This window comes from Gopherus flavomarginatus, chromosome 3 (genome assembly GCF_025201925.1).
Source record: "Gopherus flavomarginatus isolate rGopFla2 chromosome 3, rGopFla2.mat.asm, whole genome shotgun sequence".
Taxonomy (NCBI): Eukaryota; Metazoa; Chordata; order Testudines; family Testudinidae; genus Gopherus; species Gopherus flavomarginatus.
The window spans coordinates 151,582,990-151,870,542 of NC_066619.1; the positions used below are offsets into that span (position 1 = coordinate 151,582,990).

General features: G+C 45.3%; 5 protein-coding genes and 3 long non-coding RNA genes across 13 annotated transcripts; 4 read left to right on the plus strand and 4 right to left on the minus strand.

The window, feature by feature from the left end:
• Positions 1-38,387: 38,387 nt before the first annotated feature.
• USO1 (USO1 vesicle transport factor) lies at positions 38,388-102,281 on the minus strand. The gene is made up of 27 exons (XM_050944986.1): positions 102,232-102,281; positions 102,112-102,193; positions 94,604-94,690; positions 94,397-94,461; positions 89,128-89,207; positions 79,929-80,029; positions 79,129-79,231; positions 78,962-79,017; positions 78,215-78,335; positions 75,401-75,579; positions 72,497-72,637; positions 71,139-71,227; positions 68,769-68,923; positions 66,189-66,400; positions 64,482-64,502; positions 56,845-56,955; positions 55,646-55,764; positions 54,891-55,072; positions 53,902-54,023; positions 53,376-53,514; positions 49,211-49,374; positions 45,632-45,715; positions 44,469-44,558; positions 44,326-44,367; positions 42,580-42,681; positions 41,174-41,389; positions 38,388-39,393 (listed from the first exon to the last, which is right to left on the minus strand). The coding sequence occupies exons 2-27, from the start codon at positions 102,175-102,177 to the stop codon at positions 39,316-39,318; spliced, it is 2,925 nt and encodes a 974-aa protein (XP_050800943.1). The 5' UTR covers positions 102,178-102,193; positions 102,232-102,281; the 3' UTR covers positions 38,388-39,315.
• LOC127047131 (uncharacterized) lies at positions 101,685-106,599 on the plus strand. The gene is made up of 4 exons (XR_007773300.1): positions 101,685-101,996; positions 105,052-105,175; positions 105,963-106,059; positions 106,457-106,599. It is a non-coding gene; the product is annotated as an uncharacterized LOC127047131 (long non-coding RNA).
• On the minus strand, positions 102,511-103,671 carry LOC127047135 (uncharacterized). Of its 2 annotated transcripts, none has more exons than XR_007773305.1 (4): positions 103,603-103,671; positions 103,444-103,522; positions 103,053-103,131; positions 102,511-102,536 (listed from the first exon to the last, which is right to left on the minus strand). It is a non-coding gene; the product is annotated as an uncharacterized LOC127047135 (long non-coding RNA). The 2 variants fall into 2 exon arrangements; XR_007773304.1 differs by lacking the exon at positions 102,511-102,536 and adding an exon at positions 102,948-102,980.
• LOC127047138 (uncharacterized) lies at positions 106,053-111,694 on the minus strand. Its single transcript, XR_007773309.1, has 3 exons — positions 111,603-111,694; positions 106,437-106,527; positions 106,053-106,182 (listed from the first exon to the last, which is right to left on the minus strand). It is a non-coding gene; the product is annotated as an uncharacterized LOC127047138 (long non-coding RNA).
• A 1,365-nt stretch (positions 111,695-113,059) lies between these two features.
• On the plus strand, positions 113,060-169,136 carry G3BP2 (G3BP stress granule assembly factor 2). 2 transcript variants are annotated; one of them, XM_050945030.1, is made up of 12 exons: positions 113,060-113,160; positions 128,665-128,783; positions 136,918-136,999; positions 142,693-142,866; positions 144,890-144,980; positions 153,226-153,328; positions 154,841-155,021; positions 156,005-156,103; positions 161,170-161,272; positions 165,138-165,266; positions 165,478-165,596; positions 166,326-169,136. In XM_050945030.1, exons 2-12 carry the CDS (start codon positions 128,689-128,691, stop codon positions 166,596-166,598), a joined length of 1,449 nt encoding a protein of 482 aa, XP_050800987.1. In that variant the 5' UTR covers positions 113,060-113,160; positions 128,665-128,688; the 3' UTR covers positions 166,599-169,136. The 2 variants fall into 2 exon arrangements, with proteins under 2 accessions (XP_050800987.1, XP_050800988.1); XM_050945031.1 differs by lacking the exon at positions 156,005-156,103.
• Positions 169,137-180,896: 11,760 nt separating this feature from the next.
• CDKL2 (cyclin dependent kinase like 2) lies at positions 180,897-215,610 on the plus strand. Of its 2 annotated transcripts, XM_050945015.1 has the most exons (14): positions 180,897-180,961; positions 182,626-182,774; positions 183,995-184,190; positions 192,216-192,410; positions 193,375-193,553; positions 194,525-194,637; positions 197,015-197,154; positions 198,843-198,931; positions 200,984-201,113; positions 205,050-205,342; positions 208,230-208,323; positions 209,057-209,174; positions 209,375-209,481; positions 210,164-215,610. In XM_050945015.1, exons 3-14 carry the CDS (start codon positions 184,023-184,025, stop codon positions 210,221-210,223), a joined length of 1,686 nt encoding a protein of 561 aa, XP_050800972.1. In that variant the 5' UTR covers positions 180,897-180,961; positions 182,626-182,774; positions 183,995-184,022; the 3' UTR covers positions 210,224-215,610. The 2 variants fall into 2 exon arrangements, with proteins under 2 accessions (XP_050800972.1, XP_050800973.1); XM_050945016.1 differs by lacking the exons at positions 180,897-180,961; positions 209,057-209,174; positions 209,375-209,481; positions 210,164-215,610 and adding an exon at positions 206,103-206,208.
• A 1,220-nt stretch (positions 215,611-216,830) lies between these two features.
• On the minus strand, positions 216,831-225,915 carry THAP6 (THAP domain containing 6). 2 transcript variants are annotated; one of them, XM_050945075.1, is made up of 5 exons: positions 225,844-225,915; positions 225,260-225,389; positions 221,046-221,253; positions 220,234-220,359; positions 216,831-219,798 (listed from the first exon to the last, which is right to left on the minus strand). In XM_050945075.1, the coding sequence occupies exons 2-5, from the start codon at positions 225,337-225,339 to the stop codon at positions 219,544-219,546; spliced, it is 669 nt and encodes a 222-aa protein (XP_050801032.1). In that variant the 5' UTR covers positions 225,340-225,389; positions 225,844-225,915; the 3' UTR covers positions 216,831-219,543. The 2 variants fall into 2 exon arrangements, with proteins under 2 accessions (XP_050801032.1, XP_050801033.1); XM_050945076.1 differs by lacking the exon at positions 225,844-225,915 and having other exon boundaries at positions 225,260-225,798.
• A 36-nt stretch (positions 225,916-225,951) lies between these two features.
• RCHY1 (ring finger and CHY zinc finger domain containing 1) lies at positions 225,952-238,467 on the plus strand. Of its 2 annotated transcripts, none has more exons than XM_050945066.1 (9): positions 225,952-226,060; positions 226,998-227,117; positions 228,221-228,336; positions 229,957-230,035; positions 230,614-230,658; positions 230,837-230,895; positions 232,095-232,121; positions 232,626-232,746; positions 234,992-238,467. In XM_050945066.1, the coding sequence occupies exons 1-9, from the start codon at positions 226,004-226,006 to the stop codon at positions 235,118-235,120; spliced, it is 753 nt and encodes a 250-aa protein (XP_050801023.1). In that variant the 5' UTR covers positions 225,952-226,003; the 3' UTR covers positions 235,121-238,467. The 2 variants fall into 2 exon arrangements, with proteins under 2 accessions (XP_050801023.1, XP_050801024.1); XM_050945067.1 differs by lacking the exon at positions 225,952-226,060 and adding an exon at positions 226,379-226,551.
• The last annotated feature ends 49,086 nt before the right edge of the window (positions 238,468-287,553 follow it).

The following is a 287,553-nucleotide window of genomic DNA, read 5'->3' on the forward strand; positions in this document are numbered from 1 at the left end:
CCTAAACTTGCTTCAATGCTCAGCCCTCCAGGATCTCTAGAGACCTTGTCTAAGAGACTTACTGCCCATCTAGCTGGGGGGGTCCCTGCTCTGGGCAGTCAGGCTAATGCCTGTTCAGGACAGTGGCCTGTTTGAGCCTGTCCCCAGAGAAGGAGGAATGTGCACCCTTTACACAGGGTTTGCTGGGAGAGACTTCATGGACTGACTATGAAGGGACAGGAATTATGCTCAAGTTGCTAGTCCCCATAACCTTGGGGAGGGGTCAGTCTAGTAAGTTTGGCATAGCTACTACTTGCAGTATTAGCTAGACAGATGGGTTACCAACTATGACAAGCCAAAGAGTAGAATCATGGCCACACTCTTCCTAGCAGTAGGAAACCAAACACTGTTAGCCTGGCTTTTGACTGGCACTTGGAGTACAGTCCCACTACCTGTGGTTACCAGGTGTTACTTACCAGCAACTTCACAGATGGTGCCAGAGTGGAGCTGGTACCCCCTTACACAGTCACAGGTAAAAGAACCTAGTGTGTTCTTACACAGCTGGCTACAGGGACTATACACAAGGGAACATTCATCCACATCTGTAAGGGAGAGAGAAAGAATGTCACTAGATTAGGAAACTGAACAGCCAGTGACTCAGCCTTTCTAGGCCAGTCTGTATATTTCTCTTTAGAAAAGCTTATGACTAGGAGCATCAAGTGTCACCACAGCATTTGTGGAATTTAGATCTGAGAAAAGCTATTAGTCCAAAGCTTCTCTGCATGTAGGCAGCAAGACCACTGTCCAGTACCTGCTCTTGCATTCCAAGGTGTGGAAAATGCCTGCTACCATGTGTGCGCAAGTCTGAGGTGTGTGGTGTGGCCAGACAAGAAGTTCCCTACAGCAGCAAGCCAGTATGCCTACAGAAGCAGATAGGGTCATACCAGCCAGCAATGAAGTATTTGGCTGTTAATTCATAGTGGGCTAAAGCCTTGCTCACTATAGGAATTTAGCCCCAGTCAGGTCCCATCTTTGAGAACAATACTGCCTTCATGCTCTAGTGACCATATGCGTCTTGTGCCCTTCTAAGGGAGACAAGATGTGTAGGCTGCTGCATTTCTTCCTTCTCCTCCAGGATGGAACCCTGGCTGGGGCAAGCTCAAGAACTCTTAAGGGGAAGACACAGTATACTGGCCTTTGAATGTAGTAACACTAATACCCCTGGGTAAGTTGTAAGAAACAGGTCTAACATGGGACCTCTGGATCTTAATGCACAAACCTCTACTGCCAGAGCTAAGATGGCTCTTAGCCATGGCTGCATCAGACCATGATTGGCTGGCTGCCTGTAGAGACCAAACTGTACAGGTGACCAGTAGTGAGCATTTTCAGGGTTAACTGGAGTCCCACCAGCCATGGACTCCCCACTGTGGAGTAAGGGAAGAGCTCCCTGCCCTGCCATCCACAGAGCAGATTGCTACAGTTGATGAGCGCATGCTCTCAAGTTGCTTTTGGAGACTCCCTCACACCCCTTTGACAATCTCCCAAACAGGTGCAGCTGTGCCCATACCAGTACAGTTCTGTCCATCGGCCTGGAGCTCCCAGCCGACACCACAAGAACACCTGACACCAACTGGGGTGTGATTACATTTCTCCATGCAGCTGCCGTTGTTCAGAGAACAGTTTTTGCCTGCATAACAAAGGGAACAAACTTCAAGATGTGAAGTTGTGTTTAGAGGCTTCCTCACACAAGGTTACATTTCTGACAGCAAGATGCAGCAAGCTGCTACGTTACCACAAGTGCTGAGCTCATCAGTTCCATCTAGACAGTCTTCTGCCTTGTTGCACATTAGCGATTCCAGGATGCATTTCCCCTCATCACACTGGATCATGCCTTCTGGGCAGTGGGCTGTATGAGAAGATATCAAGTTACAAGATGCTCTGCTACTGCCCTCACTTGCAAGAAATTGTTGCCACACAGAGGTTGTGTGACAGACTGCTTGGGCAGAATTAAAGTTATGGTTTAAGAGCAAGTTGATAAGAACTTTAGTTTCTGATGCTGGCTATTTCCTGCCTGAGGCTATGCCAAGACTGCGGAAGTTTGTATTTGGAGTCTTGATGCATCAGGGAACTTTCAATTAAAATATTCAATTTGTTTTTGCTACTGATTTAGCAAGATGTGCATGAAACACTTCCAACTGTGCACTCCTGCTGCTTACTTCTAGGATAGGTCATGGTGACATTACAACAGATTGCTGTAAAAAGCAAGAGGTCAGAAGTTCAACTCTCATTTCAGATTATAATTGAGTAGATGCTCACATCCTAAGCAAACATGGATACAGATGCAGCACATGGCAAGAGTGGTTCATCAGGACTGACTGCTTCAGAAGTCAGCATGTGGTCCATAATCATGGACCACAGTATTGAGGTGCACCTCAGCTGTCTGAGGACTAAACTTACTCCATGTAGTAGGAATATGGATGTAAGAGCTAGAGTTGACTATGGAGAACAGGCTTTCTAGGCCTGTTGTGGAAGTTCTCCACGTGGATGAAGTGTCCAGACACTGAAGGGGAGAATGCCATTTCGAGTCAGGTTATTTTTGTGGTTTCATTTTTCTACCCCTAAAAGGGGGTAACTTAGCAACAGCACTTTGTTGGGGTGTGTAATACATTTGCCTTGTTACCTATTATCTCAGAGGCTGTCCAGAGAGATTGGCCATAAGCAATAGCCAGGCTGACAGGACAAGTCTTAGTACTGTTTCATTAAAGTGGTGGCAGGTACTTGAAAATCATGTTAAGTCAGATTCTTTCCCCATTCCCCAGACTCCATGGTGTGGGTCTACACAGCATTTGAGCTAGTGGGAGTAAATATCCCATCATGGGTTGCTACACTTGGGTCGGCAGGGTTCAGACAGTGTTTTGGGCTCTGAAATTAGTCTCCTTCCCTAGGCTTCAGAGGAAGAGCCCTGGCCCAAGCTGCCCTTAAAGTACTGTCTGTACAGACATTTTACAGGACTAGCCCAAGTCTAGTTAGCCCACGATGGGTGGCTCACTCCCATTAATTCAGATGCTGTGTAGACACCTCATTACTCAGTTTTCCCTTCTGACCCCATCACAGCAAGATGAAAAAAGTTTTCTAGCTTTTATACCTTAATGGCAATAAGTGAATTCAGCACAGGATTTTAGGTAAATTAAAGATGGCTATGTGGCTGGCCAATTACCTCGTTCTTGTACATTGTCAACAAGAATACCATTACCAGTTACATACCACAGACTTCTTCATCTGAAGAATCTCCGCAGTTGTTGATGCCATTACACTTCCAGTCTTCCATAATGCACACTTTGTTCTTACATTGCCATTGTCCTGGTAGACAGTGGTTCTGGGGACAGTTTGCTTCATCCGAACCATCTTCACAATCTTTGTGGAGGTCACAGATTTCCCAAGGATCAATACATTGAGAACTCTCCAAACATGGAACTTTTCTGTCTCCACAAACTATCACAAGAGACAGCAGGTTACCATAACAGCAGTTTACCAATTAAGTTCTGGTTTGATCAGGTATAAGGAGACTAGTGGCTTTTTGGATAAGGCAGAAGTTCTTTGAAATCTCTTATCTGTTCTGTGAACATACGATCTATTTCATAGACACTGATTTGTAGTTTGAGGAAGACTCCTTCAACAGGATTTTGGCCATGTCAATTTACGAGGCACCCTTGATTTTCTGAGCCCCAATCACTACCTTGAAATTCAAGCATCTAGTCTCTGGAAGCCTCAAGTTTTTGGCAGAGACATAAGCAGTTGCAATGGGTCAATATCTAGTTACTAGACTCCAGAAAACAGCAAGCAAGAACAATCCTACAAGCAAGTGAACCCCAGGAAACTTGAAGGTTAAACCAGTTGGAAGGGTTATGTTTGAAGAACATTACTGCAGTTTCTTGAACTCAGCCATGTGCCAGACTAGCCATCCCAGGTGATGAAGCACCCTGGGGTTCAGTGAAGTAAGTTTACAGGGTTGAGATTTGCTTCATTAAGAGGCTCCCACTAAGTTAGTAATTGAAGAGTTTAATACTGTTATTTATCTGAATAAAGAACCCTCACTAAATATCAGGTCAGCCATTGGTCTTTGCCTACAATCCAGTTACAAGCAAGTCATTCCTTGTGGAACATGGGAGGTGCAATTTGTTCATACTGAAGAGCTCAGGCACTCACATCTGACTCCAAGTTGGGAGCTTTCTTCTTACACACACCCCCCCCGCCCCCCAACCATGCAATAAACAGCCTTCTTGCCTTCAGGGAGGCCATTGTAGTCTTGGACTCTTCCTTCCCTGGCTCCCCTGCTAAAGAGCTAACAGTTCTCAAGCACCACTCTGCCAAGCATAGTGGAGAGGCCATCATTTCTCCACCCTGCATATGGGCACCTATACCACTGGTCAGCTTTCTGGGGAAGAGCCCTGCCATGATGCACTATTCACAGATATCAGACATTGGTTATTGGCTTTCTGGATGAGGTAGCCCATGTTGTCTGGATTTCTAGTATTGAGGGGACAGAGAAAGAAGCAGACTCTTTCCTTCTGCATTTTACACATTAGGACCAGCCACATGAACATGAATTCATAGAATCCTCACTCCAGGGGGAATTTTTTAGTGGGAGGAACAGCAGCTCAGCTAATCTAGTTCCAGAGGTCTGCAGCAACTGAGCATGCATTCAGCAGTCAGATCTTTGCTGTTAAAGCAAGTAGCAGATGTAGTTCCCAAATGCTCTATTTCTAGACAGAGATACTTGGAGGCAAAGTGTATTGATAAGCTTAGGGCAGGGCTTGGCAACCTTTCAGAAGTGATGTGCTGAGTCTTTATTCACTCACTCTAATTTAAGTTTTCGCATGCCAGTAATACATTAATGTTTTTAGAAGGTCTCTAAGTCTATAATTTATAACTAAATTGTTGTAAGTAAAGTAAAGACTTAAAATGTTTAAGCAGCTTCATTTAAAATTAAAATGCAGAGCCCCTAGACCAGTGGCCAGGACCCAGGCAGTGAGTGCCACTGAAAAAGAAAAATCAGCTTGTGTGCTGCCTTCAGTGCATGTGCCATGGGTTGCCTACCCTGGCTTAGTGCAATACATACCACAGTTTCTCTCATCTGAGCCATCTAGGCAGTCATTGGTACCATCACAGATCCAGGTACTAGAAATGCACCTTCCATTGTCACACTGCCAGGTATTGGGGTCACCACGACATGCTGCTTCTGAACAGCAGGAAGGAAAGACAGGAAAGTTGTTAACAGCTGTGACATAGCAACTCAAAGTGATGCAAGGCAAGTCACTATTGCTGCCCTGTCAATTGCAAGATACTTGGCCATGCAGGACCCTTCCTAAGTCTGGAGAAGAGAACTCAAGCATGTAACGGCTAGACTAATGCCACTAGCATCGTAGCAGTCTGATTTGCTTCTGCTTGTCTGTGACCAGAATCATTCGAAAAATACCAAACAACCCACCCTTGTAGGAGATTTCAGTCATTGTTTGGCAGGGTTTGAAGGAGATCTATTTTCTGGGGAAGTTTCCATCACACAAGATGAAAGTCAAATGCTTGCCAGCCAGTTTGTGATGAATACAAATGTTGGCCAATAAAAGTGGCAAGTTTTGGCATCAATGTTTGTTGCCAGTCTTTAAGAAAGGGCAACTTCAATAGAGATTAAAGCAGCCCTAGTAAACAGCTTGGCAACTGCTCCATCCTAACAGATTCCAAGGCACACTTTGGTCTGAAATTTAGGCTTTAGAGTCCAAGCTTCAATGAAGACTTTTCCACAACAGAATGAAAAAAATTGGACAGCCACATGGTTTTAGAGTGCAAGACTACAGTAACTCCTCACTTAAAGCCATCCTGATTAATGTTGTTTCATTGCTGATCAATTAGGGAACATGCTCATTTAAAGTTGTGCAATGCTCCCTTCTAATGTCATTTGGCAGCCATCTGCTTTGTCCACTGCTTGCAGGAAGAGCAGCCTGTTGGAGCTAGCTGGTGGGGGCTTGGAACCAAATTGGACCAGCAGCCCCCCCCAATCAGCTCCCCCTAAGTTCCCTGTGCTGCAGCCATCCAGTAGGCTAACAATCAGCAGTTCAGCTGTCCCTCCCCACCCCCCCCCTTCCATGTGCTGCTCCTGCCCTCTGCCTTGGAGCTGCTCCCAGAGACTCCTGCTTTTTCTGCAGGGGCAAAGAGTGGGCTAATGTCAGGGTGTCCCCCCTGCTCACTCTTCTCCATATAGAGCAGGGAGGGGACATGAAGGAGACGGAGCCTGGGGCAGCAGCTGTCTCAACTTCCTGAGCCACTTAATGCACTTAAGAGTGGGTCGGCTTACTCAGAGGGGCAGTGCGCATCTCTTCCCCCCCCCCCCCCACAGGATGTCTGCTATGCTCTCTCCCTTCCCTCCTGTTCATGCTGCCTTGATGAGAGGCTACACCAATGTGTTAACCCTTGAGGGATCAGCCAAGTGCTAGTTCATTCAGCAGCAAGGCATTCCCTGGGAAATATCCCTCCCTCTTCCACCCTCTAATTTCACCACCTCAACCAAGCTTCACAATCATGATAGCTGTGAAAAATAAGTTTTAAACAGTTTTGTCTGGTGACATTTTTCCTGGAACCTAACCCCTCCTCCCCCATTTATGTTAATTCTTACAGGGAAATTGGATTTGCTTAACATCATTTCACTTACAGTTGCATTTTTCAGGAACATAACTACAACATTAAACAAGGAGTTACTGTATTAGACCTGCCTCCCTCTTTGTCCATCTACTCCAATATTTCATAGATCTGGAGTACTGAAAGCTAGATGTAAGCTTCTCCAATGACTGAGATGGTCCTTTGTTCTGGAGCCCAAGGATGTTTCATTGCCAACGAACAAGTTAGGTTACAGATAAAGCTTCCCTCAGCCCATGATAGTTCAGGTAAAGGCTAGGGCATGGGGCATTCTCGCCCAGCTGTTGGGGAGGACTTTTAATAGTGTTTAGTGGGAAGCAGAGTCAAAGGGCTTGTGCCCAGAGCTATGCAGAATACCAATCTTCATTCAAGAGGTGCCCTTCATGGTCCTGAATTGTAGACTGCAGGCTTCTATAGCTAGAGGAAACCCAGCTCATGCAGACAGGCAAGGCTTTGGTATTTGCAGCCACTTACTGCAGTCAGCATGCATACTTCCCTCTGGGCTCAGCAAGTGTTAGTCCTGCTAGACAATTGTGACTGCCACTTCTCACCACATCCTGGTGATGCAGGGGTCCTGAATATAACATTTTGGACTACAGATTCTCAGCTGAGAATTTGCTATACAAAAGCTAGTTGTTCCTGCTTTGGCTGAACTCTTCAATTACTTTGATTGCTCTTTGCATTAAAATTTTAATCACTCAGTTGTGAGAGCTAGCTGAACTGCAGAGCAATTTCACAACTCCTAATAGAACTCTTTAAGCTACTTGCCTGAGTTAACACTAGCAGCAAATTTGGAATTTCATTTAATGCAGGAGAGAAAGTGCCACAGGGGTTAACATGTCTGTGTATAACAGAGGGTATCAAAACTTGTACAGAACACACAGCCACCATAGTCAATATTCAGGGTAGTGCAATTGAGGTTAGCAAGTTTAGTTTCCTCTGGCATTTGAGATCTGACAATCATCCTTTCTGAACAAGGCAAGTGAAATTCCATAGGATTCCTCCATACACAGATGCTCCACTTTATATTTAGGGGCTTGTTGGGCAGGAAATACTCCTCTGTAATCAAGGAAGGAATGCCCTTTGAGAAGGGGACAAGAAGCCTACTCCATTTGCAATTAAGGGGATCAGGTCAAGTTCACACTTTTACAGAGCTAACCTCAAATAAGCATTACCACATTTAGATAACAAAGGCTTCCTTTGTTATCTAAATGCATCCCATGAAGTGGGTATTCATCCACAAAAGCTCATGCTCCAATACATCTATAAGGTGCCACAGGACTCTTCGCTGCTTTTAAAGGAAGCCTTGAGTAGATTACAAGCCTGCAGGCTTGTAACCAAGACACTAACATAAGAAATGGTGCTAAAATCTGAAACAACCTTCAGTATTTTCATTGTTCCAAAAATGCAGTGGAGTTACATTAGACTGAAGCCCATCAATCAAATTAAGAGTGGTAAGGAAGTTTTGCTAATGTAGTTCCAGATGCTGGAAAGCATGCTGATGTGGTACCACCGCTAGGTAGAACCCAGCTTTCATTTACACTGGTAGTCCACCACAGCTTGTGTCTAACTGCTTCAGCTGGAGAATCATTCCCTATTACCAAGAACTTGAATCTGTCCTTTGCCATGCCCTAATTTTCTCATGCCCAAATGAGATATTAGTTTGGGTCAAGTTTTCTGGATTATAGTAACTACTATTAGTTCAGTAACAAAGTTACTACACTTAATTCATTCTTGAATGCATATCTGATGGTTCGAGATGGCATAGCTGGAGAATTTGTCAGGCTAGGAAAGAAGTTGCATTTAACCATCTGAAACCTGAAACATACCTAGTGTGTTTTTTTGGGCTTCCTTTATTTAAGGTCAGTGGGTTTTTGTACTTTGGTCAATATTCAGCCTTTCTATAAGCTGAAGGGCTTTGGTACAGGAGTCTCTTCCCCAAGTACTCAGTGTTGTAAAAATGAGGCTTCTGGCTCTAGCGGCACATCTGCAATGATGCAAGTGGGTTGCATTTCTGTGGAGTGCACCTCTCTACTAGGAATGAAGCATTGAAGTCACAAAACTCACCACATTGTTCATCAGTCCCATCTGGGCACTCTTGTTCTCCATTACAGAGCCACATGAAAGGAATACATTTCTCTCCACACGCAGCCTGCTGCAAGGCATGACAATTTCTTTCACCTGCAGAGAGACAGAAATACAAGGCTGGAGTCAGAGTGTAGGCAGCCTGCCAAGTTCAAAACACTTGAGTGTCACTCAGTTGTGAGCATTCATTCCAGCAGGAGCCATTCCTTGCTGGAGCTCATAGGAAGGTCAGACAGGGCAGCCCTTCGAAGCATCTAAAGAGAGACAACCTGGACTGATCTTTGAGAGGAGGCAGCAGAGCCACAAGGGCACCACTGGGTCACATGCTAGTTACAGGTTAGAACTGATGGCTATCCCTGGTCCTTGGGGAGGAGGCAAGTCTTCACCTGATACACCATGGCATCCCCACAGCAAGGTATTAGTCTTTAATAAAGGCTCCTTCTTCTGCACTGTGGCATTTACCACATACCCAGCGGTGAGAAACAGGGCCAGCTGGTAGCTTTGCTGCAGAAGTGTCTGGAGTTTGAGACGTGCAATACACAGGCTGGGAGTTGGATCTGATAGACACCTCCATTACCATCTTCATGAGATTTTACCTGCACTGCCACTTGAGTTAAAAGGAACGCCTACAACAGTCAACCTGGTCTGATTATATAATCCAGAAAACAGTCTGGTCAGGACTTCTAGGGTCTCCTGAGATTAGAGCTGTTTAATGCCCAAGCATGATGCCTCAGTGAGTGAAGTAAGTAGCATCAGTGAGCCAACAGCCATTTGCACCATACACCTGCTAAAGGTGGCACCCAGGGCACTTGGCTCCACAGCAGAAAGTGCTATCTCTCTATCAGTCCCATACCAGATAACAGCCCAAGGGGCAGCCTGGATAGATTCCTGTGAGCCTGGAAGCAGGATGCAAGAGATAAAGATAGTCACACACTAATGACTGGGAAGGTTCCTCTCTAGCTAGCATTTGTGCTTTCCTGCTTTATCCTCAGTCACAAGAGGTTTGAATGGGCCTTGCTGTGCTATTTCACTCCAAGAGCAATAGAACAGGTCAAGGTAGGGGTCTCCAATTCTAGAAATTAGTAGTGTTCCACTAGAGGTCAAATGAACTGCTACGTTGCCTATTATGCATGGTCAGCCACATTAAGAGCCACTTTTGATATAGGCTAATTAGGGCCAGGACCAGCTCTAGGTTTTTTGCCACCCCAAGCAAAAAAGTTTTGGCTGCCCTGCACTCCAGCCCCAGGCTCTCAGCCCCCCACCTGCACCCCCTGCTGCCCCAGCCCTGGGCTCCCCTTCCAGTGCTGACTCCACCCACTCCCCCCACACCTCCAGCCAGTCCAGTACTGGCAGGGTCAGGGTAAGCAGTGGGGCTCCGGAGCCATACCTCAGCCCAGGGTTCCTCCAGGACTGGCCAGGACCTGGGAGGGCAGAGCCAGGGGACCACCCCAGCAGGGGGTGGAGGAGTTGGGGCAGGGTAGCCCCAGAGGGAGCAGAGCCCCAGAGAGCAGGACACAGGCCTTGCATGGCAGCACCCCACCCTCTATGACCCCACTGCTGCTGCTGGCCACCCTGCTGCAGTCCCTTGGTGGCTCAGGCTGCTTTGCTCAGCCACAGCTGTGGCACTGAAGAGTGACCACCCTGCAGCACCTGCAGGCAGCTCCCTCTGCCCTGCAGGGCAGCTCCCAGCCTGAGTGTCCCCTGCTCGGAGCCTGACCAGCCCAGCCACAAGGTGCAGGCGCTGCTCCCCACAGCAGCCCCTGGGCACTCCCACGCACAACATGCTGCTGCCACCAAGGCTGGCTCTAGACTTTTGCCACCCAAAGCAAAAAATAGGGAGGCCCAGAATGCCATCCCAAGCACATGCTTGTTTTGCTGGTGCCTGGAGCCTGCCCTGGTTAGGGCTACTGACTAAAGACAGCTGCTCCTTGTTACAGCCTCTCAGCACCACAGAAGTAATGCACCTGGCTTGAGCCAGCCCGGTCACCTCCCAGTGTGCCTGTTATGCACATTGGCCTCAGACTGACCTCTCCTAGCAGGAAGGCATATGCTACTTGCCTCCCTCCAGCAGCCACCCCAAGGAGCAAGTGGGAAGAAAGCAGAGGTGGGGTATCTCTTGCCTTCTGGAAGCCTACAGCCAAGTTAATGGGAGCTCGTAGGGGCTTGGTGAGGTCCCTGCTTGCCCTGCCATACAAACAAGTGTTTGAACCCTCAGTAAGTTGTACACCACACAGCAGTGGTTCTCAGTCTTTTCATTTTGTAGATCCACAAAGTTTTTCCAGTGGAAGCAAGGACCCTTTTGGAAATCTTAGATTGGTCTTTAGAGTGCCAGGTTGAGAACCACTGCAGTACAGCACACCTGCCTTCAGATACAGCTGCGCTGTTGGATAGCAGTCACTGGACATGGAGTCCTTTCCTTGCATTTGGCATACATAAGGGCTGCACCTTACATGATAGAAGAGCACTGCGTCTGCAGCGGTTTTCAACTTTTCTTCACTTGCAGACCCCTTTGGAAATCTATATCTCACAGACTGAAGAGAATTCAGCTTTCAGTCTTACATCTGCCAGAGCCCCCTCCAGCACAGTCTGAGAGCCCACAGGTTAACCCACTGGTCTAGGACACTTGGTGTGTCTCACACAGGGATTGCCGGTCTTGGGAACACACCTGGCATCTGCTCAGGACAGTCTTCACCATCAGCCCCGATCACAGGCCAGCTCAGGGGCCCTTCACCTTAGACAGCTGACCGTGCAAACTGAGCAGCAAGCCCCCGGCGCTGCCCCAGGACCCGACAGGGCCCCTCAGCAGGAGCCTTGCTCGGGGAGGGGGGCCCAGGGCCACACGCGGGCGGCTCAGGGTTACCCCAGCCCTGCTCGAGCCGCCCCGAGAGCTCCCAGCCCCCGGGGAAGCGCCCGGAGCCAGATGCCAAGGCAGGAGCCGCGGGAAGCAATGGGGCAACCCCCCCCCCCGGGGCCGAGCCCCGCCCCGCTCACCTGTGCCGGGCAGCGAGCGGCAGCAGCCGGCGGCGAGAGCCAGGAGCAGCAGCCGGAGCGCGGCGCGCCGCATGGTGCGGGACCGGGCAGCGCGGGACGGACGGAGGGAGCGCGAGGAAGTGGGGCTCGCGGCGGGGTTTTATCCCCGGGCCCGGGCCCCCATTGGGCAGGGCCGGAGCAGCCGGGCGTCAATCACCGGCCGGGCCCCGCCGCTCCCCGCTCTCCGCCCGTCAGTCACAGAGCCGGGGGCTGCCCCCTCCCGCCCCGCATCCAGCTGTGCCCCCACCGCCAGGGGCTCCCCCCCGCCCCGCATCCAGCTGTGCCCCCACCGCCAGGGGCTCCCCCCGCCCCGCATCCAGCTGTGCCCCCACCGCCAGGGGCTTCCCCTGCTCCGACCCGCCCCGCATCCAGCTGTGCCCCCACCGCCAGGGGCTCCCCCCGCCCCGCATCCAGCTGTGCCCCCACCGCCAGGGGCTCCCCCCGCCCCGCATCCAGCTGTGCCCCCCACCGCCAGGGGCTCCCCCCCCCGCCGCATCCAGCTGTGCCCCCACCGCCAGGGGCTTCCCCTGCTCCGACCCGCCCCGCATCCAGCTGTGCCCCCACCGCCAGGGGCTCCCCCCGCCCCGCATCCAGCTGTGCCCCCACCGCCAGGGGCTTCCCCTGCTCCGACCTGCCCCGCATCCAGCTGTGCCCCCACCGCCAGGGGCTTCCCCTGCTCCGACCTGCTCCGCATCCAGCTGTGCCCCCACCGCCAGGGGCTTCCCCTGCCCCGACCTGCCCCGCATCCAGCTGTGCCCCCACCGCCAGGGGCTTCCCCTGCTCCGACCTGCTCCGCATCCAGCTGTGCCCCCACCGCCAGGGGCTTCCCCTGCTCCGACCTGCTCCGCATCCAGCTGTGCCCCCACCGCCAGGGGCTCCCCCCGCCCCGCATCCAGCTGTGCCCCCACCGCCAGGGGCTTCCCCTGCTCCGACCTGCTCCGCATCCAGCTGTGCCCCCACCGCCAGGGGCTCCCCCCGCCCCGCATCCAGCTGTGCCCCCACCGCCAGGGGCTTCCCCTGCTCCGACCTGCTCCGCATCCAGCTGTGCCCCCACCGCCAGGGGCTTCCCCTGCTCCGACCCGCCCCGCATCCAGCTGAGCCCCCACTGCCAGGGGCTCCCCCCGCCCCGCATCCAGCTGTGCCCCCACCGCCAGGGGCTTCCCCTGCTCCGACCCGCCCCGCATCCAGCTGTGCCCCCACCGCCAGGGGCTTCCCCTGCTCCGACCTGCTCCGCATCCAGCTGTGCCCCCACCGCCAGGGGCTTCCCCTGCTCCGACCCGCCCCGCATCCAGCTGAGCCCCCACCGCCAGGGGCTCCCCCTGCCCCGCATCCAGCTGTGCCTCCACCGCCAGGGGCTTCCCCTGCTCCGACCCGCCCCGCATCCAGCTGTGCCCCCACCGCCAGGGGCTCCCACCGCCCCGCATCCAGCTGTGCCCCCACCGCCAGGGGCTCCCCCCGCCCCGCATCCAGTTGTGTCCCCACTGCCAGGGGCTTCCCCTGCCCCGACCCGCCCCGCATCCAGCTGTGCCCCCACCGCCAGGGGCTCCCCCCGCCCCGCATCCAGCTGTGCCCCCACCGCCAGGGGCTCCCCCCGCTCCGACCCGCATCCAGTTGTGCCCCCACGGCCAGGGGCTCACCCCGACCCACATCCAGCTGTGCCACCACCGCCAGAGGTTTCCCCCGCCCTGCCCCATCCTGCATCCAGCGGTGCCCCCACTGCCAGGGGCTCCCCCCGCCCCGTCCCGCATCCATCTGTGCCCCCACCGCCAGGGGCTCCCCCCACCCCACCCCGCATCCAGCTGTGCCCCCACTGCCAGGGGCTCGCCCCGCCCCGCCCCTCATCCAGCTGTGCCCCCACTGCCAGAGGCTTCCCCCGCCCCGCGCCACCCCACATGCAGCTGTGCCCCTGCTGCCAGGGGCTCGCCCCGCCCTGCCCCACCCCACATCCAACTGTGCCCCCACTCCCAGGGGCTCCCCCAGCCCTTCATCCAGCTGTGCCCCCACTGCCAGGGGCTCTCCCTGCCCCACATCCAGCTGTGCCGCCACCGCCAGAGGTTTCCCCCGCCTTGCCCCATCCTGCATCCAGCTGTGCCCCCACTGCCAGGGGCTCCCCCTGCCCATCCCGCATCCAGCTGTGCCCCCACCGCCAGGGGTTCTCCCCGCCCCACCCCACCCTGCATCCAGCTGTGCCCCCACCGCCTGGGGCACCTCCCGCCCCGCCCCACCCCACATCCAGCTGTGCCCCCATTGCCAGGGGCTCCCCCCGCCCTGCCCTGCATCCAGCTGTGCCCCCACCGCCAGGGGCGCCCCCTGCCCCACCCCACATCCAACTGTGCCCCCATTGCCAGGGGTTCCCCCCGCCCTACCCCGCATCCAACTGTGATACCCCTGCCAGGGGCTCCCCCCGCTCCACCCCGCATCCAGCTGTGCCCACACTGCCAGGGGCTCTCCCTGCCCCTCATCCAGGTGTGCTCCCACTGCCAGGGGCTCCCCCCACCCCACATCCAGCTGTGCCCCCACTGCCAGGGGCTCCCCTCACCCCACCTGCATCCAGCTGTGTCCCCACTGCCAGGGGCTCCCCCCACCCCACCTGGTATACAGCTGTGCTCCCAGTGCCTCTGAAAAAAGATGGCTAAAGAAGGGCGTCCAGCCTTAGAAGTCACTCCTGAGGGTTTGAATCCCTGCTCCCTGGGCAGGTGTGGGTCACAGGGCATCATGCTGCTTCATGATTATCTTTGTGTCCAGTGTCATGGCCTGGATCTGGGAAGGGTCTTAGGCCTTGCAATGCTGGGGGTCACAGCACTGAACATTTAGACCCCTAGAAAGTCACAGGCATGGCCCTGAGATCCACAACTCTGAGTTTGGTACCCAGGCTCCCGAGACAACGAATGGGGGGAGATGGGCACCTGCCAATGAGGTCCACTGAAGCCAGCTCACGAGGTGAGGAGCCACCTCAGCCAGGCAGTGGGAGATGTCTAGGGGAGAAGTGTGTCCTGAGCCCCGCCCCATCTGGGCTGCAGGAGGTGTCTATCTCTGCTAGGGATCCATAGCCGGGCGCCTCTCACTGGGATCAGGTGGTTTAGGTGCCTAAGGCGTTTCTGGCAAGGATGAATTAGGTGCCTGCACCAAACAGCTGGAGGAGGAGCTGCTGTTGGTGCCCCCTTATAACTGTTGGCCCAGTGGTTACTGCACTCACCCTGGTTGTAGGAGTCAATCCCCCTCTCTGCTTGAGCGGGAGGATTTGAACAGAAGTCTCCCACCTCTCAGGACAGTGGGCTGGGCTACACGATACCACCACCCTGCTCTGACTGTGCCTACTAGATCGGGCCCCAGAGGCAAGTAAGGCAGAGTTTGGGGCTTGTCTATGCACCTAGAGGGAAGCAGCAGTGAACATGCTGTGAGGCAGAAACGTAGGTACTGCGGGAACTTTTACCATGAAAATGTAGGTATCGAGTGAGCTAGGCACCTACAGTATTAGGTGGCAGCCAAATGGGGGCTTGTGGATCACAATGGTGCCTAAGACTGGGACTTAGATGCCTAATGCTGGGGTTTTGGAACCAGTTGTGATCTGGGCCCACGTGGCTTCTCTTGCAGCACTATCATTCTAACTTTGAAATAGACAAACAAGGGACAAGAGCCTTGTGGGCAGAGGCTGAGCCAGCCCAAGGGATATTGCTGCCGGGGCATGTTGGTAACACCACTAGTGAGGACAAGTGACTTCCAGCATCGCTATTTCACTCACTGTTAGGGCCCTTCGTTTTCAGTTGTTATTTCGTTTAACATTTCCCAGGAACTTACCAGTGCTTCTTACAAAAATTAAAAAATGCGTGAAACTTGGTGCAAGACATGAACTTAGCCATTTTCTGGGTAAATATCACTCTATTCTCTGGGTTTTGCTTTTTAAAACGTTCAATAAACGCTGTATCTTCTAGTTGGATGCAGTGTTTGTTTTCGACCCGTTTTAGCAAGGAAAGTAGTTCCCTGATGTTTGTTTGCTGTGAATGCTGCTAACTATTCACACTATCTGCAAGCTGGCAACGTGGTGGGTGTGGGATTGTCAATGGTACGTGCACCAGCACTCAGATCCTTCCGGTACTTTGGATCCGGCTCCCTGCTCCAGAAGAAGCCACCGTCTCTCCTTCCAGAGCAGAGAGCCAAATCTGGTACTTCCAACACTTCCAAAATTCAGGAGAAAATTGGTTTAAAAAATGCATACTGGTGTGATGGGGTGTCACAACCCCACACTGGTGAGGCAAGGGTTAAGCAGCTGTTCAGGACACAGGAAGCCACACTCTCTTGCCGCTGCTGACTGGGGAGCAGAGCAGTTGAGTGCAGCTGCCTCCTGCTGAGAAGCTGCTGGCCAAGTGACTGGAAGCCCATTGACCAGGGGAGCTGAGAGTCATGACTCGTGTTGTTGGGGAAGGGGCTCCATAGACAGACCTGGGAGGAAACCAAGGCCAACCCGTGACACTGACACAGGTATGGAAAACAAGGGTAGGAAGTGACCCAGGAAGGGTGAGTAAGGGTACCAGACCCAGGCGATGTATATGGCCTACTGCTTTGAAGGGCCCTGGGTTGGGATCTGGTGGAGTAGGGTGGGCCTAGGTTCTTCTACCCAGCCCCCAGAGACTATAGGCACTTGACAGTGTGGCCTTTGACCCTTGCCTTTGGGTGACTTGACCATGGACCCTCCGACAACTGGCTTTTGTAAAACGTGAGAATTTCTTGGTAAATATTAGTAAAAACTGAAAATGAAGGGCCTTATAATCTGGGACAATAAAGCCTCTCATCTGTTCATAGACAGGAGATCAGGACTGGAGCTGTGGATAGCATCTGGGGATACCCTGACTTGGCAAATTTCTTGCTTCATGGATATAAGAGCACCTGGAGTGTGGACAGTAGCTGTAGGCATAGGAGGTGGTGTCTGGTGGTGAGAGAACAGGACACAGAATCAGAAGGATCTAGGTTCACTTCCCATCTCTGAGGCAGACTCCTTGTGTGGCTTAATCTCAGCTCCTTTCTTCCTGTACTAGACCATTATTAACTTTTAGCAATGACCAATGTTGGTTATTTGGTCTCTTGAATATGTTTCATAATGAACCGAGTGGTCAAGCAATTTACCAATGTTCCAATAACACTTCTCTCCTCTGCAAGGGCCAATTTATCCATGTTTGCATAGGGCCACATTAATAGATAGAAAGTACATTGCTCCAAGCGTGAACTAAGATGGAATCTAATAGGACTTTCCAGTCCCTCAGATGTGCCGGACATTGCATTTCTGTCTCTCCCTGTCGTCTTGCATTCTGAAATGAACCATGGTCTTGGCAACCAAAGGGCCAATCCATGACAACAAATCAGCAGGTCTTGATAACCTGCATCCAAGAGTTTTAAAAGAACTGTCTGAGGAGTTCACTGGACCATTAATGTTGATTTTCAATAAGTCTTGGAGCACTGGGGAAGTTCCAGAAGACTGGAAGAAAACTAATGTGACAATTTTTTAAAAGGGTAAACGGGATAACCCGGGTAATTATAGGCGTGTCTGCCTACCAATCCCAGGCCAAAATAATGGACCAGCTATTTAACATCTTTATCAACAACCTGGAAGAAAATATAAAATCACCGCTGATAAAGTTTGCAGATGTTGCGCAACTAGAGGGAGTGGTAAACAATGAAGAGGAAAGGTCATTGGTTCAGAGCAATCTGAATTGCTTGGTAAATTGGGTGCAAGCAAACCCTGCATTTTAATACAATGAAATGCAGATGTATGCGTGTGGAAACAAAGAATGGAGGCCATGCTCAGAGGATGGGAGACTCCACCCTGGGAAGCAGTGACTGTGAAAAAGTTTTTGGGGTGGGTAGATGTATGATCTGCTCCTGGTGAGACACTGTGGCCAAAAAGGGCGAATGCAATCCTGGGATGCATAAACAGGGAATCTCAAGTAGGAGTAGAGAGGTTATGTTTCCTCTATATTTGGTGCTGGTGAAATCACTGTCATAATACTGTGTCCACAATTCAAAAAGGATGGTGATAAACGAGAGGGTTCAGAGAAGAGCCACAGGAATGGCTAAAGGCAGGGGTGAAAGTAAGTTAAAGCACTTACGCCAGAGGCCTTAGAATGGGCGTCGCCTCAACCGGAAGAGGCTGGGCCTCAACCGGAAGAGGCGGGGCCTTCACATCAAGATTTAAAGGCCCCTGGGGCTCTGGCTGTAGCTGGAAGCCCCAGGGCCTTTAAATCACCCCCAGAGCTACCGGATGTAGAGGCAGCTGGGAGCCCTGGGGCTCAGGGGCAATTTAAAGGGCCCGGGGCTCTCGCTACCACAGCGGAGCTCTGGGCCCTTTAAATCACCCACAGAGCCCTGTCGCTGCTACCCCGGGACTCCGGCAGCGATTTAAAGGGCCCGGGGCTCCGGCGGTGGGGAGCCTGTGGCCCTTTAAAGTGCCACCCGAGCCCCGCAGCAGCAGGAGCCCTGGGCCCTTTAAAGGGCTGCCTGAGCCCTGCTGCCGCTACCCCAGGGCTCTGGCAGTGGGGCTCGGGAGACGACTTAAAGGGTCCGGTGAAGCCAGTCTGATCCGGACCGGCTTACTTTCACCTCTGGTTAAAGGAATAGAAAACTGGACTTATGGTGATAGTCTCAAAGAGCTCCATCTATTTAGCGTCACAAAGAGAAGATCTGAGGGTGACTTCTTCCATTGACAGATTTAAGGTCAGAAGGGCCCATCATGATCATCTAGTCTGACCTCCTGCACATCGCAGGCCAGAGAACCTCACCCACCCACCCCTGTAATAGACTCTCAACCTCTGGCTGAGTTACTGAAGTCCTCAGATCATGATTCAAAGACTTCAATTTACAGAGAACTCACCATTTACACTAGTTTAAACCTGCAAGTGACCCGTGGCCCATGCTGCAGAGGAAGGCCTCCCCAGGGTCTCTGCCAATCTGACCTGAGGGAAAATTCCTTCCCGACCCCAAATATGGTGATCGGTTAGACCCTGAGCATTTTGGCAAGACCCACCAGCCAGACACCTGAGAAAGAATTCCCTGTAGTAACTCAGAGCCCTCCTCCACCTCATCTAGTGTCCCACCACCAGCCACTGGGGACATTGGCTACTACCAGTGGCAGATGGGCTACATGCCACTGAAGGCAGTCTCATCATCCCATCCCCCTCATAAACGTATCAAGCTCAGTCTTGAAGCCAGTTAGGATTTTTGCCCCCATTGCTCCCCTTGGGAGGCTGTTCCAGAACTTCGCTCCTCTGACGGTTAGAAACCTTTGCCTAATTTCAAGACTAAACTTGTTGATGGCCATTTTATATACATTAGTTCTCATGTCTACATTGGCATATAACTTAAATAACTCCTCTCCATCCTTGGTATATATCCCTCTGATGTATTTATAGAGAGCAATCATATCTCCCCTCAGCCTTCTTTGATTAGGCTAAACAAGCCAAGCTCTTTGAATCTCCTCTCCTAAGGCAGACTTTCCATTTCTCAGATCATTCTACTAGCCCTTCTCTGGACCTGTTCCAGTTTGAATTCATCCTTCTTAAACATGGCAGATCAGAATTGCACATTGTATTCCACATGAGGTCTCACCAGTGCCTTGCATAATGGTACTAACACTTCCCTATTTCTACTGGAAATACCTCACCTGATGCATCCTAGGACTGCATTCGCCTTTTTCATGGGTCATAGTCATCCTGTGACCAACCAATACACCCAGGTCTCCTCATCATGGGTCACAGTCATCCTGTGACTAACAAATACGTCCAGGTCTCCTCCTCTGTCACTTCCAACTGATAAGTCCCCAGCTTATAACAATAATTCTTGTTGTTAGTCCTTAAATGCATGACCTTGCACTCTACACTATTAAATTTCATCCCATTTCTATTACTCCATTTTTCAAGGTAGTTCTTCCTGCATGGTATTCCAGTCCTCCTCCATATTGGCAAAATCTCCCAATTTAGTCACATCTGCAAATTTGATCAGTACACTCCCCCTCCTGTTGATGTTTGTAAGGCTCTCTTCAGCAACAGAGGTGAGGAAGGTTGGTCTTGTGGTTAAGGAACTGTGTTTAATCCCCAGCTCTGCCACCAACTTCCTGTGTAATCTCGGTCACGTTACTTAATCTTTGTGCCTCAACTTCCTATCTGTGAAATGGGGATAATGTGGGGCTTCTTTTCTCCCACTTTTTGTCAGTCTTGTCTAATCAGTTTGTAAAGGACTGTCTCTGACTGTGTATAGAGTGCCTGCCAGACTGGGATCTCCAGGCACTACTGGCAATTCCTCACCGGGCACACAAGGAACCAGTGAAGCTGACTATACACAAAGTTCTGCTAAACGCACAAAAGTGAACTAAAAAAAATCTACTAACTTATTTTGGTTATAGCCATCTCGAGCTACTTTTAATTATAAGAGGTATCTGATTTTCAACCAAGTATGAGTTTCAACTTAATGGATCTTCAGCTTTCTCAGTTTTAGCTGGTGAACAGCTATGATTTTTTTTTTTTTAGCATCATTGATTACAGTGTAGCTACATGGGGAATGAATCGTTACTGATGGGATTTCCAGTCTAGCAGAGAAAGGTCTAACAGGATCCAACAGCTGGAAGTTGAAGCTAGACAAATTCAGACTGTAAACAAAGGACACATTTTTAACAATGAGTGTAATTAATCTTTGGAACAATTTACCAAGGGTCATAGTGGATTTTCCATCACTAGCAAGTTTTGAATCAAGATGGGATGTTTTTCTAACACATCTGCTCTAGGAATTATTTGCAGAACGTTTTATGGCCATTGCTATACAGGAGATCAGCCTAGATCGGGGGGCAAACCTTTTGGCCCAAAGGCCACATCTGGGTGGGGAAATTGCATGCAGGGCCATGAATTGTAAGGCTGGGGCAGGGGGCTGGGGTGCAGGACGGAGTGCGGGGTGTGGGAGGGGCTGCAGTGTGCAGGAAGGGGCTCAGGGCAAGGGGCTGGGGTCCAGGACGGTGCTCAGGGCAGGGGTTTGGGGTGGAGGACAGGGTTATCATAGCATTCCTTCTCAGATCTGAACCTTAGAGTTCAGAAAATGAGATACTAGCACCTGAATCCTCCAAGCATAATTACCAGCTTAGATCTGATAGCACTGCCACCACCCAAAAATATAGTGTTTTGGGGCACTCTGACCTCCCCAACCTTCCCTGGGGACCCCAAGAACCCAGATCCCTTGGGTTCTTAAAACAAGGAGAAATAAACCATTCCCCGCACCTTTCCCCCTCTCAGAATTTCCCTCCCTGGGCTATCCTGAGAGATACTGATCTAACCTCTAAATCACCATACAGGGAAGCATCTGCCTTCCCTTCCACAAAGAAGCAAACAGATTCAAGGAAAACAAAGAGAGATTCTATCTCTCCCCCTCCCGTCTCCCCCCCACCCGTCCCGGTGAGTATCCCAATCCCCTGGAATAACACAAGGGAAACAAGGAAGAAAAAATCAATCAGGTTCTCTAAAAATAAAAGAAATCTTTTAACAAAGGGAAGGAAAAAGTAAAGAATTATCTCTGTAACTTCAAGATGTAAATCTTACAGGGTCCTATAGCTTACAGACACCAGAAAGAGACTTTCCCCCCAGTACCAATACAAATCAGAATATTCCCAGCAACTACACATATAAAAGTTAACCAGCCAGATCCACAATTGCCAATAGAGTAAAAACAATCAAAAAGCCTAAACCGCCTGTTTTTACTTACTATATGAAAAGAAACTTAGAGAGCCTGTAGTAATGTCTGGTCTCTCTCAGACCCTCCGAGAGAAGAACACACAACACACAAAGAACACACACAAAAGCTTTCCTCCGCCCAAATTTAAAAGTATCTTGTCTTCTGATTGGTCTTCTGGTCAGGTGTCCAGTTCCCTGCCTGTATCCTTTTACAGGTACAAGAGACATTAACCCGTAACAATCTGCTTATGACAAGGGTGCAGAGTGCAGAAGGGGGCTCAGGGCAGGGGCTTGGGTGCAGGAGAGGGTGCGGAGTATGGGAGGGGGCTTAAGGCAGAGGGAGCTGCAGGGGGGCAGTGCCTTCAGGCAAGGGCAGCACGCAGAGCCCTCTGCCCCCCTCCCCATAGGGACCGCAAGGATGTGGTACCAGCTGCTTCCAGGACCGGCATGGGGCCAGGCAGGCAGAGAGCCTGCCTTAGCCCCACTGTGCCATGGGGCTGGCAATCCTGCGGGATGGATCCAAAGCCCTGACGGGCCAGATCCGGCCCCCGGGCTGTAGTTTGCCCACCCCTGGCCCAGAGGATCACAATGGTCCCTTCTGGTCTTTCAATGAATCTATGACAAGGCCAGGCTGAGAGCGGCCCTGCTGGGAACTGGATGAATGCAGGTTCCATTTCTGCGTTCGAGTGGGTACTGAATAGTTAGCAGACGCCAGGCAATGTTTTCCTCTGAACATTTCTAGCACTGGTATTTCTCAAGGACCCTGTCCCTGCACTCAGTTGCCTAGAAGGCTCTGTGCTGTATGACATTAAAGAATATGCTGCTGAGTAAATTGGATGCAGCCTGATTCCACTGGAGCTTCAGTCTGGAGATAATTGATGGGATACAGGAAATCACTATTTTGAAAATATTTCTGATCCCTGTACCCCTTGCTGCCCACGCAGCACCTGCTGACCTTCATGGCAGCAGTATTGGGATCGCTTGCATGTCTGGAGCCAGATTTCAGCACTGATATTTAAACTCGGTTACAAATGCACTTTTCTTTAGCTTGCTGGACCTGGCTTTTTAAATACCACCTGCATGGTGCATTCAGAAGGGGGGAGAGGGAATGTCAGCAATGATTAATATTGGGCCATATCTTTAGATTTTACTTGGTTATTCAGGCAAAGCTCTCACTGAAGTCCACATTGCTAATTTTCCTGACTGTTGAGTACGACAGCCTAAAAAAGTTGTTTTTTTTCCCATGCGGTGTGGAGGAAGTGGTGTAGACAATGGTGGGACACGTCTGAAAAGGTGTTCTCCAAGCCAATGAGAGTGTGCCGTTATCTGACTGAAATATGACCATATAGATCATTGTTGCAACCACTGTTATATATTTGCAACAAATCTTGTACAAAGGTTCTCAAGTGATGCGTCTCTGAAAAGGTTATGATTTGCTGGCTATGATTACGCTGTCTGTATGCATGTTTCATTGTTATATTTGAAGTTATAAGTATTGGCTCTATACCTGGATTTCAAATGTTTGCTCCTGGGGTACAGCCCACAAGGTAGCTAGCCAGCACATCATAGAGGGACTATTCAAATTGAATGGCCCATCAGAAGGACAGTTAACTCACAATGGACCATGGGAGACACCCATCTACACTGCGTGGACTGTCCTGTGAATGTGCTGTCTGGAATATAGGTAATGGCTTCCTGCAATGAATGAATGAAATTGGGCATGAATATGTGACTTGCCCATGTGACTCCAAACACTATCTGCTCACCTGTGATTCTCCACTAGCTAGGCTGAGTTTTTTGTTTGAAACAATGGGTTTCCCTCCACATGGCGGGGGATATAAAAGGTCCTGGAAACCCCTCCATTTTGCCTCTATCCTGCTCAAGCCTCTGGAATATGAATTTATACTAATGGGAGCATCTAACCAATGGACTGAGGATCTTCCAATGATTTGGAAGCAGCCAGAGTCTTATTAAGCCAGCAGTTTATTCCATCACTGCTACAAGCCTGAACCAAGACCTTTGCAATTACTGTATGTATTTGATTCCTTTAACCAGTTTTAACTCTCACCCTGTCTTTCTTTCTTTTTATGAATAAACCTTTAGATTTTAGATACTAAAGGATTGGCAACAGCATGATTTTTGGGTAAAATCTAAGTTATATATTGACCTGGGTGTGTGGCTGGTCCTTTGCGATCAGAAGAACCTTTTATCTAATGAGACTGGTTGTAAAGAACCACTCATCTCTGAATCCAGTGTTTTTGGTGGTGATATGGAATGTCCAAGGAAATTGCTTTTATGATTTCTTGTTAGCTAGTGCACTGAAATAGGAGTGTACTTTTTTGGCTAGTTTGGTATATCTTATGAAAGAATAACCACCAATTTTGGGTTGTGTTTGCCCTGTTTCGCAGCAGTTTGTCCTGAATTTGGCATTCTCAGTTGTGACCCACTGAGGCACGGTTACAGGGAGCTACCAGGCACTTGGGGAAATCCAGCCCTGGTTGTAGGGGATGGGAACTCTGGCAACCTGGCCCTCCAGGCTTAGCAAAATGTTCCATCTCAGCGCATCTTCTGTACTGCAGCTTACTGAAGAAACACTGCTCTGGTCAATGCAATGACAACACGGATGCCTTTAACCGGATGGGACAGGTGGGCTGAATTGTCTCCTTCACCATTTATGGGAGGGATTGTATGACAGGGTGGTTTGTGATGGTAGGGAGCAGGGCTTGGCATTGCGGGGGGAGGGGGGGCAGTTCCTCTGCTGGAATATGTCTCATATTCCTAAAGCTCATGCTTCAGGGCTTCAGCCAGCCACTTGCAGGGGTTAGGAAGGGATTTCACTCCCCAGTGTATTCTGGGACATTGTGGGGGAGGAGGGACGTTTTTGGTCTCTGTATGCTTGTGGCCCTAGTCACCAGCTGAGGATGAACTCAGGTTACTACCTGGCTGGTATTTGACTGGCCTGGCCAGATTGTTTATGAATTTTCCAGTTGCCAGAAAAATAATTTAATCTGCTGGTTTTTTTAAGCCCAGGTCTAAAGATTTGCATAATTATCCCGGTGCAGTGGGAGATCTGATGTTAAAGATTTGAGTCCAGCTAAAGATTCTGCAGTGTTCCCACTTCTGCAGTTTAAGTTCTAACAGATCAAAAGTGTTAAAAATACACCAGCTGTCTGCCTGCCAACACACAAGCACATCACGCACATGTGAGAGAGGGTTTGAGTCATGCGAGAACGAGGAGATGTGCGATGTTAGCAATCTTAGCTCTGTGTGTTCTCTCTCTAGATGCTGTTGAAGGGGGGTTGCAGGGTTACCGGGGGGTTGGGGTGGGCTTGCCTTGTGGTTGGGGGCCAGGTTTTTTACATTTCAGGATAGGCAGCCAGCCATGTCCGGGTTAGGGTTATGTCCCTTTCTTTGGGGCTCAGTTTGTCTTCCCAAACAAAGCAAGAAAAGCAACACCAACAAGTGTGGTTAGGGTCCAGGGACCATCGGTCTTGGGGTTTGCAGGGACTTGCCACCCAGGGACTTGCTCACTGTGGGTGGAATAGGAGCTGAACTCAGACAGAGGACCCCCACCCCTGAGTCCTGGGGTCTGATTGGTCCAGAGCCGCTGTCTAAACCCAGCACAGGCACACAAAATTGTCCGTGGAGCTGGGCTCCACCTTGCTCTGAACTGTGCACTTCCAACGCCTCTGGCTTGACTTCCTGGTATCCTGGCTTGGCCTGACTCTGGTTATTGATCTGTGGTTCTGCTCCCAAGTTTGTCTCTTGCTCCTGAGCTCTCGATTTTGTAACCTGACCCTGCCTGTCTCCTGACACCTGACCCACGATTTTGCCCTTTGACCTGCCTCAGATTCTGATCTCCTGGTATCGGACCTGGCCTGACTCCTGCTCTGGCTGCTAGCTCAGACAGCTCACATCCAAGCTGTGACACTGGGTCATCTGGCAGCTAACAGATAGGGCCCTCTCTGACCTGCTGCAGCCTCCTGCTCTATGTGCCAGAAAGTATCCTCTCTCTTGTCTTCCCCCTCTGCCTGAACAATCGCCTGCTTGGCTTTCTCCACCAGAAACCAGCGTGGCAGTCACGGCTTCCCCCACTCCTTCATGGCTGAGCTCGCCTTCATTGAGGTGCTGAGCAGCTGTGTCAGCTGCTTCCCAGCATCTCCCTGCTGGGCTGCTCTGTGGGGTAAGGTCGGCTGCTCCCTGTCCCCTCCACTGGGCTGTTAAAGGAGCAGATCACCCTGTTACGGTCTCCTTTCTCTGAAGCTTCAGGGATGGCCATGGCTGGAGACAGGGCACTGCACAGGGAGGACCAGAGCTGTGAGGTGGCCCAGAACATTCAGTCTCGGGCTTGGCTGACAGGTGTTTGCTCACATGTTCAGGGTCTCACTGGTCGCCATGCATGGGGTCAGGAAGGAATTTTCCTCCAGGTCAGATGATTGGCAGGAACCTTGCGGGGCAGCCAGGTTTCACCTTCCTCTGCAGAATGGCGTGAGGGTCAGTTGCTGGGAATGAGCTGAGTGTAGGCCTTGCTGGAGCCCTAGGCCTCACTAACCCCGAAGGCTGTGGGACTGGCCTTGGCAGTATAACAACACACTAGGTGTTGGGTACCCCAGGGAGCACATTGCTGAGCAGAGAGGCTGGTACAGGAACACCCAGAGTTCTCAAGTAAAGGCATGAGGAGGCGGTATAGGAACACAAGGATAATGGAGGGGGATGCTTCATTCGAACTTGCAGGTCTAAGGAGAAGGGTAATAACGAACCGCATCAGGAGTATGATATGTAACTTGCTTGTCTCAGTCCATAAAAGGGGAAATCCTAGGAAAGGCACCTTTGGCCAGCCGAGGGGGCAGCGTCCTGGTGCGCTGACTGAGCTGGTACCATTGTTGCAGGCGCACACACATCTACAGCTCCTATGGGGCGTCGGCCGGTACCGTGCTTTGTCGACAGTAACTCTCTCCAAGTGCCCGCGCCCCTGAACCGAGCCTGGGCTCTTTCTTACGAGTAACACGGAGGTCTGCTGAATGAACATGCAGCACGGCCTGCTAGTGCAGATGGCACCGGAGTTCTAAGAACAGTAACAACATTCCTCAGTGCTTAACAACCCTGGGCACATCTCACTGACTCAGGTCCCTGCTGTGAGGGGGTGTTCGCCTCACACCAGCACCTGGAAGAGGCCCATTAACCGTCACAGTGGCCCCTGAAGACAGGGCCGGCTTTAGGCCTCTTCCACCAGTTCCCCCGAATCGGGCCCCGCGCCCAGTGAGAATCTCTTCCCTGGCTAGAGGCACCTTCTAAATTTTTACTCACCTGGCAGCGTTCTGGGTCTTCAGCAGCACTTTGGTGGCGGGTCCTTCGCTTGCTCTGGGTCTTCGGTGGGACTTCGGCGGTGGGTCCTTTAGTGCCACCGAAGACCTGGAGCGAGTGAAGGACCTGCCACTGAAGACTCGGAGTGCTGCCCGGTGAGTACAAGCCCCACGTGTTTTTTTATGTTTTTTTTTTACATTTTTTTTTTTAAAGTCATCCCTGCCGGGGCCCCGCCAAAACTGTTCAAATTGGGCCCCGCACTTCCTAAAGCCAGCCCTGCCTGAAGAGAGCCCTGGGTATTTAGAAACGCTAATGGCAGATGCCACCCAGCTGAGGGGGAAGCTGGATAAGGACGATAGAGAGGAAGTTTGTAGCAGCAGGAGGCGTGTTCATAGTCACTCTCTGGTGAGACTTTGATACCCCGGAGCTGGGGGGACCTCTATTGTGACCTAGCCAGAAGGCTGAGTCACAAAGAAGGAGAGCTTTGAATTATGGGAAGAGAGGCACTCTGTGGCTGTGGTGTTTTATCGGCTGGAGGTGCCATATGGGAAGAAAGCTGCTAGTCCCAGGCCTGGCTTTGAAGATGCGCCCTTGTGGAGAGTGAACCTGCCAGGGCAGGGGTGTCAGGCATTGGTGGCAGCTCGATCCTGAACAGTCTAGTCTCCCCTGGGCTGCAGTACTTTAATCGAATGGCAGTTGTGGGGTTTCGTGCAGGGGTGCTGGTGGCCGTGGTCTGATTAGATGAGCTAGTTGTCCCTCCTCACTTCACACTCTGACTCCATGTCACCCCAGGACTGTGCCAAGCTCTCTGTGGGCAGCAAGCCAGCCGAGGGGCTTTCTCAAGGGGCAGAGCACGCTGTGGGGAGACAGATCCTGTTCTGTAGGGGACAGTCTGCTGTGTGATGTGAACCTGGCTCAGGGGCTCCCATATTCCTGTTCCCTACAGAAGGACTTCTGGCTGAGGAGATGGAGAGATTTTCTTTCTGTTTGGTTTCTCAGATGAAACTTTTCTCTCTCAGCTGCCTCGGTCTGTTGAGCACCTGATACTCTCCATCTCTTGCTGTGCTCATGGATGATGGCCCTAGGGAACTGCTCTTTCTGCAGCAAAATCTTCAATCTTATTGCCATGAGCAACCTGATGCGGTACTAGAGGCAGAATTTGAAACGTCTGCTCCCTCATTTACCTGGAGCCCTCCCATCTTCCCCTTTCTATTGTTTTCCTTTCTTTTTAACTGGCAGGTCTCTTCTCAGTGCTGAGCTGTGTTCGCTTTGCAGTCCCACTTTGCTACATGTAACGAGCCCGCTGCTGCTGCTGGCTGGCTTCCATCGAACTATTGTCTTAACAAAGCCCAGCTCTGCCCTGTGGATCCCGAAGCACTTTACAAAGGAGACCATGTACCATTAGCGAGGGGGAAACCCAGGGAAAGAGGAGTGAAGTGACTTATCCAAGAAGCCACAAAGCAGAGGGGAGAACCCAGCCCTGCTGAGTCCCAGGCCAGTGTTAGCCAGGCTGCAAAGCTCCTTTCCTAACTCCCCTCCTGATTCAAAGGCCACTGTTCCAAACACACCGGGAAGGAGCATGCAGGGGAGTTGGAGCCCTCTACGGCTGCCCCCCACAGTGCAGGGAGGGACTATGGTGCAGAAGGTGTACAGACGGTTTGCAGGCTGAAGGCCCCCGCCGCCTAGGGCTGGCTACACCTGTACACACTGCTGTGCCAACATACCTGCTCTTGATTCCATCCAAAGACAGTGCCCCCATCCCCAGAATAACCAATGGGTTAGTGAGCCACAGGAACAATGCCCGTGTAGGTGGCTGAGCTGGAGGGGAAGGGGGTGGGGAAGGCCAGGCTGGTGCAGAGGGGAGCCAACGGCAGCGATAGGGGTAAGTGTTAAGAATAGACAGGGAAGGAAAGCCTTTCAAAGCCTCATGGTATTAAATGTGCTGGCAAAATGCATAACTACAACCCTTCCTCCTGGCGAGGCAGCAAGGAAGGTGTCCGGTTCTGGGCCTGGGCCCGGAGCCTGTAAGCACTCATGTATGTGCTTGACATGGCTGGGCTGACTCGTTCCCTGGAAATCAGTAGGGTTACTCACAGGAGTAAAGCTAAGCTTTATGTGGGTGTCTGCAGGCCTGGGGCCTTGGCCCACCCACATCCATCCACTCTTCATATGTTTGGCTGGCAGCAACCCTACCTGACCGTGTTAATCATGGTAGGAGCCCAGACTCCTCACTCTGCTACACTGCTTAGGGCAAAACCCAGCGGCCATTCCCTGGCTCCACTGGCTGGACTGCTCTGTGGCCTCACAGCAGCACAACGCAGCCAGGATACATGTGGGACCTGGCCTGGAGATTTAGAATAGGAGACTCATTTGGAGCAGAGGTGGGAAACCTTTTTTGTACCAGGAGCCACAAGCACTGAGGAGCTAAAATCACTTAAGTCCCATTTTCAGAAGTCATTTAGGAGCCGATGCCATTCATGTAACTCTGAAGCGGCAGTGATCTAGCGAGGATGGGCACAAGGCTGGGACTTGGGAGGTCCTGAATTATAATTCCTGCTTGACCGCTAGGTTGTCTTGGGCAAATCACTGCACCTCTCACTTCTCCATCTGGGAACTGGGGCTAAACCGCCTCCCTCCGAAAGCTCTTGTCAGAATTAGCTAACCTCTGTAATGGGCAACGTAGTGCTACTGGCTAGTCACTGAAGGCCTGACCCCAGCAGGAATTTGGGTGTGTGTGAAATGCAGGAGAGGGCCTGGCTAGCTCCTTCTTGTACTGCATTGATGGGAGCATTTTGCAGGACCTTGTTTATACTCCTCTTCCTGGGGCTGTTGTCTGGTCTGATGCTGCCACCCACAGACATATTCTGGTAATGCAGTGTGGCGTAGAGCAGTGGTTCTCAGAGCAGGGCCGCTGCTTGTGCATGGAAAGCCCCTGGCGGGCCAGGCCAGTTTGTTTACCTGCCGCGTCCGCAGGTTTGGCTGATCGCGGCTCCCACTGGCCGCAGTTCATTGCTCCAGGCTAATGGGGGGCTGCGGGAAAGAGCAGCTAGCACATCCCTTGGCCCGCGCCGCTTCCCACAGCCTCCATTGGCCTGGAGCAGCGAACCGTGGCCAGTGGGAGCTGCGATCGGCCAAACCTGCAGATGGGACAGGTAAACAAACCGGCCCGGCCCACAGGGGCTTTCCCTGCACAAGTAGCGGACTGGCTTTGAGAACCACTGATCTAGAGCCAATTAGCAAGATCGATAGAGCTGCCAATCCAAACATGAATCCAACCCCCAGCCCACATCATGAGATTTAAAAAAAAAATATTGATTTATCATTTTGGTCCATCTTCTGAGGCACCCCGGCCCCTTTCCTCAGTGTACGACAGACAGTGACAGCACTGCTGGCTCCCACAAACTAATAGTGAGTGAGGTCATTTTGGACCCTGCTGAGGGGTGGACACCCAAGCTGAGACCAGGACGCTATTGTGCTAGGTACTGTACAAACACACAGTGAGACAAAGCGATTCAGGGCACTAACAGTCTAGGGCAGGGCCAGGGAGGGAGTTTGTGATCAGGGAGGGAGGACCCACCAAATTCATCTCATATGGGAATCACCAAACATCCATTAGCTGGGAAGAACTTTTGATCACTCCTTGACATGATTCAGAGCAGGGCTGCTGCGGGGGGTGGGGTGGGGGGGGGAAGGGGGGCAATTTGCCCCGGGCCCCGCAAGTCCTGGCCCGGCGGCTGTCCAGGTCTTCAGCGGCATTTCGGCGGTGCAGAGGCCCTTCAGTGCTGCTGAAGACTTAGGCTTAGGGTTTTTAGTTTGTGCTATTCTGGTAAACAAGGCAAAGCCACCTGCACCGCCTCTCTGTGAGGGAGAAGGGCTAGCAGCCTTCCTATGAAGCTCACATGCATGGTGTCTCTTGCACACAATAGAAGAAGTGCATGTATTTAGTCCTGCATTGTTGGACTGGCAACGCTTTGGGGTTTCTCCCACCTAGGTCTTTGCTTATAGACTGCAAAAGGCTCTCCCTGCCCCCACCATGCCCCTCAGACCCTGACACGCTCCGTTCTGTCCCCAGCCCACTAGCACAAACGTCCTTGCACACGAACAGCTCCAGCTGGACCCAGCCACTTTGGGCCTCTGGAACAGCGCAATGTACAGCGCAGACTAGAGAATTTGAATTGCACGAGATCCTGCTTCCATGGAGGGAGGTAGCAAAACTCCCCCTGCCTTTAGTTTGCCAGAAGCTGGGAATAGGCAACAGGATGGATCACTTGAAGATTTACCTGTTCTGTTCATTACCTCTGGGGCACCTGGCATTGGCCACTGTTGTAAGACAGGACATCAGGCTAGATGGACCTTTGTTCTGACCCTGTATGGCTGTTCTTATGGTCAGAATTTCACAATGAATGTTAAAAGATTCATTATGAAATTAACATTGCTTTGTTAATAACACAATGTTAGTGAATGTGTCTGTATAAAACACAGCTTCTACAAATCTCCACTATTTTAATGTATTGACTCCTCAAACAACCCTTCAGTTATGGTGTTTTTAAGTTTCAAAGAATTTGTGCCACTTATTTTCCAAAGAGAAAAAAGGTAGCACTAAAAAAATACACATTTAATATTGTTAACAGATTGTTTTACTCTGCCTAGGCAAAGAACTACATTAAATGAGCTGCTGGCCCATGCGTGACACTGCAATATGTCTTTTTGAAAAAAATCATTTAGTTCATGGTGAATTTCAGTCTAAAATTGCAAGATCATAACTTTTTCAAATTGGGTTCGAGCATTTGTAAAACTGGTTTAAAGCAAGGGTTTGAAACAATAAATCAGATGAGTTACACGATTGATTAAAATCCCCAGGTCCTGACAAGTTCTCCTGGCAGAGAACACAGACATTGCCCCTTCTTCCATGGAAGTTTTACTGAGGTGTGGTCTAGTTTGTTGCCTTTTTAATTTCCAACACCATTCATGCTGACTGAACATAGCTGATTGCTGTTTTTTGTTTGGTAAAAGATACCCAGCAATGTATCAAGCCTCCAAATGCCATCAGCCCTGTGCTCCGAACTCGGCAGACAGAGAGAGTATGACTAGAACAAAGTAAGTTCTGGTAAAGCCATGTGCTTGGAGTCAAAACCACATGGCTGTCTGAACTGCCACCAGCAACGACAGAGGGAGATCTACTCCATGACAAGCTTCCTTTGAGGAAAGGGATATTACTGGTGAAAATTTAAGAAGGTGCAGGCAAGGACGTCAAGATGGAAATATTGGATGGATGCCTTCCATCACCTGCTCCTATGGACAAGATTTCAAAGAGAGACTCCCTCATTTGGAGGAGGGACAGCACAGTGGTTTGAGCATTGGCCTGCTAAACCCAGGGTTGTGAGCTCAATCCTTGAGGGGGCCTTTTAGGGATCTGGGGCAAAAATCTGTCTCAGGATTGGTCCTGCTTTGAACAGGGGGCTGGACTAGATGACCTCCTGAGGTCCCTTCAAACCCTGATATTCTGATTCACATGGGAGTTAGCTTAAAAACACACAGCATTACCCTCCTCCATGTTTAAAAAATCCTGTCAGGACCTAAAGATTCTGACATTGGCTTAGGAATCATGAGCTTTTTAAAGAATAAACAAACATGAAGTTCATTTTCAGCTGTTTAAACCCCTGCATGGCTGCTGGTGGTTCCATTTAAGAGTCACTTGTTCTGGCTTTGTTGAACGGCTGATGCCGCTCTGCATGTAAAGGAGACACCCTGAGGGTTTTAGGATTTTTTTTTCAATCATACTGGGATGCTCATGCATTCACCTTGTTCCAGTAGCCAGGGCTTCAAATATTGCAAGACACAATACAGTGATGAGCATGGGCAACGTGCATTAGAGCTGCTGGATGCCTTCAGCAGGCTTTGGGTCAGTCCCATTGTGCTGTGTGTGTTTAGGGTCACATATCTGGGTACATAAAAGCAGGCATGGGGAGTCCCAAGTGCATTGTTTGGGGGGAGTCTTCACCCAAAACCAGTCAGTCCCCTGTGATCTGGGAGACCCAGGTTCAAGGCCCTGCTTTGACCCTCTAGAATAGCTTGACTATTTCTACAATGAGGCTCTAGAATTTCATCCCAATTCAGAACAAAAGACAGTAATGAAACCTCTGTATTGTTTGTGAAATGGAATTCTTGTTTCCCAGCCAGCCCTTCGGGTGACCTGGTTCTTCCCCACCCCCCACAGCTTTTCCTAGCCTAGCTTTGCAAGGCCTTGTCCTTGTGACTGGGAGCTCAGGGCTGCAGCGCACTGGCGGCACACACAGCCTTCCTCACCAAGGAGTTCCTAGCATAGCTCAGACGCTGGGATCACTGAAGTCTCAAGCCATTATTAGCCCAGCTTGGCTTTGTGCCCTACAGCCGTCAATAGGAGAACCCTGAACACTTTATTAGCCACAACAAGAAGCATCCCCAGCTGTTATCTGATTATCCAGCAGGTATTTTGATGAGGTCAGGGAGGGGAGAAGAATCAACTTTACAACAGGCCTTCCTGAAGAGGCAGATGTATGAGCATGACCATGTGAATTAAATATGTGCTGTTCTCACCCTGTTTGCTGTGCTGACATAGATTCAGCTCTGTAGCAAAACACAGACCGCTCCAAACTGGGGGCTGTGAGATTGACTGCAGCATGCTAAAGATGCATGTCAGAATCCTCCTCTTCCTCCACATCTTTGGTTCGGACACAGGGCTTTACTAGACACCCGGCAGGGTGGTGACGTGGGAGGCTGAGAGGAGACAGCAACTCTGCTTTTCCATCATTAGCCACCGAGCTAGTAAAATGTGACAGTAATCCTTTAACGTGGGCCGGATTAACCTTGTCATTTCACAGGGCAAAGACACTTGGCTAACACCGTTATTAAGGTCTCATACCAACTGTATTCTGAAGAGAACCTGCTCTCCCATCTCTGCTGGGGGCTATATTTTGAGGCAGGAATGCGATGGTTAGGTTGTGTGCCTGTAAGAGTGAATGGGGTGAAACAGCTGTGTGTGTTTCTCTAGTCTAGTCTTAGCCACTAATACCACATAGGCACACTTTGCCCTGAAGCTGCTGTGTTGTGAAGAGATACTGAAAGCTCCCACTCACTGAAGTCACCCAAGATGTGCAGGATCACACCCACGTTTTGTTTAGTTCTCACCTCTTCGCTGCATATACAAATTAATTCTTCACTTTCTCCTCAAAGCAAGAATCTTTCACATCTTTCCTCCATAACCTGCAGTTAGAGCATTCATGGGCTCTCGTTAACGCAAGATCAGCAGATACTCATTGACCTTTGGTGAGTAGTCTTTCTAAGCAAACTTCAGCCAACCCTCCCTTCGCAGAGATTAAGCAATGCTTTTGTGACGTTATTGATATAAACTGGGACCATATAGAACATGGGTTGCAACCAAGGTCCTGTAGTGGCACCAAATCTTATGTAAAGGGGGTCATATAAGGTGTTTAAGACCAGGTTATGGGTTGCTGGTTATGATTATGCTGTCCCCATCATTTTGTAGTTGAAGTTTTAAGTATTGGCTGTATACTGTCTGTATTTCAAATTTGTGCTGCATTTCTGGGAAAAATCCCAGACGAGTGGGTGTTGGCTCTGCCTAATGGCCCATTAAGGACCATCAGCTACACAATTGACCCATTGAGAGGAGGCAGATATGCCTTGTAACTCAGCAGGTGTGCAGGGACTTGCCCATGTGACTGCAGACTCTATTTTGCTGTAATTTTCCACAGCAAATATACGTGTTGTGTGTGTATGTGTGTGTATATATATATTTGTTTTAAATTCAGTAAACACCAATATGTCATTTAGCTAAAATTAATGTAATCAAATTGTTCTAATGAATCCTGCTTAGTATTCACCTCACAAGCCCCAGCATCACATTACTGCTTTACACTGAGCTGGTGTAAATTAGCAGTGTTCTTACACCTGGAAGAGCCTGTAGAAGGCTGATGCCTCATCTCCATCTGGTCTTCAATCCTGCTTCCTACCTCAGAGGGACTTTGCTAGAAGCTGAAGCTCTACACAAGGGACTGATGACCCATCCCAGCGGGGATGTTCTCCAGAGACTTGATTTAAACCTGCAGTTTACTCCATCACTGCTACAAGCCTGAACTAAGAGCTTTGCCATTACTGGATGCAATTGATTCCATTTAACCAATTCTAGCTCTCATCTCTACCTTTTTCTCTTTATGAATAAACCTTTAGATTTTAGATTCTAAAAGGATTGGCAACAGCGTGATTTGTGGGTAGGATCTGATGTGTATATTGACCTGGGTCAGGGGCTTGATTCTTTGGGAGTGAGAGAACCTCTTTCTTTTATTGGGGTGTTGGTTTTCATAACCATTCTTCCCCAGGACATGTGGGACTGGTGGTGATACTGGGAGACTGGAGTGTCTAAGGAAATTGCTTGTGTGACTTGTGGTTAGCCAGTGGGGTGAAACCAGGGTCCTCTTTGGCTGGCTGGTTTGGTTTGCCTTAGAGGTGGAAAAACCCCAGCCTTGGGCTGTGACTGCCCTGTTTGAGCAATTGGTCCTGAACTGGCACTCTCAGTCAGGTCCCGACAGAACCGCATTGTCACAGCTTTGTTTTCATTAGGCCATATCCTGTCTTATTATTTGAGCTATACGCTGCTGCTGTCGCCTGTAACTATAGCTCTAGCATCAGTAGCTAGTGAAGCTGGAATTCAAATACCAATGCTGCTATGGGAGAGCTGCCATAGAAAAGCCTAGTTTCCGTGATTTGGCCTGGAATAGCAAGATACCATCAATATGGAGCAGACTTAGCTAGGGAAGGCACATGTCCTCAAATCACAGAAATGATGTGGCCGTCTGTGGCTAACTCCATTCCACACAGATGATGATCTCTTGCTTTTCTCAGCTGTGGGGGTGGGAAAATGGAGCAGAAGGATAGAAGCCATGAGGGGTGGGGGGCAGGTGGGATGACACACCCGCCCAGATTTCTGCCTTCTATTTAGCCCAGAGGTTTGCAAACTGTATTTCGTACTCCTCTAATTTGAAAACCTCTGGGCTAAATGGAAGGTAGGAATCTGTGAGGGCGCACACGTGCGTGCTCGCCCCAGATGCTAAACTGCCTAGTTACGGCTCTGCTGCTGACCATTGGGAGCTGATCAACTTTTCAACACCGTTAGAAAACAAGGTGAGCTGGTCATTCAGCGCTGATCAGTTTGCAGATATTGTAAATGGGAGAGAAGTCAGGAGTAAAAGCTCATCATTAAGGCCTGATCAATTTGGTCAACAACGTAGATGGCAAACAATTTTGGAGTCACTGCTGATGTTTCAGCACTCATCCGTTTGTGGAGACTGTAAATTGGAATGGAATTCAGGAGTGACAGCTGACCATTGAGGGCTGATCAATTTGCCAACAGTGGTGATGCAAAGAACTGAGACATCACGGCGACCACATAGCGATGATCAGGTTACTGAGATTGTGAATGGGAAACAATGAGTGATCCTCGAGGACTGATCATTTTGCCGACAATTAAGTCAGGAGTCGCTGCTTACCATTCATCACTGATCAGTGGTTGTGCTGGTCTTCTGCAGTGCCAACGTACTTGGTACTAAGTCTCTAGATGGCTCAGTCAGTGCCACTTTAGAGGAGCTAAATCACTGTCTACTGCTCCTTTCCCCCGATGGTACCGATCTTCCCAAGCCTGTGTCCTTAGGCTCTTTAGGCTTACTGGTGGTACTGGTATCTGAGGATCCTGCAGTCTTGGGGGCACCCAGTTGAGGTTGGTGGGTACTGAGGTGGTTGACCTTGTCGGGGACCTCTTTTTCTTGGTTGATTCCCTACTCAGGGGGCTTGTAGCCTGCTTTGAGATGAATCCAAAGATCTCCTCTTTGCAGTCACCGGAAAGTGCTGAGCTGAGGACACTGATGGAATCAGCCTCATCAGGGACTGCTATACGGGGGGAAGGGGTCCTGAGGGCTGGTCTAAGTGAACCTTCCATCATGAGCAGTTGTAATTTTAGTTCACGTTTTTTCCTAGCCCTTGATTTTAGTTTGCGGCAAAAAGTGCACTTTTGAGGCACATGTGACTCTTCGAGGCAGCGAACGCAGCAGGAAGGTCCATTGCTACCTGGAATGGCTTCTCAGCCAGAGATCCAACTTTTAAACCTGGGAGAGCCAGGCATACCTTTTTTATTTTGGGGAGGGGGCGCGGGGCGGGTTCACTTCCTGAGGGAGAAGAAACAAAGAACTAAAGACAGGGAGTTAGCTATTCTAACAAATTAAAGAGGTTTTTTTATTTCTTTTATTTAGAACAGAATGGGAGTATTAGCCCAAACGGAAACTCTATGAACTACGCTACTAATGGAGAAACAAAGAAAGATATAGATAAGGAACACTGAACTCTGGCTCTGTCTCAGGCCAAAGACAGTTGAGAAGGAACTGAGGGAAGTCTGCCCACACAGCGTTATATAGTACCAGGGAGAGCACAAGATGGGGAATGTTCATGAGCAGGCCGAAGGGACACCACTACTTTACATCTCCAATCCAAAGGCGCAGGAACACGAATATACCTAGAGTGGAGCACCCATAGAGAGACTATTCGAAGACAAACCACAGCTTTCCTTTGAGCGACACACTGACATTTCTGCTTAATTCCACTAGTAGCAGCAAATGGCTGACCACATTTAAGCTTTCCCAGCTGCTCATATTGTCTTACACTCCAATATATATGGCAATCAGAACAATGTCAGGACAACTCGCTTCTCCCCTGACTAAGAGAGGCGTGGTTATTTTGCACCACTTAAAGGCAAACCACATTGGCTAGTTAAAGTGAAAGACCCTCCAAGATATGGTACGTGGTTTTAGTGAAGGATGTGATAGGGTATTATATATTCTGGGTCAACAGGCTGAAGAATTCATAGTGCAGCCAAGTGTACTTTAAAATGACTACTCAAAAACGCATGAAGCGTCACGCAACCTGAAAACCTTTCACAGAAACTCTCCTTTTTGTCAATACGGCCCAGGACTCTACTTTGCCATGGCCTTTGATCCTTACTCCTCTCCCACAGACTTCAAGGAGTTTGAGTATAAAGGGATTGCAGGAGCTAACTCTCTTTCTAACTCCTTATTTTAGGATGGTTCCACCTTAACCCATACGTGAACTGTTACCCAGCAGGTAATCAATATATACAAGAGAATTTTAAAATGTTTCTAATATAACCAGCCAACCATTTTCATTCACTTGTCTAAATCTTACTTGTTTGGCTTATGATATACTGCCCTGGGCTATGAAAGCATCTTGGGAGAATCCAAGAGAAACTTAGCAGCAAAGAGTCCTGTAGCACCTTGTAGACTAACAGGCGTTTTGGAGCATGAGCTTTCGTGGGTGAATACCCACTTCGTCGGATGCATGTAGTGGAAATACATTCATTTGTACAAACTGCTAAACAGCTCAAAAAACTCACTCTTCACCATCAAGTCAGCTTGACAAGCTACAAAACCAGTACCTTTGCGAGCACTCTTTTAATCTATCCAGTCAGAATGGTGTTTTTAAGCCACTCTGCTTCAAATGAGCAGTAAAATCCACAATTAAAAACAACGCAAGAGAATTAAGTGAATGAATACTAAATGGACATATCTATTTTTATTACCAAAACATGAAATTTACGCATTGTGTATTAATTTTGCTCTTTTAAAATCTATTCTCTTATCTGCTCTGCACAAGAGCCAATAAATTACATAAATCAGTTGTATTTTCATTTCTTTACTCAAGAATATAAGGAAATCATTTATGATGATCTGGTAGCACATTTAATCTTTTGGATGAGCGGTGTTTGGGTTTTTTTTTTTTTAAAAATATAGAGAAGTTCAGCTTAGAAATGCTACCATACCGCTGCAAGTTTCTATGCCACTCCCTCCTCGTTGTTAGCATAATGGTGCAGTTTCCTTGGGTTTCTTCGCTGAGGTACAGACTGCGGTGCAGCCATTTCAGGTGTCAAGGCACGTGACACTGTTCAGTTCCATTTGTTTTAGTACACTTGAATCGGAAGCTGCTGGGTGTGTACAATTCCCAATTCACCCAGCCCCCCCTCCCCAACATAACCACTTATTTTAAAGGAACCTATGAATTCTGATTAGCTCCATGCTGAATGTAGAAGCAATGATTCCATTCAACAGATGTTAAACCAAATACATATGTATTTAATCACCTTAGAGTTCCAAAGAAACATTAAAATGATAGACAAATGCACAGAACTTCTGTAAACGACAATGAACTAAGGCAGTAGCATTGTCACCCTCATGCTTTAAACAGTGTCTAAAGCGGCTTCTAAACGGTTAGAAGTTGGGATGCTTTTGTTTAACTTAACACTGATTTTTGTTTCACCTATGATGGTTTCCAAACACTTCACTTCAGAAAATCAGAACATTATTTTCCCATTTGGTTCCGTAAGTGGATGTTTTACTTTGTAGGTCAACAGCATTAGTTTAATTTTGTATTATAATGCAACCCCTAATGTTCTCATGGTGACACTAAAGCACTATTAGTCTTCCTCTTCCCCATCCTCTTCTTCATCTTCATCACCTTGGTCTCCAGATTCAATATCATCCTCATCTTCCACCTGAAATAAAAATCAGGGATTTCTTTTGAGAGAAGCAACATTTGAGAGAAGTGTGAGCCAGAGGCCAAACAAATTGCAAAGTAATGAAAAACAAGCCTAAAGCGAACCTAAAATTATCATACAAATTGCATTTATATCAGTATTTCAACTTCTAGGCATCAGCCATCGTGGATCACCACACTGCTCCCGACATCAAAGCTAAGAAGTCAACTCCAGAGATCAGCGGGTTTTATTTGACTCAGCCCTGAGGAGAGGAAAACTGTTGTCTGGAGTGAAAGCAGGAGATTTGGGCACAGACCTTCCCAGAGTTGTCACTTATTGTTGTGCCCTTGAGTAAGTCTTCCTCTGTGCCTCAGTTTCCCCACCAGTAAAATGAGACGACCTACCATACTGATTGCTGAGACTTAATGTCTGTGCAGTACTTCGAAACCCTCTGAATGAAGCCACTAAGTGTTACGACCTCTTTTGTAACTTGATGACCCACAAACTTTCTACAGAATGTTGAACGGATCCTCTCTACTTAAACTTGGCCCCAAGTTTGTAGAAATATTGAACAGAAACGTTTCCACGCATTTCTTTCAAAACTGACTTGAGTTAGGACATTACAAACTGGTGTAGCATGGCCAAGAGGAGTATTATGTGCTACCAATGGCCTTATATTGAGAACCCATTTAGAGACACATATGAAGTACTTGTATTCAAATAGGAAATCTCACCAAAAGTCACCTGGCCACTACATAAGCAGCAGAGTAACAGTTACTTGTGATCTGATGCACAAGCCCAGTTGTAAATTACAGTGGGTTTTGTGAGAAGCAATGCACCCTGAAAGGGACCAATCTAGCATGCGCACTTGGTGGATTACTATCCGGTAGTACCGCATGTATCGCTGGGACGTACCTACTCGCAGACGAAGGACAGAATAGCCATGTGTGGTTTTGAAAGACAGGTTTCTGCACACTAGAGCTATCTGGACCTATTTTCTAGCAAGCATGCGACGACAACATGCTGAAAGCTACTAGCAGTTATTCCTGTCCATGAACCTCCCTGATTATGGTTCTTATAGAACATGCTTGTGAGGAGAAGACAAAAAGATGGGCCTTGCAATGTCTCCAGATGGGTAACAAAATCCAGGCTCTGGAGGAGCAAGGTGAGCGTGGGGGAGGCGAGTTTCAAAGCTGAGTGTGTCCCTGTTTATAACTGTGGCGATGTGTCATGGAGAGAGACAGCCAAGCAATCAGGTCTGAAGCCACTGGGCTATGTATGTTAAAACCAACTCATTAAATTCCACACGTAAGATCACTGGAAGCCAGTGCCAAACACAGGGCACTTCTACTCCACTTAATACGCAGGCTGCAGCTTTTTGAGCTGTAGCTTTTCAATGGTCCAAGGGTGGTAGCTATGGAGAATGCAATACAGCCAGCTAACCTCAAGGTGAAACAGGCAGGCAGGGTTGTGGCAATGCCCCTGCATGGAGAGATGGTCACATGCTCATTGTACCGGGTGCATATGGGGGGCAAACACACCTACTTTTGACCCAGTTGATACCAGTTTGGCCCACAATCTAACTGCATCCCTAAGCTATGCACCTGCTTTACTAATGGCAAATAGAGGATATGTCTGTAAGTTCAGCCAACTCTTCTGTCTGCTTCCACAACCGCTAGTCTATACAATGTAGACATTGGGAGCGACTGTAGGCAAGGGGAGTAGCTACTGGGCACTCGGTAACAGCTCACTCCAATCCTTGAATGTTGGAACTTACTTCACTGAACACTTATCTTACCGGTTCCCCAAGTTCCTTGAGTTTGTTCTTTAGTGCCAATATTTTCTGATCCTGATCAGCGAGAAGTACCAGGAGGTCGTCCTGTTCTTTTTTAGATTCTGCAACTTCTTGCTGGAGTTTGCTCTTCTCATTTTGCAAGACAGCAACTGTACTGTTGACTGAGTCCAGATGCTGCTTTAGCAATGCTTTTTCCTCAGAAAGTGCTTTAACTTCATTCTGGCAAGAGTCACGAAAATAAGAAAGTCACTCACACCCCAAGTAGTCAGTTCATTCAAGTCACTCAAGTGACCGACCACGACAGCTCAACATTCCTGCCTCCACTTGCCTGGAGCTTCAATTCTACAATCCCCACACTGTGGAGTCTGTCCCTCGTCAGCGGTCAGGTCATGTGTAGAGGTTTATGAACCCACTACTGCCTTCAAGCTAAGAGCTGGTCCTTTAGCTACAGCCCATGCTTTCAGATTTGGAGAGTGGAGATTAAATTACACTTTGTTTTCAGAAGGCTGCTACGGGTCACTGTACTCACCACTCCCAAAGGGGGGAACTTCAGGTGGCTGAAGCAAGTTGGACCTGCTGCGTTAATCGCGGTTGGTACACAACGTGCCATGGCCCTACCCAGTCTGAGTGGGAGAATTACAGGATTCCACTCCAAAGAGGTAAAGACACAAGACTTCATACCTGGGGGGTGGGGAACTCTGGAGACTAGAGAAAGGGCTCAAAGCTTTTACCAGTCACACCCAAGTCCTGGCTGCACTCTCCAAGGCAGTCCAGGCAGGACTGCTATTACAACTACAACTTCCGCCATTTACCACAGTTACAGGTGACCCGGATGACACTTTCAAGTTGAGTTTTGCTTTACAATGTTTAAGGAAGACTTGACAGGTACCCACGCATGCACCATTTTATTCTAGAAAGTTCGGGAGCACAAAGCCCCATCTACCCCAATTTTTCTGATTGCCTCAGAAGAAATATTTTGAGGAGGTTAGTGCTCAAACATTAGAGGCCCAAGAGCATTAAATCTTCAATAAAGGCTTGCTGTCCGCCCGTCACTGAAGTTTAAAACTCCTGTTTTCGTAACATGTATTTAACGTCAACTAAAAATGCCTTTCCTATCCTCAATTGTTTAACTTTCATTTTGACTCTTTAGATCACTTCTCATGCTCTCCAGACTAAATCTGTCAAGGCAGACAAGAGCTGGATTTCTAATGTGAAAACTCAACAGGAAAAAGCTTAAGATTTTTTGATACAGTAAAAGAAAATCAATTCCCAAAAACTTGAAGCACCCTCAAAAGCCTTCCCCACCTTTGTAGGTCACCTTTAATACTGAAGCACTTCACGAAATTATGACCATAACTGAAAACTGTGTATAGAGTTATTTCAGGTTTTGTGTTTCGCCAGTGACCAACCTTCAATTCTTTTATCTCCTGCAACAATCTGCCCTCCAATTCACTGTTCTTTGCTGCTATTACAGCACTGCTGTCGCCCAGAGCAGGAACCGAAGCTGTATTCTGTGGAATATATTCAGTACCAGGAACAGTTAGTGTTTCAATCATAATCACAGTGGTCAATGTAATGTTCACTCATCCAACTGTAGACGTCCTCCCACCATATAGCCAGCGTGCTGGAACTGTGTACAACTTGTGTGCTCAGATGAAAGCAAAGACAGGCTGATGCTCTGAGGGGCTCTAGACTGTCAGACAGATGGAAAGCTCACTAATGGGAACTTGCACATGCCAGCACTCAAAATAGCAACAGGTTTCTGTACAGCCAAGATAAAGGGCTTCTGAGATGCAGGCTGGCTGGCAGTCCACAAGCATATCCCACAGAGCAGACAGGCCAGGCATCCATTTTGTTACGCACCAGGCGCTAGCCAGGGTGCTAAGAAGAGCAGGCATTGCTGACAAGAGTTTTTCAGCTCTGAGCTTTTCCCATACATATGGCTCTCTTGGGAGGAGAGAAAAGTGACGACATGGTTAATACAACAGCAGGGCAGGCAAAATGGGAACAGTGGCCCCAATCTATAAAACCTCCAAACTCTCCTAGAGTTTTGTAAGTTTCACAAGTAGAAGATTTGCTGGTAAAGCCCTATATTATGACAAAGCCAATGTAATTACTTTTTCCAAGGTCAATGAATTGCCAGTTAAATGTAAAGTATTACACTGTTGTGCCTGCTAGTCTTTTACATGTCATAATTACATGTCCACTTTTCTTACCCATTTAAAGTAATTATTGCCCATTTATCTCATCAGTATATTGACTGAAATGAGAGGAAAATACGGACTCAGCATTTCACTGAAGTTCGCGGAGTTACATCAAGGTAGTGTAAAGAAATATATAATGAATTGTGTCAGATAAATGTATATTAAATAATGTTAGAGAAGTGTGTGTGTGTATAATCAACAGTCTTAAGAACATGTAAAAGGGAACTTTTCTGCTTTCTGCACGTGTTTTGTTGATACAGCTTTCAAAGGTTGTAAAAAATCAGAAAGTTGGTTTGTGTCTTATCTACAGTGGATTCTTGGACTATGTAGATAACAGGGCAAAACAGACCCGACAAATGTCTGATTTACCAGCCTGCAAACCTCCCTAGGAAAACTGACTAGGGAGGATGGATATTGACAGAGCAGAACTAGCCAACACGTTACTCCAAGGCCACAAGAAGCAGATATGTAAGAATGAGACAGCTGTTGTCAGAAATAAGGGAACATAGGAAAGCAAGGAAAAGACAGCTGGACTGAGTAAGGAGGAGGATAGTGATCGCTAGAAACAGACAGATAAGGAGGTACTAATTAAGAGTTTTAGCAAGAAAAGTAAAAATCTATCAGTTTAAAAGGATTTTGGGTTACTGTGTGTGACATATATTTAGAACAGAATGTTTATAGATGTTTAATAATCTGCACCTATGTGATGTTAAGAGACAAGAAATAAAGGATGTGCGTTTAAGAAAGGAGGTTTGACAACTCAGGATTTATACCAGATCAGACCAGTATGGATATGATGCTTGAAACAGCCTACCTGTGCCCCAGGAATAGGCCGTTCATCATTATGCTATCCTGCTCTATCTGCTTTACTTATGCTTTAGGCTTGATTAAGGTGGTGCTATATTATCCTAAAACTCAGTATTAAAGATTTAAAATAGTTCAGCTTAGTACCTTTGCTTTTCCCCAGCAGTAGGGCGTGGTTCTGAACAGGCCCTGTATTGTTATGAATGACGACAAAGAGTAAAAGACATTTTTCTACAGTTAAATCAATAGGGCCAGGATCAGGAAAGGCTGCAAGAGTCCTACTGAGTTACCATTTGTTGTAGCAGCTCCTGTTTCTCAGACTGAAGTTTAGAGATGTCCGAAGACTGTGACTGTATTTGGATCCTCAAGGCTTCTAGTTCCTGTGTCAAAATAAAACCCAACAGAATTCAGCTGCTTTGAATAGGGACTGTTAAGTAAGGACAAAAGTTCAATTTATCTTTGGAAGTAAAAGCTACAAACGTACCACGTTATTTCAAGCTAGTTATGTGAGGCATGAGAAGCATAGGTGGTGGAACTAGGGGTGCTGCTGCACCCCCTAGCCTGACGTGGTTTCCGTCATATGCACAGTTTACAGTTTGGTTCAATGGCTCTCAGCACCCCCACTAAACAAGTTGTTCCAGCACCTCTGGTGAGAGGTATATTCATCCACCAATATCACTTGTCTAGGCACGCTGACAGAGTCCTCAAGAGTACCACACCAGCACCATTAATAATCTCATGTAATTTTAAGTAGCCAAATATTTTGTATGGAGTGCAAAACTTCTTAATCTATTTGAGATTTGTTACATTTTTTTAAGCTTATCCAACCACATCTTCATAACCCTCCTGGCTGCTGGCGATTCTATAGGCATCTTAATTTATGTTGCAAACCTTCCAATGCAAGTCATCTTAGATAAAGCATTTCTCAATCCAAGTCCTGTACCTATTAGTGTGCTTTCTAATCGGGATAAAATTAATAGTGAGATACTTTTAGACATCACAGATTTCTTCATTTGGTCATTTCCTAATATAGGTGCTCTTTTCCCCAGTGGAAAGAGCTCAGAACACTATATATTTATAATGCATATCAAGATTTAAGTGATGTTTTCTGTTATGCAACTGCAAATAGGCAGTCGGGCATCTTCAGAATTTCTGTGCAAGTTTCTCCAATGGCTTAATTCACCTCAATACAAAAGTTATTCTGATTCTTTTCAGGACTTATGGTCTCGATGCTCCAGGATTACTAAGAGCAGCTCATAAAGTATAAATATTCACACACTTTGGAACCAATCTTACCAGGCAATAGGAACTTGGCCTACAACCATCTCCCCATCCTCTGCTACTACTAGCCATAACAGGCAGCTTTGCCCAATGGATGACCACACACAATTACTCCCAAGTTACAAACAAAGGAAATTTGGACTCAGTATCTGTCAAAGCATCAAGAACTCACCCTATGTAGTTCGTTACCATGCTCCAATCCAGCAGTTATCTGTGAGGATTGCTCATTTGTTCCTGTTTCTGACTGCAAAGACTTCTGCAACACGAGAAAAAGTAACCATGAAACTAGATTTACTAAGTGTTATCTCACAGCTAAAAGGGTTCCTCACCAGTATCTAAAGGAATTCTTTGAGATAGACCTCACACTTTCACACGCACAGAGGATACAGTGACAGCACAGCCTGCATCTATGGAAACCTCTAGTAAGCAGTACCCATCATAAGGCCCTCTGCCCCTCACTGATCCACACACAGTGTGGAAGCATACCAACCTCCTCCTTTCCTTCCACAGCCTCCTCCCCAAAGCCCAGCTGGATTACTAGCACTCGGGGGGGGGGGGGAGGGAGGGAGGGGCAGGGCGTGCAGTGTGCATCTCAAATGTGGTTACCACCAAGTGACATGCATTAGTTCTTTGAGTGGTCTCTGCCCATGCCCACTCATGGACTTGGGCAAGCAGTGTCCTCTCTCGGGAAGGTGGATCATGACTACTAGAAATACCACTCTGCTACACTGAGCATCATACTTAGGAACTAGTGTGTTGCTGTCCACAGTGACTCGAGCGTGAGTACTAATCTCAGGGCAGAGTGTTAGGAAGCGAGGCACAAACCCTCAATTGGTTGTGTGTTCTGTACTTAGATCTCTCCAACCAGTTATCAAGGATGAACTCCTCAGGCTCTAAATCAGTCTTAACATGGAGTGTCACGGCATTTTTAATAAATTCTTCACTCCCCTTCTAAAAGCCATCCCTATATCATTCACTAGGATTTCCTCCTGCTCCACCACGGCCTCTGGAGCAATGACAGTGGCATTCGTTTACCACAAATTTTGGCCAATTTAGTTCTATATGGTTGGAAGCCCCACCCACAGTGATGGCAGATCACTGGCCTTTCCTTTTCAGAAAGGGTTTTAAGCCCTAAGCTCCCTTGGCTTTTTCTCTTTTTAATTCAAAGTAGCAGCTAGGTTTATTTTCAATCCCCTCTTCCCACTTAACCTGGGTGATATGGGGGATTTCCCTTCCCCTGGGATTTGCACCCTCCCATGGTCCATTGATTCAACATTTTAGCAATTTCTGCAGCCTCTAAAACTGTGGATTAATTAATTATTTTTTGGTCACATGCTGCCTTTACCTCATCTGTAATACCCCTAACCATTGCTCCTGGGCTCTCAGATCAAACAGTTTTCCATAATCACCTTCAACCCTCACCTCATTATCCATTTTCTCAGAAACTACAACATTTTATGTACAGATTCAATATATTATCATCAAACATTCTGAGGTTTCTGTACGTTATTCCATTGGTTTCTGGGGTAATCTTTACAATACATTTTCTTTAAATGTCTTGTACACTTTAGCATCTCCCTTCTCCATATCATTCAAACCTCGCACAGATGAGTTCCCAAATGAACTTTATAAAAAGCTCTCTGAAACTTTAACACCTGGTTTACTGAATATGTTCAATGAGGCCAAGAAAAAGCAGACTCTCCCACCTTCTCTAAGAGAAGATGTAATTTCAGTTATTCCTAAACCTGGGATAAGAACTTGGACTCAATAGTAATTACAGGCCAATTTCTTTAATCAATTGTGATGCTAAGTTTTTAGCTTAAGCTCTTTCTATGCGACTGGAAAAAAGTTCTCACACACATCGTGAATTTATTACACAAACAAATCAGATAAGTGTCCTTTATGGCTCAGATAATTTGCGTCAACTAATGGATATTATTACTGCTTTGAGAGATTCTAAAGAACAGTTAGCTGTCATTTCTTTAGATGCCGAAAGGGCCTTTGACCACATAGCCTGGGACTATCTTTTTCAGGTGTTAGCAAAATTTGTATTTATAGACTCAGACTTTAAGGTCAGAAGAGACCATTATGATCATCTAGTCTGACCTCCTGTACAACGCAGGCCAAAGAATCTCACCCACCCACTCCTGTAACAACCCCCTAACCTATGTCTGAGTTACTGAAGTCCTCAAATCATGGTTTAAAGACCTCAAGGTGCAGAGAATCCTCCAGCAAATGACCCATGCCCCATGCTGCAGAGGAAGGTGAAAAACCTCCAAGGCCTCTGTCAATCTGCCCTGGAGGAAAATTCCTTCCCTACCCCAAATATGGCGATGAGTTAAACCCTGAGCATGTGGGCAAGAATCACCAGCCAGCACCCAGGAAGAATTCTCTGTAGTAACTCAGATCCCACCTCATCTAACATCCCATCACAGACCACTGGGCATATTACCTGCTAATAATCAAAGACCAATTAATTGCCAAAATTAGGCTATCCCATCTTACCAATCCCCTCCATAAACTTATCAAGCTTAGTCTTGAAGCCATATATGTCTTTTGCCCCCACTACTCTCCTTGGAAGACTGTTCCAGAACTTCACTCCTCTAATGGTTATAAACCTTCATCTAATTTCAAGTCTAAACTTCCTAGTGTCCAGTTTATATCCATTTGTTCTTGAGTCCACACTGGTACTAAGCTTAAATAATTCCTCTCCCTCCCTGATATTTATCCCTCTGATATATTTATAAAGAGCAATCATATCTCCCCTCAGACTTCTTTTGGTTAGGCTAAACAAGCCAAGCTCTTTGAGTCTCCTTTCATAAGACAGTTTTTCCATTCCTCGGATCATCCTAGTAGCCCTTCTCTGGACCTGTTCCAGTTTGAATTCATCCTTCTTAAACATGGGAGACCAGAACTGAACACAATATTCCACAATATTTGGTAAACAATGTATGACATAGATTAAGCTTTTATACTCTACCTCAGCTTCCAGGGTTGTTACCAATGGTATTGTTTCTGTCCATTTTCCATTACTCGCAGGTATGAAGCAGGGCTGCCCCTTTCTCCTCTTCTGCTTGATTTACCTCTAGAACCTTTAGCCATCGCTATCCGAGCAAATCAGCATATTCACGGTATCAAGGTGGGCCAAACAAAGCACAAAAAGTATCCTCCATGTGGATGATGCTCTTGTGTTTGTAGCTAAGAGCAAGGTCAGCATTTCTAACCTGGATTTACTTGGCCAGTGGTAGCCTTTTACCATTTTCTGGCCCCCCAAAATTATCAATCTTTGGCAATTTTAGAGTTCCTTGGAATAGAAATTTGGAAACACAACTACCTCCAACCCAATGGAATACAATTAGATCTGTGATAAGGATTCCTAGGGTACAATCTGGAACTGTGGGACCGCTGTGCCCATATCATATCATAAGGGTGAGTATCATACCACGTATCACAATGAGATCACAATGGTGAACACGGTGATCCCAAGGTGCCATTTTAAGATACAGAGATACAATTTAGCAGTGGTAGGTTTGGATACACAAACTCTCACTCACAGTTTGAGGCAGAAAAGCTCTGTGCAGACAACTCAAGCCATGTTGGCTATAATCAGAGTTTAACTGGTTATAACAAACCATTGTCTTTCTAGTGCTGACAGGGCCATAGCGAAGAATTTCTAGCCTCATGAAGGTAATATTTTTAAGTAGCTCTGCAACTGTGAACTGAAAGCCCTTCTGAAGCAGTCACTTCTTACCATGTTTTCAATCACAGAATCCTTTTCTCTCAGTTGTCCCTGTAGCACTTCATGCTTATTTTTCAATTCTTCTATCTCCTGTCGCAATTTGCTGATTTCTTCTGGCTGAATGCCATTCATCTGAAGCATATCGCTGTGGGAAGTGTGATGCTGATTGTCCTTTCCTAATGGTCAGATATTTGAAAATTAGTATTAAACTTAATAGCACAGATTTTGCTTACACATTTACTACATTCACACAAGGTATCTTCTACAGTAATTTGCTTTCCCCCCATAAAGAAATGGAATTACAAAATTATTCAAGATTAAAAGATTATATTCTACCGTGTTCAAAAATCTACCCCCAAACACACATGTACGACCTTCAGAAGCTTGCCGTTCCTTTAAAAAAAAAGAAACTGTGTGTGGTTGTTTCCGCCTGCTCAACCAATGAAAGAGTGAAGAGTCTAAGTGTAGGACGGAGGTGTAGGTCTACCTTTCACCACAAAGATCCCAATGCAGAAAACTATATTCAAGTTCACTCTGTGTTTGGACCTAAACGCACAAAGTTTAAAATTCATTTCTATTTCGACAGATATAAGGAATGTGTTATCCTAGGCTCAAGATGCCTTACCAGGTAACAACACTCACATCAAGAATATGAACATAAAATTAAACAACCCCCTACATAAAATCAGCCTGTTCGCAGATCTGTAGCTCCCCACGACCTGGAACACCTGCCTAATCCCTCCATCCCAGCATGAAAAGTCCAGAATATCCAGACCTCCAAACCCTACACAGACCCCTGAGCCTCAGCCCAAATACATGGGATTTGCAGCCTGTCCTTAAGGTTAACAGATATGGGCTATTTTGGATCAATGGAGGTAGGGGAGCTAAGACAGCATCTACGAGCAGTTCCCTTATATGCTAAGGAAAACAGGAATGCAGGACCTTGGAACACGGACATGGGCCCTGCATGGCCTCATACTTTGCCCACTTGGAGTGGTGGTGGTAGGGCAGCAGCACACAGCTCCCTTCTCTCCTCAGGTGCGACAGTGGGATCAGCGAAGTGGTCCGCCACTTACCCCCGTAGCTGGGGTTTATCAGTATGTGGCCCAAGCCCACTGCCCTCGATTCTCTGCTGGGATGGCATAGGCAGGGACTTTATCGTCCCATTAAGACCCGTGGGGCAGTTCATGCCTTTCAGGGTTACTGTTTCAGGAGCCGACAGGTGCAGGCACACATCGCTGTATGCTCCATGCTCTGCCCAAAGTCTTCAGCTTTTCTTCACAACAGTTACTGCTACAAACGTACGTTAATGACGAACGCTTCAGATTCTGATGTGCTCAGATAACTGCAGGGGCTGGATCCCAAGGCACAGGCCTATTGTGTCTGTCTTACCCTGCCTTGCCAAGGAAACTAGCATGAGTGCCCACACTGGGCTCAGCTGTAGCAGTATGACAGGGAAGAGCTTGAGACCTGCCAGCCTGAGAGTCTGCCTCTCTGCAGTCTCGTAGGCCAAAGCCAACACCACAAACTGCAGCTAGGCATCCACAGCGACCAGTGTAGATTCCTGAGCACTGGTATCATATATTCAGGGCTAACTGTACACAGCAGGTAACCTTTTCTCAAGTGACTTAGGAGCCCAGATCCCACTGAAAGTCAGTGGTATTTAGGTGCTTACATCACACTGATGCATTTTATAAGCTTCATCTGTACAGAATACATTAGTTCATTCATGGAGCAAATTTTCATTGTGCAACCCAATGATAGAACATTTTCATCCTGAAACATCTCTAAAATCACAAGTGTGTATTCACAGAAATGTAGGGCTGGAAGGACCTTGAGAGGTCATCTAGTCCAGACCCAAATGTTGAGGCAGGACCAAGAATACCTAGTCCATCCCTGACAGACATTTGTCCAACCTGTTCTTATAAACCTCCAATGATGGGATTCCAAAACCTCCTTTGGAAGCCTATTCCAGAGCTTAACTACTTTTACAGTTAGAAAGTGTTTCCTAAAAGCTAAATTAAATCTGTCCCACTGCAGATTAAGCAGAATACTTCTTGTCCTACCTTCAGTGGACATGGATGACAATTAATCACCATCCTCTTAACAGGCCTCAACATATATGAACACTGTTGACAAGTCCCCCTTTTCAGTCTTCTTTTCCCAAGACTAAACACGACATATTTGTTTATCCTTTCCTCAGAGGTCAGATTTTCTGGACCTTTCAGAATTTTTCCTGCTCTCCTCTAGACTCTCTCCTGCTTGTCCACATCCTTCTTAAAGTGTGTCCAGTTTTGGACCCTACAATACTCTAGGCTAAGGCGTCACCAGTGCCAAGTATAAGGGAACAATTACCGCCCGGGTCTTACATGTGACACTCCTGTTAATACATTCAAGAATTATATTAGCCTTGTTCGTTGCTGTCTCATTCAATGTGTGACCCCCTCTGCCCCCCGTCTCCCAGAACCTTTTCTGTAGTACTGCTGCCTAGCCAGTTAGTCCCCATTTTGTTGTGCATTTGATTTTTCTTCCCTAAGTGAAGTACTTTGGGTTTGTGTTCATTTAATTTCATCTTGTTGCTTTCAGACCAATTATCTAATTTGTCAAGATCACTTAGAATTCTAATCCCGTCCTACAAAGTGCTTGCAATCCCATACAGTTCCCTCACCCTTGTCAATATCTATTGCGTTGAAGCAAAATAGGCATTAAACACCCCAGCCTTCTTGATGTCATCCATTAGTAGCTCTCTTTGCCCATAAAGCAGTGGACCTACACTTTCCTTCATCTTTCTCTTGCTCCTAATGTATTTAACAGAACCTCTTCTTAATGACTTTTATGTTCCTTGCTAGGGGTAACTCATTTTGTGCCTTAGCCTCTCTGATTTTGTCCCTACCTGCGTGCACTATTCTTTTGTACTCATCCTTGCCAATTTTTCCACATTTCCACTCTTTCTAGGATTGTGCTGAATCCATTAGGCCAGTCTTTAGTAAGAAAAGGCTTGCTGTAGCACTGCAAGACCCTCATTTTCCTACTCCATAACCCACTGTCACCCAAAATGGGCTACGATTTAATACCAGAATGTGGTAATGAGGCCTATAACTGATTTTTTTAATACACAAAATCATTAGAATTCTTTTATATTTCATAACGAACAAGTAAATCTTACTATGCTTGACATGGCAAGCAGACAGAATCCATATAGCAATACAGTATCTTGCTAGTTTGTTAGACTGGGTTAGCTGCTTTGGGTCCCCCTACAGTCATGAATGAGATTTTACTGTACACAATGCCCCATTTTCTGCTTTTTTACAGCAGTGCCGGCAGAATCCATGCATAGCTGGGCAATTTGGCTGCAAAATGCAACTTTTTGTGTTCTCAGAAAAGTTTCTAGCCTCTGATTGCCAAGGCTGGCTTCCAAATGTGAACCAATATGGTGTTTTCTTCCTGCAACGCCAAACATCCAGAACGATAGCTCTGACAAGTATGGACTACCCCATTCATTTCAAAGGGACATCAACTGTGAAACCTAAGGACACCTGAAACTGGTGGCACTTCACTGCTGATCATTATGCAGGAGCCTCCAGTTCATGTACTTTTTCTGAAACAGCATCCAACAGGAATGAAGGAGCACCAAAGCAGCTAGCTGCTGACTCCTCCACCTTTGTCTAACATGTTCAGATAGTACAGTGAGAAGAACCATAGACGTCAGAATTCAATGAATGGCAGGACGGAGGGAAAAGGACACATTTCCTCACCGTTTCCTAAATCTGAACCTGCTGAGTGCTCACCTCTCAAGCTGCTCTGCCTGCAGCTAAAGCTGCCAGTTTCCCTTTTTCTAATGCACTTATCAGTTGTCCATACAAAATAGTCCATCACCAACAACTGAAAGTTTGGAGGCAGTATAAAAAAAATGTAGACATTGATATTTTTATCTAGTTTAACAAATTAGATACTGGTAGAAATACTGTTCTAGCTGCATTCTTTTCTAATGCTGGAAAAAAAGTCCTGTTTTTTCATTTGTGTGAATTCTAGTGTGCTGCAGAATTTAGGACAACACGCTGCTAAAACGGGAAAGGATTGATTTCTGCAGAATTTAGATTGCTTGCCATGAGCTGCACAGAGAACTGGACATATGCTATGAAGCAAGGATAGATGTCAGTGTTTTTGTGAAGTATACCTAGCTGTACTTTAAGGAGATTATACTGGTCCTTGTGCTGCTGGATTTGAGACACTTGCTGCGTCACTGCTGTCTGAAGCTGTTCGTTCTGGGATTTTAAAGTATTAACTTTCTGCTTTAACTCTTCAAGCTGCTGATCCTGTGAAAGAAAAGAAAATTGGAATTCTGCTTAATTACTTGTGGGAAATGAATCAATGGGGAGACATGCTGCAAAGCAATAAAATCAATGCATTAGAGTCAAGAAATTTACTCAGCCTACAAAAGATATTTTACATGTGCAGTGCCTGTATCTTGTGGACTGCTGATCTGCGCAGGTAAGTTTCCAAATTTGTTATAGGCAAGGCTGGTAGCACTGCTTATTATTAAGGTGCCTGACACTTCCCCAAGTTATCTGAGCTGGGAAGCCTCTTCCATGTTTTGTAATATCCGGTCTGGAATTCTATTCCAGCATCCCCAAAAGCCAGTTAATATGATTTTCCCCCAACAGTATATGTGACTGTAGGTGTCTGCTACAGCGTGTATTTACCTGCTCCCTAATGACTTTTTTATAGTGAGTCACAATGTTGTCATGCTGTTCCAATGTCTTCTTCACCTCCTCTTCCTGTTTGTCTTCTTCACTAGACTTGTAAATAGCTTTAGTTATGATACCTGTCAAAAAAATAGTGCATTCGTTATTCAGAACACAGCTCATGCATTCATATTCTCACAGCCTCCTCAGCTTAGATAATCGTGTTGCACCAGAGAGAATTTATCTGTTTTTAAACAAAGTTATTAGTCACCCATGCTGATTTAAATGACTAGATGTCAAACTAGTTCTTAGAAGCTGACTTCAGGAGGCTGTATCAACAACTGGGAAAAGTTTATCCATTAAAGTTTCAACAGCCTCACTTTTCCATTCAGGACCCATAAAGTTCACCATTCATACTCTTTAAGGTTCCCCAACCTGGTTATTTCTAGTGTAAAAAATAACATTTGTGATCACATCTTTTAGAAGTTTGTCATTCATTACAGAAGGGGCACACATCCAGTTCCTTTTCACTTCATCTATAAGGAAGCTGGGGAAATGATGCACTATAATCAGAAGTAGCGCTTGTGAAGCGAATTCTTGTATACTATGATTTTATCTGGGGGGAGGGGCCACCTTCTCGTGCATCATCCTCGAGTACAGACCTGATGGCACTATATAAGCACAAGTTCAAAAATTTGCCATTACCAATAGCCTAATCAATAACATGCACCAACAGCCAACTGACTTAACTGTGCGAAGAAGCCTGATTAAGTACAAAACCCAACACTGCACGAGGAGCAGTCACATAAAACATCTGAACTGCAAGCCATGGTGTACTGTAACCTATATCCAGGATTACAGTACAATCCTTCATACCACTTACAGAATTTTAGGTTTCATCGTACGACCTTTAAAAATCTAAATTCGAAATGGGTGGTAATTCAATCATAGCAAGCTGAAGTGTACAGCAAGTGACAGTACAAAAAAAAGAGTGTAACATATCTCACCCTCCAATTCCTTTACCAGTTTAGTAAATTCATGATCAAACATCATGTGGTCTGGGCTAGAAAAACTAGGCTGAGGTTTCTGAGCAGCTCTAGAATACAGTTCATGTTTGCTAATGAAACCTAGTTTCTCGATGAAGTTCTCCTTGCCAATCCTCTTCTCTATCAGCTGTTTTAGTTTCTCTCTGAAAGAAGATGATGTAGTTAGTATGGCACATCAGGCAAGACTGTGCCTAGAGAAGAAAACAAACAAGCAAAAACGGAGAGCAGTGAAACACCACCCTTTTTTACTTCCCCTTCAAAGGGTACTTTTTTTGGTCAGGAAATTATCTGTAACAATTCCTTTTCCCCTGTCAAACAATCAGACTTTTCTTGGCACTGGAAAGCTGATTGTTCCCAGTCTGTCACTATCAGCCGTTCACATGCCACAGGTGAAAGGAGACATGAAGAAGGTATTAACTGTATTTCTTGTTAAGAATGGCTCAGATGCTTTGCACTGTCTAAGGGCTGTATCAATAACTTTTTCCAACCGATTAGCATGGAGAAACCATCTCACATTTTCTAGCCATACGTATTCCCTCCTGTAAGGAATAAATTAAAAGCAGGGGGCTAGAGAGGTTGCTAAACTAAGAATATCAATAATATAGGTTGTGTTGTCTTTCATTTAGAAACTTCTTCCTAGTTTAGGTACAGCTGATAGCCTGCACACAAACTTTCACCTCCCCTAAAGTCTTCAGTTAGTCCTACACCATACTTACTTCCTACAATTTTCGAGGGAATTGTCATTGTAATAAATGCAAATTCCCAGCAAAAGTGCGCACAGGCCTTGAACTAACTGCTCCTCTTCTCCAAGGTTTTCGGCTATCTGCCCAGTGAGCTGGAACATTTGCTAAGGAAATTTAAACATTTCATGTGCAGAATATACAAAACATACCTTTTCCATTTCAACAAGTAATCTCAGCCTAAACTTATTACATCTTTAATTAAATATGTAAAACCAATTTCTTTACCCATTAAAACCATAAGCTTAATTAGTAATATTAGCATGCTACATCAAATGAAACTGCTCATACATTTAGTTTGTTTTAAGGGATTTGTACACTGTGCATATATATTGCTATTCAAGATAACTCAATGTAATATTTAAAAGGGTTGTCTGTACCCAAACCCAGTTCTCTTTCATATGTTAATCGTGAAAGTTTTTTGAAGGCACTGTCTACCATTAGCTAGTATATGATGCTTAACAACTGTCAATTGGATTAAGTTCCTCTTCAGAGAAGTATATTTATCATTACAATTCATTGAGATTAAGACATATTTTCCCATTTCTGTGAGATTACATATATGAGATTCTTCATACTGAAACTCCATGAGTTTATCTGCAGTGACACACACTACAGGCATATCCACACTGAAATCAAGGTGTGCTAGCAGCTTGCATAGGCATACCCACGGCAGCTTGAATCTAGCAAACAGCTAAAAACAGCATCGAGGACATGGCGGCGTGGATCCCAGCACCGTCTAGGAATGCAAATATGTACCCAGGGTCCTGGGCAGGCTTGTATAGCGCGCACTGAAGTCTGTGCCTCCCCTTCTTCATTGCTATTTTTGGCATACTAGCTAAATCAAAGCCAACGTGGGTATTCCTACCCAAGCTGCAATCACTCCAATTGCAATGCACATGTACCCAAAATTTGCAAAACCGCCCAAAAGCTTCTCCAAGCAGTAGTTACCTGTGCTCAGAGGAAATACATGCCATGTCTTTTCAAATTCACAGATTTGATTATGCTTTGGTGAGTGTCTACATGTTAACATAAAAGGAACACTACCTCTTTAAGCCCCACACCTACTATTCTTAAATATGCTGCAGCATTCCTGCAAGTTTGTCTGCATTTTTAATATTAAAAATATTTTTTTCCATTCAAACTCCTGTATTCTGTAAACATTTCAAGGATACAAATGGAATATTGGCGGAGTTGTGCAGAAAGTGTGTGACAGCAATTGAACAATCGCTTAACCAGGTACAAAGCAGCATTAATAATCCAACTCTTGTCTGCACTTTGCTGCCCTGAAATGGAAAAGCTGGCATTAATTTCTTCATATATAGCGTTCAATGAAGTGCTTTAGGGTTGTATTTACTTCAGAACCCACCCACGTTCAACTTTAAGGATAAAAAAAGGAAGTTGAGGCTTCCAAAAATACACATTTACTAGGTATACTTAATGTCGCTTTAGTGCTTTGATGGAAAGGATTCACAGAAGTCTAGCAGTCTTCAATGCATGTCAAACCAAGACAGATGCAAGGTGTGACTCAACACAAATTAGCATTGGAACAAAATCATGACAAGTTAGTTTGCCTTTATAAATGCTGGGATAACAATATTGTTAAGTGGCAAAAAATACATGCAGAACCTTCTGGGCGAAATGCTGCATAAAGTACACAATTAGCACAAATCAGCTGCAAACTTTTAAAGTGCCCCAGCACCAAAACGCTGTCTTCATTTGCTGAAAATATAACGTATATCATGACTGATGTATTGTACCACCAGTTGAGATTTTATTTCAAGGTGATAACGGATTGCTACAGGGCAGTTTCTTTGGTGATACAGTAATACACAAGGTAAACCAGACACAAGTGGACTATTCTAAATGCAGCCGTCTTGTCTTTCAATTTAGTATGCTAGAAAATTAGTTTTCTTCTGAAGGTTATTCAAATTAATACATAAGATATGTGTGAAATAATACTTTTCAAGATTTTGTTAAATCATTGTAAGTGTTTTAAATCCACACAATTAGGCCAGGAGGTACCCTGGACAATGGTTTTGAGCTGTTCATTATGTATATTTTGGTCCTTTAAAGCAGATGTTTTATTTAACTTAAGATTTACCTAGTATTAAGCCTCAGTTTGCATCAACTAGATGAGCCACACATTTTCTAGGCCCATAAAATATAACTATTTACAGAATTCTCTGGCGTCTACATCTATACTGGCTAATTCTCCAGGCTCCTGAAAACGAAAATGCCCTGGGAAGTTGCATTAAGGCAGGCATGCACCTCCGTAAGAAAAAGTCAAACATCTGACACAGCAACCAAGCAAAAGTTCTCCAGCTCCCACAAAAAAGCTTCACATAAGCATGTAGTACATCAAAGAAAGTAACAAAGGGTTAAAAGCCAGAATCTGGAGAGCAAATGGGCATAAAAAAGGGCTTTGATCTATCTAAGAGAGTAAAAGCAGAACATACTCTGGAGGGGATGGTCACAAGAGATTCAAGGCAGCGGAGAAAAGAGTTACATTTGGCCAACCCCAAAGGAGTCCTTAGTTAAGTCTACACTGCATTTCTACTTTTAATTCCGTGTTTCAGCCACTTTAAGTTTTCCTTGACTTTCATTTCACTCCATCCTCCACTCTGATGTTCACTGTGCTTAAGTACTGGAGACAGCGTTGCTTTGAGCCCTAAATGAGCACGACAAAAACCAGAAGCCCTTAAAGTAAGTCTTTATCTGCCTTTGAGAACAGCCATGCAGAGCAGCAGCAGTCAGAAGGCAGGTGGGAGGGCAGGCTCCCAGCTGCTGCGTCTGCCTCCAGCACCAAAGTGGGTCACAAGGTGATATCAAAGTTACCACAGAAGGAAACTAAGAGCAGAATGTGCTGGATACAAGACCTTTGGTGGTCTGAAGAGCTGCTGGGTGGAGATACCACCACTGAGGGGAACAGCCTCCTTAAGACTAGAAGGTAAAGTATCCCATTGCAATTGTAAGGCAGGCTATACACCACATCATCTGTAAAACCCCACACCAGTCTGCTGCACATTGCCTCTTCACACCCTTTTGTCATCTCCCTCCTCCTTTACTTTGATCTTTGGGAAAAGAATCAAATCGCCATTACTAGCCTAGCTGGCATTCATGTGTCTCGTTACCCCTTTTCCATGATCTGTATGTACTATACTGTGTCAGCTTTTCATTTTGGGTATTCACTCGATAGTCTCAGAACTGCTGAACTGTTTCACTTGTGCCAAACACGTTTTTGATGGGGACGGGTGGAAGTTTTGCCCTAATCTTTCCAAAACGCTGCTGCAAACTCCTACTCTTCTTCCACTGCTCAGGCCTTATCATTCTCCTTCACTGGCTTCCACCTGCATCCTGTGTATCATGTTCTACTTTTTGGTCCTCACTTCCAAGCCCCTACAGAACTGCTCCTGCCTCTTTCAGCTCTCATGTCTTCCTACTTCTTCCTCCGCTGCTGTTGCTCAAGTCTTTCGCTTGACAGCTCATTCTGTATTTCCACCCCCACACATTTTTGTGCCCCTCTGTCATGGTATAACCCCCACTCTGAATCTTAGCGTCTAAAAGATGGGGTACCAGCATGAATTCCTCTAAGCTTAATTACCAGCTTAGAACCTGTAGTGCTGCCACCAACCAGGACTTGCAGTGCCTGGTACACTTTGGTCCCCCCAAAACCTTCTCTGGGGACCCTAAGACCCCAAACTCCTGGGGTCTCACAACAAAGGGAAATAAACCATTCCCTCTCCCTTCCTTTCTTCCTCCCAGATCCTCCCCTCCCTGGGTACACTAGGAGATCACTATGATTCAAACTCCTTGAATCTTACAACAGAGAGGAATGTCACCTTCCCCTCTCCTCTTTTCCCCTCACCAAGAGGTAATACAGATTCAAGCTCTTTCAGCTCTCATGTCTTCCTACTTCTTCCTCCGCTGCTGTTGCTCAAGTCTTTCGCTTGACAGCTCATTCTGTATTTCCACCCCCACACATTTTTGTGCCCCTCTGTCATGGTATAACCCCCACTCTGAATCTTAGTGTCCAAAAGATGGGGTACCTTTCCCAGAATAAACAGAGAGGAATTCCACCTTTCCCCCTCCCTTCCCTCTTTTCTCCCACCAATTCCCTGGTGCATACAGACTCAATTCCCTTGAGCCTAACAAGGGGAAAAATCAATCAGGTCTTTTAAAAAAGAAAAGCTTTTAATAAAAGAAAGAAAAAATAAAAATTGTCTCTGTAAAATCAAGTTGGAAAATGTTACAGGGTCTTTCAGCTTATAGACACTAGAGAGAAGCCTCCCCCCAGCACAAATACAAATTAAAATCCTTCCAGCAAAATACACATTTGCAAACAAAGAAAACAATCAAAAGACTAAAACCGCCTTATCTACCTAGTACTTACTATTTTGAACATATAAGAGACTGCATTAGAGAGATTGGAAGGAAACCCAGTTGCACGTCCGATCACTCTCAGAACCCAGAGAGAACGCAAAACTCCCAAAAAAACAAACAAAGGCTTCCCTCCACTGAGATTTGAAAGTATTTTGTCTCCTGATTGGTCCTCTGGTCAGGTGTTCCAGGTTCACTGTTTGTTAACCCTTTACAGGTGAAAGAGACATTAACCCTTAACTATCTGTTTATGACACCCTCCCTCACACTTAACCAGCTCCTATCCCACGTAGACCAGACCTCCTTAAAAAAAGATCCCTTCTTCCAGAAAGCCTTTTAATGAGAACCACAAGTCAAGTTGTTTAATAGATGTATATAGCATCCAGAATCTGCACACAGAAAGCTCTGTTCCCCAGAGAAAAGTAGCCTCTGAGTTGTATGGCCCTTCTGAATCCTGAATGGGAGGGGATGACTCATGTCACGTATACTAAACCTCATATCTGGCAGACCTTGAGACAGAAGAGTCATGAATGCACATGAAAGATATATGCTAATGTTTTCTAAGGACATGTTTATCCCTAGTTGAACTCCAGACTCCTATGCCCTGAGCCTGGACCCACTGCAACTACTCATTCAGTGCTATTTCCAGATTAGCATGGACAAGAAAAGTCACACGAGCCAGCCAGAAGCTGGTAAACTTTATCAAGGTGTGTCAGTCCACATAAATATTACTGCTAGAGAAATGGCAGTTTCCTCTGGAAAGACACTGATCCTAGCTACATATGTTATAATCAAGGCTTCTGAGTTCAGGTTTTAACTGATGACCACTGGAAAAACCCACAAGGAATGGCTACTCAATTCATGTTGACTTCACCCCTCTCCCAGTGCAGTTTGTTTATATAGGTGATGACCCTGATCCCTGGCTCACATCTAAGGGCTTGTCTATATGGAGCAGTATTGCAGACTACAAGGGTGTTAGGAAGGTTTAGAACTCACATGTTGCACATTAAGTGCTCCATATAGACCGTGCTGGGGCATAATGAAGGTTCCCTAGCACGCTTTAACACTGGTTGAAACAGTACTGCCTGTATGCACAGAGAGTACGCCTCAAAAAAAAAAAACCACCCAGTTTTGGACATCTACATAAAACTCAAAACTGCTAAAAATAATCCCCCCGCAAATGAATTAATCAAGCCAACAAAACGAAGCCTCAGTGATAAGATTGTTGGGGCAGAGATTGTTTTTATTCTGTGTTTTTACAGGTCCTAACACAAGGGGGTCCCGCCCCATGACAAGAGCATAGGCACTAAAGTAATACAAAGAATAAACAACAGCTTACTGCCATCTGTGAGAAGACTAACTCAAAACGTATATCTGACTGGGCTTTTACAAGTAGAGATGCTTTTTTCTTTCTAAATGAATTGGCTAGTTGCACTGATTCAGAGGTGTTACCTTCATCTCCAAGGTTAAGACAGACCCCAGACTGACAGGCACTAAAAACGCTCCGAATGGCGCCCCGGCCCGGAGCATGTTTCATTTTTCCTGTATAGAGTTTTTACAAATATGCAATTCATTCCATTTTTCTAAGCAAGTACCATCTTGTGCAAACCAGAGTCTAAACCCAGCATAGGCTCTGCAAATAGCCATGCTTCATATGTTTGGAGCCAACACCCTGGAACATTCCCACAGTGCAAGTGGGCAGGCTCTTAGAACACGGCTACATGACAGCATGAGCTGCACAGAAATTACAGGGTTAACAGGACTGTCTTTCCCTCACTGTTATACAGCTGAGCTATAGCTTCATTACACAGAAACACATTAAAAGAACACTAAGGATCATAGATTAGTAGATGCCAAGGCTAAGAGCAGCAAAGAGTCCTGTGGCACCTTATAGACTAACAGACGTATTGGAGCATGAGCTTTCGTGGGTGAATACTCACTTCGTCGGATGCATGTAGTGGAAATTTCCAGATCCAGACTAACACGGCTACCCCTCTGATACAAGGCTAAGAGCGGCCACTGTGATCTAGTCTGACAGGCCATAGAACATCCCCAAAATAACTTCTGGAGCAATCTTTTAGAAAAACGTCCAATCATGACATTAAAATGTTGCCAAGTCAAGCACCCAAGTCAGGAAAAGCCAGAATGAAGGAAAGCCGTGCCACCTTAATTCAGCCTTCTTATGCATACGCATTATGATGCAGACTTATTACATGGTCCTACACTGGTATTTTCCACAGGACCCAGGCCTCGTTCAGTGACTGGGTAGTTATCCAATATTTCCTTTAATTATCCACAGTCGATGTTTGACCCCAGACCTTATTTACCACACACCATCCAAACCCTGCACGGATTTCAAAGTTACACACCTTCTAACTTCTCCAACAAACGAGGCAGGAGTCCTACACACAACAGTCCCCACAACCCTGACTCATCCCCTGAATGAGGCAGAAGTCCTGTGGGGAAAAACAGGACGTGATCATGTAATAAATAAGACTATCAGAATGCACTGGTGCACTCATGCGTGTGCTTAAGAGGCCTTCCTCAATTCTGGCATTTCCTAACCTGAACGCTTGACTCTGCAAACTTAATATTCTCGTACAATAGTTAGGATGCAATTTAATACATTTCTAAAAGACTTCAGAAAATTTGGATTCCTACTGATGCCCAACTTGGTCACCAGCGGAGTTCAAACCTTCAGATCAGCACTGCACAGACCTCTACCACTTAAGCCACAGAGTACCTGGTACGAAAAAGAGGCTGGTCTCCCCTGTGGACCCGTCACTTGCTGACAGAGGAGGAAAGTGAAGACTGTGGACTCGGGTTCAATTCTAGGTCCTGAAGGGGAGAGTTCTCTAACGGTTATAAAGCCTCCTTCCCCGTGCCCGTAGCTTGTCTGCGCCCTTTGGTTCCTATCCAGCCCATATCTCTTGACTCCTGCTCACCTTCCCCAGCAAAGGCCTTCCCCATGCTCCCTCTGCTGCTACTCACGCCCCCCCCACTCCTTCCAACTCTCTGGCCACTGCAACCCCCTCTCCTCTATACTGTTTCTCATCCTCCTCCCTGCTGCCTCGGTGCCAACAGGTGGAGCACTGAAAGCACAGGAGTTTCCCTGTTCTGTTCCTGTGCCTAGTACGACAGTGGCCTGCAGTACCAATTGCAGTGGATGTCCTGGCCAGCCCCTGCACCCCTAAACTGAAGCCTGCCCAGGGCAGATAGACTCTTCAGAGAATTTAGCTGCCACACTAACAAATCTGAGCATGTGTAAACAGACTTCTCAGAGGCTCAATTTGGACAATTTTCCCAGGCACAGCAAAAGGCTCATCTGACCCCAGGGCAACCCCCTTGCCAAGTTTCAAGACCTTGCTCCAGAGCATGGAGCTGCTACAGCTTCTGGGGGGAAAAAATGGTTACGCGGTTTAAAACCCCAAACCAAAGCATTGGCGAGACAAAACATATTCTTCCTTACTCATTCTGGGAAGCTGCTGAAACATTTTAACTGAAAGTTTCAAAAACAAAACACTTCAGCCTAACAGTTTATCTGGCGTTATAAAGCAACAGTGAACACTTTTAGACTCATAGGCTCTATGAGTCTATGAGACTATGGTCTGGTCTACACGTAAAACTTAGGCTGACACAGCTAGGACATGTGGGGGTGTGAAAAATCCATCCCCCAGCACCGCAGCTATGCCAGCCTAACCTCTGGTGTAAACGCAGCTGGGTCAGCGGAAGAATGCTACTGTCAGTTTAGCTGCTCTCGCTCAGGGAGGTGCTGGAAAAAACCCTGTCACTGTAGGCTGTGCAATATGGACACAGCTTCTGTCCGGCAACAAGCTCAAAAACAGACACATACAGCTAAGTGCTAGCTTCAGAATTGCTTAGTAAAAATCCCATCCTTGATTACAAATTAAGACAACTGAGGATAAAATTCTGCAAAAGAAATTATCACTGGAAATGTGTAATATGGATTGACTGGAACACAGATAGAGGACACTCGTTGCACTAGCAATTAAGGGCCAAAATAGTATATATCTGCTACAGGTCATGCCCACCTCTTTCTACTGGGAGGGATGAAAAGTGTTTGTAATAGTTCCAAATACTGATTCAATATCACACAAAAGTAAAATTTAATTCACATTATGAGGAAGTGTGAACAAAATTTAGTACATTTCAGAGCAGCTGGTGACTGCAATGCCCCATTGGAAAGAAAGCACCCATGGCACCCAAGATCCTTATCCCAGGAACACCATGCCAGAATCCCATGGAGACACACAGAGAGAGCTTATTATGCTAGACATAAAAACTGATTGCAATATGAAACCGTTAGTGGAAACACTTCAAAAAAAGCAGTTATTAAAATCAGCAAAACCCAAGACAGAAAAGGCCCTGCTTGTGACAGGAAAATGCCTAAGCTATGCCAAGAAATACATACCCGTCTGTCGATCTTATCACCCTGTAAATCATACATTAAAAAATTCACACATATTACTTATGAGTTTTTTGTAGAGAACTTTAGAAAGCTCAAATTTTTCTTTTAAGATCCTAGCAAAATGCAAAACCAAAAATTTAGTGGCTATTTTATTGAAACTATTATGTTGAAATGCATCTCAGTTCAAGGAGTGAGTAAAACAATTTTGAGATTCCAATTTTGGCTATTTTGAGAGAGGGGCACATTTAAAAAATAGAGAAGTCAACATCTACAAAACCTGAGTTTCTTGTACTCAACTATCATAATTTCAGACACAAGATCAAACCAATAAAATAGAAACACTTAAAAAGTTGATGAGTGATGCCTGAATCATGCTTTGGCTTCGAACTACATACAGTACAGTGAATACAACTTTTGTGAGTGGCAACATAATACAAAAAGGTTACCATCAACTTACATTTTAGTCTTTTAAGAAAGTGAACAAACAATAGTTTCAGGTGCTACATCTGCCTTTAAGTCCCTCTGTCTACCAGTCGTTTTATCATCATTTGCCTTTCCAAATGAAATAACTGTTTCCCTCCACATTGCTGAATGAAAGACCCCCAACAGGTGAAACTGGGCATTTGACAGCACTCTGTATTGTCTACTTAAACGGAAACAAGTGTTACAAAGTTCCTCCTCTACCTTGGTGGGTCCTGCGCTTATTTGCGATTTGCTCACCTCAGTGATCTTCCCCACAGTCTGGATCAACTCCTCCTGTGTCTGATCAGGAGTTGAGAGGTTTGGGGGGAACCCGGGCCTGCCCTCTACTCCAGGTTCCAGCCCAGGACCCTGTGGATTGCAGCTGTCTATAGTGACTCTTGTAACAGCTGCATGACAACTACAACTCCCTGGGCTACTTCCCCATGGCCTCCTCCAAACACCTTCTTTATCGTCACCACAGGACCTTCCTCCTGGTGTCTGATAACGCTTGTACTCCTTAGTCCTCCAGCAGGCACACCCTCTTGCTCTCAGCTCCTTGTGTCTCTTGCTCCCAGCTCCTCACACGCACTTCCTCTCCTCTAACTCCTCCCTGCCTGACTGGAGTGAGCTCCTTTTTAAACCCAGGTGCCCTGATTAGCCTGCCTTGATTAGCTGCAGGTGATCTAATCAGCCTGTCTGCCTTAATTGGTTCTAGCAGGTTCCTGCTTACTCTAGTGAAGCCCTTGCTCTGGTCACTCAGGGAACAGAAAACTACTCATCCAGTGACCAGTATATTTGCCCTCTACCAGACTCCTGTATCCCACTGGCCTGGGTCTGTCACAAGTAATATCCTTCAGTTACAGTAATCTTTGGTGTTTCTTGTAACAATTGTAGGCAAATCATTTCCAGATTGTTTTAGTTGGTACACTTTCAATATGTGACTTGCATTCAAAATAGCGATGAAACAGGAACAGACTAGAACAATGCCATTTCAAATCTAAGGTGCTGGACTCATGACAATGGACAAAGCAGCTTCAGATGGCACTTTATGATGGCGGATCTGCTACACTTCCATTTTTACGACAAAGGCACTCTATGCTGTAGAGTACAGTAACAACTAGCACTAAATCTACTATCGAATCTCGCTTGTACTTAAAACTGAGAAAATTAGCATTTTTCTTTGAGCCACTAATAGCAAGGGAACATTTTTCTTCTTAAGCAAACAGAACCGTGGCAATGATACAGTACCTGTGAAAGAATGTTGGTGCACTGTTGCAGCAAAGACACTGGAGGGTTACCAATACTTGTTGCAAGCTGAACTCTTAGCAGTTGCTCTTTCAGAGTTGCGTTATCTTGTAAAGCATGGGCCAGGGCCACGGCGGCGCACCAGTTTGAGAGAGAGTCCGTGGAAAAGAGTCCGCCACAGAGCAGTTGGCCAGCCGACACAGAATTACCTGTAGCTACAATAATGACAAACAAATGCTGTGGCACAAAAGCAAGCCATGATTAAGACTCGTAAAGTAGTTATAATACAGTAGCACAGAGGGCCCCCAACCAGGATGGAGACCTCAAAGTGCTAGGTGCTGTTCACATACACACAGTCTCCACCTCAGAGCTTTAAGCTCCACATTCATCTGAAGACATCTTAAGTTCTATAAAACTTTAGGAATAAAAATATGGCACCTACATAGTCGTATAGGGGTAACGCAGTGGAAGATGACTGCTTTTTCATGCGGCAAAGAGAGAGAGGGTGTCTCATGCTATTGCCAAGCACTCCCAGCTAGGCCCTCACCACACCTACAGTCTCAGAGGAACCCTTGGAAAGATTCAACTTTCAGAGAGAATAAGCTGTCTGCTAGTTGGGAGTGCTACACTTTCATTAACAACAAATCCGGTCGTAAGGTCAGGCTTGACGAAGCCCTGGCTGGGATGATTTAATTGGGGATTGTCCTGCTTTGAGCAGGGGGTTGGACTAGATGACCTCCTGAGGTCCCTTCTAACCCTGATATTCTATGATTCTACCTAACATTACAACAGGTTTCAGAGTAGCAGCCGTGCTAGTCTGTATCCGCAAAAAGAACAGGAGTACTTGTGGCACCTTAGAGACTAACAAATTTATTTGAGCACAAGCTTTTGTAGTGGGCTGTAGCCCACAAAAGCTTATGCTCTAATAAATTTGTTAGCCTCTAAGGTGCCACAGGTACTCCTGTTCTTTATGTAACATTAGACATTCAGAATGTTCTCTCAAATCCTAAAAAGCCACACACAGGCGGTCAATAGGATGGCTCATCCCATTTTTCTGTGGGAGGTAATGTGATCAGTGAATGAGCCTGGGAACTGGGAGACATGGGTTCTAGTCACAGTGCTACCACTACCGACCTGCAGTTACTCTGGGCAAGTCATTTAACCCCCCAGCATCTGATTCTTCCTGAGTAAAGGGGATGCCACTTTTGGAAGGAACTCTGAACGCCACAGATGAAAAGTACTGACTAAGTAGTAAAGTAGGATGACAGATGGAGCTTGCCAGAAAAGCTTTTAAAGATCTTACTGAGTAAATAATTAACAAGAATGTACTCCCTGAAAGTTTGAATGGGCCTCAATACTCTGACAAGGTTAACAGCCTGAGTTTTGACAGGCAAATAATTAGTAAAGGAGCTGGAGCCGTTACTTCTAAGTATCCAGCCTAAAATGGATAAGACAGACATTGCGTGTGTTAAAATGGTTACAGGACAGCCTTTGTGATCTTTAATGCCTAAAATAATGGAGTGAATCCATCAAGCACAGTTTGTTTTCACACGTGCACATTCATGTAGTACTAGCCCACGAGAGTTATGGCAGAAAAAGGCCTCAAAATCCAGCCTGTACAACTGGAAGACTGTAGAAAGCCTCTTGGTTTAACTGTAAAATAAATGGAAATTTGACTGTTCCCCTCATGTCAAAAGTTGCTTATACTTGGCCCAATGTCTATAAATGGGAAGTTACACAGTGCAACAGGAGGTGTGAAAGAGAGACTGTTTTAGATCAGAGACTGTTGGATCAGAAAAAACACCTTGTGGCATTGACAAGCAATGTGTTAGATTTCCTTCCCATCATTTTACTAGTATGTTATATCCCTTTTCTTGGAGGACATCTGCCTTATTCTCTGAGACACACTTAGCAAATGTTGGATGTTTGATAAATAATGAAAAGAAACGGGGCATGGTCATAATGCCTTTTTTCAAAAGTGAATGTCATTTCACATGTCATACTAGGGAATGCAGCTCCGATATTGCTGTTTGATAGCTAAGATTTTGTATTTTATTAAAATACTAGTCTGGTTCTCAGCCTTCTTGGCATTTAAGTTGTCAGGAAACATTTTCTCACATATACATCTCTCTGCCTACTTGTAAAGTACAAGGTTGAAAGTTATTGCTCAAACTAGAAAGTGAATGTGTAAATTATATGCCAAAGAACAAAAAAATTAATGTTTTAGTACAAATCAGCATAGATTCTAACAAAACAGAAACAACCCCTCCATGTCAACTCCAAGCACAGATAACTAACCAATTTGGTATCTGTCCTTATCCTGCTACAGCATAAATAATTTTAACCAAATTTTACAACCTGAATTCTTGTACCTTTAACACCTGAATGTTATGCATTGTCAGTTAAGTTCAAATAGAATTCAAGTCAAAAAATCTCAAATTAAAACACTGTTCACAAGGTGATTTTTACATCCTTGTTCTTGGCACTTCACTAAAAGTATGTAATATTTTAGAGGAAACCTTGATGATGCATCCAAATGGATGCTAAAGTGTGATTTGTTTTTGAAATTTTCAAGCTGCATACCGTCTATGGTTGACGGCAGAAGTGTTGACACGATTTCCCCTTGTCCTTTTTGGTTTTTGTATAAGAAACACTGGAAACAGTAAAGGACAGCGCAGCGCAGTACAAATGGTTGCCTTTCATTCACCATGGACATCAGAAGTACTACGATTGCAGACCTGTTTTGAAAGAAGGAGACAGGCCATTAAAATAAAAAAGTCACAAAATAAATACAATTGCTGTTACCGTACAGGGTAGGCTCAGGACTGGGGTAGCAGTAATACTGAAACCTTAGTTGTAGGTGTATCAACTGTAGTGAAACCTCTGTTAGCTCTTGCCTATACTAACAAAAATCAGACTTGTAATACAGATAGACTCTGCTCTGGTGCAGGACAACAACTGATCACGATACAGGACCACAGCCTGAATGCTTTTAGTGGCATGTTTGTATGGAAATGTGTATTAGCCGTCTATAATCCATATTTTTTTTTAAAAATCCAATATAACAAGTACCACTGGAATATACACTTGAGGGGCTGATTTTCTCTAGCTATAGAAGCAGCGAAGAATCCTGTAGCACCTTATAGACTAACAGACATTTTGGAGCATGAGCTTTCGTGGGTGAATACCCACTTCGTCGGATGCATGTGACCAGCTATAGAAAATCTCTTAAAAAGATGGTCCAAGAAACAAAAGCAATGTCAAGCTTTTAGTATGAAAAGTAAAATCTATATTTTTAAAAACTATGTTGTGGGGGTAATTGGTGCAAAGAACACTGTTGCACTCAATGTTATGATTGCAGTAAGCCGATGTGTACCATCAGATGTATTTTTACAACTGAAATGGAAGATTCTGCATCTAAGAAGCTGAAGCAGACTGACCTGCTAGGCCAGTTAGGAAAGAAAGTTCTGCGCACGTTAACAGATCATCACAGCCACTCTTTCAGGTGCTGCTTCTACTTCAATATAACTTGCCCAAGGAACTAAGGTATAATCAGCTTTAGTCCTAAATAAGATTTACCATATATTTGGATATTTATCTTTAGGGGTAACTTGATTTTCAGGTTTAACCCTAAAATATTCTCTCTCAATAAAGTACATTTTGCTCCTTATGTTTATCATGGAGCAAGACCGAAGAGGCCTGTTGGATCATACACGCCACCTCCTTGCCAATACATGTCTGTTTCTTACAGGACTTTTCTATAGTGCTTAGTCCTGTCTAGTATCTAAAGCGCGAACAATGAGGCTTTTTCACTGCCTAACAGATCTTGCTATAATGAAATTCTTCTCATCCATTACTCTGACTAATTGTACCTTCAGGTACAACACTGGATTCCTCTCCCTCCTTGGTGTTTCCATCATTCAAATAATTGGTAGACTTATTTTTCCCCTTCCTAATCACTTAGTCAAGTTATTCGTATTATTCCATTTTCATGTTTTACTTGAGATCAGTCTGTTCTGCTCTGATAACTTGTTATTGTTCTCCAACATGTCAACATCTTTACAGTAGGACGCGTTCACAGCTGAATATAATACTCATGTGCAGTCACATCAGAGCTGGATAGAAAATCTTACTTCTCTACTCTAGGTCATGAAGCCTTGCCACAGGCAGCCCATAATGGTACTAGATTTAAAAAACTGCTGTATCATGTTGCAAAATCAGGTCCAGTTTACTGCTGTTGCTCATCTCAGGTTTTGCAGCGTGTGTGGTGCAGATTAGAGAAATGTCTCCTAAATAATTTAGCTTTCCTCCTCCAACCCACCTGAATCAGGGTCATTTTCTGTCTATTTTTCCAATGTCTGCACTGCAATTAAAAACCAGTGGCTGGCCCAGATCAGCTGATTCAGGCTCGCAGGGCTCTGACTAAGGGTCTGTTTAATTGCGGAGTAAACATTCAGACTCTGCTGGAGCCTGCACTGGGGGAAGGGTCCTAGAGCGTGGGCTCCAGCCAGATCCTGAACGTCTAGACAACTAAACAGACCCATAGTCCAAGCCTGGTGAGCCTGAATCAGCTGACATGAGCCAGCTGAGGGTTTTTAATTGCAGCATAGATATACCCTGAGTCGCTTACGTATTCTCTCTCCTTTCATTGGAGCTGACTGCTCCCCAGTTTGCACACATTTCATTAATGTACTGTTCGCTTCCTTTGCTAGATCATGAAGGAAGGTGTTAAGTGAGACCAGTTCAAAAGCCATCTAGACATTTTCACACTTCAACTAATGCACGTTTGATAATCCTGCCACTGCGAAGCTTTAATTTGGCATGACCTACTGTAGCTTTAAATTATTAAATAAAAGACTCCCTTTCTGACAGATGAAAGATTCTAAATGGAACCTCTTTCCCATGCCAACATATCTGTGCTTGGTGAATGGTTAAGCATTTTTCTTCCCCTACCTCGGTGGATTTGAAGGTGCATTTACAGAAGCAAAGTAGTCTTGGTTTATCTGGCATCCTCGAATGACTTCTGACACAGTGTTGATGGTCTGAAGGAGAGTAAGACAATCCACACAAAGTTGACATGGAAATCGAGATACCAAAACATCAATAAACTAAACCCATCAGCAATCAGAATATTTATGGAATACATTGACCCAGATATCAACTTTTAAACATAGTGTTTGTAAATATTGGGGCAGACCAGTATATTCAAAATTTAGAAGTCTTTATTTAGATGAGATAGTGCTTTCAAAGCAAGGAAGCCAGATGTCCTGTGGTTTTAATGCTATTAGTCATTTAGGAAAGTAGACCCTGAATGTATCTCAGAAAGGTGTAAATTCTAGAGGGAAGTTGCAAATTAGGATGCAGGGAGGTACAAGATGGCTGACCTGCCCCTCCATTTATTGAAGGACAACATGTAACAGAAGAAAAGTAATTTCAGGAAGTGTCACATGGTACATAGCATTTTCAGTAGCCTACGTTACTTGGAGTCAGTTTATGAGGTTACCAGAGAAAACTAAGCTAAAACCAGGTTTATGATGGAGGTAAATTAGGAAGAGGTCAATGGTGCAAATGAAGTGATTTACTCAGCTATATCTTTTTGGAAAGGTAGCCAACACTAAAATGGAGGCAACTCCCAAGTGAAATAGGCTAAAAAGGTTGTTATATACCCTCATCATAGGTGAGGCTAGATTGAAACATCTTTTGGATACCTAGAGTTAGAAACGCAACTGTTATGACAAACATGTCAAGCCCACTTGCCAAGGCTGCTAATATTGGAGGTGGGACAATCACTGGGATCCACCTGACCTAGTTAGTATCCTCAGGTAAGGGATTAATTGCCCTCACCTTAACCTGGTAAAGGACTTCCCAGAAGCTAGAAAAATATATCTATTATTGCAGCTGTGGAAACTCATGCTAGCTTGTTCACACTGGCACTGAAGGTCAGGAAAAAGACCAAGGACTGAACTGACTCTGGAATTCCCTAACCCCACAAAAAGCAATAAGCACATCAAATTCTGTCCAGTAAATGTAGAACATATACACACATTCACATACACACTTCAAGCTGGGATTTAAGAAGCAAAGCAAGTTTTACATTCGATTGTTTTACAGAGCTATAGCTGTAAGGAGCCACTCTAAACATATATCATTGCTTGGGAAAGAAACTGAAATCTCTCGGACTTCCAAAACTGATAGTTAAGGAATATTAAATTCATCTAATATGATTCCACTGTATGGCTAGAGAGTCTCATCTACAACTGCTTTCCTGTTTCTTGGCTACCTCCTCTCCCTGCTTCCTCACCCTCCCTTACCTCGGTCAGAATGTCAGCAGGAACGCCCGTTGCCATCAGGATCGTGCAGAGCTGCTGTAATAACCCACAATGAAACATAGTTTTTTGACAACTACTGGTGGCACCAGGTGGGTTTGTGGGGGACACCAACACCCGCACAAGCTGCAAAGAAGAGAAATGCACATTGGTCTAAGGAGAGAGGGAACCCTGGCGTTAAAACACTGATTTCATGCATCTGTGAAAAATGAAGGGGGGTGCTGCATCTCTTCATTAGGCTCGCTTCACGTGGTGAAGGAGAGAAAGTAAACATTACTGTACAAAACTGTCAATACCCAAGTAGCATTTGAAGGCTAGTGACACTGCAGAGAAAATTTAAATTGGAATCGAGCCAGGACATGCAAGTCAACTCTACTCTTCAGAAAAAAATGCGGCTTTAATTCCCACAAACGGCTAGAGACTTTTTTGTGTTTTAAAGCTGCCGCTGGATTAGAAGTTAAAGTAAAACTCAACACTTGAGGATTTCTTCAAGATTCTGAAATGTCTGAGCCCACTGCTTGTGCTGAAACTAAGTCAGGAATTTAAGCTACAAATGCAACAACTGTGCTACTTGTGCACACAGTTGTGTCATAAATTGACTCTAGCTACTTTTCACAAGAGGGCAGCATTCCTTCCGAATGAATTATCTTGTTTCACTGTTCTTAAAGCAGTTGTCATTAGTTACAGTACAGAAAAAAATTGTAACAGGCACCTCAGTGAAAACGGAAGTGCCAATTATGCAATTAGCCCAGTTACGAAATTCACTGCGATAGCAAATTCCATAGAGTTTACAAAGACATCATAAACACACAAGATGTATACTTGCAAGAGCGCCAAATAATTGAGTCTTTGCCCAAAGAAGTGTTGTCACTTGTTTCATGCATTCATTTTAAAATAAGTATAATGCTAAACATTAACACATTTTAAAAAGTAATTTATTAAAGAGTTTTTAAAAATATTTTAAAGAGCATTTCTGAGCTGAAAAGTGATTAAAAAACATAACTTTCATATCCCATTACATAGTGCTAAACAGGGCCGGCTTTAGGCACCGCGGGGCCCGATTTGAAGGAGCTGCCGCTGAAGTCCTGCTGCTGTCTTCGGTGGCAGCTCAAATGCTGCCGCGGACGAAGGTCCCTCAGCCAAAATGCCGCCGAAGACAGTGGCAACGACTGAGCTGCCACCACCGCTGCCAGTGCCGGGACTTTGGCGACAGCTCAATCGGCTGCCAGCGCCTTCGGCGGCATTTTGGCGGAGTGACCTTCCTCCGCGGCAGCAACTGAGCTGCTGCCGAAAGACAATGGCAGGACTTCGGCAGCAGCTCCTCCGGGACATTGCGGGGCCCTCGTAGGGGCACGGGGCCCAATTCTGGGGAATCGGCTGAATCGCCTTAAAGTCGGCCCTGGTGCTAACTAACACTGCTGGAATGAGTTGATTTTTTAGTTAACAATGGTAGACCAACACATTTTTTTTCATTGAAAGACACAAACTATAGTTCTGGTTTAACAGTTTCTGGAATACAAGAGACGCACAGTGTGCATGTGTAGGTGGAAATGAAGCAGTCAAAACGAATTAGAAAAGGAAGCCTACCATTATACTTCTAATAGTTTTGAAAGAGACCTTTTGTGTTCATTTCTTTTTCCTTTATACTATATACTTTTCAGAACGTTTGTATTAGGAGTATTTGACTTTTCTCAAATTCCAGTTGTGGATAGTTTTGATAGTTGATATTTAACATATTGATAGTTACAACTCCAGAAAAGGTTCCAGGATGTTTATGTAGTGTAGTCTACACCTCTGTAGTGCGGAGGATGGACTAGTAACATGCATATGACATTCAGTAATATTCTGAATCGAGAGACTGTGTATTCACACTGGTATGCTGAACACATCCAGCAATCCAGTATCACAGTAATGATGCTACTCCCAATATTTGGCTTCCACAGGCTGCCAAGTCTGTGCGCTGTACATTTTCACTTGACATGAAATTGAATGTCATCTTTACTCCTGCACAATTCAAACCAAGCACTGGAGATTCCACTCTTACATTCTTTGAACCAGGAGTTTATTTGTAAAGTAGTGGTAATGCTTTCAAACTCTACAGGCAAAATTTAACTCTGCCCATTTGAGATGCTGCTTGCAGCAGACAGTGCAAAATGTTTCAATTATGATCACATATAATCTGCTGAGATAAGTGATCTTGGACATCCTCTGCTGACCATGGGGCTAGATTTAAGATTAAAACACCAAATCTTAAATTAGGAAATGCCCATACAAAGTAATTAATCATGCAACTTTGAAGTATGCTTAACACAGTTTTATGCATATAGGTCATATGAAAGGCAGAATGAATACAGCCTTAAATCAGAGCTGAGCGATTGTATAGCATCTTGTAAGCTTTTGATAACACAAGATCAAAACTCTCTTCTGTGATCTTGGAGAAACAGAAAAACTCCCAAGAACTTGAAAAAAGAATAAAACACTCTTTCACGTGGGAGTTGATGAGAAAGTCACACAAAAGATTACTGCTAATTGAATTATTAAAAATACTTGGACATTTTCAGTTTACTCTGGGGATCTGACAGAACTCTATGCACAATTTTACTGTCTGATCTTACACACTGCAACAGGAGAGAGAAAGAGAAAGAAAGTTATCAAACCATAAAAGTTGTCAGGAGTGCTCTGAGTATGCTACTTGAAGATACGTTTATTCTGGGGTTTGGGTTTTTTTCAACTGACTAGATTTAGTCTCTGGCTTCAGACACTTTCCAAAGGAAAAAAACCTGCAAACAAACAGCTGGCCACGAAAGCAGAAAAATAACGATTTAGGAAGCAGAAGGAAGTATGCAAATTCCTAGCATTGTTCCACCAGTAAATTGCAAGTTGTTTTACCTGCAACATTAGATGAAGATTAGTTACTTTCTGTGCAGACCAACCAGAGTTGTCATCTCCAACTTCAAACCAAGGTTTCATACGCTGAATGTACGAACCTTCTTTAAAGAAATTCTGATTGGAATTATTGTTCTTTAACAAATTTTGTAACAGGAGAAGACAGTCTTCCACTACTATTCCTGGAAAGACAAGTTGTAAGGCATGGATTAACTGAGAAAGTGAAAGATATTCCATCTCCAGAGGTCTAACACCTTTCAGGTATAGCAGAACAGAATGATACTTTCTGTCAATTCTTAGAAGCCCAATATTCTAATGGGGACAAATTATGGTTCTTCCATAACTCTCAAATGAAACTTATTTGTTTAGAGAATGTGCACTGCATATAATACAAAGATTTCTTGTGGCAATGAAAATTCAGTCTTTTGGGGGATTTTTTAATGGCTTGAAGTAAGTATGTGTCTCTATTCCAGGAACAGGCTTCATCAGTCTCCTTTACTACTGCAACAGTGAAGAAAAATAAAGACAATCCTAAACAACACTAGTGTGATGCCAGTGACCCAAGATAAGGGTTTTACTACAGTAATTCTTACTGGGTAATCCGTAGCTTTATTCAGACTCAAACAACATTCTCTCCTCTCATTCCAAAGTTATTTCTAATTCAAATTTCTGAAAAGAGGAAGCAATTCTTAGATCTAATCAGCGAGATAATCCAATCCTCTACATTGCACTGCACTGAGGACACTGACAACAAGCAATAATGCCAAAAACCTATGCACAGAGAAAAGGGATATAACAAAAACATTACGCTGGGAAACTTGGACCAAGAATCTGAATGAGAGGAGTAGACTGACTGGTGACAACACCCTCCTATTTCTGTGCTGGCATCAAACCTGGTCTGCTGATACAGAGGTTTAAAGGTTAATTCCCTCAGCCTGTGAAAACAACAGGCATGGGTGTGTAGCATTAAGGCATGGAGCAACAGAGAGAAGCTGTTTGACAGCTTTCCCCTGCTAGCCATGCTGTGGACAGTAATGCTCAGCAACCCAAGCCTGAGGAAGGTCATAGTGAAGATAAACTTGAAGCAGAGAAACAGGAGGGAAGAGAAAGGAGAGTTTAGCACTTCTGAAAACAAGTGCCCTCTCTGCAATTTGCTTGTTCACTTTTCCTTTCCTCATAGCTTTAGAAATATTTCTCATGACATCATGATCTGCTCAACAATATCCTTCCAGTCTAAACATTTTTGACCCTTCTGTCGTAACCCTTGCTATCGCTAAGCTGCCTATGAGCAATGGCCTGTCAACTTCCCTCACGCCTCATGTGCAGGTGCTGTTACTGCTTGTTATCCCCTGGGTTTTTTAGCATCACACAGCCTCCTTTCATTGACTTCTGTCTATGACAAGTAGTATGAATATGCAGCGTGTTCAGCCTCACGTTTTAAGCTGAAGACACAAGGAAAATGGACAGCACCTCTTATGCCAGCTGTCTGGGATGGTATTTGCCCTTCACCTTCAATGCCACAGATTGTTTAAATCCAGAATGGCCATTTTTAGAATAAGGGGTAGGAGGCAGCACCCTGTTATTCTGTGTATTTACCAGAGGTAAGAAGAACGGTGACTTCCACTGTGGTAACCATGGTTCTCTGCAGTGTAAACATGGATCCCACTGTAGGCATGTATGCCCACGCATCTTATGTACGCAAGGTCTGATTTTTGTTTAACAGTTGTGTCTCTGGGGGCAACACATGCACTCTTTGCCTCTTCATGCTGCCATGTGGGATTGAAAAACATGGAACAGCTGCAACCTCACAATTCAAAGTCTGTGGTAGCTGAGGACTCAGGAAGGTGGTGATGGAGAGTGGGTCGTGAAATATGCAACCACAGCATATCGAAACCCCCCAGTTACTGTAGGGGAAGTGACTGTTCAAGCAGTGTCCCCTCACGCTGGAGGGAATGAGGAGTTTCAGCTGCATCCGTCAAATAATGATTGTAATACTGCTTTCCTGAGTATGGCATCCAACCTAGAGACTCAATCCAAGACACCGTACAACAGCGGGTTACACCACACCGCTGCCTTGCAGTTTTCTGAAACTGGCACATTCCCGAAGCAGGCAGAGGAGGTTGCTTGTGCTCCACTAGAGCGAGCTTTCACATTCAGTGGAAGAGGTACAGCACTGTGTTAGTCACTTTAATATTCTCTGTGAAGAGGTCACTGGATTTTTAGAATGTCAACATGTGACTACCAACATTGGTCCTCTCCATGCAATAAAGGGAAGTCCTGTGTAATTTCCTCTCCCCCAGAGCCGAATTAGCTTCGGGAAGAAGACAGGCAGGTTAATTGACTAGTTTAGATGACTCTGGGTGACATCTGAGCACCACCGTGTCCCTATGGAGTCTCTTTTAAGGAGGTTCAGCCATGAGAAGCTTACTCATCCTTTTGGCTGTCCATTCTTTTGCACATGCACACTCCCAGTGGGATCCACGCAGACACATTCAAAGAAGAAATTAAGTTTGCAAATCTCTAATGGAAGGCCTCAAATCAGAATCCAAGAAGATCCTAGAAGTTGTATACTTGCTCATCCCACCACTCTTACTATGATCCTACTCTGTGTACTTGGTCCTTTTACCCATCCACATAGCACTGGTAACACCTGAAAGTCACTGACTGTGACCATCTGCTGTTCACTCTGTTGTTTCTATATTAAACAGAAAAAACCTTGAGATTCTACTAGGATTGACACAAGCATTGCAACAGTCCTGGCATTTTATCTCCATCACCACATCTTGTGAGTAAAGCAACATTCAGTTCAGACTATACCTCCATCACTGTTCCCTTCATCTGTTACAATATCCAGCAGTCTCTCAAAGGCATTTTCAAAAGCAACTATTTTCTGAATGGCGGCGTTGCTTTTTGTCAGCTGCTGCAGTAACAAGACTCCCTTCAGGAAGAAGATAAATATAGTGACTAGACAAAGCTTTACCAGAAGAGGAGCGTTAGCTTTAAAGAAATGCCCTCCTTGACAATTACAATACATTAGCAGTGTAAAACCTTGGTGGCAATTACTAGATACAATTGTACCTAATGCATGCGGCAACTTGCATCAAACCCCGTGTGAAGCAGTGTTATGCTTCAAACTTAGCTCTAAATGGGAATGTAAAAAACTGCCAAAAGAAAGAATTAAGACAGGAAGTGGCTATAAAAATCATATACAGAGCAGCACTCCTCAGTAATGGGGGAGGGGTGGTTTTGGTCATCTCTAGATATACTGCTTCCCATAGCTACGCTCCTGCATACACTCATGGTGCTTTGTGGTTCCACGAGCTACTGATGCAAATACCATCCAGCATAAAAACTGAATCTGTCTCAGGAACATGCCAACCCATTCCTTCCCACCCACCCTTTCATGTCTCTCCAGAGCACACACGCTCTGGAGCAGCAGGGCTAAGGGGAGGTTGAGTGCAGCATTACAGAAACAATGCAATGGAGAGCTTCTAGTTATGGAGAGGATGAACAACTCTAAACGTATGTACAAGCATGATCACAATCCCTTTGTTCTGTACTTACGTCATTCCGTATCACCTCCCTAGAATCTGCGAGTAAATCCATGAGCCTCGAGACACCTGAAAAAGCAAACAACCACATGATGTGAATTACCATAAGGAGTTTACTATAATCCCATTTTGGAAGTTCCTTCAAGAGTAGTTACAACGCTCGGTTAGAAGTGTCCTTACCCATGGGACTGACAAGAATTATCTGCTGCACCTGGGGTCCTTGCTGCTTTAACAATGATGTAAGAAGTTTCACTCCAGGCCAGCGAACCTGGAAGTCAAATTCCTGCAGGGATATAGAGAATGACAGCAAACAATGAATCCAGGAGCATTTCACACTCTTGCAAATGTCCTACACAGTGACTCTAAAAACAGGACAGCTATATGACTAGGTGCCAAATGGCCCTAATGTAGATGAGCATTCATCACTGTGGACAGGTCCCTTTCCCTGCTCTGCAACAGCGAACATGCTGTAAAGTCAAATCTCACCCCATGCTGGTTTTTTGCTTTAACAGTAACATAACTACCACTAGCTTCAGCTCCACCCTTCTCTCCCCATTTGCAGTCCTGCTCTGCTTCTAAAAGGCAGCACTTTCACCTATCCTATTGTGAGATGTTGCCTTCTTCATTCTGGAAGAGTGATTTCATGCCCATAGTCACCAAAGTTTTTCCTAAATTGCCTCAAGTTTAATTTGTACTACACCAGAGATACACAACCATGAAGAATCAAACACCCACTTTAATGTTTCTGCAGCATTCAAAGTACACCTCTACCCTGATATAACACACCCTCATATAACACAATTCGGATATAACGTGGTAAAGCAGCGCTCCAGTCGAGAGGGGGAGAGGGGCGGGGCTGCGCACTCCAACGGATCAAAGCAAGTTCAATGTAACGCAGTTTCACCTATAATGCGGTAAGATTTTTTGGCTCCTGAAGACAGCGTTATATCAGGGTAGAGATGTATCGCATCACTACTAACCTCTAGAAAGGTCAACAGGAGAGTGACATTTTCTTGCTGTTTAATGAAGATTTCTGTAAACTGTCTTCCCAGATCATCAACCTGTTTTTGTGAATTTTCTTCTGTAATGTTCAAGAAAAATTTGTTATACGGTGACATTAAAATAACTGTAGAACTTCTTTTAACAGGTTGCAGTAAACACACACCCTACTTATGAGTCAAGCTCCAAAGAATCCTTATTGCCATATTAAATAATAAATGTATCTTTTTTCCCCCCACAGTAATCATTGCTAGAATCCGTGTGCCACAAACAATATTTACATTGGTTTAAACATGAGAGAGAATCTGAATGTTTCCTATCCCAAAGTCAGAACAGTAAATGAGGCGCTAATTAATTTTAATAATGGAAAACCATAAATTCACTCAGTAGAAGTGTGATTCAGCTTTCATTTAAGAGGATGGTGTCTTACCATTGACTTTAATGGGAATCAGATCAGGCCCCAGATAAATACTTCATAAAATCTAGACTATTTTTAACTGCACTGTTTACAAGAAATTCTATTTTCATCAGTCACGTCTGCTCAGAGCCACACTTCTCATCTACAGGACCACACACTCAAAATGCAAGCAAGCTCCCAAGTGATCAAACAGCTCTTACAGAGCAGAGAACACCTGCCTTTCCGAATGAAGGACAGGAAGCAGCCTTGGGGATTTAGTGTTTGCATGCAGTTGAAGTGAAGTGTACAGCTGAACAAGTGTGCCACAAAGATCATTCAATACCTTCTTCAAAGAAAAAGTAGATTTACTGCTCCCTCCTTCAAGGCTTTTAGTTTAGGAGTAAAACCGTCTAAAGTTGGATGTCCAAGTACTTATTTACCCTTGAAAAAGGATTTACTTATTTTTTGGTTCAGTGATGGAAAAAAACCCACATGCACCAAAAAAAAAAAAAAAAGGGACATTCGTTTTAAGACGTATTGATGGCAAAATAACCGCTCAGATCATTTGGACTAATTTTATAAAGGCAAATCACTGTCATCCTGTTATCTAGCCTTTGGACTAGAATTATTAAAGTTCTGCACAAGTAATTCAGTCTTATAATTGTTATTTAAGATGTTCATGTTGGACAGACTGGAGAAGTACCCATGATGGCACCAAGAATGTTGAAACAGCATGCCAGATATCATGAATACTGTTGCATCCTGTGTATATTTTCCCATACTGGGCAACGCCAACTATCATTCAGATATGATGGAAAAACAACTAAGTTTAGATAAGACTTTGGATAATCAAGGGATATTAAATATAAGAATCGATCACAAAGCGATGTGAGTCTGTGGTACAACCATCTTTCAGTTAACAGAGGTTGTATTTAGTTAGATTCTGATATGGTCTCTGATAAGCCTTTCAGTTGCAGATCGCTGGTTCAATCCAATTCCTGTCAGTAGCAGCAGAAATTTGTTACAGTACAGTACTATTTGATGACGTAAGTGAAATGACTTTGTCTCCATACAATCTATGGACAGGGGCCTGCCTCACAGAAACCCGTCAAAATAAACTTTCTTGTTGCTCGCCTAAGATTCAGAAGAACTGAATGTGCACGAACTAAACTTGTCACAGTTACAATTGCTTCCTGCATGTCAAGCACAATGGCGGAATTTGGCAATGGTAATATGTACCATATTTTTCAATCTTGTATAATTACCAAATGAGAAAGCTAACTATTCAAAGACATTAGATCTCATGAAAATCTATTGAGTTAAACTGGATTCAGCTAATCCTTGACATGCTATTACAAAAACAATCCTGCCAAATGTATGCTAACCCTCATGATACTCCCTCCTTCCTGCTCTGTGTAATGGTTCCACATGCACTATGCAGGTCAGATCACATTCACCATGTGGAAAGCCCCACTGCAGACAGTGCACAGGGCAGGGAGGGCCATGCTATAGACGCAACATGTAGTTTTACAAAGTTTCACGGTTACTTCCTAAGCTGCATCCAATCTCTGTGGATTGGATGCTCGGTGGCAGATGCACCAAGACAGTGGATATGTAGGCATTACAATGAGCAGAAGCTGGAAAGTCAGGGTCTAATCTGGCAAAATGTTTTGACAGTGCCCCTCTTACTTTTTGGGAGCATTCAGTGCACTACTCACTGAATGCTGAACTCTCTGAAGGTTACCTTCAGAAACAAGACCTGTATTTTTCTATAGCAAGACTATGTTAATGAAACAGCCAGCAATTAGCAGTATCTAATCTAGGAATACCAGTGATCCTCCCTTTGTTAGATTTTAGAAGAAAGCACTGTTTTGTACCTAATACTGAAAGAATACATTCTGCACGTACTCATTGATAGGCAACTCTGGGCTAATTACAATATTACAGACTCTTAAAAATATATTGAATGAAAGTGTAGTTTCCTAAGTTGCATTCACTCTACTTGTCCCCAAAAAAGGTACAATGGGAAGAGAGTTGCCGGGGAGAAATCATTGGGTTAGTCTTCTTACATCCTGCAAGAAAAACTTAACACTTCTCCAACCCGGATATGGTAACTGAATTTTACTCAAAGTTACATAATATGATCTACTAAGAAACCCATTCCAATAACTGAAAAGAACGTCTCACCTCCTGTGTGCATATCTAATGTAGTAATTGGAAAAGTTACCTTTGGCGTTAATGGTTGCTAGACTGCATCATCCACATAAAAACCCAAGAAATAAGCAGTTAAGTGTTTCACTGCAATGATCAGTTCCCCATCTAGCTTCAGCTACCTCCCTTCCCACAGGCCATGCCTGGCCACCTTTATCCTGAACAATTAACAGGAACCCTTGAGCTAAGAGCACAGGTGTTGGTTACATGCTTTGGCACTTAACATCCATCTTGACATGGCTTTCATAAATAGATCAAAAGCAGGTCTCTGTTATTTCATACTGGTGTATTACTGCAGCATGGTATCAGACTGCTAATGGTGACAGCAGAGTGACTTACATTCTCCTAAACATTTCTAACAGACATGTGAATGGGTGATTCAGGTTAGTGACCTTTCCATGCTTAGGTGCGTGTAAGTTACAGAATTGAAGTCTGCACATTGTGGGCATGCATTGGTTTATTTTGCTTATGGCAAGAGTTAAGCCTTATTTTTCCATTATGTCCCAAGTGGCGGATGAGGCTGAGAAACAGAACTGCTGAGTTCCCCATCTACCTCCAGCCCCACAGAGATCTTCCTAGTCATACAGCCCTGTTCCCCCTCCTACACCTTATGTCTAGCCTCCAGTGTACAGTTCCTGTTCCCACCCATTCCCTACCCTACCCCCTTAACCATGACATGCTTCCTCCAGCTCCCCCCCCCCGCCTCTATTTTAAACATCAATACATATCAATGCTAAGAGCACAATGTGGTAGAACCGGGTACATGTTAGGGTGTGGGTGAAGCAAATGCAAGAAAGTAGGGGCATGGGGTTGATAAAGGGGAATTCAGGCTGTGCATGAGGTGGATGAAGGAGACACTCTATTTAGAGAAGTGGCACTCTGGTGAACAGGTGATTCAGAGCAAAGCCCCTTTACCCTCTCCCAAGCTTTTAGTGTAAACCCAGTCTCCCACCTATCCCCACATTCCTACATCCCCTTTGGTTTCCCATGAAGCTGACTCATGATTCATCAAGTAACCAAGGGACGAGCTAGCAGATGGGTGATCAGGTATGGAGGCTGGGGTGGGTGGAGAAACAGCAACATTTTAGTTGGGCAGATTGGGATGTAGGCAGAAGACCTGTGGCCGAGGAGGAAGGAGCGAGAAAAGGGTGAGTGAAGAGAGAGCCTAGTGTCCACCTGAAGGGCTCATCTGCTCAATGAAGCTGCAACCTTAGGGAACCTTTCAAGCACCAATCTCAGCACAGCCAAAAGGCACTAACCACATGCCTCCTCTCCTGGATACAAGCCTCTGTCCTTCCCTACTCATCTGAAGCCTGTTGCTAAAATGCTCTTCCCCTAAAGCCTCACTCAGCCTCTCATGCTCTCCCAAGCCACACCCATTCTCTGTGCTGCCCATTCCCACATGACCTCAGATCCACATCTCCCCTGACAGCACCCCAGCATGCTCCCGGCTGCCCGACCTACTCCCCAAGTGACTCTGCAGAGCACAACTAGTGCCTCGGCAGGACTGCCCTCGTTAACAGAAGCAGCTAACACACAGTAATTCTGTCACCACCTAACCTTGGTATAACTCAGCTGTTATCCTGAATATGAAGAAATTTGTAAGTGTTTAATTTTAACACGTCAAAAGTGGCCCACCCCAAGAAGTCATCAATTAGCTCAAGAAGAGTTTGTGGATTATTGGTGTCAAACTAGAGGAACTCAGAGTAACATGCGGAACACAGGGCAATATTGTGAGAGAAGCAGCTTTATACGCTTCATCTGCAAACATTAAAGATTTTACGAAGCACTACACAGAACACCCTCTACAGAGCTACTGAATTCTTCGGCCAAATTTGGCCTATCAGTCGAGGTCAATTATTTGCAAAACTAAAGTATTTTAGTTCTGCTTTAATTGCAAGTCTCCATACAGACTTAACTATGGAGTTGCTACTGCTGCCTCCATAATTTAGAGATCTGTAACATGGTGACAAATTGCCCACGACCTTGAGTTCTGGCACACAATCTGGACAATGGGAGAACAAGAGAAAGATGTTTACCTTTGATCTCTTCTTCAAAGGGCACAAAAGCCAGCATTTGTTCAAGCACTGAAGTGCCCTTTAGAGTCTAACTCTTGATTTGCTAGGTTTTTCCATTATTAATTGTTGGTGACAGAACTGACCAATTTAAATTTTTATCATAGGTTGCCAATCATCATTACTCAAATATATACACAAGTTAAATGTATTTCTTCCAATGAAGCAGTAATTTTGGTGCCACTAATTTGGAAAAAGTAGAGTCATCTAAGGTTAACTGTTCTCTTTGAGACTTTAGTCTAGGAAGTTGTTAACTCTTCCCTTTCCTTCTGATAACCATGAAAAATTGTGTGTGTACACGACTTTACAAAAACCCGATAAAAACAGATTTTATAGCTGAACCCAGGCGAACCTGACACAATATTCTCATAGACCACAAGGAGCCAGACTTTACAACTTGAAGTTCACCTACAGCTTTCAGAAAAAAACCAAGTTCAGTTACCAGCAGACTCACATTAACACATGCCCTTGTTTTTCCATTAAGTTCTAGCGTCTTAATGCTCAAGAGAGTTCTGGAAGGCAAACCCAACATCCATTTCCCTTTATCAGCATGCTGAGGGGTCTATTTACTCCAATAGTTTTGTTCTCATTCAATATGTCCTAGACGAGTGGTTCTCAAACTTCTGTACTGGTGATCCCTTTCACGTAGCAAGCCTCCGAGTCCGACACCCCCCCCCTTATAAATTAAAACCACTTTTTAATATATTTAACATCATTATAAACGGTGGAGACAAAGCGGGGTTTGGGGTGGAGGCTGACAGCTCGTGACCCCCCATGTAATAACCTTGCGACCCCGAGGGGTCCCAACCCCTAGTTTGAAAACCTGTGTCCTAGACTTTCATATGCAAGGGTCAAACTAAATATAAGTTACCAGAAAAATCATAAGACCATTTAAGAAAATATGGAAAAGGAAAACCAGAAAAATTAAACTGAAAGTTAGAATGGAAGGGAAAGCTGAAGAGGGCATGAGGAAAAAGAAAGAGGTAACACATCAAAAGGATACGACTTCAACTTTGATTTTCCACACTCTGGTCAATTACATTACTGCAGATGCTCTGTCTAGACTGGCTATTGTTATGTGAAGTCATGCTTAAGTTCTGCGAGTGGAGGGGAAGAGGGATCTCTGTCTATGAAGATTAGTTTTAGCTGTTTCAGTAACAAATACCGCTTATCAAACGACCAGTCTTAGTTGATTTGTTAACACACACTAAATGCATCCCAGAATTGGGAGAGATTAAATAGATGAGGAACAAATAAGTGCGTAAGTGGGCAGCTAGATCCATGAAAGGAAAATAATAATGCCATATTCTTAACGTGTATTACTTAAAAGGGACACTGTGAAGGCTGGAAGGTTCAAAGCTTGACTTTTGTTCTGTGTAACAGTTTCTCTTAAGTCCTTCAATGCTTCTTCTAGACACCAGAACGCTATGCGTCCACACTTGGTCGCCAAAATCTTGTGCTGAGCCCTGGTATCCACTTTCATTAAATAGTTAACCGAGAAGTATTTAGACTTTTGGAATGCCAGTAAGCCCACTTACAATCATGGGACAGAATAACACGCCCACAAACTGATAAGTGCCTGAGCATAATGAGAAACACACACATTTCAGGTACAAAAACAAACTTAAGAAATTGAGTTTTAAATCTGAGAGAAGAAAGATTATGACAAATTTTTAGTAAGGATTATAAAAATGTCTTACAGTGTCCTTTTTAACAGTGAAGAGAGCATGAAGGTGAAAAATAACGTGATTAGCAACTATGACTAATAAAAGCAGCATGCTATATAAATTGAGGTTTTTACCTTCCAAATCGTCTGTAAAGGTAGACAAAAGAGGGGAAAAAAAGAAGAGAGAGGTTCACAAGTAAAACAGCTTTCCATGTAGTATAGCAGAACTAATAATGGATTTCAAAGGCAGCCATCTTGGAATTCTGCCACCACTATTACTTTAGTTGTCACGGAAGTGGCAGAACAAGACAACCCTGTACTCCTGCAGTACTTCTGATCATATACGTGATACTAGGCCAGTAGTTCTTTGTTTTTAATGGCCGTTTGAGCACAACGTTCTTATGTCAGAGCCCCCTCCTTTGCGGGGTATTCTACCAAGGCCATTGACAAAAAACTCCATGCACCTGTGCTCCCTATTTGTTCAGTAACTCCAAAATTACAGCAGTAGATTTTACTAGAGGTGCCTGTGCCTTCGATAAAGGAGACTGCACAAGAAGAGGCAACTGAATAAACTTGCAGGAATAGGAATAAGAAAGAGCGGGAACAATGAGGTAGGAATTTGAAGATTCCCATATATCATATTAGTTTCTTTGAGCATTTTAGGCTGCAAGTCTCATTCAGCAATGCAAGGGAAGGCACAATTCTAGAAAAGTGCTCAAGCACATTTCCATTTCTGCCCATACCTTGACATTACATTGAAGTTATATGTATTGGGCAACCTACGTACCTTCCATCAAGACCTCCCTTCTGGTCTCCACTGCTCAAACTTTTGGAGAACTTGTGTAAGGAATTGTTCTACCCCAAAACCCAACGGAGTTGGCAGTATCAGCTTTTCAAGTACAAAACTGAAAAAAATCCAGCAGCACAGTAGCAGTGCTACATAGAATTGAAATCAACAACCAGGTTGTGAGTGTCCTCTGGTTACTTGCAATGCTCTTGAGCTGTATGATGGATGTAATATATGATGAACCCATGGATATTTAGCATGCCATGAATTTTGGAAAATGCATTTATACCTAAGTTTCTCATTTTCCTAAGTCTGCTCCGTTGCATATGTTTTGCCCATGAGCTGACCCGGCCTTCAGACCTTCTTTTGTTGATTCGGGGTGATGTGTTTTCTTTAAAATCCCCAAAAGTCAATAAAGTGGTTTGATGTGCTTGACACTTTAATTTTTAAAACTAATAGTGAGTATGTATGTGGGTCTATTGGTTAGATTGTTTAAACTAATAAACTAGGTCTGGTTTTCTAATGAAAGCAGAAGCAGCTACTTGTGCAATTGCAAAAGGCTGTAACAAAAAGGAGAAATGCAGTCTCTTGGAAAAGTCAATTCAAGTGTTTTGCAGCAACAAAACTGTAGTATGTTTTACTATGCAGCCCACTCTGGCTTTATTTGTTACATTAAATTGCTGTCTGTTTTTCTGGCGGAGGTAGCTGTCTATGAATTATTTGACTGAAGCCAGGAAGTCCAGACCCAATCACTTCATTCCTCAGTTGCCACAAACTGGTTATTAGAGCACTAGAGAAGTCTTACTGACTGATGCTCACCCTCAGGCATGCGGAGAAGTGCAGGCATTATGTGCATGGCCAATATGAGCCAGGCCTGTCTCCCTCCTGTCTGACTGTTCATTGCTATTGTGCCAAATGCCCTTCACTCTGCCCAACAGTCTGAAAAACTTGAGATCTTCACTTGACGGGATAGCTGTTTTACCCCATTCTAAGCAGCAGGGATTTCCCCAGCTGCTGCGGTTAATAGTAAAAGAGAGCAAATTCCAATACAGTCTTTAAGGTGAAGTACACTTTTCCCCAAATCCTAATTATGATTCACAGTAGATTCTCGTTAAAGATTTTATGTTTATATTAGGCTATTTAAGAATCATTTTTAGCAGTAATCATTCTGCAAGATTGTCAACTTTATCTACAGCTCAAGAAAAGGCCTTCAAAGGCCTCCAACGACGAACCAAATAGTCTCGTTCTAAATGTGCCTAGGTGTGATTTTATCATTTAACACACAACTGGGAACCCTCATCATAATGTCTATTCCTCCTATTTGATCCATTTGTTACCATTTTCTTCTTATAAGCTGTTATGACAATGAGCAGCTAAAAATATCAAGTTTCAAGACCAAATGTATTATGTCTCAGATAAGATATGGAAATACTGAGGTGGGAGGGGAAGAGGTGCTTGTTGGGTTGTATTATTAATTATTATTATTATTTTTTCCATCCTAAATTGACAGTCATGGCATGGCTGGCAATCAAAATATTTTCACACTCATGCACAGCCACCTTTAGCTTTTAAGGAATCCATGTTTTCTAAGAGACAGTCATTGATAAGTGAGCAAAAAAGCAGCCTATCATTTGATCAGGGCCACTCATCTCAGTTTTAGCTTGAATTACCAGACACTGACTAATCTGCAAACACAATTTAGGTCTAGTGTCAGATAATCCTTCTGTGGAACATTGTTGTATTTTAGTATGAAACTACAGACAAAATCCCCACTGAAACATACTTATTCCAAATATTACTTACAGAAAGAAATGAGTTAAAGGATTTCATATTACGGCAATGCAAGTTACTGTTGACCAATATTCCTTGCATTCAGACAAATGACTGTAGTGGTACTATCCTAAGAATGGACCCATTAAAGGAACAGTGTTTAGTAAACTGCATACTATTATATTTTTATCATTTGAACGTAAATTATAGAGTAAATACGAAAGTTGCATTTAACTTCAGGGGGTGACTACAATTGCTACTACTGCAGGCTTACCTTGTTCTTCCTCTTCTAGATCATTCGATACTATATTGAAGAGAGTGTCCAAAGCGTAGCCAATTATTTCGGAATCTGAACTGTGAACAGAAGTAACACTTTTCTTTAATGACTTATTTCTTCTTTGTATTATTTCTTTCCTAGTGCAGACACATTAGCAAACAACTGTAGTAAATGGAAAGGCTATGTTGTCATAGGGTATTTTTTTTTTACATTGGAACACTTTGCAGATGTGGAACTGTGTAATCACTGTAGACTTCAAAATCTTCTTCCCTACTTTCATTCCCCTTGGGTGTAATCACTTCAGAAATTAAGAGCCAGTACAAAAATGCTCAGCAACATAACTACCACCATGCCTTTCATTTCAGAAGCCATTCCATCTCTTCTGAGTATCTCCAAAAATTTCATTTCAAGATCAACTATACAAGTCGATCAGCATGAACAATCATTTGTTTGCTCTTTTTTCAAGTTCAGTTTGATGCAGTGATGTTTGCTAATCACTGCGGTTGCACTGAACCTGGATCACGTATCTAGATTAATTCCTTTAGCACATCCGTTAAAGAAATCTCTTAAGAAACCAAGGTATTTCATGGAGATTTCAAGATCTCAAGAGTTTTGCACTTTAAGATTTTGTACTTAATGCTGTAAACAAATTTAGATTTAAAATAAAGGGATAGCTTTCCAAGGCTATAGATAATACAATACAAAATTCCAGAAGCAGAAGTAATTTCACCAGGAACTTCACTAGCCAGACAGCTGGACTCTTTCCCCTACTTCCAAGTTGTGAGACGCTAACCCTCAGGCCTCCCCAAAACCCCATCAAACATTTGTCACTTTTGCAATGTGCCTTGAAAGGCACCAAGTTCAGGTTATTTCAGACCTAAGTAGGGAGCAATGGGCAACCAGTACAGATCCCAGAGCAATGGTGTCACGTGCTACCAACAAGATGCACTTCTCAATAAGCTTCAGTCTCTGAATGGTTTTATTAAGGAGTAGACCAATGTAGGGAGAATTACAATAGTCTAATATTGAAGAAATAAAATCATGGTTAACAATAGCCAGGGACACATAAGAAAGGAAAGGCAGCAACCTCCTAACCAGACATAGCTGGTAAAAAGATCACTGAGTTACTGCTGTAATGGAATTGCCAACAGTAGCTACAGGGATTTAAATAACCCCTCTATTTATGGATCAAGTACTGAATGGTGGATGTGCTCTCCAGTTGTGTCCCCCAACCCACCCTCACCATCTCAGTTTTATCTAGATTAATCCTCATCAGCTCGCTTTCATCCATGCCATAATCTCAACTAGACATTGACTGAAGTGTTGAACTGCACTGTCCAAGTCAAATGGAATAGACATACAATTGGGTGTAAGCAGCTTATTGAAAACACTGCATTTCCATGCTCTTCTCTAACCCTTAAAATGCACCCCCTCCATAGATTGGAGAGAAGGGGTGACTGAATGACACTCCGTAGTACCCCACACTTCAGAGTTCCTCAGGGAGAGGAGCAAATTTAAATTATCTACTTAAGTAAAACTAAAGGAACTTTAAAAATCAAGTTTACTTTTCACCATTTATGGTTTACATTCTGTACTGCGTTCAGCTTCCAGAGAAAAAACAGAATAGCCAGTTCTGTTTTATTTGCAACCAATAGCCAATCAGTTTCACTTTCAGATTCTCAGATATGAACGCTCACATGTGGATTGCAAAACAAAAGAACTTTACACCAACCGAATGCTACTGCCATTTAAGTTAAAATGGAAACATATGCTGATATTGTTTTTTGTAAAAGCCTGGTTTTACAGATCATTAAGTGCTGACTTTAGTGTTGCTGAGCTTTAGGACAGCAGAACTTTTGATCATATGTAGCCACAGCATTAGCTCAAGAAAGCAATTTTCTGTAGAACAAAATTAAGTGTTTGTATTACAATCAGTCAGGGAATTGAGCATGATGGAAGCCACAGAAAGTAACATGTTGAATCTATGGTTTCGTCTACACTAGCACTTCTGTCGAAAAATTTTTTGTTGGTCAAGGGTGTGAAAAAACCACACTCCTGACCGACATAAGTTTCACTGACAAAAGCGCTGGTGTGGGAGTGGTTTAATTACACCAGCAGGAGAGCTCTCTCCTGCCAGCAAAGAGCGGCTATGTGGGAGACCCTATAATGAGTGATACAGCTGTGCCATGTAAGGTCTGTAGTTTAGATATAGCCTACAAAGAGACCAAAGGAGGAGTGGAACAATACGTTTACTTGAAACGCAGAAAAGGAACATTTCTGGGCTGGGATAAAGAAGCCTAGAAGCTGGAAGAAGCAACTCAGATCAGAGAAGATGAAGATCGTACTTGGACAGGAGAAGTGCAGAAGAAATGCAACTCATCCAGTAACACATGACAATACAAACCAAGATGACATTTTTCTACTAAGATCAACATATGAAGCTACATACGCCACTCACATGGCTTTATTTCCACCTAGATAGTGCAAAGTGTCAAAGTGTGCTCAAGTGGAAAGATGGCTATGCCCTACAAATGATCACCTAGTTTACAAATCACTATTTCCATCAACATGAATAGTTTCACACACTTAAATAAAGAGTAGCATACTGGAAGTTTAAATTTTATCTCTTTTTGCTATCTATCTGACTGGCAGGAAACATATTTCTCAGCATGCAGAGGTAATATCAACATGCTATTCTGTTAAGTTACATCACAAAGACTTTGTCAACAAAAGTGACTTTCACACCAGACCAGTGGTTCTCAAACTATCTATTACTGCAGGTCACGTATGTGGTCCATAACGTTTTATGTGGGCCGCATCCAATACTAGCTGTATGTCCCTGAGGACGTCACATGGGCCGCAGCTGTGTGCTGATTGGGCCGCAGCTGTGTGCTGATTGGGCTGCAGGTTGAGAACCACTGAACTGGACATTAATAATGAGCTCACAATTTCAGAAGTTAGCACTGGAGGCTAATCATTCCTGTCAAACTAAAGTTGCTTCAATTGCTTTTAAGCAGTTATAAGACATCCCAAAAGGAAAACAGAAAGCAACTTAAATAATCCTAGAGACGGTAGAAATTGTTGTGAACATTCCCATGTGCAGGTTCATTAAAATAATTTAGCAAAAGACACCTTTCCTGAAACAAAGCACAGATTTAGAACTATGAACCTTTACCTTTCTGTCACTAACCTCTTAGTCTCAGTTTTATAGGGAGAAATTTACTCACAACTGGCCACCCTCTCCTCCAGCCAGGGGCTTCCCTAAACTTCACTGAACCTTTCTTGTTGCTTGCCCCTCCCACAACATCCCTTCCAAGCGTGAGCCAATCCCCCAAGCATTTTTTATTCCCCAAGGCCTGGGATCCACGGCCCTTCGCTAAAAGCCAGCAAGTTATTCCCCATTTTGCTACTCTGTCCTACCCCAAACAAGTCACATTCCTGCCTGACAAGGTGCTTTTGTGTCCCCATGCTTATGTTAAGTCACAGAGAGGGTTACTACCAAGGCACAGCCCAAGACAAGTCTAGATCAGTGTGATGGTGCAAGACAAGTGACAAGCACTATGCCTGCATGACTCCAACTTCCAGCAACCCGAGCAGCAAAGTTAGTTTTCAAAGCTGAGTCCCATATCTGTGAACCAACCTAAGGATTATCTAAATGCAACCTTCCTCTACACTTCTCATATTCTCTATTTTCCTCTGTATATAACTGTCTCGACTCAGAGCTAGCTGCTGGGGCTTTGGGCTACAGTAACTTGTGTACCAACCGTTTCTATCCTACAGGTCAGACAATATTCAGATACCTGTGGCGGTTGTTCTTTCCCTCCAGGAACTTGTGACCTGTGGATTTCAGTGAGCAGGGGAGCCTTCTTAAAAAAATCCTATTTCAGAATTTACCTGCCTCTGGTACCTCATGCCTTTCTGTTGTTTTCCTCCTCTATTTGGGTAGCAGAGAGCAGCAGGAAAAGTGTACATGGGCAACACAGCAGATGTGAATTAGGAGAGCTGGCCCTCCCAAAGTGAATGCCCCACTTCCAGACTGAGGAGCCGTCACAAGCAAGCCCTCTGCTCCTACTGTCTGTCTGTCCTTCGGTCACATGGAGAGTTCCAAGGGGAGAAATGCCTGCTTGTTTCCAGTTTCTGATATTTCTCTGCAGCCATACCAAAAGGGCCAGCAGGGTCTCTAGCTCACCACTGCTTGTTTTCTAGCCCTGTACAATATATTTCCAAGGGGAAGCCACCAACTCTTGGTGCCAATATCTCGATTCATGAGATTATTGACCTGCCCTGGCATTCGATTCCCTCTTTTTCTTGGTTCTGATGTAAGAAAATGCTCTTCTGTCTACCACCCTCCTTACTTCCACGTGGGAATCCAAGGTCCTCGTGTGGGCAACGTACAAGCTGGACACCCTTGTGATTATTTCTTACCCTAGTTCTGTGTGGAGATGAAGGTGGGTAGGAGACTACATTATTATATGCTTCCAAAGTGGAAGGGAAAGAGCAGCATATGATGGTGATGCCACGGTAGTGGATGAAACTACAAAGAGGAAGTTATTCCACACAGTGCTGCCAAATGTTATAAGTAGATCAACTGGTGAGGCAGCTGTATGTAAAAAATCTATGTTTTTCCTTCTGACACATGAACAATTTCAGATGAATATCATTTTTCCCTTAACAGCGGCACTTTCAACACCAATAAGCTGTAGTTATTCCATTATACCAAAGCCTTCACCTGTAGAAATGAACGCTGTTCCATATAAAAAACATTGTACCAACTCACCAAATCATGTACATCAGTAAATAAGACTGACTGATTCCATACTTAGTCCTCCTAATTACAAATTGTTAAAATTATATCTTAACCTCCTTTTGCCCGAACACATTTGTTAATATTTATATACGTGATTCTTTAGTCTATTAATATCATGACTTCTGATTTGTCAGTAGTCCAGACATGACAAATTTTACATATTTTAAAATTAGCAAGTTTCTGCTGTATTTACACACACTTCTGTATCGTCATTACTTTATCGCTATTATAATTTGCCATCCCTAAATTTCCTCATTTCCTACTTCCTTATTTTATATACATGTTTGTAAGCAGGTCCTGCAAGCAAAATTTAATCTGCCAGGAGAATTACTAATAAAATTTAGCATTCTGCACACATTAATTACAGGTCTGGTTTAGTTTTATTAAATACCATTTCAGGATGTAGTTTGAGAAAAATGCCACTTAAGAGTTCATTTTTAGAAGTTAGAATGTGCTTACCGGTCTGTCTGGAGAACATTGATAAGATGTTCCATAGCCTGGAACCCCACCTCCAGACGATATTTCTGTCCAGAAAATAAAACATTAAGAGTAGTATTAAAAACTATATTAGCAATGTGGTGCAAACTGAAGACAACACTTTTAAACGGAATGCCACAAAAAGCACTGTATACGTTCATGGCACAATAGAAAAAATACAACACACACCTTTGATAATGACTTGAGAGCACGTACAGCATCCCTTCGATCATCCAATAAAGTAGATGAAGCGACACGATCACAGAGTTTCTGAATCTAAAACAAACAACAAATAGGTGCATCAAGAGAGATCCAGGAATAGTAATTCTATAGCAAATTCAGGATCCTCCACAGCTAGCAGCTCAGAAAGCTAATATGAGACAACAGACTATTTCCCTATTGCTTCTGTTCAGATGGTAAATTAATTCACTGCAGAACAGAACACTTCGAAAACAGAATATAATGACTGAGATATAAACATCTAGACTGAGACAAGGGTGAACTCAAAGTTCACCAAGGACCAAAGTAAGAACCAGTAGAGATTCCTAATAGAACATTTAATTTTAGAAATTCTGCCGAACGTGCCAGTTCTTTCTACCCCACTGCACTTTTTAGAGAGAACAGCTTGTTTAACTGAACCTTCACATACAGATGAACAGTAAAATGACTAACTCCCACCCAAAGTGATCAGTATTCAACCTTCCCTAAAGCCAAACCCTGCACACAGTGAGCTTTCTGATCTTCTGGATCTCAGTGCGCACACACAGAGGCGTAGCCACAAGGTGATCTTTAGTTACAGAATACAGAAAGCTCTCCTTGGACTGTTGGCTTTGTCTGTGCAGTGACTTTTTGCACCAGTGCAGATACAGTGTACAGAGCAAGGATTTTCACTACTGCAATCATATTAGTGTAGGCACACTTGTACAAAAAGCAACAAGCATACACATGACCAACACAAATCTTGTGTTGACTCATGCAACTTTAAAGAAAGCCTCTTTGGTTATTTAACTCAAGAAGGAGCTGGACAATGGTAACCTCATCCTGCCCCAGTGACATTATTGTTGGTACCTTATAGTATCTAAAAACCATCCTCCTTTTCAATCAGACACTACATTACTTATCTCGAAATTAAACCTTTTCCAGTTACATATGAACTAATTCTACCTTTACAGGACCTGTACTCTGAGCATCCCCATGGACTCTAAAGTTACTTGACCAAACTTATATACAGCTTTAATATATAAAGAACAGGAGTTAGTATGTTAGTGTTGTCTTCATACCGACCCAGAATGCATGTACCTGGCCATGCAGCCACAGAACCCTTGTAAGCAGTACTGGCTACAAGAGAGTACACAGGTACTTGACCCTCATACCCTGCATTCTATCCTGTAGCCACTCTTAATTCCCCCATCTAAACCATCTCTCAGTTCCTCTCTCTCTCTCCAGGAGCCACAGGATTTAAGCTATACAGAAGAGGGAAGGTCAGCAGGGCTTTGTGCAGAACAAGTGTTACTCTGGTTTGTAAGCTCTTCCTTCTTGTATTTGTTTGCTCCACAAAGCCTCACTTTGACATTCCTCAGTAAGCGGGCTGAGGAACACTCCTAGCTGGATACTGATGGAAGCACTTCTTCTCCAGAATCCAAGTCTCATCTCAATGCAATATCCAGAGAATAGCAATTCACAAAGGTGCCAATGGAAAGCCGTACATTGATTATACAGACCACTGATAAGCACCTGTATGAAATAGATGCCTCTAAAGCTGCCACTCTTGGCTAATCAGGTTCTTACATATTCAGACAGACTTTGGCTAGAGGAGGTTGAGTGTAAGCCCTTTTCACAGTCATGGCAGACCTACATAGGAGCCATGTAAACCTCAAAGGCACAAAGGACAACTTTGTAGTTGTTGAAAGTAAACGACATTTAACGTAAAGAACAAGACACCAGATCGAAACTTCTGCGCTGGATGAACCTTCGTAATTTAAACGGAATGCATATAATGAATCTCTAATCTAAGTTGGTAAAGACTCAACTTCAGTAAAATTTTAAAAAGGTACTTCTAAACTGTAGGAAAACTGTCCAAACAGGGGAGTCACTATACTGGTTCAAATCCGTGATTAGACAAAGCCTCCCTTAAGTGAGCTTTTCAAACCCTCTTTTCATATCAATGCAGCGAAAAAGGTCACAAGTCCAATGGGCTGTTTGGCTGTTTTTTAAATACATCCTTCGGAAGCCAATTTTAAGAAACATGATTTTTCTTTTCAGAAACTTGCTCAGTGTCTGATATTTGAAACTAGCAAACTCTATCTATGGAGAGTTTACACAAGAAGAAAAGTTGTCAGGTGTGGGGATTTATTTATTTATTTATTTATTTGGAGTTAGAGGGGAACTGAAAAACAACAACTGCCCAGATTAGAATAAAGCTTTTCATGTGAAAAAGCTTCTATGTGTTTTCCCTGTCAAGAGCATTTACACAAAATTTTATACATTAGTCTTGATATAAAAATGTACTTCAGCATCCCCCCGTCCTCCGATTTTGGGTTCAGTGAAGGAGAATTGAGATTCATTCTGAAATAATGGCAACCTCACAATCATTTTGATGTGCTTGCTCAGTCTTGAAAAAAGGCACACTTCAAACATCAAAATGTACCCATGTTTCAAATCTTGGCACGGTAATTTATTTGGTCTGAGGCACGAAATTGGCAGATTTCTAGGAGTAGCCATTTAAGACAATTTCAAAAGTCATTTTCAACAGTATCTGGGAAAAATAAATCTACTGAGACTATTAGCTTCTTTACTGTTGAAGTTAAAGGGGAGCTGGGAGTCAGCCTTATAATGAACTTTGGTTACAGCATTAAGTATGGAGCTACCATCTATTCTCCATAGTGGTTCTTGCCATCGAATCATGTATGTCCAATCATAGTTGCTACACTGGTGGAAATAATTCAATCAGGTTGCCAGGAGGAGTAATAATTTCAGTGGCAGTGCTGACACTAGTGGTTGGCCAAAAGGCATGGGTTCCAATTTGGACTGTGCTAGTAACTTGCACACAAAATCCTACATTGATTCCAGGACAAATGTTTCCATGTATAGAAAAATTGGAATATCCCAGAGCACATACCACATCGTGTATTCGTACCACCTCACTGACTAAATTTTTTTTGGACCAGTTGGGTCCAGCCTCTTTTTGTGTTGTTGCTATCGATTGTAGCACAGCATTCATTCACACAGCCACCATCCATTATGTTTTGTACAACAAGCCTGATTAATTTCTAAGCCAGTTTCAGTTACTAGGCACACCATGGGACAGTGCTCTATGTAAGTACCATTTACCAAAGTTCCCACACTGTTGGCATAGTACACTCTGATTGGCCAAGCTTGTAATTTTAACTGTAATAAGCTTGGCTTGATGCAGGAGCGGCGCCAGGGTTTCTGACGCCCTAGGCGGACGGCTATTTGGCCGCCCCCCCGCGGCCCCGGTGGACCTACCGCAGTCATGCCGGCAGACGGTCCGCTGCTGGAAAGACTCCGGTGCAGCTGCCGCAGTCATGCTTTAGACCAGCGCACCGTCCGCCGAAATGACTGCGGCAGCTCCACTGGAGCCTTTCCAGCAGCGGACCGTTCGCCGGCATGAATGCGGTAAGTCCACTGGACCTGCGTGCCAAACCCACCCACCCCCGCCAAAATAGGGCCCCCCAAAAATTCTGGCGCCCTAGGCCACTGCCTAGATCACCTAAATGGTAGCGCCGGCCCTGGCTTGATGATTTCAGTGAATCACATTGGGGTCATCAGTGTTGTTAGATGCTCGGCCGTGTGTGTGTGTTCTCCCTGTGTGCTGCCCCAGCTCTGTGCAGACAGCCGGCACAGCAGACCTTGAGCAAACCACCCAATGACCACAAGATCTGTTAAGATATGAAGGCACCCGGCCAGGTTTATTGTTGACAAAGCATGGTAATAGCACCTGGCAGACTCTATGAGGATAAGGATACTAAGTCATATATGTCCATGACAATGGATGCAGCTCAGCGAATGGCAGGACTTTCCATTCCTCCCTTGGCTGGACCAAGACACTCTCTCAGAGATATCTCTTTATACCCTGATACAAACAGGTTACGTACTGCCTCTCTGACATAGTTAGTTACTGCCCCCTGACATAGCTAGTTGTCACCCATCTCCTTTCACATGTTGGTTCAATTAAAACATCTCTATTCAACACACTGTCATCCCAACCTATCTTTCATGAGGGGTCGTTGTGCTCCTGTCATCCTTCGGGAATGTTTTCATATCATCCTTGATATCGGGATGTTCTGGTACCACTCTTCTAGAATGTGTATGCATGAGTACCCTGTGCCTAGCGCTTCTTAGGAATGTGTATTTCAGCAATACTGGCCCTGTTCTTGCCAGATTCTGTGAACATGCAAGCAGGCAGAGCCTGGCATTGCTCACAGCCTGACTTTTGCTAACTTTGCTTTATATCGGCAAAGCCTGCCCACTACTTTAACTCAGGCCTCCTACCAGCTCTTTAATACCAGGGCTTATATCTCAGGTTCTCTTCCTACTACAGCAGAAATTTAGAGTTAGGCTTGTTTATAAAATTTGGCTAGATACTGTATCATGTATAAGGCTATGATTGTGTCATGGAGGACACAAAAGTCACGATATCCGTGACTTCCAGAGACCTCTGTGACTTGAGACCTCAGCAACTGGGAGCTGTAGGGTCTCTCACCACAGGGTCTCTCGCCGCACCTGGTAACTGTGGGGGTCCGAGCAACCAACGACAGAGAGAGGCAGGGGTGCCCTGCAGGCAGCTCCCAGCTGGGGCAGAAGCAGGGGCACCCTGGAACTCAAAGCCACCGTGGGCACCCCACAGCTCAGAGACCCAGGCTTGGAGCCGCCACGGGCGGTGGGGGACCCTGCACCTCCGAGCCAGGTCCTCCTGAGTGACGTGGAGAGGCTGCAGCTTCCCATTTTGTCATGCATATTTTTAGTAAAAGTCACAGATAGGTCACAGGCTTCTGTGAATTTTTCTTTATTGCTCATGCCTTTTACTAAAAATATGTTTGACAGAATCTTAGCCTTAATCACGTATACTGTAAACATATTGCAAGAAAAAAATGAGCAATTTCTTTAGGTGAAGCATTACAATGTGAAACTCGCCAGGAAATGACAAGGAGGAGTACAAACATGAGGCACAAAATGGAGCTAAATTTTAAATTGTGTAAAGGAAAAACCTCAAAATCACATACTGTAAATAAGTTTTCATATGAAACAGGTATCAGCTATTAGAAGTTATTTCTCCCCAAAAATCAACAGCCCCACTGGTATCAAAGTTTGTACAATCTTCATTTTTTCCATATTCTGGTTGTAAAGGAAAGAGCACTGTTTTACTCACCATATAATGCAGTACACAGTCTTTCACGCAAGGATCTCAAGTCACTTTACAGACATAAATTAAGTCTTGCCACCTATAGTATATCTTATCTGTTTTTAACAGATGGGGATGCAATGGAGAGAGAATCGTACAGCGGGCCAGTGTCACAGCTGGGACAAAAACTCCTGACTTCCTTTCTCTAGCTACTCTCTTCTACTTCATGAAAAAAGTCACTGATTTTAATAAGTTTACATAATTTAGCTGTGTTTTGATGTACTCCTTAGACCTTAACCTAAGGAAGTTTTCCCCGGGTTTATTTTAAACAGAACACATGAAGGTTTGCATAACTAACTTAGCCTTACCCTAGTAACTTCAACAATTTCATCCCAATCATAAACTAACCGCCTGCCCTCCAGAACAAGGACTGTAAGAAATACAGCAAATAAGGCAGGTGATAACCGCATTTTCAAGCCACTGGAGTGATTTTGGCTTGTCTGTGACCATAACTAGCCTGAAGGTGTGGATTGTCCACTCTGTATGTTCCTTTCTGGATAGCAGAGAGTGTCAGAGGGCTTGTCTAAATCACAAGATTAGGTTCACTTAATTTAGGCTGACCGACAGCCACCTCAGTAATTCAATAGGCTGTTGGTGTCCACTCTACCCTCCTTCTGTCGGTAGAGCAGTTCCTCATCAGAAGAGCTTGAACTGACTGAAGTGGGGCATTGTGGGGCACTGACAGCCCCATTCGGCTCACAACTGGAGCCCCCACCCGCCTGGGGTGACAGTCCCAGCTCAGTTTCACAGCACAGAGCCTACCAGAGGTGAAATTACCTGCTGTGAGCCCTTGCTTCTGACAGAATGACAGCCAACAGCCTATGTAAGTAGTGCAGTGTCTACAGGGATGCTGCCTTGCTCTATGCCTCTTGTGGAAGTGTAGCTATTATGTCAGTGTACCAGGGCACTTACTTGGGTGGAAGAAGCATTCTAGTGTAGACATTGACATAATTAGGTCAACATAACCTGCCTTACATGGACCTAACTCTGTAGGGTAGACCAAGCCAGAAACATACAAGATCCTGCTCTTAAGCACAAGATATTTGCCAGTTTCAGACCACCTGCTTCTTTACAACAGGCAAGGCAAAGAGATAGCAGAGCATGCAAGCATCCCTGAGCCAAAACCAAGCTACCTAGTCTATTTTCAGAGACAATAACTTAGAAAATGTTTCTGTAATAGAAAATGTTTCTGATTAGAGGTTCTTTAATACTTTACCCACAATTTAATCAATCTTTTTTTAAGATCAAAGAAACCAGAGAAATGAGAATTTTGGAGGGTATTATTACATTTTGAACCTTGCGTAACAAGTCAGTTGCTAAATTCTGCACTGAAACCTTTTAACCCCCACTTTCAAGAACTAGTCACTCTGGTGATGAACTTTTATGGTGACTGAAGTGCAACTTGAATTTGGTCTATAGAATAAATGCAAATTGTAATTGAGCTATTTTCTCCAGAGTGTTACTCACAAGGGGCAGAAAAGCACGTTTCTTCCTTACCAAAAACAATTTCTGTCTCTCCCTGCAGATTAACACAGATGTATTTAATAGCCCAATCTGAGTTCATGTTTGAAAAAATGCAGCTCATCAGGGAAGAGCCTTCCAACATTGCTACATAACCGAAGTGCATGGTACACACAGGATCATAACCAGAATTCTCAGTTTCTTTCACAACCACTGTCACAGGATTAAGAAATAATTCACACTCATTCAAGCTACACTCCAATAGACTGAACGTCAATCTGTTTAAGTGCCTCCCGCATACAACACGCCCCCCAGTCAGGGTAACCAGTGGCTCATGCTTAAATTGTAGCGTTACTAGAAACTAACCGTGTCCCTGTAAAAAGCCTGGTTACAGCAACAGGGTTATCTCCCGTCTCCGGTGCAAGCCACTATCACCTTTCAAGGCTCAGACCACACCTGCGTTGGGAGCCCCCGCGCTGCAGCGATGGTGCCCAGCAGGGCCCAGGCTGGGGGCGGAGGAGGACGCAGCCCTTCGGCCCCGAGGGGCCTGGGGAAGGGGCGCCGCGGCAGCTCGGGGGCAGAAGGACGGGTGGAGCCGGAGACCCAGCCCGATCCCGATCCCGATCCCAAGCCCGGAGCCGGAGCCCCCTGTCCCCAGCACCCTGGGCTCTGCACCGGGGCGCCCCGGCCCCGCAGCGGGTAGGAGGGCGGCGGCGGCAGAAGCCAGCGCCGGGGCTGTGTGCGGTCCCGAGCGCGGCGCTGGCGGAGCCATGGAGGCGTCGGGCCCAGCGCTGGGGGACCCGGCCCGACTCACCGTCTCGGCCCCGGAGGGCGGGGCCCCGGCGCTCGGCCCCCCCATGACGCCCCGCAGGAAGTTCATGGCTGCCCGCGGCGGGCCCGCCCCGGCCCGGGGTCGCGCTGCCCTGGCTGCGGCCCCGCTCGCTCCGGCTCCCGGGGACGGTGGCAAGTGCGGGCCCCTCCCGGCTCCACCATCCGTCCGCGCCGGAAGCAGCCGCGGCGCCTGCGCCGGGACGTGGCAGCGACGTGGCCGCTCAGAGGGCGAGAGAGGCGGGGCGGCTGCGGCCCCGCGGGACCCGGCCCGGCCTTTCCCGCGATGGACGCCCGTGGGGGGAGGGCTGCCGGAGGGCGCGGGGCTGAAAGGGCGTTGGGAGGCGTCGGCTAGGAGCGGCCCCCGCCCGCCCCCGCAGTTCCTGAGTCCTCCACCTACCCCCACAGCACCTGCCTGCACCCACAAACCCCCCCACCGATACTAACACAGCACCTGAGCCCCCACTCTAACCTCCCCAGCACCTGCCTGCACCCCCAAACCCCCACCAATACTAACACAGCACCTGAGCCCCCACTCTAACCCCACCCAACACCCCTGACCCCCACAGCACCTGCCTCCACCCCCCCACCAATACTAACACAGCACCTGAGCCCCCACTCTAACCCCCACAGCACCACCCTGCACCCCCAAACCCCCACCAATACTAACACAGCACCTGAGCCCCCACTCTAACCTCCCCAGCACCTGCCTGCACCCCCAAACCCCCACCAATACTAACACAGCACCTGAGCCCCCACTCTAACCTCCCCAGCACCTGCCTGCACCCCCAAACCCCCACCAATACTAACAGAGCACCTGAGCCCCCACTCTAACCCCCACCCACCCCACAGCACCTGCCTGCACCCCCAAACCCCTCCACCAATACTAACACAGCACCTGAGCCCCCACTCTAACCTCCCCAGCACCTGCCTGCACCCCCAAACCCCCACCAATACTAACACAGCACCTGAGCCCCCACTCTAACCCCCACCCACCCCACAGCACCTGCCTGCACCCCCAACCCCCCCACCAATACTAACAGAGCATCTGAGCCCCCACTCTAACCTCCACCCACCCCACAGCACCACCCTGCACCCCCAAACCCCCCCACCAATACTAACACAGCACCTGAGCCCCCACTCTAACCCCCACCCACCCCACAGCACCTGCCTGCACCCCCAACCCCCCACCAATACTAACAGAGCATCTGAGCCCCCACTCTAACCTCCACCCACCCCACAGCACCTGCCTGCACCTCCCCACCCCCCCACCAATACTAACACAGCACCTGAGCCCCCACTCTAACCTCCCCAGCACCTGCCTGCACCCCCAAACCCCCACCAATACTAACACAGCACCTGAGCCCCCACTCTAACCCCCACCCACCCCACAGCACCTGCCTGCACCCCCAACCCCCCCACCAATACTAACAGAGCATCTGAGCCCCCACTCTAACCTCCACCCACCCCACAGCACCTGCCTGCACCCCCAAACCCCCACCAATACTAACACAGCACCTGAGCCCCCACTCTAACCCCCACCCAGCGCCCCGGCCCCCCACCTACCTGCACCCCCAAACCCCCACCAATACTAACACAGCACCTGAGCCCCCACTCAAACCCCACCCAACACCCCTGACCCCCACAGCACCTGCCTGCATCCCCAAACCCGCACCAATACTAACACAGCACCTGATACCCCTACCCAGCACCCCTGCCCCCCACCTACCCGCATAGCACCTGCCTGCACCCCCAAACCCCCACCAATACTAGCACATCACCTGAGCCCCCACTCTTACCACCACCTAATGCCCCTGACCCTTACAGCACCTGCCTGCACCTCCAAACCCCCACCAATACTAACACAGCACCTGAGCCCCCCCACTCTAACCCCCACCCAACACCCCACCCTCCACCTACCCCACAGCACCTCCCTGCACCCCAAACCCCCACCAATACCAACACATAGCATCTGAGCCGCCACACTTACCCCCACCCAGCTCCCCTGCCCCCCACTTACCCCACAGCACCTGCCTGCACCCCCAAACTCCCCACCAATACAAACACTCAGGGCCGCTGACCCCCACCCCCACCCACTCAGTGCCCCTGCCCCACACTTACTCCCACAGCACCTGCCTGCATCCCCCAAATCCCCCACCAATACCAACACATAGCATCTGAGCCCCCACTCAGTGCGTGAGCCACCACCACCCCTGCACAGACCCCCTGCACAGCACCTGAGCACCTCTCCATGCCTGATTCCTGCCTCCCATCCCCAACCAACACACAGCACTTCCGCTCCCACAGACCTCCCCCCAGTGCCTGAGACCCCCCCACCCTGACCAACACATTTCACCTCAGCCTCCACCACTGACTGACACCCAGCACCGGAACCCCCTCACTAACTCCCCCCGTACAGTGTCTGAACCCCACCCATGGCACTTGAGCCTATCCCAGAACTGACCCCCCCACACACACCCAGCACCTGAGCCTCCCCAGCCCTGCTCAACACCCCCCCACCCCATGCACAGCACCTAAACATCCCCCAGCCCTGACCAACACCCACATGCAGCGCTGAGCCTACCCATCGCCGTGCAGAACCTCTCCCACAGTACTTCATTGATCAGCACTACAGACGCACACTGACCAACCCAGGCAGAGACTCCACACACACCAAGCCTCAGGGCACGTCTACATTACAAACTTAAGTTGACCTAACATAGGTTGACTTACAGTAATTACTGCGGTTATTCATGTCCACATTACCGTCCTGTCAGTGGTGCACGTCCTCCCCAGAGCTCTTCTGCCAACTGAAGTGGGGCAGTGCAGAGGTGGGCACCCAACTCAGAGAGCCCCAGGGGATGTCTGAGGTGTGAGCCAGGGGGTTCACAGCAAGGAGCAGACAACCCTTTATTATTAATTTCAGGGCTCCAGCAGGCAGCTGTGTGAGATTGACAAGACTGACAGCCAAAAACTGATATAATAAGGCAGTGTCTACAGGGACACTACGCCAACATAATGAACCCGATGCCTCTTGTGGACATGGAGTTGTAAGTGCCTTGTTCCACCAACACAAACCCGATGTCTCTCAATGCAGGTGAAATTGTGTAGTTAGGGCATTACAGCCTTGTCCCAGCCTATGTAAGTGTAGACACAGACATAATTAGGTCGACCTAACTTCATAGTGTAGACCAGGCCTCAGTCCGACACACTGACCAAAACCCCAACCCTCATCTTGCACCGTACGTTCCCACATATGCACACCACATCCTTCCCTCAGTCACACACTGACCCATCCCTTGACACAGCTTCTCCACTGTCCCATACGTACCCATTTTGGGCAGCATCATGTATAGGATACTGAATTAGACAGGCTTTTTGTTATGTTCTTTCCCATTGAGAAGCTTGGTGACTATTAGGAGAAGCACACTCTAAAGAAATCCTTTTTTTCTTCTTTGAATGAAAGGGTAGTGATGGGTTTTGTTTTGTTTTTTAAATACTGTTACCTCTTCCACTCTTTTTGCCACTGTGCTCTAGTTTCCAAACTGAAATTGGCTCCTTTTCTGAGGGTTTTGGTTTTGGTTGAGGATTACAGAAATTATACCAGCTGTTATCTTGAAATTTCATTTTAATTCTGTTTTTTATAGCCTTCAGTTTGCAGTAGACTGTTTAATAAGCTGAAATCTTTAATCATTTGGTATTGCTCAAAGCAAGGAGATATTTACTCCTAATTAAAACTTATTACATATAGCAGTTGTAGTGAGAATCAGAGAAATGTTACACCTAACTCCAGCTGAAGTCTTTACTCCTCTCTTCCTCTCTCCCCCCACCCAAAAGTCTGAGGACTTCCTGTCCATTCTGAATTCTTCCATTGTGCAGCATCACCCTTTCCCATGGGCAGCATCTCTTCTCCCTCAAACTGGGACCAGATCAGGTACATAAGGAGACTCACTGCTGTATTTACTTTTATTTGGGTGAAGAAAGGGAAGAAGAGAAAACAATCCAGGTCTCTAGAAAGTTGTAGTGACAGCTGGGCTCCAGCAACTTTGAAAACTATCTATGAAAGGAAGAAACAAGTTTAAAATGACATCTCAAACCTTTACTAGACCACTACTATGTCAACTCTTGCTTAAAAAAACGCAAAACAAATGAAGGAGTTTTAAAATATCTGTACTTCCCTTCTTAAGGTAGGGGAAGTTAGTAGTTAAAAGCTGATTTGTACATATAGTAGTCTTACTAGTTTTGATTCAATTTAAAGTTGTGCAGGACTGATGTAATTTAATTTTCCCCACGTAGCAACTTTCTAAGTACCTGTTTTCCTCTGTATGCAGATTGGATCAGACGCGTCCGATTCGTACTCAGATTTCTCTATCAAGGTGACAGCTTCCTATTTTGTTCATATCTAAAATACAATAAAAACTATTTTATTAAATATGTAATTGGAAAGAATAAAACCTAAGTGACTAGATTAGAATATTGCATTAATGTCACTTCAGAAGAAAGGTACAAATTGAGGATTAAAGGCTCCCAAAATCATTAAAAAAAAAAAAACCTTGCAAGTTTGAAGATCAGATGTTTCCTAGTATTGTGATTTGAGAGCCAAACACTGCAGCAGCAATACATCTAAACAAAATCAGTAATTCAATTTCTTAACTGCTATAATATTCCAAGCTATCTATGTTCACTGTGCTAGAAATAGTGTATATTCAACTTTGACAGGAGTACCCTAAAAGGGTTTGTTTTTTTTTAAATCACTTCTATGACTCAACAAAAACGAGGAGTCCTTGTGGCACCTTAGAGACTAACAAATTTATTTAGGCATAAGCTTTCATTGGCTAGAACCCACTTCATCAGATGCATGGAGTGGAAAATAGAGAGGAAAATATACCAGGAGCTGGTATAAATACATGAAAGGATGGGAGCTGCTTTATCAAGTCTGAGGTCAGTCTAACGAGACAATTAATTTAACAGTAGGATACCAAAGAAGGAAAAATAACTTTTGAAGTGGTAATGAGAATGGCCCATTTCAGACAGTTGGCAAGAAGGTGTGAACAACAGTAGGAAGAAATTAGGTTTAGGTTTTGTAATGACCCAACCACTCCCAGTCTTTATTCAGGCCTAATCTGATGGTGTCCAGTTTGCAAATTAATTCCAGTTCTGCAGTTTCACATTGGAGTCTCTTTTTGAATTTTTTTTTGTTGAAGAATTGCCACTTTTAGGTTACTAAGTGAACAGAGAGACTGAAGTGTTCTCCTACTGGTTTTTGAATATTATGATTCCTGATGTCAATTTGTGTCCATTTATTCTTTTGTGTAGAGACTGTCCGGTTTGGCCATCATACATGGCAGAAAGGCATGGATCAGTTGGCTCACACTGAACACTAACTTCTACATATGCAATGGGAGGAGGGGGGAAGCATTTGGCTCTGAGATTGAGGTACTGCCCTTTTAAATTTCCTATGGCCCGGGGGAAGGGTGTGCCATGTGCCCCAGGCCAGAAGTACCACCTGTTGGTGAGGGTCCAGCACTGCTCTGCCTAGTAGCTACAGTCCCCGGGGGGAAGTGGAACCCCAGCCCACGCTCCTTTACCAGGTTCCAACCCAGGGCCCTTCAAAGCAGTAGGCCAGATGGCCTGGGTCTGGTACCCTTATACTCACTCTTCCTGGGTCATTTCCTACCCCAGTTTCCTGTACCTGTGTTTGTGTCACAGCTTGGTCTGAGATCCCTCCTGGATTTCTGCCAGGTTCATCTACAGCACCCCTTCCCTCAGTGACAGTGAGCCATCACTCTCAACTAACAGTCAATGGACTTCCAGCTGTTTGGCTAGGAGGCTCAAGCCTAATAGTTTCTCAGCAGGCAACTGCTACACCCACCTGCTCTCCTTCTAAGTCAGCATACATCCTGAGATGCTCCCTTTTGAATGCTTTCACCACCAGGAACATGTCCAGCAAAGGCAATGGGGTGTGGCTTCCTGCAGGCAGAGCAGCTCCTTAACCCTTGCCTCACCAGTGTGGTGTTGATACACCCATCACAGACCTAAGATTTACTAAGCTTTGTTTTTGTTCCAAAACGTTGTTGGGTATGCAAGACAGTTCTGATGCTCTGCTAATGGCTGGAAGGAAGACCATATAGGTCTTTAATAAAAAAAAAACTGTTTGCAAATGGTGCTTGTGATGAAGCAGAGAAACTGCCAGACAGTACAAGGGTTAAAGAGAACCTTTGGCCCCATCTAGCCCCACCCCATTATACCTGCAGCCAATGCCAGGCATAGAGGGGGAAGAAAAGGAGAGAACCTGGTTCAGTTCAGAGCTGACTGGTGAAAGGGCAGGAGCTAGTTGTCTCTCTAACTGAGGGGATGGATCACTAGCCTGCCCACCAAGGTAGTCACCTAGGGCCTGGTCTACACTACGCGTTTAAACTGATTTTAGCAGCGTTAAACCGATTTAACGCTGTACCCGTCCACACTACGAGGCCCTTTATAGCGATATAAAGGGCTCTTTAAATCGGTTTCTGTACTCCTCCCCAACAAGAGGAGTAGCGCTAAAATCAGTATTACCATATCGGATTAGGGTTAGGGTGGCCGCAAATCGACGGTATTGGCCTCCGGGCGGTATCCCACTGTGACCGCTCTAGACAGCAATCTGAACTCTGATGCAGTGGCCAGGTAAACAGGAAAAGCCCCGCGAACTTTTGAATTACATTTCCTGTTTGCCCAGCGTGGAGCTCTGATTAGCACGGGTGGCGATGCAGTCCCAAATCCAAAAAGAGCTCCAGCATGGACCATGCGAGAGATACTGGATCTGATCGCTGTATGGGGGAGACAAATCTGTTCTATCAGAGCTCCGTTACAGAAGACGAAATGCCAAAGCGTTTGAAAAAAATCTCCAGGCTACACAGTGCTGCGTGACAAGCGTAACGGAAAGCCAAAGAATCAAATGGATGCTCATGGAGGGAGGGAGGGGGTACTGAGGACTCCAGCTATCCCACAGTCCACAGCAGTCTCCGAAAAATATTTACATTCTTGGCTGAGCTCCCAAGGCCTGTAGGTTCAAACACATTGTCCGGCGTGGTTTAGGTATAGCTCGACAATTTACTCCCTCCCCCCCACGTGAAAGAAAAGAGAAAGAAATCGTTTCTTGACTTCTTTCAATGTCACCCTATGTCTACTGAATGCTGCTGGTAGACGCGATGCTGCAGCAGTGAAGAGCAGTATCCGTTCCTCTCCCCTCCCCCGTGGCAGATGGTGCAGTAGGACTGCTAGCCGTCCTTGTCATCAACCCATGAGTGCTCCTGGCTGGCCTCAGGTGAGGCTGGCCGGGGGCGCCTGGGTAAAAATAGGAATGATTCCCGGTCATTCCCAGTAGATGGTACGGAATGGCTGGTAACCGTCCTCATCATAGCAACTGGGGGCTGAGCTCCATCAGCCCCCTCCCTTTCCTGTGTAAAGAAAAGATTCTGTACTGCCTGGACTATCATAGCAGCGGGATGCTGGGCTCCTCTCCCCTGCACCGCTTAATGTCCTGCCTGGACTGTCATAGCATCGCGAGGCTGCCTCCCGCTCATTTTATCTCACTAACAAGTCACTGTTTCTTATTCCTGCATTCTTTATTACTTCATGACACAAATGGGGAAGACACTGCCACGGTAGCCCAGGAAGGTTGGGGAGCAGGGAAGCAACAGGTAGGGTTGTTGCAGGGGCAACCCCCGTGAATGGCATGCAGCTCATCATTTCTGCAGGATCTGACATGGAACAGCTGTGCTCTCTGATACACTGGTTCTCTAGTACACTTGCCCCATATTCTAGGCAGGACTGACTCTATTTTTAGATACCATAAAAGAGGAATTGACTCAGGGAATCATTCCCATTTTTACCTTTGTGCCCCTGGCCAACCTCAGCCAGGGGCACCCATGATAGCAGCAGACAGTACAGAATGACAGATAACCATCATCTCATTACCAATTTACAATGGCAGGAGAAATTACAGAACAACTGATAACCGTCTCTGCTATCATGCAAAAGCAAGTGAATGCTGCTGTGTAGCGCTGCAGTATCGCCTCTGTCAGCGGCATCAGGTAGACATATGGTGACAGTAAAAAAAAAAGCTGAACAGGCTCCATGGTTGCCATGCTATGGCGTCTGCCAGGGCAATCCAGGGAAAAAGGACGCGAAATGATTGTCTGCCGTTGCTTTCCCAGAGGAAGGAATGCGTGACGACATTTACCCAGAACCACCAGCGACAATGATTTTTGCACCATCAGGCACTGGGATCTCAACCCAGAATTCCAAGGGGCGGGGAGACTGCGGGAACTATGGGATAGCTACGGAATAGCTACACACAGTGCAACGCTCCGGAAATCGACGCTAGCCTCGGACCATGGATGCACACCACCAAATTAATGTGCTTAGTGTGGCCGTGTGCACTCGACTTTATACAATCTGTTTTACAAAACCAGTTTATGTAAAATCGGAATAATCCCGTAGTATAGACGTACCCTAGGAGGAAGCAATGTTACTTCAGCTGCAGGAGAACGGGGTGGGGCTACCTACAACTCATGTTTCCCTTAGGAGGCCTACCCCATAGTTTGAGAACGACTGTCCTATGCCATGCTACCCTATTCTAGTTATTTTTTTTTTCATATAAGTGAAGCCCCAGTGCATAAAGCAAACAAAGAGAGCAAGTAGTCCCACTATATCGCAGTGGCAGAACCCAGGCTAATAGTTCCATCCAGGACTCAGTACCATAGCCTTTAATCCCTGCAGGACAAAGCTCCTAGTCTCTCTGCCATGAACCTTGGGAAAGGGGGCAGAATATAAATATTGCCTGCTTTCCTTTCTCTAGGAGATCATGTGCAGGGAGTTGAAGCTCTTGGTAATCTGGTGATAATAAAATGTTATTTCATGGTTGAACCTTGAAAAGATTTTTTTCTTTAATTTGAATTTTAACATGAAACTTTGCAGTTTACTAATATGAAACTTAGATCACTGGGAGGAGCATGGACTCCCAGCAGAGATTTCTGGAGGGGAAAAACTTTCTGTAGGGATGTTTTCATCTTTCAAACGTTATCCAAAACCTCTTATTCAGTTTGTTGCTAGACTTTAGCCATTTAAACACACAAAAATGCACAGATTTAACTAAAATCAATATTTAAACTGAGTTAAAACAGTGAAAATTCCCATGTGAACACAATAAAGCTGCCTTATAACTAGCTTATACTGATTTAGCTTAGTTCAGTCAGTTATTGTTTTAAGCTGGTTCATATAGTAACTGAACAAATTAGATTGCTATAAAGCAGTTTTAAGGCAGTTTAGAGTGTTTTCCCCAACCCCTCACATATACAGGGTTTTATGCTATCATAACAGAAACCGTGTCTTCACTGCAAAAGTGCTTTTTTACATCAAGATGTCTATTGCAATATAACATCCTAGAGAAGGCAGGCAATTTAGTTTTTACCAAGAATTAGTTGAGAAAAAGCCTACCTCTGCCCCTCCCACTGAGAGTTCACCTAGACTGGTTATGTTGCCTGGTCTTTACAAAGATTTTACATAGTGATAGGTACCTTGATAGCTGTTTTTTTGCTGTGAAGAAAATAACAGAACCAATTAAAAATACTGAAGTTAGTTACAATTCCTGTGCAGAGGCCTGCTACAAGCTGACAGGGACCATCTGGCTTTTGGGTGAGAGCTTTTAATAGTGGAATTGCTCACAACAGGTCAGAATGAATGTGCATGTTTTCAGTGCAGGACACCAAACCTAATTTTTCTTCCTGATACCTTACATACATTTTCTAATGGAAATATTGTTGCTGGGGGAATATATTTTTCCAAGCACCAGCAGTTGAACCAAGAAGTGGAGGAAGAACAGGGTCCTTTGTAGATAAATTTGTATTTGGCACCTAAATACTCTGGTGATGGATGAAAAGCCTAGTGTAAAGTGGAAAAAGCAATGCCCTTCCTGAAGCATTATCTTCTTGGCAAACAGCTAGCTGCTTCTTGTTCAATTGCTTCCTATCCCCAGGGGATATTCTGTCTCCTGGTTCCTCTATGTTTCTGTGGTTTAAATTATTATATAAACATATCCTGACTCACTATTTACCTTGTTCTGCATAGGCAAGACCTCTTCCCTCAGCCTCCCTTCCCCAAAAGAAATTTCACAAATAAATCACTAGTTTCAAAGCCGAATCTAGTTTGCAAAATCATTGTTTTTAATTAGACAAAGAATTGCCACTTGGAAAGCACAGGTACTGGGGTTTTTTTTTTTGTGTGAGCTGCATCTACATCTACATTCAGCGGGCCACCCTTGGCCACAAGACTGCAAATTCCTCCCCCCAAGCCCAGAGCTCTCCCCCTCCCCTTAGGGCAACTGCCTACAGTTTTGCCACTTCCCAGCTCCACCAGTCTCGTGGCACTGCCCGGGGGACTGGCACTATCCCCACGGCTCAGACCAGTGCTAGGACAGCGAAGCCCCCTCCCCGGGCTGACTGGGTTGGAACACAGCTCGTGTCACCGCCCAGGGCTGAGAAACCCCCTCTCATTGGCTTGGGACGAGCCGTGCGGCGCGTGCCGTTGCCCAGGGCTACGAAGCCCCCTCCTCTTATCGCCCCAGCTGGCTGGGCTGGAAGGAGCCTCGGCGCCCGCGCGAGGTCACGGGGTACTAAGGGGCCCGAGCGCGCGCAGCTCTTCCTCACGCGGGCGGAAGCGGGTCGCTGCACTTAAACCCCGCGTGCGGTTCGGCGGGAAGTGAACGTTCCAGAGGCGTCACAACGAGCGCGCCGTTGATTGGCGGAGGCTGGTGACAGGGGTTCCTGCCCTGGAATGCAGGGCGCAGGGGCGAGACAATAAGGGAGACGCGAAGCGAGAGCCCGGAGCCCGCGCCGCTGCCCCTCTCCCCAGGCTGCGCCGCGACCGTGCCCGTGCCCGGCCCGCGCCGCACCCATCTCCCTTGGGACCCCGCGGGAGAGGCCGCGCCGCGCTCCGCCCGCCCCGCGCCGGACACGTCCAGGCCCCGGGGAGCGCCCTGACCCGAGTCCCGCCGTAGGTGAGTGCGGGGCGGGGCCGGACCTGCCGCCCCGGGCCACGGGAGGCGGCTTCCGGCCAGGCGGCCGCGCTGCACTGGCGTGAGGCGAGGGGTGGGGGGCCGAGGCCCTGCGAGCCGGCCCGGGCTGCGCTTTTCCCCGTGGGCGGCTCCTACCCTGCCCCGGCTGAGCCCGCAGCGCATCGGGCGGCTGGAGCCGCCGGCGGGCGTAGGACGGGCGGTGGCCCGCGGGCTGGGTCACGGCGCGGCGCAGTCCTCGGGTCAGATGGGGCTTGCTCCATATCCCGGCTCGCCTGCCCCTTCCCTTGGCCGGCAGAGCTGCCCACTACCCGGGGGCATCGCGCCTCCCCGCCCCGGCAGTGTCTCCCCTCGCCTTCCAGCCCGGGCAGTGCTGCTGCCCCCTCCTCACACGTGCAGCCGTGTTCCTCCTCCTCCTCCGCTCGCTTGGGGCCCCCTCGTGTTGGGGTTGGTTCAAAACTAGCGGCCTTGTTCCTGAATCCCTGCCTGGATATGCTGTTCTCTGCCTCTCTGTAACGCTGGGCCCACCGCCAACATGGCTACACTTGGTGTGTCAGACCCTTTTCTTCTACAGGTCCTGACACCGGGCCGGGAACAGCTTTCCTGCAGGCTTCAGCTAAAACAACTCTGCTCAGCATGCCTGGCTTATGGTTCTGGGCCCACTGAACTCAAAGGAGCCTGAAAACGGCCAAGGTAGTTTTAGGCAGTGTATGCAGAGGGATCCCAAAGTAGGCAGGTGCTAGTTTTTCTGTTTCATTTCTGATCACCTCTTTAATATTCAGTTTTTAGTGCCACTCTTGGAAAAAGTGACAGACTGGAGAGCTGTCAGAGGAGAATACAATAAAAGGGTACGGCTAGGCTTGATTTGAGGAAAGATTTTTCTCAAATCTGTCATGTGCTTGTGAAAGGGTTATAAAGTGGCACTGGGGCAGGAATAGGGGGAGGGAGGTTAGTCTCCAAATAGCAGAAAGGATTATACATCAAGGAGGAAGAGGTATTAGTTGGCATACGTTGAAGTATTTAGGATGCAAATAAGAGAGAAGTTGGTAGAGAAGATAAAATTCATGAGCTGATGCCAGAAAGAGCACCTGAGTAGGAATCTCAGCATACTCTTCCCTTATTGGGGTGAAGCTGGGTTATTCAATGTGGCATTGCCCCATAAACTTCCTCGTGTGGCCTTCTACATGGATTTGAATCTTTCTGGCTGTTAATTGCATAGTAAATATTTCAAACCCCGCCTATCTGTCCTTCTAGCAGAAAGACTAGAGGGGTAGGCTCTGTGGGAGAGAGCTGCCACCTCAATTCGTTTTCCCCCTCCTTGAATCTCTCCTTTGTTCAGTAAAGGTAACATCAGACCGTGAGGGAGGTGGTGGATGGACTAGCTTCTTTTTAAACAAATTTGCCATATTCTCCTCTGTTCCTTCAAGGAGCTCAGTTGATCCTTGTGTTACATTGGGGTCAAAAGGTATGTCCCCTGTTTATTACACCAGATTTAACACTGAAATTGACAGATACCTATGTGGATTAGAAAAGGTCCTCCCTGGTCACCCTGTACAGGGTTAGAAGGTCTGTGCTGTGACTGTTTTGTGCATATTCAGAGTAAAATGCTCCCTCTCCTGAAAGGTCAGCTTTTTTTGCATCTCTTGTCCAGCAAGTTTTCTCTTTTGTTTATCCAGTATCATTTACATGGATGAAATATTTGTCCATTCATAGATGAGTCTTCAGACTAACAGTACAGTATCTCTCCGCTTACAGGGTGTTTATACTGAGGAGACATGTCCTTGACCTGAAGTTTTAAAGTACTGTTTGCTTTCATTGTACTGTATTGTACCTGAACTCCATTAGCAACACACTCTACCAATGGCATTCAGTTTTCACAAATGAAAAGCCACTTGGGTCAGTGAATGGAGCTGTGGCAAGACTAGCATTGTTAAGAGATTTATGGTGAAACTTGTAAAATGGTATTTATTACTCTAGGTGCCTATAACATACTTAAGAGCTGCCAGTTCTGCAAGAACTTAGATATGTGAATAGTCCCGTTGACTTAAATGGTACTTATTAAGCATCTGTTGCTTTAGGGCCTGATCATGCAGGTTAATCCACCAGTAGCTCCCCAGAAAACTCTTGCCCACAACCATACAGTCCCATCAAGCTGCTCCCTGATACGCTTTTCAGTGTGCCATGAAAGTCAACCAGTCTAGGCTATGTAGGATGAAGTGGGGAATAAGAAGCTTTAAAATTAAGGAATCTTTTAGAACATAAGAACGGCCGTACCGGGTCAGACCAAAGGTCCAGCTAGCCCAGTATCTGTCTACCGACAGTGGCCAATGCCAGGTGCCCAGAGGGAGTGAAGCTAATAGGCAATGATCAAGTGATCTTTCTCCTGCATCCATCTCCATCCTCTGATGAACAGAGGCTAGGGACACCATTCTTTACCCTTTCTGGCTAATAGCCATTTATGGACTTAGCCACCATGAATTTATCCAGTTCCCTTTTAAACATTGTTATGGTCACAGCCTTCGCAACCTCCTCGAGTAAGGAGTTCCACAAGTTGACTGTGCGCTGTGTGAAGAAGAAATTCCTTTTGTTTTAAACCTGTTACCTATTAATTTCATTTGGTGACCCCTAGTTCTTGTATTATGGGAATAAGTAAATAACTTTTCCTTATCCACTTTCTCTACATCACTCATGATTTTATATACCTCTATCATATCCTCCCTTAGTCTCCTCTTTTCCAAGCTGAAGAGGCCTAGTCTCTTTAATCTTTCCCCATATGGAACCCTCTCCAAACCCCTAATCATTTTAGTTGCCCTTTTCTGAACCTTTTCTAGTGCTAGAATATCTTTTCTGAGGTGAGGAAACCACATCTGTACACAGTATTTGAGATGTGGGCGTACCATGGATTTATATAAGGGCAATAATATATTCTCAGTCTTATTCTCTATCCCCTTTTTAACGATTCCTAACATCCTGTTTGCTTTTTTGACCGCCTCTGCATGCTGCGTGGACATCTTCAGAGAACCATCCACGATGGTGCCAAGATCTTTTTCCTGACTTGTTGTAGCTAAATTAGCCCCCATCATATTGTATGTATAGTTGGAGTTATTTTTTTCCAATGTGCATTACTTTACATTTATCTGCATTAAATTTCATTTGCCATTTTGTTGCCCAATCACTTGTGAGATCTTTTTGAAGTTCTTCACAATCTGCTTTGGTCTTAACTATCTTGAGTAGTTTAGTATCATCTGCAAACTTTGCCACCTCACTATTTACCCCTTTCTCCAGATCATTTATGAATAAATTGAATAGGATTGGTCCTAGGATTGACCCTTGGGGAAGGCTTGGAGAGGGCTGGCTGTCCAAAATGGAGGTAGATCCAGTTTGCATGCTTCCATTGATCTCGTCTATGGGAGATTACCGCCCTCCTATACTGTCTGGATTGAGAAGCAATTAATCTGTTACAGTGAACACCTTTGTTTGCTGGTTGTAAAACATCTGCATTTTTTATTGTACTTTGAGGAGAATATCACTCTGTTTCCCACCTGGTTAACATAAGGAGGAACACTTCATTTCTGCTTCCAAGGGATCCTAGCATCTCCTTTTCTATTCCACGCTGCATTATGGAGTATGCATCTGTTATAACTGGCTTGGAACCTGATATTGAGTGAAGTGCACATCAAAAGCCTGTTGCAGGTGGTCCATGCACAGCTACACATGTCTATAGAGTCAGAGTAGAGTATTGCTGTTCTACACCAAAGCTGGACTGTGGTGTTTAATGGCTGTATTGTGCTAGCTGTCCTTGTTAAGAGTACTTTAATTGTTGGAGCTTTGGTGATGAAATTGTGGGTATGAAGAACGATGCTTTAGTAGTCTTTGTATGTCACAAAATATTGGTGTGCCCAACGTTTTCTTCATAGAAACAAATGACAAGATTTTCCTGTAGTAACCATCTTCTCCAAAGCATACAGGCTTATCTGCCTATTATGGCTGTGGTAAGACAGGCCATATTTTTTACTTTTAGTTGCACTTTTCTGAACCTCGTTCATAATTCGTGCCTCTACGTTTCAGTAACACCATCAATGGATACAGCTCTTCGGATGAATCATCACCAGGGTTCATTCAGTACATTTGTGTTGTCTATCCAGACACACATACATGGTCTTTGGATCTTTAGTGCTACCATGAATGACTCTACATAGGTCACATTGAGCTAATCATCTGTTTTATAGATCACTGCCCTGAGTTGTTTAAATCTCTCTGGGATTAATCTGTCACTAAAGAGATTTATGATTTTTGGTCTTGTTTGCAAACTTTTCTTCTCTGCACAGGCACAACAGCCCAGTGCCGATTTCTGAAGTACCTTACTGATGGCTTATCTCAGACATGATATCTTTCACAATTTTATTTATACACATTTAGTGGAATAACGTGAAGGAAGGATCAAATATTTCAATATTTTAATGGCAACTTTGATTTATAGGAAATTTGCTTATCAAGTGGCATCCAGATCTATTAACGTTTTGGCTGTGCAGCCCTTAATGATAATAGCAATTTGGCATTTTTTATCAAACATAGCACTGCTACTTTTATAGTTCCATGTGGAACTAATTTTAGTGAAAGAATTAGATTTAATCAATTATAAAAAAAAAATTCTTATACGTAATAAAGTTAATGCCTAGTGCTGCATAACTTCATTCTGCATGCCAGTTGTGTATCCATTTACAGCATGAGTTATAATCATGGAGTTTTGGCCAGAAGGGCCCACTAGATCATTTAGCCTGATATCACAGGCCACCTGCACCAGGCAGGTCTTGCACACTAAACCCAACACCTGAAAGGAGACCAAAGCATTACAGTCTGCCGGAGACTAGACTACTATCTGCACCAGGCAGAGAACAGGACAGACTGAGGTGTGCCAGTGCTTGAGGCAGCCCTGTAATGGCAGGAAAATAAATTAGTTATACCCAGATAATCCCAGAAAGGGACAGGGACCTGCACCCACACACTGCAGAGGAGGGCGAAAATGCCCCACAGTCAAGTCAACTGGGAGAAAATTCCTTCCTGATACCACATGTGGTGATCAATAGACCCTGGGCATGTGAACAAGAGCCAGGTAGCCAAGCACCTGTGACACAGAATGCGCAGTGTGGGGTGCCTCTGTCTGCAGGTGCCTCCCTCGCAGCTCCCATTGGTCATGGTTCCTGGCCAATGGGAATTGTGGAGCCAGTGCTCGGGATGGAGGCAGTGCATGGAGCTGCTATGGTTGTTCCTCCGCTTTGGAGCACTGACTGCGGCCAATGGGAGCTGCAGGAGCGGTGCCTAGGAGCGGAGGTGGCTCACAGCTGCCTGGCCATACCTCCACATAGGAGCAGCAGGGACATGTCGCTGCTTGCGGGGAGCTACCCAAGATGAGTGCCACCTGGATCCAGTACTCTGATACCCCTCCCCCGAGCCCCCTCCTGCACCCAAACTGCCTCCCAGAGCATGCATCCTGCACATTTCCTGAAATGCCAGTTTATAGAGCTTTCTGGTTGGTAAAGTGCCGGATAACTAGTGCCCTACCAAATTCATGGCAATGAAAAACACGTCACAGGTCATAAAATCTGGTGACCACCATGAAATCTGGTCTTTTGAGTGCTTTTACCCTATACTGTACAGATTGCACGGATGAGACCTGCATTTCTCAAAGGGTCCTGAACCAAAAGGGAGTTATGGGGGGGTCAGAAGGCTATTTTAGGGGGGCTGCCCTATTGTTACCCTTCTGTGCTGCCTTCAGAGCTGGGCAGCTGGAGAGCAGCAGCTGATTGCCAGGCACTTAGTTCCGAAGGTGGTGCCCTGCTAGCAGCAGTGCAGAAGTAAGGGTGGCAATACCATGCTATGTCACCCTTCTGCACTGCTGCCTTCAGGGTGAGTGGTAGCTGCTTCCTGAGGGCCCAGCTCTGTGGGTAGCAGCGCAGAAGTAAGGGTGGCAATACCATACCATACCATACCATGCCATCCTTCTGCACTGCTGCTTGTGGAGACTCTGCCTTCAGAGCTGGGCCCCTGGCCAGCAGCCGCTGCTCTCCAGCTGCCCAACTCTGAAGGCGGTGCCACCACCAGCAGCAGCATAGAAGTAAGAGTAGCAGTGCCACACACCCCCAACCAATAACCTTGCTACCTCCTCACAACTGCTTTTTGGGTCAGGACCCCTACAATTACACCACTGTGAAATTTCAGATTTAAATGGCCAAAATTATGAAATTTACAATTTTTAAAAACCTATGACCATGACATTGACCAAAATGGACTGTGAATTTGGGAGGGCCTTATGGATAACCCAGCTTTTACTGTGATGACATACAAATCAATGTTACACTCATCTTTTCAACTCTTGTCTCTGTTTCAAAGGAGGTAGCAGAAATAGTGTGTTCAGAGAATGGTCACAGTAGTGATAACAAGCATTGACAAGCTCTTATATGAAGGAACTGAGAAGAATGTGATTGCTTGCTTTAAAAAGGGGATATAAAGGAAGAAAAAATATATGGTGAAAGTAGAACAGTAAGTTCTCTTCATCCTTTGTTGTAATAGAAGAATAAGGAGATGCTCAGTGAGATTAAAAAGGAGCAAATTGAAAATGATAAAGGGAAACACTTCTCTCTCTCAATGCATTACTTGTACTTAGTGCTACAGTATGTAATTGAGGTTGAGTGCAGCAGGATTCAAGTAAGACTGGACTTTCTTATCGTTAATATGAGTATTGAGAGTATAGTAAAAATGTTAAAAACACACCCTCATATTTCAGGGCCTAAACCAGTCTTTGACTAATGGGGGTTAAGGAGGAACTTGGTGGGTTGCTTATTGCTTAACTACCTTCTGCAGGGTTTCTTGAATCTTCCCCTCAGAGAGCTGGTACTTGCCACTGTAAGCCATGGGATTTTAGGCTACATGATTCACTAGTCTGTTCCAGGATTGCATTGTGTTCCTGTGGGCAAACCTAACAGTGCTTTATTTTGTACTTAAGGTATTTCTCTTGTGTTTGTCTATGGCATATGAAAGCCTTTGCTTTACCCTATTTATACCTGAGAACATAGGGCTGGTTCTTATAAATCCCATACAAACTTGACATTGAGTGGCTTCCATTGACTGTACTTGTCCTACGGTAACTTTAAAAAACCACCACCACACAGTGATGATGAAAACACAGTGTCCCCTCCTTTTGCATGAAAGGAGTTTTTTAACATATTGAAATCAAGCTCCATGCATTTCTAAAGTTAATGTCTATGGAGGATTTTTACTTCTGTGTTGTGTTTATCATTGTGAGTCAAGCTGGGGAGCTTCCAAATCCATTAGACACCCTGCTCCCCCCATACATACCCCTTCAGGACTGTGTAGGCCGACTTGAGGGCCCTGTCTTACTGAGCATACTCTATCCTCAGTCCTTGGAGGCCCCAGAATGTTCCAGGCAGTTCCTTTTTATATGTGATTATCAAGAGCTCCTTATTGGTGCTTCCAGCAATTCCAGCTGATGCGGTTTATTGCTGCATGTCCTGTTTGGAATCTTACGTTTTCTGTGATAATTGAGCATACCGTTCTCCCTTTGGCTCATTATCACAGTTTTAACTGATCTAGGTATTTTAGGTTCAGCTCTGTACCAGCTGTTTATCTTAGAGCGTTGGGTTTTTTTTAAGGTACTGCCTCAAGTATGATTTTTTTTAAGTCAGTTTTAATAGCTAGCAGTCCTTGGCATTGACACTTGGCTTGGAACTCTGTGTCTGATTCTTGTTTGGTGCTTCGCTGAGCTAAACGGCCTGAGACTTCAATGGCTGACAAATATTTTGTTTCACTTTTGTAGGTTGTTGTTGCTGAACCTGGGATATTGATGACAGCTGTTCAGCTGCACTTCTGACTTAGCTTTGAGTCTCTGGGCAAAATCGGTTTATCAGGTTGACTCTCTTCCGACTGGACTCTTCACAGTGCTTCAGTAGAGGGCAGTTCATTTGCAGTTAGCTCAGGACTCGAAAATTAGTGCCATGGCACACTGAGTGTGGCCCTTCTCAAAGCAGAAAAGGTCATGTGCTTGTACTCTGTTCTAGTCAGTGCCTTATTGTAAGACAAGCACACTGATGTGAGGAAGGCACCTGGGATCTAACAAGACTGGTGTTATCAGCATAGCCTATCATTGCATCCATGAGAGTGTATATGTGAGGCTCCAGAGCCTTGTAGAAGTGTAATGGTGTCTTGTGTCATGGCTCTTTCTGAGAAGCTTCACACTAATTGTCATTGGAAAGCAGGCACTGGGTCGTCTAGAAGCTGAGATCAGGTGTGTGTATCAGGAAGAAGTTTTATGCCAATGTCAGAGGCGCTCCTGGAAACTCATGTGCTTTCTGAGAGTTAAGAGGGTGCCATCTGGATAAAATAGAAGTTGCTCTTAGTCTGGTGGGAGGGAGGGATAGCTCAGTGGTTTGAGCATTGGCCTGCTAAACCCAGGGTTGTGAGTTCAATCTTTGAGGGGGCCATTTAGGGATCTGGGGGAAAAATCTGTCTGTGGATTGGTCCTGCTTTGAGCATGGAGTTGGACTAGATGACCTCCTGAGGTCCCTTCCAACCCTGGTATTCTATGATTCACAAACCTGCCACCCTGTGACATGGTATTTTGAGAGGGTTGCATGGGGGTGCTGTTGACTTGGTGGGCTGGAGCAACTGCCCAAAGCCGTTCTCTGTTGTTGAGAAGTATGAGGCCTGGTCTACTATGTGTTTAAACGGAATTTAGCAGTGTTAAATCGATTTAACCCTGCACCCGTCCACACAACGAGGCCCTTTATATCGATATAAAGGGCTGTTTAAACTGGTTTGTGTACTCCTCCCTGACGAGAGGAGTAGTGCTGAAATCGGTATTGACATGTCGGATTAGGGTTAGTGTGACCGCAAATCGACGATATTGGCCTCCGGGCAGTATCCCACAGTGCATCTTTGGGACCACTCTGGAAAGCCATCTGAACTCGGATGCACTGGCCAGGTAGACAGGAAAAGCCACGCAAACTTTTGAATTTCATTTCCTGTTTGGCCACCGTGGAGAGCTCACCAGCACAGGTGACTACGCAGAGCTCATCAGCGCAGGTAACAATGCAGTCTCCTGAGAATCGAAAAGGAGGTCCAGCATGGACCGCATGGGAGGTACTGGATCTGATCGCTATAGGGGGAGAGGATTCCATGCTAACAGAACTCCGTTCCAAAAGACAAAATGAATAAACATTTGAAAAAATTTCCAAGGCCGTGATGCAGAGAGGCCACGCCAGGGACTCAGTACAGTGCCATATGAAAGTTGAGGAACTCAGACAAGCCTACCAGAAAACCAAAGAAGCAAACGGAAGGTCCGTGGCAGTGCCGAAAACATGCCGCTTCTACACTGAGCTGCATGCAGTTCTCGAGGGATCCGCCACCACTACACCACCCCTGTCCGTGGATTCCGAGGTGGGGGTGGTAATCTCAGCCATGGCTGAGGATTCTGCGGACGGGGAACATGAGAAGGAGGAAGAGGACAATGAGCTTGCAGAGAGCACACACGCTCTGTTCTCCCCAACAGCCGGGAGCTTTTTCTCACCCTGATGGAATTGCCCTCTCAGGCCACTATCCCAGACAATGAAGCCATGGAAGCGACCTCTGGTGAGTGTACCTTTGTAAATATAAAACATGGTTTAAAAGCAAGCATATTTTAATGATTAATTTGCCCTGAGGACTTGGGATGCATTCGCAGCCAGTACAGTTATTGGAAAAGTCTGTTAACATGTCTGGGGATGGAGCGGAAATCCTCCAGGGACATCTCCATGAAGCTGTCCTGGAGGTACTCCAAAAGCCTTTGCAGAAGGTTTCTGGGCAGGGCAGCCTTATTCTGTCCTCCATGGTAGGACACTTGACCACGCCACAAAGCCTTGCTGCGTGTGGTCCCAGTGGTTGCTGGCATTCAAGCAACACCCGTTCTTTATCTCGCTGTGTTATCCTCAGGAGAGTGATATCGTTCATGGTAACCTAGTTGAAATTCAAGAATTTAATTAAAGGGACAGATGGCCATTCCTACTGGGCTGTTTGCCTGTTGCTTAAAAGAAATCCTTCCTTGCAGGTAGCCGAGCGGGGAGGGGTGATTGGCGCTCAGCTTTTTTGCCTTTGGCTAACAGTGATCTTCCATGATACCAGCCATGCAGTGGGGGGAGGGGTAAAGCAATCATCCCAGAGAATTGGAAGAGGGAGTGGTTTCTGCTGCTGCATGTTAACAGGAAAGAAGCAGCACTGAACGGGATTTGCTTGGTATTTGGGAAAGGAGGACACTGTGTATATGAAGGCTGCAGAAGCTGAAAGACAGTGGCTTACCATGGACGCATGCGAGCTGAATTCTGCTGCCCGGACCTGTGACTGTAAGATCTCTAACATCAGAGCCGCAGGCACTCAATATTAAGATGCAAAATGCGACCTTGTAGTGAAATCACATGTGCTATGTAAGGTGAATAGTGTTGTTCACCGTGAAAGAGTATAAGCATTGTTCTGTAAAATGTATATTTTTAAATACTTCTCTCCCTTTTTTCCCTCCCTCACGCAGCTGCAAATTTTTCAAGCCTCCCTACTCCATCCGGAAGGCTGTCTCAGATAAGGCGGTGGAAAAAAAAGACGCGAGATGAAATGTTCTTGAAAATCATGGAAGTGACCCGCAATGAAAGAGCTCATCTGAATGAGTGGAAGGACGTAGTATCAAATTACAGGAAAGATGCCAGTGAAAGTGAGGACAGAAGGGACGCTTGAGATGAGAGGTGGCGGTAGGAAGATCAGAGGTGTAGGCAGAAGCATCCTGCCACCGCTGATCTAATGCTGGGGCTGCTGCGTGATCAAACTGACATGCTTCGGCGTCTAGTGGAGCTTCAGGAACAGCAGCAGGATCACAAGAGTGCCACTGCAGCCCCTGTGTAACCATCCTCACCATGTTGCATATCCTCCTCACCCAGACGTGTAAGAACGCGTGGGGGAAGGCTCTGTGCACCCGCCCACTCCACCCCCTTGGACAGCCCAATGAAAAGGCTGTCATTACTTTGAAATTTTTTTAGTGGCCTTTTCCTTCCCTCCTATCCACCTCCCAAACCACACCCGGGCTATCTTGTCAGTTCTTTTCCTCTTTTTATACTGAATTAATAAAGAATACATTATTTTTAAATGATAGTGACTTTATTTTCTTAAGCAAGCTGTAATCAAAGTGGGAAGGTGGGTTGCTTACAGGGAATGAGTCAATCAAGGGGGCGGGGGGGTTCATCAAGGAGAAACAAACAGCAGTCAGACCGTACCTTGGCCCGTGATGAAACTAGTTTTCAAAGCTGCTCTGATGCACACCACTTCCTGGTGTGCTCTTCTAATCGCCCTCGTATCTGGCTGCGCATAATCAGTGGCCAGGTGATTTGCCTCAGCCTCCCACCCTGCCATAAAGGGCTCCCCCTTACTCTCACAGAGATTGTGGAACACACAGCAAGTAGCAATAACAAAGGGGACATTGGTTTGGCTGAGGTCTGAGCGAGTCAGTAATGTGCGCCAGCGTGCCTTTAAACGGCCAAATGCACATTCTACCACCATTCTGCACTTGCTCAGCCTGTAGCTGAACAGCTCCTGACTACTGTCCAGGCTGCCTGCGTATGGCTTCATAAGCCATGGCATCAAGGGGTAGGCTGGGTCCCCCAGGATAACTACAGGCATTTCAACATCTTCAACTGTTGTTTTCTGGTCTGGGAAGTAATTCCCTTGCTGGAGCTGTTTAAACAAAGTAGTGTTCCTGAAGACGCGAGCGTCATGAACCTTCCCCGGCCATCCCACATGGATGTTGGTGAAATGTCCCTTGTGATCCACCAGTGCTTGCAGCACCATTGAAAAGTACCCCTTTCAGTTTATGTACTGGGTGCCCTGGTGCTCCGGTGCCAAGATAGGGATATGGGTTCCATCTATCGCCCCACCACAGTTAGGGAATCCCATTGCAGCAAAGCCATCCACTATGACCTGCACATTTCCCAGAGTCACAACCTTTCGTAGCAGCAGCTTAATGATTGCTTTGGCTACTTGCATCATAGCAGCCCCCACAGTAGATTTGCCTACTCCAAATTGATTCCTGACTGACGGGTAGCTGTCTGACATTGCAAGCTTCCAGAGGGTTATTACCACTCGCTTCTCAACTGTGAGGGCTGCTCTCATCTTGGTATTCTGACATTTCAGGGCAGGGGAAAGCAAGTCACAAAGTTCCATGAAAGTGCCCTTACACATGCGAAAGTTTCGCAGCCACTGGGAATTGTCCCAAACCTGCAAAACTATGTGGTCCCACCAGTCTGTGCTTGTTTCCCGGGCCCAAAATCTGCGTTCAATGGGTAGAACCTCCCCCATTACCAGCAGGATCTCCAAAGCGCAGGGGCCCATGGTTTGAGAAAATTCTGTGTCCATGTCCTCATCACTCTCATCACCGTGCTCTCGTAGCCACCGCCTCCTCACCTAGACTGCACGAGAATGCGTGAGGTGTTTACAACATCCACGATTGCAGTCTTGAGCTGAGCAGGGTCCATGCTTGCTGTGCTATGGCGTTTGCACAGTTCAGCCAGGAAAAAAGGCGTGAAACGGTTGTCTGCTGCTTTCACGGAGGGAGGAGTGAGGCTGTACCCAGAACCATCCCGATAATGTCTTTTGCCCCATCAGGCACTGGGATCTCAACCCAGAATTCCAAGGGCTGGGGGAGACTGCTGGAACTATGGGATAGCTACCCACAGTGCAACGCTCCAGAAATCGACCCTAGTGTTGGTACATGGACGCACACCGCTGAATTAATGTGCCTAGTGTGGCCGCATGCACTCGACTTTATACAACCTGTTTTAAAAAAATGGTTTCTGTAAAATCGGAATATTCCCGTGGTGTAGACATACCCTGACAGTGTGAGGCACTTCTCAGAGCACCCAGCTGTCATCTGTGCTTTTGGGCTGAGAGAATGCAGAGCTCAGATGACAGGGGACCTCACCCTAGACAATACCCTCCATTCTGGTGCATTAAGGGAATGACAGAGCAAAGAGACTGCTGGTTCCTTTGCTTCCCTGACATGCCATGGTCACTGCAGGGGTTGTGTCTGTGCAGTGCCTTCTTCCTCTGTGGAGATGTGCCAGTGGGATTACAGAACCTGGGAGCCAGCTCCCTGTAGCTTGCTCATCCCCCTGGTGCTCCAGGATAGCATTGGAGTGGAGTGATGTGGTGGGCAGGGCAGCAGGGTTCTGAAACATACAGGGGATTCCGTCCCCTGTGCTGATGTATCAAGGTGACAATGAAGCTGAGGGCCTGTGTACGAATAGTTTCATTTGCTACACTGATGTGATGAGAAAACTTTCCCTCTCATGTTGAGATGTCTGGGATTGGGCAGAGTTGGGCTGGAATGCATTGCAGTACCAGCTTCCTGCCTGCTGGCATGCCAGTACAAGGAGTATAATGTTGAGGTACTGTTGCTTTCTCCATCCACCTTTTTCCTGAGTACTAATTCTCTGATAGACTGTCAGTGATTTGCTGAGAGGCAATGGTATCGATTAATCACTACAAGCTTGACTCAGAAACATTAGCATTAGTTGCAGGTGCTGGGTATTAGAGACTCTGTGGGGCAGGACAGGATTTACAAGTTACTGAAGTATCCAGCAGGTTTCCGTTATTTTAGTTTTGTTGTACATCTGTTGGTCTCCAGACCTGTTGCCATGCCACCAAGTTATGCCATCTGTTTCACCTTCTAAGAGTCACATGCCTTTGAATTTCTCAGTGTTAGCTCCTCCTGCAGCCCTTGCATTTCTCACACTTCCAATTTCTTTGGGTAGCAAGCTGAAGTGTCTTTAGGAATTGTTGAAGTTCTGGTTTCACAACCGCTTTCTCATGAAGGTACCACTTCAGTGTGTTTAATGCTCTGTCTTCTGGGGAGATAGGGACATGGAGGGTCATGTGATAAGAAAAGATTGAATTGTATCAATTCTTCTATTACTGGGCATGACTTTTAAGACTGAAATTGATGTCTTAGTCAGCTGGCATATATACCCAATAGTCAGCATAGTGGTGTTTGCTTCCCAAAGATGTTGGATTGGGACTGTAGTGGAAGTTACGTTCCTGTTGGCTCATTCACTGCTTGCTGCAATGTGTATATTTGCTTATTAGGTAGGAGGGATGCTGTGTAGGAGGGATGTGGAGACCAAAGGGTGTCCATAGTGGTGGCTTGTGTTTAATAACCTCCTCGTGAGAATTTAATTGGCCTCTTCAGGTTTTGGTGGAGACTAATAACCGTCTGTATCTGAGAACAGATAACCTCAATACTACTTCGGTCCAGGGACGATGCTCACAACAGATTTTCCAAAGTTGGTTCTACTAGGATAACCATATAGCCTGTTAAGGGAGTTCATGTAGGAAAAACACAGGAAATGTTTTGCCCAGAGCAGAAACTATGCATGGTTAGTTTCTGGGAATTGGGAGAGTCACATGCACTTCAAGGACTTTGAGTTCTGGTAGACCAGGGAATAGTCTGCTTGTGTCTTTGCTAGTGTTCAAGAAGCTTTAAATCATGGTCTTAGGCACCGTTGCCACAGATACATACTTGTATAGTTCTTCTCCTTAGATTGACTATCTGTGGAGGAATTCTGCTGTGTTCTTTTTCCTCAGAGCCTGCTTCTGAAGTAGAGAAATTTGAAATTCCCCCATTCCCCAAGTTTTGGTATCTTACAGGATGTTTCTTACTTGATTGGGCCAAATGTATCTGAGTTTGAGTTCCTACTCTTAAAAGGAGCTGGCCTGGAAAATTCAGAGCCATCTGAGGTTAGAGCGTGGTCATTAAAGCAAAGCTGCTGAACCTCCAGACAGGTACCTTGAAACATCAGATAATTCTAATAGCTAAGGAATTTCTCCCATGACTTGTGTTGAAGGATAATTCCTTTTGGAAAAGCAGACTTAAAAGGTAGATAAGTTTACTGTATTAAAGGTGGTGAGCTCCTCTTAATAAGTTTTTTGCTTGAGTGCAAGTACTGCTGTTGAAAGATAAAAAGACAAAAGGACATAAGTAAGTAACATAATCTTTCATATGAAACTTTGTTTTAATGACTTTAATCACCCTCTTGCTAATAAAGGGTAAACTAATTGTAATCGCCAGTATTTTGGATAATTTTGTTGTATTTATTTAAATGAATTTAACAAGTATAGCTTGCCTCTTGTCTGTCTCCACTGAAACTAGTGTGCTTGCTAATTACTTAGAGATCTTGAAAATTAGATCAATTTGTCAAGATAATGAATGATTGAACTATAGCAGTCTTGAGTTACTCAGGTATTTTTAAGTCTGAGACTACATGGTGGTGTAGTAGTTTCTTACCAAATGGTGATTCCTGTTTTACACAGGATTTCATAAAAATCCATGTGAGGGGATGAATGGATGGACGTATTAAATTGCAGGGTTGTTTGTAAAGTAATTTATTAATTTTTGTCTAATTACAGCATTTGACACTCTGTACCAAAGAAATGGTGATGGAGAAGCCAAGTCCCCTGCTTGTAGGGCGGGAGTTTGTGAGGCAGTACTACACTTTGCTAAATAAAGCTCCTGACTTCTTGCACAGGTAATCTTTTTCTGTGTAAAGTAATTTATGTATTCTTGAATATAAGAAGCAGGTTGTATTTTTGGATGAATGTAAAATAAATTTATTGTATCTAAATTTAAGAACTCTTGGGGTTGGGTGGGGGAGTTGAAAATTATTCCCATATCATTTGAAAGGTAGGTAATTGCAGCTATACTGAAAGCTATTATTTTATAAACTTCGTGTGCTTTATTTGAGTGTGTCATTCTATATAGCTATTCAGGCAGATATATATACTGTATGTTCATTTGGGTATTTTTTACATATGCACAGATGTGGATGGAGCAAATGATCCTTGTAAAGTAGAATTCTAGATGAATTTCTTAAAACTATAGTAAAGTTAGTAAGACAGCCCCTGAAATCCTAGGTAAAAATCAAGTTTCCAGTGTCCAGGTAGTGTAGGGGTTCATTTCACTAATGTTAGTTGGACACAACTAGAAAATCCTATTGCTGTCTGAGACTTTCGTACCTGCTAAGGCCTGCATAACTGAAAGATTACAATAAATATTGTTTTTGCTAAATTTATTTTGTACATTTCATGGCATGGTGTAGTCAGTTTAATTATCTTCCCCTGTATAGTTAGTTTTTCTGAGTTTATGTAGCATTATTCACATGGCAACAAGGTAGAGAAATGTTTAGAAAAAAAGTCTGTAAAACAATAAAAAAAAAAAAAAAGAATCAGATGTAGTACCTTACCAAGAGAGCTAAAAGTTATAGTTAACTAAGCTTTATGTTGACTGAGAAACTCCCATGAGAAGTGCAGTAAAAGCTCTTTTATCCAGCATGTTGGGGGAATGGGAGATGCTGGTTAACTAAGAGGGAGGGAGTTTGGGTGCAGGGTTAGGCCATGGGAGGGACTGTGGAGCGTGGGTTCTGGGAGGGAGTTTGGGTGCAGGGGAGCCTTGGGGCAGGGGTTTGGGGCACAGGAGGGGGTGCTGGATCTAGGGGCCGCTCATCTCTGGCAGCTCCCCACAAGTGGCGACCTGTCCTGGTTTCTGGCTCCTCCTAGGCAGAGGTGTGGCTCGCGGCTGTACCTGCTGCCTCTGCCTGCAGGTGCCGCCCCTGCAGCTCCCACTGGCTGTGGTTCCCAGCCAAAGGGGGTGTGGGGGGGCAGCATACAGAGCCGCCTGCTGCGCCTCTGCCTAGGAGCAGCTGGAGTCCGGGACAGGTCACGGCTTGCAGGGCATCCCATCCTGCAGCCAAGCTCCCTATTCTCATAGCTGAAGTTGCGTATCTTAGATCGATTTCTTTCACCACCATCACCTCCCATCCCTCAGTGTAGACCTGGCCTGAGAGGTGAGTGCAGGGCTGGCGTGCTCTCACACACACACACAGCCTCTGCTTTGCACCAGACGTGTTTGCCTAGGGCCCCGTGACCCACTGGTGAGTCAGGACTCACCATTTGGGAAACACTGCAGTAGACAACTTGCAGTGTCCAAAGTGAATATGAGGTAGGCTTGGGGTGTTTGGCACCCACTAGATGGAAATAAACTCCCCAAGCAGCTTGCAGGACATCACCCTCTTAGAAGAAGGGATTGAGATTCCTTTCATAGTGGGGTGCAGTGGGGGGCTGGTTTCTTCCCTGGTCAGTGTGGCAGCCCCATAAATACTCTTTTGTCTGATAGTTGCTATACCTTGACAGTTAGCAGGGCTCAAGTTATGTGAGCATGCTATGCAATGCCACTCTTGACGCTTTTTTATGAGGAGCAGCAGCAGTGTTCTGGCACTTGTATTTTGGGCCAGAAGTGCATAGTGGTACTTCCTTTTTAGTACTGACTTTAAGGTGTCCGGTAAAATTTTCAAGCCCTGTGTGTAAATAGAGTGAATGAAGAGAGATTGGTGTTCAGAAGAGCTGGGAGAAAGAAAAGGGAGGTTAAAGTCTAACAAGAGGGCAAGGATAAGGGGGCAGAAGGAAAGACAGAAGAGAGGAAATAAACTGAAGACAAGATGGGAAAAAAACACACTATGATCTCTTGTAGGTAAGAAAGTGGAGTGAAACCAGAAAATGAAAAATTGCAGCAAAAGTGAGAGGTGTAGTAAGTTACATTTATCAAGTTATTTTTTATAAATTTGATATGCACTATTACAGTTAAATACTGTGCACAGTTGTTCCTTTACATTGCAGAAGACTTTTTTTTTTTTTTTTTTTAGGGCAAGGGTGTGATGTCACACCTCCTTCTTCACTTTGGCTCTTCACCTACTAGTCCAAGGACTAGGCCTGTGTCAGTTTTTAAAGTCTTGCAGAAAACTGCCTTATCTAGAGATGTAATGATATAGCTGGAGCTCTGATCACATGCTGCTCTTTAAGCAAGATACTGGGGTCCTTCATTCAAACTCCAGTCAGTCCTTATTCTTATTGGGTGCTGCTTTAGCATTTGCATAGAAGATTCAGTAGTTTTGATTTTTGGGTTTATAATCTGCAGTTCAACACTTTTCTGGAGTTGGTGTCTGAGTCTTCAGGTTTTTGATCTAACCCTTCCTCAGATTGACACTTGATTTGTTTTAATTCTGTTCCTGTTCTCTCTGATTCCTCTGCTCCTCTGATTCTCTCTAACTGCCCTATAAACTGAGCTGATTGCTGAGACTGTTTGCATGTTGGTGAAAAGTGTGGTGCTTTAGGGGGAGATCAGTGGTGGGTAATTGTCGACTCTAGTCACAGAAACTCAGTGTGTGCTGCTTCTGTGAAAAGCAGCTCTCCAAGTTATCCTGTATGATAGTACATGTTGACAGGCAGCAGGAACTGTTGACACTGAGGATTCTGTATCAAGGAAGGACCCTTAACAAACTGCGTACAGATGTGGTCTCACCTCAAAAAAGATATTCTAGCACTAGAAAAGGTTGAGAAAAGGGCAACTCAGGGTATGTCTACATCTACAATTTTGCAGCGCTGGTTGTTACAGCTGTATTAGTACAGCTGTATAGGGCCAGCGCTGCAGAGTGGCCACACTTACAGCAACCAGCGCTGCAAGTGGTGTTAGATGTGGCCACACTGCAGCGCTGTTGGGCGGCTTCAAGGGGGGTTCGGGGAACGCGAGAGCAAACCGGGGAAGGAGACCAGCTTCGCTGCGGTTTGCTCTCGCGTTCCCCGAACCCCCCAGCAAACCGCAGGGAAGGAGACCTGCTTGCTTGGGGGTTCGGGGAACGCGAGAGCAAACCGGGGAAGGAGACCAGCTTCGCCGCGGTTTGCTCTCGCGTTCCCCGAACCACCCTGCAAACCGCAGGGAAGGAGACCTGCTTGCTCGGGGGTTCGGGGAACGCGAGAGCAAAACCGGGGAAGGAGACCAGCTTCGCCGCGGTTTGCTCTCGCGTTCCCCGAACCACCCTGCAAAACCGCAGGGAAGGAGACCTGCTTGCTCGGGGTTCGGGGAACGCGAGAGCAAACCGGGGAAGGAGACCAGCTTGATTACCAGAGGCTTCCTCAGGTATGCTGGGATACCTGCTTATTCCACGGAGGTCAAGAAAAGCGCTGGTAAGTGTCTACACTTGATTACCAGCGCTGGATCCTCTACACCCGAGACAAAACGGGAGTACGGCCAGCGCTGCAAACAGGGAGTTGCAGCGCTGGTGATGCCCTGCAGATGTGTACACCTCCTAAGTTGCAGCGCTGTAACCCCCTCACCAGCGCTGCAACTTTGTGATGTAGACAAGCCCTCAAATGATTAGGGGTTTGGAGAGGGTCCCGTACGAGGAAAGATTAAAGAGGCTAGGCCTCTTCAGCTTGGAAAAGAGGAGACTAAAGGGGGATATGATAGAGGTATATAAAATCATGAGTGATGTTGAGAAAGCGGATAAGGAAAAGTTATTTACTTATTCCCATAATACAAGAACTAGGGGTCACCAAATGAAATTAATAGGTAGCAGATTTAAAACAAATAAAAGGAAGTTCTTCTTCACACAGCGCACGGTCAACTTGTGGAACTCCTTAGGTGAGGAGGTTGTGAAGGCTGGGACTATAACAATGTTTAAAAGGGAACTGGATAAATTCATGGTGGCTAAGTCCATAAATGGTTATTAGCCAAAAAAGGTAAAGAATGGTGTCCCTAGCCTCTGTTCATCAGAAGATGGAGATGGATGGCAGGAGAAAGATCACTTGTTCATTGCCTGTTAGCTTCACTCCCTCTGGGGCACCTGGCATTGGCCACTGTCGGTAGACAGATACTGGGCTAGCTGGACCTTTGGTCTGACCTGGTATGGCCGTTCTTATGTTAACCAGAGTGTAAAGCATAATTACTTATAAGCCTCCTTGTATATATATATTTTTTAATGACCTTCTAGTACTGCCAATGCATGAGGCTTGATGAACTCCTGGGAATGCTCCAGGATTTTCAGCAGCTAGTGTTCCTTACAACAGGTGGTATTCTGAGTACAGATTGCACCTTTGAGCACTTGGTGAAAATGCTGGACTGTCTCGCCTCAGCTGTTGCTCTGAACTGGCACAGTTCTGCAGGGCAACAGAACCACTTTAAGATATTGTGGAGATCTCTAACCACAAGCTGACCCAGTTTTCTTAGCTTGGGACACTGGATGTGGCCTCTTGTGGAGGACACTAGCATCTGTCAGAGTTCCTCTTGAAGCATAGGCGCCAACTTTCTGTGGTGGTGGGTGCCCGCACCCCCCCACCCCAACTCCACCCCATCCCCACGCCGGCCCTGCCCCCGTTCCAACCCCATCCCCAAAGTCCCTACCCCTATTGGATCCCTTCCCTAAATCCCCGCCCCGGCCCTGCCTCTTCCCCCAGCGTGGCATTCCCTCTCCTTCCCCCTCCATCCCTGCCCCGCGAATCAGCTGTTTTGTGGTGCAAGCGGTGGGAGGGAGGGGGGAGAAACAGGATGCGGTGGCATGCTCGCGGAGGAGGCGGAGGTGAGCTGGAGCACTGGGGCAGGGCCACAGGGAGCTACTGGTGGGGGCTGAGCATGCACCAATTTTTTTCCATGCCCATGGAGTCAGCGCCTATGTCTTGAAGCAGTTTTTGTGTGCTCCCTGTGCTGTTTGCCTGATCTATAGCTGAACTATTACATCTATAGAGGCTGTGGTTTTAAGGGCTTGACAGTGTTTGACATACATCTGAAGGAATCGTAATAGTTCCACAATGACTAGAGAGGAGTTGGACAATTAGCATTTACGATCTTCCCCCTCCCTCGCCCCCATCCCCCAGTAAAAGCTTCAGGGCAGCCCCAGAGATCCTTGTCAGTAGGCATCCTCAAAAACTCAGCCAGTAGTCCAGCTTCTTCGGGATTTAGGAGTGCTACTCCAGATAGCTTTGTTGGTTATATGGTTTGAATGGGAGTTCCATCCTAGATGAACCTCTATGGCTTTGCTGGTGCTATAGCTTCTGTGATCTGTTATGGATGGAAATTATAGATTTGTGTACGTGGGAGCTAAACATTTATTCCCCTGATGTAGCTTTAACTTCTAGTTGGAAGCCGTATCTTGGTCGATAGCTCTGAATGATCAGCAGATCTGCCCCTTAGTGGGCTCTTTACTCAGCATGTTCAAGGACTGCAAGGCCAAGATCTGGGGGAATTTCATAGTTCCACATGAACAGGAAATGTACATCTCTCATGACTTCCCCTGGTGTGGAGGTTGAGCTCCTTGCTCATGGAGGGTTATAATTTAGATCTGTGTGGGAAGTTTTGCATGATTTGCTCATCTCTGTAGCTACCCTTGGAATTGGGAGTTAGGCATGATGAGGTGCTCTAATCTGCTGTACAGGTGCTTATGCATCCATTGCATGTCCTTTGTTCATCTTCAAGTACCTAAGAATTTTATTTTCTTAATTTCAAATTTAGAATAGCTCATTTCTTACTCCTGAAAACAATTTACTAGAGTGTTCTGAGGCTTCTAAAGTATGTAGTTTTAGAGCATATTTATTAAGGTACAGCCCTTGGACTGGCCTGCGGCTGCTTCAGAAGGTCAAATCTTAAGAATTAAAGCATTTTTTTTGTGAGATTTATACTGGAGGCACTATTTTCAGGAGTGATAATCCAGCATAATTATTTTCAGAAAAGCAGGTTGTTTCCCTTGAACCTCAGATATGCATGAATAGTGTCTTATCAGAGTATTTGGTGTATGCCAGCATTCCTGAAAATACTTTTATCAAAAATACTTGCTAACTCTCACACATGTATAATAGAAGAATAACCTAAAGTAGTAGTGGGGGAAAGTGCTAGCCTAGTGGAGCAGCAGTAGCAACTCATAGGTAAGATGTTTCTCTCAATACTTAATGCAAAGATTCAGTCAGTTTTGCATGGTGAATGATACTGTCTCTCTTGTCCAAATACATATAAAATAATGTGATAGATTTACTAGAAAGTACTCAAGAAAATTCTGTTTTCAGTTAGTTTGCAACATTAAAAATGCTCCTTTAGAGCTGACCCTTCTGAGTCTCATCTTTCTGACCCCTCTAGGTTAAAGTCTGAAGTCTGTAGGAAAGCAGATATTTGCACAGTGTTTGGGTTAGGGTGTCTTTGGGGAGCATATTTCTTATTGGTGAACAAAAATTCTAATAACTTGTTAAAAGTGAAAACTAATGTGCAGCAGTAACTGCTGAGTGGATAAAATGTTCCAATTTGAAAGACTAATTGAAATTAACTTTGTAAATTCTGTCATGCACTGAACTGACTCAATCCAGCTAGCAGTAGAAGAAAGTTAGTGTTTTGAAAAGTGTGTGGAGGGTATCTAACATTCAGTTCCGTAACTTTCCATATGTAGATTACTATTTTGTTTTGTATAAAAATGTATATAAGGGGATTGAAATTCAGTTGCTTTATCCCTTTCAGTGACTACATTGCTATCCAGTGGTGTTCCATTAATATATCTTATTGCAAATACACCATTGTTAAATACTTTCCACTGGAAAACATGCATTGGCTAATGTAGACTCAGTTTTTCACTCATCTAGTTAGCAATGTAACTTCCAAAATTAATACTGTTAAAAGTATGCATTTGGAGTAAATCTGTGCTTACTAATTGCTGAAACTGAAAGATCATAAATCAGTGAAGTTTAAAATGATTAAGATGATACACATCTGTACAAAATTGTAGAAGAAATATATATTGCATGTGATAAATTATGTGGTCATGGAATTAGACTACTGGAATGCGTATGCAGAAGGGAGTAGAATTAAGATTGTACAAACAACCTTAATTTGGAATTTTGACTTGAGTGTTTTTTGTTTAATTTGTAGAAAAATTAAGCAGTTCTGTACAATTAGGGTGAGTTAAACAGAGTCAAACATTACATTAAGTCCTGTTACGGTTGTGCAGTACATCATTAACTGAAACATTAACTTCTCCAGTTTTCTGTATTCCAAGGACCCAAATGAATATAAAATTAAGTTCCATCTTTGTATTTCAGTTATAACTAGGGAAGAATTTATCTCCCTTAAATAGATACTCAGATTTGTTTTTTGGTCAGTTGACTTCTATTCCTCTGCCATGATTTTCGGTTTGATCTCAGCCTACATCTGTTTTAGCTTCTTGGAATAGTGGCTCCTTTAAATCGTATGTTATCATGGGTTTCTGAATTTTGCAATGCACTTCTGGTCACTGATGCTGGGGAAGCCAAAGGGCAACATAGCGAACAAATGTTTCAATGTAGATTTAACTTGGCCAACCTGTTTGTATAGACTGAAGCAGTGAAAGAGTGGCTCTTCCTGCACACCAGCTTTGAAGGAGAATACCTATTTATAGAATGCTGATAAGGATCTAGTAAGGATATAAAAGATGTTACCAGCATAGCCTGAAATCTTAATTGGACCCTCTAACACAATCAGTGAGAAGCACTAACTTGGGCACATTTCAAGCTCAAATGATGATAGGACTTAACCACGATTATAAAAAACAGCCAAGTATGGTCGGACTCATTAGAAACACAGTAGTCATTGTAAATAAGATGGAGGATGTAGAAAGTAGGTCTTGTTCTTCCAATACTCAGGAGTTATAGAAGCAGCTGAATGCACAAATGGAAGCATTTTTGCAGAAACTAATTTAAAAAAACAAACCAAAAACATGCCTAACGCTACTACACTGGACTTAAACAAATGGTGTCTTTGACTTTGAAATTGGTTTATTTTACTGTCATAAGCCTAAACTTGAAGCTTCCATGTTTTTGCAGGTTTTATGGCAGGAATTCCTCTTATGTCCATGGTGGACTGGATGCCAGTGGGAAGCCCCAGGAAGCAGTGTATGGCCAAGCTGTATGTATCTAAATCAATTGCATAGTCTTCATTTTAAGACTAGTAACTGTGATACTAATGTCTTAACCAATCAGTTTTGTTTTTTCTTATATTATACTTTTCTTGTCCAATAAGCAAGCTATTATGAATCAGTTACCACCTCTTTCATGTACTATATAATGGCACAAACTTACATCCATACTTGTCTGAGTTGTTTTGGCTAGCTGTTATTACCACTCTATTTACTGTATGCATTTTGTGACATGGCTGTTTCCACTGTAGATAAACGGGTGAACTATCTTCACCTTTCATGCAGCTATGTTGATGTGGGAGGTTAGGGGGTCCACAAAATTCCCTACCTGGAAAACTGGCTTGTTTAACACCTTCAAGGAAGCTTTGGGAATGTGTAGACTGATATTCAGTGACCTTGACTGATGGATAAAAGAGCTATTTGACACACTCCCAAACGGCCTTGCTTGGAGCTCTTATTCTGTCAGATTTGGGAGCTCTGAATCAGATTCCATTCCCAATCGCTCTAGTAGTGTCTGCTATAATCTGTTTTTGTGAGAGGAGGGTTTGAAGTCCCTAATTTCTCCTGCCTTATCCAAGTAAGTAACCTCTCATTTGGTGCCTGGACAGATCCCACACCATGAAGAGGTTCCCTGTTCATCTCTCTGTTCATCAAGGATGCCAACCTGCACACACGAGTTTCTGATTCATGATTCATCCATTCAGGGAGTGCTGTCCTCTTTCAGAGAAGCTCCACGTCAACATCTTGGCACTCAGGGCCATTGGGCTGGCTTGAGTCTTCTCCCTGCCAGATATGATCAAGTCAGACAAGGTGGCCTCGGTAGCCTTTTTAAATCAAGTTGGGACCCCAGAGTGTTCATTCCAAAAGGAATCACATGTTTTCTTTCCTGGGCAGAGAGAGAGCTGAGTTCTTTCAAAGTGCTACATCTATGTGATCTCCCAAATAAACCGTCTTCCACTGGAAACTCCTGTCTTGGGGAATGGTTTACCACTACCCTCTGCAGGAGCCCTTCATCGAAGTACTTTCCTGATCCCCATCTCTCTTGATGGACTTCTTCATAACAAGTGGCAGAGCCCTAGTTCCCAGATATTGTACCTGATGCCTGGGTACAGGGTACTTTCTCTGTATCATTGATGGGGGAGATGGTTTATGCTTACCCTCTTTGCCGCTGGTGTGGTTCTGCAGAAAGTCGAAAGGATTTTATGCTTTCAGACTTCCTTATTCCCAGGGTGGCAAAGATGCACTCAGTTGTAGACCACCTCTGTTCTCCAATGATTTTGGCCAGTGATTACCCAGGAAAGTGTATTCCAGGGATTTTTCTGCCCTTCCCTCCCCTCTCCCCCAAACTCCCTCCTTTCACAACTAGCCATCTCTGACCTGACCTTCTCTATTTCCACAAAGGATAATTTTCTGTGCTTGTAGGAGGGTGGCTTCTCTTTACCTTTTGCCTGCAGATTGTCATCTCTGCAAAGAAAACCACTATTCCCTGCATACTGGCATTTTCCAAGATAGGTTTGAGGGTGCTTTAGCACTTTTGATGTTCAGGCACCCATTCTTAGGCTTCCCCACTGTCTTCTACCAGGGTCCTTAAAATAAGACACTGCTTTTTACTAGGGCTGTCCAAAATATTTTTTTAATCTCGCAATTATTTTTTTTTAAAGTTGCAGTTAATCACACTATTAATAATAGAATACCATTAATTTAAACATGGGGGTGGGGGAAGTGCTGGGGGAGTGCTGCCTCTTTAAACAAAGCACTCAGGAGCCTGGATGCTTTTTGAGCCAGCAGCAGGTGCTGTCGGCAGCACTCACTCCTCAGATAGCAGCAGTGTCTCTCCCCTTGTCCCCCAGCTCAGTAGTGACCGGGTACCGGGTCAAGGTAGGGAGACACCCCAACATCAGCCCTCCCTGCCCCCATTCTGTGCAGCAGACAGGAGGCAAGCTCCTGGTCTGGAGCAGCTTGGCTAGGGGTGACTCCATGACGGGGAGAAGAGGCAGGGACAGCAGTGGAGCAGGCAGTGTGAGAAGGGGTACTTATGCCGTGAGGGTGCGCAGCAGTGCCCCCCGAGCATGGTGCCTCCTGGGTGTGATTAATGCTTGTTTAATTCAAAACAAATTAACTTTTTAAATAACGTATTACTGCAATTAATTGATAGTTCTAATTATTTTTTATTACAAAGATTTGCATTGTGTATTATTTATTACTATTGTTTTACAAAGTATATTTTGTGTAATTGAAATCAATATATTTGAAAATGTAGAAGAACATGCAAAATATTTATATACTAAATTTAAGTTGGTATTCTGTTACTTAAGTGTGATTAAAACTGATTAGTCATGACTAATTATTTTCATCTAGATAATTTGTTTTGCATTAATCTCTTGAATTCACTACTTTTTACCCCTTGTCTTAACTGCATGCAAACAGTCCTGTCATGGAAAGTGTCTGCTGTTTAGCCTAGGAAGCTGGGACTTGCACAGTGGTGTAATCTCTTCCTATTTCATGTCTCAAGAAGAAATGTGCCCAAGTTTTCTTCCCAAGATGGTCTGATTTTCCTTTCTAGCCAGGATATTTGACTCTAACATCTTTCCCAAGATCAGAGTAGAAGTAGGTGGCATTCCTTGGACAGTTGTTCAGTACTTGAGATCTACTTATCCACAAGCAAAGGTCCTTGTGCTTTTTCAGAGCCTTGCAAAGGGGAGGAGTTGTCACAATAACTCTTCCCTGCTGAATCAGGCCCTGCATCTGGCATTGCTCCTCTGCAGAACTCTCCTGACCATAGAACCTTCATGATTCATTTGAGTGGTGGCCACATGCTAGGCAAAGCACCACAAGCCCTCTGTTGACAAGCTCTGGTGGGCTGCTTTCTGGTGCTCAGATCGTACCTTCCTGAGGCCCTACTGGAAGGATTCGATTGCATCAGCTGATGCAATGCTTGAAAGGGTCTTTCTGCAGCAGTTTTTAGCGCTATTGCCTTGTGAAGGAGGCCCGTGTACTCCACAGTGCTCTGAACAGCCTTCCCTGCCCCTTCACCTCTCCTTTTATTAGCCAGTCTTAGCTTCTCCCTAGTTTCTCCTTCCCTTCCTGGTCATTGCTAGTCAGATCCTTTCATCCATACAGATGGTGGCTATGCATCACCAGAGTCCTGTCTCCACTACATCCTTCACCATTTATATCGGTGGTGGAGCAGCTGCAGTGATGAGCTACAACTCTTAAACTGGTCATTGTAAATGAGGCCAGGACTTGTGGACTATCTAAACTATTTAGCTTTGTATTCATTGGTGCTTAAATTAACACCACTGCAGTTGCACCTGTTGACTACAGGTACAGAATGTGCTCATCGGATTCTTCATACTTAATCAGTTGTCAGTGATTGTCTTAAAATGCTATAGGTATCCTGTGAGTTTCAGGTACAGTGGTGAGTTTCGGATGCAGTGGTGGTGAGAATTTGTTCAACCAGTCAGTAACTGGATAGCTATATGTAGCTTCATGCTGCAACAAAGTGACCGTGCACACCTCAATCTGCCTGATCTCCCGCTCTCCAGGTTTAACCGTTTCAGACAGTGCAGAAGTATTTCTCCTCTGAATAGAATTATTGCGTAGTTTGGAACATCATTGTTTCTGTTCTGCTTTGTGAAGCATTCATCAATTGCTACTGGTGGCAGAGAGGTTACTGTTGTGTTCTAGTCTGGCTGGTAAGAATTTCCAGAAGTAAGGCGTAGGCTTGCTGGCTCTGGGCCTCACCTTGCCAGGTGCCGTGCATTGAGTAGCTTTTACTGGCAATGTGTACCTGCTTTCATTGTCAGTAATACTTGCAATGTAACGTTTAGAGGATGAAGGCAATGCCAAACCCTCTGTTATCTTCCATACTACAGGGTGATTGAAATCCTTTAAGAATGGCCAAGTGGACTGGGATTAAGGAAAAGTGTAAATATTAGATGTCTTGACTCCATTGGCTGTCATTGGAGATGGCTGATACTTAATGTTACAGGGTTCAAAATTGTTAGCAAAGAAGGCAGGGAGAGGTTCAAGAGCTCAGATAAGTGCACGGTTTCTGGTCCGTAAAGGAAGCTTGCTGTCCTGGGGCAAAGTTTCTCCTTAGAATTAGTATCTCTCCATGGAATGCCCTTCATCACAGGCAGTGTCTAACTCGGCCACATTGGGCAGTCATGCTGTACAGAATGACTGTTAGGGTAAGCTCTAAGGACAGGCACAACAGAGGTGAGGTGCTGCCCTGGTGTTTCTAAAAATGTGTGCATATATGCCATCGTTGAAAGGAAAATGAGATTGAGACTGAGAATCAACCTAGCTTTGTGAGACAAAAACAAAGGAATGGCAAATAGGTCAAGCAAGCTATTGACATGCGCACATAATGCTAAACCTGGATGCTACGAAAGCGCTATCAAAATTATATGTAGGCACATTGGTCCCATACTCCATATCTTTAATACAGCTGTAGGGATGGTTTCCACTGTTAGACCATGTTAAGAGGGGGTAGCCTAATATTGCTAATAATTCAAAGTCAGACTGTTCTTTGCTATTGGATGTGTAATTATGGAAGTGGAGTAGGTATCTTAAAAATTACACTGACAGTTAATTCTTCTTTGCAACTGGTCTTTGTAAATCTGTTGTAATATTAACTGTAGCAAGTTGTGTTGCTGTTTTGCTTTCCTAAAGGGATATTTATTGCATTAAGTATGTTAGTGACTTCTTTCATAGTTACAGTTAAAACATACAGTTCTGAGAGGGGAACTGGTGTTTTTCTGGAAGTATTCAGCAATGTGCCAGATGTCTGCAATCCAGACATGCACCATTATGCAGGATTTTGACATCACCCATGTTTGACTGACATTAGAACTATAAATATTAGGTACAAAATGTCTGTATGTGTATCTGCTGACCAAAGAGATAATGCAAGATTGATTCACGTGTTTCTGTACACTTCTGGAATGTCTTGTCAGGTTCTAGATTTTCCCATTGGCTTTGTGGCTATGCTATTTTGGTTTATGAAACATTTAAGTAAAACTTGAGAAAATAAGCTTCTCCCCCACCCCATGCCTTTGTTCCTGCCTTCCTGTGGGAACATGTCTGTTGACTTGACACTCCCAACTCTGAGTGCTGTTGTGAGCCCAGGCAGAATGTGGTCACTCTTTTTCTGTCCAGTACTTTTTCTGTCCAGTACTTTCACACTTCTAGGTAGGAGAACTCGGTAATTACAAAGTAGACATCATATAGTACACTGGGCTCTTGGATAGAATGTATGGGATTCAGATACTTCTGTGATGGGACATGTACAAATACCTTGGAAGAGACATGGTGTGTCTTTGTTTGAAGAGGAAAAAAAAAAATAAAAAAATATTCATTTGACTCACTGGTTGGTCTTGGAAAGTGAAAATCTTATCTACTGCCTTCAGCAACTTAGCTGGAAAGTTAGGTAAAAATGAGCTTTACCAGAGCTTTTTCATTCACAGCTAACTCTGCTGGAGTACCTGGGCAGGAGCCTTTTTTTTGAGCTGTAGCCTCTGTTTCAGCCAGTAGCGTTTAGTAAGTTCCCTTATCTCCTTTTGAGTTGGGAGGGAGTGGTTAGCTCAGGGTCATATAATTAATATAACTAGTCTTATGAGCTCTGTTTAAATTCTAGTTGCACTTAATTTTAAAGTTAGATCTTTATTTTTATTTCCAGGAGATTCATAAGAAGGTGATGTCCCTACAGTTCAGTGAATGTCACACTAAGATTCGTCATGTTGACGCACATGCAACCTTGAGTGATGGTGTAGTCGTGCAGGTTATGGGGGAACTGTCTAACAATGGGCAACCAATGAGGAAGTTTATGCAAACTTTTGTTCTGGCTCCAGAAGTAAGTACGTACTGGAATGTGATTGCCTTGAACTTGATGAAGGCTGAGGCCCTGGGGTTTTTCACCTTCCTCTGCAGCCTGGGGCAAAGTTCACTTGCAGTTTTAAGCTAGTGTAAATGGTAGATTCTCTGTAACTTGAAGTCTATCAGTCATATTTTGAGGACTTCAGTGATTCAGCCAGAGGTTAGGGGTCTATTACAGGGGTGAGTGGGTGGGTTCTGTGGCCTGCAGTGTGTAGGAGGTCAGTAGATGATCACCATGGTCCCTTCTGACCTTAAAGTCTTTGAATCTGAGACAGAAACCTGGCCTGTAGGTAGGGTCTGGCCCATTAGATTGTAAGTAGTACTTCATAAGGCCTTGACTTTTGGAGTCTTAGCCCACAGACCATAATTCAATGTAATTTGTCCCTTTCACAAAAGGAATTTTACACCCTTGACTTAATCTTATTCAACTCATTGTGCTCCTGTCATGTTTGGGTAATGCAAAGTCACTGGAGACAAACACACAAGTATTTGGTTTAAGCAACACAAGTCATGACTTACATGATCCTTATATAAGGGAATGCAGTACGAAAAGGAATCATTTCCTATTCCCAATGCTTGTATTCCTTTTTATTAGAAACCTTTATTAGATTCTTTGAACTCTAATGTGTGTAAAACTTACCTGTTTTGAGTAGCTCCTTTAACTTGTACATTTTTTTTTCTAAGTAGAAGCAGAAATAATTGCCTCCATTTTAAAATAGCTTTTTTGGAGAGAAGCAGGGGTGAAAGTAGAAATAGGGACTTACTGATATGGGGCTGGGTTGGGGCCAGCTCTGGCCACTGGAAGGGGCAGGGCCTTGGGTTGAAGGGGTGGGGATGGGGGGGTCAGAGCCAGCCCTGGTCCGCCTTGCACTGGTACGTACCCTTCTCTGATGGGGTAGCAGCGGCAGCTCGGGGCTCCAGCAGCAGTTTAAAGGGCCCAGGGCTTAGCCAGTGCTACATCCCTGGCCCTTTAAACCACTGCCAGAGCCCCCAGCTGCCACTGCTACCCCAGGGCTCCGGCAGCAGGGCTCAGGGGCTATTTAAAGGGCCGAGGGCTCCCCTGCCTCTACTGTCCTGGGCCCTTTAAATAGCCACTGGAGCTTGCTGGAGCCCTCAGGTAGCAGTGGCAGCCGGGGGCTCCAGCAGCGGTCTAAAGGGCTGGGGATGTAGAGGCAGCAGGAGCCCTGGACCCTTTAAATAGTCCCTGGAGCCCCGCTGCTACTCCAGGGCTCCGGGGGCCATTTAAAGGGCCCAGGACCCCCCTGCTTCTATCGCCCTGGCCTATTAAATAGCCCCCAGTGCCCTGGGGTAGCGGCGGCGGCGGGGCTCTGGCAGCTATTTAAAGGGCCCAGGGCAGTAGAGGCAGTGGGAGCCCCAGCCCTTTAAATAACCCTTGAAGCCCTGATGCTGCTACCCCAGGGCTCCAGCAGTGGGGCTCTGGCGGAAATTTAAAGGGCTTGGGGCTCCAGCCGTTGCTGGGAGCCCCAGGCCCTTTAAATTGCTACCTGGGGAAGCCAGGCTGCCCTGGTAAGGTGCACCGGCTCTTGCTGGTACACCATACCAGCGCATGCCAGCTTACTTTCACCTCTGGAAAGAAGTCTCTCAAATGAGTATCCATGAAATAAATGAATTTTTATATTCAGTAATTAAAGCATAAAGTTACTGTCAGTATAAACACTCAGGACTTATCTTAATTCTTGAAGTTTTTTGACTGATTCTTCGATCGCAGCTATAGGATTTGGTTATTTGTGTAGTTTAAAAAAAATAGCTACATACAAACCTGCATTAATGAGATGAGTAGACATCAAAGATTATTTTAAAAGTACTGAACTTTATGTAATTTTATTGACGCTTGTATTATGGGAGTGGCCGCACTAGAAGTGTGGATCTGAAGTAATGAGTGTTGTAACAAAGCTTACCGTTCTAGTCAATCAGCAGTAAAGACCACTCATCCATCTGTTCAAGTAACTTACAAATGTGTACGCTTTTCCCTTCCATAGGGATCTGTTCCAAATAAGTTCTATGTGCATAATGATATATTCCGCTATGAAGATGAAGTATTTGGAGACTCTGAGGCTGAACTTGATGAAGGTGAGAACGTAATTTCTGTAGGCCTTGGCTTCATTTGTACTTCTCTTCATTTTCCTTGGCAAATAGCCTCTTGTTTCACGTCTCTAGACAAATAAGTACTTTCTCATATGTGCTTCTGTATATTGTACAGAATTTTTGTTAGAGTTGAAGTCTTAAGGTTATAATTTTGCTCCTGTGATATGCAGAATGTCTTTTGTAGTACCCAGTAGAGATATGGTTTGCGTATTGATGGTTGCACTCTTACATCTGGGAGAAGCTTAATTAAGAATGGAAATGAAATGAGCAACAGTGAATTTGGAAATTAAAGTATCACTTCACCTTTGGAAGTTTAGCTATACTGTTTGTCAAAAGGCATATCAGTGAAGCAAGTCAGAGTGTAATTGCATGTTTTACTCAGCACTGTGACCTTAGCCCTGAAGCTGAATCAGATGTTTGAGTGCCACGGGACAGTCCTCCACTCCTCATTTAAATATACAGCTTTCCGCAAAGTATGAACCCTCTGTTTGATAATATCCAGCAGGGATTTGCAGGGGTGGTTTCCTGAATGAGCACCTCTGCTCACTTACCAGTTTAGTGGGCAATTTAGAGTAGGCTTGCCATGTGTCCAGAGTACATGCTAACCTCAATGCTCTGACCATTGGAGCCACTCACTTTCTCTTTTGTGGATCCAGATATTTCATGCCCTCTACAGAAATAGTTGTACCCCTTGAGCACTCTCAGCTCTTTCCAACTGTTAAAGGCAAGATCAGCGCTCCCTGTCTCATCATTGGCCAAATTTTTTAATCACTTTAAACAAGTGATCAACTAATGGGTATATTTAGTGTTAAATATGTAGCTTTATTTCACTCCCAGTAGCTGGTTGAGATACAGCATTTCTTGTCCCATTTTTTTTTTCTGCTAATTGCTTTGGTTCTGTGACATACTGGAGAAGTCTAGGTTCAGCTTGTGTGCCTCTTGTTTTGGCAAGATTTCCACTCCGTACAAACCTACTTTGTGCTTCATCTGCACACATGATGAACAGTATTTAGAGAGATTCACAGCCTGTATAGCCTTTACTCATGTCTAGAAAGACTGCTGGCTCTCTCCCTCTCTTTCTGAGGAGCTTTAGAAGGCGACTTGGACCGGACTAGAGAGTGTAAATATATCAATCCTTTGACCCTTCTTGGCTGCCAGGTCTTGGGTCAAGTTGGAGGCTGAGTCTTAGTGGCCAGAGACATCCAAGAAGCCCAGCAAGTCTGGAGATATGTTGGGTGTGAAGCCATCTGCTTCCTCTCTTGTCTTGAGACAGGTGTCGAAAAAGCTTATTGCCCTCTTCCTTCTGCAGTCTTGGTGGCAAAATATTACCTAGGAGTGCCAGTGAAATCCAAATACCTAGGGCTTGCCTGAATATAAAGATGAGGTTTTTTTAAATGAGATTTTAATCTGATTTTTTGAGCTGAATTGCTGTAAAAGGGGGCATAGACTTTTTTTTATTTATTTAAAACAGACTTGTTCTTCTTCGAGTGATTGCTCACATCCATTCCAGTTAGGTGTGCGCGCCGCGCGTGCACGTTCGTCGGAAACTTTTTACCCTGGCAACTCCAGTGGGCCGGCAGGTCGCCCCCTAGAGTGGCGCCGCCATGGCGCTCGATATATACCCCTGCCGGCCCACCCGCTCCTCAGTTCCTTCTTACCGCCGTGTCGGTCGTTGGAACTGTGGAGCGCGGCATAGCTGTCCTCCACGTCGCTAGCTCTCCTTGTTAACTACCGTTATTGTTACAGTTGTTAGTTAGATCGTTAAGTGTAGTTAGTTAAGTAATTAGGTGTAAATAGTATTGTAGATAGTTGTTCGCCGGTCTGGGCTGTAGCCCTTTCCGGCACCCGGCACCGGGCTCATGCCTGGTTCGCCGGGCTTTAAGCAGTGTGCGGCCTGTAAGAAGCCTATGCCTACCAGCGACCCCCACGACGCGTGTCTGAAGTGCCTGGGGGAATCGCACAGGTCGGACAAGTGCCGCATCTGCAAGGCTTTTAAGCCCAGGACAAAGAAGGAGAGAGACCAAAGACTCAGGACTCTCCTCATGGAGGCGGCACTTGACCCGGCAGCTTCACAGGCCGTGATCTCGGCGCCGGCACCGGATCGCACCGGGAAGACTCCCCGGCACCGACCTTCCCCGGCACCGGGTGCAGAGGCGAGACCGTCAGCGTCTGCTACTCCAGCCAGGCAGACCCGATTGGAGCGCCCGGCATCGACATCGGCCGCGGCACCACCGGCACCGTCGACTCTGGGCCCGGTGGGTCCGTCGAGTCCGGTGCCGCCAAGCTCCCCCATAAGATCTGGGGTTGAGCTATTGGTCCCATCCACGCCGGAGACCTTCGCCTCGGCACGGGACCTTATCGCCCTAACTGAGTCTACTCAGCTGCCACCCCCGGTACCTCCGGTGCGGGTCGCATCTAGAGGCAAGCCCATGATGACGGCACCGTCTCGGGACTCATGCTCGCGATCCAGGTCCCGACGCCACGGTCGCTCGAGATCCCGCTGCCGCTCGCAGTCCCGGCACCGCTCCCCTCGGCGGTACCGGTCGCACTCGCGGCACCGATCGACCTCCAGACGGTCGCGGTCTGACTCCAGCCGTCGATACCGGCACCGTGACTCCAGGAGCCAGTCCTGCCGTCACTCGCCGCGCCGGTTGACCTCCCGGCACCGAGCTGGTGGCAGGTCCCGGTCCCGGTCGACCTCCCGGCACCGAAGCAGCGGCCGGTACCGGTCCAGATCCCGGCACCGAGACAGAACCCGGTCCCGATCCCGGCACCGCTATGACTCCTGGTACCGATCCCCAGCACCGAGAAGATCTTCGGTGCCGACCCGTGCAGACCCTTACCAGCCGGGGTCGGCCCCGCCATGGCCTTCTAGGCAGCCGTCGGTGTCTTCTCAAGCAGACAGCGTGTATGCGCTGGGCACCGACAGGCAGGCGGCATTATTTCAAGATCCTCCGCAACAGGACCAAGGTCCGCAGCAGTGGGGGTTTTGGACCCCCTGGGCATACCATCAAGCCCAGGGCCCCCAACAGCTTCCGGCTAGGCCTGCAACGACGGAGCACAGGGTACCGGAGGCTTCGTTGTCTCGCCCCCCTCCCTCCCCGGATGGAGAGGAAGGATCCAAGCAGCAAGACCCTGCTCTTGCTCCTGAGACAGGGGCGAGGGCTGAGGGAGACCCCCCACTGGACACTTTCTTGCCGGGGGTCTCCTCATCCTCCTCCCCTGATGAAGCGGTGGCTGGCACCTCCTCCAGTAGCCCTCCTCCGCTGGATCTCAGGGCGCACCAAGACCTCCTTAGGCGAGTAGCTCAGAATCTGAGCCTGCAAGCCGAGGAGGTCTCTGAGATCGAGGACCCTATCGTCACCATCCTCTCGTCTGATGCTCCCACCAGGGTTGCCCTACCCTTCATTAGGATGATCCAGGCCAACGCCAATACAATCTGGCAATCACCGGCCTCCATCCCCCCTACGGCGAGGGGCGTCGAGAGGAAGTACATGGCCCCCTCCAAGGGCTATGAGTACCTCCACGTCCACCCGACACCGTGTTCCCTGGTAGTGCAGTCGGTGAACGAGAGGGAGCGTCATGGGCAGGAAGCTCCAGCCCCCAAATCCAAGGAGGCCAGACGTATGGACCTCCTTGGCCGCAAGGTCTACTCAGCTGGGGCCCTTCAGCTCAGGGTTTCAAACCAACAAGCCCTGCTCAGCAGATACGCTTTTAACTCGTGGGTGGCAGCGGACAAATTCAAAGAGCTGCTGCCACAGGAGGCCCGCCAAGAATTTGCGGCCATTCTGGACGAGGGCAAGAAGGTTGCACGAACTTCGTTGCAAGCTTCTTTGGACGCTGCAGACTCGGCTGCCCGCACCCTCGCCTCGGGGGTAACGATGCGCCGTATCTCCTGGCTTCAGGTCTCTGGCCTTCCACCGGAGCTCCAATATACCATTCAGGACCTCCCGTTCGAAGGCCAGGGCCTGTTTTCAGAAAAGACAGACCCCAGACTTAAGAGTCTCAAAGACAATCGGGTCATTATGCGCTCCCTCGGGATGCACACGCCGGGAACGCAGCGCAGACCCTTCCGGCCACAGCAGCAACAGCAGCGCAGGCCATACCCCCAGTTCCGCCAACGGCAGGACCTCAATAGGCGCCGGGGCAGGAATGGAAGGCGTAGGCATTCGGGGAACCGGGGGGGCAGAATCAAAGCTCCTCTAAGCCCCCGCCTGGACCCAAGCCTTCGTTTTGAAGGTGCGCCCGAGGGCGCAGTAACAGTTTCCCCCACGGATCCTTCCCCCCCGTTTTCCAACCGCCTTTCGTTTTTCCTCCCGGCGTGGACCCAAATAACATCGGACCGCTGGGTCTTGCGCACGGTGCAGACGGGATACCGCCTGCAGTTTATATCGTTTCCTCCTTCCCACCCCCCTTCCTCGTCCCTCTTCAGGGACCCCTCTCACGAGCAATTCCTTCGACAGGAGGTACAGACGCTCCTCAACAAAGGAGCTATAGACGCGGTTCCGGAAAACGAGAAAGGCAAGGGGTTTTATTCCCGCTACTTTCTGATCCCCAAGGCCAAGGGAGGCCTCAGGCCTATCCTCGACCTGCGAGAGCTCAACAAATACCTAGTGAAGTTGAAGTTCCGCATGGTATCCCTGGGGACCATTATCCCATCCCTGGATCCGGGAGACTGGTACGCCGCCCTCGACATGCAGGACGCTTATTTTCACATTGCCATTTGGCCGCACCACAGACGTTTCCTTCGATTCAGGGTGGGCCGCCTTCACTATCAATTTGCAGTCCTCCCATTTGGCCTTTCTACGGCTCCGAGGGTATTTACAAAATGCATGGCAGTCGTTGTGGCACATCTCCGGCGCAGTCGTATCCACGTGTTCCCTTACCTGGACGATTGGTTAATTCGGGGCACATCGGAGCTACAGGTTTGCAGCCACGTCCGCAAGATCACCGGCCTGTTTGCTACCTTGGGCCTCATGATCAATATAGACAAGTCCACCCTGCTCCCCACGCAGAGGGTGGAGTTCATCGGGGCCGTCCTGGACTCCACCGTGGCCAGGGCTCTTCTGCCGTTACCGAGGTTCCAGGCATTGTCGGCGATCGTTCAGCGATTGCGGGCAGCCCCCTTGACATCAATACGGACATGTCTAACCCTGTTAGGCCACATGGCAGCATGCACATTTGTGACCGGTTACGCTCGGCTCCGCATGAGGCCCCTCCAGTTGTGGCTCATTGCACATTACCGGCCGGCAAGGCAACCACTAGACATGCTGATCACAATCCCCCAGGGGGTGTTAGATTCTCTCAGCTGGTGGCTAGACCAGTCCATAGTGTGTGCGGGGCTCCCTTTCCACCCACCTCAGCCTTCGGTGTCCCTAGCAACGGATGCCTCAGATCTCGGCTGGGGGGCCCACCTGGGAACCCTGAGAACACAGGGCCTGTGGTCCCCGCAGGAGGTGAAGCTGCACATCAACATGCGGGAGTTGAGAGCGGTCCGCCTTGCTTGTCAAACGTTCTGTCACCAGCTTCGAGGTCGTTGTCGCGGTGTTTACCGACAACACGACGACCATGTACTATATCAACAAGCAGGGCTGCACCAGATCCTCTCCCCTATGTCATGAGGCGATGCGACTATGGGACTTTTGTGTAGCCCACTCCATTCACCTCACGGCTTCCTTCCTCCCCGGAGTACGGAACGCGCTGGCGGATCGCCTGAGCAGATCCTTCCTGTCACACGAGTGGTCCCTTCGCCTGGACGTCGCCCTCGCAATTTTCCAGAGGTGGGGTTATCCCCGTGTGGACCTCTTCGCGTCCGGGGGGAACAAGAAGTGCCAGGCGTTCTGCTCCTTTCAGGGCAGGGAGCCCGGGTCTATAGCGGATGCCTTCCTTATTCCGTGGACGACCCACTTGTACTACGCTTTTCCCCCGTTCCCACTGGTCCACAGGGTCCTTCTGAAGGTGCGCAGGGACAGGGCTCTCGTGATCATGGTAGCCCCGGCGTGGCCCAGGCAACATTGGTACCCCATGCTGCTGGACCTGGCCATAGCCGACCCAGTTCCCCTGCCCCTTCACTCGGACCTGATTACCCAGGAACACGGGTCTCTCTGTCACCCGGACCTGCAGTCGCTGCACCTAGCGGCGTGGCTCCTGCGTGGCTGACCGGTTCTAAACTGCGCTGCTCCACCCCGGTACGGGAGGTACTTCTGGGCAGCAGGAAGCCTTCCACTAGAGCGACATACTCGGCCAAGTGGAAGCGTTTCTCCTGTTGGTGCGTGGAGAAAGGTCTCCGCCCTATGGAAGTTTCAGTGGCCAATATCTTAGACTATGTTTGGTCCCTCAAACAACAGGGCCTGGCGATATCGTCCTTGCGGGTCCACCTGGCAGCTATCTCCACCTTTCACCCGGGTGGGGATGGCCGCTCCGTTTTTTCCCACCCGACGGTGGCTAGATTCCTGAAGGGGCTGGAACGTTTATACCCTAACGTCCGTCTCCCTGCTCCAACCTGGGATCTTAACCTGGTGTTATCTCGGCTCATGGGGCCCCCCTTTGAGCCGTTAGCTACTTGCTCCCTACTCTATCTCTCTTGGAAGACTGCTTTTCTAGTAGCTATCACCTCAGCTAGGCGGGTGTCAGAACTCCGGGCTCTCGTGATAGACCCCCCGTATACAGTCTTCCACAAAGATAAGGTGCAGCTGAGGCCACACCCTGCCTTTCTCCCCAAGGTGGTCTCGACCTTCCACATCAACCAGGAGATACTCCTCCCGGTTTTTTTCCCGAAACCTCACTCTTCAGGCAGGGAGCAACAGCTCCACTCGCTTGACGTCCGTAGGGCTCTCGCGTTCTATGTGGAGAGGACCAAACCGTTCCGCAAATCCCCCCAACTTTTCGTGGCAGTAGCGGAGCGCATGAAGGGGCTTCCTATCTCCTCGCAGAGGTTATCCTCATGGGTAACGTCCTGTATCAGGACCTGCTATGAGCTGGCCCATGTTCCTACGGGCCGTGTGACTGCGCATTCTACCAGGGCGCAGGCGTCGTCGCTGGCTTTCCTCGCCCGTGTGCCCATCCAGGAAATCTGTCGGGCAGCGACCTGGTCATCGGTCCACACCTTTGCTTCCCACTACGCCCTGGTCCAGCAGTCAAGAGAGGATGCGGCCTTCGGATCTGCAGTGCTCCATGCCGCGACTTCTCACTCCGACCCCACCGCCTAGGTAAGGCTTGGGATTCACCTAACTGGAATGGATGTGAGCAATCACTCGAAGAAGAAAAGACGGTTACTCACCTTTGTAACTGTTGTTCTTCGAGATGTGTTGCTCACATCCATTCCACACCCGCCCTCCTTCCCCACTGTCGGAGTAGCCGGCAAGAAGGAACTGAGGAGCGGGTGGGCCGGCAGGGGTATATATCGAGCGCCATGGCGGCGCCACTCTAGGGGCCGACCTGCCGGCCCACTGGAGTTGCTAGGGTAAAAAGTTTCCGACGAACGTGCACGCGCGGCGCGCACACCTAACTGGAATGGATGTGAGCAACACATCTCGAAGAACAACAGTTACAAAGGTGAGTAACCGTCTTTTTTCGTTTAGGTTTAAGTCAGTTAAGGACAGGTTTAAGCTCAACTGAAATAAGCCACTCTTAAACAAAATAAAAATGTGCACACAGGGCTTTGCACCCATCTAACTAAACTGGAAATCAATGCAAGTTTGTGTGCAGACACACCCTCATGGTTCATGCTACTTACAAAATGTTCCCAAAGGCTAAGATGGTTTGGAAAGTCCATCTCAACCACTCATTCTTTTTTTTTTAATTAGAAGTTAAGTTTGTTTTCTTAGTCCTGTTACTTGCAGGTAAATTGTTTGATCTCCCCTTTTTATCAGCCACATATAAAGGTGTTGGTTGTAAAACAAAGCAAGCAGCCTGATACTGCAGCACCTATAGTCTCCTCTTTGTGGAAATGTAAAGGTGAAAAGCATCCTTGGAGAGCTTAAGTGTCCTGCCCTTTTCTGGGTTAAATGTCTTGCTTACAGTGGTGAAGTACGACATTTAGTTGTCTCTTATTACACATCCTGGTTTTGTGTTCATGTCCATTGTTTTGTGCCATGAAACTGATTTTCACCAAGGAAGTGACATCGACTTCTTGAATCTGTACTCTCTCCAGTGAGCAGAATTGAACGTGCTCTAAAAATTGCTTGACATTTCCTTGAGCACTGATCACAAGTCTTGTTTGGTCTGTCAGAATCGGAAGAAGAGGTTGAAGAGGAGCAGGAAGAAAGGCAGCCATCCCCTGAGCAAGTGCAAGAGAATACAAGCAGTACATACTATGAAAGCCACCCTGTAACGTAAGAAGTCCATGCTAAACAGTAGAAAACAGTTGCTTTGACTGCTTAGTCCTGAATACAGTTAATTCCCTAATATATCTGTTTAACCAAACTAATGCACGTATGGTCCTAATATATGCCAGAACTGTGTGTGCTGAACTTTGTTTAGATTAAATAGGTGTGTTTGTGGGATATTGTAACTCATTATTTTTAATCTTATCTCTCATTTGTAAGTGTGAGTGACAAATGTGAACATAGAGTTTAAAGTGTCAACACATTGATTTGGAATTTAAACTATTCCCTTAGTTGTAATCCACCCATTTATTATATAAATACCTAATATATTACAGTAGCACCTACAAGCCCCCACTGAGATCAGGGCCCCATTGTACAGATATGCAGTAAGTGTGTGCTTTGCCTAACCATTTTAAAATCTAAATAAGACAGACAAAAGGTGGAAGAAGAGACGCATTATTCCTGCTTGACACATGAGGCAGGCAGGCACAAGGATTGAGCACAAGATTTTCAGAAGAGCATTGCTCCCATTTAGGTACCAAAATATCTGGTCGGTTTCTCAGAGGAGTTCAGGTGCTGGATGCTGTGCTCTTTTGAAAATCTCCTCCAAGTGTGTCATTGGGGGCTGGGCATTTAGGAAAACGCCTTCATTTAGTTGCCTGAATGGCAGGAATCTCTCCTGGAAATCTGGCTTTAAGTGACTGGCCCAAGGTTATATAGGGAAGGAAACATGGCACTGCTGAGAATTGAACTCGGATTTTAGTCCTAGTCCAGTGCCTTACCCACAAGACTATTAAATGTTTCTTTAGACTAAATTAGGCCCTTAGAAACATTGGCAAAGGTGGCACTGTCTTCACGCGGGGTTGCACAGGTGTAACTGGCTGGAATTTAGCAAACAATCCCGTTCATGTCCAAGAAGGAAACTGTTCACCCTCTCAACTGTTGGCTCTTACAGAGCTAAAGGGAATGAAAAACAGTCAACGTATTTGAGGACTTGTCTCTTACACTGAGCACACCCAGAGCAGAAAAATAAGGTGCTGTTTTTTTCTCTAGAATAGAATTATGCTTAAGATTTTCAATTGGTAACTAGCTTTGTTCAACACACTCTCAAATGAGATGGAAACCATAAATATGCATGTGTACAGTCAACGCAGGCACTATTCAGAGCCCAAGTTTGCTGGTACGCCTCTTGTCAGAAATGCTTCTTGCCATTTCTAAGTAGCAGATGTCCAGCTTTTCAAGTCCATTCCTTGAAGGTGATGCACGCATAGTGTAGACTTGGTAATATTCACATTATAGCTAATGGTAAAATTACCTTGACTTTAATAGAACCACAGTGTGGCTTTGTGTGCAAATAAAGGTAGGGGCAAAAATAGTCTCTGCCTATCCTGTAAATGCACAGGATGCATGGTAGGAAGCTGAAAGCCTATTCGGGGGAAAAAATCAGCATTGCATGTTAGCAAAACTTCATCATAAGAGCCTTGTATTTTACGTTGAACAAAATGCCTCTAATTCTAGTAATGGTATGGAGGAGCCTTTGGAAGAATCCTCTCATGAGCCTGAGCCAGAGTTGGAATCTGAAACAAAAACAGAGGAGCTGAAATCTGAAGTAGAAGAAAAGAATCTTGAAGAGCTAGAAGAAAAATCTCCATCCCCACCTCCTGTAGAACTTGTTTCTCTACCACAAGAACCACCAAAGGTTAGTTCAAGTTTAACTTCATACACATGAATGAAGATGATAATCCAAAACACTGACTGTTCGGTGTTATGCTGAATGTGAACCGCTTTCTCAAGTGCCAGATGGACAGATTTTTTTTCAGTGTCCTGCTCTCTGAACCACAACACTAAAACAAGTTCACATGTCAAAAAGATTTTTAAAAGATGAATGTGAACTGCTGTACAAATGATCTGTTTAAATGTAGTGCTCTGCCTATGAAGTGTGTGCGTGGGTGGTTATGAACTTAAACCCTTTTAAATGTAGTGTTAGATGTAAAACATCTAAATGAATTTAAGTGGGAGTCGCTGCCCTTCTTTAAAATGAAAGGAGTTACCTTTTCACCTGCAGGATCACTAGCAGTGTAGCTGTAAAAATGAATCTGAGGGTTTTAGCTGTCTCCCTCTAGGCGGGATGCAGTATTTCCAAAAACCATGCGCCGTCTGGTATGGTTAGACCCACTTAGTTCGAAAGGATATGGAGGAAGGAAACAGAAACGGGGTAGAGGTCACTTACTTAGCATGGGTCTTCAGTACTGTCGGTCCTGGTCTCTTTTCCTGTTTAGCTTTAACTTGTGACTTCCACATCTCCTTTCTTTCTTTCTTTCTTTTCTCCAGAAGACAAATTTAGGATCAAAAACTTACCCTGTAGCTGTTACGGTTTTGTCTATCAACTGTTGTCTTTTGGAAAGCGGTGGTTTGGGGGCATTCAGAGAACTGGGGTTCAGTTAGGTAGTGTACCTGAGTACAAGTTCTTGCTCTGCACTGTTGGAGAGACTGGACAGTTACAACTGCAAACCCATCAATATCTGTCTTACTGGCATTGTTTGTTTATGTTTGCAATCCTGGTACAATGATTACTGACAGCTTAGATTTGACTCAAAAATGTATGTTCAGCAGACTAGTTTCCCTCTAGGAATGTCAGTGGTTTGCCATGATTAGTAGCCTAGGTTTGTTGCATTTCTGCAGGCTTTCTCTTGGGCTTCAGTGACCAGTAAAAACCTGCCTCCTAGTGGTACTGTTTCTTCCTCTGGAATTCCACCCCATGTTAAAGCACCAGTCTCACAGGTAATCAATCTGTGAACTCCTTGGATTGTCTCGTTACCTCTGCAACTACTTTAGTCTTTAAACTAACAGATCAAATTGTAATGATGTAAATTGCACAAGTTCTGTCTTAAATGTTAATGCACTTACCTTAATGTCGCAATTAAAAATTAATTAAAAGGCACATACACTTAACAGGTGAGAGTTCTGGGTGGTGGTGAGAGATTTAAGTCTGTTCACATGTAATCAAGAAATGACACTTCTAAATTTTCTGACATTCTATTTGTTTATAAGGTTAAGTGTAACAGTAATTTTATTGTAGTATGTACAATAGGGATCATTCACTGCCAGAACTACCAATCCACTTACCCTGCCATTGGGAAATAAAATTGTTCCTTTTGAGAGAGGAACAGAGCCTCTCCTAGTAAGAGAGAAAAATTAATATTAAAATTCCCAATTCTATGTTTATATGGATTAACTGTACTGCTATGGAACCCTGTACCAACTTATGACTGTGAGAGGTGGGAGGGTTCACCTTTGCTTGCCAGCACAGTGGGCTCTTCCAATTCCCAGACTTTCTGTGACAGAATAGTAGTATACATCATTCAGGTACCAAAGACAAGAGGAAATAGCTAGTCAGTGGGAAATTCCTAGAGAATTTCGAGAGAATTTCATTTCCTCGAGAATTTCTTGTCCTCCATATATCCAAAAACTGACTTAAAATAAAGAGACAATTTTGAAAATGTTAATGTTCTGTAGTAACCTAATGAGTTACCCAAGGACACTTGAGGTAGCTCATTTCTAAACTGTAATGGGCCACAATTTTCAGTAGGACAATTCAGAAACCATTGTCGCAGCTGTTCCTACCACCAGTTTTCTCTCATTTTACTGCCTCGCAGAGGAAACTGGCTAGGATCACCCTTCTGCTAGCTGCCCCTGGAATGCCTTTTGTGATGCTGCCTTCTCTGTGACGGTTGTCATGGAAATCTGACTCCTGCTCTGTAATGACTAGGAAAACCTGGTTAGTTTTAAAATGCCTCACATTGAGGGGGCAATAAGCAGTCAAGACAACCACTCTTGTTTGCACAGAACAGTGAGCTTGAGTTCCTATACAGAACCAAAGACTGCTTCTTTGTGCCATTTCAATTTAGAGAGCACTCCGAGCACTTATTTTATCTGAGCACTTTGATGTATTGTTTACATATGTCAACAAAAGCCAGACAATCAAGTATACTTTCATTGTCCCCTTCCGTCTTTCACTGTATTGCCATATACAGTTTGCCAATGGCAGAGAAAAGGCATGTCATGTTTCGTTTCCTTTCAGTGGGATTCTGTGTTCAAGTAAGTCTGCTCAAACATTTTCAGATAGGACCAAAGCAGATTTTTACAGACAGTCTTAACACCATTATATCTTTTGGGAAGTGGATAGATAAATCTCTCTCCAGGCTCCCTTTATGTGACACCTTAAAATCAGCACTTGGAGGGTTGGTGGGAAAGACAGTTACTTTATTCTAGAAGGCATTTTCAAGCATTAGCTTTTCCTTTTCCCTATCTTGTCAGACTATCAACATCACAATCACTCTTGTGTTTATGCAAACATCACCCCCCATTTGAATTGTTCTTAAACATTTTTTAAACAAGTCCCACAAAATGAGTGTGTGGGAAACTCTAGGATTCTCCTCTGCCAACTCTTAACTTTCAAATAAAGTACCTATTATGACTCCATATCTCTTTAAAGAGGTGGCAATTAGTAAGTACCATTTTAGATTTAGTAACTCATGGTCACAAAAGTAATTAATCTATGGGCCTGGTCATATTCAGCCTGTAGTACCCAGGGACTAACTTGTGCTTTTCTTCCTTCTTTGTGTTCAGAGATAAACGCTGAATATCTGTCTAGAGAATAATGTAGGCCATGTCTTCACTGCTAAGAGAAGATGTGGGTTTGGGGTTTTGTTCTGTTTTTTCACCTCCAGGTAACTAATGCAGATGAGCCATCCCCAGGTAAAAACTACCCTGAAGGCATGGCACTATACCCTGTCTGTGGTTGTCTGTGCCTAGTTTGCTTTGCGGTGAAACTGAACTGCCATCCCTTCGTTGTGTGTTTAACCGTGGGATAGCTCACATGCGTTAGAGTGTAAAAACATATATCTCTTCTGAGCAGTGAAGACAAGACCTTAAATGTAGTTTTGTCTTCCGTTTGAGTTGAAGCAGTGATTACCTACCAAGGAAAGGGATTAAATAGTCACTAATTTGTATTGAATTTGGAAATTCTGAGAGTTCAAACTAGTGCTGCATTTGGTGACTGACAGTGTTGTTGCCTTCATGTCTCCAGAAGCAAGTCTTAAAAGCTTTTCAAACTGGAATATGACTTTTTCCTCTTGAGGACATATATACCAGGATATGTGGATGAGATTTTTCCAAGTATTCTAAGGATGCAGAGTTAGTATCTTTCTAGGCAGATGAGTAAATCTGAAAAATTAGCTAATTCTTCTGGGTCTAGGGATTATTGGTTGTCTGGCTCAGTGGATATCGTAAAACCACAGGCCACAGCGGGAATCTTCGATCAATATTAGAAGTCTAGGCCTCCGTGTGGCTTAATTTTTCCTGTGGTCTATTGGTGAGAATCAAAGTGAGTTATTTCACAGAAGTCAGTGCGGAGACAATGCTGTAGCAAGCTGAGGTTCTTATCTGTATCCCATCTAATTATCTTTCTTTTGCAGTAACAGTGTGGCAGGCATCTCATGGTCTGGGAAAAACCTTCAACTTCAAGGGATAGAAGTCTTCCAAAGCAGATCCATTCAGTTTTTCCATATATATGGTCCAATTTGAGTAATGTGTGTCTAACACATGAAATGTTAGAATTTGAGGGCAAATAAGTCTTGTGGCCTTGCTTCTTGTGCTCTTTTTGCCTCTGAGTTTCAAGCAAGATGACAATCACAATAGCAGAAGATAGTCCTGTTTAGTCCTCATTTCTCCTCTTGTGGATTCCCGGAGAATGGAGGCATTTCATTTTCTATAGAGTCTATGCCCAAAGGGACAAACAGCTGCAGACTTATGAATATGCTGCATGGGCATTACCAGAAACAAATTATTTGCTAATCATTTTACAGTTCCAAGGGGAGAAGGATGTATCCCTTCTCTCTTAGGCATGTTGTAGAAATATTATTATTCTGTGGCTTCCATTGTAGTTCATGCACTTTCCGGGAAACAGGGCTCTGAGGAGATTGGTGGATGGAACAAGCAGTTCTCAGTTCCAAGGGCAGTACTATGCCCTCTCACAGTTTGGTAGGATGCTAGTTTACAGGACTGCATGCGCTCTCCAATGTTACCCTGCAAGCTTGGACTCTTTAATTTTGCAGTGTGTACAAAATTGAGGCGGTCTGTATGTCTTGTGCTGGAGAAGGCCGATAGTTTGGTATTGCTGGTCTACTTATCATAAACCACGCACTGGTGTCTAGTAAGGCTTGCCCTCTGTTTCTTTGGACAGAGGCACTCTACTTGTTTTAAGTAGGCATCTGAGGTGAATGATTGAGCCAGATAGACTTTCTCTTGACACCTCCCCCCCCCCCCAAAGAATTAAATCAAGTAACTTTGAAGGCAGGGTAGCTTGCTGTTCAGGAAAGAAAAATCTGTAATTGTCTTTATAGCTCCCATGTATTTCTATGAGCTGCTTTTAGTTGTATAACTTTTTACGCATTAAAACTTTAGGAAAATAAAATATCACAATGGTGCTGTTGCGGCCCAAGAGGTGCTGCTGCAGAAGTAGATGCCAGTGCTACACTCAGACAAGCTTTTCTTTATTTTTTTCTAATTCTCATAATTTAAAATGCTCAGTCTAAAAATATTGGCAAGGAAGCGCCTGGTAGGGTGCCACTTCAGTGGTAGGAAGGGTGAGAGGTTAGTCTTCAATGTAATATTTGGGCACTTAATAGATAATCTTTCCCAGAAAATCTTCTCTGAGCACAAATATTGCGGTTAAGTCACCTGGTATCAGTAGTTTGTTTACAAAGGAAAAGCGGTGGGAATCTCTCCTTAATGTCACTTGCTTTTGAACTACTGAATCCATATGAGCATGCAATGGTACCTATGACCATTCGTTTAGTGAAACACCCCTTTTGGATTTTAGTTCTGCAAGCTCATCTCCGAGACCCTGATGATAGGAATGTGGGCTTTGTGGTGGTAGCATTTGTTTGGCTACTACAGGTGAACTGAATGCTTGTAGATGATAGCAGCAATTTCGATAATACACACAGTAAATTTTCAGTCACCTAACTTTCTTGTTCTGTAGCTTCCTACCCCTTTTTGAAGGCAGTTTTTGTATGCAGATGCTGGCGATCATTTGTATGTGTTTAAAGGTGTGAGCTTTTTGACTAGTAGGACAGTTTGTGTGTGCTCCCATGTGCACAGGCTTGGCATAGAGAAAGAAAAGGAAGATATCTAACTTGTGCACTGTAGGACTCTTTATCTAAGGTATTTTCTCTTAGATCTCCTTATTGGAGAAGACTGTATTTAGAGATTTGTGAACTTGCTTGCTTTTTCTGTTACGATGTGGCTGTTACCTGTAGTTGATGTGTATTCTGGAAGAAGAATCCTCCAGGCACACACTAACTGTAATTCTGTTTCTTCCATACATATTAATCTAGGGCTAATCTGTGCAGTCCAAGCGTGGCACGGGAAATGCTGCAGAAATTCTGTTTTTTAGCTGGATTTCTGTATATTTCTTTGTACCAGTTTTGAGCACCTGCTGATATGTAAAATTATGGAGCTACTTGGGTCTCAATTCTGTGCCTGGTCAATTGAAGATAATTCCCTCTAGCCATGCCCTTGGGCAAAATAAGATTAGAAAGAGAGCTCTTAGTCTTGATTCTGAGAGGTTTGTGTTCTCTACCTGCTGGCAGAGAAAGGCAAGCCCTGCAGTCCTGGATTGGTACAGAGGAACTTGTAGAAAATTTTCATGTATTCCCAAAACACTCTTCCTGTGGATCTGTATCTTCCAGAATTGTTGCTATGCATGCTAGTGTTCTGTAGACTGCTTTTATTTCAGCTTTTCTTTGGTATCCGGTGTTTAACAGTGTGTTCTCTTGTTTCAGCCAAGAGTTGAAACTAAACCTGAAGCTCAGTCTCAACCACCCCGTGTGCGTGAACAGCGTCCAAGAGAGCGACTAGGTTTTCCACCAAGGGGACCGAGACCAGGTAAACTTTTCTTTGTCATAGTTCAGTGTGTGACGGTGAGAAGCTGTGTATCTGTTGTCTTTGGATTCAAAAGTATAACTTCCTATGATTGGTTGGTATAGGATTTCCTGTACCAGACCTTTGATCCATCCTGTTTGATGTTCTGCTTCTACTGTTGGCTTGTACCTGGCCTTTAGGAAAGTGAAAATCCTTTATTCTCTGCAACTAAGGGTGGAGGAATGAACCCTTTCCTGAGCCCTGTTTTGTGATGAGTTGCTCTGAAGCATGAGAATCATCCCTCTAACTGCAAATGTTCCATTTATCTAATTCTTTTTTAACATTCCTGAGTTATTTGCTTGTATCATGCATCAAGGAACTTCTTCATATTGCTTAATGCTGTTTAAAACCTCTGTTCTCTTGAGACAGACACTGATGGCTTCTGAATTTTGAATGTCCTCTAACTCATGTTCAACAGACCGAATGGGAGCACTTAAATAATAATAATAGGAGATATACCAATCTCCTAGAACCAGAAGGAACCATGAGAGGTCATCAAGTCCAGCCCCCTGCCTTCACTAGCAGGACCAAGTACTGATTTTTGCCCCAGATCCCTCGGTGGCCCCCTCAAGGATTGAACTCACAACCCTGGGTTTAGCAGGCCAATGCTCAAACCACTGAGCTATCCCTCCCCACTTCCATTATCTCTTACAATGTGCTTCTCCTTTCTGAACAAAATCTTTGATCATACATTATGTCATGTGCCAAATGCCATGCCATTTATTCTATTGCAGCTTTTCTCAGGGCATAGTATTGTCTTTGAGATCGTGTTACCTCTCAAATACGGCTCAGTTTTTGCTACCTCATTTACACCTGTCAGCTTATAACATAAGCAGTCCTGTTAATACATCGTGGTCAACTCTTGATGAGCACTGTTCGGTAAGTCCCCATTTGAGCTGTGCACAACATCTAAATCTGTTTATGGGGATGCACCTCAAAAGTTGTGTACAGCTTGACCTAGTGTACGTTAACTTGCAATTGTGAATGGTGCAGTAGTGTACAACGGGGTGAGTGACTCTGTAGGGTTTCACCTCTGGATGTTAACATTCAAGTTCTGGCAAAGATCAAGAGAAATGATTTGACCTGTTAAGAGAAGCTCTCTGCACCTTGGAACAGCAGAGTATCTCTGATCAAAGGCCTGGAATTAAACGTTATACAAGGGAATTTTAATGTTGGGTGGAGTTGTAAAACTTTTAAGTGTTAGCATAGAGCAGACAACGGTTCTCAAAAGTGACTTAAATGGGTGCAATTGAGATTTAGTGGAAGCAAGCCTTCCTGAAACAGATCTATATTTGCATTTACGCAGTTGTTGATGTTGTGCAACTGCACCAGATGAATGTATGTACCAAACTTTCTAATCTACACTGGGGTTAGAAGTACTTCCTTATTCCCTTGCTTCCAACAGCACTGAAACGAAATCTGTTTAAGATGGCTAGAAAGTATTCCAATGCCTGTTAGAAATCAGATTTCCTTTCTTAAAGACTTGATCTGTACCAAGGGCTGAACAATTAAAATTTCATAAAGGTTTTAAATCTAGGCAAAACAGAGTTGTTAATTGGGCATATTGGCTATCCCATGACTTAGCTGCAACTAAATCTTAGTATGGGTCTTGTTTATATCTGGCTTAAAGTTCTGACTTCTCATCTTGCTGTTTGAGTAATTGTAAAGGTTGGATTTTGGGGAATTAAACGTCTCAGGATACTGGGATAGATGAAAGTTACCATCTGTCACTACTTTGCATTCAGCCCAAGCTTGACACTGGCCGGTAGTTGCTATAGCATAACTGATTGCTATGGCATGTTAATTATTTTGGATAATACAGTTAGCTGGTCTCAAGTTCTAGTAGACGTTGGTTGGGAAATGTATTGACAGTCTGTCGAGAGACTAGAGAGTTAAAAAGCACGGCAAATACTTATCTTAGCTACAGATGGCTAGAAATAAGGGCTGAAATGCAACAGTACAGAAGTTTGTTCTGCCAGCTGCCTGTCTGAAGAAAAATAAGAGATCAAAATGCAGGGGGATTGATCCAGTGCATTTAAAACTCAGTTAAGATACCTAATACATAACCACTGTTTAGGAGCTATAGGAACTATCCTGTACTGTTTAACTTTTGCTGCCAGAGCTTACAAACACAAATTCCACATACTAATGGCAGTTGGTAAAACCAGAAAGTAAAAGCAGTGTTACCTGCAAGCTGCAATAAAAACGTGAACTAATGCAAATTGGAAAGGCTATTGTATGTAATAGGGAAAATAAACTTGAACAACCTTACAAGGAGAGTGGCAAGAACTCTTGGATGTCTGAATCAAACACTACAGTGCTAACAGCTGAGAAGTTGCTTAAATACAAAGTAAAGTTTGTCCTCTGAACTCCCCTTGTACACAAAATGATCTGTAATGAAAAATCCTACAACAAGCCCGCAAGGTTTTGTAAATCAGATCACGGAGGGGAAATTTTTCAAGACTTATGCCATATATTGTTGAAGAATGGAAAGGGATGATGATCCTGGTATTGTGTCATATCAGAAGATGCAGAGCTAGACAATGACCTAGTAATATGATACAGGCTAAGATTTCATATCTCCTGTTAGTTAAACCTTATATCGCATTCATGGAGATAATAAAAAATGCATCCAAATCGTTGCAGTACAATGGGAAAAGCTCAATAGCTCAGTAACATCAGTGAGCTTTCATATGGGGGGTGGGTTATGTCTGTTTAATACAGTCTGACAGCCATAGATGAATATATATTCTAGCTGAGCTGAAGTGGAGTAACTGGCAGTCTTGCCGCCACTAGAGTAGATAACAAAACATTTAACTTTCAAAGCTGTGCTCCTCCTTTGAACAGTCATGTTGAAAGAGGAGGGCTGGAAGAAATGGTTGAAAATATACAGTAAATACTAGTTTTTCAGTTCATTTGAAAGGTTACTAGAAATGTCTTAAATAGCTAACTTTTTAAGTTGGGTAAGATGGTAACTTTGAGACTCTGGAAAATAATAGACGATAACCTGTCATGAACGTTAAGCTTTCCTCATTCTTAAGAAACTCCCATGGGTGTTCAGAGTGGGCTGTTTAATATCTTTTTCTGTGTACTGTTTCCAGTTTTTGGGCAGGAGTGAACAGGTAACTTACATTTCCAAAGGTACAATGAGATGGACATTCATCTTAAAAACTGGTGGTGAACAGTGTTGCCCCTGCTCTGAGTGTTACAAAGATAGAGTAGTTGCAGTCATGAAGTATGCTTGCTTGTTAACAGGTTTTGTTTTGATGATGTATGACACCAATTGGATCTCAGCTCCCAGTGGATAGATGTTGCAGTTTTGGTGGTATGGACAAAGGAAGTAACTGATGGTCATGTTAGCAGAAGCCCCCGCTGAGGAAGTAGATAGACTTACTTTTCCGACACATGGAGTTGTTCCCTCAGGTCAGGATTGAGATTGACTGACGTGGAAGCTTGTATGGCTGCTGCCAGTGCAGGATAGTCTTCAGATAAGTCTCTGCGGCTGGCAGGTCAGCACTTTCCATGAAGATTAAAAGCACATGAGAAAACTTAAGTATAATCAGTGGACGTGTTTCTCTTGAAAAGCACATAGCTGAGTGATATGGCTTGTATGTGAAGAAAACAAGAAGCTTTTGATATCCCAATTGGGCAGAATTAAACTTTTAAAGGCACTAAATATGCCTGCCTTCCCCAGCAGAAAATACCTGAAGACCAAGGGTGAAAATGGCTCAAGTGAATGAACTGAAAGCAGATCATTGTGTTGCTAGATGTTCTTAAGTTGTTCAATACAAATCCTAAAACTGTCTGTTTTTGTTTTGAATGGACACAGGTCGAGGGGATATGGAGCAGAATGAATCTGATAATCGCCGAATAATTCGTTACCCAGACAGCCATCAGCTCTTTGTTGGCAACTTGCCACATGATATTGATGAAAATGAACTGAAAGAATTCTTTATGAGTAAGTGATGGGCTTTTAAATAGTTTGAAATTCATCTACTGGGTCTAGAGGATGGAAGTGAAGCTTCAGCCACTGAACATGGTATATATTAACTTTTTAAAAGCAAAGTAACAAACTTTAACATTACAAGAGGCTTTTGAGAATAACTAAACCAAATAGGCTTATTGCAGGGCCTTATTGCATAACTTCTTTTTGTATTGTGCTTTCACAGGCTTTGGAAACGTGGTGGAACTTCGCATCAATACAAAAGGAGTTGGAGGAAAACTACCAAACTTTGGCTTTGTGGTATTTGATGATTCTGAGCCAGTTCAGAGAATCTTAGTTGCGAAAGTAAGTTTGGCCATGTAGCATTTGCATATTTGTCATAGTGAGGGAAGTAATGCTACTAAAACATGAATGATGCAGTGTCCTTAGTTCTTACTGCACTTCACCAGAGTTCAAATTTCCCCTCTGATCGAGGTCATGGAACGTTTATATTTTGTTCGTAGCATATTCTGGTTCCCACTTCAGTTCTGTTCTTTAGAAGTTGCTGTCTTCTGATGGATGCTTGTAAGTTTTTAAAAACTGAGTTCCAAGTTTTTGAACAGCACTGCTTTCATCACTAAATCATAGATCTAGGGCTTCTCAAAGGATCAAGCTAAACTTGAACTGAAGTGCTGGGATTAGGGGGGAAAAAGGAAATTATAAAATTACCAAGATCAATAGATCTCAGCTTCCTTTAGAGATGGCAACTTTTCAGTCCTAATAGTTTGAGAATTGAAAGTAAAATTGCGACTCCTGCAAGCTAGCAGTGGTTTTGTGGCACTGACCATAGCAAGTCCCATGTCTAATCAAAGTATTTTACTAACTTATCACAGAGTGTTCTATGGTCTCTACAGATATGTAGGGTTACAAGTTGCAAGTCACAAACTGGTCGTGAAATTTGGCATTAAGCTGTGTGCAACTGCACTGCTAATGACAGAATAGCATGTAGGGATTACTGTTTCCATGTGTTTTATATCACTGGGACTTTATGAAATGATGACTAATTTTGTCTTGTAAACATTTTCCCCTTCTAAGCCCATTATGTTTCGAGGAGAAGTGCGCTTGAATGTAGAAGAGAAAAAAACAAGAGCTGCCCGTGAAAGAGAGACCCGAGGCGGTGGTGATGATCGTAGGGATATTCGGCGCAATGATAGAGGGCCCGGGGGTCCCCGTGGAATAGTGGGTGGTGGAATGATGCGGGACCGTGATGGAAGAGGACCTCCTCCCCGGGGTGGCATGGCACAGAAACTTGGCTCCGGAAGAGGAACCGGGCAAATGGAAGGCCGTTTCACAGGACAACGTCGCTGAAATCCTCCACTGTTGGCAGACAGTCTTGGCAGTGGTACATTATTCGTCGTGTTTGCATTCTTGTTAATTTTTTTGGCTTTGGAATGTGACACAGCCTTTTTGATCATTTCTTTGATGTGAAAAGCATCCTTTGGTTACCAGTTTAAATTGAGGTGGACATGCTTTCCCAAATTTCACAACAGGAGTCACACTGTTAATTTATAAATTTAGACTTGGAGAATTAAGAACAGAGAAATGACCATAAAACTATCTGCAACAAAAGTGGACTAAAGGACATGCCCAATTGAATTCAGGTCCTTTCAGTCAAAAACCCTCTGCTGCACATTTTGTGTAAGTGTTACTGTTTCTGCTTATTACTGTTGGAAACGCAGTTAGTGCAATCTGTGCAATTGGAGAAGCTTGCCTTTTTTTTTTCTTTTAGAACACTTGGCTCAAAACAAACTAACTTGTGTTTATGCACTCATCAAAATGCACTAATGGGTACTCTAAACTCATTTACATTGACATCTACAAGAGGCATCAGGAAAAAAATCCTTCATCTTTTTTCAGACAGAATAGCTTTTGAAATGATGCGGGCATCTGATCTGCTTGCTGTGACCAACATGTACACACACAAACCTTAACAAGACTACAAGTATGTTCCAGAAGGAAACTATTTAGTGGTAAACTAAACACAATCCAGAACTTCAAAGTTATGGTCCTGAGTACAAAACAAGTTTGATAGCTCATATCTAAGATTTTTCTACCTGCCCCTCTTCAGTACAGGGATGGCTGGCTGCTCAACACACACCTCCTCCCCCTTTCCCCTTCTTTAAGCGTTGTACAGTGAATTGTCTTTACTGTATTTGAGTTCTCTAGTAATGTAATAAGCATGATGGTGCCTTCTATTAATACATCATTCCAGTCTTGCTGGTGATTTTGTACAGTATAGTGTATGAATTGCAGTGCTGCAAAGCCAAACAGCTGCAAAATGTTTAAAAGAAATCATTGAAGAGTTGTATAAAAAATTGCAGTAAGTTACTAGAATATCACTCACCTCGCCCTTCAGTTAACAACTTTGGCTTTTTATGGAGGAGGGGAAGGGAGGGAGAAGGTAACTGAGTAGTCACCAGATTGTCTCTTCTCTTTATCAAATGTAGAATTTTTATGGATATGAAGGTGAAATTTCAGTTACGCATCAAAAGTCAGCTAAGAACTTGGTACACTTTGCCAGCTTCTAATATATGCTCATCTATAGGCTGAGGGTTCAATAACGATACTGCAATTTTCAGAGAACAGATCAGCAGCTCTAAGTATTTGCATTTTCCAGGTTTTTGAACTTACTCATTTTGCACAAATCTTTGAACTGATGTCGACACCCATCAGGCTGTGAACTTAAGGGTAGGGGGAGACATCCTTTTATGTATTTTTACTTATAGATTCTTTAAATCTGTGAGAGGTTTGCTATTTCTGGATTACTGTCTGCCTAGATGCAGGTTCCAGTAAACTGCAAACATAGCAAACGATACTGTCTAACTCCGTGCTGGAGAGTTCAGCAAGCACCAAGCTCTGATGCTTCAGGAGGGGAGGGAGTGAGAGTGTGACCACTTAAAAGCTGCTTCTAAGCATGGAAGACCTCATCACATTGCAACTAGTAACAAATATGGCATAGTAGCGATTTTGTTTCTGGATCGTGCAACCATTTGTGGTTTTCAAGTAAGCTGGAAGATGTTGCACACGTTTGTTTCTGATGTATTAGGCAAAGCAAGATTGCATCTGACTGTTTTTCCCCAAAACTTGAGGTCTTCCATGTTTGAAGGTAAGTCTTGCACTATTTCCATACGTTTTCTAGGACACATTGCTCAGTTTCCATTTTTATGTTTGTTTGTTACTCTTCCATTTTCAGATGTTACCTGGAAACATAGTACTTGAACTCCTTACCACAAAACATAACTTGACTTAAGTTTGAAGCTTTTAGTCAAACTGCTGTCTTCAGCAAACAGTTTACCACCAGTGTTTGTGTAGCTTTTTTAAATTTTAGTGCTATGATATCACCCTGCCATCTTCTAAATTGTTATGGCAAATGGCACTGGGGAAAGTGTAACTGACAATTAGAAGCGCTACTGAGCCATTCAATTTCTGGCTTGCTTCTTGTTTAAATGCCATGAAATAAAGCTAATGGAACATCATACCCAGAAGTTTACATGGTGATTGTTCACCTACTGTACTGTGGACTCTAATGTTCTTGTCCCTCTTTCAGTAAATGTACCTCTTAAAGCAAAGTAACGGATTCATTGACCATTACTGTTAGTTGCTGATTTGTGGATGGTGGTAGTATTCTATCATTACAATCCTATTTCAACAAACTTGGCTTGCCATCTTGGCTTTAGTAGGTATAAAAGACAGTGGATTACCATCTTTATTGCTGTAATGTGTTAAGCATTATATGCTAGTAGAATCTAGTTAATTGTTGCAGGTGGAAAGTATTTTTACTTTTAAGTTTCCATTCTTGAATGTGTTTTGACTAAACATACCAATAAACTACTGATGTCTGCAGCATTTATCAATGTCGCTAATTCTCTCTTGAATGTAGGTCTATTCTGGTGTAGCATTATTTCAGCCCTTATTATGTAAAAGCCAATTTTTAAAAAATGTGTTACTCAAAATGATGTAGGATCAAAAGCTACTCCCTTTACTTGCATGTCATATGCTTCAGTAGAAACTACTTACCTAAGTAAAGCAATTTTTATATAAAGTGCGCACTCTCGTGCATGGAGTGTGTGTGTGTGTGTGTGTGTGTGTGTGTGTGTGTGTGTTTGTGTATTTTAAAAAAAAAACAAACCTACACTGATGGTGCTGCTCCAAAAACTGCCAAGCAACTGTTGAGGTTATGTTTGACTGGTCTGTGAACACCTGCTTGTAATCTGACAAAAAAATGAGCCCTGAGCTTGAATAAGTCTAGCATTTACCCATTTTTTGTTTGTCACATAATTAAATGTCAAGAACAAGTTTACAAGGCTGCTTTTGTTGCACAGGTATAGCAAAAATTGTTGCATTATTTACAAGTTTGTCTATCTGATGCTAGCACTACTTTAAGCTTGCAATATTTATTCTGCTTAACAATATTTTTAAACCATTGTTAAATGTGTTCAGCTATTTCCTGCTGCCAAAAGTGATTAAAGGGTGGATGGTGGATTATTACCTGGGATTTGTTTAACTCCTGACATCTTAACTAAAATCTCTCTCTCCGGGTATTACACAATTCAGTCTCTCAATGGCCCTGTATGATAAGTCAACACTTCTATATTTGAGTAATTTTAGCGTTCTTTCCAACTGGTAAATGTAGCTCAAATTGGGATGAGTATTGTAGTCACTAACCCGTACTAAGTGACAACAGCAAAAATGTTCTTTTGAGTATAATTATGTCGTTACCCAGGGTATGGAGAAGGCAGATGTTTAAAAAACACTTAAAAATAAAACTTTCAAGTGGACTACACTTTCTTGGTACTGGCTGCACCACCACTTATTTTATAGTGACGTTGGGCACTTCATTTTACATTGCATGATCTTTCCTCTTCTGGCCTCACTCACATTGCCAGATACTGGCCATGCCTGTGTTAATGTCAACTTTTCTTTTTTTGGAATAATTGTCCATATAAAGTATTAGGAAAAAAAATGTTCTTAATGCTAGTAGTCAAGCAACGTATTTATCGTGGGAGTTGCGTATATAAAATTCCCACTTTGATTATGCTACTGGTAACAACTGTGATGTGTGGTGGGGTTGAATGTTCAGAGTGTAATGTCTTTTAATGTAATGTAACTTTTTTTCATAGTAGGAATATCTGAGATTAATCAGAATAGCCCTTTTACGTTTAGTTGCTAGGCAAGTTCATGGAGGATCAGTCTATCAATGGCTATTAGCCAGGGTGGGGGGGGATGGTGTCCCTAGTCTCTGTTTGCCAGAAGCTGGGAATGGGCGTCGGGATGGATCACTTGATGATTTACCTGTTCTGTTCATTCCCTCTGGGGCACCTGGCATTGGCCACTGTCGGAAGACAGGATACTGGGCTAGATGGGCCTTTGGCCATACTGGATCAGACCATTCTTATGTTCTTAATTCAGTTATTGACTACGATAAAATTATTTAAAGGGATCGTCACAAGCTCAAAATATGTACCCAATCTTAAACACTATTCAGATAGGTAAACCTTTAGCTTCCTGCATTTCCCCCCCCCCTTTTTTTTTTTTAAGACAATCCTGCCAACTGAAGTTTTAAAACAAAAAAGCAACTTGAAATTTCTTGGTGGATGTTTGTATACAGGCTTCTGATTCATTAGAGATGGTGAGAGGCAGAAGAAGCAGATACTTGCTAAATGTGAAGGGCGGAGAAGCGACCATGATTTGCAGGGCCCAGTTTCCAAGCTGACATGACATACAGTAAGGTTTAAAAGGAAAAAACCCAGAATGTCTTGCCAGAGACTTACCCTGTAGAGCAATGTAATGTTAAAACTCTGTTTATATTTTTAATCACTGGTTGTTTCGTAACAATGGCAGATTACCTGACATTTGTCACATTGTCTGGGGTGGCTCACGACTGAGAGACCCCCCGATTGCTGGTGTGTTCTATGATGAGATTTCACCAACCCAGTCACAAATGTGAACTCCTAAAGTACCACAGTCTTACAGTGGAGTCACAGACAGACCCGTTAGACACTGCACTCCATCTTGCCACCCAGGCAAGCTGGACTATGTGATAAACGGTCACTTACACTAACAATCACAAAATACCCATCTTACACCCAGTCTCAAGAGACTGATCACTCACCCAGCTTGAGTTGCATACTAGATCTCACACCAAAGACAATGCTGGCAGTTCACACTATAGTAAACTAAAGGTTTTTGAGCCAAGAAAAAGAAATGAAAGTTGAGAGGTTAAAGCAGGTAAAAATATATATACAAGTGAGTCACTGTTTATACTACATCTCTGCCACCTTTTGAAATTAAGCTGCCAATTTCGCAACAGTCTCTCAGGGCTATCCAGAGTACTCTGAGATCTGACTTCTCATTTGGCTATTCTGCCCTTTTAGAATCTCCAAACAGTCCAGAGAGTATTTTTTCCTTATGTCCCTATTTATAGCTGCTTCGGACAGAAACCAAGCAGACAGGACGTCCCCCACATGGGAGCTTTCCTTCATGATGGGAAAGAGAGTAATGCACTTAGACATTGATCTTTGATTCCCCCACACAATGACCATTTACATGAACTAGCACTTTAATAGGAAAGTTCATTTGCATTATACAAGGCTGCTCGTTTAATGGGTTACTTGGTTACAGAGATACAATGCAGATATTTGCTATTACATTATAACAGGCTGCAGATACCTGAACACTGTGCATGCAGCATCCCACCAGTTTTTAATGAAGTTTAAACACTAAACACATTCTTATACATTTTTAACATATACTTTGTAGGATAGTAACAGGAAATGAGCTGGTCTGTCTTCCAGCTGTGAGTTTGTCAGTTCTTAGCTGACAACTGCAGCCTTGGCCAGAGCTGGTACTTGGCTTACCAGCAGCACAACTGCTGTTTTGTGTTATCTGTGATTGTGGGTATTTTATTCTTGGGAGCCATAATAGGCAGAAGAAAAAGTTACTGCTCCAGTGTGCTTCTGTCATATTTGGAGTTCCACTGTCAGTGGATAGAAATACAGCCTTTAGTTAAACTGTGTCATAGTTATGCAACAATGGTTCTTATATTAGTCCTGGATGACATCACATTTCACCTGCCTGGTAGTAAAGTTGGTATGAAACTACTCTTATTAAAATGTGTTCCAGGATCATCAGCCCTCAGGGATAGGATAAACCCATGGCTGGTTATTTATGGCTCTCCTATTCATTACTCTTAATGCTCAAAGGCCACAGTAGACAAGGTTTGAGTATCACATTACCCCTTCACTGACTTAAGAGGCAAAATATCTTGTCTTTGCTATTAAGATGTCTAAACCTGTTTATGCTGGCATATCTGCAACCTTCTGAGTACTCCCAATACTTTAACTTGTGTGTAGTTTTACAACAATCTTCCCCAAATGTAAGTGCCTGTAGTTAGATATGTCACTCGAGTTATCTGCAGATACCTTGCCTGAATATGAAGTGGTGTGATCTCAAACTGGTAAATTGGCTATTCTGCATGTTAAAAGGATGCAACCAAAAATAATAGTAAAAGTGGGGGATTAAAAGCTCAAAGGGCCTTTTTATTCTAAATTGCTCTTTAACCATTTCAGTGTTCATTATGGGCTGACACATCTCATAAGATGGTCACATTGTAGCATAACAAGTTTTTTTAAATATCTAGTGCTTGCAAAGATTGTGTAGGATGTCATTTTTAACTGACAGTGGGGAAATTTTGTAAACTTAGTCTAGTCGCTTCTTGCTTCGCGCAGGGATTCTATATCTGTCTTTGAAACTAAATTGAAGTGATTGTTAAAAGTGGCTATGGAGGAGATGCATCAATTATCTTGTAAGGATCTTCATAGTATGATATGCCAGAACATATAATTATCATAGTACTGGTGTGATTTAATTTAGCTTTGGAAGATAGTGCTTGGGGGCTGATCAGTACTGAAAAGATTTAAACTTTGCTTTTTTTTTAATGCTCTAACATTCTAATCTTGAATATTAAATTCCTGGTATAAAACACATGTCAATTCAATTAGCTTTGTGTCCAGAGGGCTTCAGGTGCTGAGTCATATACATGAGCCATCACACTGCGTTCAAATACATAGGTTCAAATTATTGTGCATTTTAAAAAAGTTGTTGACAGTGGCTGCATCTCAAAATTAAATCCTATTAACTATCAGAGCAGGGTTTTGCTCTGTTTCTCAAAATGTGAGTTGGTGACACAGACCAAATGCAGGAAATCTTTCAGTGTAAGCCATGCATTCTTTGTTATGTAGAGTAAATGTTTAGTTCACTTGGCAATATTGAAAGTGGTGTCTTCTGTGTGTGGCCCCTTCTTGAACTTGTATATGTTGTGCAGGTCAGAGAGGGTTCCAGATGTTAATATCAGAATTGTTTAATAATCCTGTTTAATCTGTTTATAAGCACCTAAAGGATAATAAGGTAATAAGTAATAACCCACATGGATTGTCAAGAACAAATCATGCCAAATCAAACAGGCTGCCTTGATTTAAATCAACTTTTTTTTCCTGTTTGTACTCCTTACCTTGTAAAGAAAGATGCCTTCTCATTGGTTGGTGTAACCATTAAAACATGTTGATATACAATTAGTGCCTTTACACTAGATTTGGTACACCTGTTCGGGAAGGTAAATTATAATTCTATACACTTAAGCAATTACATAGCTTAATATTTTCAGACCCTAATTGTACACTATTAGTACATTAGAAAGTAGTGAGTGATATATTACTTATTTGCAAACTTTTTGCTCATGATTTGTTAAGCTGGAATTAAACATACAATACAGCATATAAAATTTATTTTTATTAAAACAACCTTAAGAGTTTTGGATACATAAACATCTTATCAAAATATTTCACATTTACAACTAAATGACCTATCAAAACAAAGGGCTTAACTGTTGTCAGTGAACTAGACTGATTATTTCAGGTTCACCTGGGAGAATTTTCAAACTTGTCTTAAGTGAAAGTTACTGGATTTTACGTTCTTGCTTAAATCTCTTAGACATTCTCCGGGTTACTTAGGCTGTCCTTCAAACTTTTAAACTAGTAGCTTTCATCTACCCACTCATTTTTATTCATTTTAAGCAGGTTTCCTTTTAAAAAATAAAACATTTTAAATCAAATAATTCAATGAATACTAAATTAATTTTTTCATTAATTTCAGGGTAGATACAATTAATCTAATTTCTGCCTTTGACTGGATTACTGGCCTAATGCATGAGAGAGAGGCTGTTGACACAGTCCCATATGATAGTCTCAGCTCACTCGTGGTCAGAGATCCCATGGTGGCCAGAGGAAACACTACAAAGACACACTGAAAGCGTATCTTAAGAAAATGGTGGATGTCACAAGCTGGGAAGAGCAAGCCACCAACCGACCCCAATGGCACCATATCCTCCATCAGACAGTGGCCCGCTTCGAGGAGAAGCGCCTTGGCCTCAAAGCTGAAAAGAGGGAGGAAGGAAAAGAAATAACTTTCTCCCAGCAGGCCGCTGGCTTGCCACAAAATGTCTGTACCTACTGCAGGTGGATTTGCAGTACCAGGATCGGACTCCTGAGTCATCTCAGGACCCATATGTAAATTTGTGATAGAGATCACCCTTGAATCAAGGGATTACCAATCAATCACACAATAGTCCCATAAGCAAACTAGGGAATGTGATCTATATGAAGTTGTTATAAGGTGGGTGAACAACTGATTGAAAATCTAGTTATCATTGGTTTGCTGTTTAAAATGGGGGAATATATCTAATAGGGTCCCGTATGGGTCAGCCTTGGGTCCAGTACTAGTCAATGTTTTAATTACTTGGATAATGAAGTGGAGAGCATGGTTATAAAAGATGTGGATAACACCAAGCTGGGAAGGATTGCAAGCACTTTGGAGGACAGGATTAGAATTCAAAATTCACACATTGGAGAATTGGTCTGCAGTCAACAAGATGAAATTCAATCAAGACACAAAGTACTACGGAAAAATGAAATGCACAACTGCAAAATGGGGAATAATTGGAGTGGTGGTAGTAGTGCAGAAAAGGATCTGAACTGAACATGAGGCTTAACATCTTGCAAGGGTGTATTAACAGGAGTGTCATGTAAGACACGGGAGGTAATTCTGCTCTTCTTGGCACTAGTGGGGCCTCAACTGAAGTGCTGTGTCCCGTTTTGGTGCTACCCTTAAACTGGAGAGAGTCCAGAGGAGAGAAACAAATGATCAGAGGTTTAGAAAACCTGACCTGAGGAAAGGTTTAAAAAGACTGGGCATGTTAAGTCTTGAGGAAAGACTGAGGGGGAGGGGACTTGGTAGCAGTCTTCAAATATGGTAAGAGCTGTTTATAAAGAGGATGGTGATCAATTATGCTCCAAGGCCACTGAAATTAGGACAAGAAGTAATATAATTAACTTATAGGAGGGGAGATTTGTTAGATACTAGGAAAAACTTCCCAACTATAAGGATACTTAAGCAGTGGATAGGCTTCCAAGGGAGGTTGTGGCTGTTTTTTCAGAAGAGGTTAGACAAACAACTTTCAGAGATGGACTTGGTTTACTTGGTCCTGCCTCCGTGCAGGGGATTGGACTAGTGACTACTTGCGGTCCATGTTGCAGCTCTACATTTCTGTGGTCAACTGTTTTTATTGAGTGGTTACAATGAGTGATCCTCCTGAGGGGGGCATAATTTAAAAAATGAAGTTGTATCAAGGAGACTGAAGATTAAATTATGATATGTGCTGAGGCTTTCAGCAAAACAGTCCAGTTACTTCATTGCATACATTTACTTACAAGCCTTTGAACTATTTGCTCGAGGAAAATGTTTTTTTCAAGTGTTAATGTCTTTCTTGCAGTTTGCCTGTAGAGCAGTCTGGAGTGTTTCTCTTCCTCTACTATGATTACAAATTCTGCATTTTGGCATCAATGTAGACTTGACTGTGAGTAGTCAGTCTCCTTTATCTACTATTTCAGTGTGTGAACACACCTAAAACCAATCTGGGGTACTGAGAAAGATTTTGGCTAATGTGACTTCAAGTGACCCACCTTATTTCATCTAAGGTGTCTTGATATTTCTTACACCTTCCAGATGTGACCTGTGCCCAAGTCCATATCTATGTGCTGGTTGGTGTGTGTGTGGGTTTATTTTATTTTTTTGCATTAGGTTGTTTGTTTCTTAAAATAGACTGGTTTAATGGCCTTCGCTATGAAGTGAGTCCTGATTGCCTCTCTTGCATGAGACAGTTGCCAGTTTTCCCTCCATACAGGTTTCTTTATGCCATGTTTCTAATATCTGCCTGTGAATTAATAGCTTGGCCTTTGGGGTACTCCGACTCCCTGTATGTTTATTGCAAACACGTTTTGATTGTATTGAACTGACAAGTGTTTCACGAACATTGTTCCACTCATTCCCACAGCGGAGCTGTTTTCCCACAACCTGTTTCTGTATCCACCCTTCTTGACAACCATGTTTTGTTTGTGTGCCTTCTCTTGACAGGTGAATGCTGCTTTCATGCTAACATGTCTGCTGCAGCTAACAACTTCTGGGGAAATCCAGCATTGCTGCCCCAAACTGTGTAAGAGGTTCTGAGTGTCCGTTTAGCAATGTCAGTATTCTCTTGGCGCCCCAGACGAGTCCAGCACGGATGCTTGGATGGGGGAGCCTTTTCTTCTGTTTGCTATTCTGGTACAGAAAGGTTCAGGTTGCTCAAGGACAGAAGTGGTGGAGGGGAAGTCCTGAATTCATCTCCATGAGCCAGTGCTGCTCACTAAAACACAGGGAACAAGGAAGGTCTTGCAAAATGTCACTATGGTAAGGATGGCCCAGAGCTAAGGGAAGTATTCAGGTGCGACCAGGACTGACCATTATATTTGCCTGCAGCAGCATTGGAGGCACTTATCACACTTCTCCCTGCTTTGTCCAACTGCCTCTAGACTGGGGTAAGCCCTGATTGCCCAGTTAGCCTACTTGTTGGAATATATGTTAGAACATGCAACAGTCTGTACTTGCTGATTGATACGAAGTTTTGGTCAGTCCAGAACACCATGCCCCTTGCTCCTGTTGCCTCTTCTTAGCTTGGCTCATCCTTGCCCTTTGCCATCCTTTCTCATGCCAATCCTTTGTTCACCTTTTCCTCTGGCAAATGACCTGTATTTGCATCCAGCAGGCCACACTTTCAAAATCTACAGCTTCTGGATCTCCAGGACCTCTGGCCTCATTTCCTGCTGCAATGGAATGTATCATGTAACTTTTTTTGTTTTCTTCCCATCTTGATCTGTAGTGGGATACGAAGCTGGTTGCTGGTTTCCAGTTTCCCTTTAAATCAATGAGTAGTAGGTGATGCCCCTTAATGTAACTTCAGCTGTCTCCCTATGTTCATTTTGTTGGGTGAGGGTGACGGTAATAGGCTGTTGCCTGTGTGAGCAAGCATGCTGGGAGGCCAGATGCATAGTGTCTACTGTAACTTTGTTTGAAGCACTCTTACAATCATTTCCAACTGAAAAGCTAAGGTTGCTCTGTTGGTACCAGGGGTGGTACCAAGAACTTGCGGTAACTAGGTTATCATAGGCTATCCCTATGGCTGGAAATCACTTCAGCATTTGTATGCAATAAAATAAGGAAGAGAAAAGTTCTTTGTGTAATATTGGGGGAGAGCGATGCCAAGGAAATAATAGGGAAAGGATGGAAGGATTGAATAGTTCTAACTGTGGCTTGGCTGGTTGCAGTCAGCTACAGCAGGTGGCTCTGATTACAGCCCCCATGCTGTAGGCAAGCAATAAAACAATCAAGGACTTTGAGTGTGTGCCTAGAGTGAGGTTAATGTTTCACTGTCCTAAAAAGGCTGTAATGCATAACCAAGGCCCCAGGTACCCTGCTGCAAACTTGACCTAACTTCTGCAGTCAACGTTCCTTCACCCTGTTGTAGACTAGCAATTGAGGCGCAGCTGCCTTGATGTAAAGCTTGTATTTTGATCGTTTGAGAATATCAGCATAATTGGTTAATAACACAAGAGTTTCTTCTCTTTTAAAGTTCATACTTCATACTTTTAAAGTTTTTCATGTCATAGTAACTGTTTTGTCTCACGTTGCTGTATCTTATCACACGTGTGTCAATTCAATGTGCAAAAACAGGGTCCCTTGCTCAAGACTGGTGATTGTATTTCACGTGACCACACCTTTTTGAAGCCTTGTGTCTGAGAATAAAATGCTGCAAACTGTCTTGTAGTAGGGTTTACTTAGCTGCTAGTTACTCTAGTTTCTTATCAGTCTTTGCTCCCTTACTCTAGTGGCTAAGCCTCAAGTCTCTTTCAAGCTTATGTCCGTATGCCAAGGCAACTGTTTTTCCACTGATATTAGTTGGTGACCTGGGTGCTTTTATATAGGCAGAGGTGGAGATTAATTTAATGGTTTATATCACTGAAGTAAGTGTAATGAATAAGAGGACACTACTCCCAACCAAGCTACATCCATTTGCAATAACTTCCAAGGATCATGCAAATCTCAGCTTGGCCTATTCAGTTAGATGAGACATTGCAAGCCATCTGCATCATCGGCTGCAATTCCCATCATCTCTTGCCAATGAAAGGCTGCTAACAATTCCATATAGCAATTCATAATTCCCAAAGGGCAGCACTGGTCTGCCCTCTAGCTCTTCTTCACCAAGTATAGTGAGATTAAATAGCATGGCCTTGAGCCTTGTGTCCTTATCTAATAGTCCACGTTCCCCCGCAGAAATGAGGCTTATGTAAAAGGTGATAAATAGATGCTGACAACAGCATAAGGGTTGCAGGTGCTTTCATGCCCTAAGGCAATCGTTCTCAAACTTCTCTACGGGTGACTCCTTTCACACAGCAAACCTGGGAGGGTGACACCTCCCCTCTTATAAAGGTAATTTTTTTTTTGAATATTTAACACTATTATAAATGCTGAAGGCAAAGTGGGATTTGTGGGTGGAGGCTGATAACTCACCTCCCCCTTCCCCATAAAACCTTGCAACCCTCTCAAGGGTCACAACCCCCCAGTTGAGAGCCTGTTTTCTAGGGCATGGACTGGACTTTAAAATGGTGCAAAAAAGCATGTTCCCTCCATACCTGCTGTTCAGGCAGAGGTGAAAGTAAGCCGGTCTGGTCTGGCATACCGGCAAGAGCTTTAAATCCCGGCCATAGCTCCAGCGGCTGGCCTGGGGCCAGGATTTAAAGGGCCTGGGGCTCCCCTCAGCAGCAGGAGCTCCGGCTCCTTTAAATCCTAGCCCCAGCATGACAAAACTCAAGGTCCCTGTCCCCCCCCCCCGCCCCTCCCGGCGGGGGCTCCTAAGCAGCTCTTCAGCTGGGTGCCCCTGGTTACTTTAAAGGCCCTGGGTCTCCCAGGCACAGCTGGTGCCTCAGGGCCTTTAAATCTTAGGCCATGCCTCTTCCAGATGAGGTCACACCTCCCAGGACTCCTAGTAAGTCCTGTAAGTTACTTTCACCCGTGTGTTCAGGTGCTGTCTCTCCATCCTCTTTCTAACTATGCTGAATTAGATAGTTTAAATCTGTCTAGTGCAATCAGGCAGAAGAGCTGATGGATTTATTTACGTGCAAGGCAGTTGATTTAAGGAGCTAGGAGGACAGACAAGCAGGTTTCATGTGGTAGAGGGTATAATAGAGGCTCTGGAAGGAACACGTCTCACCCTAATCTCTTTAGAGCTATTATGACCATTATATGTTAATAGCTGTCTTCAAGGAAGATGCAACTCAGTTTTTCCTCAAACTTTTGTACTAGTGCCCCCTTTCACATAGCAAGCCTTTGAGTGTGACTCTTCTCCCCTCGCCCCCCCCCATTAAAAACACTTTTAAATATATTATACACCATTATAAATGTTGGAGCCGAAGTGAGGCTTGGGGTGGCGGCTGACAGCTCGTAACCCCCCATAATAATCTCATGACCATGTGAGGGGTCCCAGCCCCCAGTTTGAGAACCCCTGATGTAACTGGAATGGTTTTGCGTAAGTGATTACCTATACCTAAGGGTAAATAGACTTTCTGATGATCCTGTAGGGTGACCAGACAGCAACTGTGAAAAACTGGGACATGACGTGGGGCGTAAGGAAACTCTGTAAGAAAAAGACCCCAAAATCAGGCCTGTCCCTATACAATGGGGACAGCTGGTGCCCCTATAACGCTGATAGAGGGAAAACCCTTGTAACTGTATTAAAACATGAAAGGCTCCGCAGGCCCCCACCATAGTGTTGCAGGGGGCAGCTAGAGGAGGTGTCAGTACTCTGAGCGCAGCTCCGAGCAGGGGCGCGGGGCTCGCCCCGATCTCCCTCGCACACGCTCGGGGTTCAGCCAGGGCTGCGTAGAGGCTCCGGCTTGGGGGGTGCGGCCTTCCCCCGCCAGTTCCGCGCGCACAAGGCGGAGGGCCCCGGCTCGGACCGGGAGCCTCCCCCGCGCGCTGCCGCTGGGGCTGGCCCCGCCCTGCGCCCGGCCCTGGCTGCGGTGTGTGTACAGCTGAGCCGTTGCCCCTGGCGACCGCCGCTCGCGCTCGCTGCCTGCTCGGGCCCTCGCGTGCTCCCGCTGGCAGGCTGCTCACGCGCAGCGGCCGCGCGCCCGCCTCGTAGCGGCTGGTGTCCCCGCGCGGGCTTTGCGCCTGGCGCGCGGCCGCTCCGCTCCCCTGGGTGAGCGCGCGCGGGCGCGCGGCTGGGGGAGAAGCGCTCGGGCCAGGTGGGTGACAAGGGGCAGGCTGCTCCTCACGCCGCGCGGGGTCCGGGCAGTCCTGCCTCGGGGAGCCCAACCCAGGAGCCGCTCCTTGTCCGCGCTTGGCAGCCAGCCTGTGGGCTGCGCGGGGCAGGGGGCTGGGTGTAATGGGGGCTCCCCCTGCACTGGGGCAGGTGCTTGCTGGGTGTAATGGAGGCTCCCCCTGCATTGGGACAGGTGCTTGCTGGGTGTAATGGGGGCTCCCCCTGCACTGGGGCAGGTGCTTGCTGGGTGTAACGGGGGCTCCCCCTGCATTGGGACAGGTGCTTGCTGGGTGTAACGGGGGCTCCCCCTGCACTGGGGCAGGTGCTTGCTGGGTGTAATGGGGGCTCCCCCTGCATTGGGGCAGGGGGCTGGGTGTAATGGGGCTCCCCCTGCACTGGGGCAGGTGCTTGCTGGGTGTAATGGGGGCTCCCCCTGCACTGGGGCAGGTGCTTGCTGGGTGTAATGGGGGCTCCCCCTGCACTGGGGCAGGTGCTTGCTGGGTGTAATGGGGGCTCCCCCTGCATTGGGGCAGGTGCTTGCTGGGTGTAATGGGGGCTCCCCCTGCATTAGGACGGGGGGACAGGTGCTTGCTGGGTGTAATGGGGGCTCCCCCTGCACTGGGGCAGGTGCTTGCTGGGTGTAATGGGGGCTGGTGCTTGCTGGGTGTAATGGGGGCTCCCCCTGCATTGGGGCAGGGGGCTGGGTGTAATGGGGCTCCCCCTGCACTGGGGCAGGTGCTTGCTGGGTGTAATGGGGGCTCCCCCTGCACTGGGGCAGGTGCTTGCTGGGTGTAATGGGGGCTCCCCCTGCACTGGGGCAGGTGCTTGCTGGGTGTAATGGGGGCTCCCCCTGCACTGGGGCAGGTGCTTGCTGGGTGTAATGGGGGCTCCCCCTGCATTGGGGCAGGTGCTTGCTGGGTGTAATGGGGGCTCCCCCTGCATTAGGACGGGGGGACAGGTGCTTGCTGGGTGTAATGGGGGCTCCCCCTGCACTGGGGCAGGTGCTTGCTGGGTGTAATGGGGGCTGGTGCTTGCTGGGTGTAATGGGGGCTCCCCCTGCATTAGGACGGGGGGGCAGGTGTTTGCTGGGTGTAATGGGGGCTCCTCCTGTATTGGGGAGGGGGGCAGGGGGCTGGATGTAATGAGGGCTCCCCCTGCATTAGGGCAGGGGGCTGGGTGTAATGGGGGCTCCCTCTGCATTGGGGTGGGAGGCAGGTGTGGGGCAGGGGACAGGTGGTTGCTGGGTGTAATGGGGGTGCCCCCCTGCATGGGGGGGCAGATGTGTTGCACTGGGGGAGGGGGTTGCAGGATGTGGCCTGGGCTCCCCCTGCAGAGAGATGGGGGAGAGGTGTATAGTATGCAGGAGAGGTGTTATGTTTGATGTGGTGCCCCTCCACCCCGCAGAGGGACAGTGGGGTGGGGAGATGGATGGGGAGGTTTGGGGGGTGTAATATGGGACTCCTCCTACAGAGGGATGGGGGAAGGAGATACAGAGGTGTCGGTGGAGGGTCTATATTTAAGGCTTTGGGAGATTTGTGCCTGAATAAGGAGTGAACACGCACATACATCCTCTGTTGTGGGGGTAAGGGGGAGAGATTCAGTCACTGTGATATTAACCCCTCAATATTGCTGCAAACCCTTCCCCAGCTAAAGGTGAAAGCAAATCACCCCCAGCGCTACTTGTGAAGGGCTTGGATGCTGCGGTGATGGGCCGGTGCCCCATCGGTGGATGGAACGCTCTTGGCTGTATCACGGCTCCCCCTCACCAGTGTTAGTTCTCCTCACTCTTTCTGCAGGTTGGTGGTTTTATGTATTTCCTGGTCAGGGGGCTGTAGTGTGAGGGCCAGGGAGGCATAAGCATTGTGGCACTCTTGCTTTGAGACTGGCTCACGCGTGTCTCGAACACAAGACCTTGCCTGCCTTGGGTAATTGAGGATTCAGTGAGTGTTTTGCATTTCCAAAGCACAGCACGCAACATTCCCCAGTTACAATAGCATTGGGATGTAGGGACCATCCTTAGTCTTATTAATGTCAAGGGCAAAATTCTCATGGATTTCTGTAAGAGCAGGCTCATACCTAGCAATAAGAAATGATCTAAGCTTTTGGAGTCTGGGATTGGCCACTTTTGATTGTGTAATACAGTCATGGCCATATATTGATTCATATTTTTGTTGATATTTTTGAAATATTTACATCTTCACTTGGACCCATTAACAAGCCTATGAGAAACCAAGTGCAAAGAGAGTTATAATTGCATAAACCATCTTATTTAAGGCTTCATTTAAACAGAAGAAAATGTGTGGAAACAGCAAAGAAGATCTAAATGGAATTATTCCTACTGATGTTCAAGAGACAGCTCGATCGTGGGTTAAGTAGTGCCAGTTAGAAATGATCAAAATGAAATTATCAGGTGAAAAATGAGCTGAGTTTCCTCCTCTCTGTGGTTGAGACGACATGAGTGATTGCTTATCTTCCTAGAACAATGTCAGTTCCAACCCTCTTCTGTACAGGCTCAATCAGCCATTCAAAATAAGCTATTAAATGCAAAGTATTCTGTAATCGCTGCAATTTTGTGTTTACTTTTCTGATCAGTCATATGTACATTTTTTATTAAAACAAGTGTGTAAAATTCATAGCTGTTGCTTTCTCATAAAGATGCACAAACAAAAATATTTGTGCTTTGCATAAATATAATATTTTGCCAAAAGTCTCGCTACTACTTTGTTAACTTCAGTCCAGGCTTCTGACCTTGTCCTGCACAGACCCTTTCATTTCCATTAAAAAATGTGCTGAGACATCTCAAACAATACAAACACTCTGCCTGCTATGTTGTTTTTTATCTACTGTCTCTCATAAGGACTCCTGGGAGGTCACAGAGCACAACTTGAGAAGATTATGTTTAAGTATGTGTGATGATGGGGGCCGGGGGAGACTCATAGTAGTAAAAGCAGTGGAGAATTTGTCAGAAATGTAGACCTTGTGGTTGTGTATGCTTATCTTGGTTTATGGCTTTCAGCACAAGACACAGCTGTTTCGGAGTTAAAATGGAAAAGTACGAGACCCTTGGGCTAGTCGGAGAAGGAAGCTACGGAATGGTAATGAAGTGTAGAAATAAAGACAATGGAAGAATAGTCGCCATCAAGAAGTTTTTGGAAAGTGAGGATGATAAAATGGTTAAAAAAATTGCCATGCGAGAAATCAAACTACTCAAGGTGAGTTCACATACAAAGTAACATGCAGACGCTGGGTCCATTTTACCCAGTGTGCGCAGCAATCACTTACAGTAAATACGTTCTGTATGAAAGTCCCAGGATAGTCTAGGAATTTAAGTTTTACAGATGCTGAAACAGTTTGAAGTAAATGGTGGGTTTTGATGCATATTTTGATTGTCATTCTTCTAAGAAAGATAGCTTTATATAAGAGGCACACCATCTATTTAGATAAGTTGTGTTACTGAAAACAAGTACAGAAGATTTTTTTGGGACGATATTACAGTAATATAGTAGCCTCAGCCACCAGGATTAAGACGAAAAGTATTTTCTGGTCTTAGATCCTGATTCAGGAAAGCAATTAACTACGTGTTCTTAAATATTTTCTAGAATGGGGATGCTTTCCTATATCAGGGTCTTAGATTGTCACATTTCGCAGCCCTCGGCAATTCAAAAGTGCAAAAACTACAGTAAAGCTAGTAATTATCCATCATCATCTGTTTGTGTAAAATATTCACAACTATATATCACTATCATTTTGGACGGCTTTATAAATGTGTATTAGGGAATATTCTTTTAAGCCTTGCTAAACTATGTATTGAGAGATCTTTAATGAGTAGTGTCTTGTCTCTGTATTGAAATTACAGGATGTTTGTGATCTTAGAATTTGAATTACTTTTGAAAAAAATTAAATTTCTAGTGGCAAGTCATTTTATGTTTACATTTAGAATATAGCAACAATCTAGATGAAGCAATCTAGGTATGGTCAGCTACCATTGTTTTTAAAAATACTAATGGTAGATTGATTTGGCAGTTAGCCCAGATCAATTGGGAGTTACTTTTCTGTTTGGTTAGGTGCTGTTCTCAATTGGTTGGCTGGCATTGACTTTGTTAGGAATGTGTTTGTGTGCTCTCTATTCATAAGGGAAGAATGAAAGGAAATGAGACACAAATGAAGCTGCAAACTTGATTCCCCCTTGACTGCAATTAAAGGTGTGCTGTTGGCAGATATTCTCTTCATCTGTCAGTTGGAAACATATTAATATTGTCAGATGACTGGAAGTGGAGCATTGTGTGTGACAAATTAGAAAAGGGACTTCTGACAGCAAGAGATGTACAGGAGCACAACAGAAGTGTGTGACACCGTACCTAAAACCACAGGAGTTGGCATACCAGTTCAGAGCAGATATATATGGATCCTATCTCCAACAATGGCCAGTATGTGATGCTTCGTTGGAAGGTGCAAGAAAACCTGCATCATGGATAATTGTGGAATAATCTACCCAGAGGAGTAAATTTCTTTCCAAGCCCCATCAATTAGTGGTTGATTTATGCCATGCATTGAGCAGCTTTATAATCCATGCATCCGACGAAGTGGGTATTCACCCACGAAATCTCGTACTCCAATACGTCTGTTAGTCTATATGGTGCCACAGGACTCTTTGCTGCTTTTACAGATCCAGACTAACACAGCTACCCCTCTGATACTTTATAATCCTTAGATTTGTTTGTTCTTTTTAATGCAACTGGATATTCTCTGTTATCCATACACATTTCTAATCCTTTTTGAATCCTGCTGAGCTCTTGGACTCTGGGATAGCTTGTGGCCATGAGTTCCATAGACTAATTATACATTGTGGTTTATTAAAACCATTTTCTGTCCATTTTAAATTTTGTCACTTTCCAGTTTAATTTACTGTCTTCTGTACTATAAGAGGGTAAACAGGACCATCTGATTTACCTTTTCTGTGTCATTCAGTAATTTATATACTTTTTTCACATCCCCTTCCACTCATTTCCTTTCTGAACAAAGAGTCCCAGTCTTTTCCATCTCTCCTGGTATGGAAGTCTTTCCTTGCCTCTAATAATTTGATTAGCCCCAGTGGTGTGGATTATAAGGGATGATGTAATCCCTTAGTTACTTGGGATTGGCAGCCAGTACAGAATACAGAGTCTGCCCAGTTCACAATGTGGGCCATCGCTCTGTGTACTAGCCAAAGTTTCCTTGCACTCTACAAGGACAGACCTAGGTATAGGGCATTGTAGAGGATAAAGTATTATCCTGGGTCAAATGGAAACCAACTAAATCCTGATATTCCCTTGTCCTCTCCCCACTCATAACACCAGACTAAAATGCTCTTCACATTATGTTGTACAGATTTCCACAGTGGGCCCTTCCCTTTGACTTGTACAATTTTGATCAGCAGTGAAACAGTCTTGTCATTAGGCTTCAGTGTCATCTCCTCCTATTAAATGAAAGGGTACAATTTACACCTACTACAGGGTTTTTGTTTCAGGCTGTCAGCAGATTCAGGCAGATATGGCTTCATCACCTAACCCTGAAAATGTGAAATGAATGTAATCATCACAACCATAAGACACAACTATCCTTTAAAAAGTTTGTTAAATGAAAGCTTAGATGCTGAGCATAAGATACAACCACTGGGGAAAACTTCTGGTTCCCCAATCTACTGTGAGGCAAGCCAGTTTGACCCTGGGTTTTATCTGGTCCATTAGCAGTCATGCTTTGTGGTATCTAGCCCTGGGCATACCCTGCTCCCAGGTATCTTAGAAATTAACTTTTGTTCCTGGATGAAAGAGAGCTTGGCAAACAGCTTTTTATTATTAATATGCCATGGTCCAATATATGTAGAAGTCAGTGAAAATACATGTTAGGAGAGTTAATCTTGTTACGTTTCATAGAATGCAAGCTCCACATGGATGGAGTCTGGTGTCTCTAACAGCTGTGGAATTTTCTCCAGAATCTAATCTTTAATTAAAAAACAAAACAAAAAAGACAAAACCCTCTTTAGCTCTTACGGCTGTGAAGCAAATATTCCTGTCCTAAGCAATGGGTAAACCCATGCTTGAATCTGTAAAAATCCTGAAACTAGAGCTGCAGTGTTACCAGCACACTCTAGGACCCCCCACTTTTACCCTTCCCTGGGCTCAAGGTGTAACCTTGTTAATTTAGGCACCCTCACCCTTACCCAGTTCCTAGGGCTCAAGGTGTAATCTTCTGTGGGTTTGCGGGGTCTTTTACCAGTGAAAGAGCCTTACGCAATAATATCCGTAACCTCTATTAACAATCACCATAACAGAATGCACATGCTAAGCATGCAGTGCTCCCCACTCCCAATAAGGCAGACATACTTTTCTTGATGGCTAGTCAAGGTTAGATTGTCTGGGGCTGCAACTTCTGCCTGGTATGGTTGCCAGGGTGTTGAGGTCTGGCAGCTCTGATCTTGGGCTGTGTCCTGGACTTAGGTTCCAAATAACTTCCTTTTGGACCCCATATAGTTAAAACTTGGGTCCTACTTAGCTATATCTTAACCAATCATTTTAAACTGAAGTACTACAAGCCAGTATTTCTCACCAGTCCTAGCCGACTATGAAACAATTCTTTAACCAATCAGACCCCACCACCTTAGTTGATTTAAATCTTGCAAAATTAGTTATGCAAGAGTCAAAGAATCAGACAGAAACCATGCAGATAAACAACAGAGAAGTAAGGACCATAAAGGCAAAACAATAAAGAAGTATAGATTTCACATCACAAATGTTAAGTGACTCCTTGCCGGACAGAATGCTGTCAAACAAAGTTTTCTTTAAACATCTTAGGATCTGTTTCTTTATCTGGTGCTGGTGCGTACTGTTAGGATAGGAGCACCTTCTTAACAGCCCGATAGGATAATTTAGATGGAATGTGAGGCTGTGATTCTTTGCTTCTTAGCTCATGGCTGCTGCTGTCCTACTGCGGCTGCTGCTCATTACTGCAGAAAAAGGCCTCAGACCTTACAGTAGGATAGGTGTGAATTGTGCCTCTTTGTTTCAAGAGGTGTTGATTCTGAAACCTAATAATGACAAATTAAATATGAACATGAAGTATTTTACTGCCGATCATTTTCGCAGGAACAGTCAACTAATGTACTTACCTATCTTTGTTGGGGGTGTGGCACTTTAGGATCCCTGGCTGCTGTCATGGGTAACCTGGGGTGCCAAGGCAGCTCATGCTCCCTTTTCCACAGATACAAAGTCACTTTTCCCCTTCCCTGCAAAGAGGTGAGACCCCTGAGCTGCCTCTCCTCTCCAATACCTACATTCTGCACCTCTTGGGTACCAGAAACTCTAACCACCTCCCACAGCTTTTCAGCTGCCCTCCACTCGGATGCCCTGAACTCCTACTTACTTCTGGCAGCTACCACTGTGCGTTTAGCTGTTCTTTGGTACCATGAAAACCTGATGATGGGATAACAGACACATAATATCTTATTAAGAATACTGTGCCGGGAACACTATGCTGATTGAATGAGTCACTTTCAGAGTGAATTTTATAAAAGCCTCGGTGTTTGAAAATGCCAAGAATATTGGCCCAGCTGAGCAGGACAGAAGCCTGTATATCCATGATGTGGAATTTTAGGCCCCGTTTTCCAGAGTCCGTAGGACTTATCCAGCAGTCAATTAGCAGGCGTCTGATCTTAGGGAACGTGTGTTCAGTTTGTTATTAAAAGTAACCCAGCACTTGGCTCAGTGTAATAGACTTAATTCCACTCTCTCTTTTGTAAAATGCTGCTTAACTGAATTGATTGATTTTGCTGTGAATGGCAGACCCAATAAAAATAAATTCCTCTCCATAAGTTACAACAAATCTGTCCTGTTTAACAGGCTATTGATTTAATAAAGCAGCTCACCCAGTTACAAGACCAATGATTAGATTTAAAGTGACCTGAAATACTGACTAAAGAGTGAACAGTGCTATTCCCAGCATTTCATCTGTATTTGATCGAGTTCTTTTACTTTGTCGTTCAAGTTCTGTATTAGTAGACCGGGCGTTAGAATTCCATGCCTGCTGTGTCTGTCTAATGCAGGGTTTGTCACCATCGCATCTAAGTACCACGTGCACAGTTCCAAAGTTGGAGAGAATTCCCCCGCTGTGTGGTCCTTCTGCACCTTCTGGGGTGGGCTGTAGTCATGAGCTGGTCCTAAATCTCATTCCATCCCTTCACCCCAGCCTCACTTCAGTACAGCCTCAGCTGTCCTCGAATGTTTTCCTCTTCTGGGCCCATCCGGTGCATTCCCCTTTAATCCATAAAGAGCCAGAAGGAGCTGTTTCCTAGCAGAATAGCTAATAGGACTGGAGTATTAGCGGATATTTTGCATGTGTTCCTGCGCTCTTGCATTTGCATATTTACCTTCCATTGTTGTTTTGGTAAGTGACAATGTCAAGCATTATACTTCAGACTTCACTTCCTGCATGATTGCAAGGTGGTGCTGTTCAGATGGACTGTTAGGCTCAGCCTGCATGGTTTTTGTACTAGTGTCACTGTGGTGGTTTTTTTACTGATAGAGTTATACGGTACAACCCCTAGTGTTGGCACAGTTACGATGGTATGAAGGTGCATTATACTGGTCAAGAGTATTTCCCTTCCCCAACAGGAATAAACTGTGCCAGCCTAAGGCCTCGTATGCACTACAAAGTCTTGTCAGCGTAGCTATGCTGGCTAGGAGTGTGTGTGTGTGTGGGGGGGAATCTCCCTCCCTCCGGCAGACACAGCTATGCTGGCAAACCCCTCGGTGTAGAAACAACTATGCCAACAGAAGAGTGCTTTTATCAGCTAATGTTGTTAGGACAGGTGCTGTAGATATGCCAGCAGAAGAACTTCTGCCAGTTTATGCTGAGTCTATGCTAGGGGACTCTGTCCACGTAGCTGTTTCAGCCAAGACTATAGTGCAGACAAGCCCTAAGCCCATTTATACCGGTGTAACAGCATCCACAGTAGAGGGATTGTACCACTTTAGGTATGTTGGTATAATTGAAGCGGTAAGACTTGTGTGTTGATAAAGCCTTAGATACTGTGAGTTTTGAGCTTGGTGTTCATATGGTAGCTTCCAAATAAAACACCTTGAAAATGTCTTGTATGATTTCTTGAGTACTTTTCAGAAATATTAGCAACTGCACCGTGGATTACAACTCTCTCTTAGCAGTGTGGGTTTGGTTTTGTTGCCTCTACAGATGATAAGCTAATAATACAAATGTAAAATGCTCTCGAGATGGACGTTGCTCTTGTTAGACTATGGCAGTAAATTGAGTAGAAACAAACCTCCATGGCTTCATTTGCAGTCTTGACTTACCCTTTCTCTAAACTATCATTAAAAAAAAAAAATCTCAATGGTGCCTCCATCTCTTTGGTATGTTACTTTTTAACCCGACCGTACCAGGTAAGACATAGCATAATGAAACCTGTTTAATTGTTAACAATATTTTAGGGAAGAATGCTGAAGTTTGAACTCTCCATTTGTGTTTAGTTTAAAGGTATTGCAGCACTATTATTATTTGTTGTAAATATTTACATTATGGGAATGCCCAATGGTCCCGGTCAGGATTGGAGCCCCATAAAGTCACAGAGAAGAGTGTATCCTGGCTGCAGAAGGTTTACAGTCCAAAAACACGTGCAGCCAAAGGGTAAGGTATGGAGTTAACACTTACAAGCACGTGAGTATGGTGGTGAATTGGCACAGCTCTGTAAGTCACATTATTATAGACACGGTTTTTGTAATTGCAAGTGGGCAGGGGAATAGGAAAAGGAAAGGACGAGAAGAATTGTTTGATTTTTGGCAGCGCCTTACTCTTTCCTGCAACAGGTGAAGGAGAGGATAAAGGTGAAGTATTTTATCTGTGTAAGCCCTTCCCTCAGATACAAACACTTGCCTTCAGCGGTTCCTGTAACAGAGCTGCTGTGATTCACCAGTAGCATCCCTGGAAGACTCTGTTTCTGTAGACTGGCAGTGATGAGTGGTTGTGAACGGCTGGGGCCCGTATTTGCTAGATTGTGTTAGAACATGACTCTGAGGAGCCAGGCTAACCAAGACAATGTCGAACATGACAGGAACAAGCTGTGTTTAACATTGTGTTAGCTGTTTGTGGGTAATACTGTGGGTCTGGTAAGGTTTGTTCCTGGCCAGCCGAGTTAAGGTTAAATATGACTGCCCCTGTCTATCCTGAGCGGAAAGTCGTGTTTGGCAGCATGTTTTTTACTGTAATGCCTTGAAGATATGATCTAACGTGGCTGAATTTTCTAATAAAAACTAGCCCCCTTGTCATCTATGCTAGAGGACTTCTTGGGGTTCTGGTTTGCCCCTACAGGGGCAGAAATCCTTCACGTGGACAGGTCTGTGCAGGATTTTATTGTTAGGGTTATATCCTGACCCAAATACTTAAGCCCATACAGGTCTGTCACATCTTACGTGCATTTAACATGCGTGATTTCAGCTTTATGCGGTCAGCAAAAACAAAAGAAAAAGAGAAAAATAACCTTTTAATACTGTACCTGTACTGCGGACGATTCCGCCCACCATTCAACTCAATGTAATTTTGACTATACACAGTTTTCACTTTACGCGCTAACCACGGAACGGAATCTACGCGTAAGATGAGACTCACCTGTACTAAACTTTATATATTGTGAATAACTCCTTTAATTTAAGTGCATGCTTATGTTTACGCACTCCCTGAAGTCTTTGCAGGATTGGGGCCCAACCTTCACAGGGACAGGACTCATGCACTGTTCAGATCTAAATCTAGTTGCTGTGAACTATGTACCAAAAGCGGAGGTGGGCTTTGAAAATTCCCTTTATGAATACAATCATGAGATTCCCAGTGTCAGCCTTTCTATTGTAAACTAAATATGGATGTGTATTAATCAGTTGCTTTTTCTGGCTATGGTTAAATGTGTACATGTGCCTGTTTGACTTATGAAATTAAAGTTATTTTCTCTGGAGAAGCATCTGGCACTGGCCGCTGTCAGAGACAGGATATTGGCCTAAATGGACCATTGGCTTGACCCAATATGGTCGTTCTTATGAGACCTGCGGGACCCAATTTTAAACGTAAGTCAGCAGGAGTGTCCTGTCAAAGACGAGAGGGTGTTTGGGATACCAGGCGTATTGCAGTTAAATTTTCGGGCTCCAGGTCTCTTATGCTGCTAAATGCTGATATGTTCTCCTAAAGTATTTATTGTTTTATAACAGCAACTTCGACATGAAAATCTGGTGAACCTGCTGGAAGTGTGTAAGAAGAAGAAACGATGGTATCTGGTGTTTGAATTTGTGGATCACACACTCCTCGACGACCTTGAGCTGTTTCCACATGGACTAGATTACAATAGAGTTCGGAAATATTTATTTCAGATTATAAAAGGAATAGGATTTTGTCACAGTCACAATGTAAGTAGATTGATGAGGTTAACTTTGCATTTAAGAAAACAACAACTTGAGTGGATGAGTAGCTGCTAAAGTACTTATTTTAAGTAAAGCTTCAACTAGAAAGAAATATGTTAAGTATGCAAATGTTAATAGTGACAGTATTTCATAGGAATTCCCTGAGTGACTCAGACCCAAGGTCCATCCAATCCTCTAGCCTGTCTCTGATTTTGGCCAGCACCAACTGTTTCAGAGGAAGATGTAAGAAATCTGTTGTAGGCAGATGTGGGATAATCTGTCCTTCACATAGGTCTCATCCTGGTCTCCAATGGTTAGAGATTTATTTAAGCCCTGAAGTATGAGGTTTAATAGCTCTTAAAATTTTATTATTGTTGTTAAATTTGATTCTGGATATTCATAATGTCTCTAAATATTCACTTTTTAAATTTTGTTAAATTGTTGGGTTCAACTTCCTGTGACAACAAGTTCCTCTGTTTAATCTCACATTGTGTGAAGAAGCATTTTCTTGTATATTTGGGAAATTGATACTGCTTTAGTGCATAGAAATTTTTTACTTTCAGCTGCATGATAAACCCAAAGCATTGAGATATCCCAGCACAACACTTGACCATTTATTTAAAGAATAAAAGTTGTAAGGCCAGATTTTCAAAATCAGGCACATAAATTGTGCCTGCAAAGTATCTGTGCTAGGTAACTTCACATGCAAAGGACACAACATGATAATTTGTATGCAAAATGAGTGTTTGTGCACCCACATGCATGTTTTGGCACATGCTTTGTGCATGGATTGTGTATGCATGAACGTCTTTTGAAGACTCAGCTTAGGTATCCATTGTGGAAGTGAAAGCTTAGTTTTTACATACATACAATGGCACTATTTTTTTTGGTGGGTCGGTCTACAGAATGTAAATTCTCGTGATAGAGAAATAGGAAATTCTTCAATTATACTTTTTGCTTCTCTTGTTAGATAATACACAGAGACATTAAACCAGAAAATATATTGGTCTCTCAATCAGGAGTTGTAAAACTCTGTGATTTTGGATTCGCTCGTACTCTGGCAGCCCCTGGTGAAGCTTACACTGACTATGTGGCAACGCGATGGTACAGAGCTCCAGAACTGTTGGTTGGCGATACCAAGTATGGCAAGTAAGAAAATGGGCAGAAGAGATTGCAGAGGGTTTTCCCTGCTTTGCAGACAAATTACAAGGAGGCTTTTCCACCATAACTATAATAACACAACAACAACTCCTCTTCCGAAACATCCTCTACCCCACAGTACAGTTTCTATAACACACAAACATAGACAAGCCAGAGACTCAATGAAGTCCCCTAGGGGCCTCCCTATTGCCGATCTGTTTTACATGGAAGCTGCTTGGGTACTATGGTGATGGGCGAAGGCAGTGGAAAATCCTGAGATGGATGGATAGATCCTTCCTATCATCTTCTGACAGAAAGATGCTAACAGCATTATGGATTCTGAAGGCTGCAGGTTGTATAGTGGAGGAAAATGCTAATTAGATAGGTGACAGGCTCCTCAGAACTTGGACCGATACGTGGGGGGCCCTGATGGGAGGTGTGTGGAATTAATGAGATTTCTTTGCATTGAGGATCAATCCTGTAGACTTGGTCAGTACTCCCATGGACTTCAATGGGAGAAATCCTGGGTTGGTCCCTTTACATTTCTAATGCTGCTTGACATACCTCTTTAAAAATGTATCTACATATTATCTCTTTCTTTATAGAACCTTAAATCCACCTTCAGCAAATAAATCTTAAAAACAAATCCCTCCTTAGGAAAGAGCTGCTCAGCTTCTGCCTCATTAATAAGGGGGAAAATACTACAGTGTGTTATACATGAGGGTGGGTGGCATCATTTGTGAACTAAGGTTTTGATTAAACGGATCTTCACTTTTTTTATGCGTGGTTAAAACTGAAAACAGTCATCCTGCCGCATGCCAAAACCATATGCTGTCCTGGGCAGTGCTGCGTCAGGCCACACAGCCTGCAGTGACCTTCTGGGCGATGAACACCAGCAACTTTGGGCTCAGATATAAGAAGGAAAATACCCGGAAATGGTTTTGCTGGAGCTGGTTTCAGTATTGGTACTTTTCTTTCAGGGCTGTGGATGTGTGGGCCATTGGCTGTCTGGTCCCAGAAATGCTTACAGGAGAGCCCCTGTTTCCTGGGGACTCAGACATTGACCAGCTGTACCATATCATGAAATGTCTGGGTAAGAACGTCAGCTTTTTTCTGTGTTTAATTGGCAAAGGCTTATGGTACGTCGTGGCAATGAAAAAAGGGCGGCATTGGGAGTAGTGTAAGCAAACACTGTGCAAACCGTCTTGTCAAAGCACTTGATTCTTGCCTTAATGCCCTTATGCTGTTTCAGCCGGGGGTGGTGGTGGTGGTGGTAAAGTTGGATGATTGGGCCAAAACAGGGTGTTTTTTTGGTCACGTGGACAAATATCCTCTCGCGCTTTGGTGAAGACCCCCAGATGTATTTCATTTCACCTCTTGCCTCCTAGGCTGGAACGTGGATATTTTTTGTTAAAGATTACAACACTGTAAGATTTGAAAATACCACAATCTGTCCTCTTCTGTATCTGACTGTGACTGGTTAGAAGCAAGCTGGTCTTACGTTATTAGCAGCCAAAGGTTATGCCACGTAGATGGGGCCGTGTCCACATCTGATAGGAAGCAGCTTCGTTGCCAAGGGAATATTTAAAATAATTCTCTAGGCTACCACAGCCATCTGGCTAGGCAGAAGCTGCTAGGTTTCTAATGGCACCCCTAGACTGCAGACTTCAGTAGCCAAAGTGCCCTCAGTTAAAGGGACAGATAGTGCATCTGCTGTCTCCTTGAGTTTTTCCCCCCATCCCACTGTTCTCACCTGTATCGTATCCGGACTGAGCCTCAGCTAGCATGCACTCATCCGAGCCACAGACCTTGGTCAGACACAACGGAAGCCAAAAGACCACAAGTTGGAGCTGACGAAAGGAAGAACTTGGTCAGAATGCTGCAGGCACCCCAGGCAGTCTCCCTAGTGGCCTTACGTACGGTACCCTCTGAACAGGAAGGATGAGAGTGGGACCCTGACATGGCCCCTGCAAGAGAACTCTCAGCAGAGGAGCACGCTCCTGCTGCTGCTGGCTGGGTTCTTTCAGAGAAATCCATGGCACGCCCGCACCTGTAGTACTGCATGGAGTTGTGGTCACCCCATCTCAAAAACATGTGTGTTAGAACTGGAAAAGATACAGAGAAGGACAACAAAAATGATTAGGGCATGGCACAGATTACATATGAGGAGAGATTAAAAGACTGGGACTGTTCACCTTAGAAAAGAGATAACTAAGGGGGGATATGGTAAAATCAGGAGTGGTGTCAAGAAAGTGAATAGGGAAGTGTTCTTTATCCCTTCACATAACACATGAACCAGGGGTCACCCAGTGAGATTAATAGGCAGCAGGTTTAAAACAAACAAAAGGAAGTACTTCTTCACACAGTACACAGTCAACCTGTGGAACTCATTGCCAGGGGATATTTGGAAGGCCAAAAGTATAACTCGGTAAAAAAAAAAAAAACCCTCTAAGTTCATGGAGGATAGGCCTATCAATGGTTGCAAAGAATCCTGTGGCACCTTATAGACTAACAGACGTTTTGGAGCATGAGCTTTCGTGGGTGAATACCCACTTCCTCAGATGCATCTGAGGAAGTGGGTATTCACCCACGAAAGCTCATGCTCCAAAACGTCTGTTAGTCTATAAGGTGCCACAGGATTCTTTGCTGCTTTTACAGATCCAGACTAACACGGCTACCCCTCTGATACTATCAATGGTTATTAGCCAAAGTGGTCAGGGGCACAACCCCATGTTCTGGGAGTCCCTACACCAAGCCTCCAACTTCCAGAAGTCAGAACTGGATGGAGGAGATGAATCACTTGATAAATTGCCCTGTTCTCTTCATTTCTTCTGAAGCATCTGCCACTGGCCACTATCAGAAGACAAGATGCAAGGAGATGGATCATTGGTCTGACCCACTATGGCTGTTCTTATGTTCTTAGAAGCAGTAACGGTCACTCCAATTAAACTGCCCGTTCCTGCCAAGGTTCATAGCTGAACTCCTGGCATCACAGGCAGTGGCTAGAGCTAAATGAATCATGACATGAGAAGTGATGACTGGGGTGCTGGCGCAGCAGCATTTTAAGAATATTAATTCCTTTATATGCTGTAAAAGGGACGGGGGGGTCTCTCTTAGCTTGAAAATGGAACCACAGTTAATTTTGCTTGTAGAAGGGAAGAGAGACCTCAAAAGACATCACTGAAGGGTCTCAGTCTCTAAGGTTAGTCTGGGCCAGGTTGAGCAATAGATTTTTCTCAGCCAAGAAAAGCCTTTTCGTATCGGCGGCCTTTGAGGTTCTAGATCCAAAATGTCTGGTAGGATAAAGAACCACAGTGAAACCGCTGAGCGCTTTAGCTAGCGTATGGACAATGGTAAGTGTTTACTGGCACTGACATCCTGCCATCTACAATCAAGCAGAGGGCCACAGTCTGTGCTAAGCTTTCTGTAGGCATTGGTGATATCATAACAATATAATCTATCCATTCCAGGCAATTTAACTCCACGGCATCAAGAGCTGTTCTATAAAAATCCACTCTTTGCTGGAGTGAGGTTGCCAGACGTCAAGGAGGCCGAACCTCTTGAAAGACGGTATCCCAAGCTCTCTGCGGCAGTGTTAGATTTAGCCAAGGTAATTAATTCATTTGGAAATGCCTTGGTCTTCTGTTTTCTCCTTCTGTCCGTCTTCCCTTTGCTCTTAAGGTTCTGTGATTTAGATTGTGGGGAAGAGGGCTCAAAAATGCAAGGGAGAGGCTGCATCTCAGGCTTTCTGTCGGTTCCCAGTCTAATTAACCATTAGCTGGGTTGGCAGGAGAAAAAACATGGTGCGCAGCCCTCTTCCTTCAAACAAAACACGCTGCTGCTTCTAGTATTTACTGTGTCCTCATCCCCTTGTCTGTGCTTTCTGCTTCACCATTGGCTGTGGTCCTTACCCTGGGTCAACTGAGTCCTGACTCCCTTTGTGTCGCCCCACTTATTGCTTCTGCACTCAAGGGCATCATTTGCCAAGGGGACAGTTGTCTCCCACAGACGTTTCATAGCTCTATTTTCTCCACTGCCCTGTGTCCCCTGCACTTTGGATAGGCTCTGTACCTGCCACTGGCAGAGGGAGGATAGGCTCTCTTGTTGTCTGCTACCTCATTGGCTGAATGGGGATGGAGCTGAGTCCCCCACTTCTGGTGGGGTTGGTGATGGTTGGGGAAGGAGGCTCTGAGCTGCTTTCCTTCCTGCCTGGATCCATGGCCACTGAGCAGAGGGAGCAAGAGCTGTGGTCCCTGCTCCACATGCTTTGTTCCCCTCTCACGTTGAGCAGCTGCTAGAGTGGTGGTGGGAAGTAAGGTCTTGTCTGGCTAGTGATTTGGAGACCCCATAGGCACCAAAATGGCTAGGGGTGGCCCTGTCTACCAGACTCTTAAGTGGTGAGTTGGGCACGGAGCGGGACAGGTAACACATGCTGACCAGTGTGTTACAGATGCAAAATCCTAGCAAGGAGCAGTTAAAACACCGCTTCTGTCTTGTATGTGACTTTATATTATGTGGGCATGTGGGGAGCAACTTTCTCTCCCTATAGCTAGTTGCATTCAGTGTGCACAATCTACAAGCCAGAGAGCCACTTCCCTGTAACTCCTGGAGTCGGTAGCTTTCCTTGTAAAGAACGGAAGCAAGCAAGTCTGTCATTTGATGGTGGGGAGGAGTAGACAGGAGTCTGCCCTTCATCTTCCTTCCCAGAATTTTCTGCCTCTGTTACAATGGCAGTTAGCCTCTAGAAAACCCTCAATTTTGCCTTAGCCACTTTAGATTTTTAGTTTTGGGAAAATATGTATTGAACATTGCAGCTGCTACTTTGTGTGTGTGTGTGTGTGTGTGTGTGTGTGTGTGTGTGTGTGTGTGTGTGTGTGTGTTTATGCCTGCGTGTGTGGAATACAATAATTTTATTGGCCAAATAAAATAACACTTTGAACACGACTCATTTGGTTTCTAATGTTAACATTGTCCATACTGTAAAATCCTGACCAAAAAATTAAAATAATCAGAATTAGAGAGATGGTTACAGTTTAGGAGAAAGCGGATTGATGTCTGTTAGTGAAAGGCAGCAATTCCATATGGATAGAGTTTCCAAGCAAACATTGTTAAATTCGTCCAGTTTGTCCTCCCTGGTTACATCCCTTAGTCACACTGTAGCAGTGTTTTCTTCAATAACTTTGGACCTTGTTTATTTGTTTTCTTACTGTCTCTTTAGTGACTTTTATTTAGACATAGCAATGATTTTTCATTTGATGCTACTGCAGTTGCCTACCAAAATTTTCCTTGATCTTTTAGAAATGCTTGCAGATTGATCCGGACAAAAGGCCATCCTGTGCTGACCTATTGCAGTGCAATTTCTTTAACAAAGATGGATTTACGGAAAGGTACATTGTCTGTTAGCTTCTTGGTCAAAATGGCCATGTGAGAGAAGGAAATAATGCCACTGAGCTGTGTGAGGTTCTGTGCTGAATTTGCAGGGCTGGCAGTTAGAAAAAAACAAGACTTGTACACTGAGCGCATTTGATATGGAAAATGCCAAACAGTAAACATGGAGCCCTGAACAGTGCCATTTTTACCTAGTTATTTTGTGGAGTAGAACTGCCCTTCTGGATAAAGAGCAGCCTTCAGTGTGGTTAGCATTACACGAGTGTAGTACTTGATGCATGTTTGGCAGAAAAAAGAAAATTAGTGTGCCCAGGGAAAGTTAGTGAGTTTCCTGTAAATAAATATTCATCGAGTTATTGCCATAAAATGCACAGAAAACTTATTAGAAATAGGAGTGTGAATTATTTGGCCTTGTTTGTTCAGCTTTTTCTCAACAAAATTTGAGTAATTCTAGATCAGGGGGTCTCAAACTTCACTGCCCTGCGACCTCCTTCTGACAACAAAAATTACTACATGACCCCAGGAGGGGGGGACTGAAGCCTGAGCCTACTGGAGCCCCCCTGCCCTGGGCGGGGAGAGCCAAAGCCCAAGCTCCTCTACCCTAGGCAGCGGGAAGTGGCAATGCCAAAACCCAAGGGCTTCAGCCCCACGTGGGGGGCCTGTAACCTGACCTTGATCTTTGGCTTCAGCCCAGAGCGGTGGGGTTTGGGCATCAGCCCCACACAATGGTGCTGGGCTTGGGCCCCAGCAAGTCTAACGCCAGCCCTGGCAACCCCATTAAAACGGGGTCATGACCCACTTTGGGGTCCCAGCCCACAGTTTGAGAACCGCTGTTCTCGATGATTAAATAATAAAACACAATTATACTTAGATAAAGTTAAGTGTGGCAAAATACTGTAATCCTAGTAAGTCAGATCCCGAGTGGCCTATTTAAGTAGTACAGTATCAGCACCACATGGCTGCATATACAGCACATTCCACAGTCCGTTAAAATCAATGGAATGCTCCCATTGGCTTTAGTGGGTTTCAGTTCAGGCCCATGTACGCTCATTATGTTGAGTCTTGTGTTACTTGCTAAGTAGCAAACTAATGTGAATAAGGATCGCTGGTCAGGATCGACACCGGTTTATATGCTTGAATTCTTGTGCAGGCAGGTGCTGAAGTGGGGACACAAAGGATATTGCCTAATTTCTGATGCAGAAATTATGTGCATCTTTTTTCTAAGTGACCTTTTCTCTAAAATACCAGGAGAGAGTACCACCAGTTTCACAGAAGCGTTTAATCCGGCTCCTACTAAAGTCAATGGCAAAACACCCTTGGCTCCAGTGAGAGCAAGAGCAGGCCCATTGATTGTACAATGGATGCTACTTAATAGCAATCCTGATGTTAACAACTTTCGGTTCATAACAACATTTTTCTGGGAACCAAACCTTTCCCGTTGACGGTAAGTTAGTAGGATTCAGAGACTGGCCATAGGCATGCTGCTTATTGACAGCTATTTTTGGAAGAAAGGCCCTGGCTGCAGGCAGGGTTGTGGGGCTGCGACCAGGAAAGGCGCGTCCCAGGGCTGCTTTTGCTGGCTGCAGCCGCACAAACCTGCCTTTCGCTTATTGGCGGCCTTCAAATATATTAGCAGCTTTTTGCTGAGAATGGAGAGAGACTGCGAATAAGCGGAGTCCATAGTAATTCCATCTGTTGTCCCAGAGCACAAGAGCAAGTGTCCTCTTTAATAATGTTTCACTAATATCCATAAATGACACAGACAGCATTTTACATTACATCAGTAATCGTTGCATGCAGCACGGAGTCACTGAACTGGAACACAGGACATAATTGCCGTGTATGTTTTGTTAGATGTATATTTCCAGGCCATACTAACTTGTGAGGCTTTTTAATGGGTAAACCAGTTTGGCTAATTTTTCATTTTAAAAAAGTATAATAGTTTGACTACTTATTCAAAAGAGACATAATCTGACTGGGCTTGGGGTGAACACCAAATTGTGTAGATTTTGTACTAATGGAAGTTGCTTTGTTTTTGATATGGATTGTAGATTTGCTCAGGAGCTTAGGTTAAAGATCCAGAAAGATGCCAGGGACCATCCTTTGCCAAAAAAATCAAAAATTAGCAAAAAGGACAAAGATGATTCTTTAGGAGAAGAAAGAAAAATGCTTGATATCCAGGTTAGTAGATCTTGTTTTTGTTTTCTATAATAGTATTCATGTAATCTTTGAAAAAATCCATCTCTGTGTGTGCATATGCCCAACTTCTGAAATTACATAGAGAAATATATAGATATTTTTATTTTCCATTATTAAAAATGCACCTTCTTTCATCACTTTCTGGTAAGCATAATTCTTGGAAATACGCTTTTGTGCCCTAGAGCTGTTGAAATTTTTTTCCAATAAATATGGTCGATTATCAGAAACAATGTTTTATGCAATTACAGCTTTTCTTGAAAATTTTAATCTTTTGCAAGTTTTTGACCAACTTTCTTCATTTATCGTTTTTTAGCATTCACTTACCAGGTTTGGTTTTATTTTTCTCCATCGCTACATTTGATTGGTCAACTAAGGTGCATTGGAAAATTTCAATTATAAAATAGAACAAAAAATTACGCTTTTAAAATAGGTGAAAATTTTGATTTCAAAAATAATTCTGAATGGTGAAAAACTGGCCAGTTTAATAAACCAGTGAAATGAAATTTTGAAATTTTCATTTACTTTCCCTTACCCCAGCTGTATTTCTTATACTTTATTTCATCACGGCTGAACGCAAGACAAGGCTACCCTTGTAGGTCAGTCTGAATCTATAGTGGATACAGAAAACGTGCACCAGCTGGGCAGTGTTAGTCTTAGGCAGTATATTAAACCTGCTTCCTATCAATTCTGTTGCTGGGTCACATACAGCATACAGGCTGTGATATAAAAAACCCTCAGCTTCATTCTGGGCTATTTGCTGTGGCTGTTGAGATCAGCTGTGGTGCTTGGTGCTGTATCATTTCGCAGGGGTAATTCTCTGGAGACTGGTGACAAGACAGATTTTCCAGTGACTGGTGATTTTGGGTGCCTCGGTTCTTGGGTGTCCTACCTGAGACACCTGTAAGGAACGTGATTTTCAGAGCATGGGTTCTCTGTAAGGTCTGCATCATTTGGCCCTGCATCAATGTGTGTACATCATTCTCCTCCCCACCCCCCATTATATTATTCTCTCCAAATTGTGGTCTAGGTGAGCATCTGCCACTTATTTTGAAAAAAAGATCTTTGTGTATAATTTCAAAATTATTCCAAGTGCAAATGCTATAGAAAATTCATGCCATTTGATAATTGTACATTATCCAACACTTTTATAGTCCACAGTTTGGTGTCTATAAATACTATTGCTCATAAGCTTTGTACTCTGAGGCAATCCCAAGGCCTGTAAATTAACATTTTATTCACGAGGAAAAAAATATGGCTAGGATAAAGTCTGATTTAGGTTATTTTTTAATTGAGAAACACACATCTGTGGATTGCTGATAACATTTAAAAGTACATGTGTTTTAATTCAGTTGGTGTTTATTCCAAAGTGTCTGAAATGAATGAGCTAAAAAGAGAAGTGACTTTCATTTCTGAGCTGCATTTTATTTCAGTTAATGGTTAAGTTTGTTTTGCCTTTTTTTGGTACTTTAAAGTTTAAAGGTCTCATAACTGCAAGCTGCACACACATTAATCCCGTTTTATTTGAGACACGTGCAGAATTTGTTAGGAAAGGAATTTTTCTGGATTCATTAACATGCAGTGCAACACTTCTGTTATGTATTCCACGTTAAATGATTTCAAAAGGAACAGATTAGATGGCAGCTGACTCTTTCAAGGTCAGGTGAGAAAAAGCTATGTAGTGCTCAAGCTTTTAAAAATATAACTGGTGCAACAGACATCTAAGGAAAGACATTATGTAGCCCAGTCATTGCTCTTAGCCAGGCAGCGAATGTCCAGCAAACTTACTGGACTAATGGACTGGCTTTCACTTACTGCAAATAGCATCCGTCCAGAGAGCAGGAAGGGGCTGTGCTGGGTGAAGCATGCTTTTAAAGTGTATTTGGCTAAGGAATTCCAGAGCTCATGTAAAGCCTCCTGTGAATTATTTCTTTATGTGCAGAAATGTTGGATATCCTTTTGGCTTCCTTGCTAAGCCCCAGAGGAATCTTTCCTCCTCCTTTTCAGAGGTGGCTGGAGTGCTAAACTCTGTATAGCAAAATGACTGTCTGGAAGCAGCATCTCCAGATACCAGGGTCTTATTGTAGGTCTAAGCCGTCACATACACCCTCCTACATGATGTGTGTATAATGTACGTTTCCCTCCCCCGCCTTTGCGCCAGACAATATTAAGTGTAGTTCTATCGGTACTGAGATTGTTGAGCACTAGGGACGTGAAATGTGGCCCTTGGAATCGGCAAACCCTGAGCATTAATCCTATCTCTGATGCAGACTCCATCTGTGGTTGTGAGCAAGTTGTTTAAACCATTTCCCTCAATTCCCAGTGGGTAAAATAAGGATGGTGCATGGTTACCTGCCAACTACTAGAGCTGCGATGAGGGTTCATTAAAGTGTGTAAATCAATTGACCGTGCACAGCATTATGTTGCATCGCTGCTCAATTGTTGCAGATCCCTGCTCCAGATGTACAGATTTTTGCTGTAAATCCCACGCTAGGGACTGGGATCTGCCTCAGTGACGCTTATCTCTGCTCTTGTTCCATTTCTTTGGAAGTAGGTCAGGATAGCTCTATTTTTCCTTAGACTTCTCTGGCCTATCTGCCTCTTCAAAGCACCTGTGACTCCAAAAGCCTTTGCCCCATCCTCCTTTCAGCCCTCTCCTGTTCTCAAATGGGTTTCTCCACTGGGCAGCTCTAGTGAGCTGTGCCTTCCAAGAGCCTGGGAGGTGTCTTGTTATGCCCTCATGCGTGGTACCCAGGATTCCTTTTGTCTCAGAGTCTCTGGCAATGAAAAGCTGTAGGTGTCATGCTAGTATCAAAATAATGGGTTGCAGCTTTTGTTAAAAAAAACAACAACCAACCAAACAAAAAAAAAAAACCAACCCCACCACCAACCAAAAACCCACTTCTTGCCACTACCCAGCTAACCCAGCTGTAGTCATGTGCCATCCCTTAAGGGAAATCACAGTAAACATTTGCTTACCTGTCTCTTAGGTATGTCAAAACAGGTGTGAAAATGTTGTGGCTGAGTAGGCTGACGGTGCTTTCATACCAGAGCCTAGAAATGTGTGTTGCCGAAGCCCTGACTGATGTGGGGTCTCATTCTCCGTGATTTAGTCCATCAGCTTTGTATGCCTTTGTATGCCGCCTTCGTGGTGCATGTCGCTGCACTTTTGGCGCATGCTAATTTCAGAAATATTACGCTGCCCTAGTTACTGGTGTGTTGCATGTACCTTGACCTGCTGGGAAGGGATGCTCAGCTGAGTGAGGAATAGACACTGGCCTGGTCTAGACTTAAAAATTTGATCAACCCAGCTACGTCACTCAGGGCTGCAAAAAATGCCACCCCCAAGCGCCATAGTTAGGTTGACCCAACCCCTTGTGCAGACACAACTAGGATGATGGAGGCATTATTCTGTTGAGCTAGTTACCATCTCTTGGAGAAACAGATTAACTACACTGATGGAAAAACCCTTTCCAGCAACATAGGCAGCATCTGCACTACAGCGGGACAGTTACATGCTACAGCTGTGCCACCGTTGCGTAGACCTGTCCTGCAGCATGATTAGGCCCAGCTAGTGCTATTTTACTAGGCACCTAGTGATGAGAGAGAACATGCCCTTTAATTTTCCTAAACACGTTAAAAACCAAACCAAACCAAACCTCCTGCATTGATGGGATGTGGTAAGATAACTTATTTACCTAGGATGGTGAGACTTGGTAAGTCTTTTGTGAATTATGAACTCTACCTTCTGCTGATGGAAAACGGGAGTTTTCTCCATAACATCACTACACTTCTACCCGAATCTCACCACTTCTTATGAATGTCTGTCTTCTGTTCTTTTTCCACACATGCTGCTGTAAATTAATGTTAACGTCCGTCCTAACCCCCAATAGGCAGAGTGACACTTCTCTTTCTAAACAGGACTTCAACATTGATCCAAAGAGCAAAGATCCTAAACTGTTCAAGGTGAAATTATCCAAAGCTGAGGTGGAGAAAGCTGACAGATCTTCCAATATGAGCTGCCTGTATGACAGTGGAACCAGTCAGTTCAAAACAGTCCCTCCGACAAGCATGAAAGACTCCAGCAGCAGCTTGGATTACATAAAGAATCCAGGCATGGTTATTCCTCCCATTACCCCGAACCTTGCCACCATCACGCCCAATATAAGTGTTAACTCTGGGATGGGAACTATGCCTGGAACCCATAATTACAGGTATGGAAGCTAAATAGAACAGTAGAGGAGCTTAGCAAATGCTCCTTAAGGGGGAGTGTCATGGAATGACATTGTTACAATGAAGGGGGTTAAATGGGTTTTGGGCAGGGCTGGGTGAGTGGTAAAAGATTTTCAGCGGTATGGGGGAGCAGCTGTAATTGTATTTTGAGATTATGGAATTTAAGAGTTAGAATCTCTGCTTTCCTGAGTTTATGCCATTCTCCCAGCTTCATGGAGCATAAAGGGAGCTGGTTGTGGCTTCCTGATTCTCTCCCTGGCCCTGATGAAACTTCATGGCTGCTGTAATATATGCCAGTAGGCAACAGTCCTCATGGGACCAAACACCAGTTAGAGATACCCAAAGCACAGCATGCTCTGACCACTCATGCTCGCCCTCTCGCACTCCTTCCACCAGGGCCCTGTGAATAGGGTGGCATCAGGACTGGCTGTGACAGCTCTGGGGACTCTGCCATGTCATGTTCTGCCTTATTTGCACCACATTAGCAGCACAAAGCAGAGCAGGGAGAGGACTGCCTCTAGGAGTGTAACCACAAAGGAAGTTAAAAGGCAGTTATCCTAAGCAAGTTGATTTGCTCTTTTTTTTTTATTTGGAGATCCCACCTGGTGTACACGAGTTCTTGTCTGTAATTCTTACTCCTGGGGGAATTCTGTGCCACAGTGCACATGCAGAATTCATGTCCCCCTGCAGTTTTTTTTTCTCCGCAGAAAATATATTCAGTTTACGCCTTTCGCCCACCAGGGGCTGCTGTGGCACCAGAACAGAGAGCAGCTGCTCGCCAGCCGTAACAGCTGATAGGGAGAGAGCAGAAGCTGCATTTCTCACAGCGCCCTGCCAATGGGGCCAGGTGAGGAAGCACATATTGGGGGAGTGGGAAGACAGAGCAGGGCACACGGGGTTGCTGGGAGGTCACATAGACTGGAGTCCAAAAGGGCTAGTGTGGGGGACAGACTGGGGTGGGGACTGAAATGGGGTGGGGATGCAGGGCCACATGGGATTGGGGGGGCAAGGGTTGGCTGAGTGGGGGTGCAGGGACATATGGGGACAGGGAGAAGGGTGCAGAGACGCTTGGGGACGGGCAGGGGGTGCAGGGACACATGGGGATGAGGGAGGGCGTGCAGGGACACATGGGGATGGGGGAGGAGGTTCAGGGACACATGGGGATGCAGGGACGCATGGGGACCGGGGTGGATGTGCCTAATGAATGAGAGAGGCTGGGATCAGCCAGGGTCTGCATGGAGGGAGGCTACCCCACCCCATAACTATCCTTCCCCTCCCCCCACATCCTATACTTCTCTCAGCCACATCCAACAACCCTCCAGGTTCATTCCCAGGCTCCTTCCCTCTCTCTCAGCTCCACCGTTACCCCTGACTCCCCCAAGCCTTTGCACTGCTTCTGAGGAGTGTGGGAAATATGTTTCTGTGTTGTAGTTTAAATGAATGATTACTCAAAGTTCTGTATTAATATGCCTAGTAAGGAATCTATTTGTCCAAAAAAAAAAAAAAAAAATCCTGAATCTTTCATTGTATGTATTGTTACAGACATACTTGTTGGCAGGTATTTTGAAATAAATTATCAAAATAATTGAAACTGACGTGATTATATTGTGTTATTTTGACAAATATGCAGAATTTTTAAATATTTTGGTGCAGAATTTTTAATTTTTTGGTGCAGAATTCCCTCAGGAGTAAGTTCTTTGTTAGCAAATATTGGTTTTTCAGCTATTCTGGAAACATACAGACATGGATAAGTGTTGCCGTCTGGTGTATTCCTTGCTGTAACAGATATTTAATAATTATGGGCCAGACAGAACCCAGGGTGTAGGGGCATGAAAGAGGGAAGGTGCAAAGATCATCTTCCTTGTCCCTTCTGCACAGGAATCTGGGACACACACACTCACTTGAGCTCTGATTTGCAGGGCTAACAGTAACTGTCTCAAGGGGGGCAGGTAACGCGGTGATCTCAGTGCCTGCTGTAGCAGGGAGATCAGCCTGCACCCTCTTTAGAGGTGCAGTAGCACCTGTGCTCCATCTGTCTCTGGGTAGCTGCAGGAAGTATTGTGGCTCTGAAGATTAATGTTTCTTGGGGCTCCTGAAGGGGCAGTTAAAGGGCCCCACACCATCCCCAAACACAGGTCTGTGCATAGAAGACACAATAGTGAGCCCTAAATACAGCTATAGTAGGGAGAGAAGAGAGTGACTGCAAAGAGTTTTGCATCAGAAAACATGAGTAGGAGATTAAAAACTTAGACAGGCAGTATTCTCACTTGAAGTCAATGGGATTCCAGGATTTTGCTTGTGTGTGGGACGGATTGTAATCGTCCCCACTGTGTGTGTGAAATCACTTAGTATGGAATCTAGAACGTGTATCAAAAATGGTGAAAATGTGTATGCCCGCTCACAAGCCCTCCCCCACCACTTACGTGTGACCCAGCTTTGATGTCATGCTACATTCTATCAGTGAAGAAGGATGTGGGATTCTCCTCTCTGGTCGGAGTAACTAATAAAAACCCTTGCAGGATACTGGCAGGCTAGTTTGCCAATAACAGTCCTAGATACCAGCCTTATGAATGGATTCTTGAAGTGAGTCCATGGCAGCTGTTTGTCTGTATCACAGTGCCACACTGTTCTGGGAGAGACCAACCTTGATTTTCATTGCTCGACAGGCCCAAGACTAATAGCAAGGGTACACTTCTGATCCGGGTGTAATTCCCTGGCAGCGCAGTGTATAGGTTTGAGACCAATAACTCAACAGCTGATTATGTCAGGGCTGGATGTCTCACGCTGCAGCGTTTTTATACAACGATGTTGCCAAGAGATTATTGCTAATTCTGACTGGAGTCTTGGATTTTTTGTTTTTGTTTATAGAGTTGATGAGAAGACTAAAAAATACTTAACCCCTTTTATAAAGCAAGGGAAACATTCACCAGCAGGGCATTACAATGTCAGCTTGGGCACATCGGTAAGCATCGTCCTTCTCCTGTAGTGAAAACAATGTATTTTAAACTTCAGTATTTACTTTCATGTCATTAATACCTTTCATTTCAGCCTTCTCTAGATATATTTCCCTTCTTTGGTTTGGGGACATCATATATAATAGTTTACTCACAGTCATGTTATGTGAATGTATTGTCCTGGAATATTACTTAAGTTAGAGGCACTCTCTAAGAGATCTAAATGATAGACATGTATTCTTCTAGACAAGTGCAATTACAGTTTCTGGCCAGGCTGGGAGAAGAGACTATGGTGACCAGGTAGTTCAGGATTTACATTTAGAATTTTCTGTGGACAGACTGTAAAAACGAATGACTCACTCACTTAAATGAGTGGCTAGCAGCTCCCACGGAATTCTCTTTGAAAGGCCATGCCGATTTAAAGCCTGATGCTATAGTCGTTATCCAGGCAAAACTCCTCTCAAGATCAGTAGGAGTTTTGCCTGACTACAGACTGCACAGTTGAGACCACTTTCCAGTTTTTGGTGTTCTGTGTAAGTGTAGGTGATTTCCTAAAGCTTGTCTTGAGGATTATTGAACAGAATGTTTCTAGGAAAGAATACAGGCTGTTTTGGTACTCTGATGCTTGAGGAAGTCTCATAGCAGAGACTCTCACTTCTTTTAAACCTGAATAATGGTTTTACTTTTAGTACCCCTAGCTTTGCTATATATTACTCATGTAAATCGATCCCTTGCTATCAGGTCTCAAATGAAAAGAACATTCTTCAGGCAAACAAGAAAAGATGGGAATTCTCCAAGACAGATGTGCGTTTGCCCGAGCTAAACTATAACCATCTCCCTGAACTGAAAGGAATGGACGGTACGAGGTTTAATTTGCTGTTAATTAAAACTGGATGATAAATAAGTTATAAAGAGCAGTGTAAGTTGCATCAAGACATTTAATTTTTTTTAATATTAGCATGTGACAGGTTTTCTGAGAAGGAAATATTGACACTGTATGCTTAAACCAACAACAAAAATCCACAGCAGTCAGTGCATTTATTTATTTGTCTTCTGCAGCTCGAAATTCCAGATTTGTCAGAAAGGAGAACAAAACAGTCTCAGAGTCTCGCATTCCGTCCCTTGCCACCATCGATCTTCACAACCCGAGCCTGGCTTTGCAACAGGTGATGATCCAATGAAATGCTTTGCGTTGTTCTACTTGGCTTTCTGCCAAGGTTTTCAAAGCACGTTGCAAAGCAGCAAGAGCACAAAGGTTCCAGTCTCTGTGCAGCACATTACATTCCAGGGTGTCTGAGTAGCAGCAGCATACTCACTGGAGCAATTTGTTTTAGGACAATCCAGTAGTTTTTTGAGCGTGATGTGAGGGGTAAAGAACCATTTTGGGCAAACTTCTGGCCCAAATTTTATGACCTTGGGATTATCCTGGGGACAAACCCGGACCATGTTTGAGGTTCACAATACAACCACGATTCCTGTTTCCCGTTTTCAGGATTTGTTACACACAGCACATGGCTCACAAATGGGTGAACTGAGATTCAGAGGCTACAGACCAATACCCATGGTTACACAATGAGTCAGTGGCAGAGTGGGAAATAGAACCCAAAAGTTTGAGCAGAAATGGTTTGGCCAGTCTAGGCAAAAAGAAAAAGGAAAAAAAAATGGTGAAGGATGGGGAAAACCCCATGTATGCTCATTGGCAATATGATCAATGAAGAACCTGCCCATGTTCTACTGATATTGCACTTGGGACAGGCAGAAGGTTATTGATGATCAGTTTTACTAGGTCATGCTGCTTTTAGGCTGGTATGTTAGGAATTACATGAATATTTGTTTTCTGACTAGCAGATATCGGGAACATCACTGCCAGATGCTTCAGAAGCCAGCTTCCCTCGAGTAGAACGCTAGCCCGGAGAAGAACTGAGGAATTGGGTACATTTTGCCTCTGAAGTGTATGTATTACTTTCTGCAGCGTAGCCTCTTGTTGCCTTTCAGAAAGAACACTTGACAAGGGCTGATACCTTTTGTGGGTTTACTGAAGAGAGAGCCTTCCAATGTTCGATATCGCCATTTGCAGCATACGCGTGTTTAGAACGTATTTGTGCTGTTGCCAAGCAGGAAAGACCAGTGCATGACTTTGTGAATGGGTCCCTTTTCCTGTATCGTGCCGTGTAGTTCCATGCATATGCATCTTGATCCTAAGTGGATTTTTTTTTTTGTGAAACTGACTGGAGGTGTTTGGCATTAGAGAGGGGGATGGAATGCATTACGGAATTGTGTCTCTTCTGAAAAGATGGTTACCCAACAATGAAACTAAGTCAGTGTGTTAGGATACTGACCAACTCCTGGCCTGGGGAGAGGAGCTGTACCCAGAGGTGGATGAGGTTTTGTGGGGCCCTGGGCCAGAGTAAGTGTGGGTCTCTCCTCACCACTTCTGCATGCCGTGCCTTTCTTCCCCCGGCGCTCCTGCCAGGGAAATGGGGTTAGAGCGCGTGGGCTTATCCCACCCTGCCCAATGCTCCTGCCGGGGGCTGGGGGATCACCCGCTCCCTGGCAGGAACACCTGGCGAGCAGAGCGTGGTCAGGATGCATGCCCATTTTTCTGGGGCCCTCCCAATTGGCCAGGGCCCTGGGCACGGGCCCAGTGGCTAATCCACCACTGGCGGTACCAACGGCATCCAATACAGTTATCTTGTAGTAAAGTATTTTTCTTTAAAAACAACAACAAAACCATATTTATGGCCAGTGGAGAGCCCCAGGTCTCAGTGAGAGAGCGCAGGGTTACCAACACTTATGAGCCAAGAACAGATGATAACTCCTGCACTTAAACCTTTTTAAAGAGAGAGAGAGCTGGCAGATTTAACAGACCCAAAAGAGAGTGACGTACGGGAAACTTAGATAACGGAAGAACAAATTCACTGAGACTACATGTTAAAGAAACACTGTCACCATAAAAATTGTCAATGGAAAATGTATCAATAACGCCTACATTTAAAAGTTAAAACTGAATGAATTTTAAAAATCTAATATACTTTTTGTCATGTGTTTACTGTTGTCATTTCACTAATTTTGGGTAGTGAAACGTGAAGTGCTCGCTTTCCCTGATTGGTTCCCAGGCTCTGGCGTAGAGCTGGTGTATTTTGATTTCCAACTCTACAGGGGACTGTTGAAATTTTAATAAATCATGTTTTTGTGAAATCTTTACAAATCATCAGTATAGATATACTTGTGTTGTGGTTTTTTGTAACACCCTGTTTAATATGAAATACTAATTTTGGTCCTAAACTACTGACAACATCACTAAAATATCAGAACTGTTTGAAGATAAATTATTTGTGCATTGCCTGCATATCCTCATCTGTGTACCTCACCCCGTCAGCATCCTCCTGCAAATACTGACCCTGCTCCTGAACCAGATTCAGTTGTTGGGAAGGGCTAAGGGATTACAGTATATAAAATCCACTTCAGGGATTGTTACCATCCGAAATCAATTAAATCAAGAGATGTCTCTAGCGTTTATATTGAGAATTTTTGAATGGTTTAGGATTCTCTAGCATTAGTGACTATAAATTGTTGAAATGGATCTGACAGCTGCTTAAAGAAACTGTCAAGTTGAAATCTCGTCAATTAAAGGAAGTGCATTAAAACTAGTTTCTGGTGTTTCAACTCTACCAGTTGTTGTTATACAGTCACATTTTCCTGTTTGTGGGTTGTGTGTGTAGGTTATTTTTGTGGGTTTTTTTTATATATCTTCCTTCTTGCTGAAGAAAAGACTTACACAAATAGGGGGAACTGACTGACTTTGCAGAGCGAATGGTAAAACTGATTATACACACACTGCTATCAAATGCACAAAGTAAATAAACTGCAAAAAGGAAGAAATCATGTTTGCTGACTACTTTCAGTTATAACAACTGTTTTATAGGTTACTTTTCTAACTGGGCTACAGTGGGAACTGCTAGGGGTTTAGCACTCTTGAAAAGCCTGTTACTTGTTTAGGAGCCTAAGTAAGGACTTAGCCTAACTTCTTAAGCTGGTGTCTTTATAAAGTCCTCACCATAGTCATGGATACAAACTATTAAGACAGAAGCATGACTTTTAAATTGGTGTCTCTTTTTTGCCAGGGTGGGGGTTGTTTTTTACTTTGCATTATGACACAATTTCCCGCCGTTCTTGGTTTGTTTTTTTTTAACTCTGAAGTCCTAGGTGCATTTTTGAAATAGCCTCTCAGTGTAAAGGATGTGTGCAGGTTTCTGTCCAAAAGGAAAATGTATTTCCCATTTTGAGAAAAATAAAGATTGTTCTAGTCTGTGCAGATTATTATACTGTACTTGTCACCATAGTTCTGAGCACCTTCTGATTATGCACTGAAGTATGTGACTTACATCTGTCATGTGTGGTTTGTTCTCTTTCAGCCTATCCCCAGGTGGAGAATTGTGTGCGTAGTGTACTGTTTCGTTTTGGTAGGATGTTTTCCTTATGTGCACACTTTTCTATATGTGTGTCAGAGAGGGCAGGTCACAGCAGTGTGCCTTGTACTTGGAGAAGAAGGTGGTGAGGTTTGGAAGGTCCCTTAGTTCCTGGGTGGAGTTTGTTCCTCAGTCTCAGACCAGCTTCTTCAGACAAAACTCTGTGTCCTGGGCAAACAAGCTTTACTCTTAACGGTAGAAAGTTCTGTTGTGCCAAAGGGGCGGAGTTATCAACCATGGTCCTCCTGCCAGGGCTTTGGGTGATCTTTCATTATCCTGGGCCCAGGCCATGGAGTGCCTTGAAGATGGGGACTGAGACCTTGAACTTGATGTGATATTCTCTGGGAAGCCAGTGTAGGGAGTGGTGACCGGGCCTGAGATGTTTTGTGGTGGCCTGTGTTGCTGAGGAGATGCTTTCTGTACTAGTTGGAGTTTCCTAAATGTTGAAGGCTTCACGCCCAGGTATATGGCATCACTGTAGTCCAGATGGGAGGTGACAAAGGCGTAAGTAACTGAAGCCCGATCATCGTTGTCTGAGATGGAATGCTGTTTCCTAGCCAATCGGAGGTGGTGGTAAGCGTTAATCACAGTTGCTGCTATATGAGAACTTTGCGTTAGTGAGAAATCCAGGACCCTCCAAAACTAGACTGCATTGACCAGTTGTGGGTGTATGCCTTCAACCCAAGGAGACCGCACCACAGCTACAAATTCTTCAAAGTGCTTCCCTCTGCCCACCAGCGTCGCCTCTGCCTTAGATCATAGAATCATAGGGTTGGAAGGGACCTTAGGAGGTCATCTAGTCCAGCCCCCTGCTCAAAGCAGGACCAATCCCCAGATTTTTACCCCAGTTCCCTAAGTGGCCCCCTCAAGGATTGAGCTCACAACCCTGGGTTTAGCAGGCCAATGCTCAAACCACTGAGCTATCCCTCCCCCTGGTTTGGCTTCAACCAGCTGTCCTTCATCTGGGAGCTGATCGTCTCCAGGCACTGGGGTATCTTGGAGGTAGTGGGGGTGGTCAGATGTGGTGAAAGACGGGTAGAGCTTGTGCCAGTATTAATGCTTTAAATGTAATGTGTTCTCAACCCAGAGTGGATGAGGTTTATTCATATTTGGAGGATGGCATTTGGTCTTGCCACAACACCTGGAGATTTAGTACACAACCGAGTCTAGCAGTTCTCTAGTGGGACGTCGATAACATTTATGATAAAGGAAGCAGGCGTTATGATTGGCCTTGAGCTACCATCGGGCTCTTCTAGCACCCAGCTCTGCCCAAGGACAGAGGGCTCTCCATTAGCAGGTTGCGATGCAGGATTGGGGACTGCATTAGTAAATTTATGAGGACACGCACCTTCAGATGTGGCAGCTCATTTTCCAGAGTGGTCCTAGAGGTCTTTCTGTAGCTCATTTATCACTGGGAGTTGGTTTGGGCTATGATGCCGGTAATCATGGAACTGAAACTGCTGCATATTAGCTGCTGCTCTTACAAACAGCCCTGAGGCTTTTGATAGCTGCTGTTTGGTACTGGAGATCTTCAGGCGGACACTCAGGGTGTGGGTACCAGTGTCCACAAAGTGTTACAATAAGAACATTGAGCCCTTTCTCAAAACGCCGTCCAAAGGTGGCTGTGTATTGAGTAAATGGCATGTGCGAGGTGACATAGCCAGTTCAGTGGCTGAGCTGGGAACAGAACCCAGGTTCTCTGCTCCTACTCCCATGCCCCAGTGGTCTGTGAGCTACTGCCCTTACTGCTACATCACATACATCAGGTTGGTTTGTCTTTTACATTTTGCTTTTGTTCATTCTTCCTGTACCTGAGGATGAGATCTCTGACCCAGGAGCCTGAGAGGGAAGCGATGGACAGTAACTCCCCAAGTGTATATAAAAATGTGCTGTGTATTTCATTATCAATACTTGGATGCAAATATTTATCAGTATGTTTTAGTGATATTCTGTTAGTTTAATGCAATGTTACCAGTTTTGTATTGTGCCCCTTATAGTTCACTTCCTTGTTTTTTGTCATAATTCTTGGACTCTGATATCAGTTTCCCTTTTTGAGGAAGTGGAACAGTCACTGTCTTTATGGGGTGTTCTTAGCTTTGTGCCTCAGCACTGACCTGGGCAACTCCTTGCTGAAAAACGTTTCTTGATCTTAAAATCAAAGGTGGTTTGTTTTAACTCTGCTCCCAATGTATGTCTAATGCAAATGTGCTTGTAGATTCCTTCATATGATCAGCCACAACGTATGATTCATTGGAAAAGAGAATAAAAAAATGATAGGGTTTGAATGGGATAAAGAACAAAAATAAGAATGTTCCCCTGTGTTCACTTATCTATGGAGAGGTTAGTTTCCTGTGCATAGTTTGGTATGGGTAAGTGTGTGTGGTAAGTGAAAACAAGAGAGCATATTCCTAAGGCAAGGCCACTGCATTGATTTATTTTGTCTGTCCATAATGGAGTCCTCTCTTCTATTCCTCCACAGAGAGGGAATTAACACATGTGAGCGAATTGGGGGGAATTATCCGTGAAAGCCTCAGGCTACTTGTGATGCGCAGAGCCTTTGCAAAAGTGAGGTAGATTCCCCTGATGCTTGCTCTGTGGATAATGCAGCAGGCTGCAAGTCTCTGGGTATCCAGTCAAGATCCAGTTCTGTAACCATCCTACATACAGCGCTCCTGCTGCCGTCAGTCGGCGGGATTATTGCATCAAACACAACCATAAACTAGCGTCTTCCTGCCCAAGGGCCAATCCTGACCGGTTGCTCAGAAGGCAGTGGTAGCTGTTGGTGTGCAGCAGGGGCAGAGTGTGGACTTCAGTTTTGAAGAGACATGGCTAGTCTTTCTGATTGTGAAGGGCAGGATCTCCTGTCTTTTTCCCGGTTACAAACAGCTCGGAGATCATCTTCTGCTAAGCACCTTGTGTGTTTTTTTTTCCCCACAGTGTCCTCCCCACACCCTTTACAGGCTTGTGCAGGCCCATATTTACAGTAAGCCACAATCCTCAGCTAGCTTGGCCAAGGAAGGGGGAAGATGGAAGGGATCTTCCCCTGGCAGATTCCTCTAGGCTCTGGCTCTGAAAGCCTTTCTGTCTCCCGCTCTTCCTTCCTGTGCCTATTCTACTTTCTGCCTAACGAGTCTCTTAGCTCTCCTCAGCCCATCCCAAGCCATCGATTAGGCACAGCTCTTCTTAATTGGGTCTCCTCTAATGCAGCTAATCAGAGCTGCAGTGACCAGATGCTGGATCAGATGTTGTTGCCCTGTGTTCAGTGGGAGTCAGGTGCTTAGATATTCCCTATCAGCATAGTATCTGAGGCCCAGATACTCAAAATATTTAAGTACCTAGGGGGAGACACTTGAAATTGGCACAGTCTGGGAGAACATTGCTGAGATGTTGCGATCTCAGGCCTTTAACAGCCACTCTGATTAGTGTCAATATGGAGAGGCGCTGAAAGCCGCCTTTTAGCCTTGCTAGGGGCTGGAGTTGTGCTGCTCACCTTGGCTTGTGCCGTGGCAGCGCTCAGGAAGGAAAGCTGGTAGTGCCAGTGTCTGGGAGCAAACTGAGCTGGCGGTGCAGGGAAACACGGCTTTGCATGGAGCCGGGGGTTCAGGCGCCAAGGGGAGCAGATTCAGCACAGGCTGAGAGAAGGCTTACCAAGAGACTGGCAGTCACCACTGAGTCAGGGTCCCCTCTCCCAGGCGGAATGCAGACATGGTTCAGTTGCAACACTCCAGCTGTATTTTAACTCCCCTCATCCCTGTCCCTTCAGCTTGGGTTAATAACCCTCCGAACTCACCAGTGCTGACAAGCATCCCTGAGCTGCCCAGACGGCACAGCCTCCCACGTCAAGGCAATCTGGGGGAGGGATATCTGCCTGATGCCCTGAATGTTCTTCCCGCCGAGCGTGGTCTCCCAGCCATATCTGGGGCGGAAGCTTAGAGTAATGCAGCTTTTTAGTTGTGTGAAGGATCCATGTCCAGCTGTCTGTGCCTGGGGGACAGTTATAATACTCTAGGGCATGTTATGGAGGCAATAAGAAAAATAAGCCCATATCATGTCTTTCCATTTTTTACTGTCCCTGCTCATCATAAATAGATCATTGTATTAAAAACATAGGAAGTATCTTCTAGATTGAATAAAACACCTGTTTGAAAATATTTAGGGAAAAGCCACAAGCATCTAGCCCCTTTTCCTGCTATCAGCATAAGGGTGTTTTTTGTGTGTCTTCTCCTAAGAGCAAAGGATTCTTAACAGCCTAGATCCTGAACCTAGAAGCTATCATGCAAATATGGATATTGCGTGTGTGAATTATCAATGCTACTGCATAGTGCAGAAACTATATACAGCGGAAGGCAATAAAAGTTGCCTTAGGTGCATTCTTACTCTGCAGAACACTGTGGGCTCCTGTAAATACATTTATACTGGTTTTATAAGAACTATGGATGCTGAGCTGAAACAAGTGTTATTAGTATCTTCCCCGTTGAGCACACTACACCCAGCCCTTGAGCACTGAGTTCATACGTTGTTTTTTAGCTCATGCTGTACTTCAATCTCCCGTCTAAAAAAACTGCCCAGAATAGCTACCTCTTTCCCACCAATGCTCTTTGCAAAGGGCTTACGTTTCCTGTTCATAATGCACCTGAACTCACTCCAAATTGATGCAAATCTTAGACTAGGAAAATCTTCTGGAAAATGCCACGTGCTGACTGCAGAATTAGTGACTGATGCCTTACACCTAATACACGCACGATAGAGAAGAACAAATGATCAATACAGGATCTTAAAACATCCTGGGGCAAACTTCACCTGGACCCCTGAAAGAACAGCTGAATGTGAAATCATAGGAATGGGATGGACGTCATAGAGTCCAGTGCCCTGCTGTTGCAGACAGCCACCCCGTATAATTCCATTCATAAATTTATCAAGCTCCATTTTGGGAGCTCTGCACATGCACTCCAGGGTAGTAAAGATCCAGATTAAGGCTGTCGATTTAATCGCAATTAACTCACATGATTAACTCAAAAAAAAATTGCGATTAGTCGCAGTTTTAAACACATTGTTAAACAATAGAATACCAATTGAAATGTATTAAATATTTTTGGATGTTCTTCTGCATTTTCAAATATTAATTTGTTACAACACAGAATACAAAGTGTACAGTGCTCACTTTATATATTTTGAGTACACATATTTGCACTGCAAAAATGATAAATAGTAGTATATTTCAGTTCATCTCATACAAGTACTGTAGTGCAATCTCTTTAATCGTGAAAGTGCAAGTTACAAATGTAGATTTTCTTTGGTATATAAGCACACTCAAAAACAAAACAATGCAAAACTTTAGCACCTACAAGTCCACTCACTCCTACTTCTTGTTCAGCCAACTGCTAAGACAAACACGTTTGTTTACATTTATGGGAGATAATGCTGCCCTTTTCTTATTTACAGTGTCACCAGAAAGTGAGAACAAGTGTTCACATGGCACTTTTGTAGCCAGCACTGCAAGGTATTTACGTGTCAGATAGGCTAAGCATTCGTATGCCCCTTCATGTTTCAGCCACCATTCCAGAGGACATGCTTCCATGCTAATGATACTCATTAAAATAACATACATTAATTTGCAACTGAGCTCCTTGGGGGAGAATTGTATGTCTCTGGCTTTATTTTACCCGAATTCTGCCACATATTTCATGTTATAGCAGTCTTGGATGATGACTCAGTACATGTTCATTTTAAGAACACTTTCGCTGCACATTTGACAAAATGCAGAGATAGTACCAACGTGAGATGTCTAAATATAGTTACAGCACTCGACCCAAGGTTTAAGAATCTGAAGTGTCTTCCAAAATCTGGTGTGGGATGAGGTGTGGCACTTGCTTTCAGAAGTCTTAAAAGAGCAACCCTCCAGTGCAGAGACTACAGAGCCCGAACCAGCAAAAAAGAAAATCAACCTTCTCCTGGTGGCATCTGACTCGGATGATTAAAAAAACATGCGTCGGTCCACTCTGCTTTGGATCGTTATCAAGCAGAAGCCATCATCAGCATGGACACATGTCCCCTGGAATGGTGGTTGAAGCATGAAGGACATATGAATCTTTAGCACATAAAGTAGGCAGTATTATCTCCTGCAAATGTAAACAAGCTTGTTTGTCAGAGCGATTGGCTGAACAAGAAGTAGGACTGAGTGGACTTGTAGGCTCTAAAAATTTACTTTCTTATTTTTGAATGCTGGGTTTGGGTTTTTTTGTATATATAATTCTACATTTGTCAGTTCAACTTTCATGATAGAGATTGCACTACCAGTACGTGTATTAGATGAAGTGAAAAATACTATTTATTTTGTTTTTTTACAGGGCAAATATTTGTAATCCAAAATACATATAAAGTAAGCACTGTGCACTTTGTAGTCTGTGCACTGCTTTAGTCCTGATTTGCACTCTTAGGGCCTCACTAAAGTTCTGCATTATGATATCTAAGCTAGAGGTGCCTCACCATGCTAATCCGACAATTGTTTACATTAATATATTGTCTTTTGTAGCTCGCACTCCTGACCACTACCACAGCTCTCAGAGACCAAGACACCTTGTTACATAAGGGAGCCGTGTCCCAGGAACAAGGATCTTGCCCAGATGGTATCTTTAGAGAAACGGCTTCTCCAAAGATCTGGCTGGTCCTGTTCACTGAGTGCTGATGGCCAGCCTAAAACATCCCACTTCTGAATGTTGAGCTTAAGGAGCCTTTGCAGCTATTCCTGCTGCAGTTACTTCAGTTGATAGTCTTCTCCTGTGTGCCTGCCTCACACCACTCCCAGCAATAAACATCCAGTTTACAGGCTGTTTCAGGGCTGATTAGACATTTGTTCTCCAGTTCCCGGATCACCGTCCTCAGTGATTCCCTGCGTTGTCGTTCTCTGTCTAAAGTGTTCCTCAGATGTTCCTTGGCCTCTTCGAGCTCACTGATTACCTGATCTAATTTACACTTCAGTTTCTTTGGACTGTCCATTATGCTGTAACTGTGCTCCTGGAAACAAAATTCAATACATTAGACGTTCTCACCTTTCCCAAAGATCTCAGATTTCCACATGTTCTCCCCATTCACCAAGAAGGGGTTAAAAGACTGTTTAAAAAGCCAATCCCAACTCCCATTAGCAATCACTTTTTGCAAAACCATGTGGAGTGTGTAAAACCAATCCTTCTAGCTAGTTACTCCACTACGGCTTAATGGTGGAACAATGTATAAGCAGTGGAACGGCCCTTACTGACCTCTGGTGAATAGTAAATTTGAGGGAGATGCTTGAACTGATGCTCTAACACAAATGAAAACAGGGACACTGAGCCAAATGCACTGGTGACCTAAGAGGATGCCATTCCCTGGTGTTACACTGGTGGTGAGTATGCCCCACTGTGTTGAAAGTCTGCTATGTTTTGGTGGGTTCAAATAAGTCACTTTACTTACCAAGATGAATTGGGAATGAAATTCTCCTGTACTGGAAGGCGAATCCACAAGCTGGTGGTTATGAACTGTTACTGGCAGTGTTTTCAGTGGGGTGTTTCGTCTGCCATGAACTTTTCCTCGTCTCCGCTGTTACAAATATATATTTCACACTTCAGTTATTGAGACAGAAACATCAGAAAGAGATGGGATTGTGCAGGCTAATGTGTGGCTGCGATGTGCTGGAAGCAGGGGGAAAGGTGAAGTGAGGAATAAATTCCACGCTGAAGTGGGATGCTAAAAGCTATTCGTTAAATAGATCTCTAAGGTGAGGAGCTCTCCTGGGTCCCATCTAATCAGAGCTTTCCAGCCCAGTCTTTTTGGTATGTTGGGAATTTAATGATACTGATTTGTATTAGGAAGCCTAGTAAAGGATCAGGACCTTATTATACCAGGTATACAGCAAATCCCCACCCTGAAGAGCTCACAGAATAAGCGTTTGGCTAGATTTGAGATAATCAGTTTCACTTCTCATTTTATGTACTTGACCATTTCTCGTTCGGATTCACAATGGTTATTAAAAAAAAAAGCCTTCAAGGACATGATCCTGCACTGTTTCCTCAGGCAGGTCTGCCTGAGTATTGAGAGACAGAACAGGCCCAGAAAAATGCTAATCTTTGGGCACAATATTTTTCCACCTCTTCTCCTGTTACCTAGTGATAGCTAAAAGAAGAAAACATCTTCTGAGTTCTATGTAAAGTGCAGGGAAAAGCCTGCCCATGTTTGCCAATACAGTTAAACACAGGAACAATCACCTGTAGATTATAAAGACCAACCTGGAAGTGAGAAGGCAATTCAAAAATGGAAGGGATGACTCCAGGTTTGAGCCTGATGTTGGGACCTCTTGTGTCGAAGTCTGACTTCTTAAAGTGGCGCGAACATAACACATCTGTTTTCTTAGGCTCCCACATGCCTGCAGAGTTCACATCGAGCCTTTTTGTGGCCAGCACCCACCTTCTTTTGGCCTCCTCATCGGTGGGGAATCTAGGACAAGTGTGCAGACAGGAAAGCAAGTTGAATAGATAGCCATAGACTCTCTAGCTTTTACATAAGTATCTGTAACTTGTGATTTGTAAAAGGGCAGACTTACAGGTAGCTTTGTGATCGCTCCTTCAGGCAATGTGTCACCTGTGTGTGATTTTATGCAGGTTGCCACCCACGCCCTATTCTACCCAGCTATGCCCCTCTGAGGTATAGAGCACTGCTAGCACTGCCTAGCAGACCCCTCCTCGTGCTCTGGTTACAGAGCCAACCATGTTATGACCTTCTGTGCAGGAAGAAATGGGCTGTGTCCTCCCCAACAAGCTTTTGAGTCAAATTAATTCACTTGAAGCCTGTTTACAGTAATAATTCATCAGTTCTCCAGGAACTGACCTGGTGAATACAAACTGACAGGTGGGTTCCGTTCTGCAGCCAACATCGTGACTGTTTCCACTGACTATTTCTATATGGCCTTTCATTTCAGAGATTCTGACACCTCACATTTCATAAGACTATGAACTGATTTCCCCAACATCAATTTTGGGTAGGGTAGAAGTGATTAGTTTAGACACAAATATTCCTCACTCAGATGATATGAAAATGACTGCTCTATTTTAAAGGATGACACATACGTAGTGAATCTTTTGAGGTATCTAGTTCTGTGAGTGGAAAAAAACACATTCAATGAAGTTTTTAAAATTTCCACAGACCCACACCTGAGTCTGGATTATTTTGACTCTTATTACCAGCATTACAAGAATCATGTTACTTTGTGGCTACAGTGTTTAGATCATTTCTTTTGGTTGAGTCTGGGATGAGACAGAGGAAAGCCTTAAAATGTTTCTTTGGATAATCATGGGATACACATCCTGTGATATGATTAAGTTTTCTGCACCCTTTCATTGTGCTAATCATTATTTCTAAGATACTATTATTGCCCAATGGGACAAGCATTTGAGTTCATGTGTATTTTGGAAAGAAAAATACAAAATACTATTTTGATGGCAAGAAGCAGCCACTCTAAATGACTGGGTTTGCAAACAAGGCAGTATGTACAAGTAAGGAGAAGAAATGCCAAGTGAATGAGTTACATAAGATCGGCCATACTGGGTCAGACCAAAGGTCCATCTAGCCCAGTATCCTGTCTTCTGACAGTGGCCAATGCCAGATGCTTCAGAGGGAATGAACAGAACAGGTAAATCATCAAGTGATCCATCGCCCATTCCCAGCTTCTGGCAAACAGAGGAAAGGGACACCATCTCTGCCCATCATGGCTAATAGTCATTGATGGACCTATCCTCCATGAATTTACCTACCGTATACACATGTTCATTAACACGTTCGTTAATAAGTCAACCCCCCAAAATGAATAGGTAAAAATAGCAAAAAACTGTATGACCCTTTCATAAGCCGACCCTCTATTTCAGGTGTTGGAAAACTTTGGCTCCCGGCCGTCAGGGTAAGCTGCTGGTGGGTTGGGATGTTTTGTTTACTTGGAGTGTCTGCAGGCATGGAGCCCCTCAGCTTCCTGTGGCTGTGCCACTTCTCGCAGCTCCCATTGGCTGGGAACGACAAACCGTGGCCACGGGGGGAGCTGAGGGGCTCCATGCCTGCAGACGCTCCAGGTAAACAAAATGACAGTGTATTAGATATTCAATTCAATGATTCCCTAGAGTTTAAAATCATCAAATTTTGGTGTAGACTCGTTTATAAGCCAACCCCCGCTCTTTGATGTGTCACTTTTTTACCTAAAATATTCAGCTTATGAACGAGTACATACTTTTTTGAACCCTGTCATAGTATTGGCCTTCAAAACATCCTCTGGCAAAGAATTCCACAGGTTAACTCTGCACTGTGTGAAGAAATACTTCCTTTTGTTTATTTAAACCTGCTGCCTATTAATTTTTAGTTGGTGACCCCTAGTTCTTGTTAGGAGGAGGACTAAATACCACCTCCTCATTTACTTTCTCCCCACTAGTCATGATTTTATAGACCTCGATCATATCCCCCCTTAGTCGTCTCTTTTTGAAGCTGAACAGTCCCACTCTTATTAATCTCTCCTTGTATGGAAGCTGTTCCATACCCCTAATCATTTCTGTTGCCCTTTTCTGAACCTTTTCCAATTCCAATATATCTTTTTTGAGCTGGGCAATCACATCTGCACGCAGTATTCAAGATATGGGTGTACCAAAGATTTATAGAGAAGCAACTTGATTTTTTCTGTCTGACTATCTATCCCTTAATGATTCCCAACATTCTGTTCATTTTTTTTGGCTAAGAGATTATCTTTATTGGAACAAATATAGACTACTGTGGCTATTGGCAGAGAAGGCTAATAGCATGTGCAGAAATAGACCCTCTAGGGCAAGGGTGGCCAGCCTGTGGCTCCTGTATAGACACCGACTCCGGGGTTAGAGCTACAGGTGCCAACTTTCCAATGTGTTAGGGGGATGCTCACTGCTCAGCCCGGCTCTGCCACAGGCCCTGCCCCCTCCCGAGCCTGCTGTGCCCTCGCTCCTTGTCCCCGTCTCCCCCAGAGCTTCCTGCATGCCATGAAGCAGCTGATTGGGAGGGAGGGGGAAGGCACTGATTGGCGGGGCTGCTGGTGGGTGGGAGATACTGGATATGGGTGGTGGGAGCTGCTGATATATTACTGTGGTTCTTTGGCAATGCACATTGGTAAATTCTGACTTCTTCTCAGGCTCAGGTTGGCCACCCCTGCTCTAGGGTCTATTTTAATCCACGTTTGGATAAAATTTAAGATAACTGTATTCTGGGGGTTGTGTTAAGGTGGGCAGAACGTAATGCAATAGCTAGAGTTTGTTTGGCTGATTCTGCTTTCAGGTTCCCCGTGTGTAGGGCAGGAATTAGTTAGAAACTTTAATATCAGAGGATTTCTCCAGCCTGCTCACCTCACTTTGCCTGAGACCTTCACACTGGTGGAATAGCAAACCAGAGAGCGATCGTTCCCCATACACTCCTCTAGCAAATGGAGACAACCCTGTCAGGTATTCTGCAATCTCTGACCACTGTCCAGAATGGAGCAGAGTTATTCACACTGCCCACTCTGAACAGAAGGTACTTTCTATAAGTTCCTTAATAAAAGCGCTCAGATGGGGTAAAGGGCCATGTTTAGTGATGAAGGCAGCTTATATAGTTTTTTGGATCCTATGGACCTATCTTTTGTTGTTAACACTTTCTCTGTCTTTGGGTTTCCACCTAAATGTCCAGTTTATCCACACCCAGCTTAACCCTAATCTTCTGTTAGATAACCAGGAGAGAGAAAATAACCTTCTTTGTTCACTTTTAATCAATTTGATTATAAGTATCTTGACTTTATATCTGACTCCATACCCAAGACGTGGTGAAAGTCAAAGTATCAGAGCTCTGGGCATGAGCTATTTTAATGGCTAATAAAGTATCACTGAACTGTACCAAACTCTCTCTTTTTGGAGCGTGCTCTGTATTTCCAGTAGCTTCCCCCTTATAAAGGTTGTGTTACTTTAACACTCTAGAAGCCAAACATTTTCAAATGACTTTACTATGAAATATAAACATTTGACCCTCTTTGCACTGCAGGTGAAGCGAAGCAGCTTGAGCACAGAAAAATCTTGACATATACAAGATTAAAATAGGGCAAGGAACAAAAACAGTGGAATGATACTTGGTGTGCTAATTATTTCCTTTCTATCTTCAAAGAGATTTACAAAGTTTTATTATTTTCCAGATGAGGTAATGAATGTGCAGAGAAGTGGTAAGAGTCCAAGGATACAAAGCAAAGTCCTGCTCCTGCAGGGGGAGGTCCTACCCCAACATGGACCAGTTCCAATGAGCAGAGTCCAAACCAGTAGCAGCACTGGGATTAGCACCCGGATTTCGTAACTGTAGCGTGGGGAGCATGGAACTGGCTCACATCTGCCCCTAGGTTCAAAGGTAGATAGGGATCTTACTTTTAAAACACATGCAGAGAAGGGGTAAAGCAGCGTAGTTACACAAGTCTGAACCTTACACGTGAAACGTTAGTCCTCGTAACTTGGAATTGGGCAAACATCTAGACGCACATCCAATAGCCGCGCAGCTCTTCACCATGGCACTGGCGGCTCATCACAGCACGGGGGGCGGGGGAAACTGAGGCTGGGCTGGGAAGGAAATGGCGTGAGTCAGTGACGGCACCACTGAGCCCAGCCCGTGCCGGAGGGCAGGCAGGGTGACCAGGCAGCAAGTAGGAGAGCCGGGGCAGGGGGTGATAGGAGCCGGGGCAGGAAAAAGCCCCAGAAGCGGGACACCGGGTCACCCCAGGGGCATGACAGCCGCACGGACCGGACCGAACGCAGCCCCACGTGTTCGGGTTTCATTTGCTTTTAATACAGCGGGGGGGGGGGTTTAGTCGCGTGCTAATTAACAGGCTGCAAATCAGGTGGGCGCTGCCCCGGTGACTGCAGTGACGTCACCCCCGCGCTGCTGGAGACGTTACACGGGGGCGCGGCCCGGCCGGGCCTGGCTTCGGAACCGCCGCCAGCCCCGCGTGTGGGGGCAGGGAACCGGCCCGGCGCGCGGCAGAACCCGGGCGAGGGCGGGGGAGGTTCCGGGTACCTGGGGGCAGCGGCGCTTCCTCCTCCGGGCTCCTCGCTTCCGCCCCGCTTCCCCCACCGGAAGTCGTTGGAGTCGTCGTCGTCGCTTCACCATAGAGACGGGGCGGCCGGGCGGGCAGAGCGGTTCCGGTTCCGGTGGCGGAGCCGGGCTGTCCGCGGCGATGGCGGAGGCCGGCGGGGCGGGCTGTGACCACTATCGCCGCAGCTGCCTGCTCCAGGTGGGGGCGGGGCCCGTGGCGGGCAGCTCGCGGGGGTCTCCCCGGGGCTCGGAGCGGGGCCGAGCCCGGCGCTGGCTGCCCCTCAGCCCCGGCCTGCGGCGCGGGGAGCGGGGCCGGGCTCGCTTCGCTTCGCTTCTCTCCCCGCTTTCCGAGCCCGCCCCCGCCGCGGCTCTCCGGCAGCGTCCGAGTCTGGCCGCCGGGCCCGGCCGAAGAGCCGCGTCGCGGGACAGGCCCGAGCGTGGGCAGCGCGTGGCCGCCCCCAGCGCCCCCGATTCCCGCGGGCGTGTCGCTGAATCCCCCGCAGAACGACGCGGGCCGCCCCCGCGGCTTCTAGTGCGGCGTTCAGCGGGGCAGCCCTGGGAGCCTGTGCCGAGAGGCCGTGCTGAAAGAGCTGCTCCTGCTCTGTGATTTTATTGTTTCTTCTGTATTTTCTCCTGGACTGAGCGAGGCAGGTGTCAGAGCTGCCCCCTGTGCTCCTCGGACTGAAATAGGTGGGAAATCCTAACTTCAAACCCTCCCCTGGTGTGTTGTGAGGGCCAACCTGCTGCTGAGGCACAGGGCAGTCACACCCATCATTCGTCTGTCGTCCCGGGGAGATGTACCTTTAGGGTTGGAAGCATTTGTTGATGGGGAGTATACCTAGCTTCAAGCATGCGCCAATGTACACTCTCATTTTCTGTCAGTGAAAGAATACCCTCCCTTTTCCTCCCTCTCTGTTCCCAATCGTATCAGGACATTGCTCTTGGGAGCCAAAATCAGATCATTTCTTCCCTCTGATACCTTATAAAGAAGAGACCAAGCTTGTGCTGTCACTAGCTCCACCAAGCTGACGTAGTCCAGTGTTTTGAAACACTAAAAGGGTAAATGAAATCTAGGCATCTTCATTAGCTGTAACTTAATTTTGGTTTCTTCAAAGTTTGTCTCTTGTTTGTTTCAGGCTCCTTGCTGCGGTAAGTTTTATGTTTGCCGTCTGTGTCATGACAGCAAGGAAGATCATCAGATGGATCGTTTTAAAGTAAAACAAGTGCAGTGTACAAAGTGCAGAAGGATCCAGCAGGTAATGGTGTATACTTTAATCTTTAATACTCTGTGACTATAATTGTTATAGTCTGAATGGGATTATAAAACACAGATGCTTAATAGAGGGCCTTAATTTTACTCTGCGTGCGTGGGGGTGGATTTCTCCATTCCTTCAAATGGCAAGATAAGACTAAAAAGGAATTCCTACATTTTAGGGGAAGGTTGCATTTATCCTCTTTCCATACCTAGCCAGTTAACATTAAAGGAGGAGAAAGACAGTTTCAGCTCCTAGCAAAACTAAACACTCTAGCCTAGCTACAGAACATGGTTATAGACTGAAACTCTTACAACCAGGTCCCTTGGCTTTGTTACATTTGTAGTGTGGACAGGACCTTAATGAGTCTCCTGTAGCTTCTGATTGTTCCTGTGTTTCTGCAGGTAGTACTTCCACAGCAGCTTTAGTAAGTGTGGAGATAGGTGCTATAGAAAACTCAGCTAGATAATGAAACTTAAAGCTGTATCTGTTTCATTCTGCTGTTTTGGTGTTTGTGGACCAATGCTGTGTACAGGATTTGTGTCTAGATTTGATTTGCCCTTCCAATATACTGCCACAGTAATAAGAATGTAGGCGGGGAGGGTGATGGGAGAATATAGGACTCTATCTTGTGTCCACCCAAACTACGTGGCTTGACCAAGGATGGCAAATCCTATAGTCCTATTTCTTGAGCCTACTCTGTGAGACAAAGTTTGAAGTCTAATTCTGTAGACAGCGTGTAAAATGTCCCCAGAGATGACTATTTTTGATTAAAAGAATAAGGAAACTTTATAAAAATCCTGTCAGGATTGGTGGGTGTAAACACAGATTTACTGTGACACTAGAATTGCCCGTCTAAAATGTCTTAACTCTAAACTTGCATATATGCATCTTTTTTGTGGGCGGGAGGTGGAATGGGGCACAAAGCTTTATAAAATCCTGAAAGTGTAGGCTCTGTCATGTGGGACAGCAGACTGTGCTCAACAAGTCTTAAGTTTAACCCTAGTGACAACGGGCCATTAAAGTGCTAGCTTGAAGAACTAAAAGAACCCCCCTTACCCAGCAATATGTTGGTAGTTGCTTATGCAATGTGTATGTACTTGTAGGCTCAACAGAGTTGTGAGGATTGCAGCAGTGTGTTTGGAGAATATTACTGCGGTATATGCCACCTGTTTGACAAAGACAAGAAGCAGTATCACTGTGAGAAGTGTGGCATTTGTAGGTACTGTATTTAAAATTATTAATATTTTTTCTTCAATGTTTATTCATGTTTCCAAGTTTACAAAGCAATTCTGCTTAGGTTGGCTTAAATATTGGTAACTTTAAGATATAGTATTTGAAATTGAAGTTATGCATTGTGTTTAAGAATTCAGGAGGCTAGACGGCAGCTTTGAGTTTAAAAATAGGTCTTGCTTAAAGAACACTTTAAAAAGTCATTCCATTATTTGCATATAATTTTTTGCCTCTGTAATGTAGACATGAGAAAGTTTAGGGGGGTGTCCTTTTATACTGACTTTGCATTAATAAAGGGAGAGTTATGTCAAGTAATGACTTGTTTAAAAGCTTTCTGTTGCTTTTAAACGCCTAATTAAAATAAATTTTCCTAAAACAATTCTGATTGTAGGTCTTAAACTTCATGATTCCCTTTTGTTCACTAAAATAAATCTAGTGATGTTGCACAGGTTTAATGCAGTCAGGGAAGGGAAAAATTTCCCCTCGATCCTCTGTTGCATATTCTGCACTCATTTCATGTGGAGAACACCAAAAACAGAATATGCAGTAGAGCGCTGTACTTTGGGTAAGATCTGTAATGTTTGTTGTAGGGGGGAAAAGACTTCTTAATTTCCCACTGCTGCAAAAAATTGTCCTTTAAAAAGATCTACACAAACATCTTGAAATCTTGGTGGCTGAATTAAGTTAATATTGTTCTGTGTTTAAATTATAGCAGCATCCTGCAGCAGACCTATGCTATACATTTTCATCTAACTCCTATGTACCACTAATTAATATTAAGGAAAGCAGTCTTAGAATTTCTGACTTCCACAGCTATAAACATGTTGGTTCTAATTTCTCCTCATTTTAGAGAGAACATTAACATGATAGTTCAGAGTCTTTGTTTCCAGAGATTCCTAAATGCATGACTTTTGAAGAGATTTGAACTGTGTTTATGTAATAGAAAATGTGTAAAACAAGTGTCTGTTTAACCTGTGCTAACTATAGTTACTTAGATCTGTTGTTACTAGGAAATAACAGGGGTAGCATCTGCAAATCTGAGACTAATAGTGGATTTTTTTGAGCCACAGGGAAGCAGGCTGCATGTTGGAGATAAGCTTTTCCTTCTGATGTAGCTCAAAAATAGTTAAGGTTTGATCTTTAAAAATGTCACTGAATATATAATGGTGGGGAATGATTTTAGTACAGGTACAGGCATCTGTTGAAGCAGTGTTTTTGCACTGCAGCTATTGTAAATGTCTGCCACTGTGAAAATTAATAAGTGCTAAAGAGGGGGGAAAGTTGGTGGCGACCATAAAACAAAGGCCATCATCTTGAAAATATACTTTATCTTAAAGTTGCCCTAGTTACTGTTAAATTAAATATTCATAAGTGTCACTTTTAAAGGCTCGAAGGAAACAGTTAAAAATAATGAGCTTTAGACAGCTCTTTGTGTAACAAGTTTAGCTTCTTAACTGCATAAAATGTCATAGTCCTTTTAAAATAAAACCTTTTCTTGATCTGGGAGAGAAATAATCTTTTCTAAGTGTGTAACTTTTCTTGCAGATATTAAAATGTAAATTGTACAGGAATTGGCAAACTATTCCTAACCAACTGCCTGTCTCTTTAGGATTGGTCCAAAAGAAGACTTTTTCCATTGTTCAAAATGTAACTTATGTCTAGCCTTGAGTCTTCAAGGAAAACATAAGGTATGAATGTAATACTCTATAATTTCATTTAAAAAGAACACAGCTCCCCCATCACTGTGTTTATGAAAACGAGAGCTGGTACGTCCTAACTAGATCCATGTATAACACACACCAGTGCTGTGCATATTTTCCTCCATCCGCCAGTATATCGCAGTCCTGAACAGCAACACTGATGAGCATTGGACTTCTGTATTGCTTCCCTTGCAATGTGAATCCCATGAAATATACTCTTTGACATTTCATAGCACATCTGGAGGTCCCCGTATCAATGATCAACTCTTCTAGAAATGTTTTAAGATTCTGTCAGTTTGATTTGCCACTTTCCTAGTGTGGTCTAGTAGTTTCTTTTTTGGAAGTCCCGTAACAATTAAAAAAAATTAAAATTGGAAATTTTAGCATTCACAGATTTTACTGGAACCCCCTTTTTTGGAATTTGAACCCATGTTTGGGGTAGTAAAAAGTTTTCTAAAACTTTTATATATTCTAAGGAACTGTAGATCCAAGTACTTCTATTATGCAAGAATCTACATTTATTTTTCTTTCCTGTTAAGCTGCCTTTTTTTCCTTTCTTTACAAAGTGCATTGAAAATGTCTCCAGGCAGGACTGTCCAATATGTTTGGAGGTATGGGTTGTTTTTTTAAAATGTTTCAACTATTAAAAGTTTACTTGAAAATAAATTCTATAGCTTAATTGTGTACCTACTGAAATATTCTTTTTTTTCTCTCTTGGCTTTGACTTTAGCTTTCTGGGTGTGTTTGGTACTTGGGAAAATACATGCTAATTCTTATGTCTTGAAACAGGACATTCACACCTCCCGTGTCGGAGCCCATGTTCTGCCGTGTGGACACCTTCTTCATAGGTAAAACTATTTCCATAGAATCCTCGATATCCGAGATGGAAATATCTGTTGTATCTTCCAGTCTATCTCCTCACTAATGCAAGCCTGATTGTTCTCTGCTGTCTTCAGTCGTGTTCCGAATGTCCCAAGCAATGGGGCTTCTCTCCTTTTCCTTGGAGACTGCTCCCCAACCCAGTAAAACTTCCTGACAAAGGTGCTTCCTTGATGTTCTTCTTACATTTTCCCTTGCTTAATTTATTCTTGTTACCACTTATACTCCAGCATATCACTCTAAATAATGTCCTCCTTGGTGCAGTCTGTTGTGCCATCCCCTCACTCTGGCCCTATAATGAGCAGCGTGTGACGAGCCCCATGAGGAGCCCAGTTGGCTCTATGAAGGTACCCACTGTAGAGCTTTTTGGAGGGGCCAGGACTCAAATTGTCTCTTAACCAGTCTATATATATCTCTTAATTTTCATCCTGCATTGTCCTGGCGTCCACTGAACATTTCTATTGCTCTAGGAAATCTTTCCAGTTTGTCATTAATTTTTATGCTGACATGGTGCTCAGAACTGAATACATCACTGCCGGAGGGTGGTCGCAACAGTGTCATGTATTTCCTTCATGTCCTATGAATCGATGCAACTGTATATTCAACCCAAAATGTCCTTATCCCTCTTTTGTTTCTGTTCGCTATTATGTCTCACTGGACATACCTTTGAATTTCTTCTATTCCTAGGTCTCCTTCTTCATTGCTGTTTGCCAGGCTCTCCCCACCCCACTGACTGTACGTTGTAGATTAACATTCTCCAGATGGAGCTGCATGAATCTTCCCTAACTGAACCTCGCTTTGTTCTGTTCTGCCCATCTCCCTGACTCTCTCTGACATAGTTCTCTGTCAGTGTTGTTTGGAGTGATCTCGAATCATCTGCAAGTTTCATTCCCACGCTGTTGACTCCTTCCTCCAGTTCACTACTGAAGATGTCAGAATAGGACCTAACATGTTCTGGTCTCCTTGGGTCCCTCTAAACACTACGTGTTGGTGCTTAGTTCCTCTTTCCACTACCATACAAATTATTTTTTAACCATATCTCTTTGGCTAGCTAGCTCGCTCTTCCTTCAGTTGAAGCCAGCCCCACTTTTCTGTCCAGAGGGTTTAAAGCACAGTGACTTCACTTTCCTTGTGTAGCTACTAATGTGGCCTTGTATTTTCTTTTTAGAACTTGTTATGAAGACATGTTAAAAGAGTGAGTATTCTGACCCCACTTCTTCCTAAGTACCCTGGCAATGCAGACTCCTGAGCTGGAGAAGTAAAGATTGCTTTGCTTTGCCAGTCCAGGGCCAAGTGATTTAAAGGCAACTGTTAACAAAGCAGTCTCTCCTCGGCTACTTCCAACAAATGCTGTGCAATTTGTCCACGTTGTACATCACCTTTCTCATTGACTACACTGTCATATAATCCCATTCATAAATTTATCAACTACATCTTCAAGCTAGTGAGGTTGTTTGCCCCACTGCTCCTATGGGGAGGCTGTGCCAGCCCCTCACTCCTCTGATGGACAGAAGCCTGCTGCTCCTTCCAGCTTAAATTTATTCATGGTCAGTCTGTCCCCGTTGGTCCTTGTTCCAACATTGTCCTTTACGTTCAATAGCTCTTCTTCTTCCCTGGGGTTTTCCTCCCCTTCCTGATGTATTTAAACTGACTGTGCCACACCAGCATCTTCCTGACTTGTATTTTGTCTCCTTGTCAGAGGTTACCGATGCCCCTTGTGCATGCACTCAGCTTTAGATATGTCCAGGTACTGGCGACAGTTGGATGATGAAGTGGCGCAAACCCCTATGCCCACGGAATATCAGAACATGATGGTGGAGGTAAATAGCAACACTTTTCTCACTGTGCCCCCTTCCAGTCTCCCTCCATTATTGGCCACTCTCTGCCCTCCTCTTAGCCGGAGTAGAGAGCAAGCGGCGCTCTCTCTCTGAAACAAAAGGTAATGTTACCCTTTGGCATGATGCAGAACAATTGTTTCTCATGTTCAGGGGATAAGGTGACCAGCTAGGTGAAGAACAATGTTGTTCCTTACCCATCTGCGCCTGGTATAGCATTGCACGAGGTGGGGGGTAAGGGAGGCCAGGGGAATTACTCTTCTGAAGCATCCGACAACACCAGATCAGGGAGCCACTGTCCTCTGCAGGAGCTGGAATGTATGTTCTCGTCTCATTTCAGAGAGAACATACTGTTTGTGCAAAGCACTCAGACGTTTGCCAGTGTTCGAGTGGTAAATTGAGTGCCGCTATTCTAGCCAAGGATAACTCAGCCTTTGACAGCCACATTGGGCCTGGCTTCTGCTTGCTAGTGAGACTTATATTAGGATCAGGACTATGTAACTTATTACAGCCGCACCCACAAAGCCAGCCCAGATGCCCCACTTCCCTAGTGTTTCTTGGACTAAGACTGGTTCTGCTTTTTTAGTTGATGTAGAAAAGAACGTATTTCCTAGACTGGATTATCTGAAGTCTCATAGAGCAGTATCAGGGAGCCCTCACAGAGGGAATTAGTGTAACCAGAGCTTTGTGTCCTCTCCTGTCTTCATCTGCTGGATTGTCTGGGAAGGCCAGATTTGTTATGCATCTAATGCAAAAAATAAAAAGGTAATCAAAGTTGTTAAACAGCACACTTATCTAAACCATATTAGTAAAAACCAAAATTCTTAATATTAAAAGAGAAAATTTGCAGTTTGAAAGGTCCTAAACCTAGGGCACCACATGAAATTAATAATTCAACTTTGCCAATTATAATTGCCGTTTAAAATGAACAGGAAATCATTAAAAATTATTATCTGTAACAATATAAGTACAATAGAAATTAAGATCTATAACCAGTATTATCCCAGTGTAAAAACAGAAACCTAAGGGAAAAATAAAACAAAGACAGCTTGCTGTAAACAAATCAAGCACAGATGGTTCCGTAAGTGCTCAGCTGAAATAAACCGGACCACCAGTGCGGGAGTTTGGACCCAACTAGTCATTAGAGAGTTCAAGGAGGTGGTACCACTAGGGCCACGCTATGTGCTGTGAAATATCACAGTTTCTCGGCGGAGACACCATGCCAGGGGAGCCTGAACCTCACCTCTCTGAGACTGGGACCCATGCCTTACGGCCACGTGTAAAAATAAAAATGTAACAGAAATTGTGACAGACAGTGAGAATCACTGGTGGCCAATCTCGTGGCACCTGTCCCTCCCTTGCCCATTAACACCGCTGACTTTATACAAAGGAAAATAGAGCAATTGGTGCCCATTGTCCAACTAATAGCCAGGCAACAGACAGCTGAAAACAATACTGTACCAAAGGAGGTGAGTTTGGGGCCCCTGGTTCATACGTTAAGCCTAATATTAATAGACATTCAAATAATTACCACCACTGTGGTCTTAAAAATGTGCTGCTAAATAATAAACTTAAAAAACCCCATAACACCCCCCCAAAGAATACAGATACTACAAATACTACTATAAAACAAAATATAGCTAAAATGTAACCCAACATGAATAAGCACAGACAAACCGCTCATTTAAAAAAAAAAAAGAATTAAAAATATCAAAAACAAAATATATTAAAACACCTCTACCCCGCTGTAATACGACCCGATATAACACAGGTTTGCATAAAGCACGGTAGCAGCAGGGTTCCGGCGGCACTTTAAAAGGTCTGGGGCTCTGGCTGCTGCGGGGAGCCCTGGGCCCTTTAAATCTCACTGGAACCCTGCCGCTGCTACCCCAGGGCTGCAGCAGTGGGGCTCACTGGTGATTTAAAGGGCCTGGGGCTCCCCGCAGCGGCTGGAGCCCAGAGCTCTTTAAATCACAGCCGGAGCCCTGCCGCCCCAACCCCGATATAACGAGGTTTCAGCTATAACACAGTAGGGATTTTTGTCTCCCCATGACTGCGTTATAGCGGGGTAGAGGTGTATCTAAACCAACTAAAATAAAAGACACAAACTGTTTACTATATATATATATAAATAAAACAAAAAGACATCTAGTAGTAAGCAAGTTTTGTTCTAGCCGCAACATTTTATTCAGCCTTCTGTTTGTCTTATGGCCACTCTCTTTTATTACAGATCCTTTGCAATGACTGCAGCACCCGGTCCACGGTACAGTTCCATATCTTAGGCATGAAGTGTACAAGCTGTGAATCCTACAACACTGCTCAAGACGGAGGATGCAGGATGGCTGTGGAGCAGCAATGACTAACACACACATCATGTGTTACTGGAAAGAAAACCATCCTTGTTTGATATGGCTGCTAAGGCACACTGCAGTGTCTCATAGTACAAATGGTTTCTCTGTTCACGTCCTATCACAAAATCCCAATTCAGGCTCCTTAGGAGACCATCACTCTCTGCTGTTAGCATATCCTACGATTCCCCCACTGCAGTGGTTGTGAAGTGCAGGTCCATGTCAGAGCGCCTGTGAGATCTCACGCCTCTGCTTTCTACGGTGATGCTCCGTGGAGAGAGTTCTTGTCTGGTGGAACTTCCCCTTCCATGGTGCTGCGCATCACACAGTGTTAGTCCTAGAGAACTGCAAGCTTTAGAGGAGAGCTCAGCTGTCTTTTCCACACTGTATAGATACATATTTCTAATAAGATGATTTGTAAGCAATAGCTGTCAGAACTGAACTGATTCTGTGGCATCTGAGGGCTCTGACCAGATTCTGTGGAGGCTGTTACTTCCAGGAAGAGAGGGCAGCAAGAATGGATAGATACCCATTCTGCATAGAAATCCGTGCAGAAGGTCAGTAGCTTGGAGTGCTATCTTAAGGAAAGCTTAAGGATTCAATCTTTTTGGTAAGTAGATTTTGTAAGTTTATTTGTAGGTGGATGAAGTCTAGAAAATGGAGATGACTGTAGATGGAAGCGCTGTGGTGGTATAAATCATTTATCTTCATCTACAACTCCCATCCACAACCTGCACAAAGTGAAAACAGGCAGGTTTATTAATGTAAAGCAAGGCTACTGTGTGTCAGCTCAGTGTGAATATATTACACCTTAAAAACGGCTCAAAGCTGCTGCTTCTCTACTGATTTCTCGGGGGAACTAGTTTCTCCACATGCTAGTTCTTTTCACTTGCTGCAATTACACTAGCTATTGATTTCTGTCCACCCCAAAGGCCCTGATGCTGAAAGTCTTACCAACGTGCTTCCTTTAAATGTGCCAGTGGTCTGTTAACTTCAGTGAGTCTGTTCAGGTGCAGGAAGTTAAGCATGTGCATTTGTCTTTTCAGGATTAAGGCCAAAAATAGATCCATTGATTCTGCAATTTTACAAAAATTCTCCAATTTAGGGACACTCTCAGGTGGCTTAGGCCCAGTCTTTGCTTTTGTGATTATGTTTTCATGAAACTAGATCTTACAAAACAATTGTTAAAATATACTGAAAATAGTTCCCTCCAGAGCGTTGGCAGTCTGAATACTGCGGGATGGCCCTCCTTTGTGAGAGCCAGTGTGTGAAAGTAGCTCCAGGTATGTATGAAAGATCTTTGTCTCTTTCTTTGTCAATGCAGAAAATCACAAACCTAGCTTCTCACGATATAGCTTATTTTTTAAACTTGTTCTGATTATCTAAAGGGTCACTAAAATTTTATTTTTCGTCTGGCTTGTCCCTTTATGCTAAAAAATACTTCAACTCTTAAGTGGTGTGCGGTAGTATTAGTGTATCCTGCTACTGAAATCTAAGTGCATATACGTAGGTATCTTTTTCTAAAGCACTTTTCTCAATGCCATAAATTAATGTATTTGGATGTACAGTAATATCTTTAATAAAGCAGATTATAGTATATCTTCATTATTTTGGTGGTCTGTGTTCCTGGGAAGTGTCAAGTGAGTTTGAACTAAAATAGGATGTTGTAAAAATACAGTTTGACAATTAATGTCAGTGGCAGTGATGGATTTTTCACTTCTCTAGATGCTGGACCCACTGGTGTGGGAGAATGCGATTGCAGCTGGAATACTGCTTGACTCAAAGTTTTTATACTAGATCTGTGCTGTGCTTTTTGACCTGCACAGTTGTTTACGTTGGAAATAGTTTTCCAGCAGCTCAGGTTGTTCCTCAGTCTCTCTGTGGCAGTCCCCACAGCTACACTGGACTCCGCATGCCTCCCTCATGAGGTAATTTGACGTTTTCTCTGCAGTTATGACAGTGTGCAATAAATGTGACGCTAATAGTGCTATGGAAGGTTGCAACATCCATAGTTAGTAAGTTGAAAATTAAGCACAGACAGTTACCTTGACCTCTGGGGTATGTCTAGGCTGCACTCTCCTTTCAGCAGCATTACAGTACATAAACGATACACACCCCGAGCATGGATACAGGTAGAAGTATAGACAGTGAGACACAAAGACAGTCCTGAATGCTGTGGGTTCATAACCTACTCGACTCTGCCCAAGTAGTGCAGCCCCATCTACACTGCTGTTTTAGCAGCGTAATGTCCCGCTACCTCCTAGCTGCCGGAGTCTTTCCCCGTTGCAGGGAAAGGCTCAGGCAGCTGGAATGACTTCCTGGGGGATGTAGTGGGGAAAGGCTCCATCAGCTCTCCACTGCCAAGTCTTTCCCTGCTTGCCCTACCCCCACCAGAGCCTTCCGCTGATGTGTGTAACGGCACCCACAGGGTGGGCTCAGCCTGCTTTTCAGTCTGGCTTGTAGCTACACAGGAAACCTGCATGCTGCTGCGAGGGGTGTGCAGTGCAGATGTAGCCCTTGTGAAACACCATTTTAACTTGCTTAAATCCAACATTTGACCTGCAGCTCCCTGACCCCACTTACTGCTGGATACTAAGTGTATTCATGTGCCATCCTCTCGGGATCTCTGGAACAGTAGGCAGGACTAGATGTACTTTTTTGCAGCACAGGTGAGGAAGGTGGCTGCTACGGGTGGGGGTGGGTGTTAGGCAGTAGTGAAGTGGGCTGATGACTCCATTCTTCCTAACTTTGGTAAACAAATCTGTTCCGAGACATTGAGTTCATGTGCACGGCAGTGGGGAGGTGTAATTCCTGACGTGAGTAGACAGACATGCACTAAAAATAGCAGCGAGGCCAGGAGTCTGTACCTAAGATCGCTGACGGAATTGTACTCGGGTGACTAGCCTGAGCTGCTGCCCATGCTGATCAGAGCTGGAGTGGGTACGTCTGCCTGAGCTGGGAATTACAGCTCTTGGCTGCAGTGTAGGTCTGTCCTTATCAGTGACAATTGCCACCATTGTAGTTCGAAACCCAAAATGCAAATTAACAGCCTTTCCCTGTGGTACTGTGCTAAGTGTGTTGTGGTAGTTGACGGCAATTGACGAAGCAAACACCACTGGATGCTTTGCCTTTTATTTGAATAAGATTTGGGGGCTGTTCCAGTAGCAGAATAATGGAACAGAGGGGAGCCTACAAAGACAACAGTGAAGAAAAATCCTTGGTTTTATCAGTCAATATTAAAATTTGTTGATTGATTGACCTACTATGCTCTGTCTAGCTTGGGAAACTGCAAATCAGTTTCTCTTTTTTTGTATGTGTGTGTTTATCAATCAGAGTAAAGCTTTTTTTTTCTTCTGTCCTTAAGGTCTGATCTTTAAATCGGTCAGTACAGATCCAAATAGTCATACACGTAATGTGCACAGCCTCTATGCCAGCGGTGTGAGCTGGGCACATGGGTAAACAGCCTTTTTTCCATAGGACACAGAGGCAACATCTGTTATGATTTGCTCCATGTTGCTTTGGAAACATGCAAAATTAGCATTCCAGCAGAGGCTAATCAATATATTTCCTGGCAAGGAGAAACCTTTTGTCTCCAGATCGTGCTCCTGCCAGAATTTTGCAGTGATGGAATCACAGGCTTGGGACGTCACTGACTAGTCTAGCAGGAGAACTGGATGTTTTATCTGACGTGACAGATATGTTGGTGGCCGACAGATGGGCCGGGGGCATTGCCCTCCTAAATGCCAGTACTGTCGCCATTCAATGAGGGCAAGCTGCAGCTATTGACAGAAAGATAGTAATTGCACTGCTGAAGGGAGACTCGGCCAAGTCAAAACGCAACTGTTTGGGTCTGCCCAGCGACTGATACCCTCATCTGGAGCTGTCACTGCTTGTGCTGAGTAGAGCAAGAATTAAAAGTACTACTCCAGGCTCTAAGAACAGCCAGACTTAGCTGCGGGGACGTGCTCTATATTGCGTGAAATATCTCTGTTTGCTACTGATGCCAACTCCTTTCTTTAATATGCAGAGTCGTCTTAGAGTTAAGAACCGTTAACTTGGGCCAAGATTTGAAAAAAATGGATGCCTATAATTAAGCTCCTCAATAAATGTCTGGATTTTCAAAAGAACTAAGCCCCCCCAGCGGCTCCCACTGGCTTCTGGAAAGCTCGACTGTGAGATTTTTATTAAGAATATCGGTGTAGAAAGCGTCTCAAGAGCAATGTGAAGTGCAAGTTGCTGCTTGTTCATTAGTAGGATGTCTTAGCGTGTGCTGCAATTTATGCAGAGTTACTGAGTTAATGTTCTTAGCTGCTTTCTGCAGGGCTTGCCTCGCTCTTCTTTATTTTCCATTCTGATGATCTATGTAGAATTGGATGCTGAACTTTGATATTTTTGTCCCTCTAAAAGAAGCCCCTATGTATGTACCTTCCTGTTCTAGCTATGGCCACTGCTGCTCAGTGGAGCTTGGGGTGTAATCATTGCATGAAGCAGGCAGAAAAGAATAGTGATATGGGATTGAAAACTCTCATGTTAGGGAGAATATTTTATGTTCTAGCTGTTTTAGGAGTAGAGGAACATACCTTGCAAATAGCAAGAGGTGTCTCCAGAAGACTCTCTTGAATCACAGTATCCATGAGCTGAACCACAGGAGGGATAGCTCAGTGGTTTGAGCGTTGGCCTGCTAAACCCAGGGTTGTGAGTTCAGTCCTTGAGGGGGCCATTGAGGGAACTGGGGCAAAAATCTGTCGGGGGATTGGTCCGGCTTCAAGCAGCAGGTTGGGCTAGATGACCTTGTAAGGACCCTTCCAACCCTGATATTTTATGAGTTAGGAATACCTTTCCTATTTATGCTTGATTCAAAAACAAAATGACAAGGGGTTAAATAATAGTATCCAGGGATCAGGAGGGGTTTTTTTTATGGATGCAGGAAAGATACAAAAATTATATTTTCCTTAGAAGAAAACAGGTTACATCTGAAGAAATACAGGTGCTGGTGGGGGCTGCAGATCAGAGGAAGGACAGCAGAAGTCACATTGCCAACTTAGAAAGCAAAGTTCTGGGGCAAGGAGCTTTGCCCTTGGGTCTAAAAATTGTGCACATGCCTGTATTTCTATAGAAATGGGGCATGGAATGGCAGTGGTGGCATGGATAGGAGGTGAGTGGATGGTTACATACAGAAGCTAAGGGCAGCATGGTCCTTGCATCCCTCTGTGCAAAGAGGTCAAACCTTCAGGAATCATGTGATGAAATAGTCCTTGGACTGACTCCTGCTGCTGCAGCAGTTAAAGAAGTGAATGGACATGAAGTGATAGAGCTTGCTCCAGGAATAGGAAAACTATACAGAACTCTTACACCTCTGCTAAATGCTGCAGAAGCATTACCTGTTCCTCACGTCAGCCTGCTCCCAGGGGACAGCTGGCCATTTTCTCATGTGCAGTTCTGTGGGAACTGTTTTACAAGCAAAGGAAATCAAGTTCCCATTGTTCAGGCCAGGAGGGGAACGCTCTTCCCAATGTGCATAAAGACAGCAGCTGGAAAGCAGGGATTTCGGTGACAGGATGTGGAGAGTCCAGCTGTTTATCCCGAATCACTCATTGTGCTGATGAATCTACCTTGCAGTAGCTCATGTACGCAAATCCTGTGGTGGTGATGGATTAGCATCTTACAAAATAGATAATCAGAAGCAACACGCACATAAATTGCGGGATAACTACATAAAGCTATTGCCAATTGTTTTTCCATTCTGTTAGTGATATCCTAGATCACGGGTGTCAAATGTACAGGCCTTGGGCTGGGTACGTGGTTTAATGTAGCTGAGGCCAGCACAACCTATTTAGACTAGAGAATCTGAACTTTTCTTTAAATCAAAGTCAGTTTCCGGCCCTCCTAGGTGCACAGATGTGGCCTCTGTTACTAGCTGGCAGGGTAAGCAATACCATGGTGTCTTCCTGAGTCTGCAGCAACAGCCAGCGTTACAGAGGCAAGTCTGCTCTCTCAGTGCACAATCAGCCATTGACATGTGCCCATGGCCAGCTAGGACCGATGCTGGGGTACTGTGCACCTCGGCCAGGGCGTACCTGATGTTGAACGTGTGTCTTTGAAGTGAGGGGGGAGGAGGGGAAAATCTGCCTTTGATTCAATACAGTCCTTCTCTGTTTAGCACAGGCTGAGGTATGCGACCCTGACCTGTCAGGGCAAGGGTGGACGTTTTGTTTCTGTGCTGTCCAGAATGAGAAGGGAATGCATATGGGTCCCCTCTGCCCATTGCTTGGTTTCCTTAGAGAAATATCAGGCTTCTGCATCAGTGGCACTAGCTGCCTCTCCAAGTATCTGTAGAGTACAGCTGGCTGGAGGAGGGTCATGCATTTTTGTGGAAAAATTCAAAATTATTTTCATTTGCCAGGTTTAGAAGAGAAATGAGTTCTTGTTATCTCGATAACTTTTGTAGACATTTGTAGACAGGGTTTCCTTCCTATTTCTACTTTCTCCTCCTCCTCTTCTGTCACAGAAAAAAGGAGACAAAAGAGGGGTGAAAAGGAAAAAAAGGAAAATATTTATTTACCAGTTTTAAGAAAGCAAAAAACCAAACAGAACAAACAAAATCCTGCCCAAAAACAAACTTTAGAAACTCTTCTTTTTTCTTTTTGGTAAAAGTTTGTTTTTGATAAAAGGCCATTTTTCAAGAACAACCACCAAAGAAAAGATGTTTGACAGGTCTGGACCAACTCCATGTTTTTGAGAGTCAAGGTGCTCTCTGAGTGTTCCCTGGCTTTGAATTGCTCCAAGCAAATCTGAGAGGATCTGGACAGGTGTCCACCTATGCCTTCCTGTATACTTCACCCAAGTGAAATAGCTAGACCCAATCAAGGGCTAGGCATTCTGTGCTCCTTCTTCCTTTGCCAAATTCCACTGTGCTAAATAAACAAAAATGGTAAAAGGGGTCTTCTTTTATTTCTTTAGAGTCATATGATGTTGTTAAGGCTTTTGAAGTTAAATAAAAATATGGATCAAAAAACTATCCCTCCAACTAGATAAGTCACGCCTGGCAAGCTAATCCACCCTTCCCCTCTAGCTCTTCAATGTCTTCAAAGCCATGGGCCTTAAAGGCCTAGGTGTGTTCACACCAAGTTGGGAGTTGTTACCGAAATATTGGGTCTGCCTAGCTGAGAGCCAATTAACAGCCTGACAGGGATAAGGAAAAATGCTTTATTTTGCAGAAAAAGGAGAGCCTGTACCTTGGTACAAAAGATTTTGTTTTACACACATTTTACAAACCTTCTATACACATTCAGACAAAGATCCTTGCGTGTTAATACTTGATTGATAAGTGCAAAATCTCATGTTCCCCTTATCTGGGTAGTACTGACTGGTTTGGAGCAGGATCTTCCTGCTTTGAGGCAGAGGAAAAGAGATAGTGAAAAAGTTCAGGCTACTGTGTCCATGAGCAGTACTCACCCCTTCCACCTACTGGCCGCTTGTAATCTATTAAGGGGGGTTAGCCAGCTTTCACAATCCCCCCCCTTCGGGCCTGGCAAGCCCAGATTGCCAGGCCTGTTACGTAATTTACGATCAAGCTGAAGAGACAGGTAATGAGTTGTATTATGGACAGCAGAACCTTTGGTTACAGCATTATACAGACATTTTTTACTTAAGCAAATGTGTTAGACTTTAGTATGTTACATTTTTTTGATTTGTTCAAACACTTTGTATTTTAAGTTGAATAAAACAAGTATTTGCATTTTAATTCAACCCCTTTGCCTGATTTTAAACCAGACCATTTTATGAAAATATACAAATACCCTTGTTGATTTCAGGCAAAACAGAGGAATTACCCCATATTTCTTTGTATTTGTTTTATAGGCAGCCCAGGTTTCAGTGGTTTCTACCTTATCCGTTAGATAATTCGCATTAATATAGATGCTTTTTGGCTTGCTTTTGGATCCAAAGCTATCCACAGCTTAAAGATTTTTACCTTAAAAGGGACATAATTAACTTTACCAGAATTGTGATTGCTTTTTACTTTTAACTTTTGCTTTTAAACACTGAAAGAAAACATTACTACTTATAGTGCCCCTTAGAGCCTAATAAAATTTTAATTACATAGAACTGTATATATTTCTTTAGCTAATTTAATTAAATTGTTTATAGCCAAATGATTGCAATCTAATAATTTTTTTGCCTGAATTATTTACAAACATTTTAAAGACACTAAGAACTTTCCTTTTTAGCATTTTACAAAGTTCAACTGCTGTTCCCTCCAGTAACTACAGAGTTAACTTCTTACTTTTTTTTAAATCGCTTGTTTTTCAACAGCCACTTTTATTAACTTAAATTACCATTTTAAGATATTGTTCTGGGTATTTGAAATTTTTATGCTTACACTTACTTTTTTTTTTACACTATACTTTTAGAATTTTTAATCTGTTTTTTTAATTTTTTTGTTTGTTGCCTGCCCGCCTGGGCCTGATCCTGCTTTTCTTGCTGAACTGCCCCTTTTAGGGGCACCAACTTGTTTTACTACCAGTTTAGCTAGAGGATGGGCTTCTCAACTAGCCCCCACCCTTCCTGGTCTCTTCCCTTAAACATTTTTACTTACAAGACTACTCGAGTCCTCCCTCGTGAGGCTTGCCACTTGGGCAAAAATGCATGGTCTATTGGCGTTTAATTATTTAAATTTGTTTTGACATTTTTTTTTTGAATACCAGGTAAAGGCCATTTACTTAACAAATAATTTAAACTCCTTTAGAGGGTTTACCCAGAGACCCACCCATTTGTTTGCTGATGCTCAAATGGAAAAGAGAAATACATAGAGAACAGAGGGAATTACAGTCTAATTCAGGTTTTTTTACTTTTATTACACTGACCGCTACAGGGGACAGGACAGAAGGATCTCAGTTCAACCTTAGAGCTTTCTTGCACGCATGGCTTCCACTCCGAGGAATTACGAACGAGAGGTTTAGTTCCACCCACACTCCTAACGCCCAAATGTATACAGAGCAGAAAAACAACAGTAACCAGTTAAACAGAACAGAACCAGATAGTGCACCAGAACCAGACAACCAGATAAGAGGCCCGCCTCTAACCAGAACCAGATAGTATTTCCTTATCCTATTAGGGCTCACCTTATCGGATCACGAACCCCAGGGGCTGCGGAGAAGTGAGGAAGAGGGGTTAAGCACCCCTGTGGCACCGCTCCTAGTTCACTGCAGCTGTCCGGAGTTCAATGTCCGAGCTAGGAGAGTCCCATCTGGGTCGCCAGAAACTGTTACCGAAATATCAGGTCTGCCTAGCTGAGAGCCAATTAACAGCCTGACAGGGATAAGGAAAAATGCTTTATTTTGCAGAAAAAGGAGAGCCTGTACCTTGGTACAAAAGATTCTGTCTTACACACATTTTACAAACCTTTTATACACATTCAGACAAAGACCCTTGCGTGTTAATACTTGATTGGTAAGTGTAAAATCTCATGTTCCCCTTATCTGGGTAGTACTGACTGGTTTGGAGCAGGATCTTCCTGCTTTGAGGCAGAGGAAAAGAGATAGTGAAAAAGTTCAGGCTACTGTGTCCATGAGCAATACTCACCCTCCCACCTACTGGCCTCTTGTAATCTATTAAGGGGGGTCAGCCAGCTTTCACAGAGTGAATTCCAGTGCTCTGGCATTCTCCATTTATACCAGCAGGGCTTCAGTTCAGGTGCTTCCGCTGATCTTAGCTGTGGAAAAAGCAAAACTCCCAGCTGCTCTATGCGACCTTAACGCTGGGGTTCCAGAGGCGTGGCTCTGTCTGACCCATCTTGTTCATCTGCACTGACAGCTTTGGCCAGTACAGGCAGCTGTCAAGGTGCTTCAGAGGGGTTTGACACAGGCCCAGATTTTGCCTTGTCAGATTTACTATGTTTATAAGTCCACTAGCAACAATGCTCATCCTTTACCAGACACCTGTGTCTAGTGCAATACAGGCATTTGGAAGGGACCATTGTTATCACTGCATCTGAGCTTCATAGCACTGGCCAGAGATTATCGGCCAGTGATTTCTGCATCAGGGCCAATAAGCGGGTGAGCTGTAGTGTAGCAGATAGATACTAGGTACAGTTGGAGGTAATGTGCCAGAATAATTGTTTATATCATTAAAAAGTGAGGCTGTCTCCTGTGGATTTCTTGTGTTCCCCATTCATCTTGCTTGCTGCCTGCGGTGCAGGCCCACTGGGTGGTGGGGAAGATATACCACTAGGTCTGATTGGAAATTTTCCAACAAAACAGGTTTGTCACATTCCAAATTCTCCTGAAAACAAGTCAGCTTTAATGAACTTTCAGGGAATCCCAGGCAGGGTTTCTGCATAGACTTGCCTGCCTCCCTCTGTCACGGCTGCCAGCTCTCTGGGGGAGCTGAGGAGGAGAGCCTGGTCATGTGGGACACTCCCAGGTTTCCTGGTGCTATGACAGGCCTGTCTTACAGACTGCCAGGGACCTTGGGCTTCCAGGGTCTGTGGCTCTGGAAGTCCTGGCTTAAGCCAAGGGTCCTAGCTCCATGGCAGGAAGCATGGAAGCCCCAACTTTGATGCGGGCTCAGCTTCTGTCTCTGTAGCAGGAAGCCCTGAGATCCCTGCTCTAGCCAGGGTTCTAAGACAAGGCCTGGCAATCCTGTAGGCAGGTTGCCCCTGTGGGACACCCAGGGTTAAACAGCTGGCTTGCTTTCTGAGTGGGCCTCAGTCAGGGCAGGTGAGCCTCATCTCCTAATCAGAGTCATCCCAGCACGGCAGCCACCTGCTCCTCTCTCCCTTGCAGGCAGTGCTGGGAGATCAGAGCAGGGGAAAGCACAGAGTGGGGGTGAGGTGGCTTGGAAAGGAGTTTGGTAAGTACTTGCTCTTTTTTTAAATAAGGGTCAATAACTATGTTCTTGTTTGTGTTCCCTGCTGGAGTCTGAGCAATGCAATGCTCTGCTGCCTGCTGAACAATGAGTTTGTAAGTCATCTCTGATGGCCTCTGTCCCGGCTCTGGGTACATCCCCTCAGGCGAGAGGCCATGGGCCTTTATTTCTCCAGGGGTGGAATACTGCAATTCTCCCTCTCTCAGCCTGGGCCCTGGGCTCCTGCACCTTCTGTATCCTCCCTATTTACCCAGCAAGTCCCACTCTGTCCAGACCACGTGTGGATCTTCCCTGTGGGAGTCTGTGAGCAGGGGCGAGCGCAGCGACCAGGCAGCCTTCTGAAACCACAGGTTGCTTGTCCTCACAGCAGCAACCCAGCATAAGAGAAACAAAGGCTTTTAAAGCAACCAAGAATCTACCCCGCCCTCTGTCCCATTCCCCCCCATGCTGTGATGGTGACCTAGGCAGGCCTAAATTCTTCTGCCAGTCCCCAGCCCTGGGTGTCCTGCTTTCTTCAGCAACCCCTGGGGCTCTGGAAACAGGGACTCCCACTTCAACCAGCTGGAGTTTCTGTGCTCTTGGCAGTTTTCAGGCTTTTAGCCTTGCTTGTCAAACCAGGCTCCTCAGAGCCACTGGCTCTGCCATTGTCCTGTAACAGCCCTCGAGTTTTTGTGGAGGGGTGACTTATCTTGAGCCAGTTTTTTACCTTCCTGGTTGGGTTTTCCTTATATTGGTTTCATTTTATGGGGGGACTATATTAATACTACAAAATATCTTAATAACCAGGGCACTGTTTTCCTACCTCATTTCAGGGCAGCTCTACTTCTGCTACAATGTGCATCATAGCCTGGCCTGTGGTAAGGCGTCTTCCCAGCCCCTCCCTCCTCATTCAGTCCCGGAAACCCAATAGGCAGTCACTCCTCATTCAGCTAATGCAGGGTTAACCCTTTTGTCATTCTTGTGTCCTGTAAGAAATCTCCTGTTGTTTGCAGGGAATATTCACTCTCTTTTTTCTTTAAGACTAGAAAGAAAAAAGAAAAGGTGGTGGTGGTGGGGATCTCATTTTACAACTAACTCCCTCTGAGCTTGGTGGCTTGTGTCTCACCAAATCCCAGTCCAGCGTTGCCACCTGGGCTTGTGAGTTCCTTGCTCTGGTGATGTCCAGCTTGTCGATCTTAGAAACTCTGTCTGTCTGGTTCAGAAGCGTTTGTAAATTCTTTAGGCTGTGAGGGGGTATTTGTAAGTGCCCCTGTTGCACCTAATGGATGGGTCATGTTCAGAATGGGTATAATCCCCTAGAAAAATACCTCTCCCTGGGTATGGAGTTGTTGACTTTGACCTTAAAGACTGAACTCACTTTCTTCAAATGTGACCTGGTTTTTAAAGCTTCTCTGGGCTAGCTCCAACCAGCTGACTTCAGTACCATTACCCCTGGCTAGAGGGGGGTATACTGCTGCAATCACTGGGGCTTTAATGTATTTACATAGGGGGAGCTGAGAGTCCATTTGGTTGTGGGTCCAGAACTCCTGGCTTCAGCCGCTTTGGATTGTGTGAGCCCAAACGTCCAGCCTGACCGTGGCAGAGGGAAGTGTGAGGGTTTGTCTGTGGATTCTGTCCAGTAACCCTGATAGCAGAACTGGTCTAATTCAAACTTTCCAAACCTTTCAATGTGATTCCAGGCCTTGAAAATTTCAGCTCCCCCACCCCCTAATTTGTTTGGTTTTGATTAGCATGTGAATAGGGGCAAATGGAAACAGCTTCTTGGCTTCTGTTGGGGGCATGTTGTCTTGAGCTGGGAATTGCATATTAATCCGTTAGGGTCTGTCTACATTGCATTGTAAACCCAGGTCTGCAGGCCGTGGGCTTGGTGTTTACTCAAGTGTGGGTTTGGATTCACCCTGGGCTGTAAACCTGGGCTTACAATTTCTTGGGCCCAAGTCTCTGAGCCATGCTAACTGTGACGCTGCACTCTGTATGAAAGTGTGCTGATGAGTGTGAATATAATGGACCTGGAATATGCTTCATGCCAAAGGTCTCTTGTAAGGTATCATTACAAAGCTGCTAATCTACGGAATGTGGGCATCATATTTGTATAAATGTGTCATTCTTCTAGCAATACGAAATGTAACTTTGAGGCCTTGTTGTAATTATGCAAAGTGTGGGTCATTAGTGGTGGTTTGGAATCTAGATGGCTCCCATCAACCAGGACAATTGACTGTGGATGGCTCTGTTTGCAGGCAGACCTTCCTGTGAGTCAGGCAGGGAGGAGTGAAGGGGGTCTTACAGTGACATGTGACCATGTCACCTGGTACTGAAATCCATCTTAAGCCTGGTGCTTTTCCGTTTAGAAGGGGGGGACCCAGAGAGACACAAGATTCCTGCCTTGTGCCAAAGATGTATAAGGGGGTGGAACAGAACAAAGGAGGCTGCAATCATGAGAAATCCCCTAGCTACCACCTGAGCTGGAACAAGGGCTGTACCGGGGAAAGGATTGTGCCCAGACTAGGGAGACGTCCAGTCTGTGATAGAAGCTTATTGAAACATCTGAGGGTGAGATTTTATCTGTATTTAGTTTTCTTACTGTATTAGGCATAAACATGCATGTTTTGTTTTAGTTTGCTTGGTAATTCACTTTGTTCTGTCTGCTATTACTTGGAACCACTTAAATTCTACTTTCTGTATTTAATAAAATCACTTTTTACTTATTAACCCAGAGTAGGTATTAATACCTAGTGGGCAAGCAGCTGTGCATATCTCTCTATCAGTGTTATAGAGGGCGAACAATTTGAGTTTGCCCTGGATAAGCTTTATACAGGGTAAAATGGATTTATTTGGGGTTTGGACTCCATTGGGAGTTGGGCATCTGAGTGTTAAAGACAGGAAAGCTTCTTAACCTGCTTTCAGTTAAGTCTGCAGCTTTGGGGAGTGTGGTTCAGACGCTGGATCTGTGTTGGGGCAGATGAGTGTCTGGCTCAGCAAGACAGGGTGCTGGAGTCCCAGGGTGGCAGGGGAAAGCGGGGCAGTCTTGGCACATCACTTGGCAATCCCACCAGAGGGTTTCTGTGATCCAACCCATCACACTAACGTGTCCGCACTGCACTACCAGGGCTGCCGAGGATTCAGGGGGCTTGGGGTCTTCGGCGGCAGAGGGCCCCTGCTTCTGAATTGCCTCCGAAGACCCAGCAGTTCGGCGGCGGGTCCCAGGGCGGAAGGAGCCCCTGCTGCCAAATTGCCGCTGAAGACCTGGAGCGGAGGATGCTCCAGGGGCCCGGTCCCTGCGAGAGTTTTCTGGGGCCCCCAGAGCAAGTGAAGGACCCGGCTTTAGGGGCCCCGAAAAACTCTCGTGGGGGCCCCTGCAGGGCCTAGGGCAAATTGCCCCATTTGCCCTCCCCCTGGGTGGCCCTGGGCACTACCCAGTCCTTCTGACTCAACTCTGCAGCTTGACCTGTGTCCCCCTGCAGAATGACAGGATTTGGACTCAAGTCATGGCGGAACTTGGGCTCTGACCTGCCCCCTAGCAGAGTCACAGGACCTGAGCCAGGTCAGACTGGTTTGTTGGTAGATGGAAGGGTGGCTCGGTCTCAACCCTGAGCACAGCCTGGGCTAGCATGCAGTGTAGACACACCCTTAGTTACCAGGTCTGTACATCTAGCCTAGACAAGGCAGAATTGCTTGCTGCTGGCTGTGCTTAATCCTAGGTTGCATACAATGGGTGTGTCCTGGAGCACCAGTTTGTCCTGTCTCTGTTATACTCCAGTCCTTTTAGTGGATGCCTGTGAATTAACATGTGTGAGAACATTCCTAAAAGCCTGAGCGTAGGTGAGCCCCTGGACTGGGGATCTGCCAGCCCTGCTGGTGTCAGGCTCCTGCCCCCGGCATGCCAGCACTGGCTCAGTCGTACATGGGTGACCCTGGGTCCTTACTGGCACATCAGGGCTGCGCAGACATCCACGGTTTTGCAATGTTGCTGGGGTGCTGTGAACCCTGGGCCTTTTACACGCCCTGGGATCAGGCCCTCAAGTGGCATACGATTTCTGACCAGTGACAGGTGCTATTGCCCCAGCCTACCAGTAAATGCAGCTACTGACCAGGTCCCCCTCTCCCGTGGCTTCCATGATGGTCCCTGCTGGCCATTGGCCCACCACTGTCCTAGCTACCAGCTTCCCCAGCTGCTGTAGGTTCTACACACGCTGCTCAGCAATCTCCTCCAACCTGTGGCCTCTCCCCAGTCAATGACTAGTGCTGTCTCCCAGAAACCACAGCATTTCTCCCCCCCGACCCCTCCAAGCACGCTGTGCTCAGCTAGCTCTCAGGGTGCTGGCTCCCCGTCCTGGGAACGGAGACGCTGACCCTACAGAGCGCACAGCGCTGCAGGAGTTCACTTTGCTATGAGCTGAGCGGAGCAGGAGGGAGAGTGGTGAGGCTTCCCCAGGCAGTCTGGAGACCCTCAGACTTATGCAGGCTAGACAAGGGATTCCTCTGCTGACTCTGGGCTGGAGCCCTCCGGCTGCCCTGCTCCCGGTGGGCAAAGCACAACAAGAGTGGGGCCGCCTCAGTCCCCCTTCCTCAAGCCCCAGCCTGGTCTGTGCACCACCAACCCACCGCCATGGCCTGGGCAGCGTGGCCTAGCCCTGGGGATTACGCGCTTGAAGGCATTTCCAGTGAGGAGGTTGCTGACTCCTCCCTGGCCACACGCTCATCCTGCCCCAGTGGCTACTAGGCGGGAGCTGAACTAAGCAGAGGAGGGAGGTCACTAGGCAGTGGGGGAGCTGTAGAGTATAGCTTTTCCTGTGCTACATGGCCCCGTTTGGGTACTAGGGGAGCCTGCTGGTTACAGGACAGGGGAGTGCATGGCCCTTAGCCCAGCTAGAAACTGGGGGGGCACCATTGATTCCTGCCAGCAGAGGGCACCCAAATGCTTCCATTGCGATGAAATGTGTTCCCCATGGCATAGCCGGCTCCTGCCCTTAGCAAGCTGGCTTCTTCCTCAGGCTCTGGCCTGGAGGGAGCTCGATTGTTACTCTGCATAACAGCACCCAGAACAGGGCAGAGCCAGCACGCGCTACCCACATCAAACAGGCCTCGGCTTCCATGCTCATCCTTCAAGCAGGCCAAAGGAGCAGCCCTTCACGGGTCACCTGCACCATTACAGTATTAACCATGGGTGCCTGCAGGGGGCATCGCCCTGCCCCACCCCAGTCCCAGCTGCAGAGAGGTCCGTATGCCCCATTCCTGGAGCAGGCGAGTCTGCAGTGTTCTGGAGGTGGACAATGCGGGAATCCTGCAAAGGAAAAGCTGCTTTCAGCTTGAGAATATTTGAGGTTGAAGTACCCGTGAGGGGCACCCCTTCCCCCTCCCTGCTGTTCGGTTTCTTTGAGGATGCTGGTGCACCAGAGGAGTGTTGGGGTGTTTGATGTGAATCCCTTGCTAGATTTCAAATACCACTGCATTAGGGTGACCAGACAGCAAATGTGAAAAACTGGGACAGGGGGTGGGGGGTAATAGGAGCCTATATAAGAAAATGACCCAATAAGCGGGACTATCCCTATAAAATTGGGACATCTGGTCACCCTGCACTGCATTGTGTGTCTCATTTCCAATTCATCCAACAGGTGTATCCAAGTGGAGTAGCTGCTGCCAGTGGTGTGGAGGGCACTCTTGGCGCTGGAAATCCCTATTTCCTGGGGTCTGCGGCCCAAAATCCGAGGCACTCTAAGTGATGGTGCTGGGGAATGTCAGGCTAGGTGGGTCAAATCCTGTTTCCATGATGTCAAAAGCTGAACTCCCATGTGTGAGACCGGATTCTCTTGACCCTGAAATCGGTGGGAGTGGAGGTCCCAGTCAGAGGGCGTGGAGTTGCAGCAGCCAACAGGAGAGCGGTGGGTACTAGCTTTTGGCAGTTAGAGGCTTTTATAGCCTAATTTTAATTGTTGTCCTGGTCCGGCTCTGACGCTGCGCCCTCAGCGTATTAGTTCCCTCCCGGCGGACTTGTGCTGAGCTGCTGACATGGCATTTGCACTGACACGCTCTTCCCTTTGAACTTGGCCCTGCAATGCTAATGTAAAATGAGCCTCTCCAGGGGAGGTCTCCATCTGTGGGGAACGCCGTCCGTGAGCACCAGCTTCGTGGCCCCAGAACTCGAACTCAGCACTCTCTTGTAAAGTAACGTTTGTCAAGCCCTACTGACCCCCTCATATCGACTGATTAAGTCACAGGAGGAACCTACCTTGTAGGCTGTGTGAGGTGTTCACGTTTCAACTCTGGGACATGGGGTGGCAGTGCCTGCAGAGAATCTACCTGGTGTGACTCTGCCTCTTACCCAGTTCACTCTACTCTTGCAGGAGAGCCAGCATAGCTAATGGTGTCTCAAAGGTCTGTTGCTGGTTTGTGATGCTCCTCTTCTAGATCAATCAATAAATGGCCATTTGTAGCCGTGTGGACTTTTGGCCTGGAGGTCACAAATACCCGTTGGCGGGGCATGACCTCGCCCTTCCTTACCTCGTGCTAAAGGAGAGGGGGGTTCCTGGCTGGATGGGAGGGTCTGGGTGTCCCAGTGTGGCAAAGGTTAAGAGTTGTGTGTCTAGCATGCGCTTAGGAGCATTATGATTGTCATAAACAGATGGTTAAGGGTTAATGTCTCTTTTACCTGTAAAGGGTTAAGAAGCTCAGTGAACCTGGCTGACACCTGACCAGAGGACCAATAGGGAGACAAGATACTTTCAAATCTTGGTGGAGGGAAGTCTTTGTTTGTGCTGGTTTTTTTGTTCGTTGTTCGTTTGTTCTTGGGGCTAAGAGGGACCAGACGTGCAACCAGGTCTTTCTCCAATCTTTCTGAAACAGTCTCTCATGTTCAAAATAGTAAGTACTAGCTAGAAAAGGCAGATTAGTCTTATGTTTGTTTTCTTAACTTGTGAATGTGTATTTTGCTGGAAGGATTTTTATCTCTGTTTGCTGTAACTTTGAATCTCAGGCTAGGGGGGAGGGAGTCCCTCTAGGCTATATAAATCTGACTATCCTGTAAACATTTTCCATCCTAATTTTAAAGAGATAATTTTTACTTTTTCTTTCTTTAATTAAAAGCTTTCTTGTTTAAGAACCTGATTGATTTTTCCCCCCTTGTTTAAGACCCAAGGGGATTGGGTCTGAACTCACCAGGGATTGGTGGGGGGAAAGGAGGTGGTGGGGAAGGTTAATTCCTCTCTGTTTTAAGATCCAAGGAGTTTGGATCAGTGGAGCCTCTCAGGGTAGCCCAGGGAAGGGAAAGTCTGGGAGGGGGAAAGGAGGGGGGATGGTTTATTTCTCCTGGTTTTAAGACCCAAGGGGTTTGGGTCTTGGGTTCCCCAGGGAAGGTTTTGGGGGAACAGAAAGTGTACCAAACACTATAGTTTGGCTGGTGGCGGCGCTATCAGATCTAAGATAGGAATTATGCTTAGAAGGGTCCATGCAGGTCCCCACTTTTGGACGCTAAAGTTCAAACTGGGGGAAAAATACCTTGACAATGATATTTCTGACCTTGGCCAAAACATGGCCCTTAATCGGGAGAGGTCTTCCTCGGCTTTGCTCGAGGAAGATCAGGCAGGACCTGTCATTCGCTGTATTGCTTTTGAGGTCTGTTTGAAACAGCTTCAGTAATAATTCAAGTCTAATGTGAAATTACTCTGCCTCTGAGATCGTGGGGAGGACATTTGTGTTTGTACCAAACCGTAGAGTAGCTGGGCTGTAAAACCCCAATGTAATACACAGAGTGCACGAATGCATCTGTCAGTTCCCAGGGCTGAGGGAAGGGCTGGGAATTCCTGATGCTCTGAACCATTCCCCACAAGACAGGCTCTGGAATCAGGCGAGCTGGAGTCGTTTGGGATCAGACAAATCCTTATAGAGGATGAGGGAGATCTTGCGCCAATAGTAAACAGGCCAAGTTTGTCCAAGGATAACCATATCTGTCTTTCTCTCTCTGGTGGTTAGAAATGAAGCTTAGGGTGCGCAGGGAAGGGCAGATGGCTGTGCTCTGAGCGTGCAGGAGGGGATACTCCTTGAAAGCAGCATTTTCTGCTTTCCTTTTCCTGTGTCAGCATCCACATTTCTCTTGGGGAACAGGCCACTGAGGCCTGTTGGTGCTAAGGCATGTCGCTAACAAAAATTCCCACCGCTGCTATCATGATGGATGGCTGCATCTTTCTGAAACGGGTTGTTTTCCATTTAAACAAAACGGATACAACTAGACCCAAACAGGCTTCCACTCAGCTTGGGTCCCAGTTTTGTCTGTTTACTCACCACCCCACCCCTGTCTAGCATGCCTGATGGCATATAGCACTGGTTCTCAACCACAGGTACATGTATCCCTGGGGTATGCAGAGGTCTTCCAAGGGGCACATCAACTCATTGAGATATTTGCCTAGTTTTACAACAAGCTAGATAAAAAGCACCAGGGAAGTCAGTACAGACTAAAATTTCATACAGACACTGACTTGTTTATACTGCTCTATATACTGTACACTGAAATGGAAGTATAATAGTTACATTCCAATTGCTTTATTTTATAATTCTCCTGGAAAAATGAGAAAGCAAAGTGTCAGTAATAGCGTGTGTGACAATTTTCTATTTTTATGTCTGATTTTGTAAACAAGTAGTTTTTAAGTGAGGGGAAACTTGGGTTACGCAAGACAAATCAGACTCCTGAAAGGAGCCCAGTAGTCTGGAAAGGTTGAGAACTGCTGGCATACAGTGAAATCTAGTGGGTGAATAACATACTACGGGTAGACATGACTGTTGCTCATGCTAGTTCAGCCATCTCCTCCTTGCTCTGATCCCCAGTCGCTGTCTCTCTCTTGCCTGGCCTCATTTGAGCCCTGTGGGGATGGTGCTTCTGAAGTGACAGACTCTCTTCATTAACCTCGGTCTGAGTGAGCAGTCCCTGATCTGACGCAGCCAGGGGGCATCGCTGTACTGGGAGAAGCATGAAACTGGAGTAGGGAGGCCAAGCCACAGGGTGTTAGCTCTGCTGGAGGCTGTGACTCCACTGATAAGGTAATCCAGCCCTGCTGCTCCTGGAGGGGGGACTGGTAACTCACTCCCAGCCAGTGCCATGGAAACAGCTGCATTAACCCTTCAGACTGGAGGATACAATGGATATTGGAGGGGGTGGAAGATGTAGAACTTGGTGGCCAATCCACCAAGGGCCTCTCAATACTCGGGGTTTTAACCCTTAGCACTGTAAGTGCCTTCCTGGGGCCTCACTAAGCCCTGTGAGGCCCCTAGCTAGAACGGGGATTCTCCTTGTATTGGCGTTGAGTGGGTTCCAGCTCCCTGTCCAGTGGGGAGGTGCTAAGCATGCCCGGCTCATGCATCTCCTTCTGAGTGTAGCAGCAGGTCTAGCTAGCCCAGCATCCTTGAGGTCTGGGCTCCCTCTGGGCCCACGCAGAGCCCGGTGGCCATCTGAGGCCTCAAAGCACAGAGGCTGCCAGTTCTGCCTAGCCTCTCTGAGCTCTTGGCTCTGCTGGGCCCGGGGTACCCATGTCTATGCACGTCCTCCCGTGAAGGCCTTGCTTGGACAGCGGGTCGTGACTTGGTCCCCTGAGACTGCCAGGCACCAGCAGTGGGCCGGGCACAGGGTGAGTCATGTCCTGACATGAAGAAAGGGACAGCAATGCAGAGCCACGTGTGCGCTTTTGTGGAGAAATGCTGCAGGGTGTGACCCTAATGCCACTTGCTAGGTGCCTCCCCCTTGACTTAGTTCCTTGCCCTCCTCCTACTGCAGAGACCCTGGGGAGGACTGCGTTGTCTGCTCTCCCAGCCTGTCCTGGCTCTGGTCGCCATAGATATCCATCCATCCATCCTTCCGTTCTTTCTCATGAACTCCAGGAGCTTTTTGAAAGAGAAAATGCCTCCACGCGTGACTGCCTTGCCCTAGCCAAACCGTGTCCGAACCCCTAACTCTGCTCAGGTGTGTTCTGGTAATAGAGGCTGACACCTGCTGGTCAATGCCAGCATTGCGTTAGTGTCCCCTACTCTCCCAGGCTGGTCTCATAATGCCCAAGGGGAACACCAGCTGTGATATGGGGATCCTGCACCTCCTGTCTTCAAAACTAGGTCTTCCGGATACAATTCCCTTCTCACCAGAGGGGCGCCAGGCCGATATTTGAGATGCTCCTGGGGAGGAAGCAGGGTGTGGCGGCGTGGCCGCTGGACTAGAACCTGGCTTCTATTCCTGGCTCTGCCACTGATTGGCTGTGTGTCCTTGGGTGAGTCATTTCACCGCGCTGCCGGTTTCCCCCCTCACCCTTTGCCTTGTCTAGTCTGGCTGCAGACTCTTGAGGGTGGAGTGGCTCTCCCTGGGCATGTACAATATCTAGCACAATGGGGCTTTGATCTACCTTACGCTGCCTACAAATACAGCATCCTCCTTGTGTCTCCAGTACCAGGCGCGCTAGTGTCGCGGCATTAGGGCTTGCAGGCTCTGTAGGCTGCAGCTACCAGAAGGTGACCTGCTCACACGTGGATGTGAGTGGGTTTGACATTTCAGCCACTGCTGTAATATAATGAACTTCCTTCAGCATTTTCCCTGCGTAAAAAGAGGTGACACTCTGGCTTTCCTTGCAGGGGCTGGGGTTTGAACGGCGTTGGAAGTGGGGGAGCAAAGACAGAGGCTCATTTCTGGGAATGAGAACAGCCAAGCTAATTTTTGACTGTCCCTCTTGTGTCTCAAAGGCCTGGGTAACAAGCACCTGAGATTAGGGCTGGAACCTCTGAAGCAGATGTAGGGAGTTCCAGAACTGCTCTCCCTCAGACTATCAGTAAGGACACTCCTTTTCCAAAGGAAGCCGTTTAGCACGTTCTGGGAGAGGGTTGATCTCTCCTGAAAGATACAAGTTTAGAACAGGACACCTTCTTCTGTGGTGTAACCAGGTAACAAAACCCAGGCTCATGTTACTTGGAAATGAGGCATTTCACGTAATGCAAGCGTTGCCAGGGTTATTATCTGTGTTTAGTATTTGGGAGGTCAATACATAGCTAAAGCAAGGGAAGTCTTGACCCAGGTCATTCTGCACGGGACCCAAACCTTTTCAGAAACAACTGCTGGCCCACTTCCAGCAGTACACTGCGTGTCTTTGCAAATCAATGGTGTTAAAGGACAGACATGGGATGAGTCCATCTTGTCCCCCTGCCATGCAGAGTGTGGTCCTTTTACCTAGGACTTGCACTAAATTTGATGGTGATTTGTGAGCTGTGACACAATGTCAGCTCTTTGCTGTCTCCTTGTGGTGCCATGCAGCCATGAGACACAGCTGTGGGGGACAGTCTGCAGAGGAATTAAGTCCCCTAGAGGGGAATGATTTTTCCCTATATTTTATTCCGTTGATGTAGGGGTGACGGGTTGCCCATGGAGGTACCTAGAGGATCCACGTTCTGAAGCTTTGGCTCTCCACAGGACCCACAACGGATAGAAGATGTTAACACAGATGCCCCTTGCCTCCTCTCCATTGCCCTGGCCCCAAAGTTAGGTGCTTTGCAAAAAAAAAAAAAGCGCCACCAGCTGGGGAAAAGGCAGGATTGCTCTGCAAAAGACAGGTTTCCTTCCAGGGGCGGGGTCAGAGGAATGTAAAGATGCCCAATTTTGGCCCTGGGATTTGGCAAAGCAGAGCGGCTCACTGAAAAGGGTCAGTTTCCCCAGTGCTAGGGAAAATGTGTTCTCGAAGCCCATACTAAATAATGGCAGCATGACTCATGGTCCTGTTACTCCCCAGCCAAAACTGCTCCATCTCAGTCACCCCACAGAGCGGGAGTAAAGCAATTGTAATCAGACACCTGCAAGATCAACATTTCCTGTCTAGGCAATATGTCTTGGCTTGAAGTTTGTTTTCCTTTGGCATTTATCTGAGGCAGCCATTGCTCTATGGCAAGGGTCTGTTCCTCTGACATTGACGAACGCCAATGCAAAAGCATTTTTGTATTTATCAGGGTTGAAAACGGGCATCGAGGAAATGCCCTTCTGTTAATCTCTTCTTGGTCAGTCCTCGTAACGCGCCCCACGCTGTGATCAATCACTGTAAAATCGTGAGAAAAACCTCGTGTGTGTGTGTGTAAATAAATAAAGCGACTGATATGACTTCATCCCCTTTGTATACTTGCCAACAGTTCTTTTTCCTCCTCTAAAACACAATGAAATAAAAATCCCCTAAAATATTTGTGTATTTAAATTAAAATGGCAAAAAGCCTTTGACCAAAAACTAGAATTGAAATATAAAAAATCGACTGCCTGGGGGGAAAGGCTTTGGGCCCTGATTCAGCAAAACACCTTAAGGATGCATTGAAATCTTAAAGTTAAGTGTCCAGGGCCACCCAGAGGTTTCAGGAGGCCTGGGGTCTTTGGCAGTTGGGGACCCCGCTTCGGCGGTAATTTGGCGGCAGGGGGTCCGGCAGCGGGTCGCGGAGTGGAAGAAGTGCCCCAAAGACCCGGAGAGTGGGAAGTGCCCCGAAGACCCAGAAAGGAAGAAGCTTTGGAGGTCCGGGCCCCGTGAGAGTTTTCTGGGGCCCCCAGAGCAAGTGAAGGACCCCGCTCCAGGGGCCCCAAAAAACTTGTGGGGGCTTCTGCGGGGCCTGGGGAAAATTGCCCTTCTTGCCCCTCCCTCTGGGTGGCCCTGTAAGTGCCTTCCTCAAGGTTTTGATGAACCTCTACAAGGCATAAGAGATTTGAGTGTCTGTTTGATTTTCATGATCAGATAAGTTGACAGGCTGCTATCACAAAAGAATAAATATTGGTCAAATCTGGTCTCGGTCTTGTTAAAGCCATACAAATTTCTCCATCTGCTTTTCCCCAAATAAATGCTTCCAGTCTCTCTTCTCAAACAGAGCTGTCCAGGTACTTTACATCCAGACTATGAATTCTTGCAGCTGTCAGTACAGAGCTGGTTAGCTGAGATCCCTGCTTAACTATGCATTGGTTGTACGGATGTCACAGCCCAGGATGAGAACGCTGGCTGGGTTTAAAGATGCTGCATGCTTGGTATTGCGATCCCGATGGTGGTGGTGGTGGCGGCATCTCACTTGCTATGTTCTGAAAGCTTTTGAATCTGCTCTCCGTTCTTCCAAAACCATGTTGGTTGAAGGCTTTCTGGTGTCCTTCACTGTTAGGCCAGTACTGTGTGTTTACACTGAGGCCTTGCTCCTGCAACTCAATCCATATCTAGCCAGGTGCCTGTACCTGTATGGAGCTTGCGTGGGTGCCAGTATCTATCTGCTCATGTCACCTTGGCTACTCTCGAAGAGGGACTGGGCACCTGATAAGTCTTCCAGTATGTTCAGGGCTGTTATAGAGAGGATGACGACCAATTGCTCTCCATGTCCACCGAAGGCGGGGCTAGAGGCAGTGGGCTGAATCTGCAGCAAGGGGGATTTAGGTTGGAGAGTAGGGAAAACTTTCTAACTACAAGGGTAGTTACGCTGTTAGAGACGGGAATCCCCATCACTGGAGGTTTTTTAAGAGCGGGTTGGAGAAATACCTGTCCGAGATGGGCTAGCACAGGTGCCAGCTTCCTCCTTGTCCCAAGGGTGGTCAACCCCTGCTCAGCTCCAGGCCCTGCCCCCACTCCACCCGTTACCCCAAGCGCCTGTCCCCTGCTCTGCCTCTTCCTGCCCCAGTTCTGCCCCTGTCCCACCCAGTTCTGCTGCCCCCCCATCCCCGGGGCCTCCTGCTCATCTCGGAACAGCTGATCATGGTGGGCAGGAGGCACTGGGGGGAGACCAGGACTGCCCAGAGAATTCAGGAGGCCTGGGGCAATGCGGGAGAGCTTTCACGCTTGTACTCACCGGGCGGTGGTCTGGGTCTTCAGAGGCATTTTTGCAGTGGGGGGGCCCTTCAGTGTGGCCAAAGATCCAGACCACCACCGGGTCAGGGCTCGCAGGGCCCCTGTGGGGCCTAGGGCCTGGGGCAAATTGCCCATCTTCCCCCCCACACACCTTTGGGTGGCCCGGGGGGGGGAGGGGAGGAGCTGGCTGCCAGTGGGTCCCAAACACCTGCTAGTTTTTTTCCCCTGTAGATGCTCCTTTGTGGGCTAGGTTTATTTGGTCCTGCCTTAGAGCCAGGGGCTGGACTTGGTGAATTCTTGAGATGCCTTCTAGCCCTGCATTTCTCTGATTGCAGGACTGACTATATGTTTCTTTAACAGATTTAGCCATTCCTAACTATGCCCCAAGCACTTCATCTAACGCTTACTGAGGTGGTTCCCCACCGTGAATCGAATGCTCGCTGAAGGCTAATGTAGTTTCTCACAGTATCTCCAAGTTGCAGGGAAGTGGAAGAGGCCAAGAATGCTAAATAACAAAGCAGTGGCTCCCGTAAGGCAGCAGAATTCTCACTGGCACGTGCGGACCTGGCAGACAGGGTTGCGCTGCCACGTTAGGATCCAAACTTCCCTTTAGGTAGGAGCAGTTCAGGTGTGGGGTTCAGTTTGGGCTCGCCCCCAGGGTAAAGCTACTGATACTACAGTAGCTGTCCCAGTCGGGGCCCTGCTTTGCCAGGCACTGCAGAGGAACTCTAGGATTGATTGACTAATAAACCCAACAGCACTAATCACCTTTAAGCCGTCCGTTTAGAATGAATAGGCAATTCTATCTCGCTATGACAATTCCAGAGGGTAGCTAAACATTCTGAAGTGAATTTGAAGGTTTAGTGTAACTTCTCTATGACTGTCTAGCTAATTTTAGGTATGTATATGGTTCCCATCACTGTGTGATCTGATGTATTCATCCTCACAATTGATCCCATTGTCCAGATAGCCTCCGTGCCTCAGTTTCCTAAGTGACTTGCCTGAGGTCACATAGGAAGTCTGTGGCAGAGTCAGGCCTTGAACATAGGTTTACCAAGTCCTAAGCTAGCGCCTTAACCACCTCCTCTCTATTTAGGGTGACCAGAACACAACACTAAAATATTGGGACACATTGGGATGCTGTCAGCCCTGTCCACAGTCCATCCCTGCTCCTCCCAGGCTCTGCCCCCACTCTGCCCCAGGTCCCACCCCCTCCTCGCTCGGCTCCTCCACCCCTACCCCTTCTTTATCCCCCTCCAATCCCCTGCTGGCTTGCTGTGTCCCTCCTCAGTCCCCCACCCACCGCTTGCCTCCTCACCCCCACCCTTGGCCTGCCCGCCTGCTTGCCGCTCACTCACCTCTTCACCCTCCCTGCCCACCACTCACTCCTACAGCTCTGACTTCCTTCTGCCATATGGGTGCTCACCCCCCCCGCCTCTTCCTGGCCAAGTCTCCACCCCCTTCCCCAAATCCCTGCCCCTGCATCCCCGTTCCTCCCTCCTGGAAAGTGCTAAGTGCCACCAAACAACTGTAGGTGGCAGGAAGCACTGGGAGTCGGGGGAGGAGTGGAGACGTGGCGTGCTAGAGGGACGGGGGAGAAGGAGGCGAGGTGGGGGAGCTTGGCTGCAATTTTTCCCCGTGTAGGGTGACCAGATGTCCCATTTTTAGGGTCTTTTTCTTATATAGGCTCCTATTACCCTCCACCCCCCGTTCTGATTTTTTTCACACTTGCTGTCTGGTCACCCTACCCCCATGGATGTTCCAACCCTGGAGCACCCACGGAGTAGGCACCTCCCTCCCACTCGCCTCCTTACCTGAATATTGTGAGAAATGGTGTCCCGATCGTACATTGATCGGACATGGGACAAAGGGTTAAATATGGAGACATCTGGTCACTCTATCTCTGTTGATGTCCTCGGTCTTTGATGTAGTAAGTTTTCCCAATCTCTACAATAGGCTTGTATGTAGCGCTCAAGAAATGGCTTGTAATAATTCTGTGCTTCCTTTAGCCCTGTGATTGTTGTGCTCCAGGTGTTGTATCTGGGCACTAGGTTGCCAACCCAGCCTAACACTTAAGCACGTGCTCGCTAAAAATACTGCCTACGATTCGAGGAGCTCTGGCTCCAGCAGGGCCATAACCAGGGCGGGGTGAGCAGGGCAGCTGCCCAGGGTGCAAAGCCATGGGGGGTGGGGGAATTGGGTGGAAAAGTAATGAAAAATGCCTGTAGGATTTGCAAATATGCTTGCTTACTCCAGATGCTAAAATGCCTAGTTACAGCTCAGGGCTCCAGGGTAGCAACCCCTTCTCTGAGCAAGGCCAACACTTCCATGGAAATGTGGGGTGGGGCAGGGGAAGGGGCAGCAAAGTCTGAAATTGCAGCGTTGATGTCTACAGTCTGCTCCCCCTTTCTGCAGCCGACACCTGTGCTGCTGCTGTTCCCCCCGCATGCAGGCTGGGTGTGAGAGACACTTCTCTGTTGCAGGAATGCATTGAGCGTGAGCCAGTACAATCACTGTTTTCTATTTAATGTTCTGATGAAGTACGGATTTAAAGAGGCAAGAACTCTGCCTCCAGTCAAAGCCCTTGATGAGCAAAATTTATCCCAGTGCCAAGCTTCATAACCATGGGATGATGCTTTCTGGTACCCCATTTCTGTGTCAAGGGGGATACGATGAAAGTGCTGACAAAGGTGCTAGTGCGAATGGGACCAGCATTGGGGTGTTCGCATCAAACGCTCCAGCACTGGTATTGGTACACTTGATAAGTGTAAACGGTGCTATTCTTGGAAGCCGATGGTACCTATTACTGATTTGAAAAGCACCATATAAATCATCTGAAATCTCCAGTTTGCACCTCTGAGTAGGGTGTGTGTGTGTGTGTGTGTGTGTGTGTGTGTGTGTGTGTATGCATGCATATTGTGTGTGCACTCTTCTTTAATTTCAGCTTAATTTGAAATGAATGTCTGTTTCAGTCTGGAATGAAGACGCATTTCACCTTTGGAGGGGAGGGGGGAACATCTTTGCATGACTTTGGCAGTTTGAGGACACTGAGTTGCAAATCAAATAGAAGGGTCATTACACATTAATGAAGGGACTTTACAGGGAGGTGCTAAACAATGTACTGTATATATTTATGGGAACTGTAGAGGGCTGAGAGATAGCCACACTTGTGTGTTACAAAGGGTAATGCTGAATTAAAACATGCCTTCTAGCAACCATTTCCATAATAATCTTAAGAAAATGATTTCCTGTTTTTCTGGGAAAAAATGTTAATTCATTTGTCTAGCAAATTATATAATTACGGTCTCACGCACAGCAGCTGTGAGGAAGCTGCAGAAGACTGGAGAGCCAAGTAACCTTTAACTGAGTTTGCTGCTCATTATAAAACCAAAGTCCAGAACCAAGCAAGCTTTAAGCTAGGCCTTCGTAGTTTCTGAACAAGAGAAATTCCTCTGGAGGCTCCATACACAAAACGAAGTGCTGAAGGATAATTATGGTTCACCTGAACATTGGTTCCTTTGGCAGAAAGCTTCAGGACGTTGTCAGGTTCAAAAGCCTGTGTTTTAAGGAGCGGCTTCCTCGCTGCTTTTACTAACATCTTAGATTGAAACTGAAATTTGACTTTCCGCCAGCTACGCTGTTTAGTTTTTAACATTTCCCTCTACCTGGGCAGGATGGAGATTGAGCAGTTTCACTTTGTTCTCTCAGCCTGGTGATAGCTGCAGCTTCAGCTTGTCTCACCCTCATGTGCACGTCCACCCCACCCAGGTAAAAAATTACGCAGTGGAAACACTTGCCCATGTGGCGCTAGTTTCTAGGCATTAAGGCTTGTTCTAGGGTGGAGCTCCGTTTCTCTTACAGCTATCTTCAGTGAAGGGTGTGTTCACACCCAGGAGTGTGTGAGGTTTAACCCAACCCATAACAATACCAAGGGGATGGGTACTCTAGGAGAAACCATACCGGAAAGGGATGCTGGGAGCAATTTCTTTAAAACTCTGCTACTTCATTGAAGGGAGGGTTGGGCTGATACCTCTCTCTGGTGGAGTTGCCCATTCTCTGGATGTTGCTAATGTTGCCTGCCTGACTGATAGGGTGCAAGTGAACCTTGTGGACCTTGGTGAATGAGGGGTGTAACTGTGCCTCAGTGGGTCACAACTGAGAATACCCAATTCAAGACAAACTGAAGAAAAATAGGGCAGAAACACCCCAAAACTGATGTATATTCTCCCATAAGATATACAAAACTAGCAACAAAAGTAAACTTCTGTCTCACCGCACTGGCTAACGAGAAGTCAGAAAAGCAGTTTCCTTCGGTATCTCAGTCCTTGTATCACCACCAAAAACTCTAGACTTTAAATTGGTTTTAAAGAACCACTCATCTTTATCAGATAAAAGGTTCTTCTGATCCCAAAGGACCAGCCACACACCCAGGTCAATATACAACTCTAGAGTGACCAGACAGCAAATGTGAAAAATGGGGATGGGGGTGAGGGGTAATAGGAGCCTATATAAGAAAAAGACCCAAAAATCATGACTGTCCCTATAAAATCGGGACATCTGGTCATCCTATACAACTCAGATCTTACCCAATAATCACACTGTTGCCAGATCCTTTAGTATCTAAAATCTAAAGGTTTATTTATAAGAAGAAGGGTGAGAGTTAAAATTGGTTAAAGGAATCAAATACAATAATTGCAAAGTTCTTGGATCAGGCTTGTAGCAGTGATGAAATAAACTGCTGGCTTAAGTCAAGTGTCTGGTTGCTTCCAAATCACTTGAAGATCCTCAGCCCTTTGGATCTGTTTCCAGGGCCTTTTATAGCTACGGCCAAGTGAAGGGAATCCCATTGTTCTCACTGTGGGAAAATTGCAGGTAACAAGATGGTGTTTGCAGTCATGTGAGCAAGTCACATGTCCATGCATGGTTTCGCTTAGTCATAGCAGAAGCCATTAGCTAAACTCCAGATGGAACATTCACAGGCAAGTCCATTCATTAAGTGTAGATGGGCACAGTGGGACACTGTGAATTAAGTATTCCTTGATGAGCCACTTGATTTGAATAGTTCCTTCAAGATGTCCAGGCTAAATACCTTGTGGGCATTAACACAGGAGCAAACATATTTGAAATCCAGGTATGGAGCCAATGCTCACAACTTCAAATACAAAAATGATACATGCATACAAATAGCATAATCATATTTAGCATAACTCTTCCATCGACACCTTACTTGACATCATTTGTACAAGACTTGTTACAATTATAGAACAATGGTAGCAACAATGATTTACATGGTCATATTTAATATTAGATAACATCACAAGGGGTTAACCTCAGCTCCCTGCTTACTCTCTTGATACAGATGCTGGGGAAGGACTGCAAACTGGCTGCCTGGGAGATGGTCCCATGCCTTTGGGAAGGTAGAACTTCACGTCTACACACCTTGTTTGGTGTTGAACAGTGGTATGTTCTGCGCACTCTTCTTAGAGGAGGAAGTCTTGCTGGCTTTCTTATCTGGAGTGATGCCACTTGTCCTTGGCCTCTGAGCTCTAATACAAAGGGTTTCTCATAGCTTACTGAGCGGTGGTGATTTCTGTGGCAGCCTCTTGTTACAACAATGGTGGCAAATCACGGGCATCTTATTCCTACTGAGATAGGTGGCCTTGGGGTGCTGCTGTTGCTATGGGCTTCGAAACCCACACTTGAGGAGAGACTCCAAAGTCTGCGGGGTTGGCATCCCTGCTGATAGTCCCCAGACAGTTATGGCAGTAGTAATAGTGTGAACAAGCTTTCCCACATGGCTTTGCCATAGCCTCTTCCTTGTAACTTGCAGCAAGATCAGATTTCTGCTATTCCAGTCTGGGGCTTCTCTAAGCAGCCAGGTGCTTGGCTTTGTGACATGGCTGAACATTCACTTGTAAGTAGCTCGAAAGGACCAATTTCATTTGCAAACTAAAACTTATGAACTTCTATTGCTGCCCCCACTAAAGTTGCTAAGATGCTCTTGTTTCCCTGAAATCAATGAGTGGTAACGTGTACCTCGTACAATCCATGCCCCAGCAGATGCACTTGATATGTTGGCAACGATGGAGCTAAACTCCAGTTCGCAAATGTGTTAAACTGGTTTATTAACCAACTGCCCCAGCAGTCACTCTGAGTCATGCCGTTTCCGTTAACGTGTCATCGTTTGGGAAATGAAATTGCTGTAGCTAGCGGTCCAAAGTGACAGCCTCCTTCCTACTGGTAGTATAATGTTTCCATGAAAAACAAGAACCAAAACGGTAGCTCCCATCTGTTTGGAGGAAGGCAGAATCACCGACCTGCTGCAGGCTACCAAAACTCCCCCTGTTCAGAAGAGAGAGTGTGTTCTGGAACAACAACCTCTGAGTTTGTTTACACTCTTATGGGGGCCCAGCCATGCGAAATGGAAGGCTGTAAGATCAATGAACTTCACAAGACACCTATAGAGGAGGGACATGTCACTCATGGGAAAGCTGAGGTGTGGAAACTGTCATTGATGGTATGTGACTTTGTGGAAGTCAGGAGTGGACCATACACCTCCCAGCTGTGAGTCCAGAGTCTTCACCATAAGACTCTTTCCTCCCTGTGCCTGAAGTGGACTTTGTAACAACTCAGTTGGAGATACATCACCCACCCAATCCAACCCAAGTTTCACGTGAGAACCAGCAATGCACTGGGGCTATAATCTCTTAAAATTCAGTTAGCTTCAGGCAGAAGATCGGAACTTGTTCATTTCCAATAAGCCTTCACATCATGAGGCCTTGGCAGAGGGATAGCTAGCAATCTGAAACCTGGGCATTAGCCCATGAGTAGCCTTCCTGCCCCAGTTCACTTCTCTCTCTAGGTCAATGTCTCCATTACAAACATTGCCGCCATCAGTAGTTAGAACAGCAGTAATCTTGGGGCAAAGCTACCATCCATGCTGAACATGGCCCAGCACCGCCGCTGATGGAAAATGAACAAAGGTGGAGATTTAGCAAGGGGTTTACCTGCTAAGGCACGGTGCACCTTCCCCCTCACCAAACTAAACACTGTGTGTCAATGTTAGTGGCTTATGCCTGTCTAAATTCGACCGTCTGGTCCTGACTAGTAACCTGGCTAGTCAAGGGAGTCCATCCAGTTGGGTCTGTTTTAGGGTGGCTTAAGTATGGGGGTGATGTGTGGACATATTTATGATGCGGGCAGGAGGAGGCAACAGGAATCGGTAGTTTTGAGCAGCCTATTCTTGTTTTTCAGCCTCTTAGAGATTCACATGTAGCAGTGCTCAGAATTTCAGAGCACACTATCTGAAGTACTGTGGGGCTGGCAAAAACATAATGGCAACAAGCGCCATTCTGCCCGCATTACCATGCCAGCTGCTGAAGATTTACAAAGCCTGCAGGAAATAATGCTGCATATGAAAATGCATGAGAAAAGCCCCAGTTGTATTTAAATAGCTTCTGGATTCCCTAAAGCAGGAAACTCACTGTCATGTTTAATCTATAACCTAATTGTTGAGGCGAGCAATGGTGGCTCTGATTCCCACCACTGCCCTGTCCGATGGGGATGGATTTATGCCATGCGCTTAGCCTCTAACAGGTTGCGTTCAAGACTTTTTTGTCATATCTAAACAACCACCTGTTTGCCTTCCCTTGCCACTGCCCAGCAAATGCTGCAGATTTTGCCCTGTTCCTCTATTGTGTAATTATTGGGGTGACTGCACCCCAAGCCCGTTGGGTGCCGGTAGTGTCTTGTGTACCGTGTCTTGAAGGCAAGCACTATCGGCTCTTCAGCTCCGAGGCCTTGTGGGTGCTAGCCTGGTGGGTCCCAGTAACCACTCAGACACATGCCGAAGGGAAATAGTCTTTTAGGAGGGCTGGCAGGAAAGGGACAGGTTGCAAATACCCTAGATACCGAGGCTCTAACAGTGACAGCTCAAAGTGAGTAATAGTGATTAGGGTTTGGATCCCTTAGGCTGCCCACCCAAGAGGTAAGGCTGGGGTGCCCGCTCCACTCATCTCTGTTCAAGCAAATAGGGGCTTGTGGGTTTCCCAGCCAGCCATGATTGTGAAGCTTGGTTGCGGTGGAGGAGTCAGACTGTGGGATATTTCTCTTACTGCTAAATGATGAATTAGTAGTTGGCTGAGCCCTCAAGGGTTAACTCTCTCACTCTACAGGGCAGCAGGAATGGAGGGAGATATGCGCATTTCCCCTTTAAGTACACTGCCTTGTTAATTAGATCAGCTTACTGAGACTGCAGCTACTGCAAGCTCTCTGTATCCTGAGCCCTGGTGTGTCCTCCCTGCTCTGTGAAAGATGGGGTAAGTAGGGTGCAGGAGCAGGTGGAGGGGGACACCCTGACATTAGCCCCACTCTTCCTTCCCTCTCCCCCCCACCCCCCCCGCACAGCAAGCAGGAGGCTCCTGGGAGCAGCACATGGCAGTGTGGGGAGGGACAGCTGAACTGCTGGCAATTGATAGCCAGCTGGGCAGCTGCTGCACAAGGAACTTAGGGGAGCAGGGAGCTGATGCGGGGGGGGGGGGGGCTGCTGGTCCACCCTGGTTCCAAGCCCCCACCAGCTAGCTGCAACAGGCTGCTCTTCCTGCAAGCAGTGGACAAAGCAGGCGGCTGTCAAACAATATTAGAAGGGAGCATTGCACAACTGTAAACAAGCATGTTCCCTAATTGATCAGCAACGAAACAACGTTAACTGGGATAACGTTAAGTGAGGTGTTACTGTATCTGGGTTTCAAAGTTCATGTTAAAGAAATGGGCTACTTCCCAAATTTCTTTGAACACTCTCCGCGTCTGTGGCAAAGCACTCAGGCAACTTTCCCTACTGCACCAGGGACACCATGGGGCAGCATAGGGCTATCCGAGCCTTTGTGGCTTCTTTGAAGCCTTTGAGCCATCATATGGGGCTGCAGGAATTGAGTCCTGTCTGTAGCCAAAGTAAGTGGTGATCCATGTGTGCTACTCTCAAGGGCTGGATCTCGACTGGTAAAATTGAAGCCCATGATCCAGCACCACTGCAGCTCCAGTGGTATCCGAGGCAGGAGTGTGATGTAGACAGGCTGCTGGAATTCTTACCACCCTACTATCCACTCCTGCCCAGTTTTCCTTGGCAGTAAAAACACCTGTGCTAGGCTATGATGACACTAGGCTGCTGCCATGGCTACAGCTGATGGCAAATCATGCCTCAGAGCCTCTTCCGCCTGTAGGAAGGCAAAGGGGTGGGTTGGAAATGGAGAGGGGGGCGACATGGACCCCATCAATGCTACCCAGCCCCCATGTTCTGAAATGGTTTAAGATCCGTCCTCAGACCATCCCTGGTTGTGCTGTGTCTCTGGGGGGTAGTGACAGGGCTTAATGACTTTTAACAGCAGTTCAGAAAACTTCCCCATCTCCCTAGCTGACCCCGGCCAGTGCTACCTGACATGGCTTGTGGCATTGGAAAAATCCCTCGGGACATGAGATTTTCTGTGTGGCTTGGGTCTAAACCTTCTGGCTAGCTGTAGGGCTCCTGTGAGGTTAAAGACCCAGCTTATTCTTTTATGTGCTGTTGCTCAGGGTGACTCTCTCTCTAGGAACAAATCTCATTTTGCTGTCATGGCTAGGGGGTGTCACTCACTCGTAGGATGCTGAGGTGGCAGATGCCCTGCTCTGAGGTGCATTCCCAAAGCCTGGGCCTTCGTGCTCGCTAGCATCATTGAGTGAGCACCTCCATTGGCCGTGGTGCTGCTTTTGAGGTCTGTACTGAAGCTATTGAGTATATTCATTATAGAAGTGGCTATGGGTCCACCAAGATCAGGGCCCCATTGTGATAGGTGTGGTGCCCCAAAGAGCTAAATCGATCAGACCACTGCTGGGGTATAGGGGTGTCCAAGCTGGGCTGTTTTTAGCCCCAATAAACATGCACGTTGGCTTGGCCTGTTGAGGTCCTTTTCTTAGCCCTAGCTCGTGTTGGATTCAGTGGGTGTCTGGACTAACAGGGGGCTACAGGACAGGGTCCTAAAGTGAATAACTTTTTATAAAAATCTGTGATGCCAAGTAGCTTTGGGTGTGGGATAGAAAGTTCCATCCAAGAGAGGCAAACTCAGTTGGCAAAGGGAATTGTTCTCCAGTGATTTCCTAAAATCTCTCTGGTAATTATTCCTCAGTATGAATGCAGTATGCACGAAATCTAACAGCTGCCAACAACACAGACTTGAATGCCTTCTCCTGGCTTAAAATGCAAATTGTTGCTGGCACTTAGCTGCGTCTGCAGCTTCTAGGGAGATGATCTAGGTGCCAGGAATAGAGATGGGGCTGCGCTGAGGAATAAGAGGTATAGGTTGCACCCTATCTGTCAAATGGAGGAACTAGCAAGACTGCCTTGTCCTCTGCGCTCCCCTGCGGACCAGACAGGGCACTCCGGTCTATAAACCTGCAGAACTGCAGGGCCATCTGTGTGGAGAGCCCATGGCACTGCACTGCCCTTGGGTTCTCCACCTGTTCCTGTTTCTGTGGCAGCCTGGCTTTCCCACCAGCCATTGCACCCAGAACTCCATCCCTGGTTAGGGTGGGAGGGAAGCCGGCATTGCAATGGGGTCTGTATTAAAGTCCCAGGACAGCATTGTCTTACCGTCTTATTTGCAATCACTTCTTTTTGGTCCAGTTTAGTTTGCAGTGTGCTGAGCTATGGGGTTTCCATTCTGTTGTTAAAGCGCTGTGATCAGAATACAGCAGCTTAAATGAATGTTATTGAATCTTCTGGAAACTGAAAATATCTCATCAATATGTCCTACCTTGTTCCAGGAGAGGTCACAGAATAGTCTCCTGCTGGCAAGGAACCTTGATGGAATTAAGTCTTGCTGAGATTTTCACTGCATTGTATCCAAGAGTCACTGTTAATAGGTCACCAGAACCCACCTTCCTAGCAACTGTTGTTATATGAGCAGTGGATGCCGGAAGAGGAGACTGTTTTGGTTCTCTTATTTCTCAAACTGTGTGTTGATCCAAATGAAGGTATCATGTTCCAGCAATATCCTTCAAAGACCTTTATTGTATTAAGTTTGGGGCTTGGATTGTATATAACCTTTCCAGGGGGCAGACATGACCAATGTGAACCTTTTCAAGTCTTTTCAACTGCCAGGTCTTTGTCTACATTTGTGGCTGTGTGTACGGTATGTGTAGCTACACACTGCAGGGTAAAGAAGGTTGCATCCACATGGCAGTGTTTAGCTACATGCAGCAGTGAAAGGCTCTGGCAGTGGGAGGCAGTGGGACACTACACTGCTAAAAACTCACTGCAGTAAGTGTAGACATAACATGCCAGATGCTGTAGTAAGATGAGGCCCTGAGACATAAGTCCTTGGTATCAGAGGCCTGAGGTAATGGTATGAGGCCCGGTATGAGGCCTGAACTGAAGTAATGGTCAAGACATTGCTAACATAAAGCAAAGTTAGGCTGTGAGCAGGGCCTGCCTCTGGCTCACAGAAGTTGGCAAGAGCGTATACACGTGTAAGTACTAATAAGGTGAACGTGTGCCCGGATTTCACCCACACAGATAATCGTTAACAAGGAACAGGCAGACCCAGTCTAAAGACCGTATAAAAAGACAATATGATGGAAGACAATATGGAGGAGCAATGCAATGAATAGACAATATGATGGATAGACAATATGAAAGGACAGTACAATGAATAGACAGTATGATGGATAAACTTATTTGTTCGCACCAATCTGCACCATGAGAGAGGCAACACCGTAATGCATAGAGGGGCTGTACCTCAGTATGTTCAATGATGCAGAACCTGTTTGCACCTGTGTATAAGAATGCATCGTCTTTGGGCTGGTCTACACTGGAGTGTGGGTGGGTGGTTCGAGCTAAGATACGCAACTTCAGCTACGCTATTTGCATAACTGAAGTTGAAGTACCTTAGTTCGACTTACCTGGCTGTCCTCATGGTGGTGAGTTGACTGCCGTGGTGCCCCCATCAACTGCGTTTACTCCTTCTGCCAAGGTGGAATAGGGGCTTCGATTAGCAGATCGATTTATCGCGTCCAGACAAGACATAAGTTGATCCCCGATGCATCAAACACTACCCACCGATCCGGCAGGTAGTGTAGATGTACCCTTTGTCTGGCCTAGGGGGCAGTGGAAAGTCCCGCCACTGACTTAGCTGGTCCATTGTCAGGGGCACATATTCATAGTATGTTCTGTAGAGTCTGCGGGAAACTATTATTACGCTTCATTTGACAATAACCTGGCTAGGCGCTTTTGTACCTTATCAGAGTCTGTGGTCGTTGAGGGTTCTCTTGGGGTCTGCTGTGCCAGCGATCTGCAGAGCCGGGGCAGCACACGGGGAGAACACACATACACGCAGCCGACTGTTATCAGCATTGAGCAGAGGACCACACTGGTGACATCTGATGACAGATGTCTATGGAATTTGGGGACATTAAGGAATCCCCAGAAAGAAGTTAATGCAAATTATCCAGTGCCAGTTATGCAAAACTCCAACCAGAACCGTCCCTTGTGTGAATTGAGGTGACCGCTCTGAGCCCCACACTTTGGGGGGCCTCACAGACCAGTGAGAGTGACCGGTACCTGGAGGGCACAGAGCTGGCAGCACTGCGGGACCCCGGTGGAGGAGGGGCAAAACAGGCAGCGACATTAAAGCATTGTTACGGCAGTGCTTTAACATCGCTGCCCCTTTTGCACCCCCCTATGGGCAGCCCTGCCGGGCCGTCGCTGCCCCTTTTGTGCCCCCCCCCATTGGCAGCCTGCTGGAAGGGACCCGGCAGGGCCGCCAATGGCGGGTGCAAAAGGGGCAGTGACATTAAAGCACTGCCACGGCAATGCTGTGGTAGCGCTTTAAGGAAAGTCAGTGGTACGGGCCGGTACAGGCGGCTACTTTTTACCGGTATGCCGTACCAGCCCGTACTGCCTCACTTTCACCCCTGATGCTGTCACAATCGGTATCAGTGGGGGTGGCACCACCAGTGACCTATTGTCACCCCTGGCTGCAAAACCTGGCTCCACTGCTGAGCCTAAGGGGTGTGCTGCACAAAGCATAGCATCAGCGGCTGTAAATGCTGCATGAAGGCAGCATATGTGTTTTAATTCATGCAAAAAGGTATGTTGATTCAATCATAAAGCTGCATGATAAAGCCCATGAAGTCAGGAGAGGTGATCATTAAAGCTGAACATCTGACCCTACACCTACCCCAGGTGCACATTCATTATACTAGGCCACTATCTGTTTCATAATAAGAAAAATTGAATCCCGCCCTCTCCTCGCTCAGACGGCAGAATCCTTGTGCGAAGCTCGGATTGTCCTCTTTTTGTCAGAGACCAACCACGGAGAATTTGTCTGTCAGGGACTTGTTATGGCTCCTAAATGATAGCAGAGTGCTGGTAATAGCCCCGTCGAACCATTTTGAGGCGATCGCTTTTAGCTATAATTCAGGCTGATCCAGCAGAGCGCTGAACACAAGTAACGTGTTGTGTTCTTTAGTCTCTGGGAGCAGGTTTTCTGCACAGGGTAGTATTACACAGGCTCTGCAAGTTTGTCAGGAATCACTTCACATTAGATATGCACTGTTGCTGAATTTGGATGTGATAAACTGGAATAAGATGCGGCACAACTTAATGCAACAGTGCTTGGCCTCCATGTGATGTGCTGCAAGTTGGGAGAGAGGTTCTGGCTTTCACATTGGATCTCCACATTAGTAGTTTGCAGAGAAAATAGTTGCCAACCTTCTCTTAAAACCATTAGGATGAATGGCAGCCTCCTGAGCACCAGGCTGTGTCTGTTCATGAGCTGATTGGATTTTGACAGCTTCTGAGTAGCACGTCACGTCTGTCTCGGATCAGTGGGAAGGTGAGGGAAAAACTGGAGAGACTGCTTTCACGTGCATCAGAACCACTCCAAATACTGCATCCATGAAAGAAAACAAAGCCTGAATTGTGATCCTGGATATTACAGGAAATCATAAAACACGGTTTTCCCCCCTTCTGTGGTCTTGAGCATATTGTGAAATTAGGAACAGATGGGTATGTTGCTACATGGTGGGAAACTGCTTTACATCCCAGGAGACACTAGGGGTACAGAACTGAATGGGGGCAGTGTAACTATTGATAAAGCAGATGCATACTGACAAATGCAAGAGTAGGAACAGTGACTTGCTAAGTAAACAATCAGCTGGATAAACTTACATCACTCTTAGCAGAACTTGGCTAAGACACTTGCCCTGCCCTGAAGAGTTTCGTCTAAAGCCAAACACCACCCAGGACAATGCGTCAGCTGATGGAGGGCCAAGGGGTTCCTAATGGTGTGTAGGGAGAATGGATTTAACTGGTCTGATTTGTCCACCATCTAACCCTTTTAAACCAACAGATAATTATAATCTAAACCATCTAATTCTTAAAAGGGAACATACACTCAGACCACTGGTATGTGCCCTCAGCGAAGCCAAGTCTTCCTTTTCCATGGGAATATTTGTAATTAAATTAACTCCTCCGACTGTTGAATGTATTATATGCCGGTTGGTTGTCAGGCTCCGTCCCAGAGAGAGCTGCATTTCCATTGATGTATATATACTGTTTGTGAAGGCTTTGGTATAAAAGACAAGTTTTTGCAAGTGTAAAATATTAGTAATTACACTTAAAATGCTTTCTCCAGCGGTGTTTAGCAGAGTATTTAGAGCTGCTTGTGTCTTGAGCGTGTGATGTGAAAAATCTTTAAAACCTACAATAAAAAACTCAAGGATGACCTTCATGCCCCTGACCAGCAGCATAGATCGCTGTAGTCCAGATTCATTCCACACATGGACATGCTATGGGTATGAATAGGAGCAGGCAATGAAACACAAATCCATTAGACCTAAGAGTACTCGCTTGTAATCACTTTAGCCTGCTACTCCCGAGATTCTTGCTGTCTAACTGATCTCGTCAGCAAAGAGGGGCCGACTCTTTAGTGTAAAACTTCTGCAGCTTTTTTCCCACCAGCAGAACCAGTCTGTCTGAGCAGCTTCCTGCCTGCCTCAGAAGTTGTTCCATAGGGAGTTGTTACTAATTCTTATTACAGGTGGGAGACTGGCGGAAGAGCTGTTACCATCAGGACATTAATGTCTCTTTCTCAGAAAGGCATTCGTTAAAATCGAGAGGCAGCCTCCTGCCAGACATCAGTCAGCTACTGAGCTATTAACCTACAGCCGAGCGCTGCTTGTGATCTCTTGTTCTGGGGAACTGAATTTGGTCTTGTGCTGAAGCTTTGTAGGCATTTGTTTGTAACTAGAGCTGGTGGGATATGTTCTAAGGAAACTGCTGGAATTTGCCATGCAAGCTGCCCCAGAGCTGCAGTTCCGTTACCTTTGGCAAAGAATGTTGAAAATTGCAGTTTTCATCCCTCATCGGAACAAAACCAAATATCAAAATCCTCCACGAAACAGTTACCTTTCCTCACAGAGCTCTACTGTACTTGTAACCTCTCTGACTTGCCCAAAGTATCCCTTTACTCCAGCTAAAGAGGGAGCTGGAATCAACCAGAGATAAGCCAAGTCCCCCATTCTCCCCTTCCCCTTGGACAATGGTTTAGTGCATAAGGCACTAGACTGGAACTCTAGAGGCCTGGGATCTATTTCTGGTTCTCCCACTGGCCTGCTGGGTGACTTTGGGCTAGTCACTTCATCTCTGTGTGCCTCCACCGCTTGCCAATCCTGTCTATTTAGGCTGTAAGTTTTTCAGGGCAGGGACGAAACTGTGTATGTATGGTGCCTACCACAATGGGGTCCCAATTTCAGTTGCAGCTTCTCTGCACTACTGTAATACTAATGCTATTAATTTTCATCTGCGGGGGGGGGGTGTAAGGAAGGAGGTGGGGCTGTGATTATAGGCAATATGCCATAGTTAATTATTTCACAAACTTTTTTCTTCCTATGAATCTTTATCAAGCGATGGATAATTCTATTCCTTACACTAAAAGGTATATAAAATAATGGGCTGGGGGTGGGAATTTCTTGAAGGCTTCAACAACCTTGACTCCTCTTCTGCCGATGTTGCATTATATTTTGCTTTGTAAAATTAATGGAAGTTGTCTGAGTCCCCTGTAGTTCTTGGTTGTTCGATTTGGTTGAAATTTTCAAACAACTCAAGACCTGTTTAGAACTGGTAGCAAAATACAATTGATGACATTGGACGTTCCATGGCAATTGGAGACAAGTGATGAAAAATGAAACTCAAGTTACGCAAGACGTTCCCAGAGAAGCCTGTCGGATGGAATTTCCATCAGCAAAAAAATGTAAAGAACCACAGACAAATAAATCTTCCCAGTAAGGCCAGAAGGAATCATTATGGTTCTCTAGTCTGACCTCTTGCAAAGCGTGGGCAATGGAACCTCACCCAATAATTTCTGTATTTATGCTTTAGTTCAGCCACAAATTGTTGGGCTATCGCTTACAAAGCCATCCAGTCATAAAATCTAAGCTCCTTTTGGTGAACTGGAAAACTGAAGTTTGCTCAGCTCTCTGGCACGTTTTGCAACAATAATGTCCCTGGATAAACTCCATGGCAGGTAATCATTTCCCCCCCCCCCACCCACACACACACCTGAATTGCTCCTGTGGCTTGAATTAAGGATATTTGTGGTGTTCACTTCCCGGTCTAATGTGTGTTGTGTTTTGTTTTGTTCCTTGTTACAGCTGTGTTGTAACTGGCCCAGGTCCCATTGTTTAAATTTGGGATCAGCTTGACCTGGATAAAATCCTGGGGATATTCTGAAAGGAGACATAAAGGAGAATTTTAAAGCTATACCTAGGTATTTAGGCCTCAATCCAGCAAATTTGTTTTTATGCATGTATCACAGTAGCACCTAGGAGCCTCACCCATGAATCAGGACCTGTTCTAATATATGGGCCTATACGTTTACCCTAATTGTGTGCATAATGATAAAAAAGTGAGTAAAGGTCCATAATATATCACAATAACCCCCATCAACATTTGTTGTTCTAGAAAGATGCAAAAGCATTACAGACAACGAAAAGGCCGACTGACACAACTCAAGGACTGTGTTAAGATCATGCTTGGTAAACAGGAAAAGGTGAGGAACTGGAAATCAGTGGACCAAAATTGGTGTGTTAGAAATTAGACCGAACTGGTGGACAAAATAATGAGGAATGGGCTCTTCATCCCATCGCTCCCTTTTGGGGTTTTTTAAAGAGAGGCTTTGGGACAAAAATTGGCTACTGAAGTGAGCTTCATCATCATGGCTGCCAGCCAAGTGTCCTGGGACACTTTGCCATCCTGATCCTGAGACATATTCAGGCCAGAGAGAGGGAACCTGATAACATCACCACCAGCTCAGGCTAAATCCAAAACGCCGCCTGGGCTCAGGCCACTTCCAGCTTTTGAGGCCCTTAGCCATGATAAAAATAAAAAATGATGACACATAAAAACAAAATAAGGCATCAAAAAAAGAGTGAGACATAATTTGAATTTTTTTATTTAACAAATTTTTTCTAGCCCTTTTCTGTGCACATGCATTAATTATTGAGGAAAACTCCAGCTTTTGTGCAATGTTACCACTGATATTAAGCATGGTGAGCCCATTCAAATGCTCTTGTCCCATAGTTGAACGGTGATAATTCTTTACCTGCTTCAACACATTGAAGGTGCGTTCACCAGAAGCCACTGATGCAGGCAAACTGGCAAAAATACTCAATGAAATTGCGGTATTGGGAAACACTGCAGAGAGTCCAAGTTAAAGTATTTCTTGAAGCGGTTCCTTTGGCTTGTAATCCAATTTAAAGTTCATGGAATATATTCGTTTGAGGAAGATGACCTCCTCACTGAGATCTCTTGAGATTTCGTTGTTGTACTGTTGCTGAAATTGTTCAGCTGCAGAAAATAGATCTTCATTACTCAGTCTGTTGAACTGCCAAAGAAACCCAAAAAGGGTACAGAAGAGCTGCAGTGACTCAAATCGACGTGTAACACCTGGTTGACTAAAATCAATGACGACAAGGAAGACATTGACACTGTAATGCTCCTTGGCCTCGGATTCAGTAGATAAGTTGCAATTGGTGGAGAACTCTGATGAAATGCCAGTATTCTGTGCTACTAATTTGAACTCCTCGGGATCGCATCCCATTGTTCGCAAATCTGCTGAATGTCATTGATAAGACTTTGTGTTCTCCTTCTCAACATCTAGTGTAGCATTGCCTGCTTCAATTACCAGATTAGTTAGATGGATCATTGTAAGTAGCTTCATTCACAAAGATGACATCAGAATGCATTCAAATTTTGGACAGTGCTTCTGAATAGACTGAAGTTCAGTTCGAGCCTGTGCAGTGAGATTGAGAGATTCAAGCTCATTTCAAGCCCTTCTCACTGAATTCAAATGCCATGCAACTGGTTGAACACCATCAATCCGTGCAGATCATCTAGTTTTGGACATCCCATGCAGTGAAACAGGAAGATATTGCTTCAGAATAACAAGCATTAACATTTGAGGCCCAGGCCAAATGGCCATCCTGGCCCCCTCTCTAATGGACCCTGCCTGGGCTGTGAAATTTTGTCACACCCCACACTCCTCCCCCCCAGTCCTTTGTTTCCTATTGTGATGATTGGGCCGATAAATTTACTCTAGTTGTGAGCTTAATTGTAAAATGTCTACAAAGTTTACAAAATGTCACAATATAACTGTTAGCTACACTGCATCCTTACGTTTTATTGCAGTTGTGTGGGTCCCAGGATATGAAAGAGACAAAGTGGGGGAGGTAATGTCTTTCATTGGACCAACTTCTGTTGGTGAGATAAGCTTGACCTGAAGAGCTCTGTGTAGCATGAAAGCTCGTCTCTCTCTCTCTCTCGCCAACAGACGTTGGTCCACCCACCTTGTCTCTCATAAAATGTCCATCTAGTTGTTTTTAATAATAAATGTTTTATAAGCAGGTACAAGGGAACGAAACACAGCAGCCCAGTTAGTGAAACATCGCGGCTCAGTTAATATAACTTAAGAATTATGTTTCAAACTCTAGTTGATAACAATTAATGAACTAAAATTGGTGTGGTGGATATTAGGCCTAATTGGTGGACAAAACAACAAGGGGATGGGCTGTTCCATCCATCAATATTTTTGTGGGTCCTTAAAGAAAGAGACTTGGAGAAGAACAAAGGCTGCTGGAGTGAGCTTCACCATCATGGTTGCTACCCCCACTCTTTCCTGGGGCCTTCATCATCCTCATCCTGAGCGATGTCCTGAACAGGCCAAGAGAAAGGGACCCAGATGACATCACCACCCCTCCCAGCAGCAGCTGAATCCCAAACACCACCTGGATGGAAAACAGACTGGACTTAAAGAGCAGCAGCAATAACAGCAGCTCCAGCTCATCTCAACTAACTTCTTCTCTTTTCCCTAAAAGGACAGTTACCCTCTAAGAGATGGTCAAACAAGGGGGCTTTTCCTTCTAAAATTCTCTCCAGATAAAGTGAAAGGGAACCAAAAATGTGGTTAAAATGTAAGTTGTACTTAATACTTTTCATTTAAAATGCTGGGACCGTTTTTACTACCTTTTTTCTATGCCTTTCATAAAAGTTTTACAGGATTTTTAATTACGCCATGGTACTACGCCGATCTCTGTATCTCAGACCCTGAGACCTGCTTTATACTGTTTAATGTTAGAGAGTAACTGGGTTATGTTAACCCTTTTGGCCCATATGTTTTTAGAACAGTCCTTTCCTTTCCCTATTTTATTTTTTTTCCCGATTTCTCTCATTTTGCCTTCTGTTCAATGAGAGCCTGGCTTAGCTGTCAAGGACAGTATTTTGCAACATGGCCATGAGCTAAATGCAACGCCCTCTATACAGGGGCAGCTCTAGCTTTTTTACAGCCCCAGGCACGGCAGTCAGGCAGCCTTTGGTGGCTTGCCTGCGGCAGATCCCCGGTCCCACGGATTCGGCGTTCCTGCTGCTGAATTGCTGCCGAATCCGCGGGACTGGTGGACCTCCCGCAGGCAAGCTGCCTGACTGCTGCCCTCACAGAGACTGGCAGGCCGCCCCCCGTGGCTTGCCACCCCAGGCACACGCTTGGAGTGCTGGTGCCTGGAGCTGTCGCTGCCTCTCTTATCCGATGCTGCTCCAGGTTTGCCTGGCTCCAGGGTGGCTGATAACTCTCTTGTGCTGTGCCTGTGTTTTTCAGCAGTGAGGTTGCAAGTGAAAGTCTCCATCCAAGGCAGAATCTGCCTTTTCTATCTTTGCTGATATTTCTTTTCCCCTTTTTGTGTGTGTTTCATCTTCTAGGGAACGGGATTGGACTTTAACCACAGCAGCAGGAACAACGGCTCCAGCCCATCTGCACTGACTTCTCTTTTCCCCAAAAAGGACAATTATCTTTTTGATACCATCAAGGACTGTCAAACAAGGAGTTTTTTCTTCTTCTAACAACTCTCTCTAGCTAAAGAGAACAAGGGATGTTAAAATGAAAGCCTAATACTTTACATTTCAAATGCTTTAACTGCTTTTCCTTCTTTTCAGTATCTCTAATAAAAGGCTTTTTAATGGTATGTTTGCCATGTTGCTAAGAAGGCTGAGGTCTCTGTAAACCAAACTTCAAAACTTTTTATACGGTTGGATAGGTGAGATATAGATAGATAGATAGATACATTGGTCACATCTTTAAAAAAAAATGTAGGTAGTTTGAGGTATTTTGTCTTTCTGTTCCAGGCTTCGTTAGCCGCTGCCAGAGAACTGAAACCTATTGCTCAAAGCTCAGTGTATGTCTGACAAGGTCTCCTACTTCCCGAGATGTGCTGTTTTCATCTCAGTTGTCAGAGGAAAATGTTTCTGGGGAAAAAAGAATCTCTCCCTCCTCCACTATCCAAGAGAAGATAAAACTTTGCAAATGTCAGTGCCGGAGAAGGGTTAGAAAAAATACCAAGCCCTGTGATAGCAGCATTGCTGGATGTGGTTCTCTCGGTGTCTGCAGGGGAGGAACTGATTGTTTTCTAAGAAATAATGAGGTCAAGCAAGCATAACTCCTGTGCTTCATTAGAGGTTTTTCTTACATAAGCCCTGCATGCCAGATCAGCCGCTTAGTGTTTTTGCAGAGGTGTATATGGAACATAACAAGGAAATGTCAGGAGGACGTCACATTGGCTCAAACAGTTAGACGCAGCTGCGTGTTCTTCTTGCCGTTTTGTGTCACCTGCTTTCTATAGCTGTAGTCTGGGGAGGGCATATGATGTTGTATATCTGGGGGCAGGAGGCAGCTGAAAAAATCTCAGAAACCTCTTCCAACATGATGGGGTGACGGGGGAATAACAAGCAAACTTATGACTCAGTGATTCCACTGGGAAGCTGAGTTACTCCTCTGGTGTGTAATAGCTTATGGAAATGGGTTGGGTTTCAGATCCTGGGTCTGATTCCCTGCTCCACTTGGATCAATGGCGTCACATCAGCAGATAAACTAGCCACTTTCATAGCTAATGTAAGAGCAACTGTTTGGCCACTGCTGTGATATCCCAGGGCTTCCTGCTCTGACTAGGTGTGGTCAGATTAGAGGTCTGTGGCAGATCTAATCTCCTCTCGCAGAAGGGATGTCCGTCTGACAGAACGGCATTTGTGCAGGGTGGGGGTGAGTTGGCGTGTATGCTTTTCATTTCTGCAGCCAACATTGAACAAGAAAGGATTGCTGTTCACCAGGCTTTAGGGGCTGGTAGAGGGGGAAACGACTAGCTTTTAGAAGGAGCTGACTCTCTGGAAAGCAGGGCCGGCTCCAGCTTTTTGCTGCCCCAAGCGGCGAAGTGGGTGGGTTGGGGAGATAAAGCTGCGATCGGTGGCAGTTTGGCGGCCGCTGTCCCATGCTGCTTCATTCTTCAGCAGAAATTTGGCAGCAGGTCCTTCGCCCCGAGAGGGACTGAGGGACCCGCTGCTGAAGACCTGGATGTGCCGCCCCAAGCACCTACTTCCTTCGCTGGTGCCTGGAGCTGGCCCTGCTGCAAAGGGCTTGAGAGCCACTGTAGGAAACCAAGGGATTGTAAGCTCTAAGAGTGGCCAGAGAGAGACTCAACAGTGCTGGGCCACCTGCAGAGGTCAGGAAGTGACTCCTCCTCCTCCTCCCCTGCAATGTACTTTGTTTTATCTCCTTCCTCTGACGCATCAGGGGTGACGCATCAGAATGTGAGCATTCAGGGGAGCCACAAAACACCTGAGGGCTGGAGATGGGACACTGGGTGGGGAGGGCCAGGGCTCTGAGGTGGCACCGAGCATTCTCTTGCTCAGTGCTTGGCTGGCTGGTTCTTACTCACATGCTTGGGGTCTAACTGATCCCCCTATGTGGGGTCAGGAAGGAATTTCCCCCCCCGCCCCCCAGGTCAGGTTATCCATGACCTTTGGGTTTTTCACCTTCTTCTGCAGTGTGTGAGTGACTTGCCAGCCAGGATTATCTGGGTGTATCTCAATCATTTCCCTGCAGCTGTTGGGGGCCTCAAGCACCGGTGCACCTTGGTCTCTCCTGTTCTTTGCCTGTGGCACATAATAGTCTGGCCTCCTGTAGGCTGTGACACTTGGGTCTCATTTGGTTGTTGGATTCAGTGTGCTGGGTGGTGGTGGCAGCGCCCTGTGATATAGAGGGAGGTCAGACTAGATCTGTTGGCCCCTTATGGCCTTAAACTTTTTGACTCTCTGAAGAGGGGAATATCAAGTAATAGTAGTGAGGGAAGACTACTCCGGTATAAGAGTATAGCTGAGACCAACCATGGAATACCGTGTCCTGCTCCGCATCGGCACGCTAAATAAAGAAGTTGACCGATATGTGAGCATTCAGGGGAGCCACAAGTCACCTGAGGACTGGAAAACATACCTTGCAGTGAGAAAATAAACGTATTTGATCTACTTAGCTTATTAAAGAAAGCATGGAGAGGTGACTTCTTGGATTGGAAGTACCTGCACAGAGAGAAGAGATCAGTTGCTAAAGGGCCTGTTAGTCTCTAGAAGATGAATCCTAACAAAACGCAGTGGCCGGGATAAGCCCAGGTCAGATTGGGATTTTAGGCACTATTTCACAGTGAGGATAACTAATGGAACAGCATAACAAGGAATGTGGTGGATTCTGTCACTTGATTGGACCTCTTTCCAAAAAACACTTTAGTTCAGCTACAAGTTAATGGGCTCAAAGTAGGAGTCACTGGGTGAAATTCTATGGCCTGCTGTGCAGAAGGTCAAGCTAGATCAGTGGTCCTTGCCTTTAAAATTGATTAATCTGTTCACTAGGACCCTGAATGGCATTGAATAGCTTATTATACAAAGAGGGCGTAATGTATCTTGGACCAGGCAAACAAGTAGGCATTTGAAGCTATAAGTCCGGGCTCTCAAAGGTCCCCTTTTCCTCTTTTGGTCTAGCATTTGAGTTTCTTACCATTATCTGTCTGGCTCTGCAGGTCTGTCGTCTTCACAGAGAAACCAAGTTTGTGCTCTTGAGACTAGAGTTCACTGCCTTGTGTAGCAGTGGATTTGAAATGTCTAGCGTGGTGCCTTTAACTTTAACAAACCTTATGCTGAGCTAACTAACTGAACCAGCTAGTGCTCCTAGAACTTATTGTGAGCCAAAAAATGGAAGGTTCTTTAACGTTGCTGAAAAGACTGACAGGGAACCTGGACAGACAGGGCTGTATGACAAGGGGTGTAAACCCCACACTGGTGACAAAGGGGTTAGAGCTCCTGTGGGAAAGTCTGGCCCTGCCCCTCCAGTAGGGTTGCCAATTTTGGTTGGATGTATTCCTGGACATGCCATAATCTTTAATAAAAGATTAATCTTTGATTCCTGGAGACTCCAAGACAATCCTGGAGGGTTGGCAACCCTACCCTCCAGCCTTGTCAATCATGCTGGGTGGAGTAAGGGTTTAAAAGCCAGAAATTCCAGACCGTTTTTGGACAGCTCTGGGAGAAAGGAGACAGCTTCTGTGACAAGGTATACTAGGTCCAAAGGCCCCTTATTGGAGGTCTCATGGTCCTACCACACCCTGCCCCAGGAAAAGAACAGAAGAGGTGAGTCCTCCAAGCTGCTTAGAGAGGCTGCATGGGAAGCAGCCAATCAGAGTCCAGCAGGCTCATATAAAATCTGCTGCTGAGCCTGAGCAGATTCAGTTGCTGGCTGGTGCTGGAGGAGCAAGGAGGGTGCTCCTGGCTGGTTGCAGGGACTCAAGCAAGACTTCAGCCCGAGATAAGCGTAAAACTGAATGTGTTGAGTCCATGGGGAAGTGGTCCAGGGAACAGTAGCAGCAACAAATTAGTTAAAGGGATGCAGCAGGTGTCTATTTGTATGGTCCTTGGGTTGACACCCCATATAGTGCTCCACCAGCCACTGGGGAAGTGACTTACTCCCTTGCTCAGGGAAGGAACGTGCACACCCAATAGGATGCACTCATGTGAGGCGAGTGGCCACGTCACAGCTCCCTAGAGGAACTTCCTGGAAAGCTTCAGGGAAACTGCCCTCAAGAAAGTCACTCATCAATTCCCCCTCCACCCCCATGCCTACATTGAGGCTGCAGATTCGGTATGCCTGCCAGGCAGGATAGGTTCAGCAGGCCCCAAGGCCAACTGTTAAGCAGTCAGTACTGTTATCCTCTGCCCCTTTCTAGGTTAGGGAATCTGGAACTATACTGAAATAACTTGGGGGGTGCAAGCCAGGATCCCCCGTCCCCTTCAAGCACAGTCAGACAGTTTGGCTCAATTGTGTGTCATGGGGACTCCTGTTTATACAGATGGGGGCACCCTACGGGTTGTGCAGCACCCAGACACCCGGAGGTGCCCATCGGTAACCTGAGAGCTGTGGCAGGCTGTCAACACCTGTGGGAATTGCTGCTTGGACAAAGCCCTGACAGGATCATAGAAATGTAGGGTTGGAAGGGATCTCAAGAAATCAAGCTGAGCCCCCTGTGCTGAGGCAGGACCAAGTCAGCCTAGACCATCACTGACAAGTGTTTGTCCAGCGTGTTCTTAAAAATCTCCAGTGATGGGGATTCCACAAGCTCTGCAATAGGTTTCCAAGGGAGGTTAATTACTTTTTTATAGTTTAGAAGGGTTTTTTTCTGAATATCTAACCTAAATCCCCCTTGCTGACGATTAAATCCATTACTACTTGTCCTCCATATCCACAGAAAGCAGAATAATGAAGGCAAAGGAATGAAGAGACCTGTCTGCCTGATAGAATCATAGAAGTATAGGACTGGAGGGGACCTCAAGAGGTCATTTAGTCTAGTCTCCTTAAGGCAGGATTAAGTATTATCTAGACCATCCCTGACAAGTGTTTGTCTAACTTGCTCTTAGAAACCTCCAATGATGGAGATTCGACAACCTCCCTAGGCAATTTATTCCAGTGCTTAACTACCCTGGCAGGAAGTTTTTCCTAATCTCCAACCTAAACCTCCCTTGCTGCAATTTATACCCATTGCTTTTTGTCCTGTCCTCAGAGGTTAAGGAGAACAATTTTCTCCCATCTCTTTATAACAACCTTTTACGTACTTGAAAACTGTTATCATGTCCCCTCTCAGTCGTCTTTTCTCCAGACTAAACAAACCCAGTTTTTTCAATCTTCCCTCATAGGTCATGTTTTCTAGACCTTTAATCATTTTTGTTGCTCTTCTCTGGACTTTCTCCAATTTGTCCACATCTTTCCTAAAACGTCGTGTCCAGAACTGGACACAATACTTCAGCTGAGGCCTTATCAGCTTGGAGTAAAGTGGAAGAATTACTTCTCATGTCTTGCTTACAACATGCCTGCTAATAGAGGTGTAGTTAATCTAATTTTCTCCCACTTTTTCCCCTGGTAGTCCCAGAATAAATTGTTTTACTGGTGGTGAATGGCTTGGTCGAGGGAGGGTTTCTGTAAACCCAAAAATTCTATAATAGACACATTTTCAAACTTACTGCGTTCAAGAACTAAAGTTTAAACTTCAGAATGTCCCAGTATGAATGCGCTATGAGCCTCTAGGTGATCGAACATCACATATAGTAAAGCAGTCCATCGACACCTGGGATATTAAGGGAGTAATTGTGTCAAATGGTGGGCACTTTCCACTCCCTTTGATGTCAGTGAGAATTGAGGGGCCCAGCACTTTGCAGAGTTGCTGCTCGTGAAAGCTGCTATAAGCATCACAGAAATGACATATGTATTTTAAAGCCAAAAACCTGAAAGCATTTTGACCAGGCACCTGCACTTCTGAAAGCTCAAGGCTAGATTGGGCCTTTAAAGGGCAAGTTAGGGGCTTAGTAGCCTTTAATTGTGGCCTACAGCTTCTAATTTAGTAGAACGATCCTTGCCTCCTATATCTAATCTCTGCAGATGTATTTTCCTATTATAAACTGCCTGTTCCATTTGTCAAGTGCTCTTGCTATTTTCGTCTCTTTCACATCTAGGGCCTCTCTTGGCACACGGCAATGCACACATAAACATGTCACCCCTGCTCCAGCACAGTGTATATCACGGACAGGACTTGCTTAATTTCCTTTGCCATTTGTAGACTTTATAAAAACATCATCTATTTTTGCACGTTGCCAAAGTACGTGCTGTGCCTAGCACTAAATGGTGTGTTGGCAATGACTGCGTGTGAAGTAGGATAGTACATCTCATCCAGACTCTCTCCTGGTAGGGATCCTTTATCGGGGAACTCAATGGCATGGATTCTGTAACGTTCTTGCTGCTTTTCATGACAGTAGCTTCCTTAAAGGGATAATATCAAGGGTGAGAGGACCAACCTTTAAAATAATATTGCATTAGTTTTTTCTGAGGTCCTTCTCTATCCTTAAACAGGGCATGTTTGATACATTGCGCAATGGGACCCATTTGTGTGCAGTCTTGAAAGGGAGCTCTTGTAGATTCCAATGCTGTGTCAGTGCAAAAGGAGTGAAACTTGGAGTTAAGGATTTTTTTGAAAAATGAAAAACAAGAAAGTCCTTCAAAGAGTGCTCACAGAATCCAAGCAAAAATGGCCTGCCACATCTCTTGCATGGTTGGTGAAGGAAGGGGGTCAGAGAGAGTGAAATAGAATTGAAGCAGTTGGCTGCTGCTGTTCCTACTGTGCTCTGTTCACCCTGACCAAAGTTCTTTTTCTTGTTATCCAGCCTCTTTGAAATCCTGGGCCAAGTTCATCTCTGATCCATCTGTGCAGTCAGATGACATAGTGGAGAGCAGAACTGGCAGCAGGGGTGCAAGAGAGAGTATGGGGTATGATGATACCTAATGTATAAACCCAGTGCCAGCATCTCCTAGTCTGCAGTGTGGTTACCGATGAACCCCATTAAAGCCCTTTTGTAGAATGGGTCCAGAATATAGTGTGACTAGGGCACTAGAATGGGAATCGGGAAATCTGGATTCCATTCCTGGCTCAGCTCCTATCCCTCTCTCAGCCTCAGTAACCCACTGTAGAAGGTGTACAACCATGACAGTGCTGCTTGGTGGTCAGGCAGGGGTTGGCCAGACATCTCCGCACAGTCCTGTCCTTCGACACCCCTGCCCAAGGGTTTCCTTTTAGCTCAGGGGCTTTGGGGGCTGGTCCTTACACAGTCAGTCTTTTCCTGATGGCTTTCATTGTATTGTCCTTTGAGTGGGTAGGGGAACCTGGGCCTACCTCCTCCAATGGGCTCTGGTCCAGGGCCCAATAGAGGGCAGCTACACCCAACACCTTGGAGTGCTAAACTACTGCCCCTCGGACTACTTTCTACTCTGGCCTCCTTCAGCTTCCCAGAGTAAATCACTCTAATTGAGTCTCCGCCCCACACACTCCACCCCTTGCTT

Bases quoted from the DNA above. Each gene is read 5' to 3' on its own strand.
- G3BP2 (XM_050945030.1), top strand. From the start codon at position 128,689: ATGGTGATGGAGAAGCCAAGTCCCCTGCTTGTAGGGCGGGAGTTTGTG. The intron at 142,867-144,889 runs GTAAGTACGTAC...TCCCTTCCATAG, and splicing joins CTTTTGTTCTGGCTCCAGAA to GGATCTGTTCCAAATAAGTT. The intron at 153,329-154,840 runs GTAAGAAGTCCA...CTCTAATTCTAG, and splicing joins TATGAAAGCCACCCTGTAAC to TAATGGTATGGAGGAGCCTT.
- RCHY1 (XM_050945066.1), top strand. From the start codon at position 226,004: ATGGCGGAGGCCGGCGGGGCGGGCTGTGACCACTATCGCCGCAGCTGC. The intron at 227,118-228,220 runs GTAATGGTGTAT...ATGTACTTGTAG, and splicing joins AGTGCAGAAGGATCCAGCAG to GCTCAACAGAGTTGTGAGGA. The intron at 232,747-234,991 runs GTAAATAGCAAC...CTTTTATTACAG, and splicing joins ATCAGAACATGATGGTGGAG to ATCCTTTGCAATGACTGCAG.
- CDKL2 (XM_050945015.1), top strand. From the start codon at position 184,023: ATGGAAAAGTACGAGACCCTTGGGCTAGTCGGAGAAGGAAGCTACGGA. The intron at 184,191-192,215 runs GTGAGTTCACAT...GTTTTATAACAG, and splicing joins GAGAAATCAAACTACTCAAG to CAACTTCGACATGAAAATCT. The intron at 193,554-194,524 runs GTAAGAAAATGG...CTTTTCTTTCAG, and splicing joins GGCGATACCAAGTATGGCAA to GGCTGTGGATGTGTGGGCCA.
- THAP6 (XM_050945075.1), bottom strand. From the start codon at position 225,339: ATGGTGAAGAGCTGCGCGGCTATTGGATGTGCGTCTAGATGTTTGCCC. The intron at 221,254-225,259 runs GTAAGGTTCAGA...CACTTGTCCTAG, and splicing joins CGAGGACTAACGTTTCACGT to ATTCCCCACCGATGAGGAGG. The intron at 219,799-220,233 runs GTAAGTAAAGTG...TTTTGTTTCCAG, and splicing joins TTCATTCCCAATTCATCTTG to GAGCACAGTTACAGCATAAT.
- USO1 (XM_050944986.1), bottom strand. From the start codon at position 102,177: ATGAACTTCCTGCGGGGCGTCATGGGGGGGCCGAGCGCCGGGGCCCCG. The intron at 80,030-89,127 runs GTAAGCCTGCAG...TGAACATTACAG, and splicing joins TCTAGAAGAGGAAGAACAAG to AAGAAAATTCACAAAAACAG. The intron at 71,228-72,496 runs GTAAGGGAGGGT...ACTCTCCTTCAG, and splicing joins CTGCTGACATTCTGACCGAG to ACCATCAACACTGTGTCAGA.